At 35.2% G+C, this 288,358-nt stretch overlaps 1 protein-coding gene across 1 annotated transcript; it reads left to right on the top strand.

The window, feature by feature from the left end:
* The first annotated feature begins 71,320 nt into the window (after positions 1–71,320).
* On the top strand, positions 71,321–277,668 carry LOC140751785 (kin of IRRE-like protein 2). The gene is made up of 18 exons (XM_073085824.1): positions 71,321–71,595; positions 162,710–162,865; positions 210,473–210,638; positions 226,223–226,419; positions 241,117–241,227; positions 243,102–243,308; positions 247,660–247,814; positions 248,181–248,325; positions 249,415–249,545; positions 250,496–250,655; positions 261,389–261,540; positions 262,294–262,513; positions 262,851–263,017; positions 263,107–263,155; positions 263,509–263,649; positions 272,286–272,390; positions 273,153–273,310; positions 273,871–277,668. Exons 2-18 carry the CDS (start codon positions 162,787–162,789, stop codon positions 273,988–273,990), a joined length of 2,463 nt encoding a protein of 820 aa, XP_072941925.1. The 5' UTR covers positions 71,321–71,595; positions 162,710–162,786; the 3' UTR covers positions 273,991–277,668.
* Positions 277,669–288,358: the final 10,690 nt, after the last annotated feature.

The raw sequence follows: 288,358 nt of genomic DNA, 5'->3' as shown, positions 1-288,358 counted from the left end.
TTTCAAAAGATAGTATAAGATACTTTCAATCTTACAATGTTGATACGAATTGACTGCATAAAATCTTTCCTTTATTTTATTTTTTCTTCAACTGTAACCATTACTTTTGGAGTACAGACACCGCTACCTGTAATTATGAAATTTCCTGCACGTCGAATACAGGTGTGTTCATTACGTCGGCGTGAGTATCGTTTTGTTGGCTTACATTTGCATACAGGTTGAATTAAAAGCGGGGCGGTAAAGTTATGCAGTGCTCTGAAGGTATGCTCACATTTGGGAATCCGGGATGCGCATTTGCGCGACGTATATTTAATTATGAAATAGCACAATGCTTGCAGAAGTTATTTAGTGAAATTATTCCTTGTACTCAGTTTGTATGAGGAAAAATGTGTGAAGCTAATTGTCTAATAGATTTACTGCTGATTTTACAAGTTTTAAGACGTTATTAAAGTAAGAAATGTATATATATTTGGTGTATTATTTGAACACCGTGTAGACACCACACCTATTTTGATCTACAATAGCAAATCTCCTTCTCTTCCCGTGCATGGCGTAGCAGGAAATCAAGCGATTAAATATATGGGATGGGTAGCGACGTCTTGTGTTTATTCTTGTATTTACGCATGCTAGATGTAGTAACTACACTATTGTAATCTTTTCTTGGATGTTCTATTTCCAGTTGTGTGCTTCTACTCGTATAAGCTACCGGCTACTATAGCATGTACGATTAAAAACATTTATATAAAAAGTTTTATGTAAAATTGCGAACTTTTCACGTGATCTAAATAGATGATAGATAGACAAATGCAGATACTTAGCTAACTATGAGTGCATGTAATTGATTTTTCTGAGGTTATTTTTACATGAAGCGTAGTAATAGTAATTCTAAATTATTAGAATCATTTGTGTGACACTACGTCCATAAATATTCGAGTTTTTGTTCTTATAAGTGTTCATAATAAAGTTTCCACTCACGCCATGACTTACTACGACGGCAAAAAGCGAACCGCAGACCACCATACATCGAAGTAAAGTATGGGAAAATTAATGATAAGCTCGCATAATGATTAATGAAAGTGGTGAACGTAACGTATAGATATAATTACTCATGTGTTGTCTACATCCATTTACGTTAACGCTTAGTTCGCCATGTTTGTCGAAATCATTTTAATTTGTAAATTGAATTTGGGAAATCCATATCTTATATCACTAGTTAATATTTATGTAATAGTACTAACAATCCTTACTTAATATTATAAATCAGAAAGTAACTCTGTCTGTCTGTCTGTCTGTCTATCTGGTTGTCTCTTCTTCACGCCCAAACCACTGAACCGATTTTAATGAAATTTTGTACAAAGATAGTCTGAGACCCGAGAAAGGACATAGGATAGTTTTTATCCCGGGAATCCCACGGGAAATAGGGATGGCGATCTAAGATCGATTAATCGAAGAATCGATCTTTTGGACCCAAAAAATCGATTGTTTTAATCGATAGTAAGGATTGAATTGTAAACTATGCATTTGATCAAGTGATGATCTTTAGCAAAGTTGAAGGTACGAATTTTCAGTTTTATGTATGTTAGTATGTTATATTATTTTTTTTAAACGCGGGCGAAGCCGCGGGCAAAAACTAGTAACAAATAAGAAAGTAGTCAAACTTTTATCCAGATGTCTGTTGTCCAGCTGCCCATAGTTAAAGTGATACTGCAGACTATAGTAATATATATTCACATCATCAACCAAACATTAAAACACATTAAAAAGCAGTGACAGCCTAGTGGTTAAGAAACTCGGCCCCTTGAAAGAGGGGTCCGAGCTTCAAATCCCAGGCATGCACCTCTGATTTTTTAATTCATTATTAGATATTAATTATCACTTGCTTTGCTTTGCTTTGCTTGCAGTCCACAGCTCTGGACACAAGCACAACACTTTACTTGTGTTATAAAATTAAAGTTCCTTTATTAACTTGCAGCCTTAGCATGAGTTTTTACGTTTTTACAAAAAATGACTGTTTTGGTATTTGTTAACGTATTTAGCCATACATTTCCAATCAGCGCCCCTAGCGGTTTCTATCAGAACTTATTAGAAATACGTAAACAAAACAAAAACACTCATTTTTGTCAAAACCTAAAAACTCATACTAAGGGTACTGAAATGCCAAACTCCAGTCCACTTAAAAAGTATATTTTAGACGAGCTTTTGCCAGCGGCTTCGCTCGCGTTACGAAGTAATATTTTCATCCCCTATTTTATCCCCTTGGGGGTAGAATTGATCAAAATCCTTTCTTAGCGGATGGCTACGTCATGACATCTACTTGCATGCCAAATTTCAGCCCGATCCGTCCATTTGATATTGATTGATGCGTTGATAGATCACTATGTCAGTCAGTCACCTTCGAGTTATATATATTTAGATTGTATTCATACGGATAAAATTGCGAATAGAACCCAAGAAATGAAATTTGTAAAGTGTGTAAAATATAATTATTATGAGTCTTAGAAATAACTACGTAGACGACAAAATAGAAATTGTAATTAATTTTACGTTTATACAGTAAATATTTTCAAAAGAGAGTAATTAATTAATTATGTAAATTATAGTGACCCATTTTATTCTTTGATTCGTTAAGAATGTTTGAAAACTGTTTTAAATGTACATTTAATTAATTAAACTGGAGAGACATTAAATAGCAAAGAACGAAATACGAACTTGCGTAATACGCGAAATAAGTATTTTGTGGAAGTGGTAGAGTTGATTAGGGATTTCGTTTCATAGAACATTTTTTTTTAAATATAAGAGTAGCAGACGAGCATGCATTCCACCTGATGGTAAGTGTAATCAACCCCAGATAGGATTAGATATTCCTACCTGAGGTCAGTCACAGATGCGCCGCTACCCCTGAGGACTAAGCTGGAACGCCTCGGAAAAGTATGTCTCCTCTCTTACCGCACCCTTCGAACCAGAACAGAGCAGCGTTTAACACTGTTGTTATGAGGCAGAATATTGTTGTGGTGGTGGTGCCGCCAGAGTCGAACCACAAAGAGTTCTACCATTTTTTTCACCATCACATTCTAGGTGTGTAGGTATCCAATGTTTACTTTCAACACATGTGATATGTACGTCAATAAATTCGAATACGCACATAACATAAAAATATTACAGGTGCGTTCCTAGGATTTTAGCTAGAAGGAAACTATGAACATTACAATTACTCACTTACTTACTCCGCTAGCGCAACGACCCAAAGTAATTCTTGGCCTCTGACAAGAGATTTCGTCACTTGTCCCTGATTTGCGCAGTCTCAAGCCAGTTATTTTTTACTTTAAGTTCATTATTCATTGCAATTATTCATGAAAATTATAATTAACATATAAACAGACATTACATTTTATTTTATACATAACTATGATGGTTACTGGTAACTGACAATCTTTACGACTGAATTGACACGATCTTAATAGGAGTTTCTGCTCTAATTCACAAATTAGTTTAGGATACCAGTGAACATAATTACAATTGTGAATTAAACTATTTATAGAGCGATACGGAATGATAGAAAGTTTTAGGTATTAGGTATTTAATGTGGGTAGTCATATAGTCACGGCTTACAATATACATCCTGATTATAGAATTATTATAAAAACAAAAAAAACAAACACATAGCTTAAAATATACTCTGTTGTAGTTACTCACACAACTTAGATGAATCCAATTACACCTCGTATGTATTTAGAAGATGGTAGAACCGTTTGTAGTTCGACTCCGGCGGCACCACCGCCACACCTATTCTTCCTAATAACAACAGTGTTAGGCGCTGCTGTGTAACGTTTTGAAGGGTGTGGTAAGGGAGACAGACTTTTCCGAGGCGTTCCAGCTTAGTCCTCAGGGGTAGCGACGCATCTGTGGCCGACCTCAGGTAGGAATATCTAATCCTATCTGGGGTTGATTATGAATGTCCATGGGCGGCAGTAGCCACTTACCATCAGGTGGACTGCATGCTCGTCTGCTACTACTATAAAAAAAATGTTGAAATCTGTCAAGCCATTTGGGATGCAAGGCGCGCCAAATAATCAGACATACCCTTCCCTTTACCCTTACGGAGTGGAGGAAAAATGGGTTTCAGCATCTGCCTGCGACAAAATATGGTAGTAGTTGGTAGGTATTAGAATTGTTTGACCAGCAAACCTTATAATAATTTAGGTATACTATGTTCCGCTTCCAAGAATGAGGTAAAGCATATTAATTGATGATAGTAATTAAAACATTGTTCTATCACTTGGAGTATCACTCATTTCTATTCAGGTATGACTTCTATCCTCTATGAAGTTGGATGTCTATAAGAAGCAGTAATCACATGATATCTATTAAGCTTCAGGGCTCGTGTACTTGAGAGTTTAAAAAATCTCAAAGGTGTGTTGCCCATTCACAGTTTGTCAGTTCGTTTCACTAAGACCCAAGCTTTGAGAGGAAACTTTTGCTCGGCAGTAGGACAGGAATAGGTTGACGAAGAGCTCACCATTTTAATAATATAATATAGGAGTAGCAGACGAGCATGAAGTCACCTAAGAAGGTAAGTGGCTACTTTCCCCCATGGGCATCTGTAATCAACCCCAGATAGGATGAGATTCCTACCTGAGGTCGGCCGCAGATGCGCCGCTACCCGTCAGAGGACTAAGCTGAAACGTTTTGGAATAATATGTCTCCCTTATACCCTTCAAACCAGAACACAGCAGCGCTTAAAATTTCTGTTATTAGGCAGAAATAGGTGTGGCGGTGGTGCCGTAGGAGTCGAACCACAAAGGGTTCTACCACCTTTAGTGCCGCCGTTGGCCTATACAAAAATAAATATATTTCATTTCATTTCATTTCATTTAAAGGACATGTTTCTTATATTACCTTTCAATAAACAACACTTGCAGTGAAGCGCTGTAATAATAAAACTTCTCTTTTTAACCGAGGCCTTTGTCCAGGAGTATGTTTGTAAAGGCTGGTGGATGGTCCTTTTCTTTTTCGACCGGTACTACTTTTAATTTCGTTGTTGAATGCAATACAGTGATCTTTATTTATTTATTTATTTAATAAGTTTTTGTACACAAAATAAATCGTACAATATAGAAGTCATAGAAATAAGGTACAAAGGATTGCTTATTCCAGAATGGAATTTCTTCCAGCAACCCTGGGACAGGAATGTACATGCGAAAGGGAAAATTAGTGTGCAAAAAAAATATATCAATAATATGAATAACAATAATAAATATATATACATACATATATATATATATATATATCTATACATATATATATATATATATCTATATATATATATATATATCTATATATATATATATATACAATATAGATGCATGTATACCGGAAATACACATATACAATTAGCTACGAAAGTGATAGGTAATACTCTTTAAATTTTCTTTTAAATATAGTGATAGTCTTAGAGAGACGAATATTAGGCGGAAGTGAATTTCACAGTCTAACCGCATGAACAGAGAAGGAGTGAGAATAAAGAGAGGTTTTATGGGATGGGTAATTTAATAGAGATTTAAGGTGTGACCTGCAGGGTGCCAGAGAAGGCCGTGTATACGAGAAACGATGCTGCAGGTACGAAGGAGAGGAAGGGTTTTTCAAGATATTATAGAGGAGACAGAGGATTCGAGTATTCCTGCGAAGTCGGATTGGGAGCCACTTCAGATCCTTGCGAAAATGAGAAACACGATCAAATTTTCGTTGACCAAAAATGAATTTAATAAAAAGATTTTGCAAGCGCTCAAGTTTATTCAATGACTTCTCTGTAGCATCCAAATAGCATGCGTCCGCATAATCTAAAATCGGCTGTATGAGAGTTTGAGAAAGGGAAATCTTAGTTCTAAAGGGCAAAAAACCTGGAATGCATTTAAGTGAGTGCAAAGTATAGTGGACCTTACGGCTCACTTCCCGTACATAAGCATCCCACGATAAGTTAGAGTCAAGAATACCGCCAAGATTCATTACTGTATCAGAAAACGGAATGTGAGTGTTATCTACCATTAATTTTAGTAGTGTTGTTAAATCCAATTGATTGCGATAGTATTTGCTACCAATAATAATGGCTTGTATTTTATTTGTATTAATCAAAATTCCAAATGCCTTAGCCCATTCATGAATTTGAAGAATTTTATTAGTTTCACGAAATCACAGAATTGATACGGTGACAAATACGGTGTTTTTTTATGTATGCGTAGGCCATTTTTTGGAATAGAAAATGAATGTGCAGTTTATCTGATGCTGCTGTTGCCTAACATCTATTATCAATCCCAGATAAGATAACCCGAGACCAGATACCGATGCGTTGATACCCCTAAAGACTAAGTTGACTGGAACGCCTTGAATGAGGGAGAAATCTTATCGGTAGATAAATATATCGGTTATAGGTAGATAAAGATATTCAATTAAATCATGAGGTTGGTATTTTTCGTAATTCTGCGGTAATATCATCATCCATCGTCATAAGGATTTCTGATACAAAACAGCACCAATACCTGCTGTTCTGTTTTTGCTTGAGGTGTAATAAGATTTTTTCGAAAAATCCTTTCTCGAAACAAGGAATCAGTTAAATTTCATACACGTCTGTAATAATTATACTTGGCTTGTAGGATTTCGTCTGTAAACTGGATTAAATGGACTTGTACTGACATTATAGCTGAGAATAATTTAATTTCTGCAGGCCAAAATGCCACTAGAGACTGACTTAGATCTAGCACAGTACAGGAAATATATGTAAACTGTAATGAAATTTGGCCTGCCAAGCTGAAGGTTTGAGTTCCTACGTTAGACTGGAGTGAATTAGATATATTTCGTAATATGTGGTTATAACACGGCTTTTTCTAACAACTATAGTTGATACCTTGGTAGTGAATGCGTGGCCGCTGATAGTCGCGTTAATAAGGTTCGAGATGGCGCTTGTGGTGTTTCTGTGCGTCCTTCAAAAGTAGACAGGGAATGATCTCCAGCTCCATCGCATCAATAGAAGGAGAACCTTCGTTAAGGATCAATGCTGTCGAGGCCTTGCAAAGGTGCCCTCCACGCTTGGCGCAGTGAAGAAAAGCTGGGATTTTAGCTGCTATTTTTTTTATTTTATTTTTTACCTTAAATAAAAAAATCGTCGTTCTAGTCCTTAGTCCTTAGTGGGAAGGTTTTGTATTCAATCTTATATAATATAGAGGAATATTAGTGGCCAAACTCATTAGTAATCTAGTCTTATTACAGATTTCGGTAATAACAACTCCAGATTGTAGCAACTGCATGCCGATCGCTACTTCAATTTCCGAAAAAAGATCTATAAATGTTACCATTCCGTATTAGTAGAAAAAGAAACCACCCTCTTATCGCGCAACCCTAACAAGATCGGATGGATCTGATATTCCCGCTGAAATCCTCTAAAAACTTTGTATTATACAAGCCGTTAAGGAGGAATGATCGAAGGGTATCCTTTACCAATCTTTTTTCTAAAATATTCGGAAACTTCAAATAGATAGAACGGCTTATAACAACAGTTGAACTTTCGTAAAGAATTTCTTTTACACAGTTTGTAAGTTTTAGATTTTTTCATTAAAAAAAAAAATATATTATGGACGTAGCAACTGAGCATGCAATTCTCCTGAGGGTTAGTGGCCACTGAAGTCGGATTCACATGCGTCGTTGTCCCTGAGGACTAAGTTGGAATACTTCCAATGAGTATGTCTCCCTTACCACATCCTTCAAACTAGACAGCAGCGTTAAACACTACTGTTATTCGGAAGAAATAGGTACGTTGATGGTGGTGCCATCGCAGTCTAACCACAGAAGCTTCTACCACATTCGAAAAAAATAAAAAAAAATGTGTAGTATAATATGTATTATATTATATTACACAATTTTTGTGTAGTATAATATACCACATATTATGTGGTCAAAGTGAAATAAATCTTTTTAATTTGTACTCCGGTCTAAAATTAGGAGAAATTATTTGTTAAAATAAATTAGGCTCATATAAAAATAGGTAAAACAACAAGACACATGAAATTTACTTTTTAACGCGCACGTAAAAAAAAAATCTGCGCGAATTTAGTATTCGATACTCGGAACATTGGCAACGTTGAGGCATTCTTCCCACTAGGTCTTAAACGCTCAATAGATTAGAGCAGCATGTCTAAAGTCCGTACCACGGATAGAACATTAAGCATAGCTCGGGTTATTGCTGTCGAAGATGGTCGTATTGTTCTGAAATTGGTTCAGAAATGTGATCCAGCTGTGCCGTTGCGAACATTACTTTACGAGTCGGCCATTGTTTACAATTGCTGCACTTGTTTGCACGACAATCGCGAACTGTGAACGTAGTTCTATTCTGTAAAATACTACTCGAATTCGAATTCAAACTCGTTTCATTACAATACAATGCTTTGAGACAACTTTAGAACGGTTTAACGCAGGTGAATTCGTGTTTTAAAAATAATTCCGGAATGCTTTGTCCCTGTAGTACTGGGGCCAGAATAGGGCTACAGTTTCCCCTGCTTGTCGTCGACTAAAAGGGGGATTTCCGGGTAGCGGAAGGAAAAAATGGGAGCTCGAACCACCTGGCCTGCGATCCCGGGAAGGACGGCGATATGTATGGCCGCATGCCGTTGTACACAACAGACGGTATGGCGAGCTCATGCTCACCTGGGCGGAGGCCGACGGGGTAACGCGCTTAGAGGACTCCGGTTGCGTTCCTTGGAGATTCCAAAGTTCTCAACGCACCGCCGAGGACGGCCACCGGCGAGATTTTAGTGCGGTAAGAATCCCACATAACCCCGTGTCGGTCCCACGGCATAGGATAGCTTTTGTAGACGTGAAGTATTGTATTTACTTATTTATTTTACTAAGTACTTACGGAACCTTGGCTCGGATGGCACCTTTATGTATTTGGTTTTGACAGGCTTACCCCGTCTGTCCTGTCACTTTTACAGGTGGATTTATTACTCGCAAAACCTTCACTTTAAATGTAAGTTTATAGATGCTGGAATGAGATTCTGTAAGTTCCATTTCGTCTTTTTATCAGATCTGAATAGTCATCCTACTGTAAAGTGTTCATCGAGATAATCGGACGAGTCCAAACACAATAAGTTTCCGGCCACCTAGGCAGAAATTGTCTGGCTGTCGTTTAACTCCATGACGAAACCCGTCAGAGGCTTTCTAATCATTGAATCACAAAATGCTCATCGAAGTCAGATAAATGACACCTGATACTGCGGCTTTATGGCCACTTGTTTCAAATCGAAACATGTTTCTATTTGATAGTACTATAGTCCGTAAATTTAGGAAGTACTCCACTGAGTCTACTGAGTACCTTTATTCTATTACCATATAAAATAGTAGAATTAAACACTGGTTCTTAAAGAGAAGAATAACAATATAAAAATAGAATGATGAGGAAATGTCATAATGATATTCATAAACAGCTTAGCTCCTTTCTTTCCATGCATGCCCTTCTGAATCCTTTACAATCCGGTTTCCGTCCTGGTCATAGTACGGCTACTGCGTTACTAAAAATCACAGACGACACATTCGCATGGGGATGGATAATCAACAGTTAACCGTATTAACGCTGCTAGATTTCAGCAACGCGTTTAATGCTGTTGATTATGATGTCCTCATAGGGGTTTTGCGTTCTCGTTACATATCTCCGACGGCGATTGATTGGTTTCATAGTTACTTGTATGGTCGCCGACAGCGTATTCAAATCGATGACAAATTTTCCAACTGGTCGAGTACTACTGCCGGTGTACCGCAAGGTGGCGTGTTGTCTCCTCTCCTGTTTGCTATCTTCATAAATTCTATTAGTCTCCACCTCACTTCTTTCTACCATCTTTATGCAGACGATCTTCAAATTTACAGTCAAGCAAGTTTGAGCAACTTGCACTGCACCATCAAAATTGTTAATACTGATCTGACTCATGTTTAGACTTGGAGTAAGACATATGGCCTTAAGTTAAATGCCTCCAAATCGCAGACAATTATTATAGGGAGTTCGCGACTGACCTCTAGAATCGACTGGAACCTGTTACCACCGATTACTCTGGATAATGTTATTATTCCTTACAGTAATACGGTGAAAATCTGGGTATATACATGGACCAACACCTCTCATGGATACCACAGATCACGGAGGTTAGTAAAAAGCTGTTTTCTGCAGTAGGCTCTCTCCGTAGGTTGAGTAATGTTTTACCTCTTCCCACTAAAATAACGCTTGCACAATTTTTACTTCTACCTATATTTGACTACGCTGATGTGTGTTATCCTGACATTACCGAGGAGCAATTAGATAAGCTTGAGCGTCTCCAAAATTTGTGTATACGGTTCATATTTGGATTACGAAAATATGACCATATCTCTGAATACCGCACTAAACTCAAGTGGCTCCCAATTCACCTTCGCCGGAATGCTCACATTCTATCTCTTCTCTATTGTTTACTATTTAATCCAACTGCGCCTCCTTACCTCAAACAACACTTCCAGTTTCTACACTTGTCCCATGACCGATCTCTCCGTTCAACAGAAAATCTTGCTCTCTATACGCCTTCTCACTCAACTTCCTTTTATAAAAAGTCCTTCACTGTTTCAGCTATGCGTCTTTGGAACTCCCTCCCAGTATCTATTCGTAACTCCCAATCCCTATACTCCTTCAAAAATCTGGTCAAATCTCACTACCTTCAACTCTAACTTTATTCCTTCTCTAAATTTGTGCTCTTGCTATTAATCATCTAAAAAAAAAAATGTTACTTTGTTTCTAAATTTAATTATTAGCTTCTTTCCCTTTTATTTATTTATTCTTCTCCTACTATATGCTATCCCTTAACTTACACTTCATTTTACATATTAGTAGCTATAATTTTAATTATTTTGCACCCTACCTTTTATTGTAATTCATACTTTCTTTAACTCCTCACCCTAAGGTTGTCTGGAAGAAATCGCTGTTTTAGCGATAAGACCGCCTTTTGTGTCGTCCTAAATTGTATGTTTTTTATTTTATGTTCTATATCTGGGTACAATAAAGAGTATTATTATTATTATTATTATTAATAGTTAACATAATGTGATAATTTTAATAAATCATTGTACACTTGCGAGCATTTTGTAATTCATAAGATCCCTCCCTACGTTGGAAGTCATGTGCCCCTCACTACACACATACTGCATCGTTACTTTATTTACGTACACATGTTATGTGCAAGGTTTTGGCCCTATAGGACAGTAGGTGTGCTAGAAAACAAGGCATACACCTCTTTTGTGAATATATTAATTTTGATATAATAATGTTCAATACGTATTATAAGCCTCATAAGAATCTTTAAAGTATTTAAATTGCAAAATTGGATTTTAAATCGAAATTCTTCCACCAGGTAGTTTTTAATCAAAATGTTTCGTGGTTATCCACTCACAAAGACGTAATTAATTTTATGTGCATGGAATTGGCCGGACTGCTTAACTTGACGTAATTACGGGCACCCTCGAAATAAACTGTTCCGGTGTTCAGTTCGTGATGAGTAAATTAATTGATATACCACTGATGTTTATATGAATGTGTATACTTTTGTTCTCTTTTATTGAAAATGATTATTTAGGTATCAGGTTAAGTCCATAGCTAATTACTCAGGTATTTTCCTATATTAACTTAAGTACACTTTAATTTATTACGATCAATGTTTCGTAGATATTATGTTTTGTTTATATTTTTTTTTAGTGTATGTAAGTTCTCCACTAAAATAACAATGTCTGGACCCGCTAGATTAGGATGTTGTGGAATATGCTAAGGAAATAAACACCAAAATAATTTACCTCACAATATTACGGTGGAATTAGAAATAAATAGAACATTCTCGAATCAGAATTAAATATTGCTGACATTAGTCCACTAGACATTTTGACAATAACGCTGATATGACTATAATATAATTATGAAACACAATTTATAATCAGCTAATTTTATTGCATTAGTAATGTTTTAAGCTAGGAGCAAAAATATTAATTGTACTTTATAAAAAACATCGTATTTCATATACTTTAATCAAAAATACCATAAAAATGTAACAGACATATAGAAAATAATAGATCCCACGCGAAAAGCAATATCATAAGTTATGGTTCGTAAAACAATTCTATTAGCGATCACTAAACTATAACAACAGTATTTTCTTTTGTATTGGAAAAAGAACGGAAAAGTTATATTACGTGCAATGTACGGAATGATTTGTATTTTTTATGAAATTGATATAATCAACTAATATGCACTTTTATTTAATGTTAAGAAGTCAGAGCCGATACTGAAGTTGTAATCAACCTCAAATAGTTTAGAGGCCTACATGAGGTCGGCTAAAGAGGTATGGGCACTTAACCCACATTAACATTATTTATGTGTATTTAGTTTATATATTATATCACACGTACACATACACACAAATATACAAAATATTCATGTAAGTATATTTATACACACACACTTACATACAAACACATATACACACTACACTCAGCGACACACTAGTACAGGCACACACATATCAATGACACACCCCGGACTCGAACCCGGGATACTTATTGCTTTTTCTCAGGACAAGTTAGTCAGCGCCTGGAGTAAGTATTTCTGTTTGGTAAAGAGAGATCTTATGCTAGGTCTACTTAAAGCAGTCCCTAGCAACTAACAGGGGCTTCCGGGGTTGCGGGCGGCAAGAATGGGAGCTCGACGACTCGTAAGCGACCTCGGGAAGGACGGCGGTATGGGTGGTCGCATACCATCGTAAACATTACATGGTGTACGAGGAGCGAAATCTGCTCCCCCAGGGCGGAGCCCGATCGGGGCATCGCGCTCAGAAGACTCCGGTTGTGTTCCGTCAGAGATCCCGGAGTACTCCAACAAGCGTTGAGGACAACCTTCGGGGGGGTTTTAGTGCGGTAAAAATCACACATAACCCGGCGTCACTCCCACGTCGTCGGGTACCTTTTGAAGGTAACCCCTCGAAAAAAGGTCCACTTAAAGTAAGGAGGTCTTAGTTTTCACTTCATTACAGGTCTTACTTCATAGTTTGTATATGTTTATGTAAGATAAGGAGAAAAAGTCGCCCTTAGTATTTACATAATTTGAGTGCTTTCCTTACAAAATTATTCGTGTTTAATAAAATATTGATTTAATTACCTACCTAATTACCTTTGAATAACTGTAGTACCATTTCAGAACTAATTAATTTTTCATCAATGAATCCGTGAACGTTCCGATAAAATAAATAAATAACATTTCTTTATAATTGCTTGGATTAAAATAGAGTAATAGTATTTACGATTTTAATGACCTCATATTAGAATGGATTTTGCGTACAGTTTTTTACTGAAATTGAAAACTACTAAACAAATATTTGAAATATTCAATTTAATTAATAGAACTAGAAAAGTATTTAAGAAACAACAAATCGACACCTCATATGTATGTAAAGTCTGTCAAGCCGTTGTAGATTGTAGATTGTACCAAAAAACAACACATGCATGTACTCGTATACAAGGTAAAATTTTCAAATAGGCCTTCATTGCCAAACCCGAAACAATAATGATTAGCGAAAAATGCTGAAAGGAGTTACTACGCCGATTTGGATAAAAACTAAAACTATTACTTTTTTTTAATATATTTTACCCTAGACGGAAATCGAACGACTTCATTTTGAAAAAAAAAATACTCTCTATATTATTCCACTGTCTGATAGTATCGTTTATAAGGATCATATTCTGGGAAGTAATGTTATTGGAGAAATTAAAGTTATATTTATTTTAACACCCTCATATACTATGAAATTTATCACGCGAATAAGTTTTGACAAATTCCCACTAATAAACAAAGTACCTTCTAGACTGACAACATAAAAAGTAGGAGTACGAAACCATAAAATTTGGACTTCCGAAATTGTGGCAAATACTTTAAAACAACTTAGGGCTTTCAAAGTTTGGATATAAATAATTTACTGCTCTCGTCGCTCTTATTTCGGGGGTATAACGTTTAAATTAGTTAGTGGTGAGGGCCGTTTTAGTATATTAGTTTCTGCATGGGTAGACATGTAAGCTTTGATGCTAGTTAATTAGTTGAAGACTTCCTTTTTATAAGTCCTCCTCTGTATTCTACCGAGAAAATTCTTTGCTCGTCTTGTATAGAGTTTCTTCGAATTTTTGTTTTCAAAGGGATGTTATTGAGCTCCGTAACTGGAACCGATACTATCGAATATCGAAAATAAAAATATCAGAAAACATAACCAGATCCGATATCAAAGTTTCGAGTAGTTGGATTAGCGCAGTGGCTAAATACACTACTATGAAAAGTACTCTTCGGATACTTTACAAATAAAAAAAGAAATTACACCTATTTGTATATTCTTTATTTATACAAATCCTTAAAACTGAATACCCGTAACCAAAGCTATCCCATCTTTACCCATCGTTGCGTAAACGCAACATTTTATGTTTGTTTTTTTTGGTATTAAAAATAGGACAGTAAATCTTTGACATCTAATTCAGTCTGTAAGCAAGAGCTAAAATACAAGTTATAATTATTTGGCACTTATTTTCATAAAAAATATGTTTGATTTTTAATTTTGAAAAACAGCGAATAGAGCCTTCTCTAGTTAGACAAATTCATAAAATCATAAAAAAAAATATTAATTAAAATAAATCAGAACTTTTTACACTAAACAAACATTTAACAATACTTTATTTGTGAGTTCAATAATTCTGTTGAAAGGAAAGACCTACATATATAGTTTAACTTAGACTTCCACAAAATGTTGCGTGTTCGCAACGTTAGGAGAATTATTGAATGTTTGTTATTATAATGCCGCGATCTATTCATGCTAGGAATTTCATCCATCTATCAGCCTTGAAAGTCTACTGCTGGACGTAGGCCTACCCAAATCTGCGCGGCCTGGTCGGGGGATACTCTGATCTTCTTTTGCTCAGATGTGGTCCCTGTTCGAGGTTATTCCTACCATACAGCTTTACCAAAATAAATATGTTTCATTTCAGATAACAATTGCACTCATCCTTCAAGGTCACACGAGGACGTGTGAAGCGTCAGGATGGCCGTGTCGGAGGAACAGTCAGAGCTATTTAATATAGCTTTAGCTATACTGTTAATTTAGTATTTTAGTAATGTTATTGGTACTTGATCAATCAAAAAGTTAATTGATTTAAATTATAATTAACATTCATTGTATAGCTTTCGTATTAGAATCAGAGCAGAGACTTTAAGAGGTATGTGACGCCGCGGTGGGGAAACATTGATAAGAACTGATGTGAGTGATCGAGGTGGATCATTATTTCGTTGTGCTTTGGAGCGTGTAGTCTCTACCTTGAACCTGCTGCTCAAATCCTTTGTATGTAAAGTAATAGTAGTAGTATAGTATAGTTATTTTGTAAATCCGAAGTTATAAATGTTAAGAACAATAAATACTGTGATTACTGTATTTGTGCCTGCATCTACCCTATGACAACGCCCACAAAACCCATAGATTCTATTAATGATGTCGATGAGAGCCGTCCATCTCCGACATATAGGTAGCTAATATAAATAATAAAATTAAAAAAATAGCCTATTATTTGAACCCTTGGGAATTAATGGGCTATCCCAAACTATCAGACAAATCGAAATAATTATATTATATTCGTAACCGTATCTCCGGTTCCACCGTCAAGTCCTCCTGATAATAATATAATTTGTCTTGTCTATTATAGCGATATAAATAGTTATGTCATTGAAATGTTCTGCTTGTATCATTTTTATAGGTTCTACGTATATTCTGACCTCCCTTTTAATTCGAACCGGACAATTGGAGGCACGGGTCTCCTCCCATAATGAGAAGTATTAGGCCATAGTCCACCGCGCTGACCAAGTGCGTATTGGTAGACTTCCCATACCTTTGAAATTTCTTTTTTAATAATTTCATTTTTTTATAAATATCATTATAATAGGTGCATACCTATCATATAACCTATGCAGGTTTCCTCACGATGTTTTTCTTCACCGTTTAGCAAGTGATATAGTACATTACGATACGCGTGGCCTAAGTTGCATATTATTGCACGGCGTGAAGTTAGCGCCCGAGCACAGCGAGGGCGCTGAACGCCGTGCAGTGCAAAACAATGTATATAAAATTAAAATAACTATATTAAAATATGTTTTACGATTCTTATTTGTATTTATTATAATACCAGTTATAGTAGTTAACGGATTGTAACAATTTCAACCGTCTTCCTAGTACGGTTTAACAGTTAGATCGAAAAATGCCGAAAATATCCGGTTTGTTCTATGGAGACCCCCTTTAATATTCAACTTTATTTTATTTTTAGTTTATGTTGTTATAGCGGCCATCGTTATGCATCCTCTGTTTTGTGAGTCTATCTATTACGATTCCGGAGATATAGATAGATTTCCAGACGAACAGACAGCGAAGTCTTAGTAATAGGGTTCCGTTTTTACCCTTTGGGTACGGAACCCTAAAAACAAGGTCTGAAACTAAGTTTTGATAATTAGGTTATTTATTTTTACCCGACTGCCAAGGAAGGGTTATGTTTTTCGCGCGTATCTTGTATGTTTGTCTTTCTTTATTTGGTCGGATCTAACAAACGGCTGGATGAATGTCGACAATACGGTGTCATTATATTCGTCTTAATGACCCGAGTGTCCTTAGATAGGTGTTAGAAAAAAAATCACAATGGCGGATTTTTGGCGCGAAATACTAACACATTTCAAAAAAAAAGTTAACTGACCCTATCGAGTAGGGTATCAAATGAAAGGAAATTAATTGGAGATTATAAAAACATATTTGTATATATAAAAAACAGCAAGGTGACTGACTGACTGACTAACTAAATGACTTTTCATTTTTTTAAAACCGCACAATTTAGAGTTCTGAAATTTTGCACATGGGTTTGCTATTAAATTCTACTTCAGCCTTTCTAGTGTAGTCGGGTTTTTGATTTTTTAAATTAAATTACTTGTTCAATATGCTCATTACATTATGTACTACTAGTTTTTATTTTCAATTTTTTACTGTTTTTTAGCATTTTGTTTTTTGTTTAAAATAATTACGATATTTTAGATTTGAGTGCGCATATATTTGTGTAAAACGTATTTATACTATATAAATGTTATACTAGAATCGCACGTACAACAAATCTTGAACGTAGCTGGAAAAACTAGTTGTCACGAAAAAGTTATCGAGTTTTTCGTGAAAATAAGATAAAACGTCTTCAGCAGAAGCGTCACCATGAGAGATATATTTCGACCCTCCCCTTATTTGCTCTCCTTCGCTTGTATAGTGAAAAAAACATCGGTAACCGAATGAACGAAATTGATCAAGTGCAAGTCGGATTCGCACACTGTAGCATAAAATTTGGGTTCTGTGTATACAATTTTCAATTATTTTATATTTTTAATATGTGTTATGATAGCATATAAATTTTGAACTGATTTTGTTCTATGGAGAGCCCCATTTATTTTTAAGATTTAACCATTAAACATTTCTATAAAAAAACAAGCTTACTATGGTTCAACTGATAGAGTTCCATTTTTAGGCTATGTGAACTTGGCACCCGACTTCGGATGCCAAGTTCACATAGCCCCATTTTTACCCTTTGGCTACGGAACCGTAAAAATGCAAATTTTGACGTTCTCCATTCTGTTCATTCGTTAGTCGTGTTTTTTTTTAATCTACACTGGTCATCCATCAATGCATTGAAATGATTCCAGGTATGCTGTGGCAGGTTCAGTAACAATTTTCGGTTTGAAAATCATTTGTCCGAATATTCAATAGTCTTTAATAAGATGTCCCATGCAAGCACTAGTCATTCACATGAATAAATATAGGTTTAACATACGTTAAATGTAATTACACACACCATCATCATCATAATCATCAATCCATTATGGTCCCACTGCTGGGCACGGGACTCCTCTCAGAATGAGAAGGATCAGGCCATAGTCCACCGCGCTGGCCAAGTGCGTATTGGTAGACTTCACAAACCTTTGAGATTTTTTTTTATAAAATCTCTCAGGTGTGCAGGTTTCCTCGCGATGTTTTCCTTCACCGCATAGCGAGTGATAATACGCACATATATTTCAAAATCCGAGGTGCGTGCCTAGAATTAGAACCTCGGACCCCTCGATCGAGATGCCAAGTTTCTTAACCACTACGATATCACTGCACTTATACATACATACACAGTAAATATTTAAAATACATATAAATAATTAGTTAATCCAGTATGTAGATTTAAACGCACACAACCTTACAAACTCATGCATACAATACATAGAATAGAAACAATATTAATTATCTTTTTAATAGTCCCATCAATTACACCAAATGTAATGTATGTGACTTTTCGAGTGACCGCTACATAACACACGTGTCGGGAACCGAGTTTTGTGAAACAAAGACACCTTAGCTAATAACACTAATTAGTACTGTTCGTCAACAACAAGGCTATCACAAAATAATAATGTCTACTCTATACTTATTAATGATTTTCAATTATAGGATTTTATATTTCAATCGTAGGGTAGGAAAATGTGTGGTCTATTTCATGTTTATACGTTTTTTATGAAATTGATATAGCAAAGTACTGTCCTCCGAATGGTCTGCGGTCGGATAGAAATGTCAAATATAGTAGGAGTTCTAGGCCTGCCGACCACGGCAATAACAGTCCTGAGGACTTAGTTAAAAAGAAGAAGACTCTACTTCTGACCGTCCTCTGTTTTCATCCTCCTCGGATATTCTAATGAAGGCCCACAGGCAGTAGTACCTTGATGATGACATTCGATATTCGAAAACAGAATGTATGTAGGAACACGATTATTATCACCGAAAAAAGCTACTTTTTAACCGACTTCAAAAAGGAGGTGGTTATCAATTCGGCCGGTATATATATATTTTTTATGTATGTACACGAATTACTCCGCCGTTAGTGGACTGATTTTAATAATTCTTTTATTGTGTAGAGACGAGCTGGAAGTTGGTCCCACTTAAATATGGTTAGGATCCATCGATGGGTTCTGGAGAAAATGAGGGAAACTCCTCCACCCATGTAAATAACAGCCATAACTTCGCCGTTTATGAACCTATTTTAATGCCTTTAATTTCGTGTGTGGACAATTGCTACAAGTTGGTCCCATTTAAATATGATGAGGATCAGAGTGGGTTCTGGAGACAAAATATGTAACGCCTCAACCGATGGGTATAATTGAGTTTTGTTTGATGATATTTGGTGTAGGTTCTAATGAAATTGCAAAACCAGTTTATCATTGACTATTTAAGGGTCTGATAATGTGGCTCGGAGTCAAAATATGTAACTCCTCAACCGATGGGAATAATTGAGTTGTGTTTGAAGATATTTGGTGTAGGTTCTAATGAAATTACAAAACCAGTTCATCATTGACTATTTAAGGGTCTGATAATGTGACTCGGAGACAAAATATGTAACTCCTCAACCGATGGGAATAATTGAGTTGTGTGTGAAGATATTTGGTGTAGGTTCTAATGAAATTGCAAAGCCAGTTCATCATTGATTATTTAGTTAGGTTAGGTTGGAACATAAATATATATAAAAATATAAATATATATACATATAATAAAAATATAAAACTAAGCGAGCAGAGCGCGGTAGCGCCCTGCGAGCGGGCGGTTCCAATCAATGTAAATTCAGACCTGACCTTCATTCATGATCACGTTTATACAATTTTATATTGTATTAATAAAAATGTTAGTATGTCATCACTAAAAAGGGTGAAAAAAAAAATTTAACAAAAAAAAACAACCGACTTCTATGTATAAAATAATTGAAATAAATGTTGGTTTAGTACATATTTCTGAAGTCGGCGCTCATATTGGACATGCTGTTTACATCGTCATCCAACGAAATATATGGAACGGGAAACTGCAACTAACTAAGCAAATGACACAAAAGCTAAGCTCTGTCTAAGAAGGCGCAATTAAGTGTGCGGAGATGATGAATCCAGGACAAATTCATTGTTTCTTGAAACTTGTTGCTTGCACTTTGTGAAATGCAACAACGACTTAATTGTTTCTCTCTTATTTTGTACGAACAATAAAATTGCTAAGTTCCGGAGCTTAAGAGGCAGAACTGATGGAGAGTTTTCTTGCTTCAACGCGCATAAGCAGAACCGCAATATGTGTAGAAATACGAAAATGTAGGTAGAAGATAGTTTGTTTCTGAGGTCTTGGGACCAGTATAGAGATACGCTATTGCCTGCCTGTTGTAAGTAACGACTAAAAGGAAACTTCTGGGATCGTGGGTGGCAAGAGTACGAACCGCCCGGCAAGGACTCCGGGAACGACGATATATATGTTTGGCTGCATAGTTATTGTCGTGAAAGCCCGAAATAAGACATGGGATGAGAGTAAAACTCTTCCGAGGCGTCGCCGAAGACACTGCGCTCTGAGGACTCCGGGGTTGCATTCCAATGGAGATCCCGTAGTCCTACGTAGTTCTAGTGGGTAAAAACCCCACATAATCTGTTGTCGCTTCTATGGGATTTACTAACTTTCCCCCTCGTCAACAAAAACGGTAAATGACAGTTGCTGTTTTCACGGCGCGATTGATTTCCGCTGCGGCGGACGGGTGATTAGGTATCGCGCAAATCTGAGGTCTCGAAATTGGGTTATTCGATTGACGTGTGTTGGAGTGTTTGCAGTTTCTTTCGCCGCTTCTTCTCCATAACGAAACACCTTGTGAAGTGGTGGTCGTTGTACTGACATTCAAAAAGTCCTCTGTAACGAACCTATTTTGAATTAAAAAAAAATTTGGTTTGACTTGTTTTGTTTTGCCATCCGGAAGAATCCTCTATAATAATTGGTTTCTTTCCATATGTGTGGATCAGTCGCGTAATTAAGACCGAAATTTCAGGTTTTCGTAGACACAAATTGTCATCTGTCAATTATTTACAACACACAATAGAAGCCTACAATAACATTACATTATCATACACTACATACTACTGAAGTATTATTAAATATTAAACTTAAATGTTTAAACAGACGGAATCTTTAATACATAAATATTAGCTTTATAGTTAACTTTGTAGGTAATTCAAATGTGATGCCATATGAAACAATCGGAGGTAGGATCTCAAGCTCACGTGAATTCACGGCAACAAAGGGAATTTCACGTCACCGCTATGGAATCGTTACAGCTACATGTGCTTTGATATGACAAATAACATAATTGTGACGTATTTGACAATATTGTATTATATTAATAAATAATCTAAATATATTGTATATATCTCAAAGGTGACTGATTGACATAGTGATCTATCAACGCACAGCCCAAACCACAGGACGGATCGGGATGAAATTTGGCATGCAGGTAGATGTTATGACGTAGGCATCCGCTAAGAAAGGATTTTGATCAATTCTACCCCCAGGGGGATAAGATAGGCGATGAAAATATTACTTCGTAACGCAAGCGAAGCCGCGGGCAAAAGCTCGTATCATATACAGTTTGTCAAAACTATCAGCCATGAAGGTGGTAGAACCCTTTGTTGTTCGACTCCGGCGGCACCACCACCAAACCTATTTCTGCCTAATAACAGTAGTGTTAGGCGCTGCTGTGTTCCGTTTTGAAGGATGTGGTAAGGGAGACATACTTTTCCGAGGCGTTCCAGCTTAGTCCTCAGGGGTGGCGGCGCATCTGTGGCCGGCCTCAAGTAGGAATATCTAATCCTATCTGAGGTTGATTACATACTCGTATGTCCATTAGATTAAAATTAGATTATAACATTTACTTTAATTAAGAAATAAAATAATTCGCCAAGTACGAGTCGAACTCGCACAAGGAGGCTTCCGTACCACCATTCATTATTTTTTACTTATTTTTATTCATTTTATTATTTTAATTAAAATAAAATTAAAATAACTATATTAAAATACGTTTTATGGTTCTTATTTGTATTTAATTTTAATACCAGTTATAGTAAACGAATTGTAAAAATTTCAACCGTCTTTTTACCCTTAAACCCTTAAACCGTACTGGTTTAAGGGTTAGATCGAAAAATGCCGTAAAATACCTGTTTGTTGTATGGAGACCCCCTTCGATATTCGACTTTATTTCATTATTTTCTATTTGCTGTTATAGTGGCCACCGTTATGCATCTTATGTAAAAATTTCATGTGTCTATCTATTACGGTTCCGGAAATATAGCCCTGTGACACACGGACAGATGGACAGACAGCGAAGTCTTAGTAATAGGGTTCCGTTTTTAGCCTTTGGGTACGGAACCTTAAAAAATGGCCAATGAACAACACAACTAGATGTAAGTCCTGCTTCAAATATGGTACTTACATAAGTCCAAAACAAAATGACCCTAAAATAGGGCGTGAAAGATCGAATTTTCCAATAATTTTTGTACTGACTGATTACTGATTTCCTATACGAAAACGTACAGATAAAATTATTATTACTTATTCTACTACACCATCGTCCAAACATATTTTTAACGACAACATCTTGGTATTTCATATCAATTCTACTTTTCAAAACTATCGCCGTAAAACAGAGCCAAATTAATTAAATCCGCAGACAATGTTATGTTGGAATATAAAACGATAACCTTAATCAACCCTTTAATAAAATTTACCTGGGATATTAACACTATAACACATTTAACCCTGCCCTGCCGGTGGGTGAGCCAAATTAGATTCGTTGAGTTATATACCGCCTTATTGGCGCGGACTACCGCCGGGTAGGGTTGATTAATGCCTGCATAGTTCCCATTACGACGTTATCTGTAGCCTAGATATTGTTTCACTGATATACAAGTTTTAATTACAAAATATATTACTCTGGATTTGATTAATAAAACGCATGTTGGTTGTTTGGATCTATGGATTATATTTTCTCTCGTATTGCAACGTGATATTTTATATTATTCTGTACCCTTAATATGAGTTTTTACGCTTTTACAAAAATGACTGTTTTTGTATTTGTTTACGTATTTGCCCATACATTTCCAATCAGTGCCCCTAGTGGACTGTATCAGAGCTGCTGTATGGGAAATACGTAAACAAATAAAAAATACAGTCATGTTGTAAAAACGTAAAAACTCATACTAAGGGTACTGATTGACAGTTAAACGTCAAATAATTCAACATCGATCGCGTTATAGCAATGACTACTTCCCTTCAGACGTTTTCTTACTTAACCAGTAACTAAAGGGACATTTGTGTCAATTGTCGCTCTATTCACTGTCGTTTTATTCACAATTTCATATACTCGAAACTCGGATTGACGAATGAAAAGTTTTTGTATTGATTTAGAAAACGTCTGATGGTTATAGTATGGACAGTAATAATGACCTGTTTCATGGTTTTGTGTAGATGACGGTACACATACAAAAACGAGTTTATGAACACTCGGACCCACAAAGCTTGTATAAGCTGAGTAAGACAAACGAACCCAAAACTTTCTGCACGATTATTTTTAAAGATCAAAGATTTTACGTCCATGTAATTTACTCTCATTCGTTCATTTATTTTTACTCGTGTGATATCATAAGCGTAAGTTCGAGTACACGAGACATCCTTTTTAGAATATTTTCGATGTATTTTACCTATAATGTTCCTAGGAGACACGTCTAGATATTTACGGCGAACTTCCACGCTATAAATCTGCTGCGGATAAAATAACGCCTTAATAGAGGCGTGGATAGTGTTCTTAATACTACAAATTATGTATCGTCGATAATCGCAATTGCATTAATTAAATGTCATTATGAAAATAAGATTCTCGTTATTGTTCATCTATACTACTAGTTATTGATCTATGATGATATGATTCATTAGGTAGATATGATGTGTGTATAAGCATTCTAGAACTGATCTATCATTCTGGTACTATTATCAAATAATACACAATATAAAATATTAAATTTTAAGTAAGGCCGATCATTATTTATCTATATACGTGAATTATTTATTTATCTATATCATTGTCTATTATTTATCTATATCATTGTCATATCAGTTACATAATATCCGTTACAAAGGCACCCCTGTTCAGCCCGAGGCACGTACTTGATTGGAATTCGTCAAGGTTTGCGCTGAATATCGCTCGAATAAACTTTAATTACACCACTGACCATTTTTATTAAACTATGGTTTGTATGAGATGCCTTTCTCTATATAGATCAATCCGTTTCACTGGTTTTTGTGAGCCGATTTTCACGAAACCTATTGCAATATTTTTGAACTACAATATTCAGACGTGCCAAAATTGGATCACTATTTTTTTAACCAAGTTACAAAAGAAACAGCCAAAGTGGTGGGTTGTTTAGATATTTTTACCGCTTTAGGAAAACATTAGCCACTCAAACTAAGATTTAAGGAATAGTAGCGTAGGCGTATATAATATTATACGAGGGAAGCGTGGACGTGGAGATTATATTGGCCGTAACGGCCTTGGCCTTGTTGGGCCTTAAAGCATCTTGACGGTTGCATACGACATCACGATTTGGCGACTTTCTACTTCGGTTGTGGCATTGAAAACGTACGTACGCGGTTGAATTAATGTTGTATCGTGTTTTTCGCATACAGTTCCTGCATCGTATGTCCAACGGTAGCTGCAACCGGCTTAAGCTTGGGCGATGTGTTTGATCTGTCCGTATAGCTTCCGAAAAGTAGGTAAGCTGTCGATCGTCTATGTTAAAAGTAGCATCACTGTGAGCGTACTACTGTTTCAGCAAGTTAATTAACGCCAGGCGCGGTCTAGGGTTAGTGACCTCTAGTGCATAAGCATTGTCGCTTCTCTGCTCCAGAGGAGCAGTTTAAGCCGTCAATTCCTTTTTGCACGACTCATGATGCGAAGCATCAGAGAGTGCTTTACGATCGAAAAAATTTTTTCGCTTCATTTTGGCGGCTATTTTTATTATTATAGCCTGGATAGTTCACGGAATCAAGATATTTTGCATACTATTGTCGAGATAATTTAATGGAGATTAATTCCATACTTTTTAAAAATTGATTTACTGCAATAGAATTGGAAAAAAAACACCAAAATAGGTCAAAAAAATTTCCTGTCCGTCATGTGTGAAACCTGAAAACACTGTAACTTGTGAAAAAATCCATCATTTGAGTTAATTTTTTTTTTAATTCTAATCGACGATTGTAGGTCACTGAATGCGAATGATTAATTAATTCAGTGTCGTTTAATTGCAATTAATAAAAAACGAAAACTACAAGACTGTATATCTATAGATATTATGTACATTTATTCCACCAGGGGCGCTTGTGCAGTACCTTCTTCCTACTACAGCTGTTTTTTCGGCAATTAATTTTGAACGACTTAAGTTTTTTTTTTTTTATATTTCATAATTAAATGAGCATTATGAGTCGTGCACTTTTGGATTTTCCAAATTTATTTTTTATTGTTAGGGTTTTCTTAAAAATAATGGTCACTAATCTGCACCGTCCTCTATAAGTGTATGCCTAAAGTATTTTAAGGTTAAGTAAGGTAGTGCTCACCAATAAATGAATCAAGAGTCATAAATTGAAATGCATTTGCACGTGGTTTATTCGACAATAGTTAGTCTTTTTTCTTTGAGTTATGAACGGCTTTATAAAACAGTAAAATCCGCTCGTTTAGGCGCCATAGAGCTACAAGCGCTTAATTTAACAAGATTAAAAATCCTTAATCATGTTTTTTTTTGTTTTTCCGAGAAGAATTTCGAAAATAATAATAAAAGCTAATGTAAGTATCAAATCACCCGGAGGCGATAAGGAGATTCTAAATGAAAACGAAAAATTGATAAGCACGAAACGAAATCGTGAAGATGGTTCTATCTACATTGGTAATATTAGGATGTTGATTAAAATTCGCAACTTTGTATATATACCTCATGAATTGAGTATTCCTTATATTAGCAATAGTCGTTGGTGACGTCACCGTCGCGGGCTGTCGTATATTAGCTTCCATAACATCTAACCTATTACTTTATAGTTCATAGTGATATTGGTAGGATTGAAGTTTGTTGACTGAAACTTTTTTAAGCCTTAGAGTCTAAGGAACATGAAATTTCACGCAATAAGAAACTTGTTGGGTATACTTATGTCAACCGTGGAAATAATAAAGCTCGACTTGGCGGAAGCATTGCCGTGCCTCCAGATGTATTAATTTGTTCCAAAAATGACTATTTTCTAAAGTTACGCAATTTTTTTGTCTTTCGCTCATTGTGTACATGGTGTGATGATATTTATATAAAAGCTGTTCCATTATACACAAAATAAATTATATTTTTATTGTGTTCTTTCTGTTGTATATTTTTACCCAGAGACGGGACCCTAAAAAGTAATAAATGGATCCGCGAGATTCTTATGTTGCGATATCAAAAGTATCTTCAAGTAATATGAACGCGAACTTGTTCATTAGAGTTATGGAGAGCTTTTTTGGGATATTGTTTTCTTGAACACTTTTTAAGGTCGTGTATTATAAAATCGTATTATGTCTGATCATCCACCGCGTCTGACATCCTCGTACAATTTAAATATGCGTCAATACAAACTGTATATTTTTAAAATATCGACAATAATCTTCTATTTTTTTTTTATAATATTGAAGTAGCAAATAATCATTCAGCCCTGATGGTAAGTGGCTAATGCCGCACATGGACGTCTGTAATCAAACCCCATAGATTAGTAAAGATTACTCACACCTAACAAGAAAATGTAACCAGTTTTGACAATTGAAACTGTCACTGTCATCTATTTTCTTGTTTGAAAAATATTAAAAAAATGTTTAAATGTTTAAATAATTTACGAATGAAACGATATTTCTCCGCACTTTTTATTTGATTTCGTGTCTTAACTGCGCATGTCGGCATTGTTCCGCGTAAATTACACCATGACAGCCATTTAGGTACTGGCTTCCTTCAATTAAAAGCCGGTAACTAATTGAGATATCTATATTTATTTGTTTCTGGGGTTGGTAAAATATGCGTTGCTAGCTCTGAAGACTACATTTAAAAAAAACAGGGTGCCAGTGTTTGTATATTCGCAAATGATGCAGCTAAACCCTGCGATCAAAAATTATTACACAAATCAAACACAAATATTAAATTAATTAATTGTAAACAAACGCGATAATCATAAAAATGTGGAACAACCAGTTTAAATGATAAAAATAAACCCTTGAAGACTAAGTTGTAACGCCTCGGATAATTAAGTTTCTACTACGACATCCATCAAAGCAAGACACAGCAACACTTAACACTGCTGTTATGAGGCAGAAATTGTTAATGGTGGCTCTGGAGTCGAACCACATAAGGTTATTTCTTCTTAAAATCATTATGCATTTTTGTCACCCTTGTCTTTACTCCTCTTTTATCTAAAAATATAGACAAGTTACAGGTCGCAACTATTTTAACAAAATTCAAATTTATTGTATTTTAAGAAGAATTTTTATTAGGACGCGGCCTCACTCAAAATAGGCACCGAAAATTCTGATGACATTTAAAATATTTGAATTTGGAGTATTACCCGGGTGTCCAAGGGATAAATTACTTGGAAATCCTTTTATCTAACACGTTCGTCGCCCAAAATTCCCGAATTTAAATTTTCCTTTGCATGTTTTGAAATGTTCTTACAAACCCTCGTTGTTAACCCTCTTAAACACCATCAAAAGGGCTGCCAGCTGGAGTTTGTTAAATCGTTTTGTGTTTTACTGCAAACACTAACTAACAACTTAGGACTTGTCAACTTTCAAGTCTTTTCACCCTCCGTTACGTCCGGTTTAAATACAATGAAATTCTGTGTAAGTGCGTGTCTACCTAGATTTTTTTCGGTTTCTAAAATAATCATTATAAAGGAGTAGGCATTTTTTTCCAATTTAACGTACAAAAATATAGAAACAAATCGCCAAAAATATAGAAACAAATCGCCAGACATAAAAATGTATTTTAGTAATATAATATTTTATTTATTTATTCATCGTTTTTCTTTTCTTAACCAGCTCGCGGTCGGCCATACCGTAAGCGATAATGCCACTATAATATAAAATTAGAATCGGTTGTCCAACTTTTACATACATTTTTTTTTTACAATTTTTATTTTAATTTTTATTCTAAATATATTAACATAGCTCTTTTAATTTATTGTTTTTGTTATTATTTTACATAATTATTTTTATTTTAAATATTTTTATTCCAATTAATTTTTTACATTTATTTTTTGTATTATTTTATTTTTACATTTCTTTTTATTATACTTTTATTTTTACGTTTTTTTTACTATACATTTATTTTAAACAACTACATATGAAGTAGGACTGCTACATTCTCATAAAAAATATAACATCCGTATCTCCTAAAATCCATGGTTACGCTTACTTTATATCACAACTAGCAGAACCCGCGGCTTCGCCCGCGTAAAAAAATATGATATGACATACAAGTAACTGTAATCGTAAATTTGTACCTTTAACCATTGTAACGATAAAGTAGCATTAATATTTAATTAATAAAAGCTTTTTGTCGCCACTATGTACCTAAATTGGTCAAGCTTTCTTCAGAAACATACACTAAAACTCTAATTAGTGGACTGTAATGAAACTTTCTTTAAAATATAAGTTTCATGTAGGATACAATAATTATTATTTACACTATTCCATAGGAACCGTCCATGTTATATGGGGCCTTACATACAGCGGTTAGAGCTCCCATTCTTGCTGCCCGCAACTCGAGAAGTCCCCCTTTAGTCTCGTACGACAGGCAGGGGATACTATAGCCCTGTTCTAGCTCAAAATTTTAATCCAAAGTCTATGTGTCTACCACATCACCATCACTAATCCACGCATAACCACAACCATACCCCACGGCAGGACAAAATGTTGGCACGCAGTGTGTCCAAAGTAGTTGCGATGTACCTAATCAATATACCAAAATGTAGGCCAATTTGAATAAAATTACGTTGTTGTGTTAAGGTACTTTGTCGTGTATTTGTCTGAATAGACATTATCTGAAAATCCGAACCTCAAAGATTCCCGTATACATACATATAACACTTCTTTTACCTCCTTAGTAGAATTTCAAAAACCTATATTCCTATGTACATTTGCATCAATAAATACTTTGTCAGCAAATTTCTGAAAGCTAATATTCAACACCAGCGGTCGGCAACCCGACACCCACGGGTGGTGTGTGGCCCGCGGGTCTGCGCGTTACTAATAATTGGCCAAGTGCAAGTCAAACCCGCACCTGGAGGGTTCCGTACAACCAAAATTTTCATTTTTTTTAATTTCTAGTATTTAATATTGCAGTAGCCATTAAAGTACACACATTGTGAAAATTTGAACAGTCTACCTCTAACAATTCAAAAGTTAGTTGGAAAAATATCGAATAGCAGTTTGTTGCATATAACATCAAATACTAAAAAATTTAAAATGTTGGTAACAAAAAGGGGGGGACCCCTTTTTGTTACCAACTTTTTAAAATTTTTAGTATTTGATGTTATACCGACGACCGTTATGTATCCTCTGTAAGAATTTCAAATGTCTATCTATTACGGTTCCAGAGATAGAGCCCTGTGACACACGGACAGACGGATAGACAGCGAAGTCTTAGTAATAGGGTTCCTTTTTTATCATTTAGGTACGGAGCCCTAAAAAACCGCTGTTCTGCACTTCAGTACGCGCAATACATTCCCATGTTAAAAATATATGTTACGACGGCCCGTGGAATTTCGCCCTATACTAACCTCTCCGCACTCTGTTCTTTTTCCAGACACGCCAAAGGAAGTAACTTCAATAACGGTTTTTAAAGAAACTTCCTTTACTTATAGTACCTTAAAGGGGGTGATTGTTGAGTTGCTAAAATGCTGAGACAGATGTGTAAACAGAAAGGCATAATGCATACACCCTTTTATAGCCGTCTTAAGGGTTGATCTAAAAAAACAGCGACTCAGATGCTTCATTGAGTCTAATGATATTTTTTCATAGTGGTTGCTTCCAAATTAACGGATTATAAAATAAAGTTCCAACCCCTATTTAACGACCTTAAGGGTTGATTTAAAAAAAATGGAAAAATAAGTGATATATTATTTACAACCAGAAAGCAAAATACCAATTTTCATAGACTTTGCTACATAATCGGCTTACTTCTAAACAAACTTTCAACCCCTATATTACCCACTTTAGAGGTAGATTTTCCATAAATGCTGTTAAAAAGTTGTACCATTCCCAACCAGAAAGCCAATTGCCAATTTTTACAGTCCTTGCTTCCAAATTAACGGTTTTTAAAATAAAGTTCCATCCCCTATTAAACGTCCGTTAATTTAAAAAAAAAACGGTGAAGTAGGTGTTCTATTATTTTTAATCAGAAAGCGGAATACTAAATTATTTACTTTTCTCTTATTAATTAATTAATTATTTAATTATTTATTATAGACTTTGCTCTAAAGTCTGCGAAATTCTAAACGAAGTTTCTACCCCTATTTTATCTTCTTAAGGGTAGATTTTTCATAAACGGTGTTAAAGAAGCTCTATTATTTCGAACCACAAAGCTAAATGCTGTTTTTACAATCCTTGTTTCCAAATGAACGGATTTTAAAATAAAGTTCTATTTCCTATTAATCACACTTAAGGGTTGATTTTCCATAAACGATGAAATAGGTGTTCTATTATTTACAATCAGAAAGCAGAATACCAATTTTCATAGACTTTGTTTCAAAATCTGCAGACTTCCTAATAAACTTTCAACCCCTATTTTCCCCTTTTAAGCGTAGATTTTTCATAAATGGTGTTAAAAAAGTTATATTATTTCCAACAGGAAAGCCAAATGCAAGTTTTTATAGTCCTTGCTTCCGAATTAACGGAGTTTAAAATAAAATTCCAACCCCCATTTAACGACCTTAAGGGATGATTTTCCAAAAACAATGAAATAGGTGTTTGATTATTTTCTATCGAAAACCCAAATACCGATTTTCGTACAGTTTACATTAAAACTGGGGGACTTTCATACAAACTTACAACCCTTATTTAACCCAAATAAGGGTTGCTTATCCAAAAACGGTAGAATTAAAGTTCCACTATATCTAACCAGTAAGGCAATGACTAACTTTCGTAGTGCTGGTTTTCAAATTGGCAAATTTTAAAATAAGCTGTCAACCCCTATTTTACCAACTTAAGGATTGATTTTCCAAAAATGGTGAAATAGATGTTTAATTATTTTGTATCAAAAACCCAAATACAAACTTTCATACAGTTTACATCAAAACTGGAGGACTTCCATACAAACTTACAACCCTTATTTAACCCACATAAGGGTTGATTTTCCAAAAACCGTAGAATTAAAGTTCCACGGTATCTAACCAGTGAGGCAATGGCTAACTTTCATAGTGCTGGCTTTCAAATTGGCTAATTTTAAAATAAGCTGTCAACCCTTATTTTACCAACTTAAGGGTTGATTTTCCAAAAATGGTGAAATATGTGTTTAATTATTTTGTGTACGTCCACTTTGTACGCCCACTTCCCAAAGTATCCCATCCTGCGCTCCCTAACCATTTCCGGCCTGTATCTATTATCCCGTTCCTTTCTAAAATTCTGGAAGCCTGTGTACATAAGCAAGTCTCTTCATTTATATCGAAATATAACCTGCTGAGTATATTTCAGTCTGGGGTCCGCTCCGGTCACAGCACCTCCACCGCTTTAGTCAGAGTGTGTGACGACGTCAGAAAAGGGATGGACGATCGTAAACTGACGGTGATGGCGCTTGTTGATTTTTCTAACGCTTTTAACACAGTCGACCACGATATTCTCCTAGCTATTTTTACTCACTTACAGTTCTCGCCCTCTGCCCTGAATTGGTTCTCTTCATATCTTCGCGGGCGCCAGCAGTCCATCCGTATGGGTAATGCCTCCTCGGACTGGGCTTATTTAGATGCTGGCGTCCCGCAAGGCGGTATTCTTTCTCCTTTATTATTTTCTCTATTTATTGACTCCATCACTCCTTTTATCAACTGTTCGTATCATCTGTATGCTGATGATTTACAACTGTATGCTCAAGCCAATGTTGATAATCTCCACAGTGCAATAGGTGAAATAAACACTAATTTGAGTGCTCTCCGAAGTTGGTCTATGCGCTATGGGGTATCAGTCAATCCTGCCAAGTGTCAAGCTATCATCGTAGGAAGTTCTAGACTGTTGGCTAGGATTGACCGGAATTCTTTACCAGCGGTCATTTATGACGGTACGCAAATTCCAATATCGGAGTCCAAATACCCAAATACCGATTTTCATAGAGTTTACATCAAAACTGGGGGAATTCCATACAAACTTACAACCCTTATTTAACCCACATAAGGGTTGATTTTCTAAAAACGGTAGAACTAAAATTGTATTATATCTAACCAGTAAAGCAATGGTTAACTTTCATAGTGCTGGCTTCCAAAATGGCAAAATTTAAAATAAGCTGTCAACTCCCATTTAACCACCTGTAGGGTGGATTTTGGAAAAACCCTTATATTACATTTTTATTACTTTAAATCAGAAAGCTAAATGCCAATTTTCATCCAGTTTGCTTTAAAACTGACGGACTTTCATACTAACTTTCAACCCCCATTTAACCCCCTTAACGGTGGAATATCAAAAAATACGTTCTTAGTGCGCATCTACATTATATAATGAAGCTATATTTCCAATTTCATGATTCTAGCTTCAGTAGTTTAGTCAAAACCTTGATTAATACATTTTGAACGTGATTATCTTTTCGCTTTTATATATATAGACAGGATTATATATATAGCTTCTATATATAGCTTTAAATTTAATAAAAAATAACACAATTTAAAAACGTATTGGGATCTTTTCAATTAACTTCCAAAATATTTACACTTTAAATATTTTGAAATGGTTATTAAAATGCTTACTTTTATAATAGAACGCCGACGACAGCGTTGATCAAAAGAGGAAAGTATTAAAAGTTTTGATTAAAAGTCTAAAGACAGCACGAAACTAAAATGTCCATACAATCATGATTGTAAGTATGGTTAGTAACAACAATTGTTCACTACGGGAATGTACGGGGTCTTTTTATTTATAAAAAAATAATGACAAATTTTGATTTTGATTTTATTTTTTTATCCAACAGCGGCTACTGTTTTTCGAAATGTATGTATGTGTGACATAATATTATTGGCATGTCCTACAGCCCAAGTGGATTGAAGGATTTTAACATATGGGGGGTCGTTGAATTGGTCTAAAATGTGAGAGAAGCTTAGGATATATTTTTAAGTACTTACGTTCTTACTGCGTTGGCCCAACGACCCAAAGTGTGTCTCAGCCTCCGATATTGAGAGCCACTTCGGTCTGTCTTGCCCCATCTCCAACCAGTTATTTACCCGGAGCTCATTTATTACTTCATCTTTCCAGCTATATCTGGGACGGCCGACTGGGCGTCTACCCCTCGGCCGACCCAGGTTTGCGCGCTTTACCGCCCGATCTTCCTCCATTCGCTCAAGATGCCCGAGCCAGCGGAGTCTGTGAGCCTTTATTTTGCCGATGATGTTTGGCTCTTCTATGAGGTCCTCAATTTCTTGATGCGTTCTTTGCCTCCACATTCCGTCTGCTATATTTTTAAGTAGTTGGGTTTTGTTACTATTATAATTCTCTAGGTATTTAGTGTTTTTGCTCTTTTTCTGTGAAAGAAAGACCACAAATGGTGTATCTACTGACGATTATGAATATCTGATTTTTGTACTGTTATTATTTATGTATAATGATGATTTATATAACGTTTAGATTGAGGCGGATGAGAAATTGAACTAAATGGTAATTTAGTTTTCGTTACACGTTTACATAATGACACGTGCATATTTTTCAAAGGGCTGATAAATGGAGTAGACTACTCTTAGAGTGGGGAACGCATCCAGGCACACTAGGCAGGCCACGAAGTGTGGACATGCCCCTGCTAGGTGAAGTGTCGATCTACGCCGAACGGAGGGAAGCAAATTGATGCATGGAGTCGAACATCGGGCTCAGTAGCCTTACCAGGAGTTTTTACGTTTCGACAAATATGACTGTTTTGGTATTTGTTTACGTATTTGCCCATACAAATTCCAATCAGCGCCCCTAGCAGATTGTGTCAGAACTAGGAAATCGTATGGGCCAATCATATGGGCTAGGAAACCCCATGCCAGAAATATCATAGACGAGAACATCGAAACTATTTTAACCTGTTTAAGTATTAATGGTTATCTTCTAACGTCCAATTCAAGGCGAGGACCGCAAACACTGACGAAATAAAGTAATAGACACCTTACGTGAAATATTTTCATAGGAGTAATCTATAATGTCCGCTATGGGCCTACGTTATTTTGATCAGAATATTTTATTCGTGCTGTTATAAGTTCCTTAGTAAAAAAAATGTAAATCCGTAATTGGCTGTAAGAAATACTATATAAGAAATGAATTTGTATGATTTTAAGAGCTGTGGATTTTGTAGTAATTACATAAATAAATAAAGACCAATTAAGTATTTGACATACAATATATTGGAAAGTGCATATAGTGTATTAGGAGTCTACTTCTTTGAGCCTTACCGATTCGAGATATATTGCGGCAGCAATCAGATATTTCGGTTTCCAAGGTTCTGTTGGTTGTATTTGTATGAGTAAATAACGCATTAGGATTAAGTTAAAATTATAATAAGTCTTTATTTTTTAAAAGGTTACTCAACAACATGAGGTGCAATAAGATATACGAATGGTATGAAGCGGTAAAAATGAATGTTCTTAGCAGACTTTATAAGACTGAGCCTTTTTATCACTGTTGTACTTCTGTTCAATATTAGTTGTTAAATTGTTTCAACATCACTACCTTATGTCGTTACATACTCGTTTTGCACTTCTAATTCATACATAAAATTTAGTATATTACATTTATTTCTTTATTCCAATTACCCGTCCTATTTATATATTATTCAAGTTCAAAAGGACGTTTCGCAGGTGAAATAATTATTCGACGCTGATGCCCACATCCGTGTAGCCTACGAGTATAAAGAGATCGATGCGCGTAAGTAATTAATACATGTAATGTAATTAATGGAAGTCCCTGCTCAGCCGTTATTTATACATCGTCCCGAACAATTTCGATGTTATTTATTAATATTTTTATGTTAGGGGTAAATATCTGTTTGTATTTGTGGGTAATTTGTATATGAATATACAAACACTAATAAGGTAAGTGAGCAATGAGTATATTCAGTGATTATTTTATGTTTTAATTATAACTTGTTTATGAAGTGTATATGTATGAGTGTGTTACTATACTCATGTATATTTGTAGAAAAAGATTTTTTTCTGAAAGATTTTTTTCTGGAAATCTGTTATTTATCGTCCAATTGTTCAGTAGCATTTATGTTACTGCATCTAAAAATATACGATTAATCCCCGTTTCGGTTTGATCTCATACGTAACTTTGACATTTTTTTAAGGTTTTTATGTCAGGATTGGAGGTCATGGCACACAATACTTACAGTATACTCATTAATTTTCCTTATGCAAAATAGTAGAGGATGGTGAAAGTCTTATGACAGTTGTTTTATTTATGTCATTAATGAAGCTTTTAAGTGACTATACAATTCATGGTATTTTCAGTTATAAAATTATTATAAAAATTACTAGCTGACCCATCAAACGTTGTGTTACCATGTAAATAAAAAAATGTTAAGGGTGAACAACCCTTATCACTTAGGGGTAGGGGTAGAAAAATAGATAGTAGCCGATTCTCAGACCTACTGAATAAGCGTATAAAATTTGGTGAAAATCGGTAAAGCCGTTTCGGAGGAGTACGTTAACTAACATTGTGACACGAGAATTTTATATATAAGATGTATTCTAATCCGAAAGTCATTTAAAAAATTGACGCTTTTTAATGAGGTTCCCGTTTAAAAAACCTAAAATAATTTCAACTGAAAATCTTTGACGCATTTTCAGGTACAGCATTGGACAAAATAGGAACATCAAAATAAAATATATTTAAAACCGGAAAGATTCAAAGTGTAGCCGACTTACAAATTATCTGCGGAGGCGTTATGAAAGGCGGAAGTTCAAGTTGTTTGTCTTCCGAAAGCAAACCACTTTATAAGCGCTGAACTAAATTTTCTGGTTTTAATGATTCTTTCCTACTTATTGTTTTAACAACATAACAGAATAAAATAAGCTTAACATACTGAAACATGTTCAGGTATATATGTTATTTAAAAGCACGTAAACTTTATTGTATCTGTATTTTTTTTATAATACATAAGTAGTGGACTAGCTAGAAATCCATAAGAATGTAAGTGCCGCCCATAAACATTTGTATTCTACTTCAGATCAAAATTATTATATATGTGGGAGAATGCTTCATTTCATATATAAGTATTCCGTTTTAAAAATCACATGATATTAATTTCGAACTACCGCTCCGTATTAACAATTGGCTACCTGTATCATGGTATAAAAAAGGGGCGCGCAACTGTCAACGGATCAGAAGTTGTCCAATAGTGGGCATGACACGGTGGTGCTCTGAGCTGTTCGGTATTTTGCTTGGGTGTTATTGTTACTATGGTGGCATTAACGCTTATTCGTTTAATTATTTTAACTATATTTTTATAAACATTGGTTAAATTAGTTGAATCGAAATACCATTGTAGATCTATCTACCGGCGCGCCCACATATATATTACACAACGAATCTGTCAATATCAGTTTATAAAAAAAAAATATGAAAATTTTTTTTGAAAAATGATGCGGAGCTAAGTAATAGATTAGAATAGTAACGCTCTAACTACCATATTTTCTCGAAGCGATCGTTATCTTTTTCCGAGTTTCTTATGCGATATTTTTGTAAACAACGTTGGCAAACCTGTTAGTTGCACTTTAATTAAGCCCTAACGTGGCCGCGTTCGGTGACTCTCTTCCCCTTTATTTATTAATTATAAACCGGCTTTTAGGGACGACGAATATTAATTAAGGATGTGTCGTGACTTTTACTATTAGGTTTCGAAGAACCACCGCTGGCGTGAGGTTTTTTGGAATAATGTATTTAAGGCGAAGTCATTATTCTCTGCCGTTGCCTGTGCCATTTTCTCTGGTGCCTCATGGATGCCATAAAAACCCAAATTGGTATGAAATTCAAGAGACATATCAGAGTCAATTATAACCTCCAAACTACAATAACCACGCACCATGAACAGTGATAGCCTAGTTGTTAAGAAACCCGGCTTCTCATTTGGGGGAACGGAGGTTGAAACCTCAGGAACGCACCTCTAATTTTTCAAAGTTAGAGTTAGATATGTGTCTTAAAAAATAATTATCGCTTTTTTTAAATGGCGACGACGACGACCGTAACCATGACTTCATCATCAGGGTAATTCAATTTTACCATAATATTGCTTTTATAATTTAATAATATATAAGTATTTTATATAATATCATAAGGCGATCAAAAAATTCTACATAACAAGTTTTCGTCAAATATACATTTTTAACTTTTGTAAAAATAATATATCAAGTGCGGCTTTAAAATTCAATAGAAAAACCTAAAATATGTCGAAACCTGGCCAAATTCGGTAGCTGCAATAAATGATGTGGTTTTCAATTTAAGTTGGGAAAAAGATACGTTGAACTAAATAATAATCTGCATTTTAGTAATATGTAATTTGACTAACATTATAGCTGAACTAGCAAAAGCCTAAATTAAGATAAATTGCAGCTACATTTCCTAATTTGTAGTCCTGCAGAAATTGTTAGATCACTCCGTAAATGTTTTAGATGATAATTAGGTTTCATTACAGGTTTGTAAATTATATTTACACCATGCATTCCTTTTGCATTCTTCATGGGGATTATTTTTGATTGAATGTTAATGATTGTATTTATTTATTCTTAAAACACCATTACATCTATCCTTACAGTTTAAAAACCCAATACGATAGAGAGGCCTTATTTTAAACACTTAACTAAATTCTTACCTACATTCCTACTTCATAGAACATAATATATGAAGCACAACTATTGCGAATTCACTCAAGTTACATGAAAATACGTCAAGTTGTTCATGCGCCTGGTTGAGTGTACAGAGTGCTCGAGTGAGAGGTGTCTTAGCCAATAGCTCGGTCCTGGCTGTCGGCACGGCCAGCAGCGGCGGGCGCCGGCGTCTACATACATAGTCCTCTGGGGCACAGAGCTCCAGGCGACACAGTACCTCCGGATTATGAGCTACATCACCCAACAATTTGACTAAATACGCGATTAGTACGAACTCTCGGCGTACTCTGAGTTGATTGTAGCCCACCATTCCTAACACGAACAATGTGGGGTACATTAACGGGTAATATGGATATACACCGTATAATTTATTGTACAGATGCCTCGTAAATTTATTTTGAACGCGCTCCAACATTGTTACATATTTTACTTCATAACGGGCCCATATGACTGCACTGTGTTCCAGATGACTCCTGATCAGTGAATCATATAACACCTTGATTGCGGTAACGTTAGTCATGCCTCGCGACTGCCTCAAAACAAATCCTAGGTTTCGGTACGCCTTCTTACAAACATTAACAATGTGTTCGAAAACCTAACTTCACGGGTAATGGTAACGCCAAGATCACGTACCTGTGTAACTCTCTGTAGCGGCTCGGAGCCCATGCGATACTTATAAGGCAGGCCGGCGCGCGCGCGAGTAAAGGATATCACCGAGCATTTAGAGATATTAAAATAGAGCTTGTTTTCACGGCTCCACTCTGTTATCCGATTTATGTCGTCTTGTAGACGTTCACAGTCCCTTCTTTCTTTAACCTCGAGCAGCAATTTAAGGTTGTCTGCAAATAACAAACATGTGCCATGTTGGACGACTTCTGGCAAATCGTTAATCATTATTATAAACTCGAGAGGCCCCAAACTGCTGCCCTGGCTCACCCCTGACCTGGTGTAGTATGGCTCAGATAGGAAACCATTAACATCAACGTATTGTTGTCTATCCCTCATATAGTTGGCAAAAAAATTTAAGAGATGCGGCGTACAGCCGAATTTTGCAAGCTTTTTTAATAAAACGTCATTATCGACTGTATCGAAAGCTTTCCTGAAATCCAAGTAAGCTACATCCACTTGCTTACCAGAATCTACGGAAGGAACGACTTGCGCCATAAAGCTGAGAAGATTAGTTGCAGTGCTACGCCCCGGGCTAAATCCATGTTGTGCGTCCGATAGTTGTGCTTGCACTTGTGCCTGCACGCTGCGCTGAATGGAAAGGCGGACTCAAAAATCTTTGCCGCCGTCGACAGTACAACCACAGGTCTATAACCGTGAATATCTGATCCAGGTTTGCCCTTAGGAATTGGGACGACTCGGGTGGTTTTCCACTGCACCGGATATTCTCCTAATTTCTGACACACGTTGAATACATAAAGCAATGGTTCCGCTAGTACTCCACTACAATCTTTAAAAAGAAACGCTGGTATGCCATCTGGACCCACTGAATTCTTTGGCTTCAGATGTTTTAGCGCTCTTTTAATATCCTTAATCCTAAAACTATCCAAATGCACGCGGGCACTAGTCGCTGCGCCCGCCACCCCTGCCGCCTGCACATCAAGTCGCGGAGGCTCGATGCTGTACACAGACTTAAAGAACTCCGCGAACTGTATTGCACATTCGCCATCAGTTAAATGTTGACCATTGAATACAATAACCTGTTTATTACTAGACCCTCTCTTTGTCCTAATATACTGCCAAAATGACTTTGGGTCTTTAATAAACTGGCCTTGTATTCGCATCTTCTGCTCTACGTGGGCAACTTCTATTGCTTTTTTATATATCTTCTGCACTCAGAAAACTCCACATAATCCTTTTCAAGCTTGGAAAGTTTATACTTTTTATGAAGCCGAGCTTTCATATTTTTTTTTTTATAATATGAGGGGTATACCACTCCAGGTACTTACGATTATTATTAACATTATGTTTAATTTTCCTTTGTACGCATGTATCTAATATTTGATAAATTTTAAAATAAAAATAATTTAAAATGTCTTTTAAGTCTTGTATCTCATACATAGGACTCCAATCCGCAGAAGCTAACATCAAGTATAAAGTCTGATAATATACATACTGTAGGTATATTACATTGATTTTTTTAATATAGGAAACGAGCATGCACCTAAATAATACGAGGCTACTGCCGCCCATGGAAATCTGTAACCTACCCCTGATAAGCTTACATTCCTACTTGAGGTCGGCCACAGACGCACCGCTACCCCTGAGAACTAAGTTGGAATGCCTCGGAAAAATATATCTCCCTTACCTTACCAAGATTAAAAAGCATTCTGATATTATATTGGAAATAAATAATATTTATTTTATCTGGTAAGTAATTACCAGATTCGTAATCTTTTCCTAGCTTCGCGACGCTTACTTTATTGCATATAAGCCACCGTAACAGATGTCCGCTCGCTGTAATTGCGACTGTTCTGTCCTCACTCAGACACCGCGCCGCAGATGTTTGCAAGTGCGCCCACTTGTAAGAAGCTCACTTTAGGTGGTTGTTTCACGGTTACTGTGCAACTTGAAGCGGTAATTCTTTACAGGGTTTTGTATCTCATAACATGACCTGATATCGAGATGTTTAAAGAAGTAAGATCTTCTACATATATTCAGAATGACAACAGGCTTATGAAATATGCCCTGGATCCCTAATAGGGTAACTCTGTTTGTTCAAATGTATATGATAGACTATTAAAAACTATCTAAGAATATACTATAAAAAACCGTTATCATTTGATATCTACACAGTTTCATGAAATTTATTGCAAAAAGATTTATTACGTGACCGTTATCTAATTGGACAGGTAAATAAGGTTTCTAAAAATTACCTGCCAATAAGATTGAAAGGTGACAAATCAGTATGATTTGACTGATAAGATATAATACGCCACGATTAAAGAAAAGACAATTATCCTTCTCACAAAACTTCTTTCTACTCCCGCTCCTTTTCCGTTCATGCAGTTAGACTATGGAATTCACTACCGCCCCATATTCGTCTTTCCAACAGTATTTCTTTGTTCAAAAGAAGAGTAAAAGAGCACTACTTATCACTGTCATAATTAAGTATATATTTGTATGTATATATTATGTGTATATAATTGTATATATGTATATGTATATGATATCTATCCTACCTATCTATTTTGTGCACACTTTATTTGCCTTTCATACATTTTTTCTGACCATAGGGGCTGCTGGAAGAAATTCCAGGTTGGAATAAGTAGTCCTTTGTACTACATTTCTTTTTAATGCTCTATTTCTTTGTTATGTTCTGTGCACACAAATTTGTAAATAAAGACAAATAATTTCTTCAAGGACATTTCGGATATAATTAAGTATCAAGCGAATATCTTTATCGTATATATTTTTCGTTTATTCTTGCAATGACACAATAGGTGAGACACTGACTTTAATATTTAGTATGAATAATGCTTTATATCTGTTGCGACTTTCAGAAGGTAACGGCTACGCCGTCCCTTTAAGTGCCTTTGTAAAAATATTATGAATTACTTTCTTAGGAAACATTTCAATTATGCATGTTTACTTCCATTCATTTGTATTTTTACGTCAATTGTTGGAACGAGACTCTCTTTAAATTTTCCCTTCTATTTAATTTTATTGTACACTTACTACGCGTGTAGTTAATATATAAGAACAGTGTAAAACAACATAATTCATATCAATCTGACGGGAAATAGGTTTCAGATAGGTCTACCACCCGTAGAACCTCTTGTAGTGCGACTCCGGTGCCACCACCGCCACACATATTTCTGCATCATAACAGCAGCGTTAAGCGCTGCTGTGCTTTGGTTTGAAGAGTGTGGTAAGGGAGGCATACTTTTCCGAGGCGTTCCAGTTTAGTCCTCAGGGGTAGCGGCGCATCTGTGGCCGACCTCATGTAGGAAAATCGAATCCTCTCTGGGGTTGATTACAGATGTCCATGGGCGGCAGCAGTCACTTATCATCAGATGGACTGCATGCTCGTCTGCTACTCCTATATTATAAAAAAGGTTCGATTTCGCGCCAGGTAAATTAATTGTCTATACATGTATAGACGTTTATGTATGTCCGCAGCACCCGCGGCATGATAATTTTTGAGCGTGACTATTATTATGTCATATTAAAGATTACTTTGAAAGTAGAAATAAAATTTTGTTCCTTTCACGAATATTGACGTATTTTTAGAGCTTTCATTAAAAAAAGTTTACAAAAATATTTTATGCTATCTTAATATTATCGATGAAACAATCTCAGTAAAAAGCAAGGTCGTTTATGTATTAATATTAAATAAGAAAAAAACATTTAACGTGCCTACAATGCAGAAGGTTTTTAAAGAAAGCGTAACACAAAATATTTTATGCCAACGGAAGTTTTCATTTTGATATTATCTCAATATTATCGGTAAAACAATCGTAGTAAAATATTTAATAAAATAAATAACACGTTTAACGTGCCTTAAATTTAAAAGGTTTCAAAGAAAGCGTTATCTAGCATAGACTGTTATTTCTAGACCGCCTAACTCAACATAATTATTATCAGCCACTCGAGCAAACTAATTTGTGTTGTGGTTTGTATTTGCCGAGTTGTGGTTCTCATTAAGGTAGATATACTTATATGAGGTATTCTAAATAAATGTATGATTAGTTCCAATTACATTTATTATTCTTATATAATTCTTTTTGAAGGTGATAGAACACGCTGTGGTTCGATTCTGTAGCCACCGCCGCTAAACCTGTCTCTTCATAATATCATCGGTGTTAAGCGCAGCTGTGTTCCGAGTTGAAGGGTGTGATTAGAGAGACATAAGTATGTATGGAGAAGTCTCCAAGGCGTTGTAATTTAGTCTCTCAGTCCTCCAACGCTCCAACGACTGTATTCTTATCTGGGCTTCATTATAGATGTCCGTGGGCAACAGTAATAAATATCGTTTATAAACTATCTATTATTGTCTGTGTTATTTGAGGATAATAATGGTCGAGTAATTAATATATTTCATAGTTAAAGTCTAATATATAACTGATCATTTTTTTCTAGGAATGTTAAAGTTATTAACATATATTTCTCTACTTCATTATAAATTTAGTAAAGACCTAAATGTTTTCGGTAAAACTTAATGGATATGAGTAAAAACATATACTGTGACAAAGGATGTTTTAATTAATGATGTCAATCAATTAACGATGCTAATTACGAGAAAATGTCTTGCTACTAAATATAATAAATGTGTATGCTGAACTGTACCTAAATTGTAATTTAGAATGTGTCATGTAAGTGAATTTCTTGTAATTCTTAATGTGAATAAAGTTTCTTAAACCATAATTAAGCGACTACACCATAATGTCTACCGACAGAACATTATCTCTGGCTTTTAATTTTACGGTTGGATATTCGTATAAACTTGCAAAATGAGCCGTTTAATTATTTAAAAAGCAAAAACTGTTTAGGCGAAAGACCTTACTACGTGGAAACGTCGCTAAGCGTTCCATCAATCAAACAGCTTCTTAGGCAATCGCAAAGAGTTGCCTCACTATCGGTTGATTAATGGTGACCACGCCCCCAGGTAGGTTTTACGGCCAACCACGCTTAATTAATGATAGTTTGCCACCGCTCGCTCAACGAGTGTTTGTAGAACGAAATACAATTTACATTTTTTAACCGGTGTTTTACGTTTCCAAAAATATTGTTGAATTTTTTATGTACTGAAATATAAGCCCTATACAAAAAATATATACATAAACAAACCGCAGATAAAGCAGTCTCATTTTTTAAGCAATTAATAAATTCTTATTACAAATTAAAATTTTTCGTGATTTAAAAAACTCCTTATACTGTGTGGTAAGGTGATATCGGGTTTCTGGTTCAGTGTCCAACTAAAAGAACTATTAATACTACAACAAGTCTATTGATATTTTAAAATTATATGTATTATTTCGCAGTTATGTCGAACGTGTGAGTAAAATCTAGTTCAAACATATGGTGGATATTCACAGTCATAATAATATGCTCGTATCGTAAGTTATAACTTCGAACTTCGGTCGAAAATGAATACGAAAGTCTCCATTTTAACGTCTTCATGTTCGCGGTATAATAACTATACTTACTAAAATATTATTCTACGCATAGTAGATGCGAATACGTATGTAGAGTTTTATTACTACAGTGACCATCAGAAAGATGATTCTTACATCAATTGACGTCATTTTCAACGTAATACAATTTTATATGATGACTGATTTCATATGATTCATCAATTTTATCAGTCGAATGTGTACCAGGCTTTTTCTTTAAATTATTTTTTATACTTCAGTGTATGATTTAAATGTGGTATATTAAAAATTCTTTAAAAGAATATTATTATATAATTATTTAAGTTTAAGTCGAGTAACGACATGTCACTTTTTCTTACATGACAACAAAAATAATTTCAATAATATGTCAATGCTAAATAATATATGGCTGTAAGCAAAGGTTGTAAGCGTATATTTTCATTACAATACTTTTTAAATTATTTTATATTAATAAGAGTCTATTTAATGGCTGGTGAGCAATCTTGCCGAAAACTATATAAAAAATAAAGATATTACATAGAGAATAAGATGTCATAGAATGTATTTTTAACCGACTTCTTATTATATAAAATAGTCTTTCAGGAATAATCAGCTTACTTGGTGTCAAACACTAATGTTTGATATTTTGTTTGACTTTAATTAAATAACATTTTAAAACAGATATCTCTAGAGTACCTGAAATGCGAAGCCCTATTCAGTCTCAGTTAGACAAAGTTTATTTGGGACGCTGCCAAACGTTCCAATGAAATATTTCTTTAGCAGTCACGACATGCTCTTTTAAAATTTTGCTTATTTGGAGTCTCTTGTGATGAATTGGGGTCAGCCGTTTTGGGGTTAATGAGATGAGTCGTTATTGCACTTGTCGTATACTAATTTCGTCGTCGGTATACTAATTTTCGTGTATTTACTTATCGTGTATTTAATTATCCAGCGGTGGTGCACCGCCACACCTATTTCTGCCAATTAACAGTAGTGTTAGGCGCTGCTGTGTTCCGTTTTGAAGGGTGTGGTAAGGGAGACATACTTTTCCGAGGCGTTCCAGCTTAGTCCTCAGGCGTAGCGGCGCATCTGTGGCCGTTCTATCTAATCCTATCTAGGGTTGATTACAGACGTCCATAGGTGGTCCATAGCCACTTGCCATGTCAGGTGTTAGGTGTACTGCATGCTCGTCTACTACTCCTATATTATAAAAAATGTATGTGGACCCGTTTTGTGATGCAAAAATACATTTTATATTTTATACCAATCATATTATATAGTTAAATACATTATTATTTATTTATATAAGATGAAAGCTTAATTGCAAAGGCTAATAAACCGTTTATGAATTAAGTGTTCCCCCAAAACTTATTTAAGCTTAATTAGATTTTTAAGTACAGACTTAAAAGTTGTGATAAAGCCGCATTTTATGGGAATAAAACCGTGAAACGTTTCTGTTTACGATTTTACTGGTATTGCCAGAAAACGTAAGATTCAGATTAGGTAGCAATTACGTCCAGTTTAACGCGAGAATGGAGTCACGATACCACACATTATGCAAAGAAATAACGACCGTAATGTCGTATAAAAGTTGATAAACGGCGAAAGTATTGGCATACGCTCAACGTGTTTGTTACCGCTTGCGTTAGATAGAGACTTTGCCCTCATTTTGCTTAAGTTTGCTGTTTATGCCTTTATTTAAAGAGATTTTTATGTGAAATTCGTTTAAATCGTTATGTTATGTGATATTTTATTTCTTTCCACAACAGGTACCTACGATAAAGATCCAAAATTTTATATGATGTTAGATCAATAGCTTGATGGATTGATGTGATCTTTGAAGCACGGATGAGTGCATATTTAGTAAGGGTGGTCACCCATCCAAATGGCGAACGTACTCGACAATACGTATCTTTGTCGATATACTCTTTGTTATCAAAACTCTACCAAAATCATTTTTTTCACTATTTTATAGTTACTAAAGCTCGTAACATATAAAATAACAAAAACGTTTGACAAACAAAAAAAAAATGATATGAAAGTTCAAATATTTGTAGTAAGACACAGATATTTACACAATTAAAATACTCAAATTGATAGTCGTATGTAATAGTATATATCATATATCGTTAAAACATATGCTCGGGGGTAATTAAATGACTTGATAAATCGTAGCCTACGTGGCTTTGTACTACTACCGCCGAGTGTAATAGGTTATGAAATATATTACATGCTGTTAAATTATACCATAACCGCGGTTAAACATTTCAATTTGAACTGCTACGTACATGCTACATGATTCACGTAGCACTGTCTACGATACTACATCATTTGGTAATCTGGAGGCACGGCAGTGCCTCCGCCAAGTCGAGCCAAAAGAAGCGGCACGGTGGATTTATTTTATGGTGTCGATACAGCGTCGCGTTTCCGCACCGCCAAAGTCGACGTCGTCTGTCGCAACGCAAACATATGAGTCACGTAGTACGCTGCGTATTCTGTACTAAGTGTATACTAAGGGTATCAGGTTTTACGTTTGCTCGAAAACGTTCACCGTTTATGTTTTCGCTCACACAGTCGGTTTTAGTTCCAATCGGTCCACGGGGCGCTGTCTTTCCAAAAACGTAAAAGGTGGACGTTTCCGAGTAAAGTTAAAAACTCATATCGTTTCAACAAGAGCGTTTGTCCACCGTCGCCGTCACTGGACCGTCACGGAGAACGAGATGACGGCACCGAAGTAGCGGTACATATATTTACTATAGACGCATGTCCACTGCACTTCCATGTTTATGAAGACACGTCATGCAAAAAAATTCTTAAGCCTTTTGGATGAAAACTTTATACCGTCTATCTTCTACCAGGAATTCAACATCTAAAAAAATATTTAAAGTAACAAGAGCTGTAGCCCTAAGATATGTAAATTACTAAGTAATCTGTACTTTCAATGTTAAATTAAATACAAGACATTAAACAAAGAATTTCGAAAACAAAAACAAATTCCTAGGAATACTGTACAGCTATTAATTGATTTCAGCAACTCGTAATTAATTTACATTTGACTAAGAAAACAAATACTTACACGGTTTAATTAATTAAGCCCAATACTGTCTCGAGGAACCCTTAAAATACTTGAAGATTTATTTATTCATAGACTTGGGAAAGCGGAGTCACAGTAAAACCTTACATTCGTAAGATTAAGTGTAATGAAGTTTATTGCTCATTAGGAATACTTAATCTATCAAAATTTTGTCTATCAAGTATCGTCATTTGACATTTTCTATTTTGAAGAATCTTTGGTATCTATTTGAATCAATTCTTTCGTAGGCAAAACATTGGATTGATTCATAATTAAAACGAGAGTTTATCTATACGATTACATAGCTATAAAGTAATTAAAAACATATCGTTGGAGGCGTCTTGATTGTTCGCTGGTACATTCCATATGGGTGTCCTCTAGATGACAAAAAGTCATGAACTAAAAGTAATATGACCGCATTGGGTATCAAATGTAAGACCAATTAGCACATTTCAATTGTTTGACATTTTGTAAATCTGGATCTATTCATCTACTTTTGGAGCTGACTATACAATCGTCACATCTATTTCTAATGGCTAGTTGCCTTGCAGTGAAAGAGTAAAAACGTAGTGATCTGTTTACCATTACGCGTATTGCATGTATTTCATCATCAACACATTATTGTCCCACCGGCACGGGTCTCCTCTCAGAATAAGAACGATTAGACCATAGTACACCGCGCTGGCCAAGTGCGTGTTGGTAGATTTCACATACCTTTGAGACTTTTTCTTTTAAATAATTCTCTCAGGTATGCAGGTTTCCTCACGATGTTTCCGTTCACCGCTTTAAGCAAGTGATCATTAATTTCTTATATGCAAATAACTTTGAAAAATAACTTTGAAAAATCAGAGGTACGTGCCCGAGATTTGAACCTCGGACCCCTCGATCAAGTGGTCGAGTTTCTTAACCACTAGGCTATCACTGCTCGCATGCATGTATTTATGCTACTTTAATTACCTACAAAAGGTTCTTAGCGACGTCACTCTGTTTCATTCATTTGCTAATTCATTGCACGTAGCGCTTCAAACGCCTGGTTAATTTCGCTCCCACTTCGAATGCGTTTAGTCCTTTTTTTCTGAATTGGAAAACGGAATTGGCAAACAATTCCATTTACTGACCATTTCATTGGGAGACTAAATGAGAAAATGCAATCATTCGTAAACTTGGATTACAAACGTTATGCTCATAACAGTTTTCATAGTAGGTACCATAATTTTCAAATACAAATTCCTATTGAATGAAATCGAAATAGCTATCAGACATTTTGTATGGCAGGAAATGTAGTATTATTAATTTAATAGATATATGTGATGTGCTTTGGAGAGCACAGTGGATCGAGCAGGATATTAGAATTTTGCTTTTACGCTTGTATGTGTACAAGATCATAAGCAAAATCACATAGATTTATCGCAGAGATTTAAATCACAGTGACTGTACCATTCCATCAATCAATTCCATATATCCATTCGCGATACTATGATGCATTAACCAATTAGGCATTGCAAGAAAAATCTATTATGGAGGGTTTTTTTTTTATTATATTGAAGTATCAAACGACCATATAGTCCACGTGATAGATAGTAAGTGGCTACTGCCGTCAACATCATCAATGGATCAATTGTCAATGGATCTGTAATCAATCCAAGATAAGAGTCATACCTGAGGTCGGCTACAGATGCATTGTTAACCTTGAGAACTAATTTGGAACGCTTTGCATAGGTATGTCGCACGTACCCATCGTTCAGTGCACCCCGGGCTGGCTAACTGGCCGAACCAGGCAGACCGTCACGTGTGGAGAGATCTATGATCAGCGGTAGAACATACAAATTTGCAGTAATTTCAGCTTAATCACATTACATAGAAACAGATTCAGTTTTAAAATTGTTTCGTATCAAAATCGATGTTTTGCAACGGTGCGTATTCTAAACGAGCTTTTTAGGTCGTTTGTCTTCCGCTAAGCCGCCGCTCATTCAGCTTAGTTTGCGCGGCTCAATTTTAAACCGCGCTTAGCTCAGCAATATGTAAAGTTTTGAGGCTTGTTACTTTAAATAATAAATACGGTACAGAGGTTGAGTCCGAAATAATTACACGGGCGTTAGATAGAGGTTGGAATGATTTTAATTTCCAGCACTTAGTATTTTAGTTGATTTCACACATTGTCGTTATCAACACATTACTGTCCCACTGCTGGGCACGGGTATCCTCTCAGAATGATAAGGATTAGGCCATAGTCCACCGCGCTGGCCAAGTGCGTATTTGTATTGGTAGACTTCACATGTCTTTAAGATTTTTTTTTCTTTTATATAAATCTCTCAGGTGGGCAGATTTCTTTAAAATGTTTTCCTTCACCGTTTTAAGCAATTGATAATTAATTTCTAATACGCACATAACTTTGAAAAATCAGTGGTGCGTGCCTGAGATTTGAACCTCGGACCACTCGTTCGAGAGGCCGAGTTTCTTAACCATTAGGCTATCACTGCTTTACAAAATGGAGTTATTATTATGAAGTATTTATAAGATAATAAAAACAACCTTGTCAACACAGTCAACCTTGAAAGACGAAATTCTTACAACAGTTAATACCATTGCTGAAATATTACATATTTTATTAAATAAATCGGGAAGCTGCTCATACACTTTATAACAATCACAATGTTGATCTTATATACCGTGTACCTGTGTTTAATCCGGCGGCACCACCATCATCATCAAGATTATGCCTTGCATGTATTTTTGCCTAATAACAACAGTGTTATGAAGTTCGAACCATACCCAGTTTGGGAGACAACGATATATATTTAGCGAAATACAAACAACAAGGTGAAACTTTGCAAAATATTTACTACTAGCTGACCCGACACGAACTTTGTACCGCCTCAAAATCAATTTATCAAAAATATTTCATATAAAATATAGCCTATGTTACTCTTGGATAATGTAGCTTTCGAATGGTGAAAGAATTTTTAAAATCGGTCCAGTAGTTTTTGAGCCTATTCATTACCATCAAACAAATAAACAAAGTTTTCCTCTTTATAATATTAGTATAGATTGCGTATGTATGAAACCATGTACTCGTATGAATAAAAGTTAATATATTAATTAACTTTTTATATGAAGATAATAAAACACGCACTTACATTAAGCAATAATAAGCATACATTAATCCATAAACACTCAAATCGGAACAGAAACGTATTTACATATTATAATTTACATGTATACTACGGCCGGGGAACGTTCGTATGTTAATTAATTACAATCGAATCACATCCGTGATACCAAAATGTAATCTATATCAGTGCGCTATTACTTCGGTTACCACAAAGATCTTTATAAAGAAGACGTCTCAACAATGAAAACTCAACGTAACTAACCTCATAGCCGTAAATCGTATTCCATTTTCAACGGATATTTTTCGTTTTCCCTCTCAGCTCTTTGGTGGGACACTGAATAAAAATAAGAGATGAATAAAATTGCCAGGTGAAGTGGACCGTTTTTTAATAATCCCCTCTTGGCACCTCCGTTCAGAAGTGAATTTCCAACGTCTGATATACATAATTTCCGAATAGATTTAGAGAGTAATACTTAATTTAACTATGGAAGTCTGCCGTGATTTGTGACAGCGAAATATTTTTGTTCCTTTTACGTATTCTTCATTATGCGCTTTCCTTGAATTCGCGAAAAAGTATCTCAAAGAGGCGACTGCACAGTACATCTATGTCCTTTTGGAAGCCTTTCAACGTTACATTTTAGCTTTCAACATCGGGCAACACAGGGATGAATTTATAAGATACGAGTTCCTAGCGCGGCACCGGTGTGTTACCCCTGTGACATTTTCAATTTTTATAAAGAAACCCTAAATATTTGTAGGAAAAATGTTAATAATCAAAATAGTAACCTGTAGCTTTAAGTGAAAAACTCATTATAATGTCTGAGTAGCTTGAAATATTCATTTGTTATCATAGCAACCATACAAGTAAAAACATTGTGTAAACTTTAAGTGGTTCAATAGATAAAGCGAAAATGCCGCAAAATAAATAAATGTTTGACTTGATCAAAAGCTACAACCTACACAAAACAAGTCAAACGTTCTTTCCACACGTTTTAATTTGTGATGGTTTGGCAAGGGTACGGACGCGGTATAGGCGGTATTGGTTTGGAGGTGGTAGAACCCTTTGTGGTTCGACTCCGGCGGCACCACCGCCATAATTATTTCTGCCTAATAACAGCAGTGTTAGGCGCTGCTGTGTTCCGTTCTAAAGGCTGTGGTAAGAGAGACATACTTTTCCGAGGCGTTCCAGCTTAGTCCTTAGGGGTAGCGGCGCATCTGTAGCCGACCTCAGATAGGAATATCTAACTCTATCTGGGGTTGATCACAGATGTCCATGGGCGGCAGTAGCCACTTACCATCAGGTGGACTGCATGCTCCTCTGTTTCTCCTATATTATAAGAAAAAAATCTTCACATCTTAAATGTAAAAACCTTCAAATACACACAAGTGTCGTTAAAACTATAGACACTTTACTTTAATAAGTTTGTATAGATATTTAAATACTTGAAATCTGCAAATATCTGGGAAAAGGAAACTTAAACATTTTTTGTTAAAATCAGCATACTCTATTAAATATCTTCATTGATACCTTTAAAGAAAGTTTTAAACTTACGGAATCTCGTGAATCTTCATAGTTTTCTTTGAGAATTTAAAACAATTCTCCTGGGCAAGTTTTGAAATACTAGCATTTATTTTGTAACTCTTTGAAAGTATCGGAAATTTCGCTGTGATTTAATTTACAAAGAGAATTGAGAGAGCTGAGGCTGTTATTACAAGTTTTTGTTATTAAGCGCTTCACTGGTCTTTATTTAACGTCTTTATCGAATGAATAAACTTCACAATCAGTTAGTATTGGATGAAATATCAATTTTTAATTAGGGTTCTGAACCCAGCAGCACCCAAATCTGTACTCAGTAGTCCAACAACCTCCTTATAAGACTTCACTTTCTATCGGTCTGTCACTGGTTTTATATCTTAAACATACACTTACTTGAAAATATTTTTTTTACGGAGTATTTCTTCTATTGCTAATATATAGACAAATACTAAGACCAATAATGAGGGGCTTCCCATACAAAAAATCAGTTTGTTCGGCTTATCTTAATAGGTAAACATCTGAAATTAAGAAACACCATCGCTACTGGTTTTCCCGTTTCATAAGCTGCTGTATTTCATTTCATTATATTTCATTTAATTTTATATGCAGCCAATACCTGGTAGGATTTCAATTACGTTCAGTTTATTACAATTAACTGTGAGTTTCAATGACCGCCAGTTCGATCGCAAAAAAATCAAATAGCACATGGGCGTATTGTAATTTAATACAATAAAGATGTAATACAATAACATTTGAAGGTGGTAGAAGCCTTTGTAGTTCGACTCCGGCGGCACCATCGCACACTTATTTCTGCTTCATAACAGCAGTGTTAAGCGCTGCTGTGTTCTGGTTTGAAGGACGTGGTAAAAGAGACATACTTTCCGAGGCTATTCAGCTAAGTCCTCAGGGGTAGCGGCGCATCTGTGGTCGACCTTAGGTAGGTATATCTAATCCTATCTGGGGTTAATTACCCATGGGCAGCAGCAGCCAATTACCATCAGGTGGACTGCATGCTCGTCTGCTACTCCTCTTTTATAAAAAAAATAGCGGATAATACTTTTTAACCATGAAATACGCTATAGAATTTGAAGTTTACAGGTAATTAATAACATTGGCTGTATTGTTGCCGGTCAGTTCAAACTCGGTTGAAAAGTTATTACGTCAGAATATCGCATCAAAGGCTAGTGGCCGCGTAATCCGGATTAAAGGTGCAATTAGGTCGTTTTTGTTTAAACCGTCTAGATTCCCATAGCTGGCGGAAGTCTTATAATAACGCATCTGGCTTAGCGGCTTCCTACTGATTTACCGAGATTATCCCCATTTGGGGCTAGCGTGAACGAATGGTCAGTCGCAAATGATATTCGTATCGACTTTTAGTGGATAGCGTTAAATTCTCACGTGAAATGTGCAATGAGATATGTCATCATCAGAAATGCTACGTCATCTAGACAGTATGATCGTTTTATTATGAAAGCTTGTCGTCAACGCTTCTGCGGCAGTTCTCTGTCTGAATACTGGGTATAACGTGAAAGGGGTTTAGAACATAATCCACCTGGCTGGTAAAGTGCGAATTGCTAGAGGTCATACAATTTTCAGAAAACATTTTAGACTGTCAGGTTTATAGGAATTTTCAGTATGGTTTAATTATACAAATAACTAAGTTGAATTTATTTCGCCGCCTCTATAGAAATAAGTTAGCCAGAAAATAATGGTAAAAAAATTGCTACTCATGTAAATTCTGATTATTTTCAATATATATTTATTTTGCGCGTCAGTGTTGAGCACTGCTACGTTCTAGTGTAAAGGCATTTCCCTTAGCTTTGCAACATACCTGGCACCGACCTCAGAGAGGATTCCAAGTCTATTCGAGGTTGACTACAGATTTACGGCGGTTATATATTTAATATTTTATTATATATAAGTAGTAAACTGTTAGCAATAATAAGCCATATTTATTCTCAGTACACTGTGAACTAAAACAAAGATGTACCCCATATGGTTAAAATAACAAATACACAGCGACCCATAAACGTATGTTTCTTTAGGACCCCCTCAGAAACTGTGAAGGGATCACAGTATTATGAATTGAAAACATCTGATGACATGAATCATAACATGAATAAGGTTATACATACGTGAACTACTCGTACGTAGGTAAACATAAAATATTCTTTCGTATCTACTCGTAGGTCATAGGTCATTCATACAATAAAGGATTGAAGGTGGTAGAACCCATTGTGGTTCGACTCCGGCGGCACTACCGCCACATCTATTGGCTTATTAATAGTAGTTTTCTGTTCAGTTGTTCTGGTTTGAAGCATATGCTAAGGGAGACATACTTTTCCGAGGCGTTTCAGCTTAGTCCTCAGAGGAGTGGCGGCGCATCTGTGGTCGACCTCAGGTAGGAATATATAATCCTATCTCGGGTTGATTACTTATGTCCACGGGCTGTAGTAACCACTTGCCACCAGGTGGACTGCAGGCTCGTCTGCTACTCCTGATATTATATGAAAAGAAAAAGTCTTTACTCGGCGAGTATTTAAATGTCGCATAATAGTCAAATGTTGTGACAGTTAATTTAATTTTAATTGACTTAACATAATTATTTTGATTATTTCAGTGAAAATAACTTCTCATATTACGTTCCTAGAAAAACTTGTAAAAGGTAACATTAATTCACTTCAATCCAATTTAGTTTACTTGCACATCATTGTTAACTGAATTAAATGTTATTTAATAACAACCATTTATTTCCTAGTTTATTATACATTGTTCATTATAATATATTGTATATTGCTTAATATCAGGAAGTTCACACAAACAGTAACATATAAGTCTCGAACTAAGAGCCTTGTTCAAAGCCTCTAGCCAAGAGTTGCCGACACCTTGGCTCCTTAGCCATGTTTGGCCATACCACCCAAGATGCTTGCATGTACCGACTGGCTTATCGTTAAATTATACGACGATGGGAACACATGGTAACACGTTGCTCAACATTTTGCCGATCTATTAACAAGCAGGTTGGCCCACGCCAGTGGCAACTTTCCAAAACTTTACGTCTCGTTGAATTTTGCTTATCTGGTTATAATCGATGTGAATTATCAGTGAATCTAAGTACACTTTAGTTAGATTATTATTTCGAAAAATCATAGTTTTTTACATTACGAGAGGCTTACGGGTGCGATCTTACCTGATGTTAAGTTAGATACAGCCTGGAAAGTAACACGCTTGTCTAGATAAAGATTCACTTCGATTAGAAGTATCTGGAAACAATGAAGGCGGGAGTGAGTTTCACTCCTTGGCGGTTCACAGCAGAAACAAGTTGCTGAAACGCTTTTTCCGCCCATGAGGAATATCAACCAAATATTTATGGTATCCAGCGGTTCGTTTAGGTAGCCGAAGGTACCTTCTGTATGGTATCGGGTTACTAGAACAATTTTTGAAAACACGAGTGTTCTAGACTATTAGAAGTATGGTAGTGCTAGCATATTAAAATTGAAAAGCTTTGCCGAAGCACATGGTGCAGCGGTTACTGTATTGAGCCACTTGGTTTGAGGAAGGATTTCCAGTTCGATATCTGAAAAGGAAGAGATCTAAATATCTAAATGTCTGTTCTCGTTGTATGTGTGCGTATTCTGCGTATGTGCCTTTGAAATGGCGACTACCAATGTGGAACTGTGAGTGTTTTTTCGGCATCGTTCGAAAGTGCTTAGCAGCATGACAATATAAAAAAGTAATGTGCAAATAGCTTTTGTCTTGTTCATAATGGAGTTCCTATTTCGAGTAAATAACAGTTAGTTTTTATGTTCAACGTGTTGAAAACGGGCATGCAGTTGACGTTAGTCCAAAAAAATAAAAAACAGAGCCTTTTTACGCTCATAACGTGGGGTTATGAACATAGAATTCTTGTGTGGATTTCCTGCTGTGTACCCACACAAATACCTGAACAAGATACAGATAAAACGTATTATTAAGTTCAGTGACCTACAAACGAATCGACTTTGGATCTGCTTTTAAAAAGGGCACAGTTTAAAGTGCTACAAACGGAAAAATGCAACAATGGCATAGTCGTCATTTACTCGAACATCTTTCAATAATGCAAATTAAGTAGTAGGATATGAAGAAATGGTAGAAATACGTGTGTTGTGTGTCGGTGGAAAAATGTATAAATGTCAGCTTCCTTATACTTATATGGGTATTTTTTTAATATAAGAGTAACATACAAGCATACAGTTGGTCTGGTGATAAGTTGCCACTGCCGCCCATGGACATGTGTGATACATCAACTATCATTGATGTAGAGCCTCACTACTAGATGAAGTTGCTTGGGCGGCAGTAACCACTTACTCGTATTATCAGGTACATCGTTTAATATTTGAATCTTTAAAGAATATATAAAACAACAACATTATACAAAAATATGAACGAAACGTATCAATTATTACTGAACTCACCTATCTATACTTATAATAAATCTGTAGAGAGGTCAATTCTGTACATGAAATATATTTCCAAAATAACTATCAGGGGGTGATTAAGGATCGATACTGATGCCAAAAATGCAATCAGTAAAATTTTTGTCTGTCTGTCTGTATGTATAACCGCTATAGAAACAAAAACTACTAGACGGATTTTAACGAAACTTGGTACAATTATTTTTCATACTCCTGAGCTGGTTATAGTATACTTTTAATCATGCTACAATCAGTAGGAGCAGAGCAGTGAAGGGAAATGTTGGGAAAACGGGAGAAGTTACTCCATTTTTTAAGCTTCCGTCGCGTGTGCAGCCTAAATGGCGAAAGCTACACAGAAATCATGTATGACGGAAATGTTCTCCTTAAAATTATATAAAACTTATCCCACGACAGCATATGTCTATCTTTTATGGTGGACTCACAATAACACGTGTAACTCCCGATAGCTTAGCAGTTCAAAGCTTTCTGATTATATTTGTCTACTCCTACGTTTATAACAATCTCAGTCATCCCTAATTAAAAAAGTTAACAGTATTAACTATTCCATACAAAATAATCATAGAAATCATACCCCTGAGTGATAAGGGTTGTTCACCCTTAACATTTTTTTATTTATATGGCAACACAACGTTTGCCGGGTCAGCTAGTGAATAATAAAGCCTCCAGATCATACCAGCAAAATTCGCAAAATAAGCGCTTCTTTGATTTTATCCGGCGCCCGTAAAATGAAACCTTTACGTTGTAATATTTAATTTTAAAAACAAACACGCGTGTCCAGCCGGCTAATGAAATGAATTATTTTAATGAACGGGCACGTCCTCCTCTATAGAAGAGAACCTCAAACTCACATATGACAATTCGTTTTAAGTGGCGACGCGTTATTTTTATGTTGTCGAAAATACTAGGAAGCAACGACTATTTCGCAGAATTCCGAGTTAATCTTCGATTAGGTACTCTACTGAATGATGAATTTTGATCTATGGTTTCTATTTGCATGTAGTTTACGATACGAATTATAGTTTTAACCCTACTGTCGACAATGATGTATTTCGAGCAAAATAATTGCTAATATTTTAATTGTTTTTTTTTTCTTTTTTATATGTAACCGTATGTTTTATTATACAACTGTAAACTATTATACAAATAAGGCTTCTATTTGTACGCAATTTTTGGTTTACGCAGAAATACGTGCAATCGAGACAAATTTTATACATCGCAACCTTAATATTAACAAACATAGCCGGCTTATCTACTTTAAGCGTAATGAAATGCTTGAAAAACCTTGTTTAAGCGATATTTCAGGCTGATTAAAATAATGATGAAATCCTAAGAAAATAGTACGTAAAAACTGTGTGTGCTTTGTTAAAAGAATCAAACGTTCTAGGTTGTACAAATATTCGTTGGGGAAAAGGGAATTGGAGACGAGCCAGTTTTCATACGAGACTTGCAATACTTGTCGAATAAGATACTTTGTCGGATTTCTATAAAATGTTTCAACAATAAAACGTTTCATCTATTCTTCTTACGAAGTGTAATCACTTCGGCTATGGAATATTGATAGTAAATCTAAATCAATTTAATTTATACGTTTTCATACGAATTAAAATCACTACATATTATAAAACAAAGTCGCTTCCCGGTGTCTGTCACCATGTTCGCTTAGATCTTTAAAACTACACAACGGTTTTTGTTGCGATTTTTTTTAATAGACAGAGTGATTCAACAGGAATGTTTGTATGTATAATACAAATATAACAGACTAGAAAATCAATGATAATTTTACAGATTTCGTAAATAAACACATTTTTTTCGGCTGGGCTGGCGCACGAAAATGATTTTCAGTGGATTTAGTATAAACTAACCATAACGAAACAAAATTCCATTTTTAAAAAGATTGTTTCATAAGTTAACATATTATATTTGTTGTTGTGAAATACCTACCTATTTAACATGTGAATTAGATCAACCACTGCAGCATGTGTCGTAAACTTACGTGGTAGATCAGTTATTTTTTGACGATAAATATATCGATGTGTCCTATGTATATGGGCCAAAATGCAAAATTACAACTTTACAGGAGAGGCTTCCAAAGTTTAAATTTACTATAACTTCAGATTGATAAAACTGAAATTTAAGAATCTTTGCTTGTTTGCTAAGAGAACTATCCTCCTCATTTATACTATAGTATTTTATATATACATTTATTAGGTTTTTTTTTACGTCACATTGGCCCTTGTACGTCCGTTTTTGTTATAATTATTTTTCTTTAAAAACACCCTAAAAGGGCCAATGAGTCATATTGATCTTTATACGCGTATTACTCTAATTAGCATAAAGTATATATATTTTATTATTTTTTATCCATAAAATTTGAAGTAATTACAAAGGTTATCATCGCTATTTTCTATAACATTGTCGTTTTCATAACCTAAATCTGTGCACTGTTATTTTCATTTCCCAATGCCAAATTCACTAAATTCCGACTTCTACACAACTTAGCGCGATAATTGGATGACATATTTTGCAACGTATAAGTGTCAAATTAGCTGATTGGTCCAAACCATAGAAAAAACGCGGGGGAATTCCCCGCGTATAAGTCTCTAGCTACTCTTAGGACCTTGTACGTTTAAATTCATGTTACATAATATGCCGTTATACTGTGATAAAAAATCGTGTTTCTATGCAGAAATCGTTTTTTTTTAATAGCTCATATGATTAATTATATCGATAAGATGCGTTTACCATAAAAAAGTCAAAAAGGCCAAGTTGTTAGTTTGGCCCATATACATAGGACCCATCGATATATAGCTTTTCATAATGTAGGAGTAACAAACGAACATGCAGTCCACCTGATGGTAGCTCCCGCCCATGGACATACGTAATCAACACCAGAAAAGATTAGATATTCCTACCTGAGGTCAGCCACGGATACGCCGCTACTGCAGCTGCTGTTATTAGGCAAAAATAGGGGCTGCGGTGGTGCCGACGGCGTTCTCCTACCAAGGGTTCTACCCAGGGCCGGATTTCGGATCTTTCGTGGAGGCCCCGGGGCTGCCGCCGGCCAAAAGAGGGGTCTCCACAATAGAGACGTCGGATTTTTTTTTAATTCCGACTAGTAAGCAATATTAAAAATATATACATAATATTTTTTTCCTTTGATATTTTTTTCGCTGTTTTACCTTTATCTACATTACTTTGTACAAACATGAATACTAGAAGAATCTACCTGCGTTTCGCAATAAAATATTTATTGAAAATCTCAACTGAAAAAATTGTTCATTTTATTCGGAAAATAATTTAGGGCCAGTGGGCTTCCAGTCCTTTGTTGCCCCAAGGCTTCTAGACCTCTAAATCCGGCCCTGGTTCTACCACCTTCAAAGAGCTGATAGTTCACTATGAAAAAAATAGATACTTACTCTATTATGACCGTGCGAAGGGCGGGCGTGTTGCTAGGACATTTTTTTTTTCCAGAACGCAGAACTAATATGCGTTTTGGCAGGTAATGCTTATAGGATTAAGCCGCCTTTGTGTCTGTATTTTTTTGTAAAAGGTATAAAAGATGCACGCAAACATGTATGCAGTCCATCTGAAGGTAAGGTCGGCGGTCGACGGTCATCGACGCTTGCTGACTGTCGTCAGTGGTCGTCAGTGACAGCCGGCGACTACCATCGACCAATTACTACATACACGCTACGGTCTACCGGACAGTTTAACTGCGCAGGTTTATTTGTACAGGTCAACCGCACCGTTCCGGTGTACCATACGGTGTTCAGTTCTGTAGCGATAGCATCGATCAAAGAAAACGACGCACCGTACAGTGTCACAAAAAAATGATTTTTGATCTTGCGCCGGTCGCCAGCACAGGATAAAAAACTGCACAAGTCTATTCCCGCACACAGTCACGTGTAGCTGCGAAAACATACCTGAACAGGTAGACATCTCCGGTGCACTTTAGTGTGTATGGCAGGCCTGTCGTCAGTGATGGATGACAAAACACGATCGTAAACGGCGATTGTTTTGAGGTCCGTCGCTGACGATAGACGGCGAGAGTCGTCAGCGCGGGCTTACTCGAATATTAGCTTATTGTCGGTAGTATGTTATTTCCCTAAGCGCAGATGCATAGAATCCGAATATAACCTACATCCAAAACAAAAGTCACATCCTTTTTACATCGCCAATGTATTTCAAACGTCACTAAAAGCAACGTCAGTCAAAATAACCATTGTTCTCATTTTCAATATAAAGCGAACGCAAAATGCTTCCAAACGCCCTGTAAAGGCGATACGAGTTCTATACATATAGTAATAGCAAAAACCATCCAAAGCCCCGCGAGTCCAGTGTCCACTCACGAAAATGGTAATGGAAATCCGACCGTTGAGCTACAAAAACAGGCGGATCGCGTTTTTGTCGCCTTAATCTGCTCCCGGCTAATAAAAAGGGAAAACAATGTAATCCATTGTCATTATTTACAGTCTTTTGGGGCTCCAGCGGGATCGATCGTGGGCCCGTCTTGGTAACGCAGAGATTGTCCGCCCTTAGATTGTATTTACAATTAAATTTTGCTTCGAATGAACGTCATAATTGTAATAATGATCTCGTGACTGACTGCCGTGCCGGTCTAACGGACGGTCCAAGGTTTGATCCCCGGTTAGACATATGTACATTTATCTGAAAGATAAATTTACATTTCTTTTCCAGGTCTGAGTGTTTGTGTATTCGTCTCTATATGTGACCATGGCACCTACGGCACATGGGTGTAGGGCTATGTAGTATAGAAAGCGTGTTTAATCAAAATATTGAAAGGGCATAGTTGAATGTACGCTTTTCTCTTCATTTCGCCTGAACAACACTCAATTTTTCACAATATGTTCTCGATTCGAGGAAAATCATAGAGCACATTAAATTCAATCATGCTGCTACAGCGTGTTTCTTTTATTGGAAAAAACTAGTAAAAACTTAGCCAAATACCAAAACAGTCATATTTGTAGAAACGTAAAAACTCCTGGTAAGGGTATTGATGGAAGTGATGGAAATTGAAGAGGGAAGAGGGATAGAAAATGAGGGAAATTAATGATTGGAAATTTATAGGCAAATACGTAAACAATTACAAAAACATTCATTTTTGTAAAAACGTAAAAACTAATACTAAGGGTACAGATACTATTTTGCTTAACAGTAACATGTCCGCATTTTGAAGAGACTTAATTATTACGGTTTTGTAAATGGGCATGCTACCCAGCGAGTGGTCACCACCCAGGGTGCCTGATATCACCAAGTTCATTTAGAACAAAGTAGAACAGTTCTACGTTCTACCTGGAAGCGTTGCCATTCCCAATAAATAAGACGGTCACCTTATATGTAAATCAGCTGACGTACGTATCCTTCCGACGTATACCGAAATACGAATTTTACGCTATAAATAGGTGTAACAGTGGTCCCTAGTCAAAATATACTGGTTTATTACCTTTTAAGTTTGTTCAAACTTTAAAGTCAGTTTACACTAAGTATTCTGGGATATCAAAGTTTTGTCCGACCTTTGTCAAAACTTTAATCTTGGCATTAATTTGGGGTTATTCTCCACACATACTCTGCAATGACTACTTAATATTATGATATAAATGAGGGTATCATTAGCCAGAAATAGAATTAATACTTAAGGACTAGAAGTTCGTAGTTACTAAGTTATTTTAATGGTAACAGTATGATATAAAGTTAGATGAGTTATAAATACTGTAGTAGATTGCTAGAAATTAATTGTAGCTTATTTAATATCGCGGAAAAAGTCGTGAGAAATTTACATGCCTAATGTTATCTGCAGTTTTCACGAAGATATTTGAATTTAACCAATCTGCATTTGTTAACGTTGAGGATTCTTGGTTTAAAACATTGCAAGGGATGATCTTTGCTCAGCGGTGAACCTAAAATATACTAAATATCTAATTCTATCAGGGGTTTATTACAGATGTCCATGGGCAGCAGTAGCCACTAACCATCATTTGGACTGCATGCTCGTCTGCAAAAAAAAATCTTATATTCGTATTATCATATTTCGTGTTTTAAATCAATGCATTTTTCTATAAATAATAGTCCTATATTATAAAATATGGCATAAATGATAATCAAAAACTTATAATTATTATCTATACTAATAAAATTATAAAGAGGAAAACTTTGTTTGTTTGTTTGTAATGAATAGGCTCAAAAACTACTGGACCGATTTCAAAAATTCTTTCACCATTCGAAAGCTACATTATCCACGAGTAACATAGGTTATGATTTTTTTTTGAAAAAAAATAGGGTTCCGTAAGATATTTCAGAAAAGTTACTTATTTTGCGTACGCTGCCTAAACAATAAAAAATAGAACCATACAATGTTGTAATTAATTGTAGATCTTATAAATATCTACAAAAAACCGTTAAAGGGGTTAAATAGGGATTGAAAGTTAGTATGAAAGTCCGTTAGGTTTAAAGCAAAGTCGATGAAAATTAATATTCAGCTTTCTAATTTAAAATAATAAAAAACTTATTAACTAAGAGTTTTTCCAAAATCAACCCTTAAGGTGGTCAAACAGTACCCCTATTTGACCACCTTAAGGGTTGATTTTGGACAGCTTATTTTAAAATTTGCCAATTTGGAAGCCAGCACTATGAAAGTTAGCCATTGCCTTACTGATTAGATATAGTGCAATTATAATTCTATCATTTATGAAATCAACCCTTATGTGGTATTACAATAAGGGCTGTGAGTTTGTATGATAATCCCCCAGTTTTGATGTAATCACTCTGAAAATCGGTTTTTGGCTTTTTGGTAGAAAATAATTAAACACCTATTTCAGTGTTTATGGAAAATCATCCCTTAAGGTCGTTAAATGGGGGTTGGAATTTTATTTCAAACTCCGTTAATTCGGAAGCAAGGCCTGTAAAAACTTGCATTTAGCTTCCCTAATGAAAATAATAGAACGTTATTAACTCCATTCATAGAAAATCTACCCTCAAGAGGGTAAAATAGTTTGTTGGAGAGTTCCCAAATTTGATGCAAAGTTTTTGAAAATTTGTATTTGGCCGTCTGATTAAAAATAATAAGGTACCATTTTCACCGCTTTTGGAAAATCAACCCTTAAGGTCGTTTAATAATGGATGGAGCTTTAATTAAAATCCGTTAATTTGGAAGCAAGGACTGTTATGACGGTTATGTTTGGGAATTATAGAATTTTTTTGCACCATTTATGGAAAATCTACCCCTAAGTGGGTAAAACAGGAGTTAAAAGTTTGTTTAAAAGTAAGCGGATCATGAAGCAAAGTCTATAAAAAATAATATTTGGCTTTCTGATTGAAAATAATAGGACACTTATTTTACCGTTTTTGGAAAATCATCACTTAAGGTCGTTAAATAAGGGTTGAAATTTTTTTTTATAATCCATTCATTTGGAAGGAAGCATTATGAAAATTTTCATTAGACACAATGAACCATCTGGAATCTTTTAGGTTCCAAGTTAGAAACGTGAAATTTCCGAAAGCGTCTATTCAAATATGATAATGCGTAATTTTATTCACGTGGACCACATTTTGGTATACTAATTACATCCCAACCACTTTGGATACATTGCTTGCCGACATTTTGTTCCTGCCGTGGTGTAGTTGTAATTATACCTGGATTAGTGATGTGGTAGACACATAGAAAGATTTTAAAGGTGGTAGAAACCTTTACGGTTCGACTCCGGCGGCACCACCGCCACACCTATTTCTACCTAATAACAGCAGTGTTAGGCGCTGCTGTGTTCCGGTTTGAAGGGTGTGGTAAGGGAGACAGACTTTTCGGAGGTGTTCCAGCTTAGTCCTCAGGGGTAGCGGCGCATCTGTGGCCGACCTCAGATAGGAATATCTAATCCTATCTGGGGTTGATTACAAATGTCCATGGGCGGCAGTAGCCACTTACCATCAGGTGGACTGCATGCTCGTCTGCTACTCCTATATTATAATTTTTTTTATAATAAAAAAAAAATAGACCTTGGATTAAAATTTTGGGCTAGCGCAGTGCTACAGTATCCCCGGCCTGTCGAAAAGACTAAAGTGGGACTTCTGGGGTTGCGGCAAGAATGGGAGCTCTAACCGCCCAGCCAGGGATCCTGGAAAAAACTGTATGTGAGGCCGCATACCTTAAGCTAAGCACCAAAAGTTGTGAGAGGGGATTTAGTGCGTTAACAACTTGCCATACGGCTGCCACCAAACAATTGCCATACGGTTCCCATGAATACGTTTGTGTTTTGTTTTTCACATACCAAGGGATCGTTATGATTTTTGCATAGTGATTAGTACTTTATGGATCAGAGAATAACGTGGACGGTTCCTATGGAATAGTGTAAATAATGATTATTGTATTCTACATGATATTAAGGAAATTTATATTTTAAGGAAGTTTCATTATAGTCCACTAATTAGAGTTTCAGTGTATGTTTCTGAAGAAAGCTTGACCAACTAGGTACACATTGAGGAAAAAATTATGAAAAAAATAACTTTGATTAATGAAAAATTAAAGCTACTTTATCGTTAAAATTTTTACAAATTTTCAATTATAGTTATTTTTATGTCATATCATATTTTTTACGCGGGTGAAGCCGCGGGTTCTGCTAGTCAATCAATAAAAAGCGGTTTCATTGGTAAAAAGTTACCTTTTTAAATTACATTATTAGTGCGTTATTGCAAGTGTACTTTAATTTTGTGGCACCGTAGCTGTGCTACGTTATTTCGTAGCTACGTAGACCTATGGGTCTACGTAGCTACGAAATAACGTAGCACGCTATGGCGTAATGCTACTATTACTACAAAATTTACTGAAACGATACGAATACTCTAGACTCTAGGGTGTAATTCGATAAAGTTTATAGGAGTATTTAATATATTTAAGTATAAAAAAGTTTACAGCATCAATAGAGGAATTCCACGAATACAAATCACAAATATGTGAAGTTACCTACCAATTTTTAAAAAATTAGAAATCAGAAGTCATGTAATTTTATCAGACAGGGTAACTTTGAAGAGTTCAGCCGGTATACAAAAGAGAAGAATGTATGAATCCACTACTCAGTGCCCCTCCCCCGGCCCCTCAATTCCCAGAAGTAACTGGCGTAAGAGAAACTTTTTCACTGTTGATAATACTTTAGGTTCACCTGTGTTTTTACTGTGCCACTGCTATAGTTTTTTTTAATTGTGAAGTAGCGAACAGTACCCTTACCATGAGTTTTCGAAACATCCCACAATTTTACGTTATGTTTACTCAATCCATTATTCTGTTCCGTTTGCTTCAGTAGACTGAGTAAACGTAACAATAAGTAGGTGCTCAAGTCTATTTGTCTGCTTCACATGTTCGTAAAAAAGAGAGACAAAACATAAAGCGCCGTTTTTTCAATTTAGACATTTAATGTTACGTTACTGTCACTATAGTTCTGATACAATCCGCTACGGGCGCTGTTTGGAATTTGTATGGGCAAATACGTAAACAAATATCAAAACAGTAATATTTGTCAAAACGTAAAAACCCATGGTAAGGGTACAGCGTGCAGTACCCATACCATGAGTTTTTAAAACATCCCACAATTTTACGTTACGTTTAGTCAATGAATTATTCTGTTCCGCTTGCTTCAGTAGACTGAGTAAACGTAACAATCAGTAAGTGCTCAAGTCTTTTTGTCTGCCTCACATGTTCGCAAAAAAGAGAGACAAAACATAAAGCACCATTTTGTCAATTTAGACATTTAATGTTACGTTACTGACACTATAGCTATGATACAATCTGCTAGGGGCGTTGATTGGAATCAGTACCCTTACCATGAGTTTTCAAAAAAATCCACAATTTTACGTTATGTTTACTCAATCCATTATTCTGTTCCGTTTCCTTAGTAGACTGAGTAAAGGTAACAATAAGTAAGTGCTCAAGTCTTTTTGTCTGCCTCACATGTTCGCAAAAAAGTGAAACAAAACATAAAGCGACATTTTGTCAATTACATGACACAGACATTTAATGTTACGTAAATGTCACTATAGCTCTGATACTATCCGCTAGGGGCGCTGATTGGAAATTGTATGGGCAAATACGTAAACAAATACCAAAACAGTCATATTTGTCAAAACGTAAAAACTCATGGTAAGGGTACTGTATGGGCAAATACGTAAACAAATGCCAAAATAGTCATATTTGTCAAAACGTAAAAACCCACGGTAAGGGTATAGCGTTAAGTTCACTTTAAGGTAATGGGCATATGATCAAGTCCACATAAGATTAGATTCCTACCTAAGGTTGAATACAAATGCCTTGCTTCACCTAAGGTCTAATTTAGAACGCCTCAGATATAGTCTCCTTTACTACAGCATCACAATACAATACGCGTTAAAATAGATCTAATTTTTGCGTTTAAATCAAATAATGTGTATGGACGACCCGCGTGGCGGAGCGGTCGCAGAAACCTAAAATGATGAATTTAGATTTCTGTTTCTGGGCCTGGGTGTTTGTGTATTTGCCTCTGTGTGTGTACATGGCACCCACGATACAGGGAATACTAGTGTGGGGCTGTGAGTGTAGAAATTTTTAAATATCAGTTAGGAGTGACAAAATTAAAGTGGAAATTATTTATTAAAAGAAATACAATACGAACGACAATGACTCCTATTTATATCCGTTCCCACATTTCTTCGCTTTATATTTGTAAGAAATGAATACCTAGAGAGTGGAACGACAAAATGATTAAAGTGAAAAGTTGTTTGTTTTTTGTTTAGAGTGAAATTTGTGTCACGACACAGATAGGTAGCGACCGCAGTTTATCTGGACCTTTCCGATATCGAGATGAAGTGTCGCTGAATGGAGATAGAGCTTGCACGACACTGTTAGAGCGTTAGTCAGGTCGTTGCCTCTTTAGTTGAATGCCTTTTTTATTATTTCCATCGGTTACAAAGTAGTTTGTGAGGTATTTGTAATACTCAGCTTTAGTGATAGAAAGAAATACGTATAATTTTTTTTAGGATTCCGTGTACCAAAAAATTGTAAGGGACTGTATTACTTCGTGACCGCTGTTCTGCTTGGCTCTAATGTGTGTTACTGCTGCCTTTAATAGTTTAATGCCAAATATTTTTATTTGCCATTAAACTAACTAACTAACTAAGCTACCTAAACATAAGTTGGTACGGAACCTTCCGTGTGGTTGTGATTGACTGACAGTATCCTTTATAGTTAATTGTATCGGGCGTTACAATCTCTCTCTACGACGATCGTTAACGATTAACCGTCGTAGAGTCAACTTACCTTGATGATGCTCCGTTTTAGAGCGAAACACGTGTTGGTGGTGGTATGTTTGGTGATGTATATCTTTTAATTTTATGCATCTGCATGCATCCTTTGTAGGACGGAGGGTGGTACATATTGCATGGTTTAAAATATACCATCATACATATTTGTAGCGGATTGTTGCAAAGTTGTTTTAATCTTAATAGTATGCTTTATGCTAGAAAAAGGTGTAGCAATAGTAGCTAATTAACTACACTGGATTGAACTATCTTTAAATTTAATGCATAAGATTCTTATATGTAATGCTTCGAAAATTGATCATTTTAAATATTGATAAGGAGCCGCGACGATCAATAGTGTACCTATTTGTACGGCCGTCCTCCGCAAACTTGAGGTGATCAATAATTCACTACTATCATATCTTCGGTCCCCGTTTAGTAATTGAGAGAACATGCTTGCGGGTGCACGGGATTGAAGCTGGGACCTTATAATTATTATAAATGAATTGTGCCTCGCGGCGTCACCAGCATTTAAAAGGTTAAATGCTATGGAAATTTTGCGTGGAATTCTAATTGTTTTTCTAAAATAAAAGTAGCTTATGTTACTCATTATAATATTAGTCATCTGCCAGAGTTCTTTTATTTTGATTAGAGGTATCGTATATTCTTTCACATTTTTTTTATAATATAGGAGTAGCAGACGAGCATGTAGTCCACCTGATGGTAAGAGGGTACTGTCGTCCATGGACATCTGTAGTCAACCCTAGACAGGTTTAGATATTCCTACCTGAGGTCGGCCACAGATGCGCCGCTAGCCCTGAGGACTAAGCTGGAACGTCTCAGAAAAGTATGTCTTATTTACTCTTCAAATCAGAACACAACAGCATTAAATCTGCTGTTGTGAGGCATTGGTGGTGGTGCCGCCGGAATTGAAACACAAAGGGTTCTACCACCTTTTAACTTCCACATGCACTTAAAATGTTGTTTTTTTTTTACATTGTAAGCAGACTCTACAATTTTACTTAATTTGTATAGAGTGTATATACACACCTACTATAAATCTTATTATTTGCATTTCAGTATAACGTTATGAGTGAGAGGCGCTAACGTATACTTCACATTTTAGTAATCGATACCACCGTCACGCAAAAACACAATTATGCAGCACTAACCACTCTGTTTATTATTTTATTATAATTAAACCTTTTGTCGAAAGGCTGAGGACAAATATACTTCCATTGTATATATCAAGATCAATAATAAACATAATAGGTATATACTATTTAATATCACATGAAAAAGTGGTTTAGCAACATTTAGCACTAGTTGACTACTGACAGAATTTTCTGATTTTACGTAAAGGTTTTTTTTTAAATATAGAAGAAGCAAATAAGCACGCAGTCCACCTGACGGTGAGCGGGTACTGCCGCTCATGGATATCTACGAAAGCTATATGTGTAGTTGTGAAATAACATTGGGTTATCTTATGAAAACCTATTGTTATTTCCTAAGTCTATAAGATTAAATTCTTGAAGCATTTTGTCTGCTTAAACAGTATGCTAATAAATGTTAAAATATGTTTTGTCTGTTTGTTTCCTCAGTTCAATGGTTCAACCATTTTCACTAGACTTGAACGTAAAGGTAGAAAATTTAAACGTGGTTTTTATAAGCTAATTTTAACCATAAAATATTCATGGTACCTGCGTTAAAATCGAAATAGTGCGCAGTGGTGCAAGCCGGGAGCCACACAGGGAGGTTTATTAATAAAAACTTAGCTTTCGCCTGCGGGTGTAATGGTAATTGACTTCACAGCGTAAAAATAAATTCAACGTCGAACCGAAAGCACTTAAAATGATTGCAATACAAGATCGCGTATAACTAGGTATTCAGAATAAACCATTTTAATTCCATTACACCGTCTAGTGTTCATTAGTACGAGGAACATAATACTACTTGTATTTGGTTAGTAGCATTTTGCTTATGTAGGTCTGAGAAATTGGTTTTTGATTTCTTTATATAAATTTAAGTTTGTGAGTCCGCGCCTTATAACGCTCTTATAATTTTCTTAATCCTAGATCGCGTTCTAATTTATGTGTAACGCCAGTTAAAAATGTTAAATATTTCTTGGTTAAACAACGCTGCAGAAATAACCAAAAGTGCGAAAGCCTCGTGCAAGTGTCAATTCGTTGGGTGTCCTTTAGTGGCTTAATTTCATGTTTGTTCATGCTTCGGAGAACACGTTAAGTGGTCGTTCCTGATTGTTATCATTGGATAGTGTGATTTTTATATACGAGCTTACTATATGGATGTATTCCATTCCATTGTACATGGATGCGTACATACGTATGCGTAAATGGATTACTTACTAAACCGTACTATCCTCCATTAATCAGAATTGGAGCTACGTGGTCCAGCAAATTCATATTAATTGCTGGGATGCTGAGAGACTCTTACAGCAAAGGAACATAAAAAGGGTTGTAGCTACATCACCGAGTAAAACCTAACCTAAGCTAACCTAACCATTTGATATGTCTGTTAAAAACAGAAATAGGTACCTACATCTATTTCTGTTACCTATTTCCGTGTCACCGTAGCGACAACTGAACTACGACTCTATTAGCGACAAGTTTCGCAGCGCATTCCGTGTCAATGTTATTGTTGCAAACAACAGATTGAGTCTCCGAAATCCTTATTCCTTGTTATTTTCACGGGAGAGTAACCGGGTAGATTCCATTAATGTCCGCTAACGACCGGACGCACTTCGGATTGGGGTTTAAAAGGGTTGAGTGGTTTTGTACAATCGTTCTGATAAAAGGGGATGGATGTTAAAGCTTTTAGCGATTTAAAAGATGTCCCATTGCGTGGATTAATTTTTACGCCGATGAACTAATAAGAATGTAAGACGAGGTTTTGCTTAATTGCTTCTGTCGGTTGGGAAGGTTTTGTTAGTAATATTAATGTAAATATGGTTATATTAGAATATGTCATTGTGTATACGTGTCATTATGTTATTAGTTTTGTAACGTATCTTAGTGATAATGAACTTTGGAGGCAAAAGAAGCGAAGATTTTGACTGTAATAATAATAATTTCGACTCTTATACATATTAGTATATGTATAAGAGTAGAAAATGTTTGAATATTAGATTCTTATTACTTTTATTGATTTTTTTTCCATTTGTAGTCAAGTAATATAAAAATATTAACTATACGATCATTATAGAAAAATTGCTAACAGCAGCAAAGTATTGCTGATTTTAACAAAACAAAATTAATATTTTTCGACATATAATGGAATAAATAAATGAATTTCTCCATAATAAATAAATATCTTAGATTTACCATAGACAAATCTAAGCCAACCATAAATAATTGTAATTACATTCAGCCCGCAAATTACTTAATCAAAAAATAAAAACAAAAAGCTTTCAGTGTCCTTTAAGCTGTAAGCGAATAGTGCGAAGAATCACATCGATCTACATAATTTAGGCGCACGCACCTCACATCACACCCATGAGGATCATCCGTCAAAACAAAACTAAAAACTAACTTATGAATATTCTTTAGTGTTAGCACGTATAAGCTTGTAGTGTCAATCGTGTCAGAGCATGCGCAGTAGTACCTTTAGCGCGGGCTTGCGTGCGGTCTTCAGTAATTGGCCGAACGCCGTGCGGTCCGAACCAGTTTTAGCCGGTTCTCGCCCGTTTGTCCCTTATTTCGCGTCCGCGTGACACCTGTCAACGTGATAGCGGTGTACATTCGGACATCCTGTATATGTGAGAACTTAGTTTTCAAGCGCAGTATTTTTGTTTGTGAGTGATGTGGTTGAATGAGTTCGAATAGTTAATTTATAAGTTAGTTTGTAAGAGAATACTGAAAGTAGTAACTAAGTTAAGTTAAAGTGCTCAGTTCTGTGTGATGTTTAGCTTGTGGATTTTCGAATTTTCGGGTGAGTAGAAAATTTCCTTAATAAAAAATTAAATGCTTCGACTTGATTCAAAATATAAATACTATCATATATAAAACTGTTCTTTATTTTACACTACTAAACTTATTAAAGCTGATTGTTCTGTTTTGTTTTAAAGTGAATAAAATAAAATATCGTTTTTGGAATGATTTTGGTAACTTACTTTTAAAACTAAAATACTTATTTTTTTTAAATTGTTTAAATTTTATTTTTCTGAAGCATCGTGTTTTTAAATATGACTGTATATAATTAATTGAATTCAAGATCACTAAAAAATAAATACACAATCTGTATCATTTATTTGCTTTTAGTATAGATATCAATACGAGTACGCAGTATAAAAGCAACACTCGAAATTCCGCATCTGATTTTTGTCGGCCAAAAGTTTGACCGCGCAAATCTTGGGAACGGCTTTTGATGTGGTTTTCATTTCTAGGGAGATATGGGCATATATTATTTAATAAAATAGAAGAAGAAGTCTAAAGTAAGAGATTCTGCCAACGGACTTTTATAATCAATCTCAGATAAGATTGGAGTTCTACCTGTCGCCTACGGATGCGGTGCTGCCCCTGAGGTCTAATTTAGAACTTCTCGGCTAATGTCTCTTTTACCTCTCCTCTTAAACCGGAACCTAGCAGTACTTAACACTGCTGATCTTCCACAAAAACGGCCGTGACGCCGGTATCTCAGAAGTCGAACCATGTAGTGTTTTATTACCTTTTATTCTGAACCACCTGAAGGTTTTTCCAAGCCGTATTTTCTCATGGTTAAAGCAATGAATGTAAAATATAGTAAATATAGAAGTCTTTGAAATAGTCGTGAAATAATATTATTTCACGACTATTTCAAAGACTTCTGTTCTTCGAATATTCAATTTTGAATAAAATTATTTAAACTTGTTAATTAATCTAAAAACAGGGAAATAATTATGTAGTGTAGCTCTCTACTGCAAGAGAAACGTAATTTTAGTAACAAGTTTGTAATTAAAATTGCATTATTTATTTAAACTCGAACATCGTATCGGAACAAACAAAGCTCGCGGAATTAAATAACCAATAAATATATGGTTTCATTTCGACTGTGTTTTAATTTTATTATTAAACAGGAAGAGGAAGCCGTTTTTGTAACTACGTTCCCACTAAGGATGTTATGTATCTGTGAGATTTTTTTTTCCATGGATAAGTTTCCTTACAGCGAGCTCTCAAGAGATTAACTAAATTAGGTAATAATGTATATGTTACAATATTATTGTATCCAGACTGTAATACAGTTCGGGATCAAAAGACATAATAGTATTTTAATAAGACTTTTGATCAAATTCTGCTATGTCGAGACAATTATTATGACATTATTATGACAAATATGCCTGATATTATGAGAAAGGTAAATCTGTTGAGTAGAGCCCACTGCTGTCTTCAGTGCGTGGTTATATTAAATTTATACGTATGTGATAACATTACTATAAGTTATAAGAAAATTACAGATTTATTCCAACTCATTTGCAAAACAATCCACATTTCCATTTTCCTTCGTTATATTATCTGGAACATTAGAAAAGTGGTTCATTAACTACGATGTAAAATTTTAATAGCATTTTAAAGTTCATATTTATAGAGTACACATTAATAGAATAAAAATAGAATCAGTTATTACTTGTTGTTATACTTCCAGCTCCATAGGATTTTAGATTTTAGGCGGAGGTTAAGGGTCTAAAGTAGCTCGTTATAATAATAATTAATTACGAGTAAATATAGTTTCAAATAAATTAAAATTTAGTCTTGAAAATTTATAAGCAAAGAAATCATTTTCGTTTTGACTACAAAGCGAACCGAGCGCAAAAAATATAAATATCTCTTCAAAAACAATTTGAAGGCTTCACTGAAAACATTAGGCTATTAAAATAATTAATAAAAACAAGCTAAAAGCTGATGGAAAGAAATATAATTTAATGATCCCAAGTTAAAAACTAAGTCGTAAGCTCCACCATAAAGTTGAACGTTAGCCGAGCTTAAAAACAACAATAAAATAAAACTTTCAGGATCCATTTTTCTTTTCCACAAATTAAAGGATACCAGGTATAAGATGTTTTATAAAAATCTAGTTATTTATTACGATAAAGCTTTTACGTTGTGTGTAAATTTTTAAAGCTATCAATACATTTGTTTGAGGCAATGCTGTTAAAATGACATGTAACATTGGCTGGAAATATTAAAAAGAGAAATCTTAAGGAGTAGCCCAAATACTTTCTTTTTTTTAAAAGATTAAAATAGTCGAACGTGAAATCTGATGGTACGTAGCCTCTGCCGCTCATGTGCATGGACATACAAACGACTCCCTCCATATAGAAAAGGGGTTCTACTTGAAACTGATCACTGATGCTGGCAATGCATCTGAGAACGAAGTTGGTCATATCATTGGATATATCTACACTACAAGTTACCTGCCATGCCGACTCTTCTACCGAAACGCAAGCACTGCTTTACGCTAGAAATAAGTTATTTTTTTTTTTTATAATATAGGAGTAGCAGACGAACATGCAGTCCACCTGATGGTAAGTGGCTACTGCCGCCCGTGGACATATGTAATCCACCCCAGATAGGATTAGATATACCTACCTGAGGTCGGCCACAGATGCGCCGCTACCCTTGAGGACTAAGCTGGAACGCCTCGGAAAAGAATGTCTCTCTTACCACACCCTTCAAAACGGAACACAGCAGCGCCAGACACTGCTGTTATTAGGCAGAAATAGGTGTGGTGGTGGTGCCGCCAGAGTCGAACAACAAAGGGTTCTGCCATCTTCAAAATTGTTGGACAACCACCAACCTCCTCGAACAGACACCAAACTCTCCGATCGAACCATACTAGTATTACCGTCTTTCATAATTTATATTAATTTATATTGTCATAGGCGCCTTAGTCTAGATCCAAAGTCCTCTATGACGCTGGGGATGACCATAGGGTGATTTTATGGGGTAAAAATGCCACATAATCTAGTGTCACATCCCCGTGGATGGTCTATCTATGATACCCTTTGTAGGTTCTCTCCTCGTCAACAAAAAAGGCGCTTAGTCTAACAGCTTATGAACTTATAAACTCACGCGGTGAGTCATAAAACCTAATGTTATATTCTGAATAGCGAATACGATGACATTAAGTGGTTGCACTTTAAAGAGCATTCAAACTATATACATCGCTTAGCAGGATAAAGTGCTCGACACGTCGCCGAGTTATGTACACTACACATTTTCAGGGTTCAAACTATACTCGATTTGAGCAAACTTTATAGCAGTTGTTAGAGCTATTGGAGCTTTGAATAGTTTCACCAGCAATACACAAGCTGTGATTAACAAATTCTTTACGGAAAATATTCGACTAATCGTCACTTTGAAAGGTTAGAGCCAGTATGGTTTGGCCGGAGAGGTTATACGGCCACACTTATTTATAGCGTTCTTGCGTTATAGTAGAAAGGTGTGGGTGACGGATGACTTACTTATGAGGCGTCGTCTTAAACATTCTGAGTCGCAAGGCATCTGGCATGGCATGGGCTTGAAGTAGGTGTCCTGTTGTGGAGTTGGTTACAGATGTCCATTGGTGGCGATGACCACTTAACATCAGATACTTCAATCTTGAATGATACTTTAATCTTTAAAAAAAATTTAACAAAAAAATAATACCGGCTTCTATGTCTCTACAAAGTAAAAAATAATTCAAATAAATGTTGATTTTACTAAGAGTACTATGTACTCATAGTTCTGTAGTCGGCGCTCAATATACTTCGTTGATAACGGCGTAAACAGCGTGTCCAATATGAGCAGAAATATGAAACTTCAGAAATATGTACTAAACCAACATTTTTTTGAATTATTTTTTACTTTGTAGTGACATAGAAGTCGGTTTTATTTTTTTGTTAACATTTTTTTTTCACCCTTTTTAGTGTTGGTATACTAATGCTTATATTAATATTACAGAAAATTGTATAAACGTGATCATAAATAAATGTAAGGTCTGAATTCATACGGATTGGACCCAACCGCTCAGGGCGCTGGCGCGCCCTGCTCGCTTAGGTTTATATTGTCTAATAAGTTCCAACCTAACCTAACCAATTCAATACGAAACACTAAAGGCGAGGCTATGAAATACTATGACGGCTATGAAATACTAGGTGTGGTACTAAAACGGCTGGCCGCGAAAAACACTGCCCCAGGCCCTGACGGAATCCCAGGTCAGGCTTGGGTAGTTGCATTGCCCGTGTTGGGGGAAAGATTGCGGCGCTTCTTTACCAACTGCCTCCGTTTTGGGAAGTTCCCCGCGCAATGGAGGGTAGCGAATATGGTGCTCCTGCACAAGGCGGGTCGCCCCATGGACTCACCAGCGTCCTACAGGCCGATTTGTCTGCTGAATGAGGCAGGAAAGATCTTCGAGCGGATAATTGCCGTTCGCGTCAGCAGACATCTATCGTGCATTGGCCCGGACCTGTCCGACAATCAGTTCGGTTTCCGCGTTGGGCGCTCGACAGTAGACGCCGTTCTTCGCGTCCGAGCGCTCACGGAGAGGGCTTTTTCCAGAGGCAGAGTAGTCTTGGCAATAAGTCTTGACATAGTTAATGCCTTTAACTCTCTGCCCTGGAAAGCGATAAGGGAGGCCCTCGTACATCATCAGCTGCCTCCCTATTTGCGAAACGTTTTGGCGGCCTATCTGTTGGACAGGAACGTCATCTATCCGGGCCGATACGGAAGAGTCCATGAAAGGGGCGTCGTGTGCGGGGTTCCGCAGGGGTCAGTATTAGCGCCACTGCTTTGGAATCTCGCATACGATATAGTGCTACGCACAGCACTTCCTGTAGGAGTCATTATCGTTTGCTACGCAGACGACACCTTGGTCCTGGCGGAGGGAGAGTCCTATGAAAGGACGGCGGGGTTAGCCGAATTGGGGGTGGCACGCGTTGTCGAGTCGAGTGTTGGTGAGTCTTCGCATAGCATCGAGCAAGACCGAGGCGTTATAGTTCCACGGCCTAAGGCTGAATGTGAGACCACCAAACAAGAGTGTGACTACAAAGTCTAGCTTTGATACTGTTTATAAATATCCGAAAGCATCAAATGCATAACTCATACGGTTTAGGCAAGAAGCAACCTTACCTTATCAGGGTTAAGACCTTGAAGGTAAACATTTTCATCCTATGTGTTTGCTTAGTGACATTAATACATATATGAAAACACAAAATGGCTAACTCCTATCGTTTAGGTTAGAAGCACAGCAGCATCATCAGGGTGAAAGAGTTGAAGGTGAACTTTAAAATATGTATGAATGGCTTATTCGTGTGCCTTGGGCTGGAGGTACTCTGTATCATCACATCTGAGGCATTGAAGGTCGAATTGTTCATAATATGTCTCTGTCATACTTTACATGGGAGGCATTTCTGTCTCTTCAGGGTTGAAGAGTTGAAGGTCATATTTTCCATCATATGTATCTACTCAAGGACCTTATCACTTATTCATTAGCTCCAAATGCCTTACTTCTCTGGTTGAGGCAGGAGGCACCTCAGCATTATCAGGGTTGAAAAGTTTAAGGTCATATTTTCTATCATATGTCTCTACTCAAAGACCTTATCATATATTAGTAAGCTCCAAATGCCTAACTTGTATGGTTGAGGCGGGAGGCACCTCTGCATTATCAGGGTTGAAGAGTTGAAGGTTGATTTTTCCATCATATATCTTTGCCTATCAACCTTATTAAATATTCGTAAGCTCCAAATGTCTATCTTGTATGGTCGAGGTAGGAGGCACCTCTGCACAATTAGGTTTGAGGAGTTGAAGGTCGAATTTTCCATCATATATCTCTGGTTATTGACCTTATTAAATAGGCATAAGCTCCAAATGCCTATCTTGTATGGTTGAGGCAGGAGGCACCTCTGCATTACCAGGCTTGAAGAATTTAAGGTCGAGTTTTCCATTATATCATGTTAATCTAGATACTCAATGTTCATTTTAAGTTTCATGAGAATTGGATGCCCAGGAGGTAAGTTATCGTAAAATATGTAAAAAACAGGGTAGTGATGATGAGTTTCACCCTATAACTCAAAGTTCTAATCATCAGATCATCATTATGTCAAGGTAGGAAAGTACCGCAATGAACCACCCTTTCATATAAAAAAAGAAAATTGAAATTAGTTAAGAAATACTCGAATTATTCAAGTTTATAAGAAATCGGATTTTTACAATTTTCCGGGAAAACTTGCAAAAATTTTCAAATTTCCTCGAAATGGAACCCCCTGTGAAACGAGCCGTACACAATGGTGTTTGAATCATGTCGATCGGTCGCGGCATCGCGAAAAAATCACTGTTCATACATAAAAAAAAGAATCTACTCGTATATACGTGTCGAATAGATAACCTCTCTTCCTTTGGGAAGTCGGTTAAAAAGAAGAACTATATCTTTGAATAGTAATTAAGAAAATCGTTTACATTTTTTTCTTTATATTTCTATGTGATTTGTTTTATATTATAGGAGTAGCAGACGAGCATGCAGTCCACCTAATGGTAAGTGGCTGCTGCCGCCCATGGACATCTGTAATCAACCCCAGATAAGATTAGATATTCCTACCTGAGGTCGGCCACAGATGCGCCGCTACCCCTGAGGACGCCTCGGAAAAGTATGTCTCCCTTACCACAGAATTTAAAACCGGAACACAGTAGCGTCTAACACTTCTGTTGTTAGGCAGAAATAGGTGTGGCGGTGGTGCCGCCGGAGTCAAACCACAAATGGTTCTTCCACCTTCAAATTAACATAGGTTAAAGTAAAAGTTATAACTACCAATCAATTGTTATAATATAGTTACTCATAAGGCATAATAGCCAAATGGGCGGAAGATTTTTTAAGTTAAAAAAATCAATAGACGTAATGTGTAATAATTCTAAGTAACGATTCATTCGAGATTGTATTGTGTACTAAAGCAGGATATCTAGTATCATAGGTGCGCTTAATGTTCATATCCTGCGCTAATCTCCTTTATCTAAGTGTCAAATAGAAGATAATATAATTGTTAACCCTATTAAATTTATAACATGGTTTCGTCGTCGTCCACCCATTACTGTCCCACTGCTGAGCATGGAGACCCGCCTCTTTAAAAAGATTAATTTATAGTCCACCGCGCTGGCCAAGTGAACATATCATTGGAACTTTTTTAAAGATCTTTTAGGTATGCAGGTTTTTTACGATGTTTTCCTTCACCGTTAAAAGAAGTTATAATTAATTCGTAATACGAACATAAGTTGGAAAAATCGGAGATGTGTGTCTGAGAACCGAACCTCGGACCCCTCGATCGAGGGGCCGAGTTTCAACCCTACTGTCACTAGTTACAACATAGTTTACTATTCATTAAATGGACTACACAGTAATTTTTCACTTACTATTTACAGAGCTGTAGTAATTAGGTTTTCCTTTCGTTGCTTTTTGCCCACTAATTTGCTAGCGTGGATTTCTAGTGGAAACGGGTTTTTCTACGCAACTACGAATTCGCTAATTGCTTCGTACTTTTTTCCAACTGTCCTCTTTCGCAGCTACGATTACACGTGATATTATTTGGAGATTTTATTACACGTCAGTACTTTGGATTTTCGTCGATAGCTCATCACCGTCTCACGGCTGAACACTTGCTTATTTATAATACATTTCGTGTAACAATTGTTGGCAAACATAAATAAATAAATAGTTTACCACCAGGGCCAAACGCGGAAAGCCAACTAAAACCATCTAAAGCCAAAGTAAAAACTTTGAAGAACTCTTAGGTGTGTAGTTTTCCTCGTGACATTTTCCTGCATTGTTATAGCAATTAATTAATTAATTTAAAATACGAACATAACTTTGATCACTCACAACTGTGTTCCTGGTAGTATGAAGGTATGAAGGTAGGTGTTCCTGGTGGTAGTATGAAGAGTATGAATACTTGATCCAAGTTTTAATTCCCTGATTGAAATGTCGAGGCTATGCCTGCTTTACTTGATAGAAAGCAAATTATTAACAGCTGTTTGCTTTGGTCATTAATAGCATAGGCTCAAAGGCTGGTGGTGTGCAGTCTCTAACTCTCAGAGTTAGGGGTAACTGCCCCGAAATAATACTAGTAGACAGGGTTGTGGCGCGTTCAAAGGCAAAGGTGCTCTATCCTTTGTCTCAAAGATATAAGGGCTCCATGCGTTTTGACGAGACTTACAAAGAAATTAGGTGCTGGCGACCAAATTGGAAACATAATATTCTGCTTAAGTGTAAACACTGTAACAGGATGATTAGTTACGTTATACCTTTTGTATCTAACGTAACTAATCTGGTTGTACGTAGAACTTTCCATTCCTCTAGTACTCTATAAATGTCGCATAATTGCTTCACGCATTAACCCACGCTATCAAGTATGACGCATCAGTAATCACATAGGCACAGAGTAAATACATGAAATGAAGCTGTTTTAGCCAGCTTAGATATTGTGTAGGCTATATAGGTATTATATTTACTAGGTCTATTATATTTACTGTGTAAATGTTAAGGTTCGTTAAGTTGACATAACTATGCAGTGAAAAAATTTAAATTATTTAAGACGGGCTTAAACTCGTATCCTTTTTTTCAAAGGGGAATATTTTTAAAAGGCACCCGGTTCCGTGGAAGCGACACGAGGTTATGTGTGATTCTTGCCGCACTAAACCCTTGTGGCCGTGGTCATTCGGCGCTGCATTGAGGACTCCGGGATCTTCAAAGGAACGCAACCGGAGTCCACTAAGCGCGTTGCTCCGTCATAGGGCTCTGCCTGGCGTGTACAACGGCATGCGGTCACACATACCGTTGTCCTTCCCGGGGTCTTTCCCATGGCGGCAAGAGTATGAACTCTTGCCGCCATGGGAACTTGACTATGGCGATGTGTGCTATCCTGACATTACTGAGTAGCAACTTAATAAGCTTGAGCGTTTTCAAAACTTATGTATACGGTTCATATTTGGGTTACGTAAATATGACCATTTTTCAGAATATCGTGCTAAGCTCAAGTGGCTCCAAATTCGCCTTCGCCGTAACGCTCACATTCTATCTCTTGTATATTCTATTTAATCCATTTCTCCTCCATACCTCAAGCAACGATTTCAGTTTCTCCATCTGTCCCATGACCTATCGCTTCGCTCCACCGAAGACCATGCTCTTCTTACTCCACTCCACTCCACTCCACTCTCTTTCAAATACTGTCATTAATTTGTTCCAAGATTTGTATTTTATTCATTACAACTGTTATTTGCACCCTACCTATTATTCTATTTCTTTTTACTTTAAATTCGCACCTGTAGGTTGCCTAATCGCAGATTAGCGATAAGGCCGCCTATTATATTTTTAAAATTATACATTTTTCTTGTGTATATTTCTATTTATGGGTAAAATAAAGCATATTATTTGTAAACCTTACTTACATAAAGGGAAAATAATTGATTGGGCATTTCATGCCAAGCGGACAAGGAAAAAAAAGTGAGGTTCTGAATTTTGTTCATATTGGGATCAATTATAATCTTAGTGGATAGGAATGTGAACATACAATATTATTTTTATATAGCGATTATTTTTCGAGCTATGAGCTTCTAGAGAATGGTGAAAATTGAAATCATATTTTTTTTTAATTATTTTTTCGTACTAAATAAAGTATTTAATTAAGCGGTCTTTTTTACAAAAATGTTTTTTGAAAAATAAATAAAAATACACATCCAAAACCGGAAGTGAAATTTTCAAAATATTTTTTCAAAAACTATGACCATTTTTTTCTTATTTTTTTTTATCCAGAAATATACCCAAAAGCATATTAAAACTACGCTAGAAGTTTTATCGTGGGATCTCCAGTAGTTAGGGAAATAGGTAAACTAATGTATAAATGCATGTCGCACTGAGTGTGAGGTAACGTATTGGTTTGTTGTCAGCAGAATATTGCAATAATACTCGTAATAGTATAATAGATCTTATTTTATAATGTCAACTACTTTACAATAGGAATCTATATTAGAACTACGTATATTTTAAAATTGTATGTGTACGAAATAACAAGTCATAAATATTAACACGCTCGAAAAACTTTACTCTCATACTGGCGCAATCAGGTTTTATTTATAACCTTTAATTATTCTAACAAAAATTCTAACAAATTTAATACACATTTTTAATGAATAAAAATTAGTAAACCTAAGAGGTAACATTAACTGTTGTTTGGGTACATTAACTGCGTATACATAAAAATATTGTTATGAGGTAATTACGTCATAATTATTCTTTTGATATACCTAACAGAAAATTACTTGTGAGTTCTGAATAAATAATGCCAGCGGTGTTGATATCCAAGGTTATGTCTTTTCTACAATAAAACATTAGTTTTAAAAGGTGCTGGAATTTTTGTTTAATTAATGGTTACCATCACCTACTTTTATTTGATTTATTTTACAAAATATTGTGTTAGACGTTGAAATAATAACAGTCTCTTCACCTTTAACAATAATTTATTTGCTTCTTTTACAAATTCCAACAAATTACACTGGCACACACAGTTACGACCTGTCGCGCTCAGAACTAAAAGTCGAATACCACTTTTCGCCCTCGCCACCTCCCAACTACCCTTGTGACCGGAACAGAAAAACTAAAGAAAAGGAACTGCTTTTATTATACCGGAAATGGCGCGAGCGATAGTAATTATTCTTTTAATTGTTTATAAATTACTTTAATTTGGCAATACAATAATCACAAATAAAATATTAAAATATTATATGTTAATTATACAATTTATCTTACAGTTTTAACAATCTGTTTTTATAATACCGGAAATGCCGTGTGAAATAATAATTATTCTTTTAAATATTTATAAATTAACTTCATTCTAAAATACACAATCCCAAATAAAAATACACTTAAATAAAATTTTATGGTTTGGTTTGATTGTATTCAAAGCACTGGCAAACAATAATAATATTTAGATTTTTTTGGAGTGTATGAAAATTCTTGACGTGTTTGTGGTTAAATAAATTTTGGGCCCAGATGCGTATTCAGCGACCATGAAATCTATAAAAACCATGTTTGGGCCTTTGCTCCTGATATTCAGTTTTTTGTGAGGCTACTAGCTATTGTGGCTTTTTTGTGTTTATTAAAATTAAGAGTTTCTTATTGACCAATTATGTTTCACAATTATGTTCCGTCATCTTTTTTATACATTTTATGTTATTTGAATATTTCATTAAATACAAAATTACCTACAAAAACAAAACAAAGAAATGCTTTACAGGTAGTGAAATTTCTAAAAAAAAACAAACAATATTTATCGCGCTTTTAATTTCCGGCTCAATTTAAAAAAAATACAAGTAATGAATGGCTCATACGACAGCGATTCGTCTTCGAGAATTGGCGAAAACCTCATCATCCGATTCACAAATAATCGAATAAGAATAAAATAAGTTAATTTATCGTCATTGTTCTTATACTCAGACATTTCGATAATCGTCTTGCAGGATTTATTTAATTAGAAGTAGTAAATGCACGTGTATGCAGTTTACCGGATGTTAAGTGCCTATTGCCGTACATAGACATCTGTAAACAACTTCAGATATGATGAGAGTCTTCTCTGGGGTTGCTTACAGATGCGTTGCTATCTCCGAGGACTAGTTTGGAATGTCTCAGAATAGAATGTCAATCACACCCTTCCAATTGAAACTCAGGAGTACTTACTTAACATAGCTTTTTTTGGGCAGAAATAGGTATGGCGGTGGTACTTCCCAGGCGGAACCAGAGAGGGTTCGACCACCTTTTCTGTATATAATCACGTTTACTTATCGAATTCCATTTGGTTTCAGTAGGTCCTTATTGGTTTATCGGGAAAAACACTAATATGAATAAAGGCTAAATTCGAGTACAAAAATATCCGACTTCTAAAGTTAAGCCAAATTGTTTGCACAATTTATTTTAAATTAGGTACATATCCAACACGCCCTTCTTGTCTTTAGGATTATCTTACAAAATGTCGAGCATGCTTAGCTAATGTAAAGTGGAATAGTGGAAAGGACAATTTAAGTGGAAGTCTGGCGTCCAGTGCAACACGGAACTGCTAAATGAAGATAACGTTATTATTGTTTAACGCTATTACCCGTGTTATATTATTATTATTATTATATCCGCCCACATCAATCGGATTAGTTCATAGAGCCTCATTAATTCAAATCATCTACGTAAAATTAATATGGGCATGTTATGTCGTAACAGGTAAAATACATAATAATAATGATGCCAATTAAAAAACATTTTACAAAAACTACAATATTCCCTTATTCATATTAATAGAATAACTTTACCAACCTATTGTGTAGGCGATGAAAAGCCTGAATAATCGTTTCGACATACGAATCGTACAAAGCTACCGATCTCACGGTTGGTTTGCGTGCCGCGAGCGCTTACGTGCACGCATGGCGTACAAAACGCAGGGCGGGGCGGCCGAATGGCCATCAAGGTCAACAATAATGCCCCATTGTGCCCCCTGCCCCTTGCCCCACACCGAAAATTGAGGGCTCGACCCCGTTTACAATATTCAGTAATGTCTTCGAATTAGCGCTGTTAGATGGTAAAAAATAGCCTGCCTCATGACTCGTCCGATATGTTTTTTGATATATGTCCCGATAATTCAATATTTCAGAGGTTCCATTAACTATAATGATGGGCTTGAATTATTATTTTAATATGCTATTGAAATATTGGGCTTGTTTTTTACTTATAAACGACTGTAACACTTTTTTTATTTACTATTTATCCACTAGTCATCAACAATTCAATTCCCCACCGCAAACGACGTTGCATAACTTTTTTCGATTTCCACAAGGGAATAAAGATTCAAGAAATAATTTAGTGTTGATTGTGTTATATAACATAAGATAAAGTAAAAAAATATACTTAAATATAATTAAAAGAAAACTATAGCGATAATGCGACCTTTAGATCGGCTAACGGTTTGCCTAGAGAAAGTAAACTGCTTGTAGGTCGCTGACGATTCGAATCGCGTTTTTTGCACGTTGTTGACGTGAACTTAACGCATCTTAATTTAAATGAAGAATTAATAAATATGTACATACAAAAGCTCAATAATGGCGGCAGTAGCTACTTACCACCAGGTGGACTGCATGATCGTCTGCTACTTCTATATTATAAAAAAATGTAAAGATGAAAAATATTCCAGTGCAAACTTCGCCAACCTCTGAAGTCATTTTTCATTCGCAAATGACATTCGTACACAACGTGATGTGTTATTTATGTAGCGTAAACCTCATTTCTAATAGCTACGTATATGTATGTGGTTATTACCCTCCTTTCATATTTCATTTCACCTTTGTCTTATTTAAAAGAAATAAATCGAAATAATGTTTGGGAACGTTAGTTTTTTATAATATAGAAGTAGCAAACCAGCGAGTAGTACTCTGTTAGTAAGTAGCTACTGCCGCCAATGATCATCTGTAATAAACCCCAGATAGGACAAAATTTCTACCTAAGGTCGACAACAGGTGTTCCGCTACCTATGAAGAATAAGCTGGAACGCTTCGGAAAGGTGGTTCTACTTAACCACACTTGTATTACGACCTCTTGAAGACCGAATCGTCCTTACCACATTCGGAAAATTTTGAAATTAAAATTTGTGCACTTAAAATTAGAGCAGTGTCTGAGGGAGCTCCTGGACGATTGATTCCAGAGGACTAATTATAAGAAACTTTTTTTCTAGGCTCAAAATGAGAAATATACAGGCCACGGTCATCCGTCCTAGCCATCAACCTGAACAGGTTGTTAGTCTCATCATATTTTTTAGATCATAACTGAAAATGTTCTGATGTAGAGTTTTTCTTATAACTAATTTGAATATAAATTACAATTAGAATTGGTTTCTGGGAAAAATCCTTTTGGTAAAGGTAAACTATATTCCAATAAATCTTATAAATAAAGTAAGAAAATGTTAATTATTATACTGGACTCTAGCTAAGAATTATTTAAAAATAGTTATAATTTCGACTTTCATTAATTCATTATTCCAATTTGAATGACATCGTAATTATTCAGTAAGTAATATTTATAATTCTCTAAGGGGATAATTCGTTTTCATCAATTACTCAGTCTTAAATTTTGAGCTAATAAGACCTCTACATTTCGTTCGAAACTCCTGAACAAATTGTGCTATTTTCTTTAGTGCCCTGTTGGAGCGCGGCCGGGTACTTCCGGCTCATATTAAAACCTTATCGAGCAATCTTAACTACTCTGTACTCGAAACTACGGCCTCCGCTGAAAATGATATACTTACATTCAATTCGCGTACGAAAAACAATCTTACTGCGTAGAGTGTAGGGCCCACTTTGAGTACCCAAGAACTATTACTCAGCAACCCCCTATTATTTCTCATTATTAATTTGATAAGAACTGTAACGTGTCGGCGGTATTTTGGGCTTTATTTTGTTAAGTGTAGAGATTGGCAGAGTGAAGTTGTTTGGTAACGGGAAAGTTTTGTTAAATTAACTTCGTAAGTCGAAAGTAAATTAGTAGTACTTATTTCTTTTGGTTAATAAATTGTAATTACTTCGGGCACTTTTTCTGTCGCGCGTGTTTACGCTCACAAGTGCGTCCCATCGGCATACATAAATTAACTCGCTGCAGTCTCTTCGTGTGCCATGTGCGTATGAAACAAAAGTATGCAAGGATGATTATCCTGTCGCGCGTGTCCTACCTGCATACCTAAATAAACTCGTTGCAATCTCTTCGTGGTCCCGGTAAGTGTGTGTGCGAAACGATACAGTGAAAATGCAGAACGCGTGTGCGGGCGTAAACATGCGTGACAGGAAAATCACCCTAAACACGTGTGGCAGATTAAAACCCCTATTGATTTATTGACGTATGGTAACTTGCGTAAGTGCATACTGAGTATTTGCTTCAGCTTTCAAATATTATCTTATTTTATGGAACAACATGGGTATAAATTAATTTAACATCTAAACAATTATCGAAAAAATATCGCAAGTCGTCATATCTTTTTTGCATGTACATTTTTAATGCATCTGTAACTGATCTCAAATATCATGTAAACTGCAATAAGAACTTTAAAATGAGCAAAATTTGTACACAAGTACAAAAAGCTTAATTTTTATATTCATTGTCAAGCCTACCATCAAAACAGCGGTTTTATGACCTTTACAAAAGTACAAAGGGGTTTAATTTGGAATTTGCGTGTGAAACCACAGAATGGACTCGTGCTTTACTTGTGATAGGAGAAAAAAGTTAAACGGGTACTTGTGAACCTTTGTTTTTGGTGGCGGTCTGCTATTTTTGTTAGAATTTTAATTATGAGTGTCTCCTTTGTGTATGGGTTTGTTTGCGTTACGTAATTATGAGGTTTCTGTTTGAATTTGAGGAACGTTTGTGAAGAAGATTAATCTCCTTTATGTGCGTTAGTAACTATTACAAAAACAAAAAACCCACTTTAAAATAGCCTGAATCATTAAAAAAAAAAAAGCAATTTATGTTTAAAAATAATTCAGTTGTTCCGGAGTGAATAATCTGTGATAGCTACAAGGTAATTAAAATTTGTTTTGGGGTTTGAAACTTCGGGGAGAAGGGGAAATTTTGGTCCGATTCCGAATTCCATTAGTGTGAGTAAATGAAATTTATTACAACCGCTTTTGTGGTATGGTAGAGTAGGTAAACAATCAAACCTTTTAAGTCACCTTTATTTTTATAATAGGTACAGAAGAAGCAAAGGAGCATGCAGTCCAGCTGATGGTAAGTCGCTACTGCCGCCCATGGACATCTGCAATCAACCCCAGTACCCTTACCATGAGTTTTCAAAACATCCCATAATGTTACGCTACGTTTACTCAATCCATTATTCTATTCCGTTTGCTTCAGTAGACTGAGTAAACGTAACTATAAGTAAGTGCTCAAGTCTTTTTGTCTGCCTCACATGTTCGCAAAAAAGAAAGACAAAACATAAAGCGCTATTTTGTCAATTTAGACATTTAATGTTACGTTACTGTCACTATAGTTCTGATACAATCCGCTAGGGACGCTGATTGGAATTTGTATGGGCAAATACGTAAACAAATACCAAAATAGTCATATTTGTCAAAACGAAAAAACTCATGGTAAGGGTACAGGTAACATTGGATACCTACCTGAGGAATACAGCAACGTTTAACACTACTGATTAGATATAATACGTGTGGCAGTAGTACCGAAAAATCAAAGATACGAGCCTGAGATGCTATTCTCGGATCGCCCATCCAGAGATCGAGTTTCAACCACTAGGCTAACAGTCCTCTTTAAACAATCAAGATAACATTCCATTAAATATTGAAACAGTTCAAAAATTTGCACCAACTTATTTAAATATGCTCTTTGAAATGTTCTGCCAACCCTAATAATAGGCTCCATCGCTTGCAAGATACGACACAATAAGCCCCCGAAACAAGTAAGTTCCGTTCTCAACCACCAATCTAGAGTCTACAAAGTTTTACTTACAATAACGTATTTGCCTCAACTACCTATAGCATCCTTTGTGACTTAAAATCTGAAGCTTCTAAGTTGTATCGGATTTAAGGTATATTTTATTCTTTATCCACTGCCAACGAGTGCTTTTATAATAACTATTGATTACTATAAAACCCAGCTGAGTCATACATACATGTAATATCTCGTACCATCCATAGTCGGTTAATTACTATCGAACACGAAAACAGGTTAATAATATTGTAACTAATAATAAAAGTATTGTAAATAATAGTAAAGATTTATAATTGACATACGTAAGTGTAAAAAACTAATATAGTTTTTAATGCATTTTTTCGAGTCATTTACGTCATTTGCATTACGTCATTTTAATTGTGAAGTTACAGAGTTCTTAAGTATGTTCAGGTTTGCATGCTTGTTTTCTAAAATTTTCAATTCATTATAAATTACTGGACTAAGTTAATAATCCTTGTTAAAAGTTTTCCCGCTTTTCACAAAAAGCTGAGGCAGCAGCGTTAGGTACACTGTTTCAAGAGGTGAAGCGTCGATGTTGCTTTCAAGTGACGAAAAGTTTTATAAGAACAAAACATAATTTACTGATTGTGTAAAGACTGTTATAGCATATTATCACGATTTTCTTTATATTCGTATAAATAATGATAGGTGTGACGATTACTTCTTTTTTTCATCAGATTACGCGATTTGCGAAGTAACTTCCTGAAATAAATGTGTTAGCAAAATTAAATTTGTTATATATAAATAACTAGCTGACCCAGCAAACGTTGTGTTGCCATATAAGTAAAAAAATGTTAAGGGTGAACAACCCTTATCACTTAGGGTTATGAAAAATAGATAGTAGCTGATTCTCAGACCTACTGAATATGCCTATAAAATTTGGTGAAAATCGGTAAAGCCGTTTCGCAGGAGTACGGTAACTAGGTTTGTGACACGAGAATTGTTTAATTAAAAAAACCTTTTCCCACGAACTAAATTGTGAATCTAAACCATTCTCAAGTCCCCTTAAATACACACAACAAATTTCATCAAAATCAGTCCAGTCGTTTAGAAGGAGTTCAGTGACATACACACGCACATAAGAAATATATATATATATATATATAAAGATTGGATAAGTGCGAGTCGAACTAGTGACACACTGAGTGTTCTGTGCCAGCAAATTTTCATTTATTTTTATTTTTAGTATTTTGCGTTATAGCGGCCACCCTTATACATACTCTGTAAATTTAAAGTCTATTACGGTTCAGGTGATAGAGCCGTGTAACCGACGGTCAGACGAACAGACAGGGCCAGCTTAGTTACAGAGTTCCGTCCCTTCGGTACGGAACCCTAAAAAGGCAAACAATTATGTCAAATAACAAGCTCGGCGTCACATCCATCAAAGGGACAGGATACAAAGCAGATTCTCATGTGCAAACTGGTTTCTGGATAATGTGAGTATGAGGAATGATGCGATACCAGTAATGCGTACGTCTCCGAGGTAATTGAGCGTTGAGTAAGCTTGACTGACAGACGCTTTTTTCGCCTTTCTTTTATGTCTACTATCTCTCTCTCCCTTCGGTACGGAACCCTAAAAAGGCAAACAATTATGTCAAATAACAAGCTCGGCGTCACATCCATCAAAGGGACAGGATACAAAGCAGATTCTCATGTGCAAACTGGTTTCTGGATAATGTGAGTATGAGGAATGATGCGATACCAGTAATGCGTACGTCTCCGAGGTAATTGAGCGTTGAGTAAGCTTGACTGACAGACGCTTTTTTCGCCTTTCTTTTATGTCTACTGGCTTTTAATGTCGAGTTAATGTGTGAGGTATACGTATTACAATCTGATATCTTTGAATGAAACGATTTTTGTGTCTTAAGATTCTGATAGGAAAAAGATTTTTGGCGTCAATATCAAAACCTTTTGTGTAGGTAAACGAATGAAGGAATTTCGAGGATTCGGTGTTTCAATATTTATATATTATCGTATTTAAATGTTTGTAGTGACGATAAAATAAATTATGCAATTAGTCGGTGAAAGGCTGAGTTGACCAGATACAATTTTATACGATTGAATTATATTTTATTCCATAATATGTAGCCACTACCCAGTGTCATTTATCCAAGTTAAACATAAAATGAAACATTTTCCAAAGTACTGTAATGGTAAAATATGATATTTAACTTTTATTTAATAAATAATTGATTAGACGCAAGTCAGCAAATAAAGTCTTTACTTATTTTTATTTTATAACATAAATACTTATTTTACTGATTTCGTTATTCTTAAATACAGGTTTACTCGTATTATTTTGACGGAATCGTATTGTTTTTATTTATTTATATTAAACTACTTTTAATAATTACTAAGTAATAAAAGTACGGGAGTTTGATATTATGATAAGCACAGAAAGTGCGGTATTATTTCTTTCGACCATATTAGTGATTTAAGTGGAATACTGTGTTGAAAGAGTCCCTATTGTAATATATATATATATATATATATATATATATATATATATATATATATATTATAGTATTATTATTATTATTAGTAGGTATATAAATTATAATTAACATCTTTAGTATATAGATTATTATACATATGTGTGTGTTTATCTTTAAAATTAATTATATATTTATAGTATTTATACCTGTATTTATATATATTAATACCTATTTATAAAACTTACTTATTCGTGCTGTTATGTTTAAAAAATTGTAAATCCGTAATTGGCTGTAAGAAATACTATACAAGAAATGTATTTGTATGATTTTAAGAGCTGTGGATTTTGTAATAATTAAATAAATAAATAAATAAATAAATAAATATATATAGGACGACTCCGCTTGATTGCAGACAGTATCCAAATTAAATTAGTGAATATGGCACTTGGCCAAAGTATTCTAGCTACTGTTTTGTTAGCCGGCAGAAGTTTCTTATTCCCAAATCACGCCCAAAAATAAAGTAATCATTACGTACCTATGTTGAAATTACTGCATGTTTTTTCATGTGTTATTTTCGACAGCAAGTTACAATTTGAACAACACACACTTGCTACCACTAAGACCTGTTTTTATAGATTAAAAGTATTGTATCAAGTTAGAGAATACCTAAGTGTAGCTTTACGAATTAAGTTGTGTGAAACGTTAATCTTATCAAAGCTAAATTATGCAGATACTGTGATAGGTGACTGTCTTCTCAGTAGAACTAAGAAGGTTATCCAACGCGTTCAGAATGCATGTGCTCGTTTTTGTTTCCCTATACCGCGGCGGGAACACGTTACTCCATTTCTCAATAGCGGCAATTTGTTAAAAATGGAGAAACGTCGCACATTACACTTTGCTACATTATTATTCGGAGTTATGAAGGCTCGTAAACCACAGTATCTGTATGAAAAACTTACTTTTTCTCATTGTAACAAGAGATTGACCAATATTCTCTTATACCCAAAACATAGGTCTTCTGCATTTCGTGGCAGTTTTAAATATTCGGCCACTAAGTGCTGGAATAATCTACCCCCACCAATAAGAAACTCGAAAACAGTTAATTCCTTTAAACGTACTCTTTATAATTATTTAATTCTCGAACAAAAACGACCTATTTGACTATAAGAATATATAATAAACTGAGAGATATATGTACATGTTACAAATTTCGTTATAATGTCAACATTTTACATTAGCTTACCTATTATACCTTAAATTATATTCTATAATACACTTGCCTTGCCTTCGACTGTTTCATTCATATTCACACTCATTCTGCCACACATATGTTCACACTCACACACACACACACATACACATACGCATATGCATACACGTATCACTCGCGCGCACACAGTGTCTTACAGGCTCCACAGAATACCAGCGTTTCAGATGACTAAGCTTATCTGAAACATTAAAGCTGAGTGGAGACCTTTTCGGTTAAAAATAATTATAATATTTTTTTTTGTATGCAATTTTCTATTTGTGTTCATTGTATATTTTTTGCCGAATAAACTATTTTCTTTCTTTCTTTTTTCATATACCTAAGAAAGGATAACAATATATATTTATGTTCATGTATTATCTATATACACAAGCTAATGCTAAAGCTACACAGAAATCATGTATGACGGAAATGTTCTTCTTAAAATTATATAAAAAATATCCCATGACAGCGTATGTCTATCTTTTATGGTTGACTCACAATAACACGCGTAACTCCCGATAGCTTAGCGCTTTGATTATATTTGTCTACTCCTACGTTTATAACACTCTCAGTTATCCCTAATTAAAAAAGTTAACAGTATTAACTATTCCATAAAATAGAATCATAGAAATCATACCCCTAAGTGATAAGGGATGTTCACCCTTAACATTGTTTTATTTCTATGGCAACACAACGTTTGCCGGGTTAGCTAGTACTAAATAAAAATTGAGATGAGACTAAAAATAATTGAAGGAAGATTTTCTCCACTGTTAAATTTGATTTCTTTCCGGAACTTATTGCATTTATCTTCTCCTAATATTACTATGGACGCCGGACGGGGAAAAATATTAAGGTATATTTATTTTTTATTTATTATATTTTACAAATTTGTGTACACAGAAAACATAACAAAAATACGGCATTAAAAAGAGATGTAGTACAGAGGACTACTTTTAGTATAAGCTAACTATATAAGGACTTTTATAAAGAAGTATAGATTTTTTAATCTACTACCGGGTCGGAAAACGACATCGACGATTATTAATTAAAGTACAAACGGTTTTAATTTTTTTAAACATTTTAATGGTGTACTTGTACTTAACATATATAGAGATATTTAGCATTACATTCTTATCAGAACACACGTAATAACGTCGTATTATCCCTCAGTACCCGACAACAGCATGTGAGTGGAATGTGCGTGACGTTGAGTGTAATAGGAATCTCTAGATAACTTCAGCCTTTGAAGAGCTTACCTATACTTATAAACACTTTAACATCACTTAATCATTATTAAGTAACAGTGCTATAAAGTTTACATTAACTTTAAATAGTTAAATATATTTTTTTATCAAAATTATATTTTAAAATATATTTTTAAAAGTTTCTATATTTATATTTTTTTACGTATTTGTAATAAATCACATTTAGGGATATTTTCAAAATATTCACTGATTCATTCATTAATAATTATTTTTTGTAAAAATATCAGACGGTAGAAAGAAGGATATAGGTATAAAGTAGGTTGCGTAATAATAACAATTATTAAAAAAAGTTAAAACAAAATAATGTCGTTTTTTGTTATATTTACAGCGATTTTTGTTGTTTGATTGCATTAATACTATTTTAGTATGAATAATATATATAAATAGGTAAACTAAAAATTTGGTAAAGGGCTTTTCTCTAAACAAATAATGCATGAATTTAGGTCAAAAACAATATAAATTTGTTAGTAATTGTCACATAAATAGATCAAGTTGTTATCTTAGAATAACCTGACATGTGGGTTGGGTGTGTGTGACGTCAAGTGTAATAATACCCTTTGAGTCGCTTTACCTGGCTTCGAGTGTATTTGAAATAAATATTTTGAGTAAACTGTTAGGTTAGATCTGTCAAAGATCGAAGGAGGTTAGTGGTTACAAACTCGCCTCGAATCGGGAGTTCTGAGTTTTGGAAACTAAGTACGGTCTTGAAATATGTATAATATGTGCGTATGAAAAATTAATTTGCTTCATCGGCGAATAATAACATCGCGTGAAAACCCGAACGCCAGTTGATTGGCATAAAAATGTTTTCAAAGGTATGTCAAGGTGGCAAAATGCGGACTATGGCTTAAACCTCTTTCGCTCTTACAAATTTTAATTTGTTAATTCTTAATGGTTTTTATTGTACATGAAAATTATTACTAGAAACTTTCCCAAATACTCCCGAAAAGACTTTTTAAGATTTCTTAGGTTTCCTCACGTTGTTTTCCTTCACCGTTTAAGCAAGTGATCATTAATTTTTAACACAAGAGGCTAAGTTTCTTAACCACTTGGCTATCATTGCTTTTTGAAAGATCAATTATATTATCCGTATCTCGAATTGTAAAGCAACATATGAATCTCAATACGCGTCGAAAGCTGTTTATCGTCGTGTTGAAACGCTTGAGCTGACAGTGTGGAAATAACTTGATATAGGTTAACGTCAAATAATATTTGATTCAAGTTGCTTCATCATCAATATATAAATAAACAATCACCCTTGTTGTACTTGTTATGGATTTGGTTAAAATATTAGTCGCTCCGCTGTATTTTGCTCTAGAAACTTCAAAGCTCAACTCAGAGTGTAAAACCGTTTTAGAAGATAAAATTAGCAAACTAGCATGCAGTCCATTGGACAGTTCAGTGGACACTTATAACCCACCTCATATCAAATGAGGGTTCTACCTAAAGTCAAATACAGACGATATAGACGAACGTTTTTATGTAAGTCAGCCTGCAGTACTCTTCCACCAAATCGCAAGAATTGTACGAGTATCACGCTAGAAATAAGAATATGATTGGTAGCTGTCCAACCGGTCCGTATTTATTCTAACACCATCCATACTAGCAGCCTATCACTGCTCGTTGATTTGCTTAGACCTAGTTATTCTAGCCGGAAGAGCCTAACGACGTCATGCAAGGGACGCGCCGGTGCGTGCCATTAGACCGTGAAGCCACTGTATATACGCGGTGCGACCTGAGCTACGGTACCTACGCTCATCTTACTAATATAACTTATTTTACAATGAAAATATTATTAACTTTTATTCAACAATAATAAAAGTATAATTCCTAAATAACATAACTAATTTTATAAACGCGAAAAATGATGATTAATAAATCTCTGTCAGTCTTTCATTGCAACACGACTAAATGGATTATTGATAAAATTTGACGGACCTATAGTTTATGACCTAGATTTATACATAGGATATTCTTAAAAGTGGCCCTTGAGGGGAAATCGCGGGAACTAGTAATATATGTAAAAGATTTCTTTTAATTAAATTGTATTTGATATTATATTTACTGACGCAGTTTATAGAAAATCGCATTAATTTCATGCAGAGAAACACTAAATTTCATAAGGAAAACATGATGCAAAATGGACAAAAACTCAAATTTCTAATTTCACACATGGTGTGCTGGCTCGGTGGTAACGTGTTCCTCATTATAATTAAATCCTTGCCAAAACACGCTTGCTGTAGTAAAATTTAATATATATATATTCGTACCTTTAACACAAATTGAATATAATACTTGGGTTGGGTTGCACCGAAGGCCTGGTTAAAGTTTTTGATAATCTTAACTATAACAATAACTTTTATGATAGCGATGGAATGTAACAATTCAGTGTTGCACCAAGTTATTCGTCATTAACTTCATTTCTGTCAATGTCACTACGGATACAGGAGTTAACGAAACAATAACTTTAACCGACCGAAATCGGTTAAGACATGTAAGTTATGGCGTCAGGTTATCGGTAACTAAATCGGTGCAACCTATGAATTTAACCATGGATTTGAACGCTGGTTAGGTTATGTGCGACCCACCCTTACCATACAAGTTTCATTACATACTTGTTTAACGTTTTCATTGCTCGTCACCATTTTCTTGCGTCACAGTTTCCTATAAATTACACGATATTTTAAACTCGGACTGAGTGATATTCTTAGTAATGTTATAGCCATGTTTCGTATAAAGGTTATTCAACTTCGATGTATTGTGCTTGTTTGCATAGTCATATTTTAATAAATTGTATTATAAATAATTAATTAATAATAGTGGTAGGTGCTAGATGTACTTATCCCTGTAGTTCCGGGACAAGAATAGGGCTATGGTATTCCCTGCCTGTCGTAAGAGGCGACTAAAAAAGGGCTTCTGTGGTCGTGGGTGGCAAGAGTGGCCCGGCCAACGGCCACGGGAAGGACGTATGTATGGTCGCATACCGTCGTGAACACCAGATGGTGTGGTGAGATTCAAGCTCACCTGGGCGGAGCCCGACGGGGCAACGCGCCAAGTGGACTCCGGTTGCGTTCCGATGGAGATCCCGGAGTCCTCTACGTAGCGCCGAGGACGGCCACCCGGGGGGTTTTAGTGCGGTAAGAGTCCCACATAACCCTGTGTCGCTCCCACGGCATCGGGTACCTTTTGAAGGTTTCCCCCTTGTGAACGAAAAAAAAGGTGCTAGAATCCTTTGTGGTGCGATTCCGGGAACAAAACCGCCACATACCCACACTACACACCCACACGTAATTCTGCGTAATGACAACAGTGTTAAGCGCTGCTGTTCTGCTTTGAAGGGTGTGATAAGCGAGATAAATTTATTCGGCCTACGTATTGTCTAAATATAAAATTTAAGTTAATTCGTTAGAAACGTTTTAGAGAAAATATAAATTACGTATTGACTGAAAACCGGCATATTTAAAAAAAAAACATTAATTTAATTGTATATTTTATATAAGTAATTATTTTTAAATGTTTTCAATCCCGAAATCCGAAAGTGCTGTCTATTGGCATAAGATAGGTTTAAAGAATTTATTCTCATACAAAACAGAGTTTCATTTACAATGAGATACAACAAGAAATCTTACAAAGATACCTGCTTTCTGTCTTTTCACGGCACCAATTGCCATTCTTGCTTGGACTTTCGATCTATTTGAGCTGTCATTATAAGATCTAGGCAATCACTTCAAGTTATTTTTTTTACAAGGCATAAGGGAGTAAAGTTTTCAAGCGTATTTATGTATGTACCTTGTGCATTAGGGTCATTCTCGACATAGATGTAGGTTTTACTTGTAAGAAGTGGATTTCTTATAATAGTTTTTTAAGTTCCCTTTTTTATTTATAAGGTTTAATATTTTTATTAATATTTTGCTTTTCGTTTCCCGAAGGAGCGTCGAAGATATGGCAACCCTAACGATGATGGCAACCTATCTTGCTATAATACATAATGAAAGCATACCAAAAAATATATGACCTATAATTTTACCCAAGAAAAGCCTTGCAAATCTAGAACGTTATTTGAAAAAGTGAATATTTTCACGATATTACATATTGTAATTTGAACCTTAGTGTATAAGACAAAAGGCCTTATTATATAAGAAGTGCCTTATAATTTTGCTTATACAGGTAGTGGAGTCACGCACAGGCCCTCGACCGTGCAACCAGGTCAAAGAGGTTAATACGAACAAATCTATATAACTAGTTATGTCACACTATTTTATACTAGAGAATTGTAAGCACAAAAGTCGAGTGCTTAAAAATATAGCCCATGTCAACCTACAATTTTATTCAGACGAATCTAACGACACTTCATATGTTAAAATCCGTCAAGTCGCTTGTGCTGAACGACTTGTCAGAGAATGAGACATACATACAAACATAGGTACGTTCTAAAAACATTGCCCTTCGCAATCAGATAAATGTGTAAAAAGTAACTAAAGTGCAATAAATAAAATGAATTTGTTAGTAAAACAGGCAAATTTCACTTAAATGAAATATATAAAGATAAATCGCACTTCTCCAGCGCGGTGGATTATGGCCCAAATCCCTATACTTGAAGGATGAATTTCAGGTTTTTGATTGGAAACATGCACAGAAGAAAAAAATGTAGATACAGTAAGATCATTATACCAACAGTACCAACTCATTTGATGTATCTTTAAAGTTACCACCTGCGTAACATTTGGCGCTAGTTTTTTACCTGAGTATGTCGTTACTACTCAGAGCCATGTGAGTGACGTGACATAATAACTTTCCAAGACCAATCCATTCTCTCGGTCGAGGGTCTCTCCAACCACTTGACTCCACGTGGCTTTGACTTCCACTCGCGGGGAAATTTAATCCGAGCACCGATAAGTAGATAGAGTAGTAATAGGATGTTTTTGTGGCATGTCCACCGCAGATGTTCTTGTAAGAAAAAGCTTTTTTCGGGCTGTTTCTGAGATAACCTCAGTAAAACAGTTACGTGATAAATGTTTTTACCCCAATTCTCGTTCCACGAATCGAGGCTAGCATCTAGACGTTGATTGCGTGTTACTTCGCTAAGGTTTCGTTTAGAATGTGACACTTTTTAGGACATCGCAACGAAATGTTTTCGGTGACATGAGATTTCTTCGTCGGAAATAAAACTAGATTAAGTAATACTGTGAGAATATAAAAGAATAATTATATGTTGTAATAAGGAACACCGGATTGTTATTTTTATAACATCATTATATTTTTACGTTAATGTTTTTATCGTGTAAGATAATAACGAATTTTTATTCTGGGATATTTTAAGTTATTTCTGTCTTTACAAGGTTAAAAGATAAAAGTAAGATTCGTAGAAATACGGCTTTCACCTTCGGAAATTAATTTTACAATTTTGCAAGTAATAAAAAATAATTTTTAATTTTTTGCCATAATAAAAGTTTCAAAATGAGAATGACTTATGTAAATCGTCAGATGATAGGTTTTGACAAAGAAGTGACACATAAGTGGAAACTGCCACCTGTAGTCAACTATTAATCCCAGATATGATAAGTATAATACTTGAGATCACAGGTGCGTTGCAACTCCGGAGAACTAAGTTGCAATGCCTTAGAAACTGTCTCACTTACCACACCCGTGAAACTAGAAACAACAAATCTCAAGGAGGCTGTTGTGAGGAAAAGGAGAAAAGGTGCCTCCGGACTAACACCACGAAGATTTCTATTAGCTTTAAAATTATGTAAATCACCCACGTTGCTCTACGAAATACGGCATGTAAGTTAGTTCAGTGAACCGAGCTAAAAACTTACTAAAGTTTTGTCATTGCACAATTTTCTTAGTATAAAATTAAAGTAAACGTAAATATGAATCAATGAAACTCTAAAAATAATTATGACTTCAATTAACTTACCTCGTTAACGGCCCTTATATTAAGGTCAAACGCAGCATAATAAATCATTACCGTTGATTAACATTTTAGTTACTTTTTGTGGTTATATGAAACGTAATGACAATATAACAAAAGGAATGTAAAGTTATGTTAGCTTAATGGTAGTTTTCTGAATTGTACTGTGACACGAATTGTACTGTGACACGTTCATGGTAAAGGTATTTCCGCACAAATTAAAATCATATCTATTTTGTGTTTTGATTTCCATGTATAGTCGACACTGTGATGGTTGTTTTATTACTCGTACTATCATGAGCCTAACAACCACATAACTGGGCATGAGTCTACTTCCATAGTACAGCACACTGTGAGTTACATACATAGCAAGTCTAGTATTTTCTTTTAATAAAAAATAAATTGAGCGTTGAGATAAGTAAAGCCAAACTCGAATTCTCTGTATTATTATAAATGGTAGATAATAGGGAGAAAGATAATCGTCTCGATTCGAAATATCTTTATTCATCATATATTATAATAGATTCGTACATTTGTTTGTTAAACCTATCATTATATTCAAACTGAGCAGAAAGCAAAAACACATCCATCTGTTACGAGTATGACTCCATTAAATCCAGATCAGGTTGTGTTCGTCCTAAATAGCACAACGCCTACTTTTCCCGTGGTTATCGTAAGAAACGACTAAGGGATAAATATCACACACCTATTTCTACCTAATAACAGCAGTGTTAGGCGCTGCTGTGTTCCGGTTTGAAGGGTGTGGTAAGGGTGACAGACTTTTCCGAGGCGTTCCAGCTTAGTCCTCAGGGGTAGCGGCGCATCCGTGGCCGACCTCAGGTAGGAATATCTAATCATATCTGGGGTTGATTTCAGATGTCCATGGGCGGCAGTAGCCACTTACCATCAGGGGGACTGCATGCTCGTCTGCTACTCTTATATTATTAAAAAAAATCAGGATTGCATCATCTTCTTTTAAACTTCTTTATATAAGTAGGAAAATGAGTATGCAGTCCACCTGATTTTAGGTAAGTGACTGCCGCCGCGCATGAATATGTCATTGTGTAATTAAGCCCACATGAGACTACATTTCTATATGCACTCAGCCACATACGCGTTGACCTGCATTTACTCCTGAGGAATACTTAATTACAGCAACGCTTAATACTGCTGATAATAGGCAGAATAAGAGTGTCATTCGACTTCGACTTATGAGTACCTACTTCAGTGACGCGTGAAGTTGATGAAGATATATAAACTAAAATATATATATATCCTATAACTCCATCAGCAGTTTTTTTATTTATAATACAGGAGTAGCAGACGAGCATGCAGTCCATCTGATGGTAAGTGGTTACTGCCGTCCATGGACATATGTAATCAAGCCCAGATAGATTAGATAGATATTTCTACCTGAGGTCGACCACAGATGCACCCCTGAGGACTAAGCTGGAACGCCTCGGAACGTCTCCCTTACCACACCCTTCAAACTAGAACACAGCAGGGCTTAACACTACTGTTAATAGGCAGAAAAAGGTCTGGCGGTGGTGCCGCCGGAGTTGCACCACAAAGGGTTCAAAAGTCAATATTACGACGACTAGCAAATCTATTGTAATACACGACTAGCAAATCTATTGTTTAAAAATGAGGATTGTAGAAGATGCTCTGAAATGTGACATTTAGGACCAATTAAGCTGTAATATGTTTTGTCCATCAAAATCAAATGAACATTTGACTAAAAGCTAACAGTTCGATTCTTTCAAAAATATTTAAAGAAGATCGCTTTTATATAATACTAGCTGACCCGGCAAACGTTGTGTTGCCATATAAATAAAAAAATGTTAAGGGTGAACAACCCTTATCACTCAGGGGTATAATTCCTATGATTTTTTTTGTATGGAATAGTTAATACTATATAATGTTAACTTTTTTAATTAGGGATGACTGAGAGTGTTATAAACGTAGGAGTAGACAAATATAATCAGAAAGCTTTGAACTGCTAAGCTATCGGGAGTTACACGTGTTATTGTGAGTCAACCACAAAAGATAGACATATGCTGTCGTGGGATAAGTTTTATATAATTTTAAGGAGAACATTTCGGTCATACATGATTTCTGTGTAGCTTTAACCATTTAGGTTGCACACGCAACGGAAGCTTAAAAAATGGAGTAACTTCTCCCGTTTTCCCAACATTTCCCTTCACTGCTCTGCTCCTACTGATTGTAGCGTGATTAAAAGTATACTATAACCAGCTCAGGAGTATGTAAAATAATTGTACCAAGTTTCGTTAAAATCCGTCGAGTAGTTTTTGTTTCTATAGCGGTTATACATACAGACAGACAGACGGACAAAAATTTTAATGATTGCATTTTTGGCATCAGTATTGATCCTTAATCACCCCCTGATAGTTATTTTGGAAATATATTTCATGTACAGAATTGGCCTCTCTACAGATTTATTATAAGTATAGATAATAATATATAAACACTATTGACTTACTGTCTACAAGAGGCCATTTCAACGTCAATTTACTAAGACTCGTGTTATTTATTTTACGAAACATTTTTTCGAATATTTTCTAAGTTAACGCGTGTACGTGTAAACAAGTGTTAGGTGTATAATAGAAAATGTTACAAACACGTTACTTTGATAAAACATTGTTTGAAATAGAATTCGATGACAAATTTATCGATATAATACTGAAGGCGACGACATTTAATGAAGCACATTGTAACTGACTGACGTATATGATTTATCGTCCGAGCTAAAGACATTTAATGGTTTGAAAATGTGTAATAGTTTTTGGGCGAAGGTTTTCGACAAAGTACTTTGTGAAGGAAAATCGATGGAAGTATATTATTGTGTATATAAATGTGATGACCGTTAACCAAGTGGTAAATCCATACTCGAAAATTTACGGATTCTAGTAAACACGTGCTTTACAGCTTTTCGGGGAAGTTACTGTCCCTGTACTTCCGGGACCAGAATAGGGCTACGGTATCCCCTGCCTGTCGTAAGAGGCGACTAAACGGGCTTCCGGGGTTGCGGGTGGCAAGACTGGGAGCTCAAACCGCCCAGCCAACGACCCCGGGAAGGACGGTATGTGTGGTCGCATACCGTCGTACGTACCAGACGGTGTGGCGAGCGCCAAGCCCAGCTCGGCGGAACCCGACGGGGCAACGCGCTAAGAGGACTCCGGTTGCGTTCCTTTGGAGATCCCGGAGCCCTCAACGCAGCGCTGAGGACGATCACCAGGGGGGTTTTAGTGCGGTAAAAGTCCCACATAACCCGTCGTCGCTCCCACGGCGTCGGGTACCTTTTGAAGGTTTCCCCTTCGTAAAAAATAGTTACGTCATATTGGAATAATTTGCGCTTTCCAATTCTTAGCTATTCTACTCAGTAAACAGAAAACGGAATATATTTTTAGAAAATGATATACGAAAATAACCTATAAATCATAATTTGTGCTCTTATTCTATGCAATTCTAATAATAACGCTATTATTGTAATGGAAATGTTACGTAAAATTAAATATAACATTATGTTTTACACGGCTGGATAAGTGGCAATTACCAGGTTCTTCGATTTCATTTTTTGTTTTATTATTTATTTCATGTGCCCATTATAGATTTCATTTCTTTTTCATATTAATATGTTTATAAGAATTGCTATAAATATATTGGCAATTCACAACAAGGTCATTACAATTCTACGAACGTAGTTTTGGTTTAAAGTTGTTAGAACTCATTGTGGTTTGACGCCGGAGGCACCAACACTACACCTATTTACAACGGGTAAGGGATACTTACAGAGGAGTCCTCTCGGATGGCAGCGCACCTATATCCGACCATATGTGTGGTTGATTGCAGATGTCCTTGGACGACAATGGATACTTACCATCAGGTGGATTGCAAGCTCGTGCTACTTTAATCATATAAAAAATAATAACAAACCCCAGTGAGGCTCAATTTTCCCTGCTGCCAACGATACAGTATACTTAGAAAATTTTACCATTCGTTCTGAAGTTTATCTACGGAGCTTGTGACGCCATAGGTGATTACGCCTAATGGTTGATAGTTTCCAAGACTATCAACCATTCTCTCTTATAACAATATTATCATAAAATATGCCACTTCCATTTAACCACATTTTTCTTTTCCAGCCTACTGACCCGAAAATATTGTTATAATAGATCTTCGAACTCGTGAATTTTACTCGTTAATGTCGTGAATAATAAACTTTGAAATTAATAAGTATAAAGTTTTGTTACCTCAAGAACCTCTTTAAAATTCATGTTAACTTAAGATACCTAAAGTTAACATGAATTTTAAAGAACTTTTAGGTACAAATCTAATCATAATACTCCGTCAAGATAATCTAATTTAAACATCTGACTGACTGTCTGATTCATCATTGTAGAGCCTAAACTATAGAAGATAGTTGTATATAGTTTAGATTATAGGTAGGTTTCTTTTATGATGTAGGCACCCACAAAGATTTTTTTGGTATTTAACTCCTACAGGGCGTTAATAGCTATTAAAAGTTTTTTTTGAAAAACCGCCAATTTCAAAGCAAAGAAACTTAAAATTTGGCTTTCTGGTTAGAAATAATATAACACCAATTTCACCGCTTTGGGAAAATAATTCTAAATAATAAAATAATATTTATAGTTTAAAAACTAAAAACCACGCTAAAATCGCACAAAGAAATCGTTAATCCTGTTCCCTGGCGATCCTTATGAGGAGAATGGGATAAACCATAAAATCGTGTATTGTCATCGGTTGATAATTGTTCAAATTCATCGGACCGTTCAAAGTGTGTAAAAATCAAGTTCAAAGATTCCGTTACATACAAACATACTTACATACAGGTCAAGCTAATTAAAGTGTGGTAATAAGACTTTATAAACCTATAAAATACAAACGAATTATCTATGCGTACAAAGTTGCTGGCAAAAGTCATTATTATCATAAGATTGATGTTAATTCCATTTATTGCATCATACATACGGTAACGTGTTTTTTCATTTCATTCAAACATGAAACAAGCGTATCCGATTCTACGAAAGTTTTGATGCTTGCTAACAACTAGGACTTATCTGGCAACAAGGGCGCGTCACGTTTAACAGAGCTGAAGAATTAACTCGTGACTTGTAGCGCGCTAAATCCTTCTCTGTAGCTTATCTTCGTCTGGATTCGGTGGCTTTAAGCCCTTGTGAACGATAAGCCGTGACCGTATCCGGCAAGATGTACGTCCGGGCGGACGTGTATTGCGCTTTTGTGAAGGCAAGCGAACGCTTTGAGAATATAAGCGCACGATATTTTAAAGTTTGCATTTTTATGGTTTAATAGTGAAATGAATCCAGTCTCCTAGCAAAACGTATGGTTTAATATTAAGACAAAAATGATAGAAAATTAATACTGGAAAGCAGTGAGCGGCGAAGGAAAATATCAAATTCATTACATATTGAGAGTTCTGTAAAAAACTTTTCTCCAAGGCCTATGAAGTCTACGAATCCGTACTTGAATAGGTTGGTAGATTACGGCTCTCTATCTCAGAGGAGACTCGATCACTGCATTTTTGGACAAGACCTATCGACCTTTCGACCATACCCATCGTTTCATTAAAATACGTAATGTATTCTAATAAAACTACAACTGTAATTGAATAACCTTTTGCTATTATAACACATGTCAACCTTCTGGCAACAAGAATGGTGAACCTAATCGACACGAGAGTTATTATTTATAGTTTTTCCAGACTACGTCATTCTTTGATGCAAAATGCATACAAACTGAGTTTATTTCACTCGGAATTTTGTCGGTAAATTTCTTGCATATTACGACGCATTTCTTTAATATTTTTCTACGAGTTCTCGTTCAGACAGAGTTTCATTATATATTAAACTCGAGGAATATCATTTTCCGGAAATAAACATACCAGTAAAGTATCCCTAAGCTTTCCACAGTCTAGACTAAATCAGACGTTTCGATCTGATGACCAATGCACTTTATTTGGAACGGGGTTGATAGGGCTACTAACCTCAAATGTAAGCTGTCCGTTTGTTCGTCACAAAGACATATTTTCAGCTTTAATAGACCGTAAATTTTACAGTGTATTTTAGTGGGTAAACTTCATTTGTAAAAAGATCAAATATAAGTAATAACTTAAAAAAAAACGATGATTAAAAATAAGTGAAATAATTTCAAAGCTCCCAAAAGTAGGAAAAATAAATGCCATCAAATTGTCGCGCAAATGAGAACATCCTTTTCAAAAATCAGTTAAAAACAAGAACCTTTTATTATGATGTGCGGGCTTGAACAGTTCCTGACGCCGTAGATAATTAAGAAGTTGTGGGAAGGGCGGTTACAAAAATGTTAATCAAGTTTGCTCCCTGAATTATCCTAATGTTTTATTTCTCAAATGAAAATGCAAAATATAATTAAAATGAATTAAAGCAGTAGGATGCATGCACTTCTGTATTAATAGCAGTATTAAGTGAACATTAATCCAAGTTGGAGTAAATTACATATGTCTGTGAAATCTTCTGCTTAGTTAACGTCAGTTATAAATATAATCAAATTATCTAATGTTTTGCATACCAAAAATAGATATTTGTACACTTGTAAAATTGATTTGTTGGGCAAAATTTCCAATTATCCAATAACAATTACGCGCAAAGAGTCTAGAATCTCTACCAAGAACGTTTTGCATGTCCCGCGTGTTGATTTCCGCACGCGCAATCGCAATCATGCACATGCATGCATGCGCATGCACTCATGTGCATATTCATATCACTTCAAATTATGCACACGTGCGAGTTAATTTATCTGTGGTTTTGGAACATGCGTGCGCGTGACTGGAAAAAGCCCTATGGACACTTTTACGTACGACGTGACGTACGTGTAAGTGTGTAAGAAAATTCGCCCTAGAATTAAGCGTTGCTTTTTTTATAATATAGGAATAGCAGCCGAGCATACCGTCCACCTGATGGTAAGTGGCTACTGCCGCCCATGGACATCTGCAATCAACCCCAAATAGGATTAGATATTCCCATCTGAGGCCAGCCACAGTTGCGCCGCTACCCCTGAGGACTAAGTTGGAACGCCTCGGAAAAGTCTGTCTCCCTTATCACACCCTTCAAACCGGAATACATCAGCGCCTAACGCTGCTGTTATTAGGTAAAAATAGGTGTGGCGGTGGTGCCGCCGGAGTCGAACCACAAAGGGTTCTACCACCTTCGAAATTGCTCTTCTTATCTTGCTATTATTATTACGTAACAACAGGGCACACAAATAAACAGCAGGACTTAAAATCTACATACGTAGTTCAATAGATTTCTTAAAGAATGTTCTATCACAATTATAAAACGAGCTGAAAAAATTGCCTTGTGAAAAACTGAAAGTGTCTGTGGGCTATTAATTACTTTCATCATAGTTTTCCAGATATGTAATATTAAGCGTTAATGAATGTAGATTTAGGTTGTATCGTAATTGTCCCTGTACTGCCGAGACCAGAATTGTAGGGCTGCGGTATTCCCTGTCTGGCGTAAGAGACGACTAGGAGCTCGAACTTCCCGGCCATCGACCACAGGAAGAACGGCGATATGTGTGGCCGCATACCGTTGTACACAAAAATCCCACATACCCCGGCGTACGGGTACCTTTTGAAGGTTCCCCCTCGATAACAAAAAAAAAAGTTCAAGCATAATAACGGGTTTTTGATATTACACTAACAGAATAATAAGCTCATTAGATACGTCTTATGCCCGTGTTCGATGGGGTTTAATATTGACGTACTCGGCTTCAGTTCAAAGATAACAAATATGTACAAAATGTTGAGAAAACTGCGATAGCATGATTCAGAAACATTTATGGTGTTTTTACGAGTGGTGTTGCAATTCGCCACAGGCTGAAAGTTAAACTCCAGTTTTATTTACCACGGTTCAATAATTTGTTAACCATTCATCGAAGCTTATAGATGTAAGGCGTTTTTGTCAAATTTTATTGCGATCGTTAAAAAAGTAATTCAACTTACACTAACCGAAATATGATATGTAAAGTTAGACTTCATTTATTCATACATTTAAGCACATTTACACGTCCTCTTTCAAACAGCATATAACACGTTTATGTACAGTTAATGTAATTAAACTTACCAAAACGTACCCCTATTTGCTCTACGACGCCGCAGGAAAAGAGGATCCGAGCTAATTAGAAACGTTTGTACACCACATAACTACCTTGCGAGTTACGTGTGCGGTTAGGCCTGTAGAACGAAAAACAAACACCTTTTGTCGTAAAAATAAACATGAGAATATTACTCTTAATACCCAAATGCGTTACTACGTACAGTCGTACATAGATATCATAATAAGGATAAACACTTATTTGAGCATGCCTTCGTCAGATTTTTCGTTGGAGTCTCGTAATATTATATTCGTGACGAGCTGTGCTCTGCGGTATTATTACCCGCGTTTACAAATTTCCAGTAAATTCATAGGTTTTTCATTTTTTGCCTGAAATTCTAACATTTTTTATCTTATTTTTTATCTTTTGAAAGTCTTATTTGCTCCTTTAACTTACTTTAGCCTAAACAAAAAGGCTTGTAGACAGACAGACAAAAAATTGCAATTGGTTTATTGTAGTGATTACCCTATTTACTTTCATTTGAGGTGATTTTTAAGATGATTTCAGAGGTTGTGTTGACGCTGCATGTAATACATTTAAAATCAATATGGAATGTATCTTATAAACATAAAGTAACAATTTAAGTAACGGATCGCTACTGAAAAATGTAGCAAAAAATAAACACGGAAAGCATGAAACTTCAATATTATGTGCATGGGGCGTCGGGCGCCACGCTTCGCTCATCAATTTTTCTTACTTTTTTATTATTCCCACGTTGGATGGCGAATGTCTGAGGCATTTTGCTTACAGTTATATATTTTTTATAATAATAGAAGTTTAAGCTACCTCTGCTTATCACGGCCCGTGTTTACCTCTCAAATCAAGCTTCTGTAACACTTTATTCACCACTTTTAATTTTAAAATTTAATATAAACTTGCATCCATGTAACACATAATTGCTTAACGAAATTGTTTCTAAGTTTTAAAAAGTACCAACATACAAATGTTATGAAAATTGAGGTAGAAATGTACAAAAAATCTTTCTTTAGGTTACCTCGTTTATTTTTTTGTACCGACCCCGCGACTGTTCCCAAGACTAGTGGTTCGCTTAAATTAGGTTAAATTTTTAATTAAATAACTTCAGTTGCTTACAACGGGCTGGCAAGTTGAAATATGTACAAAAAATGTTATATATTTTAAGAACCAACGTTTTTCTAACATATATAACCTTCTGAGGCGACTTTTTTGGTAAAACTTGACTGAGGCGTAGTCTGATAGACGTCAAAATAAAATACGCCAATTTTTAACAAATGCCAAAAAAATATATCAAAATAGACATAAACATACTTATAGTCTGATTCATAATTAGTGTAAACAAAGAAATGTCACTGTCAAAATTAACAAGAAACAAAAACTTTAACAAACTCAACAAAAAACGAAAATTTAACAAATATACACAATTTAACAAACGCGTTATGTAAACTAGAAAACATTAGAGTTCGATCACAATCACGAAAATAAATAATATCAGTTACGAAACTTAAAATGACAGCACAAGAAATGTCTTGGATTCCGATTGTGTTACCATTATGACATTTTAATTTTCTACCATAAACTATGTTTTTTATTATTATTACTGTACGGAACGAAATTGAGGTGATATAAATATTAGAAAATGTGAATTAATCTTAATTTATTTAGATTATTATTTTATTATTATTGTATTACTTTAATATCGACAAAAATAAAAACTACCATTTCTAACGTATTTTCTTGATAGGTCAACACCTTTGTTTACATTTTGGACACCTAATTATGAATCAGAGTATAGTTAATTTAAAATACCAAATATGAAATCTTATATAATACCATACCAAATATGAAATATGACTTTTTAACACTTTTTTACATTAGGTATATGTAACAACACGTATTTTTTAAATAGTCAAAGTAACTTAACATTTTCGTTTATTATTTTAATTATGACATTATTTAAGACTTACAAAAGAATATATATGGAAATCACACGGTTCATTTAAGCACAATTTAGCCTCAAGTTTTGGCCTTTTTAAAAAAATAAAATTTATAATTTTCGCAAAATTGCGAGGCACATTGGCTTTTAACATGCACAGAAGGAGAACCTTGTTTGTCTTTGAGTCTGCAGTAATCTGCTGGTCGAAATGCTGCATAATTTTCTTCTTGGTAGCCTCTCAAGTTAAGACAGACTAGGGGGTAAATCATTTTCAGATTTCTCTATTACTTCCTGGTTCTCTGGTTTGGTTTGGTTTTCCCTTTCATCTTGAACCATTTCTCATCTTCTAACTATAGCCATTCTTCAATTTCTTCAAGGTCTTTAATATTAAACTTTGCCCTACAGTCTCATGTATCAAGCCTACAGTGATATTTTTAGTAGAACAACTACAAAAGGAAAATAATAAAATAAATGCTCGATCACTTAAACACACCGCCAACTAGTCCTAAACTTAACACGACCATCACGGATACACATACTAATGCTTTTTTGTAAATAAAGTGTAAATAAGAAACATACGACACACTTAAACTTATAAACAAACATTGTAATTTTTGCATGTTTGTTCCTGCCGGGAATCAATCCCGAGTCCCTTTGAATGGTAAACATATGTCTTACCATGTTGAAAATGAGGTTACGTTTAAGATACTTAGGAATTATTGATGATCTACTGAGGACACGTATTATAGACAGAAGGGAATTAACATGGTCTTGCTGATGTGACGTCTATTAGAATCCAGTATTTATTACTGTACTTATGTCTGTGAGACACTAACACGTTGTAACTCAAAAAGTCAACATGGTGTGATTGTCTAGTCGCGACTATCGCGTAGCACGAACCATTTTAGGAAGGTACTGAGCGAGACACCACAACATCACGCTGTATTCCAAAATGGTAACGTTTTTTCGATTAGCGGTGTCTGACAGACTACCACCTCAGCCGCAGAAGGATAATATACTTTCTCTCCAATAGGTTTCATTTTGATACAGTCATTACAGAATATATTTTTTTAATTTCGAAAATGCTTGTGTAGAGATAAAACTGTATTAGAATAATAACATATGTTAAGGCATTTATTGTTTTTTTTTACATATTTGACATGAAAATTTCTAACAAGGCGAGTCTGACGACATGTTATAACATGATTATGTTTAAATCTGCCAAGCCGTACGGGCTGTAGAGAGTGCCAAAGAATTGCATATATGTATATATTGCAGTTAAGTATTTTTAACTTAATTTCTTCTTAACTAGCTTACTTAACGTACGTCATTTAGATAAGTAAAATACATAGATTGATCGTTTCTAACAAGAAAGTGTAACTAGTTTTGAGAATAGATTTTTTTGCGTAAATATAGTGCTGCCACGTGTTTGTTCTAAAATGTCCCTAAAATGTTTGAAATATTTATTTATTACATAAATTACGTAGTACTAGTTATTTATACGTAGAATTTCTCTAAAAATGTTTTTTATCTGTCAGGAATTCATACAATAGATCATACAATATTCATACATTCATACAATAATTCATACAATCATCCTTTTGTAACTTCATTCAATTTTAAGTTAAATATCTTTCTATTTTACTTATCAAAAATACTAGGGCTGTACAATTTAACCGGCCAAGCCGGCTAAAAAAGTTAGCTAAATTAATTAGCTAGCTAACCGATAGGCTTAGCTAATTTAACCGGTTAACTTAATTAGCTCAGCTAATTAGCTAACGGCTAACCGGCTAACCGGCTAATTTTTTTTTCAGCTATTCACTGATTCCTTTTCTATAGAAAGGTTCAAAAAATAATATTAAGGCTCTTTTTTTTGTTTAAAGAAACGATAGTCGCGAAATTTACTTATTTAATATTTTATCAATAATTTAAATAATTATGTTGAATTGTGATTTTCAGTTGTATGAGATATATATCTTCAATTGTATGAGAAATATCAAAAACATGAAATTTGTGTCACATTTTTTTTTTTATATTCAACCTAACGATAAGGCAGACGGGCTACCTGATGGAAAGCAGTCACCGTCGCCTATGGACATTTGCAACACCAGAGGAGTCACCAATGCATCGCCGGCTTTGGAATATCACATATGATAACTACTAGAAAAATATAACAGCGCACCAAAAAACATCGGCTAAAAAACGAACTACTGTACAAATTAACGTCACCATTAAAAAAAAACAAAAAACGCGCGCAATTTAAATCTTGTATTAAAACAAATTTTATGGTAATAATTTGCTGTAGTATTTATCAAAGACTATCATTTTCAATTATATTATTTTCTAAAAACTATTATTTATACTCACATAATTATTTAAGTAAATTTCGCGACTATCGTTTCTTTAAACAAAAAAAAGAGCCTTAATATTATTTTTTGAACCTTTCTATAGAAAAGGAATCAGTGAATAGCTGAAAAAAAATTAGCCGGTTAGCCGTTAGCTAATTAGCTGAGCTAATTAAGTTAACCGGTTAAATTAGCTAAGCCTATCGGTTAGCTAGCTAATTAATTTAGCTAACTTTTTTAGCCGGCTTGGCCGGTTAAATTGTACAGCCCTAAAAAATACGTAACGTAAAATTATTATTGACTTATATTTAAATAAAAATCGTGTGGAACAAAACTCGTGTGATTCTTCAAATTAATTGTAATTCCTAGACTTTTTGCTACGGGGATATATTCCATGTGAAATTCTCATAACAGGGTACTGTATCAACAAAGAAGTTAATAAGTTTTACATCAGCTTTACTTAAGTTACTTCTCATTTCTTATTCACTTTTGAAAGATCAACACTTGCCTTTAAAGGAATTATAGGCTACGTAAATAAAGTTGGCGGAGGCGGACTTATATTTAATTTTCAACGATATACTCGTATATTTTTGTACTTAACCTCTGGTTTTAAGACGTTCTCACTAATATTATAACCTGTCTTATACATGGTTACTAAACTATTTTATTGAAATTAAAAAAAAAATGTATAATCTTCAGATTTTTTTGAGGTATACAAGTTTTATATGATGGCAATAAGTTACTTGTAATATGTACAGTGCGTGGGAAGTTATTATCAATGGCGTGTACTTAAGATTAGTAACCAGAGAAGTACCTTAATTCGTACACATCTCATCATATCGTAGATTTTCATTGTATTTTAGTCGACCCCAATTAATTACACATAAAAGCACACACACACACACACACTCAAAAGCGTTGCACCACCGCATGGCATAAATCGGCGACGCCACCCATCACTACGCATCTAATTTTAGCAACCGGTTAATTTTCCTTATCAGTAATAAACCACCGTGGTGGAATGCGCTTCAGGCCTATTGCTGCCTTAGGGCTGGTGAGGATGGACGTAGCCCAGCAGTGGGACATAAAAAAGGATTGGAATCAAACTGGCAAGTTAGTTGTACTCATTCAAAAAGATTAAATGTAATTCTTTGTACTCTTACAATTTTCTCTAACTTATTTAGCGCAACATGCGAACTGGGAAAACAGATAGTATCCATCATTTTCAAGTCAAAAGTTGTTGATGAAGTTCGTTACTTACTGGTTACTGCCATAAATAAACTTCGGCCGGTTCTTTACCATTTTCAACGCGATTCCCAGTGGGTTTTGTAAGTACTCGCGTGAACTATATTTTATCCTCGGCAACTTATATTTGAAATATTTCAACGGAATATATTTTTAATCAGACACGAAACGTGTTTGATTGGAAGTGTGTTTTATTTGAGGTTGTGTGTTGTGTGTAAAAGGAAAACAAATGTGCAGAATGAGCATATAAAAGATTTTTGATTTTTTATTAACTTAACAACATTTTTAATTTATTTAAGTGATGATTTTCCAAAAACGGTGAAATAAGTGTCCTATTATTTTCAATCAGAAAGACAAATATAATTTTCATAGACTTTGCTTCATAATCGGCTTACTTTTAAACAAACTTTTAACCCCTGTTTTACCCACTTAGAGACATTTTCCATAAATGGTGCAGAAAAAATCTATAATTCCCAAACATAAAGCCAATTGCAAATTTTCACAGTCCTTGCTTCCAAATTAATTGATTTTTAAATAAAGTTCCATCCCTTATTAAACGACCTTAAGGGTTGATTTTCCAGAAGCGGTGAAATAGGTATCCTATTATTTTCAATCAGAAAGCCAAATACCAATTTTTACAGACTTTGCTTCAAAAGCTGCGGACTTCTAAACGAAGTTTCTACCGCTATTTTACCCTCTTAAGGGTAGATTTTCTATGAACGGTTTTAAAGAAGCTCTATTATTTCGAACCAGAGAGCTAAATGCTATTTTTACAGTCTTTGTTTTCAAATTAACGGATTTTAAAATAAAGTTACATCCCCTATTAAACGACTTTAAGGGATGATTTTCCAAAAAAAAAAAACAATGAAATAGGTGTTTAATTATTTTCTAACGAAAAGCCAAAAACCGATTTTCGTAAAGTTTACATTAAAACTGGGGTACTTTCATACAACCTTACAACCCTTATTTAACCCAAATAAGGGTTGATTTCCCATAAACGATAGAATTAAAGTTCCACTATATCTAACCAGAAAGGCAATGGCTAACTTTCATAGTGCTGGCTTTCAAATTGGCAAATTTTAAAATAAGCTTTCAATCCCTATTTTATCAACTTAATGGTTGATTTTTCAAAAACAATGAAATAGATGTATAATTATTTTCTATCGTTAACCCAAATACCGATTTTCATACAGTTTACATTAAAACTGGGGGACTTTCATACAAACTTACAACCCTTATTTAACCCACGTAGGGGTTGATTTTCCAAAAACGGTAGAATTAAAGTTGCACTATATCTAAGTTGTAAGGCAATGGCTAACTTTCATAGTGCTGGCTTCCAAATTGGCAAATTTTATAATAAGATGTCAACCCCTATTTGGCCACCTTAAGGGTTGATTTTGGAAAAACTCTTAGATACGTTTTTTATTATTTTAAATTAAAAAGCTGAATATTCATTTTCATCGAGTTTGCTTTAAAACTGACGGACTTTCATACTAACTTTCAACCCCTACTTAACCCATTAGAACATTTTATGGTTCTATCTTTTATAGTTTAGGCAGCGTACGCAAATATAGCCTATGTTACTTGTGGATAATATAGCTTTCGAATGGTGAAAGAATTTTTAAAATCGGTCCAGTAGTTTTTGAGCCTATTCATTACAAACAAACAAAGTTTTCCTCTTTATAATAGTAGTATAGATGAATACGAAGACAATGGTAACCCTTACTTATTTATAATTTTCAATAGTACTCGTGAACTTGCGAATAAGAAACTTCGGTATGAGGTCAAAAAACGCAATATTAGGGTTCGTAGCAATTAAAATGTTAATTTAATAGCTGGTTGTTCTGACAAATCCTTCTACGTAAGATTTGTCGTGAGATTAAAACAATTTTGTGTTTTTATTGCCGGTTAGGAAAGGATGGAACAACATTTCAGTTGTTTAAAGTGTTATGGCTACACGCAAAAGATCTTATTACAAATAATTTATTTTTAAAGTACATACCCGTATCTATGTAATTGTGCATTAACTTTCATATGGTTCTTAATATGCTAGTATAAGTCTTTCATTACTTAAAGCTATTCTTTATTGGCTATCAGTACATTAATATAAATGTTAAAATAAAAAGACAAAGCTCCATTGAAACCACATTGTGGTGTTATGGCGCCTAAAAAAACCATAAAAGTTCCTAATAACTTTAAATTTCATTCATTGATTTATTAATTCATTGCATGTGTTTTCTTCTTATTATATAAAATCGTAGCATATTTCAAATAACATAAATGGTGGATAATTGTAGGAAAAATAAAAAACGAAATGCCGTCAGTACAATTCCATACTCACTAAGAGTGCCATTAAAGAATTATGGAGGCCCCACTCTAAGCCGCTGTCAGTGACAAGTACAATAAATAAAGTACCTTGAGGGCCAAGATCTTTACTTTCGACTTAAAATTATTTATAACAGTTATTATAAGTCTGTTATTTATATGTTATTCGTATATATATGTAGAATATGTATGTAATGTACTTACAATTATATGAAACTGTATAACAAACTGAAAAAATATATGAGTTTATATATACGGGTATGTATGGTTGTTCCGATGTTTACTTATTTTTAACACATTTATTATATATCGGCACTTATGGAAATTGTATAGTTTTCATAATATAAGGTACAATTAGCTTTTATATAATTGCTCTAATCGGTTAATTTCTGTGAGTTTTGAAGAATAAAGTTCTTGTTAGTTCAATATCAACATAAGTTCTGATGATGGTAGAGTTTCATAGCAAACATTTGCCATATATTTCTTTTACTTTCAATCTTACGGGTACGGGTAATAATAATACGGGTAGTATTATATTATATTATACAGGTATTTCTCATACTTTAAGCTTATGTTATCTATATAAATGATAAATATTTTTTTATTTAAGTTCTTATTTAAGCTGACCGTATCGTAGGTAAATATCAAAGATTTGGTATATAAGAAAAACCGTGCGAGACGGTACTCACGTGCGTTGTCACATGTGAAAGCTTACCTGTAACAAACATGGAGTTAATAATAAACTAATGTACTTATATATTTCTTGAACAGCAGTAGAACAAAGAGCTAACATGCACTAAAAATTAACGCCATTGAGGTACAGATAGATATGCTACTAAAATACCTTTGGCATGTTTAAATAAGCATGCATACATTTATTTGAAATAAGCATACGAGCATGCAATCCACCTGATGGTAAGTAACTGCCGCTTATGCACATCTGCAAGTAATCAACACCCGATCAGATTATATTCCCGCCTCCGTTCGGTATCAGATGCATCGTTACCCCTGAGAACTAAGCTGGAATGCCTCAGAAAAGTATGTCTTCTTTACCTACGATGAGCTATTTTTTAATTCAGTCATTAATTTGTTAGGTAAAAATTTAACATTTTTTAACTTATTAATGGGTGGTTATGGCTAAAGTCATTAATTAATATTCAAAAGCTACTTGAGTGTGCTACATTTTGGATTGAAAATCAGCACAAATTAATATTGCCTTGTCTTTTCACAAGGAAATATTTTGCCCTGGAGGTTTGTAGATAAAGGAAAAAATAACGATTTACTGGACCTTAAGACGGGATCCATCGTGGATGTATTACAGTTTTTCTTTATAATATAGAAGGAGCAAACGATCATGCAGTCCATCTCATGGTCAGTTGTCACTTCTGCCCATAGATATATGTACTCAATTTCACATAACATTGGAGTTTTACCTGAGGTCGGTCATAGGTGAGTTAGTATGTTACTCCTGAGGACTGAGGTGGAATGCCTCGAATAAGCATGTCTCCTTGGGTACCTACATTCTTATCCTTTGATTTGCATTAATATCCAAATGGGTTTAATTAAATGAGAATAAGACTGTAGGTAGTATTAGCCTAGATTATAACTCTGCCTCTCAATTGGGGGTCCGAGGTTTCAAATGTCAGGCACCTTTGATTTTTCAAGTACGCATGCACATAGCGTATTATAAAATAATGATATTCTTCTTCACCGGTGTAACATTGGTTACACCGGTGAAGTAGAATATCGCGAGGAAATCTACACGCCTAAGAATTCTTTAAAAAACCTTCTCATATATGCTAGAAGTCTACCATTTAGGATTTAGCCAGCGTGGTGGACTATTACCTAAACATCTATCACTCTTAGAGTAGATCCACGCTCTGAAATGGAACAGTAATATGTGGACGACGTAAACACATGTATGGATGTTATATAATGAATGAAAATGTTCAATGAACGCATCTAGCCCCCAAATTTGACAACCAGGAGCAGTTTTTACTACGCTACTCCAATGATTGACAGCGCTACATGTAAATTAAATTATTTGATGAATATTACCAACGCGATAAGGAGCGAAACCACTGTGTGTTATTCAGTTGCCGTAGTTACTATGTAAAATTGGGTTCCGTTTACGATTGCGCCAATCGCCCTTAATTTTAACGGTAACGACCGACCGAGAGCTGATGTTCTGTGGATATGATTTTAGATTGCGGTTAAAATCTGGAGTGCCGTTAAGAAAATAGCCATGCTGAATATTCAGGAGGCTAAACGCACGGTTGGATCGCATCGCCTGTTTTCATTAGCATGATTGGGCCGGACCGGTTAAAATTCTGCCGTGTGTACCGTGCAATAGAAAATGTTGATGAATAAAACAGAAATCGTGTGAGTACTCAAAGGGAATCTGTTATGAGGTCACTCGAATGCTGGAGTTTTAGCAAGACAAAACAAAAAGAGTTCGTTTTCCACTCGTTTAATCCTATCGGTCGATCATTCAAACGTATCCTGTATTTAATTTTGGGTTTGGATTTAAACGTATCAACGTTCGAAACAAATTGTTTCGTGTTGGTTCAGTTTTCGTTTAACTTGTTGTTTTATGGTTTCAGTGTACGCATGGCATGTCGTATATTAAGTAGCCTATGGATATCTGTAAAAAATTACAATATGAATTCTGAAGACACAAAGACGAGCACACACGAGCACGAGTCAGTCAGGACCATAAAATTTATAAACTAAAATATAAAAAAACAGAAGTCTTTGCACAATTGCTCTGTTACGCGGCCACCAAAACTGGCAATTATAAAAAAAACAAACTCCACGATTATAATTTCTTTAACGAAAGAAAATATCAAACGCTTAACAAGGTTCTATAAAGTCAGTTACTCAGCTTATTGGCAGTTTGGAGGAACTTGTGCGAACCAATTTCTCATAATTCATTTGGAATTCCCTTCGCATTGATTCCCGCGGTGTACCAGAGCCTTGATTTACTGGCGACTTCCTACAACGCTATCTACGTCATAATGTGCAAAAGAATAATAATTACCATTCGTACCAACTTCTGATATATATATATTTTTTATTATAGCGATAGCAAACGTGCATGCAGTACTTCTGAAGATAAAGAACTACTGCCGCCCATGGATATCTGTAATCAACCCCAGATAACCATCTGGCGAAAATTGGTCGTACCAACTCTGAAACCTTCGTGGGCTCATGTCCTTACTAATATTGATTAAAATAATCGATTTTTTGGGTCAAAAGATCGATTCTCCGATTAATCGATTTTAGATCGCCATCCCTAGTTGCCATGAGATTTCCGGGATAAAAACTATCCTATGTCCATTCTCAGGGGTCTCAGACTATCTTTGTACAAAATTTCATTAAAATTAGTTCAATGATTTAGGCGTGAAGAAGAGATAGACAGACAGAGTTATTTCGGATTTATAATATTAGTAAGGATTTAGATATTCATCAACAAAATTACACTGTAATAAATAATAAATATCATTAATCTCAGTCGTAGTATAAGAGTATTTTAATTATTGATGATCACAGCGTAAATGTAATAAAGGCGATAATTACATTACGACGGCTAAAACCTACAGAGAAAACCAAAAACGTTTTAACTATTAATATTAATTCCACATTATATTAACAGTGGAGAATTTATACACATTGTATTAAGAGTGGAGAATTTATCTCTTTCAAACACGTTAAAGTGTCGACATATCTACCTTTTAAAAATCAATATCTTTCAGACTTCTGGAAGAGATTTCTCTACTGAATTTCTCTCTCTCACTAAATTTTAATTGTAAGTTATTACGTAACATTATGTGTAGAATATAGCTTCTATTACGGAATATGGAGTGTAACAAACACTGTGTGAGTGAGTGTGAGTGTAACATTTCCTAAAACAGTTCCACCTGGTTTTCGTTTACAGTTAAAACATTGAGCGGGCTGAATTGAATTAGCGTTTCAAACACCGACACGCGGTGGCAATTTTGACATTTATACCAATTACCTCCCATCGGGCAAAATGATTAACTATGAAAGCGTTGCAGGCTGTTCGATTTTAATAGGCTAGTTACAAGTAGCTAACGAGTGTGCAAATTACATTTAGCTTGGGTTTCAAATGAGAATTCTTCATTACATGCTTTTCATCTTTTATACATTCACAAAACGTTACCCTCCGACTCCGGAGGGTAACGTTTTGTGAATGTATATGTGTGTATCTATTTGAAGGTGGTAGAACTCTACGTGGTTCGACTCCGGCGGCACCTCCGCCACACATATTTCTGCCCCATAACAGTAGTGTTAAACGTGCTGTATTCTGGTTTGAACGGTGTGGTAAGGGAGACATACTATTTGGAGGCGTTCCAGCTTAGTCCTCAGGAGTAGCGGCGCATCTGTGGCCGACCTCAGGTAGGAATATCTAATCCTATCAGGGGTTGATTACAGATGCCCATGGGTGGCAGTAGCCACTTACGATCAGATGGCATGCTCGTCTGCTTCTTCTATATTATATAAATACACTCATACTTTGCACGCACTGCAGCCCAAACGACTTGACAGATTTAAACATATGCCGGGTTTGTCTAATGGGAGTAGCATAGGCATAAGTTATATTTTTTTAGGGTTTTGTTTTAAATAGTTCTCTAGTCAACTGTTGTAACTGCTTTCAATATGCTATGATGTACTTAAGCTTAATTATCTTACTGACGTGTACTAATTCCACTTAATATCAATTGAACTGCATACTAATTTGCTTCATTTAGTTCAAAAGTAGTAAATAACTAAGTAAAAGCCATTAATAAACAGACCACCTACATCGACAGTATTTCTTCATCGCCGCTCACGCGATGTGGTCTGGCGCAGTCGAGACTCGGAACACTATAATTAGAAGTGCTTTAACTAACAATCAAAGTGAACTACATCATCATTTCAGTAAAGTTAAATACCTGAACAATATTTTTTAACAATAAATTGTAGAAGTTAATAAGCATCGATTACTGCCATCCTTGGGTCATCAACCGCATCTGTCATCAACCTAAAAGAATTCCTTAAGTCCTTAAGGATGTTTTTCTTTTCTTACATGATTTGTTTCAATAAATAATAATGTTCAATTCGCACCAAATGGACTGGTGGTGTTGCCACCAGTCGGTTTGCATCATTATTTTTTCTCCACCGGAGCCGGCGATGCTTTGGTGAGTGTGCTCTTGCAAATGTCTATCGGCGACGTTGATTATTTTCCATTATGTAGCTTGTCGGCTTTATCATTGCGCTCAAATATTAAAAAAAAAGAAAAGTATCTTAGGTCACATTCTTCGACATCTTGACGACGTTTTGAACTTCTCGATTATGGGAAAAATCTCAGGAAAATGGCGAGTAGGGAGAAGAAAAAATCTTGCCTGTGGAACATTCGGAAGTGTACCGGAAAAGCAAGCACAGAACTGTACCGCCACTCAAAGAACCGTAAGATATTTAAAAAGCTGATAGTCGACGTTCTATACACACAGACAAGGCACAGCAAGAAGAACAATTAAAACAAAAAGAAACAAAAATTAGTCGCGAGATTTCTATCGCCTGATTGCAGATATCACAAATATTACATATTTCTGGAACATACCAGTTATAATTTTGGAAAATGCAACATGCGAATTAATCAAGCAACGGCTATATATTTATCATTAATGGAACCATAATGGAGTGGATAGAAAAATCAAACGTGAAAATAACTAACCAAATATAAATATTTAGTTGTCATAAAATATTTCACCCCACGGGAATCTATTCCAGGACATGTCGCTTGGAAGCTGGTGTCAGAACCATTACGGCGATCTATTGTCAAAATAGAATATCGGCATTTCTATTTGGTGACGTTTGTCGCCAATTTATTACTGTTACACTGCACGGGTCCATTATATCGTGGGCACGGGTCTCGTCTCAGAATGAGAAGGATTAGGCCATAGTCCACCGCGCTGGCGAAGTGCGTATTGTGTAGTAGACTTACATGATATGACATACCTTTTTGTACATATTTTTAGGTACGCAGGTTTCTTCACGATGTTTTCTTCACATTACTTCGAAATTTTCCTTCGACACCTCGGAACCCTTGATCGAGAAGCTGAGTTTCAAACACTAGGAAATAACTGTGGCGATCATTCTAAAATATTATAAGTATGCCTACACAATTACTACAGAATATACTTAGTAATTATGTTATAACCACCCAACGAAATTACGTAAATATACTAATGAATTGATTCGTGATACGTTCTTATTAATAATAAAGGACCCTAAATTACTCTTATTGTAAAATCGCCACTTTGGAGCAATAAAAAAGAAATAATTTACCATAACACAAGTTTCAATATGGAAAAATTTCAATATAGTGTGAATATCACTCATCAATTATATCACCAAGTATTTAATTAAGCGAGCAAGCAGTCCATCTGATGGTTATTAAACTCGGATAAAATGAGATTTCGATGTAGGTTGACAACCGTGAATATGAAGTTGGAACGCTTTGAAGTATATCTCCCCTACCACAACCTTCAAACCGAAATAGAGAAGATTTAACGCTGCTGTTATTAATCAGAAATTGGTGTTGCGGTGGTGCCGCCGGAGTTGAACCACAGAGGGTTCTGTCACAATTAGATCGTCAATTCCAATGTTTTTGGATAGTACAGAGAGTGGAAAAATCGTATACCTAAAGTGAAAGTGTAATTAATTCCTGCATGTGGAATTTCATGGCATATATGTATAATACAAAATACTATAAGGCTATGAAATTTACATTCAACACCTCACTATGCTGAGGTTGAATAGAGCTACGGTACGATACACACCAAAATTGAATTTATCTGACATTTCAAGTAATAAACACTTTACATTTACTGGCGACTAACAAATCATCAAAGCAAACAATAGAAATATCGATACCAATCTGATTTCGGACTCTATGTGTAAGATGTAAAGTCTAAAGCAATTTGAACTATAACAAACTGTTTACTACATTGCCTCGTATTCGTTCCATTAATTTTTTAAAGCACACGCGACGATTATTTACGACAAGCTTTTGTTTCTTGGTTTGCTTAGAATAATTTTACCCGACTGTGAGGGTAATGTTTTAGAGCGTATGTGTGTGTATATCTCATTCTTTTAACGGTTTGACATATTTTAACATTTACGTGGTGTCGTTGTCAGTCGTGTTTTTTGTTTTTTTCTAATTATTACTAGTTATATCTTTTGCTATTGCAGGCGGTGCTGCGAAATCTGTTTCTTCTAACTATCATGTATGGCAGAGGTAACTAACTTATTGTTACCGAGAACTACTTTTTACTACATAATTAGACTCTATGTAATCAATCAATTGCAAGTTTATTTCGCTGCTCCCATTAGAATTTCGGTCGAATTTCGGTCACTTCAGGCTCAAATAGGTACCTACTTTAAAATTTTTGATCTCTTTTAATTGTTGATGAAAAAAGGTCGTTGAATTTATTTTTGCGTAACCAAGATCGTAATCAAGTCGCCTGGTCTTATCGCTGCGATCGGGTTATCTACCTCTGAAGTCTAGGAATCGCTTCAAAAATCTCAATCATACTTAACATTAAATCTTACAATTTCACAGCAAACAATGTATGTTTATTTAAATAGCAATTTTGATTCGTACAACGTATATTCTGACGCTTGTTTGAATAATAGTCTCGTTAGCATCACGCTTTGCAATAGGTACTATGCCGTAACGCTGACGTCCAACGCTCAGCGTCGCGTTTCGTTCCGATACCGCGCCGCAAACTTAATATTCACACTTGCTTGGGGCACTCTTCGTGTCGTTTTTTTATATATAATATAGCAGTTGCAGACGAGTATGTAGTCCACCTAATGGTAAGTGATTACTTCCGCCCATGGATATCTGTAATCAACCCTAGATAGTATTAGATATTTCGGCCACAGATGCGCCGCTGCCCTGAGAACTAAGCTGGAACGCCCCGGAATCCTCCTTACAACATCCTTCAAACCAGAACACAGCAGCGCTTAACACTGCTGTTATGAGGCAGAAATAGGTGTGGCGGTGGTGCCGCCGGAGTCGTACCACAAAGGGTTCTATCACCTTCAAAAGCCTCTTTAGCTATCTAAATTTCTTCAACAACAAATAACATCCGAGTTGTTGTAAACATTTGGACTGTAACACGACTTTATAGTTTGTTTACGGTCTGTGATGTAGTGTTCATCCCCTTAGACGTATTTCTTAATGACAGAGGGTCGTGAGTGCGCTGGAGAGCACACATCTTCACGGTACGACGCTCTTGGCGAATGGGGTGGCTCCCACCCCTTTGTGTCAGCTTCATATTTTTCTAACAAGTCACGAATTATTTTGGAACACTTAAGCCATGGGGCAATTGTTTTTGATGTGGTTGTTAATGGAATAAAAATGGTATATATGTTTAGAAGAGAGTACTTCACATTTGATATCATCTTCACACTTATATCATTTTGGAACCTAAATTAAAAGATTATGTATTCTACCCGGAAGGGTAAATAGGGTTACAATGATTGTTTTACTACCTGCACATACAAACTCCGCGAGTTATAGTTAGTAAAAAATAGTTCGTTTTCGTTCGGGCATAATGGTGAAATATGCTCTATGCGTTTTTTACTCGTAGTAAGACATACACAATGCACACGAGCAATATGAACAAAAGAGTTTATGTATTAGGAGTTAAGTTTTTTTTTTAATTTTATGCTGGAATTGTGTCCTTAACCGTCTGTATGATGTTTAAGTCTAACTAGCTGATAAGGACGATAGCATAAAACTCACATCCTGATAAAATTTGGGGAAATAAATTTCATAAATATTAAATGAGCATAAAAAACGGGAAGATGGTAAAAGTTTCTGTGATTCGATTCCGGAGGCACCTTCGCTTCACCTACTCGTATTTTCACCTTATAACAGCAGTGTTACGCGCTGCTGTGTTTTTCTTTGAAGGGTGTGTTAAGGGAGACATATCTTTCTGTTGTGTTCTAACTTAATACTCCCCTGTAGCATCGCATTTGTGACTAAGTTTAGGCAGGAATTTTATTTTATATGGAGTCTATGGGTGGCAGCAGCAACTTACCATCAGATGGGCTGCACCGTTTAGTATTTGAATTCGTTTAGCATTGTGGCCACTTCACACTTCACAAAAAAATTTAATATCTATACTTTATTTTAAATTCTTCCATAATCTCATATGTTTATAGGTTCATACGATTTTTAAGTCAAATTATTGAATAGGTGCGTTCATTACATACTCTTAATGTTCAACATTACTTGGCGCAGATTGTTTGCAGCCAATTAAACATAATATTGTGTTACACGAGAACACGGTTAGGCCATTAAACGAACAATAATATTACCATAATGTTGTAACACACACGTACTAGTTATAGTCTGCGGCTTTGCTATCTTTTAAATTAATAATAAAATATATTTATTGTAATTAAACTATCAGTTCTCATTTCCGCTCATTATTTATGATCATTCTATATATTTTTTACATGCCAAAGAACGAAAATGGACAATGTATTGTATGAAAAAATGATGAAGAATGTCAAATGTCGATTTTTGGTAGGCAAATTAACCCATCTTTACCCATCGTTGCGTAAACGCAACATTTTATGTTTGTTTTTTTTTGGTATTCAAAATAGGTCAATAAATCTCCGACATCTAATCCAGTCTATAAAAGAAAAGCTAAAATACAGGTTATAATAAGGACACTTATTTTCATAAAAAAATATTTTATATTTAATTTTGAAAACCAGCGAATTGAGTCTTCTCCAGTTACACAAATTCATAAAAGCGTAAAAAATATAAATTAAAATAAATAAGAACTTTTTACCCTAAACAAACATTTAACAATACTTTATTTATGAGTTCAATTCTGTTGGACAGGGAGACATATATGTGTAGTTTAGCTTATACTTCCACCAAATGTTGCGTGTACGCAACGTTGGGAGAATTATTGAATATTTGTTATTGTAATGCCGCAATCTATTGATTCTAGGAACTTATAATAAACAATTATTTCTTGGAGCTTAAACGACACAAACGCTTTTTAATTTCATTATTAGTTAGTCAGTTGTGGAACTTCAAGGTCTCTGGTTTATGTAGTAACCCACAAAATTTTCCCCCACCGGTTAACATGTTGGGTGGTTTCGATAGCACTCTGTCCACTGATATCGCAGGAACGTATGAAATCCACACTGATTTACCCACTGAGTGTGAAAATATCCTAGATGACCCCAGTCCTTCAACTTCAAGAAAATCGAGAAGGCCAAAGAAGTCACCAAAATGTGTTCCAGACCAGAATTGAAGAACCTTGCAAACCTCGCGTATTCATCATATAAACAATTAGATTTCAAATCTTACATTTATGAAAGTAAAGATGCACAGCTAACCGAACATTGCCATTCTTTGAATGTTTCAAATACAAGTATGGGAAGACCATCGAAGAACGAATTGCCTACTAATATTCGCTATGATAATGTTGGTCATGTCGTAGAAAAACATGAAAATAAACGTCGAAGAAGATGCCCACAATGTAGAAGTACAACAATTTACATGTGTAAAAAAATTCAGGTGCATCTTCATGCTGATTGTTTTAAAATGTTCCACTCCCGTTAGTACTTGAGTGTCCATCCGTAAAAGTAAGTTGCGATTAGTTTTTAAGTTCACTAATCCCAACGTTGTGTAAACGCAACATTACGTGGAATTTAAACGGAAAGATCAATATTTTTTCTGACTATTATATTCTCCTTTTGAATGTATATGTAACTAATATAAATAATAAAATTTAAAAAAAATGCTTTTATTTATACCCTTGAGAATTAATTGGTAATGGATAGATATACGTTAGTGACAGCTTACATACATTTTATATGATTGTTGATAATTCATTATACAGGGTGAACTTATATATTTTATATAAATTATATGAAACAGTGAAATAGTGTTAAAAACAGCTATGGATATTCATCTTCTCTGTTACTAGTAATAAATTTTAATGCGATTTTTTGTAATGTGAGTGACATTTTAAAACTTACCTTTGATTTTGAAAAGGTTACTTTTCGGTTAATTTAATTATTTTATAAGTTTGCGTAGCGTGATGAAGACTTAGACACATATCACTTTGTTAAGTATGTACATATTATCGTCTTTGTAAAAGTACTTTGTGAATTTAATAGGAGACTTCAAGCACCGACTGTTAAACAGTTTATATAACCCACATTCAAATATGTATATTCCTTCATAGCGGTACATAACAAAGTTACCTATATTTTTTTGTGAATGTTTTTAGCTATGATCTAAAAGAACACAAAAATAAAAAAGATAAGAATAAACTTAATTATATATATTTACATAACCAAGTGCAGTTTTTATGCGTAAAAGTCAAAATAAACATATTTATGGAATCCCGTATACCGCTGATTTACTGAGTAATAAGATGTTGGCACAGGAATGATGCTACATTTTCCTGTCGGTCTGTTTATATTGGGGATGTCTGGCAAAGCTTCAAGAAACTCAGTCTTACAATATTTACCTTACGCTGACACGGGAAATAATAAAGTGTTCTCTGAATAATTTTTCTATTAGTTTTTGTACCGCTCTCTTGAATACCGTATGAGGGAAACGAAAAGGGTAGAAATTTAATAGAATAAATTTCATGAGATTGAATTTTGAATACGATGTATTGCGTTGTTTATGAAAAGGAGAAATTATTTGTAATTAATATAATATTTAAATCGAGGTGTTTTTTTCATTGCAATTTTACATACGAGTAAAAGAAGGTGAACAATTTGTAATAATGATTTCTATTTCCAAATGAAATTCTTGTCTTGTCTAATATGTAATATAATGAAATAAATAATTATCAAATTAGTTATTTATAAATGTTGGAATTTAAACATCGCTAAACGTGTCGATCAAATAGAAGGAGTATAATTTACACTTACTTGAAAGTGTTTAAGGATTTTGCATCATCATCATCAACGACCCATTATTGTCCTACTACCTGGACACGGCTCTCCTCATAGAATAAGAAGGATTAGACCTTAGGTCACTGTGCTGGGCAAGTGCGAATTGGTAGACTTCACATACCTTTGAAAACTACTTTTTTTAAGATTTCTCAGGTATACAGCTTTTCTCGTGGTGGTTTCCTTCGCCGTTTAAGTTTAAGTGATAATTATTTTCCAATACGCACATAACTTAAAAATCAAAGGTGCGTGCGAACCTCAGTCGATTAAGATGCCGAAATATCTTAACAACTAGGCTATCATATTTTGCCTAAAATTAAGAAATCCACGCACAAGATTGCAAGCAGGTAAACGCACGGGGCCGTTAAATAAATGAAATTGAAAATTATGACGCGTTTTAACTAGCGCCATTTGTATTTGCAGTCACGTACTGAGCAACGTTAAACTTTTAAAATCGAAATCGATTTCTCTTGACCTGATTTGTGACTCCATTCACCTGACTGTAGAGTCAGTGCGATTTTTCAAATTGTAGGATTTCATTCGACAAATAGTTTCTACATAGGTTGAGAGACATCTGCAGCTTAGCTTGGTATTCTATGAGGAAATAATATTATATTATGACATTGGTAGTTACTTCCTTCTGCGGTAAAGTTATGTTCGCTCTACATTCTATATATTGTACTGCATACGAATTTGACGCTGCATACGATTTTGATTGCTAAGATTATTTTTGACATATAAAGTTTACATAATGCCGCTTAAACTATTGATAGAAGTATTGGTACACCATTTTGGATACGATGCCGACGTAGGTACATATCGAAATAGCGTAGTTTTATTTGTGTCCTAGTATTGGGTGTCAGGATAATTTTCTTTGTGAGTCAATTACACCCACGAACACGAACTCCTAGAGTAAATAATGTATAAAGCCTTATTTATTATTTGAGTGCTGTGTTGTGATTTTTTTGGGACTAAATTTTAAATACCAATAATATCCCAATGGAATTAAGAGGCCATTGCTGACAATGATAATGATTAAAATACAATGATAATGATTAAAAGATGATTATTATAAAAAAAAAAACAAAAAGGTTGAGCTGCAGTGTGTACTAAAAATGAGAAAGGCAAATATTAAAGAATTTTATTTTTCAATATGTAGTGAGATAGCTGATGTCAGTGTACGAATACTTAACTATAATTATCATTCAATTATAACAAATTCTGACTTTAATGCAGCTTGAATCTAAAATCAATCTGATGTAATTTCCAAGCAACCAATCAAAGCAACTTTCGATCGTAAGCGCTGCGTCTGACGGGCCTATTTGCCTGGTGTCTGAGGAATCGAGCGCGAGCCATTCAATAGAGGGTAAGGCATTGTACTTACCTTCCTGGTAGTAATAGGGAAGTTATGGATATAATATGTGGATGCAGATTATTAAACACATAATATAGATTTCAGATGCATTTACGGATATGGAATTATTTGGAAGCATCCGATAGTTTCGGATAATTTGGTAAAGCCATTTGTGTTGCATCCGTCAAGTTATGTGTGTCAAAGAAAGAGAATGCCAAAGAATGAAGAATCAATTTTTCAATATGTAGTAAGATAGATGCTCTATGTAAGAATAGTTATTTAAAAATCTCATTCCGGTCAAACTAAATTTGACTTTAATGTAGCCTGAATCTAAAATCAATCTGATGTAATTTCCAAGCAACCAAGCAAAGCAACTTTCGATCGTAAGCGCTGCGTCTGACGGGCCTATTTGTCTGGTGTCTGAGGAATCGAGTGCGAGCCATTCAGAAGAGGATGACGCATTGTACCCACCTGATAGTTTTAAAATAGGGATGTTATGGATATAAAATATCGGATCTAGATATTGAAGCAGATTATTAAAAATATTATATCGGTTCAGCTGCAGTTACAAGTATAGAATTGTTTTGGATTATCCGATAGTTTCGGTTAAAGATAATTGCAACGAATTAAAAGACTTTTTTGTGAACATAAAAAAAGAAAAAAAAAGGAAATGATTTCATTTTAATCGGAAAGTAACTAATTAAATCGGCGTTATTAGGCGAAAACTTTTTATAACGTCTTATTTAGACTGTTTAACTTCAGAATATTATCAGATAAAGATGTATGTTTATCTGATAATATTCTGAAGTTTTTATATAGGAATATGATCCGGTATCGAATATACTTTTATTTCGGATATCCGATAGTATCGGTTCCGGTTACGAAGCTCCACAACGTCCCTAGTTTAAGATACATGGAATAGAATAGATCGTTAACATAGTTTGTGTGAAAATGAAAATATTTTGAAAATGAAGATGAAAATATTTTCATTTTCATTTTTTTTCACATGGAATAGAATAGATCGTTAACATAGTTTGTGTGAATTTATTTACGCAGTCTACTTTTCAGTTTTATGTTCAGAAAAATTTCAAACGCAAACTTTTATCCCTAGTGTTATCTGAATTTAAAGTGCCTTGAATACGTAAGCCACATCAAATACTCGTTTGGGTATTTGATGTTTTGAATTTAGAAGATAAATAACTGGTCTGCTTAGAGCATTATAAATCTAAAAAAATAGATTATCTTGATGTTTATCGGACTTTCGTCATACACATTTTTTTTTTGCTAAAAATTCCTAATTATATAAATAATCTAGTATCGAAGTGATGACAGCAGGCTTGTTGGCAGGCAGGCAGGCACGTTGAATTTCGGCCTCTCAAAAACAGACGTCTTAATCCATAACAAGTATAGTGGTTCAATCAATTAATTATCATTTTCTTTAATGACAGAGGAAGGCATAATAATAAAATCTACAAGCCTGAGATCATTAAAAATCAAAAGTGTCCGCTGTCTATCAACAGGTACTTAGCTCGCGAGTGAACTAATGTCTACACTCCTTTCACTCTAAAAGGAGCTTCGTGCCCGGCAGTGGGACGATAACGCGTTCAGGACGACGATAAAGAACACAAAAATTTGATGGCAAAATGTTCATGCAGAATTAGCCAGACTCGTGCGTAAAATTTGTTCAAGACAATTTTAGTCAGCAGAATATTTAGATAAATGTGACTATTTGTACAGGTACTGGACTAATAAATTATATTTATTCGTACATTTATTCAATTTTTTTTTTAAATTTATTTATTCGTACATTTATTCAATTTTTTTTTCTTTAAACAATGTGACAAATTCAATTTTTTTTTTAAATATATTTATTCGTACATTTATTCAATTGGTTAGGTTAGGTTAGGTTAGGTTAGGTTTTTTTTTTTTTTTTTTTTTTAAATTGATTTCGAACGGACTGATGGCGATCGACGTCATTTTTTGATGTTAAGAGCTTAGTTTTAAATCGATCGGTAGAGCCGTTTAAAAGTTATAAAAAAAAACATTTCAAAAAAAATTTTTTTTTAGTTTTTTTTGAGATTTCTCAAAATCTACCGGTTCGAATCGGATAATAATAAATTGTTTGTCCAGTACCCGTATTAATAATTATAACTTATTCGTACGGTAACCGTATTAATAATTATAAATTGTTCGTACAGTACCTGTATTAATAGACTCAGCCTATTTAGATTAGTCGAATGTTATATTAATTATTATTGTGGTGAAACAAAATATAATGTGTGTTTGTAGAAGTGTATGAATGTCAGTACAATATTACAACAGTAACCGATATTGACAAATTCAATCTAGTATCGTTTGTTATTAATAATCAATCTATCTAATCTGTCACGTTAAGAATGTGGAATTAAGATAATAATTAAGTTTATTTCATATTTGATTTACAAAATCAAAGCAAGATTGGTTCGTCAGCGCGTGTTATTGACGGGCCTATTTGTCTAGTAGTTGATATATCGAGTATAGTTTGCGAGGCATTGTGTGGAAGGCAGGCACTTGTACCCCCAGGTTAAGGACATGGAATTAATATAGTAGTCGTTCTAAAATAAACGTTCTCAATATAAAATCAAAACTGTTTGATGTTTGATTTAGAAAATCAAAGCATGATTAGTTCGTCAGCGCGTGTAATTGACGGGCCTATTTGTCTGGTGGTTGGTATCGAGTATAGTGTGCGAGGCATTGTGTTGAAGGCAAGCACTTGTACCCAGGTTAAGGACGTGAAATTAAGATAGTACTTGGTTTCATACAAACAATCTGAATATAAAACCAAAAATTGTTTGATGTTTTTGTCCCAAACTCAAAGCAAGATTGGTTCGTCAGCGCGTTAATTGACGGACCTATTTGTCTGGTAGTTGGTATCGAGTATAGTGTGCGAGGCATTTTGTGGAAGGCAAGCACTTGTACCCCCAGGTTGAGGACCTGGAATTAAGATAATACTTGTTCTCAAACAAACAATCTGAATATAAAACCAAAAATTGTTTGATGTTTTTGTCCCAAACTCAAAGCAAGATTGGTTCGTCAGCGCGTTAATTGACGGACCTATTTGTCTGGTAGTTGGTATCGAGTACAGTGTGCGAGGCATTTTGTGGAAGGCAAGCACTTGTACCCCCAGGTTAAGGACGTGGAATTAAGATAGTACTTGTTCTCAAACAAACAATCTGAATATAAAACCAAAATTGGTTGATGTTTGATTTACAAAATCAAAGCAAGATTAGTTCGTCAGCGCGTCTAATTGACGGTCCTATTTGTTTGGTGGTTGAAGTATCGAGTATAGTGTGCGAGGCAAGTACCCCCAGGGTAAGGACGTGGAATGAAGATCGTTAATAAACATTGTACGAATATTGTTAATCTATCGGTCTAGTGAGTCTATTTATTTTATTTATTGAGTTTAATCACATTCGTTGACGGAGAGGTTCTTATACCAAGACATACAAACGAATTTAAAATTAAAGAATAAAAACGAATTATAAGTCACTGTGTTTTGGTTTGAAACGCGTGACAAGAGAGAGGCACTTACAAGTATGATGCGTATCAACTCGTTCCTCAGGCGTAGCAACACAACTATAATCGAGATCAGGTTGGACTCTCAGCCTATATGAGATTCATTACTGATCTCCATGACGGCAGTGACTATTTACCGTCATATGGAAAATATTATCGTTTTTAACTTCAATAGTATAAACATCAGTTTACAATACAAACAATACATTTTTTTTTATTTTTATAATTTTTAATAATGTACTTAGTAATAACACGTATTCTACTATTGGTTTAGGACGGCACAAATATAGCCTGTAAAGTAGGACAGACTGCTCGCAGGACAGATGATCTTGTTTTAATGATAGGCCTTTATATTCACTAGAAACGTGTTTTATTACGGTTTGTAAATAACGTTTCTGTTCTAACATAACATAACTGGACTTCTAACATACTATTCTATACGATTCTAACATAAATCAGATCAAAAACATCTTATACTTTTAAATTTAAATTGGACGTTATTAATTCATATCCGTATATACGTCCGTATAATATATTATGTTTATTAATAATTAATAATTTAAATATTTAAATATTTTGCTTACCAAGGAACGTCATTAGACAATATCCGCATACTAGAAATTGAAAAAATAAATCTTTCATAGGTTGTAATCATTGAGTATTAATAGCATGAGTCACTGTATCAGAGCTTTTACAACTGTTGAAAGGAAATTATCTATATATGTAATCTTCTTGTTACACTGAACGAAACCAAAACAAGCTCTCGTTCAAACATAATCCTACGCGTCAATCGCACCGTGACGGATTAGTTAGATGAATTGCTTTTCGTCCGCTCAAAGCCAACACAAAGTTCTTTGATTTTTCAATACTAGAACTAATTTTATTAACGCCTGTAACTTTAATTGTGAAATATCATAGAGATGAGTTTTCCTGCCTATCTCGGTTTGATTTGTACTGAAATCAAAATTGTATTTCAAAATTAATTAATTTCCATAATAATTTCATTGAAGGCAGTAAGCCTTTAATAATTTCATCTGGATATAGACTCATCATGCTTTGAAAGCGCATATAAAATATTACCATTCGTATAATGATAAATAATAAATAAAAACATATTCTATCGTTGTTAATTTACTGATTTGGATTTTTTATAAGTGTACAAAGAAAGTAATAGATATCTATAACATTTTTATCTGTAGTACTTATATGTTCTTACTACACTGAACGAGACCAAAACAAGCTTTCTTTCAAACATAATCCTACGCGTCAATCGCACCGTGACGGATAAGTTAGACAAATTGTTTTTCGTCCGCTCAAAGCCAACACAAAGTTGTTTGATTTTTCAATATTATAACTATTTTTTAGAACGCCTGCAACTTTAATTGTGTTATGTCATAGACTTGAGTTTGTTCATCTATCACATTAAATTTTATAAGTCAATTTTCATAATAATTTCATTGAAGGTTACTAACTTAGGTTAGGTATCTTGTTATAAACTCATCAAGCTTGCAAAGCGCACATAAAATATTAAAATTCGTATAATGATAAATAATAAATAAAAATATATTGTTTCGTTCTTTATATACTTATTCGATTTTTTTATAACTGTACAAAGGAAATGATAGATACATTTTTATCTGTTCGTACGCTGAACGAGACCGAAACAAGCTCGCGTTCAAACATAAACCTACGCGTCAATCGCACCGTGACGGATAAGTTAGACAAATTGCTTTTCGTCCGCTCAAAGCCAACACAAAGTTGTTTGATTTTTCAATACATTATTTTTGATTGTTTGTGCTTATCACGTATATGTAGATTGATTGAGATAAAATATTTGAGGGTGAAACGGATGTGGATGATATTGTTTGGGGAGTTGGTAATGAGAGATATTGTTTGGGGATTTGAAATTAATTAGAATTGCCCGTTTCTATTTCAGCCGCCCTTAGCGTATTTTTGCTATACATAAATACTATTGTTATACATTTTCATAATACATATAGGAAAACAGAGAACAATGAAGTAACTCGTTAAGTGAATCTCAAACTCGTTAATATAACCACTTACCACTACCCTTATAAGGAATACATCATAAAAGTGGTGATCGCCACTACATTCAAACTGCGAGCAGTACACAATTGAAAATAATCAGGTTAAGTTTATTTGAAAGAAGCGGTAGAATACTTAGGTTTAAAGAAATTTATTTCTCATAAAAAACATACTTTATTTAATAAAATACAAAAAATAAACCCAAGGCTAACAACTCAATGACTTATAGATTGTGTATATATAAATATATTTATTCTATAGTTTTTATAAAATTGCTTTAAATGACTGACAATATAAACATTTTTTTGAAACAATAGCATTGTTAAATAAATAAACATTTCTTGTCACTCGGGTAAAAACATCCATCATAAATTGGAGGCCCGAAAATTCAGATGATTGAATAAGTAAAATAAAAAAAACTTTTGATTTTACGCATTTATAAGTTAATAACGGAATTTCAGTTCGTTCGTTTATAAGTAAGTTATGTATTTGCTTGTAATCCTCATTATAAATCAGGCGGTATGCATGCTTAATGCATTGCGACAAATAAGCCGTGAGATTTGGTGCGGGATAAATCGTTGGGATTTATATGTTAAATTTACCTGTTCGGTTTAAATAGATGGCTTCACTACGCTCACTGTGATATCGATTTCGTTTATAAAATATTTCTGCAATACTTTTATGAGCTTACTGAAAACTTCTTGAGTACAGCAGTTGAGTGTCTTCTCACAATTCCGAAGGGCTGAAGTATAAACCACTAAGGTACTTTATAGAAATAAATAAAATGAAAGAAACAGGTTATATATATATATTTGTTAAGAAGGTATGTTCAAAGGCAGAGTATTATAAAACCTAAGGACCTAGCTTGGAGCTACTGAAATAATAAAGCATTTAAGTACAAGAAAATAGCACCGACTTTAGTATTGCTAAAGAAAGGTAAAAAGGGTTAAAATTAATTCTGGGTTAATGAGACAATTTAGAATACCTTTCAAACAATAAAAATGTATCTAAAATCGCTTTAGAAATACTTGGATTATAGGAAGTATAGAATTTTATAAAAAACTGCTGAGAAATTTACTTATGCAATAAAACTTTATCCTTACTAATATTGTAAATCCGAAAGTAACTCTGTCTGTCTGTCTGTCTGGTTGTCTCTTTTTCACGCCTAAACCACTGAACCGTTTTTAATGAAATTTTGTACAAAGATAGTCTGAGACCCGAGAAAGGACATAGGATAGTTTTTATCCCGGAAATCCCACGGGAACTAGGGATAGCGATCTAAGATCCATTAATCGGAGAATCTATCTTTTGGACCAAAAAAATCGATTATATTAATGGATATTAGTGAGGATTGAATCGTAAACTTTGCGTTTGATCAAGTAATGATCTTTAGCAAAGTTGTTGTCCATGAGCCCACGAAGGTTTCAGACTTGGTACGACCAATTTTCGCCAGATGGCGCCACTGTCATTCCAATGAAGATACGAATTTTCAGTCGTATGTATGTTAGTATGTCATATTATTTTCTTTTAAACGCGGGCGAAGCCGCGGTTAAAAACTAGTTATCTATATACATGGCTTGAGACATGTTTAAATCATCTGATCGTTGATATAAGAGAGTTGAACTGCTGAAACAAAAGATCCTTTCATCCGCAGGTGCATTGACTGCGCGTATCAGTACCCTTACCATGAGTTTTTACGTTTTGACAAATATGACTTTTTGGTATTTGTTTACGTATTTGCCCATACAATTTCCAAACATTAAATGTCTAAATTGACGCGCTTTGTTTTGTCTCTCTTTTTTGCAAACATGTGAAGTAGACGAAAATACTTGAGCACTTACTTATTGTTACGTTTACTCAGACTACTAAGCAAACGGAACAGTATAATGGATTGAGTAAACGTAACGTAACATTTTGGGATGTTTTGAAAGCTCATGGTAAGGGCACTTACTTACAAACTACACGGAAACAACTTTTATTCGCGTAATTTGCCAATCCATACTTTGTTGCCCCTTCAAATTTTACACAAACGATAATGCCATAGTTATAGTGTATACTATAAGTCTCTTGTTTCGACGTGTATACGTAATAATACGTATGTATACACGTCGAAACAAGAGACTTGAGCCGCTTAGAACAAATGAGTCTGTCAACCGCAGGTGCGTTGACTGCGCACCAGTTTACTTAGCTACGCGGGAACTTACATTCGCATAATTCGCTACACGCTTACTTAATTGACAGCCATTCGGATATGTCACAGACTAATAATACGCAGTAGGAAGATATTTACAAATTACCAATACAATTATAATGTCGTTTTGAATTTGATATTGTATTATGTACACATTGCATGCATTGACAACATTTGAACGCGCTGCTGTGCTTATATTACTTTATTTGCAAATATTCATACTAAAGAGAAAAAAAAAATTAACTTATTTAAATAATGGGCTAAAAAATAAATTTGAATAATAGTTCTAATCACTACCTACGTGAACTGATTAATATTCAGTTGTCAGTACATACTTGTTTTGGCTCAATAGGCAACGCGTGAGCATTGTGTGACCTCGTGTGTTACATCAGCCACTTATTAAATATACAGATAATAAGATAATGACTTAGCGATTAACCGTCGTAGAGTCAACTTACCCTGATGATTCGTGTTTCGCTCCGTTTTGGAGCGAAACACGTGTTGGTGGTGGTATGTATGGTGGTGTATATTTTTAATTTTTGCATCTGCATGCATCCTTTGAGGGAGGGAGGGTGGTACATACTGCATGGTTTAAAATATATACCATCATACATATTTGTAGCGGATTGTTGCGAAGTAGTTTTAATCTTAACTTAATATACAGATAATCGTCGCAGTTACAAAAAAATATAAAGTTTATCTACGACGACCTAAGTAACCATGTCTTTGGGTAAGTTTTTAACAGATTCGTACGAGTAATTAAGACGTACCTAATAATTGTTAAAATAATTTTAAGAGCCGTTTAACGTTTTGAAAAAGCAATAATCCATCCGTTTTGCATTTTTATACTTACTAGTATTCTTTGCCAAAGTAATTAACACGCAAGCATATATAAATATTTATTCATTATTTTTTATACTAATTATTGTGTAGGTTTGATGTGTTGTGCGCTTATGTACTTAGGGCCCCTTGTATTATAAGTAACGAATTTTTAACTGATAAGATAACATGCCTGATGAAACCGGAATAATTGCGCGTCAAAATAGAGATAGGTACTCGAGCATTTAAATATTACTCGCGTATCTATCTCTATTACGCGTACATATAGATTATAAGTATGTTTTTATTACTTAATGAATCATGACATTGATGGAATCACATAAAAAGCTTTGAAAAAAATCTGTTGCGTAGATGAAGGCATCAATTCGAGAACAGAGAATGATATTATATCAGAAATATAAATATTATCACAATAAATTCCTAGCTTTTTTACTAAAACTGCGTTAAAAATTGATTTTCCTTTTGCAGCGTTCCTAAACCGATCTATTTAATTATTCTACACAATTCGTCACCCTTGGTATAATCCTACCGTTTTTCTTTGACTGTGCGTGTTACTGAAGAAAACATTTCCGTTCAGTGTTTGCGCTTAATTAATTGTTTCAATAGTAACGGAAAGCTTATTCGCTTATTCTCCTCCCACTAAAGATATTCCAAATGGATCATTCGTATGAATACGACCACTGAGGGAATTATTTCGGCAAAAGCAGCTAAAATGCCTTAAATAATTTCTTCCCTTGCCAAATATTTGCTCAGAAGTCAGCGCGGCAGGTTAATGCCAACTTATACAAAATACTTTAGCTCTGGCGAATGAAGACTTGCAAATATTTTGGTTTCACTCACTAAAGAAACTTGGCGTTTTTCAATCATTAAACACTATTAAAAATATGTCAGATCATCTTTGGTTTGTTTAGTTATTTTATAAGTGTCATTATTAAATAATGTATTATCAGAGTAAGAACTGAATATCAATCCGTGCCACATAGTAACCATAGTTAATTACTATGATTCTGTGGAGGTATGAGAGAGTTACAGGGTAGCTCCTAAATCATCTTGGAAAGTTTTGACGGTTCTACTCAAATTGCGTTTCTGCTTAAATTTTAATGGAACTTAAAAAAAAATTCTTAAATATTAACATTTTCATATTGTTTTACATAACGAGACAGTTCTTAGCGATGTTTAACCTTCAAGAAAGGATTCCTGTACTTTATAACTTTGGTTTATACAATACACTTCTACGCTTGGTTTGATATATGTATCTTATATAAAAGGAGTTTCTCTCGACTTAATTGACTACAATCTAAAGGTGATGCGCGCGTAATGAGAGCTTTGACTGTAATTACACTGCAACTGAACGTCTAGCCAGTTTAATTTGGCTTAGTATAAACACGTATGGATAAATCCAGAAGACGAAATACGAATAACAAAAGCAGAATCCAGACGATTCCAATTATCCTACCTCTATTGGATTTAATGAAATCTCTCCAGCGTCCGACAACTGCACAGGTGTATTTTCGTTTAATAAACGTTGAATGGAAGGTCACTGCTATCAGAGGTCGCGGACAAAAGACTTTAACCTTTTTGCCCTTTTTCCTTGTAAGACAAAAAGAGAGAGTGGATTAAATGCATAGATAGCGTCAGCCATAAAGAGATTCGAGTCGAAGATAATACTGAGAGAAATAAGTCCCAAGTGCTTCGTGTCTCGAAAAAGTTTGTATCTCCTTGTTGTGTTTATTTATTCAGGTGCTCGGTATACGGAGCCATTTACGGTGTAAATGAATATTATTTATTTCCATCCTCGTCATAAGCTTGGAAATTGATGTTTTAAATTATATTCACTGGCAGTGTTCGGGATAATATTGGAAGTTAATTTGAAATTTTGTGTCAGAAAATACGCAATAAATTTCCTTCTAAAAATTTAATTGTTGAATTTTCGTGGAGTGATATATAAATGTTTTTGTACTCTACAAAATTTATAAGTTTACGGATTTTGCGCAATTTTACTATTCTTGATTTTATTGAGTACTTATACAGTTTTATCATAGAAGTCAAATAGAAATCTAACGAGTCTAAATTCTTGCAGGAAAATTTTCTAATTTATAACTGTAACTGTAACCATACCTTTTCGCAGAAAATATTTTATAAGTACCTAAGCCCTAGTAAACAGATTTCATATTCAAGTCTTAAAAACTAATAAACATTTTCTAATAAAAAACTTTACTAGCGAAGCACCATTTAGCATTTACTTTATATTATGCATTAGCACGGTACTGAGACCGGGCGAGCAAGCAAAATGGCGGGGCAAAAAATAATATTTTAGGAAATGTTAGCTAAATTATAGTGTTGCTTGTTATGTTTATAATAAAGTACAGTTATGTATTTTAAAATGAGTCTGAACGCCATATAATTAAAATGTAACCGTATTACTGAACCTTCGTTGTTTGTCTGTCCGTCTGTTCATCTGGCACAAGGCTCTTTCTTTTGAAATGTAATACAGATACTAGATGTTTTATAGAGTGTGTACTAACTATGCCTGATATAACAACAAATTCTAAAATTTAAAAAAATCGAGTAAAAACAAGAAACGTGTATTTTAAGTTTTATAGACGCCGAGAAAAAAACTGAAGATAAAATATAATTGTGAACGTGGTACGGAACCCTCCGTCTAAATTCTACTCGCACTTGACAGACTTCTGTACGACAACATTAATGTATTTCGAGAAACCGCAGAAAGAAGCAATAAGGACTTGTATATGTCTTATATCAAGAATTCTATCTAGAGCAGGATTCCGAATAGAGTCGGCTCAACTTTTTCGAGTTCAATTTAATTCAGTCTGCGAACAAGCTTCTGTATGGCGGTCCATTAGTAAAAGCACTAGGATCAGTTGATATCTCGTACGACCTGCATCGTGACTTTAAGTCATCTTGAGAATAACTTCAAATTGAACCTCAACAAGCTGAATGTCCTACATGCATATAGCAAAGCCGTATTTCAATAAGCGGCAGAAGTTTTATAAGATTAGTTCTTAGCCATGTGAATTTGCATATAAATGACGGAATGTGATTATTTGATTTTAGACTAAAATTATCGCGGAATTGAGAAATTTTATTATGTAACGCGTACTCACTTTATTGCCGATATTTCGACCCAGTTGCATGGATCGTGGTCACGGCGAAACTGCGGTGGCGGGGAGAAACCGTTGACAAGTACCAGTGGTAGATTAATCTATCTACTCTATGTCTAGTTCGTTTTTTTAGGTTCCATATGACGACACACAACACTAACAGTATCTTTACGCACCGTACTTTGTACTATTTGTGACTTACATAAACTAACCACTGGATTCCACATTAAAGTTATTAAAACCATCTTCTCTGTTGAAGTTCCTAGGATGTTCCTTGATCTCTATTGCTTCTCTTACTAAACCAGGAATATAATAAAATGTGATTATTTTATTATATTTAAGTAGCAAACAAACAGTCCACTTGATGGTAAGAGGCTATAGCCACCCATTTATATCTATAGTCAAGCCAAATAAAATCTAGTCTTACCTGAAGTCGACTACGGTGTTGCCTCCGTAGTCGAATCATAAAGCCATCATTTTTAAAAATCATTATAAGTCCTTCGAATCAACATAGATTCTCTTACAAGTTTATTTTAGATTTCTCATAAATCTCATCTTATATTTTTGCATTATCTGCATAAAACTTTGCATCTCCAGAAATTCCAATGCTATTATTTGTCTTTGAAATGCAGTTCACCGCATAGAACTTGCGTTGCACTTTGGCGTTTCCAAGACCCGATTATGCTGGGTCAACAGAAGATTTGTGGAATTTCGTCCTGAAGCATCCATACAACTGAGCCGGTATAGAAACGCCTTCGTCATTGGACAATTTTTCAAAATTGATTTCCTAGAATTTTCTAACATAAATTTCTAACATAAATGATGTACTTTGTTATAGGAATAGGATTTTTATAAATAGTACTTTTTACTGACATTTCTATTATGTTTGGCTCCTTATCTAGTCAAGGCCAAATCAAGCAATAAACAAGTTATTTAAGATTAGAAACTGGAATATGTAATATTTTATATGTATATGTGAGTCAACCATAAAAAGTAGACATATGCTGTCCTGCGATATTTTTTATATAATTTTAAGGAGAACATTTCCGTCATACATCATTTCTGTGTAGCTTTAACCATTAAGGTTTCACACGCGACGAAAGCTTAAAAAATGGAGTAACTTCTCCCGTTTTCCCAACATTTCCCTTCACTACTCTGCTCCTATTGATTGTAGCGTGATAAAAAGTATACTATAACCAGCTCAGGAGTATGAGTAATAACTGTACCAAGTTGCGTTAAAATCCGTCGAGTAGTTTTTGTTTCTATAACGGTTATATGGACAGACAGGCAGACAGACAGACAAAAATTTTACTGATTGCATTTTTGGCTTCAGTATTGATCACTAATCACCCCCTGAGAGTTAATTTGGAAATATATTTCATGTACAGAATTGATCTCTCTACAGATTTATTATAAGTATAGATTATAACAACAAAATTATTTAACAAAGTAGATTACAATTTTAGAAACGTTTTTTATTTGCTGTTAATAAAAGTAGAAATTATAGTTCATGTATCATGTCGGTTTAATACATTTTAGTTCACATCACTCCATGTTCTTTTTCATTTTATCTACGGAACCTATACTGCAACTCCGTATCGCACTCTGCCAGTTTAAAAATCTGAGCTTCCTTTCCATTTGGTCAATGAAAAGTCTTCTAATATTTCATAGTGTATTACGTATAAGTATTGCTAAACTTTAGTCTAAATCTTAGTATATTACGTACTGAAAAGATTTACAAAATGAAATGTAAGAAACAGTCATTACACAAGTACACAGAAGTCATTACACGAAACACAGAGTTCATCGCTCGTACGTGACTCTATTACGGATTCGGGGCGACTAGCGACACCTACCTCTACCTTTATTTGAATGATACAACCGGAACCCTACTTGTGTGAATCATTAAAGAAATCAACTAAGATATATCAACTAAGCGTTATGAGTAAGATACACAGGGTGATTTTTTCAAATGGGCCTTTAGAGATATATTTTTCATACCCCTAAGTGATAAGGGTTGTTCACCCTTAACATTTTTATTTTATTTATTTTTATTTATATGGCAACACAACGTTTGCCGGGTCAGCTAGTTATATATGTATTTTTTTAGTCAATTGATGTACTTTTAGAAATTGGCCTCATAACTCCTTTTAGTATTTTTTGCTAATCCTTATTGTTTCGGATTTGGTCCTGAAGGCCCATTTATAAAATTGACCCTGTTTATATGTATATGTGATAAAGCATAACAGACCATTACCTACTATAGTTTCACGTGTGCAATTGGTCAAACGCGCGTTCTTAATAATCAATCTATCTATTGTTTTACCTAAAAAAGATTGAAATTTGATAATTCCTAGTAGGCGGAAACTTACAAATTTCGATCGTTGATAAGCGATAGATTATTTATTAATAAGGGGCGTTAGGGATCAAGTAGTGGTTAATGCGGCTTAGGTAACATCTGAAGAGATACTCTGGAATTTACTAGTTAACGCATCTATACATAGACGATCAAACGTAAAACTATTTTCTCGTGGTCTTCATCAGATATTTCCGATTGACAGATCATTTTATTTTCCAAACATTTATTTTGATAAAATTAACATTGACCATATTATTATGTCGAAATGCGAGGTATTCCGACATACGGCCATTATTCATTTTTTAATCTATTCAATATACATTCTCAAATAGATGGAGCAAATTTTGTATACATTGACTACGTTTGGGTTGTCATCTATCGTGAGGCAACTGCATTTTTTTACGAATATATCGAACTATATAATTATATTCGATAACATATAATATTATAAAGGTTAGGATAGAGCTCGTTCCATAATGCAGTTTAATATACAATATTACTTGAACAACGATATTTCCGGGTTATGATATTGCCCATATCGAATCTCGCAGTGGCGTATCGCTTTCAGGTGTATAAGTCATGTGCATATGAAAATTAATTATTACGTGCAAAATATCGTGGGATCATGTAAGCCTGAGAGTACTTTAAATTTTTAATAGGGAACTGGTACTCACGGATACTCCTACATTTATACAAAATAAATATTTCGACCTACATTCACGTAAGTGTGAATATCTGTTACAATTTAAAATATGTTAACATTTCGGGAATGTATTACACGTTTTAAATTTCGTACATCACTTAATTACCGATTAATATATCCGTAACTATAGTAGCAGCGAAAGCCTGGTGGTTAAAAAACTAGACCTTTCGATTGAGGGGTCCGAAGTTAAAATCCCAGGCTGATTTTTCAAAGTTATGTGCGTATTAGAAATTAATGATCACTTGCTTAAACGGTGAAACCTGCATACCTAAAAGATTTATAAAAAAATCTCAAAGGTATGTGAAGTCCACCAATACGCACTTGGCCAGCGCGGTGGACTATGGCCTAATCCTTCTCATTGATGATGTTGATAATGATCTTCGTAATTCTTTGAATAGTATAAATTACAATATTTAACGATACAAGCAATATTTAGGTGTCGCTAGTTCCATGGATAAATACAAATATATATATATATATATATATACATAGCCAACCAAGCCTAGAAAATAAAACTAAATAAGTAATCATTTAGTCATTTTTCAGGCTGGGGATCGAACTCAAAACTCTATCCAATACAAGGGTTTGGTATTCGAGCGTGTGCTCCATATGTACTCGTATCATTGTAAAGATGGGGTTTTATATGTTAGGTAAGAAGTGGTAAACTATCATTTTATCTATCAGCTTAGGAATTCATTACTGGACGTTAACTTCCCTTTGGCGCCACGTAGACGTCTGCCCTCTAGATTAGGTACTTATTCTGAGATATCTTTATCCAAACTAATAACTTGACGTAAAAAGGTATATTTATTAATATAATCAACATTCACGTTAATTAAATCACAGAAATAGTAATGGAGTCCATTACGCGAGCACGCTTTCATCATTACGTGAAACGCAGAGTTAATCGTGCGAACGTGACCTTGTTACGAATCTAATTCCCCTCGATGACATTATCTCGGCGAAATTTCGGAATTTTTATGTAGATTTTGCGTATACATTTTGCTTAATATATTCTTAGTATAAGACCATATCTTTATAAATATTAAGCGTAGTTGTAATCTATTATTGTTTGCAATGTGGTAAAATGCTTATACGAGTTATTCCAATTTAGCTTTGGCAAAGGGATATCTCCCGCCGGGCTAGGTGATCATGCCCGGGGAGCGGCCGTGTTCCAACAGTCTCAGTTCGGAGCTTGTATATATGCAAGATGTTTAGAAAACTTCGATAGCGTGATTCAGCAGCGCCATCTCTTGACGAGTAGCGGGAAGTCGCTACATAGTCATTAGGTTTGCAACCCTATTGAGAAGTTTACTGTTATACGTTGATTACAGATGTCCATGAGCGACAGTTGTCACTTCTCGATTTGAGAAGAGTAACGGAGTATTGAATTATTGACCTCTTGTAAAAAAGGTATAGTTCACAACCTTGTATAACTTCAACATCAATTTTGATGTCGATGACAGTAGTTTTTATAAACAGAAAAAATATGTACTTGGTATTTTTGTATGTTGTTCTATATAAGCTGAAAGTGATTAAATAACATCCATTTTGATACCATAGACATACACTTTAATTTTTCTTATGTACCTAATACATAGGTATTATATTAACTATAGAGTTATCAATTTTATGTTATATAAAGCAATTTTAAAAGGAACCAAAAGGGAATCAGCGATTAAGGTTATCTTATATATAGAAGTGGTTTCGTTTATTTTACCTCAAACTAATGGATCCTTTTACATCTTAATCTCAATCTAGATGTCAAAAGAAGCTGTACTGCGGCTAAATGCTAAGTGACAGTCGGATTGAATGAGTTTTAATTAATAGTAATGTTGTTACCACCTGTAAATGTTGGAGTTTTTACAATTTTGCTTCATTTATTTTTAAACATTATCCAAAAGAAAAAGTCTTTTTACAGCTCGGTTATGTGCTACTTTATTTTGATTTACACCTTGTTAAGACAAAAATATGTCAGCTTATATCTGAAAAAGACTCGAGTCTTTAAATATTTACTTAAAATAATAATCTTTAAATATTTTTATTATACAAGACTTGAAGACATAAGAATCCCAAGAATAAATAAGTTCGAGAGCTCATATGGAATTATGTTTTTTAAGATAGTGACAGGACATAATATGATGAGCTAAGTTCCAATTGACTCAAGTATTCTAGTCCTTTATAACTGAATTCGAATGACGAATCAAAAGACTCGATTCACTACATACGACTAGAGAGGCTCGAGAGTTCATACATGTTGAATTTTCTATGAGCTTTCGAGCGTTACATAAGAAGTCTAGTATTTTACTGCGCTCGAGTCCGTTTTATGCATTGAAAAGCTCCCTTTATATATAAACAATAATCTGTTCATTTTCTTTTGCACATTAATCAGTATTAATTAAGCATATTTAAATTCTTAAGTTCTGTCATGAACCTTGCATATTTTTATTTTCGAGGTTTGTTTTTAAATTTAGGAATTCAGAAAATACCTGGTCTCATATATTTGAGTATTAAATTTTACAAAGCCTAGAGTTTTATAAAAAAATATTTCAAGCATTTTAACACATTGGGACGGCTCAAGTTATTGAGTTGTGTCTTCGAAATTACGACTCGAATACCTTTGTGACATAAAACATGGGACATTTTAACACATAAGAGATAGCAAAGTGAATACTATACAGTCGTCCTCGAGTTAAAACGCTTATCCGATTTGAGCTTGATTCAATACATTTAGAGATCAGGTAGATTTAATACTCGTCTACTACTTTAATTTAGTAAAATATCCATTGAGAACTATGAATTTTAACGTAATAAAGACATTTTAAGAAGACTTCGTTATATACTTTTATCAATCGAGATTCGTAAAATTGCGCGCCCGTTACTGAAAAGTAATTATAAACCAATTTTTCCTACCAAACTTCAAAATTTGACAATTATTACCTACGAATATTATCAAAATTCAAACTTTGGTAAACAAAAACTAATTTATAATTATTATTACTAAAACCTGTTATTAATAATAATCAACCTTGCCATTGTTTTCCCTACCAAATATTGACATTTTATAATTATGACCTTGGTTAATATTCGTTATTACTAAAAGATGTGTGCGTAAACAATTATGATTATGTATGTATGGTATATTGGCAGTGATAGCCTAGTGGTTAAAAAACTCGGCCTCTCGATCGAGGGGTCCGAGGTTCAGATCGATCGAGGTTCGAATCGTTCAAAGATTTTTCAAAGTTATGTGCGTATTAGAAATTAATTATCACTTGCTAAACGGTGAAGGAAAACATCGTGAGGAAACCTGCATACCTGAGAGATTTATAAAAAAAAAATCTCAAAGGTATGTGAAGTCTACCAATACGCACTTGGCCAGCGCGGTGGACTATGGCCTAACCCTTTACACCCGAAGATTTTTTTTCGCAATTTCCGATTCAAAACGTTTATTACGGCTTTTTATATAGCTTAAGGGATCCACAAAAAATACGAAAAAAAATCCAGAGTTTATACGTAATCCAGAAATTGACCCGCACGATCGTGAGTCTCCGGTGGGAACTGTCACACTCACGATCGTGAAAATTGCAAAAAAAATTAGTTTTTTATCAAAAAATATTTGAAAATTAAAACAATTTGGAGATATTTAACATCACTGTCTTTATTTTCATTAGTCTTTATAAAAAATCTGTCTTGGCAATGAAACCTAAACTACGTAATTTTATGAAAATCAACATTCTTCTTTCTTCCGTTATTGCCTCCGTCTTAAATCCAGGTCTCCAAGGCGTAGGTTTTCTTGGCTAGGGAATACATCCAATGATAATGCAGATGGAGAAAACTTTAGCCATATCTATTGCAATTAAATTAAGTTTTCGACCGGTTCTTCTTAGATAATATAAATTTGTGCATCTGGTTACATATCAAGAGCCTCATAATTAAAATATTAAGAAAAATATTTCTTTGAAAACTTTACTGGAGATGTTCGTAGGGATGTGAAGACCTTTTCAAGACAGAAAACGTATTCTTTTCCAAGCTATTTTTCGATGTGTTGGACGTGAAGGTGCTCGGCGGCGAGAAATTTCTAGGGATGATTTTAAAGTAGATGGTTGAGGTTCAGGCTCAAGTTCCAGATCCAATTCTATGTCAGTTTCTATTTGAGGGTCTGCATGTGCTTCTGGATCTGTTTCAAGGCACAATTTTTCAAATTGAAACTCTTCTAATCTATTTGGTTGAAGCTCTTCACTTTCATGAAGATCTTCAATGTCCGATACATTTCTCCTCACCCCGCACTGGCAAAATCTGATCGTCATTTAAATGTACCCCTAAAATTGAAACAAACAAAATTGATATTGACGAAACTTACACATAACTGGTAATAGCAATAAAAGCATTTTCATCAAACGTTATTCTGCACCAACAACCGCAGGCACACGATCGTAACAGTTGAAATTTGCAACCTAATTGTATCTAAATTGCAAGTTAATCGAATAAACTACTAAATTCCACGTATTTAGTGTTCTTTTAGCTTTCAAATTAGCTATAATTAATAATAGATACTAAACATTTAATACCAAAAATAATTATATACCTGTGACAGTGCGCGGGTCGAAAAAATCTGCCATCTTTGGACGAGTCCCTAGCACAACTGACCGCCTGCACCCCGCTCACTTAGCCGGTAGCACGTGCGATACTCTCCTCACGATCGATCGGCATCGGTTGCGTTTCGAAAAATAAGAAGCTATCACGTGGGAATTTTTTTAAAGTGAAACTCACGCTCATATCATCTCGGGTGTAAAGGGCTAATCCTTCTCATTCTGAGAGGAGACCCGTGCCCAGCAGTGGGACAGTAATGGGTTGCTACTGATGTATGGTATATTCGTGTTTTTGTGAACGTAAAATAAATGTAAATGTAATGTAAAAATGTAAGTGTAATACAACGGTTCGCGTCAAAAAGTGTGCTCGCCGAGCCACAGTTGGGTGAACGCGTTTTCTTGAATTTTTAAAGTCGCCTTAATGCCCGCTAAAGTTGTGAGGCTCAACGCGTCGTATAAACTTCCAGAAGTTTCAAGCATTCTGTGTTTATGCTCCATATTATAAGTTGTTAAAATGTTATGGCTCATTTTTCAAAAACTTCTTCGCATAAATATTGAAATTTTGTTAAACTAAGTACAATACTTAACTGTTTTTTTCTAGATATCACAAATATTTTTTAAATAATATTAAGTATAATAGAAATAATTTAGTCATAATTATTCACTGATAACATTTATTATTCAGTAATAGCCTAGTGATTTAGAAACTTGATCGAGGGATTCGAGGTTCAAATCCATCTCATTTTTCAATGTGCGTTTTAGAAATTAATTATTACTTGCTTAAACGGTGAAGGAAAACATCGTGAGGAAACCTGCATACCGAGAAAATCTTAAAAAAAGTTTTCACAAGTATGTGACGTCTACCAATTCACACTTGGCCAGTGCGGTGGACAATGGCCTAATCCTTCTCATTCTGAGAGGAGACCCGTGCCCAGCAGTGAGGCAGTAATGGGTTGTGATGATGATGATATCAGAAATCGGATTATTGTAATATACTAAAGGATGTGCTATTTTAAGCAAGAAAATATATATTTATTAAAAACATATCTTGGAATATGGTTCGACCTACAATTTCGAACGAAATATTATCATTTTCATAATAATACTATATACATACATGTTATGCTTTTCTTTATCTAAGCGTAGTTATGATAAAAGTTATGTTTTACTAGCGAGAACTATTATAAATATAAATATTTAACAAACTATAGTTTTATTGACCTCTTGTTATCATAATCCTTATAAAAGTTTATACAGAGAAACCAGTTAATTACAGTCTATTTTCTTACAAAAGCAGAGAAAATTTGAAATACTTTCAGTAGAAATAAACATTTTTGCCTCGATTTTCGCTTCTGTTCCAATTTTGCACCAAACGCATAATACCTACAATATTTATATACACGATAATGTACTTTGTTGCTCAGATAATAGGTTCGGTCGAGGTGTTATGATTTCTTGGAAGAAAATGGCGACCTGAATTAGGTAAGGCGTCCATTTTCGGAGTCATATAAAATTAATTTTGGAGTTTCTCCTTTATTATTAGGTTTTATGTTTGACGCCTTTTGTTAAAATCTTTATTAGGAAAGTTATTAAGTGTTTATTCATAAGGAAGCCGGAGCGTGTATTATATTAAGCCGGTAATAATATGGATGAGATGGATCACCTTAATTTACTGTGAAATATTATTATATATAGTATTATAAGGATAATCATAATATAAAGATAATTTTAATATAAAAACAGAACGGCTGTAACAAGATCGACAGACAAAAATTATGTGTTCAGTGATAGCTAAGTGGTTGAAACTTGGCCTCTCGCTAGAGGTTCAAATCCCAGGAACGCACTTCGGATTTTTCAAAGAAATGAGCGTATTAGAAATTAATTATCACCTTTGCCTTAACTTTGAATGAAAATATCATGAGAACTAAAAAAAAGTTCTCAAAGTTATCGGAAGCTTACCAACTTGGCCAGCGCAGTGGACTACGGCCTAATACTCCTCATTCTGAGAGGATACTCGTGCCCACTGGGACATTAATAGGTTAACGATATATTTTAGTATACTTCTGTGGAATTTCAAAAATCAGGTATATCACCACCACCAGGTTTACTCGTGATACAAACGATTATATACCCCAATAGACAGGATTCCTAATAAAGGAAACAAGGGCAGTTATATTATTCCTTATTCGGATTAATTGCGTCGTCTCCCCTAATTGCCTTTCCGCTCATATTTCCTCGTTTAGATTATCATTAATTATGTAGAAACCGGCTAATTGATTTTGAATACTACTTATTTAAACGATTTAAAAAAAGAGTGATTAAAAAGATTTTAAAATAGGTTTGAAATGAGGTAGCTTCTCAGGTCATTATATAATTCTCTTAGTATTTGAATATTAACGAACTTTATTAATGGGATGTGTTTATAAGCAGAGCGTAGAGCGAAAGAATAAGAACAATATAGAGAGAACATGAGATAAATAGACAGTTTGTATCAAAGCATCCTTCAAAAATTGTAAGTATCTTCTTATATTTTAATAAAGGAATGCACAATCTCATCTATTACCAACAAAAAACTAGAAAAGTCATTTGAGTCTTTTTTTATAATACAGGAACAGGTGGACTGCATGTTCGTCTGCTACTCCCATATTATAAAAAAATGCCGTCCACCAGATGGTAAGTGTCTACTGCCGCCCATGGACGTGTGTAATCGACCCCAGATAGATAAATAATTCCTACCTGAGGTTGGCCACAGATGCGCCGCTACCCCTGAGGACTAAGCTGGAATGCCTCGGAAAAGTATGTCTCCCTTACTACACTCTTCAAACCAGAACACAGCAGCTCTTAACACTGGTGTTATTAGGTAGAAATAGGTTTTGTGGTGGTGCCGCCGGAGTTGAACCACAATGGGTTCTACCACTTTCTGTGAGTCTTGCTGTTTTACTGCCTTTATCTTTTATCATAATAATGTATCCGAATATATCAAATTCGTGTCATAATGATGTATCCTACAACCTAATAAATAATTTATCCGACTATTATTAACTTCGTATGATGTTATTATTTTCTTTAAATTTGTTAGGTGGGTTTTGCAACTTATAAAAAATGAGAGAACGTAAGCGAGACGGGCGCCAGACCGCCCGCAAGTGGGTAGTTTAATATTAAAATTAATAGAATAACAAGAATCGTTAAATTCTCTACCATATTCATAGATTAGTAAAGAAATTGTCACTGTCTATTTCTATTTCGTGTTTGGAAAGTATTTAAAAAAGTAGTTTTTAGAGCATTTACGAATGAAACGATATTTCTCCGAATTTTTTCTCCGATTTTGTGTTGTTTTTGCAAATGACATTCAGAGACTTAATGGGAAAACAGTCAAACATTTTACGTATGTGTCAGTCATTTGTGGCTTCCCTCAATTACAAGGCGGTGAGATATCTATACTTATCTATGACCGTATTTTAAAAACCGGTGTAGTAAGCATTTGTACGACGGTATCCGTATAATAAGTAATCGAAAAGTGGTAAGGGAGAGTTACTTTACTGAGGCGTTCCAACTTAGTTCTCAGGGGTTGGTCGACCCGACCACAGGTAGAAATCTGATTAGCTGGGATTGCGCAAATCTTTTATATAGTAGCCATGAAGTTAATTTGCCTTATTTTATCGATTTACTTGTCCTTATCGCTAATGTAAACATGGCTGATAAAATGTATCGTATGCTATTCCTACTATCTAGACAAAATTAATGACACCTGTTTAAATCAGCACCATATGTTTAAATCGGCCAAGCCGTTTGGGCTGCAGGGCGTATGAAATAATGAGACATATATATGTTACAGTTAAACTGATCAAAGAGTAATATATCTTTGATCAGTTTGACTTTGATACATAATGACTGGGTATTATGTATAATAACTAATTTGCCCAGACAATGTGATAAATTAACCACTTTATGTGGCTGCTATATATAATAGTATGTTAAAGTTAGTCAAAGTAATAAATATGACGGCGCTTCCATAAATCATAGAGTGGGTAGAACGAGGTCACTATGGTTTTACCCGCTCTGACGCAACTCCGGGCGCTAGTGCACAGAGCGCGCGAAAATAGAAATGGTTCGGCGGCAAATAATGGAGAGTGTGTTGCGCGAGTGCATTACGTGTTCGGTGGAGTGTCAGTGATTTTGTGTGTATTCCTTTTGTTAAACTATTGTGATTTCACAGAATAGAACATTGTTTATTACGTACGTTTACTTTTTATTCTCCTCGCCCGACCAACCTACGCCTACAAACCTACATTATATTATAATATGGAGTCGCAGACAAATAATGAAAAAGACACTGATAAAGGCTCTGTGCCTTTATCAGAAGTGGGATTCGGAGGGCCAAATTTGGAGGAGAATAATTGCAACAGCGAAAACTTAGCAAATGCATCTACATCTCCACCGGTACCAAACTTGTTGTTGCATATGGAATCCTTATTGTCTCGATTGCTAGCGACATCACAGCCACATAACTTGAATAATACGTCAATTCAATTAATTCAGTTCGATCCCGACGACGTTGACGCGGACATAGAAGGTTGGTGTAAAATATCGGAAATCATCATCCATAATCGAAAGTTACAAGGTGCCGATTTGCTTTTGTCACTTACTCACGCTCTCAAAGGGCGTGCTGCCACTTGTTTAACTAAGTTGCAAACTTCAAAGATAACATGGGATCAAATAAAGGAAATGTTGATAGCTAAATTTGCAAAACCTATGTTACCGCAAGATTATTTCGATGAAGTTATGCGTTTTAACATAGGTCCTAAGGAAACTGTATGTGAGGCCGCGATGCGCCTATGGAGCACCATAGAACGTATACCTCGTTTAGAGATGGATGAAGACATCATGACTGGATTTGTGACGTCAGTGTTGTGCCAAAAAGACCAGATGATTCGTCGTGAACTCCAGTCTCATAATGTTGCTACAAGATTACAGCTTTTTCGAATCTTGAGTGGTATTTCACTAAAGCGGAGATATGATGTTAGTGACAGTCATGATACCGACGTTAAAAGAGCTCGCCACAGTGAAACGCGCTTTACGGGAACATGCCATAATTGCGGCACGGCTGGACATAGAGCGGTTGACTGTCGAAAACGACGAGAGCAATCCACTGTCGGAGAAAAGACAACAACTTCGTCATCAAGAGCCTTCGACAAAGTTAGGCAAATCACCTGTTTTGTATGCGGACAACTAGGACACCTGGCTTCTGCGTGTCCTGACCGGAAGGGAGGCCAAGGAGCAGCAACTGTTAAAGAAGTTCACATGTGTCGGCGCACCGGGACTAAAAGCACCTTAATAACATCATCCGGTGAGCCCGTTTCTTTTCTTTTTGATAGTGGATCTGCTTGCTCGTTAGTAATAAGTAGCCTTGCCACGAAGTTTCCGGGTGCTGCACAAAGTAATTTAGTATATCTATCGGGAATTGGTAACGGAAATATAAAATGTGTTTCTCAAGTTTTATCCTCAATTACTATACAGGGCATCTCGTTGTCATTATTATTTCACATAGTACCCGATGATGCCATCGCGGAGTCGGTAATCATAGGCAGGGACTTATTAGACAATAACGTTCACGTACAAATCAATAACGATCGGGTTACATTCTCTCAGCGTGTTGAAGTTAATGCGACTAATATATCGGAACATTTTGATTTTAATGCTATTAATACTGATTTAGAAGGTAGTAATAAGATGTCCTTATTCAAAATATTACAAAAATATAGTGACTTTTTTATTGATGGTATACCTACGCGGCGTGTAACAACTGGTGTATTGCGTATAGATCTAATTGACCCTAATAAAACGGTACAAAGACGCCCCTACAGGTTGTCCCCTGTAGAAAAGGAAATAGTTAATGAAAAAGTTGAATCTCTAATAAAAGCCGGTGTTATCCGAGAAAGTAACTCGCCATTTGCGAGTCCAATTTTGTTAGTAAAAAAGAAAGACAATACTGAGAGAATGTGCGTAGACTACAGGGAGCTTAATGCTAACACTCGTCCTGAACATTACCCATTGCCGAGGATTGATGAACAGATAGATCGTCTTAATGGTGCCCATTATTTTTCATCATTGGATATGGCTTCAGGTTACCACCAAATCATAGTTGATCCAGATAGTATAGCACGGACGGCGTTTGTTACTCCTGATGGTCAGTATGAGTACACAGCGATGCCATTTGGATTGAGGAACGCCGCGTCCGTTTACCAACGCTGCATTAATAAGGCTCTTGGACGCTTAAAAGACCACGTAGCGCTAGCATATATGGACGATGTTTTGTGCTATTCTGATAGTATCGATGTAGGTTTAGAACGTCTAGATTTAACACTAAAGGCACTTTCCGATGCCGGTTTTTCGTTCAACATTAAAAAGTGCAAGTTTATGAAAAACGAAGTAGACTACCTGGGTTATGTTATAAGAGCAGGAGAAGTAACACCCAACCCGAATAAAGTGCAAGCTTTAGTTAATGCCCCAGTTCCTAAAACCGCTACTCATGTTAGGCAATTTTTGGGCCTCGCATCTTACTTTAGACGCTTTATACCAAATTTTACGCGTATAGTAGGACCCTTGTATCCGTTGACCAAGTTACACGGTCCGATAAAGTGGACAGACGTACACAGTGAAATTCATAAAAAGATCGTTAAAATACTTACTTCCGAGCCTGTTTTAATTATTTTTGATCGTAACTCCCCAATAGAACTTCACACCGACGCAAGCTCTGAGGGTTATGGAGCGATACTAATTCAGAGAAAAAATAATATACCTCACGTCGTATCCTACTTTAGTAGACGAACTACCGACACGGAATCACGATATCACTCCTACGAATTAGAGACCCTAGCAGTCGTACGGGCTGTAGAAAATTTTCGTCATTATTTATATGGGCAGCACTTTACTGTTTTCACCGATTGCAATTCATTAAAGGCATCAAAATCAAAAACTGATCTAACTCCTCGCGTTCATAGATGGTGGGCCTTTCTCCAAGCTTACGACTTCGACATAGTTCATAAACAAGGGAATAACATGGAACATGCCGATTACTTGTCTAGAAATCCTGTGTCCAACTTAAAATCTGGTTCATCACAATCGAATACATACGATACACCTACTTGTAGGAAAGTCGTCAATTTCGTAGAATTACACCAGGGGTGGCTGACAGTAGAGCAGAAACGTGATAGCGAAATACAAGATCTTGTCCGTAAACATAATAATAAAGAACTCCCAGAAGCAATTGCCCACACTTACGATGTTCGGAAGGGTGTACTATATAGGAAGATTGAGCGCAACAAAACCAGTTTCTGGCTCCCAGTAGTGCCGAGGACCCTTATATGGACACTGATTAATCATGTTCATACGGAGATCAAACATCTTGGTGCTGACAAGACTTTAGACAAGTTATATGAACAGTACTGGTTTCCACAAATGGCTAAACACGTACGTATGTTTGTGGACTCCTGTATAGTTTGCAAAGCATCAAAAGGATGCTCAGGAGCTCAACAAATACAGCTCCACCCAATCCCAAAAGTAGCTACACCCTGGCATACTGTCCACATCGACATCACAGGTAAATTGAGTGGGAAAAGTGATCGGAAAGAATATGCTTCGGTCATTATTGACTCTTTCACTAAATATGTGCTCCTAGAATACACGACTTCACTAGATTCAGTTAGTGCAATAAAATCCCTAAAGAAAGCTGTTTGTCTTTTCGGCGCTCCGAAGCGTATTGTTGCCGATCAAGGAAGGTGTTACATAAGTACAGATTTCAAACACTTCTGTAATGATCATGGAATTGAACTTCATCTTATAGCAACTGGTTCTAGTAGGGCTAATGGACAGGTGGAACGAGTGATGCGAACCTTAAAAAGCTTACTGACAATAGTAGAAAGTGATCCAAACAAGGTGTGGCGTGATGAACTCCCTGAAGTCCAATTAGCCTTGAATAGTACTAAGTCTAGAATAACGGGATATACACCTACTGAACTGATGTTTGGCATACGTGCCCAGTCGTTAGGCATGTCGTCTTTATCACCTCATACAGAACCAGAGCCTCGTCAGGATTTGAACGCAATTCGAAGCATTGCTTCTGAAAATATTGCGAAAGCAGCTACATCGGAAGTAGATCGCTTTAATCGCGGTAGGGCAACCATAAAGCCTTTCTCTAAAGGTGATTTCGTCTTTATCAAATGTAGTGAGCGTAATCAGACTAAATTGCAAAAAAAATTCAGAGGGCCATTTATTATTTCTTGCGTTTTAGATAATGATAGGTACGAGTTGAGGCATATTGAGGGATCTAATCGCGTCTATAAGTACGCTCATGAAAACTTGCGTGCAGTACCTGGGGGCTATGAAGGCTTACTTGAGGTAGCTACTTCTTTAATCGGTGACTCTGAGGAGGCCGAGACGGCGACAGTCCACGATCATGAGGTTGAGGGGGCTTCACCGAATGATAATGATGATGATAATACTAGCGATACACTATCGACACATAGTTCACGCACTTTGACTGCCGGCTCTGAAACCCTCTCTGCCTCCGAAGGTGATGAATAGTAAGTTGTAAATTAAATTATAATTTTTATTTACCATGTATAGTGTAAGACTCGAGTCCTGTCCATATTCATTGCAGTATCATCAATTGTGGAGAACAGCGGTCACGAATTACAAAACATGCATTGTGTAGTGTAACTGATGATGGGACTGGCTCATGCGGGTCGATGTTCCAAATCAGACTTGGGTACATGTGTTTGACAGAACTTGTGTGTGGTCTAAGGGACTGGCTTATATAGGTCGAAGTTCCGGTCCAACTCACTATTCATGTGTTCATGTGTCATGATAAGTTGGTACTGGTCGAAGGGACGCTGATGAGTTGTCCGGTCTACGTCATCATAGGAGATGATGGCTAGTCGGAGGGACGCTCAAGAAAAGTTGTCCGGTCCAGTATGTAGTGTGTGGGGACTATGGACAGGGGTTGAGATATTGTCATTGGGCTACACTAGTTTTAGTTGTGTGTCAGAATGGGCGAGCGTACCAATCCAGTTGTACATTTATTTCCAGATCATCCAGAGCGGGAGCAGTCGCACGAGGACGTGCAAATGTCAGTCCGGCCGTGACGGCGCTTCCATAAATCATAGAGTGGGTAGAACGAGGTCACTATGGTTTTACCCGCTCTGACGCAACTCCGGGCGCTAGTGCACAGAGCGCGCGAAAATAGAAATGGTTCGGCGGCAAATAATGGAGAGTGTGTTGCGCGAGTGCATTACGTGTTCGGTGGAGTGTCAGTGATTTTGTGTGTATTCCTTTTGTTAAACTATTGTGATTTCACAGAATAGAACATTGTTTATTACGTACGTTTACTTTTTATTCTCCTCGCCCGACCAACCTACGCCTACAAACCTACATTATATTATAATATGGAGTCGCAGACAAATAATGAAAAAGACACTGATAAAGGCTCTGTGCCTTTAAATATATTATTGTAAAAGCCCGAAGTACGGTAAACATTAAGATTAACTGAAATTCTTAGTGATGAATGAGATAGGTATGTATTTTATTACTCTACCCTATAGTTGATTTACTTACATCATGTACAGAGACTGGGCATAAAACATCTCAACATGTCTATTATGCGATATGTGGATCATTATAAAATTAAATAAATATAATTGTGCTCAAGGAACGTTGAAATAGAAACTTCTAATCTTTACATATACGTGTTTTATTACTTTATCTAAGTCTTTGAAAATATTATAAATAATTGTTGGTTAATGTGATTTATTCCGTGTTATTTATCACTATGACCAAATTGAGTAGATATTATACACAATGGCTAGATATTGTGTATATTATCCGAATTTATTACTTTGGCTCTAACATATACATACGCTCGAAAACATTGCTTTGCGCATTCGGGTAAAAACATGCAAAAAAATCATCATAATGTAGTAATGTATACATAAAGTAATTAGAAGTTATCAACGAACTAAGGTTCAAAGCCGTTTATTCGTACAATGTAGAGATGCATGGAATGTACCATTTGATTCATCCTACTATCAATGATCCGTAGTCCGTTCCCTTAGAAATTGGGCCGGTGGGTAATTTACTAAGACGAATGCTGCCGTCAGTTGCTCTCAGAGAAATATGGAGATTGATTACCCAATGACTGTAACTTATCCGTTAACAAATGATTTAATGCCTACCTTGCTGCCTTTTATTATTATTTATTAACCAGTGTTAATTGGCAGATATGATCCAAATAAATTAATTTCGTTGTTCGTTACTGGAAACTACGAGTAAAATTTCGATTTAATTCAATGCAATTCGTTTTATGTGGGGGAATTTGTCATGGATAACAGGATGGAAAGAGGGTTTTCCTCGATTTCTGCTGTCTAAAACGTAAGTTAAGCACTGCTGTGTTTTAAAGTTTAATGGCTGTGGAAAGGGGGATTCTAGTCTTTCCCAGGTTTGATTTCAAATGTCCATAGGCGGCAATGGCCACTTGCCATCAGTAAACTGTCTGTTTGTATTCTACTTCTATATAACAAAAAAACCTTGTCTAATATTTAAAAATCATTCTTAAGGCCACTGAAACGGATTGACGACTGCTATCAGATGATAATAATCACTACCGATGGTGTACCGTAACCTCCAAGCCACGGAAGCGCACGCTAAGTTTACCTACTAGCGGTTACCGATCCAACTCCCGACCGCAACTGACGTTGCTAAACTTTGTAGATCGATTACGATATAACAAAGCCTTAAGGTGCTTTGCTAAATTTATCGACGTTTAACGATTTAATTGTTTCGTTCTTTGGTGATATGAAACGTGAATATACGTATAGCAAACTACTAGTCCGCTCTGAAATTGTTGCGAGCAGGTGTAGTCATCCAATTTGCTATGGCGACGCGATATTTCTATATTCAGAGCGGACTAGCAGTTTTACGCGGACTATTCGAATTGGTACTTTTTATGATATAGAAGTAGCAAATATGCGTGCGGTAGATACCTGATAGTAGGTATGTAGCCGCCCATGGAGCAAACCAAGTAAGATAAGAGTTGCATACGAGGTCGGTCACCAATGCCTTGTTGTCCCTGAGGATTAAGTTGGTCGCCTCGGATAAATGTGTCCTTAAACAGTGTACTATATGATGTGCAAAAATAAAGTAAATTTAAATGCTTTCGTGAATTAAGCTGACCCTTATTTAATAATTCTGCGTAAATCAATTACAATTTGTTCATCTAAATCCCAAAGTGATTATGGATATACTCGATTAAACGTATATAACCCATTTATTATTATGATGATGATGATGTAAATTTTTTCTCGATTTTCTTAACAGCAGACCCCTCAAAAGTAACGTGAGCGTAGATTAATAAAAAAAATAATAAAAAAATAAAACTACATCTTTAGGGCTCTACCAAGTTTCAAAGTTTTGAGAAATTGACATTTTTTGGTGATATTTCGCTGTTCATTATTACTATTCCTTAACTTAATTTCAAACATTTATTTACTTTATTTTCTATATTAGGGCAATACAAAAACGACGTTTTGATTTGCTTACAAATTATCATTACCAGTGACTTCGCATTTGTTAGGATTTAATCAGCAAATCCTCATCTAAATATATATAACTCAAAGGTGACTGACTGACATAGTGATCTATCAACCCATAGCCTAAACCACTGGACGGATCGGGCTGAAATTGGGTATGTAGGTAGATGTTATGACGTAGGCATCCGCTAAGAAAGGATTTTGATCAATTCTACCTCCTAGGGGATAAAATAGGGGATGAAAATATTACTTCGTAACGCGAGCGAAGCCGCGGGCAAAAGCTCGTATTTCTATAAGTTTCTTGTTTTGACTCGCGTGTGTTTTCTTTTTGGCAAAAGCAATTGTTATACTATATTTGCTGTTTATACTATTTTAGAACCATACTCTGAGAACTTGATGATCGGCAGCTACCAACTACAAAGGGACATCCAACTACATTTGGGTGTCATCTGGAGAGCTCTACCTAACTTCGAAGTTTTATAAATTTTTCATTTTTGCAGACACGCAACAAACATCTATCAACCGTACAAAATTTAGTTTATAATCAATGACAATAACATAAAATAAAAAAGTATTTTCTATCCAGAAATTATGCTTGATTTTACAAGATACCTACTACTACTACTACATTTACAATCGCTATTATCAAGCAACATAGCGAAAAACATGTTTTTTTCGCATACAAATAAAAACATGTCTTATGACAATAGAATCGACGACAGAACTCAGCTGCGGTGGCTTATAATTTGTCTTTGCCGAAAAATGTAGTTAATGAAGATATAAAGATGACAATTATCTTAGTGAAACACATCCATTTGAATCAACTGGACGCTGTACTCTAGACCTGGATAAATGTCCTGTTAATATAATAGCAACTCATCAGTAATGCCATACTGAGATTTTACATGGACTATTTATTATATTATACGTCGTTAAAATATACGCCCGATATTATTTATTATCAAGGGAAAGACGTCTTTTAATTTTTACTGAAAAGTGAGTTCTGTTATTGATTATGTTATCGAAAGAAATTTCTTTTTCTGTGCATTATTTGTACATTTTCTAGGAGCCGAAGTAGAGCCATATTACATTTTACATTGTGTATACTCTCGATTTTACACAAAAGTCTCAAGTTCTCTCGTGGGTTCAATGGACGAAATGAATAATTTTGTGACAACATTTTTGTCAGTACATTGTATGATGAAGTGACTACATTGGGGAGTTAGTATTGCGAAGAATAATAAAAACTGGATAAAATTAAAGTAGTACTAAGTGCAGGGTATTAAAATTGCAAAGAATCAACTTCTCTGCTAGATAATATTACATCTAAATAATTGTATGTCTCGAGCGCCAGGTCAAAAATGGCCGGTTCTTCAACATATTTTTAACAAGGATTTATAACTTATTTCGTGGCTTAAGAGCTCTGATATTGTTTATATAATATTTTTCCCTGTCACATGCAATCTAAGGAAAGATGTAACAGGTACCAGCAGCCTCACAAAGTGTAACTACGATATCGAGTAAAACTACCAAATCTAGGACACAAAAATAAATTTCAATATCAAGGTATTTGTTTTTGATTATAAGCTCCATATTGTTTTTTATCGTTTTATCGTCTTTCTATTATATATATATATATATATATATATATATAAATATATATATATATATATATATATATATATATATATATTATAATATATATAACGTGATTTATTTTAATATTCTAGGTGTCTGTTAAAAACGGAAATTCTATAAAACTTAAAGGCTCGGTAGAGTCCTCAAGATGACACGCAATTGTTTTCCTATAACTTTATCCGTAATCTGTGTAAAATTACGCAACTTTTGATACCTCTGCTCATAGTCCAGCTCAATTTTTTTTTTCATACAAGGACGGGACCGTGGATGTCGTAGGTATCTAAGTATTTATTCAATTCTGTCATTTGGTAGCAATGTCTCTCTGTGGTGTTGTGAGTGTCTAACTTCTTGTTGTAAAAAAGTTCAGGAAAGAGTTATAGCCATGAAAATGAAATAGCCCTTCAAAGGATTTTTAAGAGCTTGTCGAACGGATGAGTTTGATTTATAAAAAATTGTGTTTGACAGTGAACAATTCAAGTTTCACGCATCCATTGAATTTTTACGGATTTTGACCATAGATAAGTATAGATATCTCACCGCCTTGTTATTGAAGGAAGCCATTAAATGGTTTCAACGGCTGACAATTCTGTCAGCCATTTAATGGTTGTCATGGTGTAATTTACGCGGAACAATGCTAACATGCCCAGTTAAGTGGTGCAAACACGCGAAATTGAAGAAAAAGTGCGGAGAAATATCGTTTCATTCGTAAATGATCTAAAAACTACATTTTTTAATATTTTTCAAACACGAAAATATATGACAGTGCCAATTTCAATTGTCAAAACTGGTTACATTTTCTCGTTAGGAGTGAGTAATCTTTACTAATCTATGATTTTGACATTCAAATTATCCATACGATTCGATTATGTATTAAATGTTTCGTGAAATCAAACCCATTACACGGGACCGCACCAATAACTTTAAGTATTAACCATTCCATTGTTACGACTGCTCAAATTTTGCAATTCAGTGTCAATTCGTCCCAACCACAAATACGTTAAATCCGTTCATGGGGATCACCAGATACATATTCGATTTAATAAAGAGGTATAAAATCGCGTATTTTCACATTTATAACAATTACAAAGCCGTGATTGCGAGTTAAAGCCTTTTGTGGTTAAATTATTGCTTATTGATATAAAACTACAGATGTGAAATTTTATTCGCCTATAGCATTTCTGTCTGATTGCAAAATTACAACGAATAATATATTTCAGGTTAATATTATTAAACAAATTTTAATTAACGCATAATAAGTCATTTATCATCTTTATTAATGTAAATGAATTTTAACAAAAGGATGACTTAATATTAAAGTTGTATTATGTTTAAACACGGCAAATTTTCTGCCTAGTATTTCTTTAGAATATTGTGAAAGGTATAGTTTGCATATTCAAACACGCTATTTTAGAAAATTTTATATGTGTATATTTTACTTATTTGGCGCAATTTATGTATTTATATTTGTAGAAAATGAAATAAAGAGATAAATTGTACCAAACGAAGAAAATATTTATTACAATTTTTTTTAGTATTTGTAGCAAAAATAACTCAGGAAACTTCTACTATTTGAAAGAATCGTTAGCCAAATATTACTCTTTTTCTCCTGGTCACAGGTTTCCTATCACAGTAGGAAGGTCCTAATCTTGTTTAAATATTAATTAATACTTAATCTTTGTCTCTTTGTTTCAGACCATGGATCGATGTAGGACTGCAGTGAAAACATAACTTCAATTCGTGGACTAATTAAAATATTAAATTAAATCAAGATGGAGTGTTCTCTGCGGCCAAGCGCGACGCAAGTTCTGTCTCTGTGGACGTTGGTCATCGGAAGCTTCAATATAGCAGGTCAGATTTATATTATGTTTATTTATATTATTTACTAGCTGACCCGGCAAACGTTGTGTTGCGATGTAAATAAAAAATTGTTAAGGGTGAACAACCCTTATCACTTAGGAGTATAAAAACCGATAGTAGCCGATTCACAGACCTACTGAATATGCATATAAAATTTGGTGAAAATCGGTAAAGCAAGCCGTTTTGGAGGAGTACGGTAACTAACACTGTGACATGTAACTAACACTGTGTAACGCTAAAAATCTCATACACAAGATGTCGCAATTTTTGTAATAAATTGATTAAGAAACTAAAACGAAATTATGAGACAAAACAACTAGCCAATTCAACTAAAGGCCCTAAAGCACTTTGGAACACAATTAAAACTATAACAAACATACAAAAAAAGAAAACAACACATACCGATATCATGAATATAAAAGTAACTTAAGTTACTTAAGTTGAAAAAGGCCAACGAGCAGCCTACCCCGATGGCTTTTGCGCCCAAGGAAGGCCAATGGGTGCTGGTCACAAAAAGAGGCCTCCTCTTTCGGCGGCTGTAGTTATCACACTGCAGCCGGGAGCGGAAGAGCAAGGCGCAACATTCGCCAAGATTTTGGCCAAAGCCAGGGTGGATGTCGACCTCCCAAGCCTGGGCATAAGCGGCTTGAGATTCCATACGGCCGCCACAGGTGCCCGCATTTTGGAAGTGCCAGGTTCGACCAGCGGCAACTAGGCGGACTCCCTTCCGGAAAAGCTGAGGGAGACCCTCAGCGACGGAGTAGCGACTGATAGTATCCAGGCCGGTAAAGTGTGCAGAAATGCGGATCTCCGGCTTGGACGACTCGGTCTCGCAGGAGGACGTCGCTGTCGCCGTTGCGCGGGACGGGAACTGCCCCAAGGAGGCAGTGAAAGAAGGCACAATAAAACCCACTCTTCGGGGCGTTAGTTCCGTCTGGGTGCGGGCTCCCGTCGCGGCCGTGAAAAAGATCGGCTGTCTCGGCCGCCTGTTAATCGGCTGGGTTTCGGCGAGAGTTGAGGTTCTGCAGCCAAGGAAACTGCGGTGCTTCCGGTGCCTGCTCAGTAGGCACGTCAGAGCACAGTGCACCGCAGAGGCTGACCGCAGCGAAAAGTGTTATCGCTGCGGTAAACCCGGCCACAAGGCCATTGCCTGTACCGGCACACCAAAGTACTCAGTATGCGCGGCGGCAAACAGGCCGGCCGGCCTGACAAGGCAGAACGTCACTCTCTTGAGGAGACCACAGAAGGTGATATTTCTAAAGTCGGCGCTCATATTAGACACGCTGTTTACATCGTTATCCAACGTAATATATTGAGCGCCGACTTCAGAAGTATGTACTAAACCAACATTTATTTCAATTATTTTTTACTTTGTAGTGACATAGAAGTCGGTATTATTTTTTTGTTAAAAATTTATTTCACCCTTTTTAGTGATGACATACTAACATTTATATTAATACAATATAAAATTGTATAAACGTGACCATGAATGAAGGTAAAATAAGAATCAATTAAGGAACAGTAAATAGTATAATTGTGGAAAAAGTGTGGGGTGCTTTTCGAACCTGATAAATGGAGCACCCCACACTTTTTCCACAATTATACTATTTACTGTTCCTTAATTGATTCTTAGATTGAAAATTATTTTCTACTTTTTAGTTGATTTTATTATAAAAGCGTGTTTTTTAGTTTTTTTAACTATAATTATTTATTAATTTTTAGTATTTCTCGTTATAGCGACCACCATTATTCATCGTTTGTAAAAAAATCAAGTGTCTATCTATTACGATTTAAGAGATAAAGCCCAACGACAGACGAACAGACCGCAGAGGGTTTCGTTTTAACCTTTGAGTACGGAATCCTAAAAATCATTCTACAAGAGGGCATTATAGATATGTTTCAGAACATTTGAGTTATAGGGAAATAACATTATTATTTTCTAAACTAAAAATCACGATATAAAAGTTACGCCTATTGAAACTAAATAGCAATAATTATTTGCAATCTAAAGTTGCGATGAACTTTGCTGAAGGTGTTTGAAAAATCTCGCCTCGAAAATCGTTAATCCAGAGGATGTTGATAAGGACAATGGTACAAAACTATTAATAAATGTTTAAAATATTGAATTGTCATCGGTCCTTAATAAGTATGCCAAATTTCGAGTTAATCCGACTTTTTGAAGGGGGTTAAAATCATGTTGAAAGATTCCGTTACATACTAACATACCAACATGCCAACATACCAACATACATACGTCTGAAGCTAATAAAAGCGTGTTAATAGGTTCATAAACGGCGAAGTTATGGCTGTTATATTTATATGTGTGGAGGAGTTCATATGGATCGGTCGCAGCATCGCCAAAAAATCGCTGAAGAAACTAAAAAAAAAGCATATATAAAGTCGAATTGAGTAACCTCTTCCTTTTTTGAAGTCGATTAAAAACGAAAATAAATGAAAATTGGAACCTCCCGGGACCGAGTTTGATTCGCACATGTCATTTTTTTACAATATAAAAGTAATAAACGAGTATACCAGTAGACATCTTTTCAATCCCAAATAAGATTAGTCATACCTGCGAATGGCCACAATTCTGCATGTCACTAATATTCATAGGCAGTCGGCACCATAATAATATATAGTCAAGAGGACGTTCTTTGCTATACCATTAGATAAAGTATGTAGCTAAAACAGTGAAACGAATATATAACATGAGTTATGAGTGCTCGAGCATTTAACTTTAAATTAAGCTTTTAGCTAACCTTCTACGACAGTATTTATGAAATTTCATAATAACAAAAATATCACCGGGCGTAAAACGTGAACGAGGGGTCTAAGTTGGTTCTATTTATAACTCTTTTATTACGTTTTTTAGCTTCCTCGATGGTCATAACAACAAAGTGTCAACGGGTAAGCAACCGATGACCTACTTGAGTTATAAAAATGAGATTCTATTTCGACACTTTTAAACAAGAAACATCAGTACCCTTAGTATGAGGTTTTACGTTTTTACAAAAATGACTGTTTTTGTATTTGTTTACGTATTTCATATACATTTCCAATCAGTTCTGATACAGTTCGCTAGGCGTGCGTATTGAAAAAGTATGAGCAAATACGTAAACGAATTTTAAAACAGTCATTTTTGTAATGGGTTCCTGGTTTGTAAATACTATTTGTTTTTATTATAAGTTAAAGAGGAAGCTAATAAAAGTGTATTTAAAATAAATTTACCTCATTGACGTTCTGTCCAATATTCATGTTTGTAGGCACGTTATTTTGTGAGTTTGTCGATATGAACTCATATTCAATTAATATTCAAGATAATTGGGTGGCTTAAGATAACATTCTTCTAGTCTACTTCTACCAATCTGGAAAGTTTCAGTTTGTAAAAGTTTCGAAAATATTCTTGTATCTATATTAAAATGAAGCAACTATGCCAGGCTATAAAGCTGGGGATGTTGCAATGCATACTGTAATGCACTAATTAGATTCTCGAATAAGTTTTAAAGACGGAACAAATGTATGTGAAGTCTACCAATTCGCACTTGGCCAGCGCGTCAGAACATAGCCTCATCCTTATAATTTTGAGAGAAGAACCGTGCCCAGGAGTGTGACATTGATGATGACAATTTATATTTCACAAACATCGCCCGACAAAATCACACGAACCGAGCTTAGACGCGGGGAAAACTTGTAAAATTTTACACTCTAAAGATTTATTTACTTTGGGTACACATGCTTGCAAAGTTTCCGTATTCATAAAGAAAGAAGTCTTATCGAGAACTAAAAGAGCTAACAACTTAGTGCTTCTTTCTCACGTTTTCATTTAGTTCGTAGGTTACTTCGGTACTGAAGCTCCTTTATGATAAACTTGTAAATACAATTTGACGCTAGTTTTACTTCCCATTTTGTAACGTGAAGGTTTTCTTTATTTACGTATAAAATTCTGTTGTTAGTAGAATTTTAACATAAAGTGTCCTGTTTTTTGTGCACGTAAAGTATGTTTCCGTTACCATGCCCTTCAACCGAGCACAGCAGCGTTTACCACTGCTGTTATTAGGCAGGAATAGTGGACATGGCGCCTCCGGAATCGAACAACAGACGGTTCTACTACCTTCACTATTCATATCTACAGTTGAATCAGTTTAAGAATGAGACAAGTTTAAAAATTTTCATTATTATAATGCATTATACACTTATAGACCCACACAAGGAATCCCTGTGCAGCGGGTTCCCTCGACACACAAATACACAGACACTCAGACGAAGAAAAAAAATTAAATTAATTCTGGCTGGCCGATGTTCTCACACTATGTTGTGTGTAGTGTGGGCACTATGTTTTATACTTATCAGCTACGACTACTTTAGTCGAATGGTATTTTTTATATATAATATGGGAGTAGCAGACGAGCGTGCAGTCCACCTGATGGCTATTGCCGCCCATGGACATCTGTAATCGACCCCAGATAGGATTAGATATTCCTTCCTGAGGTCGGCCACAGATGCGCCGCTACCCCTGAGAACGAAGCTGGAATGCCTTGGAAAAGTATGTCTCCCTTACCACACCCTTCAAACCAGAACACATCAGCGCTTAACACTGCTATTATACGGCAGAAATAGGTGTGACGGTGGTGCAGCCGGAGTCGAACTATAAAGGGTTCTACCACCTTCAATATCATTAATTCAGACATAGAATCAATAAAATTAAGAACAAAAAGTATTATTACTTTCCATTATAGTATTCGTATCTAAGTACTCACTAAGGATCACGAAACAACAAAAATAAAGAAATATCTTTATATTTGCGAGAAATTATATTTATAGAATATAAATGTTTTGCTCTGATGAAATATAAATTGTAATTTTCTATTTACGTTTAATAGAGAAAAACGTTTCCGAGAAGAAATGTTGAAACAAGAGCTTCCAGAACACTTGTAGAGTGAAACACTTGTATGTATGTAGGTACTTCGAGTATAACATGTTTTCTGACGCGCAAAAAGTTATTTCGTGGTTGAAAAGCGTGATGGCCCGATTGATAACATCCAATTCAGCCGCGGGATGGAGTCCAGGGGCAGTTGTAATGAGCATTTTGGGATTAAGACTCGTAATAATGTACGATGTAAATATTTACGTATCATATTAATCAAGTACGAGTCGAACTCTCACGTGGAGGCTTCCGTACCACCAAATGTTTGTTATATTACTTATTACTTATTTTTAGAAAATAGAAGTTATAAACGGATTGTTAAAATTTCTTACTATCTTCCCTGTGCGGTTTAACAGTCAAATCGAAAAATGCCGTAAGATACCGGTTTTGTTGTATGGAGATCCCTTTTAATAATCAACCTAATTTTATTTTTAGTATTTGTTGTTCTAGCGGCCACCGTGATGCGTCCTCTGTAAAATTTCAAGTGTCTATCTATTACGGTTCCCCCCGTGACGGACGGACAGACCCTTTGGATTCGGAACCCTAAAAAGCGGCTTTCACAATTTTACTTGAATGAAGGCGGTAGAACCCTGTGGTTCGACACCGTCGCCACACCTGTTTCAGCCTAGTAATATTCAGCAGTGTGAAGTAATTGGTTTATTATGACCAGTTTGTAATATTATGGTATTTGGTATAGCTGCGAATAAATCAGCCTAAATCGAACTGCCCAGTATTAAAAATAAAATTGGTTACGAAAAAATTGGTGAAGTGGTTGTCAAATCTTATACGGTATGTCTTATACGGCACGGTTTACGTATGTGATACATTATCAACCCGTGATTGTCCCACTGCTGGGCACGGGACTTCTCCCAGAATGAGTTAGGTCATAATCCGCGCCCTGGCTAAGTGCGAATTGCTAGACTTGATATACCTTTGATAACTTTTTTTTAAGTTTTCTCAACTATGCAGGTTTCCTCACAATGTTTTCCTTCACTTCCGTCAATCCATGTCGGATGTGTCCAAACCAAGTACGTTAAGGCCCCCGGTTTTACGACCGGAACCAACGGCCCTTCGAGATACGGAAATACGCGTGAAATTTACCCACTAGTGGTACCCGTACAGCTCCTGGCTCCTGATTTTGGAATATTTTAATTAGCCACCAGGTTATGTGCGCTTCAATAATGCGACTTATCAAAAATGTTGTTATCTTTTATATAATATAGGATTAGCAGACGATCATGCAGTCCACCTGATGGTAATTGTATACTACCGCCCATGGACGTTTGTAATAAACCCCAGATAGGATTACATATTCCTACCTGAGGTCGACCGCAGATGGGCCCCTGAGAACTAGGCTGAAACAACTCGGAAAAGTATATATCTCTTACCACATCCTTCAAACCAGAACACAGCAGCGCTTAACACTACTGTTAACAGGCAAAAATAGGTGTGGCGGTGGTGCCACCGGAATTGTAGCCTATGTCACTATCACTAAGCGAATCAAACGACACTTTATATGCGGAAATGCGTCAAGCCGTTTGAGCTTAAAGTCATGCTAAAGAATGAGACATACATACATACATACATACATACATACGCTGGAAAAACATTACCGTCCGCAGTCGGTTACAAAGAAAGGAAATAAACGTACTCTTTAAATATTGCTATAGCAGCTTATTTCCTTCACGTAGTCAGGAATTCCAATAAGAAACAAAGCTTAGCTTAAGCTTAACCATGATAACTCCCACTCGCACTCCCAAACTCGCAACCACAACAATTCAAAACGCAATCAACAGTATCAGGAAACTGTATCCCTGCCATGAGTTTTTACGTTTTGACAAATATGACTGTTTTGGTATTTGTTTACGTATTTGTCCATATAAATTCCCATCAGCGCCTCTAGCGGATTGTATCAGAACTACAGTGTCAGTAAGGTAACATTCAATGTCTAAATTGACAAAATGGCGCTTTATGGTTTGTCTCTCTTTTTTGCGAACATGTAAGGCAGACAGAAAGACTTGAGAACTTACTTGTTGCTACGTTTACTCAGTCTACTGAAGTAAAAGGAACAGACTATTGGGTTGAGTAATCGTAACATAAAATTGTTAGATGTTTCGAAAACTCATGGTAAGGGTACTGTACTCAAAAAGAAATGCAATGACGTTTCACCCGGACGAGGTTATCTAATAAAACTTATTACACACAACGACCATAAATTTCCCCGTGTATATCCGACAAAAATCACGCACCTTTTTGCCGTCGGGTCGGGCGAAGTAGCTCTTTCTCATGCAAAATACATATACAAGGCACGCAACTCTGCCCCGATTTATTTCCGAAAGGAACAATGCGAAACAATAAAAAAAGCGGCGTACGTGCGAACACGGCTTCGTATCGCGTGACCTTCAGATAATAAGTGACAGAATTGAATTTATAGTGCCATTCATTTCATTTTCTTTTTTATTATTTTACAGTGCAGATAGCATAGATAGAAGAGTGAGGTGCTTATCTTCAAAGCAGGTAGCAAAACCTATTCCTCGGTACCACCGTTATATCTTGGTGGTACCCTATTAAATAGAGTAACTAAATTTAAATACCTTGGTCACTGGGTCACCGAGGATGGCTTGGACGACACGGACATAGAGAGGGAACGCAGGGCGTTGGCTGTCAGATGCAATATGCTGGCCCGAAGGTTTGCGCGATGCGATAAAAGTGTTAAAGTCACACTTTTTCAAGCCTACTGCCAATCGTTTTACACCTGCAACCTCTGGACCAAATATTCGCGGAAGGCACACAACGCTCTGCGTGTTCAGTACAATGACGCTTTTAGGGTGCTGATGGGGCTGCCACGTTACTGCAGTGCATCAGGAATGTTTACTGAAGCGCGTGTAGATGATTTCTATGCGATCATACGCAAGCGGACCGCATCCCTGATGCGACGTGTGACTGGCAGCACCAACAGCCTCGTAAGCGTCATTAGTAATAAGATCAACAGCCCAATAATGAGCCACTGGAATGTGGTGCACGTGATCTCCGCGGGAATGTCGCATAGAAAATAATTTTAGTTGTATTGTCATATTTGTTATTTATTATTATTACTTTTTGTTTCTTATTTTTAATTATAATAAATTTTACTAACATACGTTTTTTAAGTACAATGTAAATACTAACAAAATATGGACTATGTCTGAATTAAATGGAAATAAAATAAATAGCGTTTAAGATTTTTCAAAATAGTTCGGTACAAAAGAAAGTTTGTTTTGCAAATGTGTTGCAAATAGAAGTCAACAGTAAAAAGTGATATTAAAAAACCAGATGTTAGCAAAATAAAAAACCAGCAATCGCGAATTAGACCGCACACGAAGGATAACCGTATGTAAAATAAAAAAATATAGAGGCATTAACTGTTTTTTTTAATTACATCAAAACGACGTAAAATTTAAATTTCCAAGGATGTGATAACGATTTTAAATATAGAACCTTCAGTTTGTAAGTCCTAATACAAACTTAGCGAACGCTGTCTAAGATAAACATGATACATTAAGTTTACCTAAAACTTTACCTGAACTTCCCGATTTTCAGTAACAAAGGCTTGGTGTTTTCATCAAGATAACATTAGAAATGTCTATAATATAATCTTATGTAAGCTGTTATCAGCTATTCAGCTCATGAATGTTATCAAATCGTTCCTTAGTACTTCAAACAAATAAAAACGGTTGTAAATAAACCATAATATGATATTGAACTATTTTGTCCATCCGTTTGTCCAAATATAGGTTGAGTTTGCTGGTTAATGGATGATTTTCTGGAACGTAGTTCCTTATCGCGCGGTACGCTGGGTAAGGAGGCTAGGCGAGCGTAACGAAAACTGCTAACGACACAGAAAACAAAAACTTTAAAGTCAATTTGAACTTTAATACCATACTGTAAAGTTTAATTGTGGAGGGGTGCCGGGAAGGTAAAACAATTGACAGACCCGTAAAGCGCGACATCCGACTAATAATGGTGCAAGTTTAATTCGAGCTGCTTTCTGTCACGATATGTCAATTGATTACAAATAATGTAGACGGTTTTCCAACCCGTGAACATTCCACGTACGAAACATGCGAAATCCATGGGTTTTCTAGATTAAGGCTGCAAGCATTCGAGGGTTGGCATTGTGACTTGATAATGTGGCGAACGCAAGACGAAGTGGAAATTGAAGATGTTTAAATTTAAACGGTATTTCAGTTGGGATAATTAGAAATGCTTGGAATAAGAACTTCCTCGCCTTTGAATTTCCCCCTTAGTATCGTCGCGTATATCACATTGATCATTAATGTTGTTGCTATTCCGGAAGAAGCAACTACAACCGCATTGTTGGATCTCGCGCGAACAGTAGCTAAAATTGCAGACATGAAGAATGTCTTCCCAGTTCAATCGGGGGCATAAAAAAATAAACCCCCATTTCCATCATCAATTGCTTTCATAATTTCAATGCCTTACAATATTGGCAAACTGAGTTCATAGGTCCAATAGTAACACAGTCGTAGGCACTGTAATCAATTGACATATCGTAACAAACAGCAGCTTGATTCAAACTTGCACCATTATTAGTCGAATGTCGCGCTTCATGGGTTTGTCAATTGTTTTGCCTACCCGGAACCCACTACCAATTAAACTTTAAGGTATGGTATTAAAGTTCAAATTGACTTTTAAGTATTATTAAGAATCTTTTGTATAGGAATATAGAAACGTGTTGTTATAGACTTTTTCAGGCATTTTTTTAAATTTTTTCTCTTCGTAATAACTGTCCTTGTACTTCAAGGAATATCATCATCATCAATCGAGAGGCTGCGTTTCTTAACCACTAGGCTATCACTGCTTATGGAATATCATAAAGAAAGAATTAGCGAAATCGGTTCAGCTGATATCGAGATTTGCTCTTAGCAACAGATAAAGCGATTCATTTTTATATTATAGAGATACCTCCTATAATACTTATTTCAAAACGAAAGGAACTGCATTCCAATCGGGTGTCCCACATGTGACACCTCAGACATTTTTTTATATCAAATTAAATATAGCAATAAAATTTGCAATATATTTATTGGTATATTTATTTTGATATAAAATACTTTTCTTCCATTAACCAGCTTGGTGAAGGTTGACCTATATTTGGATCCAACACTAATCCTATTTTGTAAAGATGAAGTTGTTAACAGAACGTTTGAAGTTAGAATTGCCGTTTGAATTCAAATCGCTTTGAAACAAGAAGAGCCAATCAATTGACCTTACATTATGAACGACGATTAGTCCATCAGATTCCCGCCTACTTCAAATATTTGTCAATCGGAACAAGGCAATTACAATTTCGATAGACGTATCTATGGAATCATCATCATGACCAAACGATTTCCAATTACTTTGACCCATTACAGGTTGCCTTTATCGCTCGTATCGGTAAGTATGTTGTTTCCGAAATCTCTAAATTGTTTAGAGACATTTGTGCGGTAACGTGGAATGAGATGATTGTGAGTCGCAATGATTTAAGATCGTTCTCCTGTGAAATTAATGAAAGCCCACGTTTGCGTGTGTCACTAGGCGCCATTCTCGTTTCGTGTCAGATCTCGCAATTACACAAAACGTAATGACGAGTTACTTGTAGATGTTTGATCGTTTTGTTGATAAAATACAGCTTTGTGTAGCGGTTAAACGAGCAGATCAAGGATCCAATTGAAATGAGTATAATCTACGTTCACTATTTACTCGTAGTTGTGATATTAGGCAGTTATTAACACGCTTTTATTAGCTTGGGTGGTATGTATGTATGTATGTATGTACGTAACAGTAACGGAATCTTTGAACCCGATTTTTATCCACTTTGAACGTTCAGATTAATTCAAAATTTTGAAAAATTATCAAAAACCGATGACAATACACGATTTTAATAATTTTGTACCATTGTCCTTATCAACATCCTCAGAAAGCGCCTTAGGTGGACTGCATGCTCGTCTGCTACTTCTATATTACATTTTAAAAAAAACAAGTACCAGGATACATAGATTAGTAAAGATTACTCACGCCTAACAAGAAAATGTGCCCAGTTTTGAGAATTGAAATAGTTGCGTAAAAAAGTTTTGCCACGTCTCCGTGCTAAAATGTCCCTAAAATATTTGAAATAATTATTTATTTATTACGTAAATTACTTAATTATTACGTAAATTAGTTATTTATTCGTAATTTTTCTCTAAAAATGATTTTATTTGTTAAGGATTCAAAAAAAGAACTTACTAAAATAAGCCATTTGTGGCTTCATTCAATTTCAAGGCGGCGAAGTATCTTTACTAATATATGCCAGGATACTTAAAAATAGCTCTAGCTCCATCATCGGGCCCCGAATATGTTGTGGGATCAGACTCCTTGTGAAAATGAATCGAAGCACCGCATACTTTATTGGGTTACGATGTTTTATGACAGAGTTCTTATAGTCACCCTCCGGCTGCATAATCAGATCAGCTCTATGTCATAATAATATTTATATTGACATCTTGATTTTTATATTTTTTTAATTTTATAACCGTCCATAATTCCAGTTCAATCAGATATCGGAAAGTGGATCAAATTTAACTTGCTAGATTTGACTAGTACATACATTGCGAGTTAAACAAAAGCTTGTACGAGTATAAATTAAAACAATAAATTTACCTTATATTATAAGCCAATCGTCGTTCATTATCCAAGATTACTTCAAGGTATTTGTTAAAACGAAATCGATGTATTATAACATTAATGGTCCTATCTGTAGAATCGTCATTACGGCCAAGCGACTTCCAATTGGTTTGACCCGTTAAAGGTTCGTTTTATTAAGGCTGACGGTTAGTATTGTAAGCAAAATAACCAAATTATTTGAAGACATTTTAGGTAAACTTCAAATGAGATAATTGCGTGCTACAATGACTTAAGACCGTTCTCGTAAAAAATAAATAAAAGCCAAATGTTTTCAGGTTTCCTAGGCTTTTCGTTCTCATTTTGGGTCAGAATTCGATGATAATAATACAAAATGAATACTAATAATAGAGGTTTGAGCCTTGTTTGTGTTTGATTTTACATATTAGAATAGCAGTGATAGCCTAGTGGTTAAGAAACGCGGCGTCTCGATCGAGGGGTCCGAGGTTTAAATCCCAGGCACGCACCTCTGATTTTCAAATGTATGTGCGTATTAGAAATTAATTATCACTTGCTTAAACGGTGACGGAAAACATCGTGAGGAAACCTGCATACCTGAGAGATTTATAAAAAAAAACTCAAAGGTATGTGAAGTCTACCAATATGCACTTAGCCAGCGCGGTGGACTATGGCCTAATCGTTCTCATTTTGAGGGGAGACCCGTGCCCAGCAGTGGGACAGTAATGGGTTGATGATGATGATGATGATGATTAAAATATATTTGTACTGCATTGATAAAAGTATATTGTATCCAGAGTCTCGAAATTGTTCGAGAACAATAAATTTATAAGGTTACATCAAATGGGATCATTGCGTGCCACAATTATTTAATACCGTTCTCCTGTGAAATTAATGAAAGTCAACGATGTTTGCGTGTTCCAGACAGGTATTCGCATTACACGTATATCACTAGGCGTCATTCCCGTTTCGTGTCGATCTCGCAATCGTACGAAACGGTAATGACGAGTTACTCGTAGATGTTTGATCGTTCTGTTGATAAAAGACAGCTTTGTGTTGCGGTTTTGCAAACGAGCAGATGGAAGATCCAATTTAAATGATTATTTGTTGCACGATTTGTTGGTTTCACTATTATTAATGCGTTTATTTGTTGTTTGTTAATGTGTTGAAGTATCAAACTTATGGTTCATCTTAGTCCACAGAAATAACAACGCATCTATGATCGGTTTCCGGTCGAAACTGTTCTCTGTTGCTTATACGTTATCCATGGGTGACTTGCTACTTAAATCTTATAAATATAATTAATTCATGATGGCAATAGGCTAAAACATTTTTAACTAATCTTATTTATTATTTCCATATTAGTTATCATAATTTAAAATCTGAATACATGAAATCTTCTTCGAATATTATATATTGTTATAAATGGGAAACTACATAGATGTCACTACTGTGTCTAAAATGCTAAGCAAAGAGAATATAACCACTACGATGCTAAGCTGGCCGAATAGAAAGAAGAAATGGTTGATGACCTCGATGACGGTAACAGGAATGACAGATGGGACAGATGTCTAAAAACTGTGGCGTGGTTATTGAGAATTGTTTCTTTAGAATTGGCTTATTGTTTATAGAAAAGCGTGTTGGATATGTCAATGTTGTAATATTACCGCACCATTAAATATTGTTCTGGTTTATGGTCATGTTTCCCCTAATTTATCTCCGATTCTAATAATATATAATAGAAAATATTTATTTAACGTTTATGTCCCAATATGTTTCCCGTACACTTACTAATTTTCCTATACCTTTACCTACATTAATTTATAACAGCAATGCACGATGTCTCCTAAAGGAATAAAATGAGGAGCATATTTCTGCTTCCACAGGGCATACCGGGAACGCTCATGGAATGGGAAATATGATTCCCCTTTGGCCCACCTGATAGGTTTATGAGCTAAGCTTAGAATAAATATTTATCGTGAATACAGTGGATAACATAAGAGCAAAAACAACTAGTGATGTTTTGTACTGACGGTGGCGAGAATGTACTAAAGCAACATATAGTTTGTTGAGAATTTAGACAGCAATTTAGATGTAGCTTTTTATATTTAACTAGCAGAACCCGCGGCTTCGCCCGCGTAAAAAAATATGATATGACATACAAATAACTGTAATCGTAAATTTGTACCTTTAACAATTTTAACGATAAACTATTCATAGTTTCAATAACTGTTAAAGCGTGATTTTTAGTTTATAAAATAATAATGTTATTTCCCTATAACTCAAATGTTCTGAAACATATCTTTAACGCCCTCTTGTAGAATGATTTTTAGGATTCCGTACTCAAAGGGTAAAACGAAACCCTCCGCTGTCTGTACGTGTGTCACTGGGCTTTATCTCTTAAACCGTAATAGATAGACACTTGATTTTTTTTTACAAACGATGCATGATGGAGGTCGCTATAACAACAAATACTAAAAATTAATAAAATAAATATAGTTTAAAAAACTAAAAAACCCGCTTTTATGATAAAATCAACTAAAAAGCAAAAAATAATCTTCAAACTAGGAATCAATTAAGGAAAAGTAAATAGTATAATTGTGGAAAAAGTGTGGGGCGCTTTTCGAACCCTATAAATTGAGCACCCTTATTTAACCCAAATAAGGGTTGACTTTCCAGAAACGGTAGAATTAAAGTTCTACTATATGTAACCAGTAAGGCAATGGCTAACTTTCATAGTGTTGGCTTTCAAATTGGCAAATTTTAAAATAAGCTTACCCTATTTTACCAACTTAAGGGTTGATTTTCCAAAACTGGTGAAACTGGTGCATGACACTAACCCATTTTATACTGGGAAGTTGTAAAAATGGAAATATATAGCGACAATAAAAAACTCGACATCAAGTGACGAAATGTTTGAGGCAATCGTGATTTCGCCATTGAAGGATGCGATTCGCGGCTCTTTATTGCGCGACTAAAATTCATATGAACTCGTTTAACGTTTCATTCCGTTTAAGTACGATATATTGTGATTTGTTTGTATTTCAACTGAAAGGTATAAATGTTTGCTTATGGCATATCTACTTTTTATAACTTTTGTTGATTTTGGGTAAGGTACTAATTTATGAGTCGTTCGGAGTTCGCCTCACCAGTATGAAAGTAGTGATTGATAATAATAGGAACTTGTGCTATATGTAGGACTTATTAATATCTTGTCCCTGTAGTTCCGGGACCAGAATAGGGCTACGGTATCGACTGCCTGTCGTAAGAGGCGACTAAAAGGGGCTTTCGGGGTTACGGGCGGCAAGAGTGGGAGCTCGAACCGTCCGGCTAGCGACCCCGGGAAGGACGACGGTTATGTGTGGTCGCATTCCGTCGTATACACCTGACGGTGTGGTGACACAAACTCACCTGGGCGGAGCCCGACGGGGCAGTGCGCTGAGAGGACTCCGGTCGCGTTCCTTTGGAGATCCCGGAGTCCTCTACGTAGCGCCGAGGACGGCCACCGGGGGGGGGTTTTAGTGCGGTAAAAGTCCCACATAACCCCGTGTCGCTCTCACGGCACCGGGTACCGTTTGAAGGTTTCCCCCTCGAGAAGAAAAAAAAAGGACATTAATATCTATGGAGCACAGTGGTTTAGTTTATTACTTCTATTGGATAAGAAAAACCAAAAATATTATAGCAAACGCGTCTTAACGCAGATATGATATTAAAGCTGAAGATGAATGAACCAAAATGAACAGAACGGTTAGTAGAATAATGTAGTTATAAATACGCTTTATATAGATTTACTTCATTAATTTTTATTTTATTACTTTAAAGTCATTTTAGACACTGTTGCTATTACAGGATTTATCTATTAAGACAAAAATATTATGCTTAATATTATGCTTAATAGCATGATAAATTTTGTTTCTAATAGTTTTAATAAACTCAACCTGATGCACCTCTGAGATTTCATTAATAGGTGGATATCATAAATTATAAGATTTTTACAGTGCAGCAGAGGTAAGCTCAATATCTAATGGCCAAATTATAAAAATAATAATCAACAAAGTGCGGCTCGGGCTTTGACGGCTCCATATGATCATGTCATAGTGTAATTTTTAAGCATTCAGAAAAACAACTTTCATACGTTTTAGAATTTAGTACTGACACTTGGACAATGTTACATTTTAATATAACATATATAATATTGTTGTGTCTACCTTAGTGCGGTAGACACAATAGTATTATGTATTGTAGAGGCCATAATCCTGGTAATAATAATAAGTAGATAAAATCACCAAGCTTACCTTCCAAGCCGACCAGACTCGATACATATCAGGAACTATGGTGTGAGGGAAAACGCGCACGGTACTGTCACTGGGCTTAAAGAAGTAGGCACGGCTTGATCTTCCTGAGTTGTCTTTATAAGCTTCACTAGGCATACGCGGTAACACTTCTAGCCCAAAAAACAGAAGCAAGAGGGTAAATACAGAATGTCTGTATAATCCCGCCGAGTGCAAGACGGCGACTAGTCACAAAAGGCGACATAAAGATTTTTACATCTACCCACGTACAAATTGGCAAGGTTTGAATAGTCTTACTATAGATTTATAATGGTTATACAGTAGCTTCGTAGTCGAGCATAAAAATAGTTAAAATAATATGCATCGCGTGCATTTAGTAGTTACGATAAAGGCTTCCGTATAGGACCCTAATAATGTTGAATGACGACTCGCGTGGGAGAAAGTTTACCGTGCTGTGCAGGTAATCCCTGGCGATTTAAGCATTCCATGGATTTGGACAGTAGACTGCTGTTTACTTTTTCTTTGTGTCTCCGCGGTATCCACAGCATGGATGATAAAGGCTTTGAATGTAGTGGATAAGAAATAATTGGACAAGTGAGATTCGAACTCAGGCACGAATGATTCCGTAATATTATTATTTTAGTATTTGTTATCAAAGAATCTACGAAAGGAATTATAATAGCAGCTAGAGAAGCATTTTGAAAATTTCAACGGTTCTAGAGAATCCCTGTGTCACACGGGCAGACAGCGAAGGCTTAGTAAGAGGGATTTTTTTACCATTTGGTTACGGAACCCTAAAAATGTACTCGTATATTTTTACTTGAGGCTATAAAGTATAGTTTATAGGGTTCCGTACCTGAAGGGTAAAAACGGAACCCTATTATTAAGACTCCGCTGTCTGTCTGCCTGTCCGTCTGTCACAGGCCTCTATCTCCGGAATCGTAATAGATAGATACTTGAAATTTTTACAAAGGATGTATAACGGTGGCCGCTATAACAACAAATACTAAAAATAAAATAAAATTGATTATATTATCATACAACAAACCGGTACTTTTCGGCATCTTTCGATCTAACTGTTAAACCGTACTAGGAGACAGTTGAAATTTTTACAATCCATTTACTATAACTACTATAACTGCTATTATTATAATAAATACAAATATAAAAAATAAACCATATGTTGGTTATTTTAAAAAAATAAGTAAAACATAATGAACATTTGGCGGTACGGAAGCCTCCATGTGCAAATTCGACTCGTGCTTGACAAAGTATTTGATGAGTTTTTGTATAAACATGTGTTTAATTTGCATGTAGTACAACCGCTATTTCAACCACCCCAGCACAGTAGAAATATGGATCTGTATGGAAACTCCCTATAAAGCATTCGAAATGGCACACGTCACACAAACATGTGCACCGATGAAGCCCCTAAGCGGTTTTCGCAGTGCCGCTGTAGCGAGTGTCGCATCAAAACGAGTGGTCACGTTGCAATATGTTTTCTGTTTATTTCCGCAATATTTTTTTAAAAGGGCACGAGCGTATTGCGTGGTATACGGCTGTTTGAATTCGGCTTCGTCAAAACCGGAGTTATCATTTTTTTATTTATTTTTATGCTTATTCATTTCATTTATTGCTTTCATTTTTATTTTTATTTTTTGTATGCCTCTGCCAAAACTCGTAAAAGGTTACGCCGTAATTAATAACAAATGAAAGTTCTACAAAAAATCAAAGTAATTGTATCAATTTTATACTGTTTTCCGTATTTAAAAAGTAAAATAATAATAATTATCGTATTTTGCTGAGATTAACCCACGCCGTGAGATTACCTACTTATATTATTTGTAAACTGCGTAGTTATTGCAAATTGATTGATTGATTGGTCATAATAGCACAGTAAATGCTTAAATAGAAATAAATACTTAACACTATTATTAAAAAAGAATATAATGACAACCTTATTATTCAATGGAGTGTAGGTATTTATTTTATGAGCGAGGCTTAGTTTCCATAATGTTCCATATTTGTACTGTGACCCCAGTGTCGTCATTGTGATACGTTCAGGGTTACGTTTTACACTTAAAATAAGTACTTAAACAATACACGCTATTCATTTGATGTGCTTCCTGTTTTGTTGATGGTGAAAAGCTTTTAAAATATTACTGTGAATTACGGTATCATTTTATTTAGTATTTTCTAAATTATCAATGTTATACTGTCGTTTATAAAGTACTGGTATATAATGTATTACATATAACAACATTTATACAACATACATTTTATACCAGTAAAGAACTGGTATAAAATGTATGTTGTTAAAAGATACACGACCACGACAATATTATGTTTACAGACATTTATTTCTCATAAGATTTTACAAAAAATCACTTACAGAAAAATTACAAAATACAAACAGATTTAAATGGGTTAGCGTAGTGTAATTGTGGGTAGATTTAAAGTTAACAATCATATCTGTAGAAAAAATGCGAATGCAATGATAATTGTTGTTTAAGGGTCATGACACAGTGTTGGCTAATAATTATTTGAGTAACTTAAGTTAGCGTTTTATTATATTTCTTTAGATTATTATTAAAGAATTTACATTAATATGGTTAAGCAAAATATATGTATGAATGTATGTCAGTATGTATGTATATATGTGATGAGTATTTTAAGTAGTGATTTGTGCTTTAACTGTATTCTAATGGCTAGGTACCGATTAAAGTTTAATTATAATAAATTTTATTTTTTTTATGCGATTTGTGCATAAATATTAGTCACATAATACTATGATAATGTTTTTTTAACATGGGAGTAGCATACCAGAATGCGGTCCATCGGTCAGTCCCAAATGGGATAATGGTTCCCATCCGAGACCGGCCACAGTTTTCCCTGAGAAATAACCTAGAACGCTTCTAAAATATGCCTTTCTTACCACATCCTTCAAATCGGGACGGGACCCATTAGCGCTGAACACTGCTGTAATTAGGTAGGAAGAGGCGTAACTGTGGTGATTTCCGAGTCGAGGCGGCAAGGGCTCTGAAATATAATTATATATTTTTTAAATATAATGTGTAGCACACGCACTAATATATTAAAACATCTTAGCGAGATATGAACTCACTTTATTCACAGTTCGAAATGTCTGCTCTAGGCAACAGCCTACGTTGCTTCGCTTTTACAGCCTTAACATAGTATAATATTTTATTTTACCAATTTTAATAGTTTCTTCAGATTATGTACCTAATTTAATTTACTACTAATTTCCTTTACAACTTAAAATTAATTAAATTGAGAGGATATCATTGAAATGTAAATACTATTTACTGAAGCGATCAGACATCAAAAACAAAGCTTTTCAATTACAATTTGTAATTAATTTAAAAGTCACCAAATAAGTGGACGCTCTCTGTGAATCACTGCGGGACGTAAAACATTATAAATGGCAACGGCATCAATAACTTAATTAATTTTATTATATAACCTACTACGCTTTTCACTTGAAATACCTTTTAACGTTTTATTTTTGCGTTAAGAGAATAATGCATACTTTAATTACACGTATTAAGTGAATATTTAAGTAACTGCTAAGTATACATTTGTTAGGGAATAAAAAAGAAATTTTACAACATAAGAACTTAAACTAAATTAAGAAACCAAATAAAAATATTTACAGTATTCTAAAAATAACTAATTATAACGTATTAAGTATGTTATAGAAATAAATAAAAAAGCCGAATAAATGCTGGTCAAGACGACTCAACTCGCGTAAGAGGGTCACATCGAGAATGATCCTATAATTATTCCGTATTTGTTTTTTCAAACGGAACCCTGAAAAATCTTTGAGGGATCCGTAGATCAGTTACATACACACAAATGGTGGGACTATGCGCGTTTGAATAAAATGGAGTAACTTGTAAAATATAACGCGACTGTGGATAAGCGTCGCCATGATTGCATTCGTTTGTAAATCGCGCGCTACGTTCAATTAAGACACACACGTAACTTCAGACGTTCAACACGCTTACTTATTATGCATACACTGGATCTCGTTAGATAATGGGGTAGTAAACGTAATCGAATGATATGAGAAGGATTTTCGTAAACTGCATTAGTAATTCATTCAAAAAAGGTCGTCAGTACCAAACAATCTATAAAAAATGTATCACTCAGCAAAAAAAAGGTCACCGAATAGAAGGCGAATAATTCTATGACACATTTGTCATTTTGTAAAATCAAATTAACATTTTACACTTTTGGGGGCCTCCATTCAACTTTCTGCCCGGGGCCTCCGACGACCTTAGTCCATTATTGACTGGGACTAACAGGTATGTATGAGACAGGCAGTAGGTAATCGCTAGTATTGCGAAATTAATATTAGTTAATGTTATCAGCAATTAAATAAGGCCTGGAAAAATTATTGTGAGGATATTTAAGAGTTTCCTAATGTTGTCAAAAGCGTATGCTTTTGACAACATTAAGAAACAGTTCAAAGATCCGCATTTGGCGAGCGTAATGTACCATGTTTCGATCTACCATTACGAAAAGTATAGAAAAATATTTATTTACCACGTTGTCAATTCAATGTATGTACTTCTGACTGCCGTCAAAGAGTAGTTAGTATACGGAAGAAAACACTTATTCAAAGTGACAAATTACTAATAAAAATAATTATAAATAACAAACACATATCCACACAATGATATTAGTTTATTATGTCTATGTATCCCAAGTCCTGCATTTGGACCTTGCTATTGCTCATAATAGCCCTATGGACAACAAATTACTATAACCCTAAATATTTAGAGAGTATTTGGAAATTGTTCAAGGATGACTCCTGTGCTGTTTGTGTTTCACCTTATGTTAAAGTATCCACTCACTGATGTACACACCACACGCACATCCGTCTTACAACGTAGCTTCCAGCAATGTGAGGGGGACCATGCCCCTCTTCACACTATGCCGTTGTCCGCGGCGTGTACATATGAGACGACAGAAGCTTCTTATTAGTCCACATACACTACAAGGCTAATTAATTACATTTAATTTAAAATATTGATATAGGAAAAACATTAATATTATATCTATATTTATTTAAATGTGGTAATCTATTGTATTTTTCGAATTAATAAAATATTTTTATAAGAATTCTTTTCTTTATTTATTTCCTTATAGTTGTTTAGAACCAGCTAGGAATCTGGCAAATAGCTAGGTTGCACACTATCACAGACGATGCATGTCGCATGTGAATAATTGCCATGCACTGCATTCTGTGGGGCGTTACAACCCCGTGTAATCCATTTATTTACGGCTACTACTTGTGTACAATAGGCAAACATATTGTATGTTAGCATTAAGTAAAGATTTAATGTAGCAAATCGACAATTTAATTTTTAATTTAATTTTCGCCTCGCCACTCGGTAAACAATAATTACACAAATAAATATTCCTTTGCCGCCTTACTTTGCTTTCTTACTTTGCCTCCGCATGCAGAATATGTAATTTATATTTTTATATGTCAATTTATTATTTTAGAATATGCTTTTCCGTTTACAATTATTTGTTACGTTGCATACCATATTATTAATGTACGAGTAACATTTGTTTCAGAACATTTGACTAACCGTGCGCGTATTATCACCGAGACAAATTAGCACGATCAGCATTATCATTATTAATCATTAAATAATACTTTATAAACAAGGTCCCGTACTCTATACTTAATAATAGACATTTTTTGAAAGTGGTGGGAATCTACAGTTTGACTGTGGCAACACAAGCATGCAGTCCACCTAATGGTAAGTGGATACTGCCACCCTTGGACACCTTTCATTAACCACAGATAAGATTTGAGTTATACACACCCTTTAAATGGGGACACAGCAGGATTGAAAACTATACATTATTATGCAGAAATAAGTGTTTAGATGGTGCCACCGGAGCCCATAAAACGGATACGCGATTTCCATTAAAGATTTCTATTTAAAATTGGCTAAAGATGTTTAATAGCGGCAGTTATAACATACTCATAAAATGCACAACTATTAGCTGCTATTATAAAATAAAAAACTTAAATGCGTTCAGCATTTTGGACTAATTATTCGAATAATCAAATAGACACTTATTTTCTTTTTTTACGTATCCATCTCAGATTTTACAAGTACTTTTTACAAGACCAAATATTTTTCAAACTGCCACAATACCCTATTTGATTGTTATGTTCGACAGGAAAAGGTTCAGGGTATCATATTATTATGTAGAGGTCAACAGGTAACCACATTCATTATTCACATCACGCATCGGCACAAAATTTTACCAGATTTCAGAAAGATATGGTTGTAAGCTCATATTTTACTTGTTATTGGTAGTACTCAAATAATACCATAATGACTACTTAATTAAAATAATACACAATAAAACCTTATATCTCGAATGTATGAAAATTCATTTTACATTCCTTGTTATATATTTTCTACAATAGGAGTAGCAGACGAGCTTGCATTCCACGTGATGGTAAGTGGCTAATGCCCATGGATATCTGTAATTAACCCCAGATAGGATTAGTTTTCTAACTGAGATCGCCATTTACCATCGAGTACATTTATTTAAAAACATTATGATACAATACTAAAATAAAAAACACGAGTTGAAAAGCCATTCATAATTTATGTCAGACAATAATACGCGATTGTCTGATTTCCGTCAAAATCAGAAAGTGCGTACATATCAAAACATTGTCGCCGCGCCGCCGGCCGCGCCGCGTTCGTTGCGATGACCCAGTTAAAGTGCAAGGTGTTATAACCGATTGTATTATATATATCATTAAGGTGCAGCTATACTTGTCGTAAGTATGGCTAAGCCATCCCCTATAAAATTGAAAACAGAAACGGAACATATGATCTATGAAGCATATATGAAAGAAAAAGCTGAAAGAGAAAATCTTGAAGGCATAATTAACAACTTCAAGAGTCAAATACCTTAATTACAACAAGAAATCGCAGAGCTAAAAGCAGAAAAAAATACCACGAGGAATGAGAATACTCCCAATGAGCAGCCTACTCGTTCGGTAACATACACTACTGATGAGGGTGAGGAAGAACTTGCGAAAGAAACGGAGTGGATTAGACAAAAAAAAACAGAAATAAGAGGAAATTAGCGACATCACCCACTTCAATAGAATAAGATTCCGGTGAGAAAAAGGAGCCAGAAAAAGAAAAACCTAAAAAACTACCCCCGCCACCATCCATTATAGTGGATGGCATAAAAAAACTACCAGACATTCTACGATTTCCTGACTCAACATGCTGGTAACACATTCAACGTTAAAATGTTGAGTAAGGAAACAGTAAAGATTAATACAAGCAATGAAGACAGCTACAGGACACTGACAAAAAATCTGTCAGAGAACAAAATACTATGGCACTCGTTTGAAAATAAACGTAAGAGACCAATGCGAGTAATTGCTAAAAAATTACACCATACATGCGAACCTACAAGAATAGTTGAAGACCTATTAGTAAAAGGATACAAGATTGTGGAAACTACAAACAAGTTAAGATGGAAGAACAAAGAACCACTAAACATGTTTATGCTTACCTTTAAACATGAAGAATATATAAGAATATCTATTGGGGTTCGAGGTTAACAACTCCTAAAGGCAAAGAATTATTCAATGCCTTGAAAGACTTGAAATGTGAAGTTATATCAACAGGACAACCTACATATTGGCCAACTGATCCTAATAAAGTTCCTGACCTGATAGATTTCGTTATATATAAAAAAATATCAGGAAGTCTCATGAGCATTGAGGGTTCATACGATATGAGCACGGACCATTCGCCAATCATACTAACACTGAATCAAAGCTTTGTACATCAAAATAACCAGCTAGGCCTAGTGAATAAGCATACAGATTGGGAAAGTTTTAAGGTGCACGTTCCACTTATTACTCCCGAACATATAGACGAAGAAGTGGGTGGATTTGTTAAAATTATCCAACATTCAGCCTGGAAAAATACACCACAAGCTAGAGAGAAAGTCACACGTCCGACGTATACAAGGGAAATACTTGTCCTTATAGGGGAAAAACGGAGACAAAGGAAAAGGTGGCACCAAACGAGGTCTCCCGAAGACAAGAAATATCTGAACAACCTCACAAAAACAATTTACTAAACGTAAAATTTATTTATTATATTAACTGAAAAATATTTACAATTATAATAAAACTTACAGAAAATTAAAGCTTAATTTATCAAGCTTAAATAATGATCGCAGCACAGACTACTCACTGTGGAAAGCAACCAAAGGTTTGAAACGACCTATCAAGCAAATTCCCCCAATTAAAGATAAGTATGGAAAATGGATGATTGATGATATGCAAAAAACATCTTATTTTGCCCTTCATCTAGAAAAAATCTTCAAACCAAATGAAGGAGAATATAGTAATTATAGTAGTCACTGTATAGAGCAGACAGAGCTAGATATTAAATTTGTGACCCCAAAAGAAGTGTCAACAGAGATACAACGCAACATTAATCCTAAAAAAGCTCCTGGATTTGACCTGATTACAGGTGAGGTTATGAAGAACCTTCCTAGAAAAGCTGTAGTCAAGTTAACTTCCCTAATAAATGCTTCATTCAAAATTCAATATGTTCCAGACTTATGGAAGGTAGCTGAAGTAATAATGATACAAAAACCGGGTAAACCGCGACATGAAGCTGCATCATACAGACCTATCTCCCTATTGCCTATAATGTCTAAGGTCTTTGAGAAGCCAATATATTCAACCACCAACCGTAATATCTAAAGTGTATACCGCTGGAAGCAAAATTCATCAATTAAAATTAATAGAGCTCCGCTGGTTCATATCGTGCCTCATTTAAAACTAAAAGTCAGAAAATTTATCAGCTTTACATTCATTTACCACGTGTAGTTCTATTGACTTCCATTAAAATTAACTTTTTGTTCACGACACGTGCCCAAATGTAAAACTTTGTAGCTAACGTATAATGGCAACTTTCTGTGAACCGCCTTATTCGGCTACATCTGGAATAATACCATTTACAATTTTGGCTGCACTCCTATCCCTTTCAATTACCTTATAAGTGAAGGAGATACAAGATCACTAAGCCGAAGAGTTGAAGATATCACGCGTGGATTATAGCAGCTGACTCGAAATTTTCGTAACAAGATATTTGAAGTTGTTCACTTGTACGCCTACTTTGATAACTCTGAATGTGGATATGATATTTGGAATTAATTCGTAGCAATTCGGGACAATGCCCGTAAGTTTTAGTTCGTAACAGATGTTTACTTCGAAGTTCTGTTTAGAGTTTGGGTTTACAATACTGTTCTTTTCTTCAAATTCTAACTGCAAACAAATGTTTCAAGTTGTTTAGGACTTGAGAACTTGTAAGTTCGTTGACAATGTTACTTCAATTGTATTAAATTGTTCAGTTATAATAGACATTTAAACATTTTATTACCTTCTATTGTTAATCTAACCTTGTTAATAATTATCCGATTGTGTTGGATAATGTTTTTCGAGCGTACGTGTGTATATCTCATTCTCTGGCATGTCGTGTAGCCCAACCAGCTTGTCGGATTTTAACATATGATATGTCGTTGGATTCGTTTAAATTGTAAGAGTTTTGCAGACTATAATTTTAAACTTTTGCATTTTTATTTTTTGTAAGAATAAATTAAGTATAAGAATAAAATAAGTTTTCATCTAATTTCGAAATTTTAATGATGTAGTTCCAAATCTTCAGATGCAAAACATACACTCGGCATTCAAGCTTCAATATAGCCTTTGGGATCGTATGTAAATAGTTCAACAAACAAATTAACATGCAAGTTCAACAACAACTTTAGTAGTCAAGTAGGTAACAAAGACAACAAAGTTATAGCGCTTGATAGTTGCTGTCGAAATTTGGCACAGAATTCCAAAATTAGTTTTCAAAGAATCACGAATATCTTACCAAAACGTAACAAAAATTCTTCTTCTTTCTTAAACGCAACAAAAATTTATAGTTTATGAACAGAAAGGACTTTTTATAACAAATACTAAAAACTATAGTTTTATATTGTAGGTAGAACAATTTTAAATATGGAGTACCCTTTGTGGTTCGACTCCGGAGGCACGACCATCAGACTAATTTTTGCCTAAAACATTAATGTTAAGCGCTATTGTAATCCGCTGTGAAGGGTGTGATAAGCGAGGCATAGTTATCCGGGGGGATCCAACTTAGTACTTTGTAGCAAGTGTGGCTTACCACAAACCTTTTTTATTTTGTTTTTATTTTAAGTTTTTTTTTATAAAATACAATGTTTTCCTATTTTACGTTACACAATATTTAGAACAGAGCGGTAAAAAATAAACAACTGGAAAATAAACAAGACCGGCGATAACAGAGTTTGAATTTGATAGTGTTGGTCGAAATTCGTGGAATGCGACTTCTGGTATGTTTGTGCTGAGAGAATGCAGCTTAGAATGTCAAACGCGATTGAACTTGTGCGAGTTGTTGAGAGCGCTGTGCAGTAAGTAGATCAACTTCCTTGTGTTCGCGTAGAACTTAGCACGTTACCGAGACACTTAGAATTTACTTTTATATCCTTCTGGCAGGCAGAAGATACCGTAGCCCTATTCTGGTCCCGGAACTACAGGGACAAAGCATTGATAGCCTAGTGGTTCATTTTAGCCTCTCGGTCAGAGGTTCGATCCCATGCACCTGATTTTTAGAATGATGTGCATCTTAAAAATTGTTAGTCACTGGATATGACGGTGAACATCGTAAGGGAACCTACACGGCTAATATTTCTAAATAAAAATGTTCTTATAGGTATGTAAAGTCTACCAACCGTAGTTGATCAGCGCGGTGAAATGTGGCCATTCCCCCTCACTCTGAGAGAAGGCCCTTCTCCCTCAGTAAGATATATGATGGTTTTTCTGGTATTAAAAGTAAAACTTACAGGTATAACGGTAGCTGAAGCGCGAACAGCCCCGCAGTCTGTGGGTATTTGTGTATCAGTTCACAAACTTAAGCAGTAACGGACGTGACCATGAGTTGTATGGTTGACCGCTAATGAATAGGTATTATTCCTATACATGTTTTAAATAGTGGTTAGTATGAAAATACTAAAAATTATATAATAAAAACATTTACACTTTGTTAAATATTTCTGTGTTATAGTACGAAGGACCTTTTATATGCGAATTCGTCTCGAAATTAGCCAATTTTATTTTTCACTTCAAACGCGAAATCGATTTAACCTCTCTAAAACAAGAAGCGGCGCTGAAACGACCCGGATTATAATCACAGAGTTAATAGCTTCAATTAAAGGGAGCTTAATAATTACTGGAAGGTAATCGCTGATGGCAAGAGTATCTACGCCTCAACGATTTGACTCCGAACTTATAGGTAAGACTTAAGGGCTCACAGAAATACGGTGGCACTCAATCTGTGAATGTAAATATAGATACGCCTTGGTTAAATTATTATAGTGCCTGTATATATGTTTTTTACAATAGGAATGGTAGATGTGCAAGCAGTTTACCTGATGGTAAGTGGCTACTGCCACCCATGGACATCTATCATCAATCCCAGATAGTATAAGATATTCCTACCGAGGTCGGCCACGATGCACCGCCAGCCCTGAGGACTAAGCTGGAACGCCTTAGTGGTATATTTCCATTACCGCACCCGTCAAACCAGAACTCAGCAGCAATTGACGCTGCTGTTATGAGGCAGAAATGAGTGTGGCGGTGGTGCCGCTGGAGTTGAAAGGTTCCACCACCTTCAATATGTACGTTTGAAGGTAGAACACTTTGTGGTTCGATTTCGGAGGTACGCCCGCTGCACCTATTTCTGCCTAGTAACAGCAAGGTTAAGCACTGGTGTGTCCTGGTTTGAAGCGTGTGTGTATGGGAGACTAATTGATCGATACTTCATCGCAGTCTATATGAAATAAGATAGAAACGTGTAATTTGGACAATAATTTCCATGACGTATGCACCCCTTAAGGAAGCATTTATTCACCCCTAACGGTGGTATTTATAGGTAATATAGGCGTTGGAAGTTTCAAAATTCTGTCGATTTTGAAGTTCATTGTAAAACTCAACATTTGGCTGACTGGTTACAAAAACTTGAATTACCTATATCACCGTTTTTGGAAAATCATTCGCGGATAAAACCGCGGTTTAAAGCTTTTTATTACTGGTAATTCTTATGATATAATTTCCGCGAATGAAGTCGGTGGCAAAAGCTACTCTAAAATTACTTTAAATTCTACGTAAAATTTATAAAATAGTAAATCAAATCAAATCTAATCTCATTTATTCAAAATAGATTCATATGGAATACTTTTTTAAAGTCAACAAACTCCATACGTCTCCAACCATATCTAAAGGTTTTGACTTAAATCAGAAATTGCAAATTAAATATCCTAATAGTTTGTTAATTAAATTACTTTAATACTAATGTAGAAATACAGCATAAAGTAAACTGGCAAAAACCAAAAGAAATTTAAGAATAGTATAGAAAAAGAATAATATTATATAGAGAGGTCTATTCAATAAGGAAAAGTTTACAAGTTATATTTAGAAGCGCTACATTTAGAAGATTAAAAAATTTAAATAACATTACTTTTTCATCAGAGAACTGATAAGTTAAGTATGCACTATTATTAGGTCTGTATCTTGGAATCTTTTCCCAGAAGTCTCTAGTCCTTTTAATTACAAGAATTCAATTTGCAAATGGGACAAGCTTTACTTTTATAGCTCCTTTCGTCGCTGCATTCACTAGAATATTTTATCGCCTCACGTAGTCGTCAACAGAGGCACTATTTACAAAATCGAAACTCCGAATCCATTATTCAAACGCAAAACTCTACAAACGTTAAGAGAACTCTAACGTATAAACAATATCCCCAATTATAAAGACGCGACGATCGTTTCAGATGCTAATTCTCTGGTCCCCTGAATAAATTGAGCAATCCCTGAATTAGGTACATTGGAAACGCAAGCTGATTTAAGAGGAATAGAATAAATGCGTAATTTTCCTTTGATTATACATTAATTGCTTAAATACTTACTTTATAACGGTTTCCTTTGAATTCGTATCTCAACGTTTATCTTTTGTATTTCAAGTACGTATCTTCGAAATGAAATAGTATTTATGTAAATAAATTAGGTATTCATAATTTATATTTTTAGTAATATTTTAATGCTTTAATTACTTTTTCAGGGTCAAGATTAAAACGACGCTATAACATCACATTTTATAAAGAAACAAAGTAACAAATTATGTAATAATATTATTAAAAAACATAATTACATACTTTAACAATTTTATTTTCACAAGTTAGTAGCAATTTTGCTAATACAATATTTTTCGACTGAATGAGGATTTCACATAAAACTCTCACTTAGTTTGAGTTTTATGTGAAAAGGGATAGGTATACAGGGTGAATTTTTCAATTGGGCCGTCAGGGTCAAATCCGATTGTCATTTATCATTATTTTTCTGATTTAAACCCTTATAATTAACAGTATCCGATGACGGAATAATACAGGTTGAGTTTTTTTAAAACGAACTCTATCGATTCCCGGTTAGGGAAATAGATTTTTAAAATTGTAATGATGCAGTTTTAGTTTTATCAAAATCGGCCTAGTAGCTCCTTTTAGCGTTTTTCGCTAATCCTTATAGTTGCGGATTTATCCCTGAAGGCCCATTTGGTCAGATTACGCACTTGGCCAGCGCGGTGGACTATGTCCTAATTCTTCTCATTCTGAGAGGAGACCTCTGCCTACAGTGGGACTAATTGGTTGATGACGTGACGAAGTAATTTCTTGAATTCACGTTAAGACGAAGAAGCAAAGTTATTTTAAATTCACCTAGTTAAGACAATTATATGTTTGAATCCTACAATTGCATAAAACAAAAACCCACAAAGCTGGAAGAAAGCGGGTGGTTAACCAGAGGCTTGCTCTAATTCCGTGCTACAATTAGAAAAGCGGCAGCCACGGCTTATTAGCAGTCTCCCTGTTAATTTATTTCAAAAGTGACAAAAATTATTACTTATTAAATTTTATATTAAAAGTGTTATTAAGGATTTTATCTAGTAATTATTATAAAAAAAAAACAATAGACCCAACTGTTTAAAAAATAATTAACTGAAAGCAGAGGCAATGTAGCCTATATTTCTCATAAATTAGACAATTCCAACAACACCTCATATGTTGAAATCCGTCAAACCCTGTAGGCGTACCAAGGGACAAGACATGCATACATATAGGTACTCTAAAAACCTTTCGTAGTCGGGTAAAAAAAATATTGCCCCAAGATTTATATTATCCTTTTTGTTAATAAAATACCACTAAAATTACAGAGCTTCCTTACAAAGCTAGGTAAAATTAGCCGGTAGAGGAGGGGTTTGCTCTAATTCCGTGGCAGCAATTAGGAAAGCGGGCAACTATGGCTTATTAGCGGGTTACTTTGTTAATGAGACTGCGGAAGGCATACAGAAAAGATTTCTGCATTTAAAAATGCTCTGTGGTTTATTTGAATAGATTTTGTTTTTTTTTTTGGTAACGATTACCGGATAAAACTCAACTTGATGAAAAGGTAATCCAGTACAAATTAGCTAGGCATACCGTGACCTTCCTTTGACTTACAATATTCTTAACCTAATTGCATTTTTTTATTCAAACACTTTATATTTTCTCTTTATATTTTCTTTATATCATCGTAACGATTTATTAAGCCACGCATTCGACTAAACATTTTGCGGGATCAGGCGAGTACAGCCCATAAAAGGGGAGCGTAAAGTGAAAATTGTCTAAATGACGATTGAGATAACCAAAAATACCTAGAGGCTGTGAGATAACAAAGGAAAATTGTATAATTACGAAACACGGGGTTATACGTCACGCGAGTAGAATAACAATGACGTCACAAGTCCCAAATTCGCATAATCTCCGCACACACAGTATTTATAATGGTCTTTATCTTATACGTGAACAATATTTCGCCTTAGGCCTGGCCTTAAGACTAGCTCACTAAATAACGAGGTTACCGAGATTCAAATGTTACTGGAAATTGGTAAATATTTGTTTGTTAAACGTTAAGCTGTATATACGTGTAGGATTTAGTTTCGTTAGTGGATTTAATATACGTATTTCAGTGCCATATTTGTGTTTATTGTAACTCAATAATGTTTGTAGTCGAAAGTCAACCATTGACGATAGACTTTCTGTGAGCGAATGCCAAAAAGATTGACAAGGAATTCGGTATCCATCAATACTTCGATAAGTCGAAGTCAGTGTATGAAGTCACTCGCCGAATTCGCTTACCGAAATCGCTCGCCGTAAGTGATAGTCGACTTGTTGTAAACAAATGAAGTACGGCAAACTACCCGGTGTAAACGAGTTCTTAATATTTAACGCATAAAAAAATAATTAATTAAACACCTCTTTCTAAATCACTGAAAATCATAAGCCTTGAAATAAAATACAAAATAGGCACAATAATTAAAATATTATCATGTCCAAGTGTGAAAACTTCCAACAACACAATGCTCGAACTAAACAAAATGATGTTTGAATAAGACCGCGCTGGAAGGCTAGTTGCAAACATCGTTAATTAGAAATCGCGGATTACTCTCGCAATTTTGTTTGGCCTACTTTTAAATAGTTGCCGGTGTCAGCGCTGCAGTTTAATTTTTATTTGACCCATTTCAGAATAAAATTGAAAGTGAGAGCACAAATATTATAGCGATGTCGTACACTTCTATATTTGGTCGACAAATATTCGCTCCAATCACGGACAACTTTTGGAATAGCCGTTCTATCGAACCAACGGACTATTTTTTTAACGGACTTCATTCTGAATTCCGAAATTAAAAGTTGTTTTGTGTTTTACTGTCGCGAAATATTGAAAAGTATTGGAGAATTTTTAATTATTATATAATCTACATATTATTTAGGTATAAGAATTTTGGTATATTTAATAAGTAATGTAAGGTTTTATTAAATATTTGGTTTAAATAATAAATTAAATCTAAAGGCACAAATATTACACCGATTGTTTTGTGTTTGATCGTCCAATACTCGCTAATATCACATACGACGATGATGAAGTAATTACTTTTGAAGTAGCCATTTGAAAAGCGGTTACTATTTCATCTTATATTTAAACCGTTTATTTTGTGTTACTAGCGCGAAATGCTAAAGTTTGTTTTTCCTTCGCTGTGAAAAATGATAATTAAGTCAAATAAATAGGAACTTTGTTTGTTAAATTGATAGCCTTTTAGATATATATCCTAATTATCCAATTCTAAAGTTCCTTATAACAAATGTGCAATAGTCATCATCATCATCATCAACCCATTAATGTCCCACTGCTGGGCTCGGGTCTCCTCTCAGAGTGAGAAGGATTAGGCCATAGTCCACCGCGCTGGCCAAGTGCGTATTGGTAGACTACACATACCTTTGAAAACTTTTTTTTTTTTTTAAAGAGATCTCAGGTATGCAGGTTTCCTCACGATGTTTTCCTTCACCGTTTAAGCAAGTGATAATTAATTTCTAATACGCACATAACTTTGAAAAATCAGAGGTGCGTGCCTGGGATTTGAACCTGTGCAATAGTAGATCTTTATTATTTAGTTTTTTCCACGAAATAAGTAAGATCCTATCGTAGAAGGTACTTATAGTCGTATACCTAATTAGATAGTTTTCTGTCTAGTAAACAGAAACTCATTAATATTATGCTAGCTTACAATAGGAGAAATTATATGTATTACTTTCTTCAATTGAACAAAAAGTTACGTTGACGAGAACCTTGTAATAAAGTTGTCATAGTCAAAGAATATAAAGTAGGTACAATACCGCCGGTTCTACAATTGGCGTTGTAACGAGCGTATAATTGCGTTTATCTATCTATCATCTTTTATCTATATATCTCTATGATGCGTCTTCCCAGGCACTTCGTCGCAGACGCACGGGACGCCGGAGGGCGGCTTTCGCTGAAAGCCACCCTTTTCCAGTCCCATGAGCCCTCGGATGCGGATTCGAGATGTCGTGTGTGCGTTCTGCACGCGCGAATGTAATGCTTAACGCTTCTCATGACCCGGCACCGAGCGTCTAGAGGAACGCCGCGGTCGTTAAACCGTCACGCGAACCATTTTTTTTTTCGCGGAGAAATCCACATGGATCTTCTCCTGCCCGGGGGATCAGAAGGGATATGTTGGACTCCTACCGACTAAAACTCCGCGGCGTTCCTCTAGACGCTCGGTGCCGGGTCACGAGAAGCGTTAAGCATTACATTCGCGCGTGCAGAACTCACACACGACATCTCGAATCCGCATCCGAGGGCTCATGGGACTGGAAAAGGGTGGCTTTCAGCGAAAACCGCCCTCCGGCGTCCCGTGCGTCTGCGACGAAGTGCCTGGGAAGACGCATCATCTTCCCTGGCTCTCTCCGCCACTTCCTTAACCATGGTCTAATGTCAGGGATAATTGTGTATAATAATGACCTCATTTATACGTATTATAACGAACAATTTTAAAGAGTTTATTATTAGAAATTATTTAAATATATATTATTTTAACAAGGAAGTACCGTATACTTTGGCTCCGACGATTTAGACGAATCCAAAGAAGCCACATGTTAAAATACGTCTAGCCGTTAGGGGTTTAGTTCGAGCCAAAATTGTATGTTGGCCGTGAAAGTCCAGTGCTAAATGCTTCCCGTGTTAGGAAAGTTTTGTTCCGATCCTGTGTATCACTTACGTTCGTTATTAACTTTTTTTAAATATTTTGGCTCTCAATTATGACCATTTGATATTTTCTTTATACTAGAATAACGAGCGAGAATAGTTAGCACGAGTTAATGGACGTGGTACCGACAATAGACGACTTTTCTTGGTAAATTTTATACCTTTGATAACATGCATAAACGCATTAATTTATTTTTAATAATAAAATATTTATATTCCTATTTCAACAAAAACTCTCGAAGGACGGCAAATTAATATAAATGGTTTAAATTTTCATTTAAATAAACAGCAACGAGTATATCGTATGAGAAACCGTTTTTAGTGCCAACTGAAATCTGTGACCTTCATGTGTGTAATTTCATTTAGAATAGGAGATTTACCGGTAATCGTTTGTATGCGTTACAAATCCATAAGTATCCTTGCCAAAGTTAAAGTTATCACTTCAAATAAAATACACTAGCACTATAATAACGTTGTTAGTAGACAAAAATATAATAAATAACCAATATAATAGGTGCGGTTTACTTTAAACGGAGTATTTCATTAAAATACGTTTAACTAAGAACCATATCAAGGGGGGCAAACCCAATCGCGGCGATAAATATGGTGACCTTTTTTTCGTGGACATACACAATTAAATAAACAATCTAATTAGTACACAGTATTCGGGTACAATCGATAAGTAAGACTATGTTCTATGTAATAACAGTGCATGGCCGCTGCGTTTAGGTTTGAGATTATCTTTCTGAAGTGTTACGTTTAGCCTGTCAGAAGCAACAACATACAACATACCTATGTGATCAATTTCAGAAATTAAAATGTTCAATCAATGGTATCAATATAAAGCATTTAGATCTTTCTTATACATCGGGCTACAAAATATATAACAGGTACCTATACTTAATAAGTTAAATACGCCACGATTTTTACTGCAATAATAAGCTTAATTTTTATAAACGCCTCAGAAGATTTTTACCATACACTTATATTCATTATCATTATTGATTTAAATAGACGATAATTTTCATTATGCCTTTAGATACATAGCACATCATAGCAATAAAAGACAACAAAACACAGCCATGTTTTGTTATTTAGAGTTAACTTACGTATCATTAAGGCATTCCTAATCGATTTAAATAAAGATCTATGTACAATAATCATGAATAATATATAGTATACCTCGAAAGTACTGTTTAGGTAACAGTTAATGAAAAGTGATTCATCTATACAAAAGGCAAGCACATTGGTAGTTTTTAAATTCTATCCGCACTCCCTTCATAATACAAATACAGGAATAAAGTGTAGGTACGACTAGGTAGGTGGTAAAAAAAAGACATAAATATTTATTTAGAATGCATCTGAAAGCGGTCAAAACAAGCAAAACCAATCTAACTTGATGCAAATTTAGTGCTCGTACACAAAACTGCGATGCGACGTCGCATCGTAAAAATCTGCGAGCTCCCTCGACGCATCGCAAGAACTTGCGAATTAATTCGCATCGCACATTCCTGCGATCTTTCGTCACACTTGTTGACACCATTTTTAGTTCGTTCTGGGACAGCGTGTGGGGAAGACGTACAGACCTGTATTTGTTGGGTGGGAAGACGTATACTTTAATGTAAAAAAATGACAAACTACGTCGTTGACTTTTTTATATTACTGATTGAGGAGCGCCCTGTTCTTTGGGAAACTAAATATAAAATAAATTATATATGAATTAGATAAATGGATGAAGTTTCTTTGTTACTCTTTCCTGTATCTCTTAGGGCTCGAACACAAAACTGCGATGCGACGCGATGCGAATTCGCAACGCAGAAAATTGCGATGCGAATTGCTGCGATGCGATATCGTGCGGCGTAGCGTCTCTCAGGGTGACGAACAACAACAACCACTGTGCGATGCGAATCAATTCGCAAGTTCTTGCGATGCGTCGAGGGAGCTCGCAGATTTTTGCGATGCGACGTCGCATCGCAGTTTTGTGTACGAACCCATAAGCAATAACAAAAGTGCACACTTCTTTTTACGATTCATGTCACAACCTAATTTTCAAAATACGTTCCGTACGGTTGACGGTTGTCGAAAGAATGATCACCCTGGAAGACGCTATGCCGCACAATATCGCATCGCAGCAATTCGTGTCGCAATTTTCTGCGTTGCGAATTCGCATCGCGTCGCATCGCAGTTTTGTGTAAGAGCCCTTAACATTAGCATGTGAGTTCAACGCGTGCTATTTTCAGTGACCTAAAATTAATAATTCATATGAAGACAACGATACGGATTATTCCGCACGCTTATCATTTATAACTTGTTCCAAAACATAAGTGTTTAAGCCGCGACATTAACATGCTGCGTGTTCCTCTCTATCATGAATATTTATAGCACACCGCATCAATGTTCTGTGATATTAACGCTTTATGTATAATGTAAGCTGGCTTTTCCTTTTGGATTATGTCAAGTATTCAGATAGATTCCAGTAAGGCATTGATTTCCGTGATACAGAACTGAAATAGTGGATATTTAGAGTAGGTTAGGTTAGGTTAGGTTATTTCAGAAATTCCAAACAGAAATTGTATGATTTAATAGTATTTGAAGTTATTTCTTGAGTTTAATTTTTTTTAACATTTCCTATAAAATGTCAGTCATTTATGTATGTCAGAGTCAGTTTACGTATGTCAGAGTACGGTGCTAATTGGTATAGGGTCTATTAATTATTTATCTTATGTAAAGCCTCATCACAGATTACAAGATATTTTAATTAAGAAGAGCAATTTGCATACAACAATATCATTATCAATTGTATAATATCGCATCTAAGTCGCTGTTTTTATTTGAAAGTAAATAAACGAATTATTCATTTTACCAGCATCCTCAATAATTTGTAGACTACCAATTGTGAAGCGCCGAATAAAAAATAAACCCAGCGTAGGCTTGTTAAATCGTTAGTGCTGCCCAATTTGTTGCAACCCAGTACTTTCACAAGACCAATAAATTTTGTATAAATTTTGCTCCTTGACAATCGATAATTTACAATAAATATTTACTGCCTGAGCCAATTACTAACTTATATATTCTGACTATATATGCCCCGGTATAATAACGCATCAGTGGCTTTTTATTTAGAATTTTTGCCAATCAAAAATCGAAATTTGACAATTTCTAGGATGCAATTGTTTTGTAGGAAGCAATTGTTAAACGTCAATCTTTTGAAGGCAAAAGATTGTATAGATTAATTATTATTTACAGACGTTAATTAATTACACCTTCATTTACCGAATACACTCATGAATACTCATTGTCAAAGATGCCTCAGAACCGCAACATAAAACATATCAAATTGTGTATTCACTATTACGAGTAGTTAAGTGCTCACCACTTGAAGAATACACGCAACGAAGAGTTGGAACGGTTCCAGATAAATGACATTGCAAAAAATCCGTGCGATCCCCTTCCCGAGAGGCGGAAAGTTAATAGATTTCATTAATTAACCCGTTCACTGATCCGGGTGATTGTAGTACAGTCCCAAGATAAAAAGTGACAATTCGTCCAGAGGCACGGGTTTCGGGTTACACCTTTTTACGTATGGGACGCGACGAGTCTAAGCCGCTTAGAGATCCATTCGGAATCGTTGCTAAGTCTTTTAGCATGGCTGTGTAGTTTCATCAGTGACTGTAGTTCAATTTATAGAGTGAAAAGCTTTAAAATAAACCGAAATTTCATTTAAATCTTTAAACGATTCTTCTATTTCATGTTTTTTTTCACGTTAACTTAAAAAATAATGTACTTGAATCTTTGATGTATTTTACACTTAAATCCTTCATTAGGATTGCCTGCCTGTTAATTGCTAAGGACCCAGATAAATATTTTCGAAATGTCGACTTTTTTATTTTTTCCGGGTTTTAGTTGCCCAAGTAATAAAATAAATAAGACGGATGTAATTTAAACCACATTAAAATGCAATGCTTAAACAGCAATGAGAATAAATTAATTTCTAAACCAAATTTGGTTTCCGAGCGATAAGAAATGAACGAAAGAGAGCCGAACGATCCAATTTGGTTAGTCGGTATTTGCTAACTACACCGTTTACGAATGTTTGCGTTTCCTCTACGTTTGAAAGGTACGTTCTTCCTACTAGAATTGCGCTTGGAATTATGTGTAAACTTTGAAAGTCATATTAAATTTTCGCAAAAATATTTAGTTAGAGTACCTAACTTGGAACAGATGAGTTTATATGTCTAAATGACTTTGATGTTTAGGTAGGACTGGTATAGGATGCAATGATAGCTTAGTGACTAAAACTTGACATTCAAATCAGTTCTAATTTTGGAATTCCAAATACATCTTTGATTTTAAAGTTATGTGCATATTAGAAGTTAATTTTTATTTCCTAACATCAATATCATAAGGAAACCTACACATGCCTGAGAGTTCTTTAATAGAAAATATGTAAAAAGTGAGTGAAATATACTAATTAGAAGTAATGGGTTGACGACGTAGGATTCGCAAAAACATTTTTTTTTTGTAACATGGGAGTATCAGACCAGCATGCAGTCCACCTGATGGTAAGTAGTTACTGCCTCCCATGGACATCTGTAATCAACCCTAGATTGGAATAGATATTCCTACCTGAGGTCGGTCACAGATGCGCCGCTATTCCTGAGGACTAAGCTGGAATGCCTCGGAAAAGTATTTCTCCCTTACCATACCCTTCAAACCAGAACACAGCAGCTTTTAACACTGCTATTATGAGGCAGAAATAGGTGTGGCGGCAATGCCGCCAAAGCCGAAACACAAAGGGTTCTTTCATCTTCAATATTATATTGGTAGAAATATTTGACCGTAAAAAAATGTTTAAGGTAGATAACGTCGATAAACAGAATTCGTGCCTGTTAATGCCTGTACGTAAAAAAATTAAAAAAGTTTTTAAATCCATAATATTTAAAATCGTCAGGAAATTGTTTGAAAACCATTTTTTAATAAACTGAGCACCTTAAGTTTACTTTTCTAAATAATCTTTATATACAATATATTTCTTATGTGCGTGTGTATGTCACTGAACTCCTCCTAAACGACTGGACTGATTTTGATGAAATTTGTTGCGTGTTCAAGGGGACTTGAGAATGGTTTAGATTCACAATTTAGTCCGTGGGAAAAGGCTTTTTAATTAATGTTTAATTCGTCAGTAGTTATAGAATCGGAAACTATGCATTTGATCAAGTGATGATCTTTAGCAAAGTTGTTGTCCAACAGCCCACGAGGGTTTGGGAGTTGGTAAGACCAATTTTCGACAGATGGCACCACTGTCATTCCAATGCAGGTACAAATTTTCCGTTTTATGTATGTCATATTATTTCTTTAAAATGCGGGCGAAGCCGCGCGCACCACTAGTCTATCTATAAATTAAAAGATTGACAATTAAACACTTACGAGCAATTGGACAACAAAAGTGGCAGAGTAACGTTCTTTACTACTCTAGGCTAGGCTACTCGTAGCTAGACTTCAGTATTGCATATTTTATTCTCAAGACTATACAAGTAAATAAAATCGAAGCGTCTGTTTGTAATGTAAAAAAAAATAGCTTTTCATTTAATGCAAAAGAATGTATGGTATTAAAAAAAAAAACAATTATTAAAATTTGATGAGACTTTCACTGGCAGATAGGTGATATTTTATGGAGTAACTTAGGTTACTTTTATAAAAAGAATTAGGACTTCGCATAAAAATTAAAACCAATTAAATTTCCAGAACTACACTTTTTAAAAGAAGTGAACCCGCGAGGCACAGCTCGTAAATAATAAAATTGAATGGAAAATATCTTGTAGTATTTTTGTAGTTTCCTGCGCGCTACGTCAAACGTTCCCCTTGCGTCCAGTTGTTTCTTTGCTGAATTATGCTAGCTCCTGCCTTTTATTGTCATTTTAATGAAAATAACTGCTGACTTTCCAACTGTATTTATTTTACTAGTAATAGAGAAAAAGGTTGTTTCATCTAAAAGATTGAGCAAGCGAAACTGTAAGCCCCTTCCTTTCTATATCGAGTGATCTTGCATTCTGTTGAAATAAATTCGCATACTATATACTGGACTGTTTGCAGAGTAATATGTAATGAGCTTCACGAATAGTAGTATAAATTTTAAGGATACGATTTATCTTACGTTATATTATATTTTGTGATACACTACAAAAAAGATAATTTAAAAAAAAATGCTTCTCTGTTAATCCTAAAATACTCAGGTTGTCTTTAACCTTTTTTGTGTTATAGGAATATTTTTTATTCTAAATAGAAAAAATACGTGTGGCACTCGGAGACTGCCGCGGTAAAGCTATTGCATAGCATTTTTTATGCTATGAAAACGCTCAGAAGGAATTCCAGAAATACAATATATTCTTCCATAATCATCAACATTTATTTATTTATTTATTTATAAGTTGTACCAACAAGGTTAACACTATTTACATCTTATAAGTTTACATTTACAATCTTGGTGAGTGTCACCTCACTTACAGGTACAAACTACAATTCACTAAAATTAAACGAACACAATAGTTATGCTATGTGGGATAAAAGTGAATAATATAACATTTATATTAATACATCTTTATCCACTATTTTATCATATCTCCATTATATAAGACATTGCAAATATCAGCTGAAATTTCATAACTCCAAGCAAGACTGAACATTCTAAAATATAAAATAGAAAAGTATTTATTAAGTGACATAAAGTATTAACAACCAGCAATATAAATGGATCAATGCGATGTGCCTGTGACATTTGGCCGAATGTTACAGGTACATCGCATTTTTCATTAATAAATGCACTTTGTTTATTCATATTTAAAACACTTTGTACACAAATTATTTGTACCATAAATCATAATGGCGTTTTGATTTTGTGCTGTCAAGTCTGTCAGTTGTAATTGTACGTTTAAAAATAACAAACACTCTTTTACGTTATTTTATCAATCCAGAATTCAACATAGCTTATGTTGATAAAACATATTATTTTGATAATATGGTAATATAATTTTGAATTTTATAATGGGAATATAAAATATACTTCACGCAATTTTAAGATTTCTGCACGGATTATAAAAAAATGTGTATTACTGCCATCTGTGTTCAAGTTGACGAATTAAGGTTATCAAATAAAATAATAAGGAATGTAAAATAATACTTTATTCAATTATATCCATATTTTTCTATTGACAGTCAACAACTCGGTTGCCTGGAGACTTGATATCCAACAGTCCTCCACCGCTATTTTCACTTACACCACCAGGGGCGCCGGCAGCATTTGGTCAAGGTGACGGCGCACCAGTATGCCATTTTCAGTTCTGACTTCATAATGGAGTCTACCTAATCTTCGGATGACGACTCCGAACTCCCATTTAACTCTTGGGTTGGTGTAACTGCGGACTTGTACCTTATCACCTTGTCCGAACTCCTGCGTTGGCGGTGCATTGTAATGTAATCTGGATAGTGGGGCGGATTTCTTAAATAAGGCATGCATATAGGTTCTTAGTGTTCTTACCTCTCTGCCGAACATTAACTGATAAGGTGATAACTCTTTTGTATTAGGTGTACGTCTCAAGCGTGCCTTGACAGTTAACAGTTTATCAAATAAACTTCCGCTCTTGCTGATATAAAAGAACATTCAGGTATTAGCCGATTATTTTCTTTTTGTACATTCAAAAATTTAAATTTTAGCTTTGTATATATTTCTTCAAATTCGTACCTGTATTTTATTTCCTCTTCTAAATTTTCTTCTTCTGTAAGCCATTCAATTTTTTCTTGAATCGCGTAGAATTTGTTCAAATTTTCTTGTAAAGAATTCAGTCGTATATTTATTTCTTCATTGTCAATTTTTTCTATTCCCGAAATGTAATTTTCGGTTCGTTTCATTAACCCACGTAATGTGGCTCGTATTTCCTTATTGTTTTTTAGTTCATTCGACATCTCGTCGCCAATATCAAATAAAATAATAAGGAATGTAAAATAATACTTTATTCAATTATATCCATATTTTTCTATTGACAGTCAACAACTCGGTTGCCTGGAGACTTGATAGTTGGATATCAAGTCTCCAGGCAACCGAGTTGTTGAAAGGTGTTACTTATTTTCGTTACGGAATTTCTCGATTCGGTCGCCGCGCTCAAAGCCCGCGATAAAAGCTATGCAATAGCTTAAAAAAAATTAACCTTTCTTACAATGTGCGTTATTATGTTATTACTTCCCTCTAAACATTAATAATTAGAAAAATAGGTTACTTTTAAAACTATGTACCTCCTGCTATTACTTACAACAAATTGATTGATACAATAAATTTTAACAACAGAGTAGAAAGTAGAACAGCAATTCCAAATGTTTTCTCATGTGCCATCGATCCCCAGTCACAATTCAACTGTTACGTGATCCAAGAATGCTTCCTCGTTCTTCCTCGTCACGTATTCCCGTATGTACTTGGAAAAGCATAGGAATTCGTTTGCAAAATCCTTATATTGTGCAGTTTTATTCCCTACTTCAGAATTTTCTTATTATATTTATAACGATAAATTATTAACTTTTAAAAAATGTTCCTGTTTGTCCTCGAATAAAAATATTTAAAAGGTATTTTTATTTATAAAAATCTGGTTATACCATTCGTACATTCTTCTTATTTTGTGATAGTTTGTGTTCAACAAGAATATCGAACCCATAGTGATGTTTCTTGATTTTGATAAATCAAATCAATGAAAAAATTACCTAAAATTGTTTGCCAAAGGGGTTTCATCTTTATGACAACCCCTTACAACTTGTCCTTTAGACAAAAATATCTAAGCGGGCTTATATTGGCAACGCTATATATTATGATCTTAAAACAATTGTCTATCTATTCGAATGTCGTGTCACGTCCCAAAAGGGAACAGTTGTTTCCAATGTTTACTCGTAAAACTTATTCGTACGCTATACTACAGCCAGGGTATTTTACTTGCCGCTTTCGAAATAAATATTTCATGAAACTTCTGAAAGACTCTCGAAATAAAATTATCGTAAGACTCCCCTTTCTTTTACAAATGGGCAAAATTTTCGTCGTAATATCCAATGTCGCGTCTGATATTATGACTAAGAATGCTTGTGTTTAAGTACTGCATCATTATTTTATTCTTTATTATTTTTATTGATGTGAAATATCTATAGCCGCACGTAAAACCGATTTCTGACGTGGCGACGCATGCCGTGGCGACGAATATATATATATATATATATATATATATATATATATACTGCATATAGACTGTATATATATATATATATACATACAGTCTATATGCAGTAGTGTGTACGGTGTGGCGACGCGTCGCCATGCGCAAAAATCGTAATATTTTATTTTATCATTATGACATATTTAGTTCCTATCACAATATGTTCTTTTCTGTATATTACTTTTACAAAATAATGTCGATGTTTCACATCTGCCAGGCGTCCCGTGACGGCTCACATTGTTTTTTTATATAATTACTTGGACATTACAATTTGTATAGTAAAATCGTCCGAGAATTGATCGACCGTCATAATCGTATTGCGGCTAGAAGCGATTTAAGCTGACATTTGTATTTAAGTTATTATGTAATTAGGTTGTGTAAAGCATATCTAAATTAGGAATGTTATGCATATGAAATTTCGGATTCGGGTAAGGATCTGAAAAACATTATACTATTTTCGGATACTTTTAAGGATATATAACTATTTTGGACTATTCGAGGGTTTCGCAATTTTTTTAGTTACTAGAGTTTCAAGAATAATTAAAAGACAAATGGGTAATGATTTGATTTGATTTCTTAAGGAAATTATCCTGTGCGAAATTATTCCATTTTTTAATCGCGTTTGCTTACGGTTTTGAATATTTTTTATTTCGTCATTATCCGAAAGTTTCGGTTAAGGAACTCATATTCGTCCCATAACCAAGGTGTCGGCCAGAAAGAAAAGGATTAGGCCATAGTCAACCTTGCTGGCCAATATTATATTAGTAGACTTTATATTTATTGGTAGACTTTACCTTTGAAAACTTTTTCAAGATCTCTCAGGTATGCAGTTTGCCTCGCGATGTTTTCCTTCGTCGTGAAAATGATAATTAATTTGTTATATTATTTGTTTGTTTATTTGTTATTGTTTGTTAGTAGTAGAAACCTACGAGTGAATATAATTGGCTAAAAGTTTAAAAGTTGTAGTTCTTGCATTTCTGTGGGAATTAATCACCCGGCATTACCTGACTGATTATTAAATTATCATGTTATCGGGATATGTAAAATGAAATTGGTTTAAACAATTATTAAGCAGCCTTTCAATTAAATACAGGCACCTGGTTACAATAAACACTTCAAAGTCTCGTCAGCACAAGGAAAAATCCTTTGATATATTGGGTCGTTATTCGCGCCATCTCCTTCGGAGACTCGGATTGTTAATCGGGCCATTTGTCACGATCATGCTTGGTATTCACTGCAAACGAAAGATTCAAATTTCTCGTACAATTTCGCACGGCAATCGCTTGTGATTTCGATGAGCATTATAATCGGAAATCTGCTACTAATTTAGCGAATCACCAATAAATTCGAGTATATGTTTGGAAGTTTGAAGAATATTGAACTGAGTACTTTACGTATTGGTTACGTATGAATAGCTGCGGATTTTTGTAGCTATGTTGTGATAACTAGAAAAATAATAACAATAAAATCATAAATCAAAAATAAAAAAAATAAAAACACAATTATATAACAAAACGTGTCTTTGTGATAGAGTAGTTGTCAAAAGCAATGCCTAAAGGTTCGTACAATTTTCATACAAAGGAGATGTTTCATTTTCGGCCATCTCATGTAGGTACACTATATCTAAAAAACACGAATAATTTGTATAATTGAAGAAAAATACACATATATTTTGATAACCTAAAGTATTCCTGTTTAAAAATATTTAAAATAAGCATTCCTCATTGAAATATTAAATATCCACCATATTTACTGTACATAAATATGGTGGATATTTAATACTGTCAATGTCAAGTTTTTAAAATTGTCGATGTCGGTCAGGGAACCTATGTGTACCCCACAAATAGGTTACTATACTCTTTGGATGTCGGTAATTCTGTATTTCGCTGTTTTTGTCGTAAAGTTATTGTTACCTTAGTACTTTACAACCTGGCTTTTGTTTTGTGTATCCCGTCATTATTTCTGAATTTAATTATTTATTTATAATAATTATAACAAAACCACCTTTTAAATAGTATCTGGTTTTATAGATGTAAGTGACATGTCAAATTATGTGTAAAAGTGGATATATACCATAGATATATTATACTAAATAGATTGGCAATCCGAAAGAGTCAGAGCATAGTATACGTGTGTGTTAGGGCGAGATAGACAGGCGAGACCATTCACGTATAGGTTACCAGCCTGTATCAGCCTGACGTTTGTTATCGTAAAAATAAATCTCGCTTATTTTTAAAGATTTCTAATTAAAAACAGTTAAACGTTAAAACCAACACCAAATATCTTCAAATACAACTCAATTATTCCCATCGGTTGAGGAGTTACATATTTTGTCTCCAGAACCCACTCTGGTCCTCATTATATTTAAATGGGACCAACTTGTAGCAATTGTCCACACACGAAATAGGTTCATAAACGGCGATGATATGGTTGTTATATTTACATGGGTGAAGGAGTTCCCCTCATTTTCTCCAGAACACATAGATGGATCCTAACCATATTTAGTTGGAACCAACTTCCAGCTCGTCTCTACACAACAAAGAATAATTATTAAAATCGGTCCACTTACGGCGGAGTAATTCGTGTACATACATAAAAATGTATATATATATACCGTCCGAGTTGAGAACCACCTCTTTTTTGTGGTCGGTTAAAAATTGAGTAAATATTAACTTTTTATCAGTGTTGTAAAGATTGCAACCAATAAACACATGCTTCTATCAGCATAGAATAATTTTAATATCTAACACCTATGATGATAAAACGAAGAAGCTAAGGTGTAAACTCCGGTCTATTTATCCGTATATTACTGGCCGCTTATAGCCCTGAGCGCTGGGCTTACAAACTGGCGTTAAATTTCCTAGAATTGCATAAGCTTTAGTGCACCCTTATTTATGACCAAGCACACTAATGCTGGAACACTTACTGCTAGCCCCTTCCAAGTAATCGGTATTGAAATGCTACGATTACTGCTACTGCTAAATGTAAAGATTCGTCAATAACGCAAACGTTTTCAGTTCTAGGTCTGGGTGACCCGTGTGCCTGTGACGCAACAACTGGAAATATACGTCGTTCTTCCAGACCTTTCTTGCCGCCAGATTCTCGAACTTCTTATGGCTCCACTACTTCACAGTAGTAGTGAAGCAGTCAGCACAGTTTGTCACGTAACGTCAACAGTCACCTTCTTTCTTGACCTGTCAGTTCTGATCGTGGTCCGAGCCACAGTCGGGAGTTTAAGAACGGCTCCCAACACAGAACTGAAATCTTGCGGGACACGTTAACTGAAATAAATCATGTAGTACTACGTCACGGACTTCTAAGTCGTAGGTTTAAAACAAACATGCATCCCAGAATAGTACGACGTAAACGCCGAACATTGAAGCGTGATTTTGCAACCGCACGACAAACAAGCTGTTGTCAACAGGTCTCCGTTCTGCCGGCTTGTGTCAACGGAATCTTTGAACCGTTGCAAATTTGTTTAACTTTACTACTAAACTATATTCTTAGTTACACATAGTTAGGGAAGTAATTTTGATGATACTGTGTTTACACCAGATATCTATCACAATTTGTTGTCTTTATCTTTATCTACAATTTTTGTAGTGATAATAAATATTCCAAACAATTTATTCAGTACTGAATATGAAATTTGTTCGTTTTCTATACTACTCTTTCAAGAAATTAAAGCTCAAGATCTATACTTGCAGATATACGCACTGCGATGAAATACGTTTAACCGCAAGACCGAAACCCCAAAAAAATAAAAAAAAACACATCTTTCTATACAAGTGCACGGACTAGTGTCTTTTTAAGATTTAACAAACGCAAATTGTTATATATCGACCACGGCTTAGTATAAAACAACGCCTCAACACGTGCTGTTCGCCTGATATCCATAAAGATACTGAAATAAAATTAAGCCAAAAGAAAATAGCAGTGCGTATTCGTATGCGTTTTGGCGGTTTCAGCTATTTTTATTCAGCTTGCGTTTAACCGCAGTGCGTTCTCGGCCTGTACGTTACTCATTAATCCACCGATTGAAACCTATTCGGTTATTTCATGTCAGTCAGTGTTATAGTTTCATGCGTTGATATTATGAAATTTTTGCCAATGCAATTTCACTGTCTAAGACTGCATACTGCATAAAATAATAATTGTCACCGTAAATTAGTAAAGATACTTCGCCGCCTTGAAATTGAATAATTGAATGAAACCACAAAAGGCTGATTTGTCAGTTATTTTATTTGAATTCTTGACAAATAAAAAACATTTTTAGAAAAAAAAATAGGAATAAATAAGTAATACTGCGTAATTTACGTAATAAATAAATAAGTATTTCAAATATTTTAGGCACATTTTAGCATGGAGACATGGCAAAACTTTTTTACGCAACTATTTCAATTCTCAAAACTGCTTACAATTTCTTGTTAGGTAGTAATCTTTACTAATCTATGATTATCACCAGAAATTGCAGAAAGAAGTTGTATTTTCAAAATAACATGAACTGCTAACTTGTTTGATTTAAAAATATGATGTTAAAATTTTTCGCTCATGATCCTTTTCAAATAGTTGCATACTTATAAAACAATCGTAACAACACAGTTTCCTGTACATGTCATCATTACATTTATGAAATGAAAAAAACCTTTCAAAGTATTCAAGCAACATAAATATTATAGCTTTATTCTCTAATGTTCGTAGGTCTCCGGCCAGGTCCACAGAGTGTCTGCGCGGAGTCACTAGACGCGTCGAAGCTGACAGCAGTGTCTGGGGGTGAAGCGACACTACCATGTGAAACTCGCACGCCACAGCCGCCCGATTCCTTGCTGCTTATTGTTTGGTACAAGGATGACGTGCCTATATATAGGTAAGCTGAACACATAATCAAAGTGGTATAACTAGTCCATTATTAATATTCAATCTATCCAAATAACCACCAAAGTTTGAATTTTTACAACATTTAGTATAAAAGGTATGAAGTTTCCGAAGTTACAACCACAAGCCTCCTAGAAAATCCGCTTTTTCAAAATTATGTTTATTTTTTTATTTAAATTTCATTAAATTTCCAAGACACCAACTCTCTACGTTTATTTTTTGTATTCCTTATATACTATTAAACAATTTCTTTTCAATATTTATCTATCTATTTATCTTAATAAAAGGAAGAAATAATTCATATAATTATAAATATAATTATCTGTGTAAGTATATAGGAAAATGGAAAAAATAATCAAAACGTCGAGCTCTAAAGCTTTTTATGAGACTTCGTTTAATAAAGTAAAATTAATTAACCTTTAAGTTGTAATATGATTTTTTGATATGGTATTAATGATTACGAGAAAACTTACAGTAATAAAATTATATTAGAAACGAAAAAGTAATTGTTGAAATACATTTAGAACGAGCAACAACCCGCGGTTTCACTCGGCTTTAGAAGTGTAAATATTCTGCGAGTTTTAATGGGTTATACTTTTTTGTATGGAACCCTAATTGTTTTATAAAAAGTAGTCTTAAGTTACTCCTTACAGCATCAGCTTCCAGTTAAAATCGTTTCAGCTGTTTAGCAGATTATCCGGAACAAGTCGACACACAGACAAACAAATTAATAATTATTTTTTGTTCTAAGTACGGTATATTATTTCATATACTTATTAGTAAAAATGTGTTATTACAAACAGACACTTTTTATTTATTTTTATAGAATATCAAACGCTGCTGTGTTTTGTTTAAAAAGCGTGGATAAGTCAATATCCTATGTAAACGAGGCGTTGCAAGTTAGTAGTGTAACTTAATTGCACGGTCTGAGGTTAATTTGACGGAGAGATGCCGGGCTACAAAACTTTAGTAATCAAGTTTCGGTCATGTATTGTATATTATGAAAGGTTTTCTTTCCAAAGTGCTCAGGAAAAGTTTGTGGTCAGTCCTATTATTGGCTTCAAATAATATACTTATGACCCTTTGAGTAGTTTTTATGGGTCCGTACCCAAAGGGTCTCTCACAGGGCTTTATCTGTGGAACCATAATAGACACTTAATAGAAGATGCATAAAGGTGGCCGATATAATGACAAAAACTACTAATAAAATAAATTTGAATATTAAAGGGGGTCTCCATACAACAAACAGGTCGCTCGCTGTCCGTCCTCTATTTCGAAAACAGTTCGACATATGAAAAAGTGTTTTAAGCAAAAGTTGTAGAGAATTTAATTTTCTATGGTATTGTTAGATTTAAGTAGCGTAAAACCCACAGGAAACAAGATATTTGCAAAAAATGTGCGAAATATCGATTTTTATGACCTTTGATCTCTGACTTTTAAACATCGAACATCATGTGTGAATCTTGAGACAAGTTTTGGGATGTCAAAATACAAGTTTATTAAATACGAGTTTACAGCTTGGTATTTTGAATTCCGAGATGAACTCCCTAAAATTACTGGACTATCAGAATAAACTGTTTAAAATTACAAAACATTGTATCCCACTTAGAGTTTTAGTTTTACTTATGAAATAGTTCCAGTATTTGTTGCATATTAGGGTAAGTATAGTAACGGTAAATAAGTAAAAATTTACGCAAAACATTCTATTGCAATCATGCTCTTTAGCCCACGGCAGTTGGCTGCCGGACATACATCTTTCCCAAGGCAGGCCATTGAGCCCAATATTCGCCTTATTACCTCTTTTGCACGTTGAGTTGCTGCGGTACTCGCAAAAATTACCGCCTTTTGATCTGTGAATTCTTCGCTAATTCTTGTACGAATTCTTATAATTTCAGAATTTTCTTCGAAAACAGCGAAATTACATGAATATTGCATTTCGCGTGCTTTCTCTGTTTTTTCAAGGTAATGAGTCTCGATTGCGTGCGGCGCCATAACGAACTAGATCGTAGTATAACCAGCGCTTAAAGCGTTTGATTGGCTTGAGTCTACTATTAAGGTTTAACTATATATCAAGTCGCTCTTAGTAAATAGCAAAGAATAAAGCTGTAGGTCGTGGTTTAATTATACATTAAAAAATAATATGTATACTATTGTATACGTTACATGATTCTACGCAGAGTTCTTAAGATTTTAAAATTCATGCAAGAACCCAAATAATTTCCAATTAACTAGTAGTAATTGTTACTTGTTGGAATCTTGCCGTTATTAAAGGAAATGAAATTATTAGAGAGTTTAGGTTGTAAAGTTCATTGCAGTTCTACTGTGGCAATCCCCACAATGCTTACTAACCATCAGGTGGATTGCATGCTCAATAGTCACTTGAAGTAACTTAAATACGAACAGAGGAACATAAAATAATACCTATCAATTATTATAAACTTTCCAACCATCAATACTACAGAATAATATTCTAAGCAGATTTTTATATTTTACCTGATTTATGCAAACAATAAGCCTTTTTCAAATATGAAAGAGAATAATTACATAAAAGTATATTTTTAATAAGTACATATTTACTGTCCCTGTAGTTCCGGGACCAAAATAGGGCTACGGTGTCCCCCGCCTGTCGGTCCTGTTTTAAAAAAGTAGATTTATGTTTTGGGAATCAAATTTAGATATGGGAATAGCAATCCACTTGCGACTAATGGGGCAGATTCTTTAAGTATTTAGTGTGGTTTGTTATTTAATTAAGCATTAATTGATTCTATGCGCAAATCTTAAGATTTTATTTTTACTACAGGTTTTGTGCCTTTTTATATCAATCAGATGAAAGACAATATTTTTTTTATTTTTTTCTAAAGACAAAAATGTGAATATAATTTAACTTCTAAATGGTTATACTCGCGATACACAAAAGATGCAACACACATGATTAAATATTCAAAATTCAAGCAAAACACCTCTACCGTATCATCAGCGGAAGTTTGCAAATCGCAATCTGACAATGTGTGCATATTTTATACATCGCTCAGGCGCGCATTCGTTATGCATAGCCGTTTCAGGACGTCAAATTAGTTTCCACGCAGGCTTGGAGCAAACGTATCAGATCAAATGAATGTTCCCGGTGCGGCTGTTTATTCTTGATACACTACAGCAGGAGAAATATGAAATAATATAGACGTAGCAAACGAGTATGACGGCTATTTGATCGCAAGTGGCTACTGCCGTCCAAGGAAATTTGTAGTCAACCCGCATAGATTTGTAAAAATGATTCACTCCTAACAAGGAAATGTAACCAGTTTTAAGAATTGAAATATTTGGGTAATACAGTTTTGCCACGTCTCGTATAGTTGATCTAAAAATGCCTTATTCGTAAAGTTTATCTAAAAATGTTTTTTATTTGTCAAGAATTCAAAAAATACACAATTCAGCGTTTCCTCCACATAAGATCGGACATAGCTTTGCTGTCTCAGGACTAAACTGAATCGCGTCCGATAAGTATGTCTCCCCTAACACACCCCTTAAAACGTAATCAAAGCACTTTTGGTATTAGGCAGAAATAGTCGAAACACAAGGGTCTACGGCCTTGTAGTCCCTCTCATACACCACGAGTTCCAAATACTTTAGAAAAATATTATCTACTATGAGTATATTTGGTAACATCGGATATAGGACCGTTCAAGCGTGATTCTCGTCCGCTCTTGCCATTTTTTCCTCGTGCGCGAATTATGGACGTGATGGTGTCACTGTGAATCATGTTTTACCGTGTTTACGCTTCGGTGACATATTTATGGGTTTGTTCCATGACGGATGAGCTGGCTTTAGGCGTATTAACGCTACTCGCGTAGACCTGTTTCGACAATAATCATTTTCTATAAAAAGTTACAGGATTTTATGTCGCATATTGTTTTATTGTTGTATTGTTTTGTTTTGTTTGATTGTATTTTTTTTCTATTTATTTGCATTCTTAATTCGCTTTTATAACATACATCACCACTGTCATTAATATGAATTATTATTCCACTGTTGATCGTGGGTCTCTCTCTCTTCAAGCTTACCATTATTTTGGTAACATGGATACAAAAATTTCATATAACTTTGAAAATGTCTTGGAGAAATCCTGAATATGATGGTTTGCTTGCGATATTTTCCTTTACCGTTAAAGCAAGTGATAATTAATTTTCTATTACGCTCATATCTCAAGTTCATTAGCTATCACTGCTTTATCAATTCTACTAATTACAAAAGTTGCTGTAATAATTATTATGATTTTGTTTACCTTTTGTAAATTCTTGGTGTCACTGTGTATTGTCATTGTATGGTGATGTTTTTTAAATAAAGGAGTAGTAGGTGAAAATGCAGTCCACTTAATGGTTAGGGTCTACTACCGCCCACGGGCTTTTGTAATCAACCTCAGATAAAATTAGTGTCTTACTTGAGGTCGGCCATAGATGCACCGCTACCCGTAAGGACTAAGCTGGAATGCCTCTGGAAAGTATGTTGGTGTCTCGATGAACAGTTTTTTTTTTATTTTCGCGCGATATTAAATATATACGCATGCTTAAGTTAACGATCTCTTTTATCAGTTCAACCGGAGCAAAACTCAAAGCCCTTTGAACCAAAAACAGGATATCCTTCCTTTGTTTTCCAGCGTCACCCAATAAACGTTTGTTGGAAATGTCGTCTGTATCGTATTTTATTACTTTTAACGAAGGCCGAATTTATTCTTTCTATGTTTTTATAATATAGAAGTAGCAAACGAGCATGCAGTCTATCTTATAGTACCTCTTCTACCAACCATACATCTATAATCAACCCCGGATAAGTTAACCGGTCCTATCTGAGGTTAGCCACAGGTGCGTTGCTACCCGAGGATTACGTTGGTACGACTATAAAATAATTAGTTTTTATTTTGTGGTACGACGTACTGTCTGAAAACAGCATAAAAAGGTGGTGGTACCTCCGGATTCGAAACAAAAAGGGTTCTTCGGCTTTCAAAATGTTTTTATAGATGCTACAGTTTTGGAATTATGATTTTTTTACGTAAATATGCTAGGTTAGACCCTTTCAGATCCAAAAAAATGTAAAAGATAGTTAGGCTTATTAAAATTATGACTTGATAAAATAACAGTACACAAAAATCGACGATAACACATGTAATGATAATTGGTGTCACAGATGTAATTTATGGTTAGTTGTATTAAAAATCCTTACTAATAAAGTGGACTAGAAAAAGTAACCGAGCGTTAGGTATCGTAAATATTTATTATAGGTAGAATTTTCCAAGCATGTAGGCCAAGTGCATTTTATTTACAAATAGTATTCTGAGGAAACAAATGGTATTTAATCATAGTACTAAAAGAGAGCTCAAAGCTATAGAGCTAATATTGCGGTCTTACAGTTTATAAAGTAATGCGCGGTAGTTTACGAAATATACCTATAAAAATATATATTTCTATAAAACAAATCGAAGCATAGAATATACTTATTTGTATGTTCTTATACGTTAACATAGTAAGAGTTTAATGTTAAAGTTGTATTTCTATCTGGTGGTTCGGATCCCAGTACTCATATGTAATGAAAACTGTAATGAAATGAAAACTCATCATGTAATGAGAACTGATTATCACTTGCTACAACGGTGAAGGCAAACGACATATCTGAGATAAAAAATCCGATGGGAAAATGCACTTGGGCAGCTTGGTGAACTATGCACTAGATAACTTTTGTTTTTGTTAACGAGGGGGAAACCTTCAAACGGTACCCGGTACCCTGGGAGCGACCGCAGGGTTATGTGGGACTCAGTCTTACCGCACTATAATCTCCCCGGTGGCCGTCCTCGGCGCTGCGTAGAGAGCTCCGAGATCTCCAAAGGAACGCAACCAGAGTCCTCTTAGCAGGTGAGCTTGACGCTAGCTACACCGTCTGGTGCGTACGACGGTATGCGACCACACATACCGTCGGGGCCGCTGGCCGGGCGGTTCGAGCTCCCACTCTTGCCGCCTGCAACCCTTGAAGCCCCCTTTTAGTCGCCTCTTACGACAGGTAAGGGATACCGTAGCCCTATTCTGGTTCTGAAACTACAGTAGGTACTTCTACACAGTAACTACAGTAGGTTCTACGAGGAAATCTATATTGTACATAGTTAACGATGTTATATCTAAAGTTATTTTTTTACCGGCGATACTAAAAGTTATATTTTCGGTGACTTAGAATTTGAAGAAGGTATAGAATATTTCACAAACATCAGAAAATGTAACGTAATAGGCAAAGGTTTCGAAAGGTATTCAAATGTCAATTATGGAGAAAACATTTTTCAAATTCTATTTCATCCAAAATTTTAGTCTCGACACCACAAATAAAGAAATGTTTAAAGACATTTATTTCTCCTAAGATTTTACAAAAAATCACTTAGAGAGAAATTAAAAAAATACAAACTGACTTAAATGGGTTAGCGTAGTGTAATTGTGGGTAGATTTAAAGTTAACAATAGAAAACACAAACTGTAGAAAAAATGCGAATGCAAATGCTAATATTTTTTTTAATAATTTTTATGCATAAATCTTTATACTGTTTGTTCCCCTTTTATTTATTTATTGTGATTTTTTGGTTTATTTTTTATTTCAAGATTCAATTGTATGATATTTAATTTTGCTTATTTAATTTATTACATTTTTATCTCAAATTATTCTCGTAATATTTAGTTTATTAATAACTTTTTAAAAATCAAGAGCGTTTTCGCACTTTTTATATTTGAAGGCAAATTATTATAATATTGCGCTCCTTCAAACAAAATACTTTAATTCCCTTAATTGGTTCTTGAAGGTTGTAATGCTATGTTATTGGCGTGTCTAGTGGCTCGCTTTTGGAATTGAAATATTTTTGTCAATGTTATTTTTGTATGAACTTCTTCTGTCAAAATTTTTCTTATCAGAATACATATATTATATTTGTGTGTTTGAGAAATATTCATGATTTTTGTTACTTTATATACTTTCCACGTAGATGTTAAAAAGTTGTATCGAAATAAGGTTTTTATAAGTTTATTTTGTGTAGTTTGCAAGCTTGTCAAATTAATTTTTGCTGCTGCTCCCCACGCTTCAATTAAGTAGGTATTGACCAGTAAATTGTATATAGTGTAACGGACGTGTCTCGGGAAACATCGCGTTATGCCTTTTAATGTACCAATCAGAGATGAAAGTTTTTTACGGACTTTTTCAATGTGAGGTTTCCAGGTGAGCTGATTATCATGAAGTAAACCGAGGTATTTTTCAGAGTTAACTTTGTTGATTACTTGATCATTGATTAGGAGGGGACTATGATTACCTATTTTTTTGTTCTTTGCAGCAAAAATTATGTATTTTGTTTTTGAAGAATAAATGCTAAGCAAATTAGATTGTAGACAATTATGTAATATAACTAAATCGTGTTGGGCTTGAACAATAACGATGTCTACGTTGTACAAATGAAAATTTAACTTTAAATAGTATACTCGCCTTTCCTTTACCTCCTGTAAAATCATGTTTATAAAATTCTTTTTTGTATATAATTTAATAAGGGAATGTACATTTTTCATACTAACTGCTCCATGCATTAAACTTTATGAACTTTCACGTGTGGTGTAATGTATGGGTCTAATCTCGAACCATAAAACTTGCAACGTTCAACAATATTGTACCTATTCGCTGAAAGGTTTCTGCTAAGCATAATTTTGCTTTTTAGGATTTCGTAGCTTAAAACGAAAAACCAGAACCCCTAAGATCTCATGTGTGACAGACGACGTGTAGAGTGTGTTAGTTCGACGGTTAATAACAGCAAATTTTCTCCAAATATACGCAACGATGTAATCAATAACTTTAATTCATTGTTCAGTACTGAATATCCATAATAATAAAAAAATAGGTAACATTCATCAAGGACAGGCTCTATGATAGACAAAAAAGAAAAAAAAAACTTGAAAGCCGGTAGACATAATAAATTAATTCCTACCTTGAAAATCTCTGGATACTCACAATGGAAAATAATAAACTGCGAAAAGTCATTTCACCATGGAACGATTACTTTCCATAAATCCATAAAAAATCAAGTTCCGAATTTCATTTAACATGTTTTACTACCAGCGAGAAACGACATAAATTATACAGTAATTTTGTAAATAAGTGTTTATTTATTAACATTAGTGCAAAATAAGTGCCTTGTTCGGAATGTTATTAACTAAAAATGCTCTACCTTGGTCTGAACTTATTTTTTAACTCTTGCCTATAACATTTCAACTACTGTACCTATTTCTGGCTTTTTTTCTGTTCACGACGGGGAAACCTTCAAACGTACCCGACGCCGTGGAAGCGACGTCGAGTTATGTGGGATTTTTAAAGTACTAAACCCGATGTGTGTGTACCCGACTGCGAAAAGTTATGATTTCGTGATATATGTATGCCTCATTTTTTCCCATGACCTCCAGTCCGGCTTGACGAATTTTAAGACATGAAGTGTCGTTGGATTCGTCTAAACTGTGGGAGTAACATAGGCTATATATATTTTTTTAATAATTCTCGGGATTTTTTATAATAATTCTCTTTTATAAAAACCGTTACCGCTTGTCGTTTTTCTGTTCAAAGTGGAACAACTACGTGAGGTGCTTTGATAATTCCGTAAAAATTCTCAAAGCGGATCCCCTTCAGTGTATTGTCAGGTGTCAATTGGTTTCGTCTGAAGAAGTCAGATTGTATTCATTATTTGGAAATCCTCAAGGATTCTTCAAAAAGTTACAAAAATAGAAAGCGTCGACTTGTATTTAATAAATATAACGATTGCCATTCAAGAGCGTCATATGACAACGGTGTTTTTTTATAATATAGGAGTAGCAGACGAGCATGCAGTCCACCTGATGGTAAGTGGCTACTGCCGCCCATGGACATCTGTAATCAACCCCAGATAGGATTAGGTATTCCTACCTGAGGTCGACCACAAATACGCCGTTTCCTCTGAGGACTAAGCTGGAACGCCTCGGAAAATTATGTCTCCCTTGCCACACCCTTCAAACCAGAACACAGCAACATTTAATACTGCTATTATTAAGCAGAAATAGGAGTGGCAGTATTGCCGCTGGAATCGAACCACTAAGGTTTCTACCACCTCCATACAACCGTGTTTGTAAAAGTCTGTATAAAACGTTTTCTTCTGTACATCTACATCTTTTTGCCTTTTGTTTGTAGACAAATTGTCTTTTTTTGTTTGACGAGCTTGGGTAACAATAAAAAATTGCAAAATCTATACTCATAATAAATAGGTCACGGGTTCTTATTGAACTGTTTATTGTTTACCAAATAAGTTTTGCTTTATCATGATACAAAAAAATGATCGTTTGTCATCTCATGGTGTAGTGCCTATTGTCTACTTAGTACGAGGATCTTATAACAACTTAAGAGCGTCAATATCGGTAGTGTGATTACATAATTTAAAAATGCTTTGAAATTAATAGCTAAACAGTAGGTTTTAAAATTATACTTATGGGTAATTAGACACAATAAATGTTTGAAAAGGATGTAGTATGTATAATAAATATGCTGTCCTCAAAAAGTTAGATTAACAAGACTTAAAAGACTTATAATTTTCGTTTACAGTCTATATTATCAAATTAAATTTAACTGCACAACGCTAAATCAATCGCGTGCTTGCTTCTAAAGACTTGTAATAGTCTTCCTGTATGAACTTATAATTTAGAACAGAGTACATTGACGTTACACTTTTTATCTCTACATCTATAAATATTACCAGAACCTGTATCTCCAAATAGAAATCCTTTCAGGAATCTTACCTTGCCAGTCCATTAAACAACCTGCGTCTCCATGATATATTAGACGGATTCGAACATGATCAAAAGGTAACAGACATCTTCAGTATTTATGCCTCACAACAAAGAATTAGAGCTCACTGACTCGAGCAGGGACACCGAATCAATTACATTCGGTACAAAATTTGATACTTTCGATACAGAACCGTTCCTCCGATATTTCTTGGAAAACATACTCACGTAGCTATGACGGATTATGACGAATTTATATACTAAGTATTGCTATTCCAGCCACACATCGATGTTGATTGATGATGCAGGGACGATAAATAGTTTCGTGAAAAGCACCAATACATCCAAGCGACTTTTGACGACAGAAAATTATTTTTTCTTGTATTGAACATTCTGTCGGGTTTTATTAGGAAAATAATTATACTTCAAAAAACTAAAAAACATGCTTTCATGATAAAATCAACTAAAAAGTAGAAAATATTTCTCAATCTAAGAATCAATTAGGAACAGTAAATAGTATAACTGTGGAAAAGGCGTGGGGTGCTCCATTTATCAGGTTCGAAAAGTACCCCACACTTTTTCCACAATTATACTATTTACTGTTCCTTAACTGGAACTTACTGTTCCTTTATGGAATATGCATTTTAATGAAATTAATTACTAATTATCATTTACCTTAGAAGTTAACAGTAATCAGATACTAGCCGTGTTTAATCAAACCGTTAATTACGTGTACGGTTAGGTTACTATTACTACAGTGCAGCTTCTACAGGAATTCCCAATATACTTCGAGGTTTAGAATTGTTGTTTTTTTATGTTCATCTAAGAATTACAACTCTACAGTTACTATGTCCATGAAATAAGGAACTTACTTCCACTCGATAGTTAGTGGTGGCTATGGCCTAGATTGTATCTGTCAATAAACCAAAATAGGCCAGGGAAATCTATTTAAAGCTGGTTTCCGATGTTTTCTTGTCTCTGACAACTTAATTTGCATGTTGTGTCGCTTAACGCTCGTTAATAGTAATTAATCTATGTATCAAATGTTTTGCCTACCAAAGATCCTAATTTCATAATTCTGGTAGGCAGATATTGACATTTTTTTTGCATGATTTAGGTAAAATATTGAATATATGGATAATTATTAACGGACATGTACGTTTTACCCAATTATGCGCACTATGATCAGCACAGTGGGTTAAAAAAAATTAAATACTAATTTTGTAAAAAGAAGTATTTCAGCGCTCGAAATATAATACCTAACTTTTTTGTTACTTAATCTGAACAAATTGCTAATGTATAAAAATATGAGAGCGTACATTTTACTTACACAATTTTAGTATGATACAGTGGGACAGCAGTCTTACTTCGGTCGGTACAAAGAACTTCAGTAAGACGGCGCCTTAAGCCCGCTTAGTTATGAAATATTTATGAGTCGAATCGTTTTCATTTCAAGGCATAGCTGCTTTCACGCGAATTTCCAAGGTAACTTTTGAAGGAAATAAATGGTTCAGGATAATTATGTTTTGAGCGCTGAGACGGTGACGTCGTGCGAGTTGCCTTCACCTAATTCGATTGTATTATTGTTTTACTCTTAGCTTATAAACATCATATTATTATATTGTAATACATACACTACGTTACCATTTTGAGTGTTACGGTTGAAAATCAATATATGTGTGCAGATTATAACAACAAGGACATCGTTGATTTTTAATTGATATTTTTAGTTTAATATGACTGTTTAAGAGAAAATGCGTGGATATTTACGAAACTTAGTGAATTAATTTAAATTTGAAGGTGGTTGAACTCTTTGTGGTTCAACTCCGGCACCATCACCGCTACAACTATTGAAGGGTGTGATAAGAGAGACATAGGTACTTTTCGGAGTCGTTTCAGCTTAGTCTTCAGGGGTAGCGGCGCATATGTGGCTGACCTCAGGTAGGAATATCTAATCCTATCTGGGGTTGATTACAGATGTCCTTGGGCGGCAGTAGCCACTTACCATCAGGTGGACTGCATGCTCGTCTGCTAATCCTATATTATTATAAAAAAAAAAACTATAATTTTCGTTCGGTTATTACATACCTCTTAAAGTATCATACAAGGTTTATAAAATGTATTTCCTTAAAAATATAGAAAAGTTAGAGACGTTTAAATATTCTTCAGTTTTACGATAACATTACGCAGAATATTCATGTTTAAAGTTGTTCAGCTTAAATAAAACGAAATTATCCATGTTATTCTACGTCTCTGAAATTACCAATTACATACTTTTCTCGGTATTTTTCAGGTTCTGTAAAGAATTAAGAATAATACTTAAGAATAACACATTTAAAAATTGTCTACAATGAAAAATATGTATAACGTACTCGAAATCAGGGTAAATAATAAGTGGCTTACTGAATAAACGATCCGTTTTCTCAATACTAATTAATATACTTGATTCCTTTGTTCTTAGCAGTTATTCCTTTATCATCAAAATATATTTTAAAAAGAACTTGGAATGCCCTGAAACACCAAAGCCAAGGCGTTGGACACTGTCGTTATTAGACGGAAATAGGTATATCGTTGGTGCTTCGGGAGTCGGACCACAAAGACTGAATACATTACCTTACCTTATCTTCACATTAATTATAGTCTTTTAAACAAAGAATTAGTTATGTAATTGATACAAATTGATTACCAAAAAACCTTGTATTATTTTAAGTAATAATCAACCTAAAAGAAAACCAATTTTGTTGAAAATACAGGCGTCCAATACATTTTTTGTTTATACGTAATTACATTTTTTTGTACCTGGCAATGTTCATGATTAAAATATTGTTTTTATAATCTCAGTGTTGTCGCTTTCTCGTCGCCAATATCCATTAGCGCGAATTTTATAATGGCTACACACCGACATAAAGGTAAACCTTATCGTATGGATTATTTGGCCTCAGGATATGCAATTTTTTATAAATAATACATTTTATTATTTTTTAAATTAAATTATTGACACAGCTCCCTGTGTCTTTACTAATTAATATGCATTTTAATGTAAATAACTTTTAAAATATATTTTTTTAAAACAATTGGTTTTTACCGAGCGTCTATTTTTTTACTCGACTGCCAAGGAAGGGTTATGTTTTTCGCGCGTATCTTGTACGTTTGTCTTTCTTTATTTGATCCGATCTTACAAACGGCTGGATAAATTTCGACAGTTAAGGTGTCATTATATTCGTCTCAATGACCCGAGTGTCCTTAGATAGGTGTTAAAAAAAAACAAAAGGGCGAATTTTTGGCGCGAAATAGTAACACATTTCAAAAAAAAAGTTAACCAAATCTATCGAGTAGGATATTAAATGAAAGTAAATTTAACGTAGATTATAAAAACATATTTGTGTATATATATAAAACAGCAATATGGCTGACTGACTGACCAATTAAATGACTTTTTCATTTTTAGCTATATAGGGTAAATAAGTACTAAGAAAGGCCTTTTGGAAATTCCACCCCTAAAATAAAGTATAAAATTTAGTATTTGGCTTTCTGGGTAGGACACACCTATCTATCCCCTTCCGAAAAATCAACCCCGTAGAGGGTAAAATAAGGGTTAAAAGTTCATCTGAACAACTGTCAGTTTTGAAGCAAACACTACAAAATCTGTATCAGGCTTGTTGGATAAAAATAATGAATTTCTACCCCTAACAAGGTAATATGATCAGCGGATAGATCTTTTATAGATCGTAAATAGTGGATTCTTTTTTGCGAAATAGTAACACGTTTAAAAAAATACGAAACCTATCGAGTAGGGTATCAAAACAAAGGTATCACATATATATATATATATATATATATATACAGGGTGAATCTCCATAAAGTGCACATATTGAAACAGGTAAAATTAAACCGCATTTTGTCGACAAAAAAAATAAAAAAAATAATAAAAAAATTTTTTTTTGGGTTTTACGACCTTTTGAAGTTTTTTTTTTGGGATTTGTGCACCTAAAGTAAATAAATCGCTATAACTTTTGAACTAAAAGAGTTATCACGTTCAAACAAAAATTACAATGATTGCCAATGATAGGCCGTACTGATCCATGAAAAAAAAACATAAAAAAAATCATCTTCCCAGGAAGATATATATATATATATATATATATATATATATATATATATATATTACATCGAGATGACTCTCTGACTAAATGAGTAGTGTTGCTGTGCCAGAGATCAACGCTAAGGGAAACCGCTGCACTTTAGAGTGCTGGAATTTTACTCATGGGTATAGCGTAAATGAGCACTACGAGGATAAAATAGGATAATATTTTTTGAACATCTTTTGATTTTGAAGCAGATACCTACTATGAAACTTTGTATTTAGCATTCTGCATAAAATAATGAAATGCCTATTACACTGTTTTTGAAAATTCTACTTCAGCCTGCTCAGTGCGGTCGGGTTTTTGATTTTTTAATTAAATTACTTGTTGACTACAGCAATAACAAATACTAAAAAATAGAAATGAAGGTATTTTCGCTTACACTGTAATATCATGCATGTACTGTGAATATATAATAAAAAAAAATAGTAGCGGTACGGAACCTTTTGTGTTCGACTCATACTTGCCTAATTATTCAGTAAAAACAAGCAAATTTTATTTTCTCATAAAATTTCTTTTAGGTATATTTGATAGGTCTATCTTGGAAGTATCTTACACAAAAAACTATTGAATAATTCGATATAATTCTTCGATAAAATCTATATTAAATTATTTACATAGTCAAATTCTTAAACTAAATGTCTGTTTAAACAACAGCAATATATTAAGCTAGCTGAAATTCCCTAAAAATCTTCAGATATTAAAATAATTGATACGCTAACCTACATCTTAGTAAGTAGTAGTAAGTAGCATTTGAACAGAAATTATATATAGTAATTTCTGTTTAAATGAAATTAGTTTATAATTGAAACCTATTTTACCGAGAAAAAATAGACGTGACCGCCTTGCATAAATGTAAACCCTTAAGAGAACTATGTCAAGTACATGTTACATTTTCATACAACGTTCTGTAATGTGTGGTGTGGTTTTTTTTTTAAATATAGGAGTAGCAGACGAGCATGAAGTCCACCTGATGGTAAGTGGCTACTGCCGCCCATGGGAATCTGTAATTAACCCCAGATAGGATTAGATATTCCTACCTGAGGTCGGCCACAGATGCGCCGCTACCCCTGATGACTAAGCTGGAACGCCTCGGAAAAATCTGTCTCCCTTACCACACCCTTCAAAACGGAACACAGTACCGCTTAACGCTGCTGTTAAATAAGGTTGTTATAAGAACTCGCAAAAAATGTCTGGGCGTGAAACCAAGAAATATAGTCGTCAACTCATAATTGTCCCACTGTTGGGCATGGGTCTCCTTGTAAGAGAGTGAGCGGAGGGTTGGTTTTATAGGTCACGAATAGTACATCATATATAGTCGATCTCTGACAGGCCTTAAATATGATAGTGATCCGCATCCAGTTGCTTAGATCTTTCTCCTTGCGAACCGCGGTACTTTTTCAATTCAAAGTCATATAAATAGTTCGTGCGCGTCACTTTTTGGCGATAAATTTCAGAGTCTTATTTATTCTTGACAACCTTGCTTTTTAGCTAATATATAACCCTTGTTCTCAAAGAAGTTACCTAGGAGCAGTCGGTGACATACGTTCTTGGGCAGCAGTAGTCAGTATAATCAGACGAATTACATGCTTGTTAACCATTTTAGATAAATAAAAAATCTTTTTACAGCTACGACGGTCGAGTAAAGGGTCCGTCAGCACATTGGGCGGACGCGTCACTTGGTGGGAGGGCGAAGTGGCATGCGGCACCACACTCGGGCCTCCACATACATAACGTGGTGCCCACGGATCGAGCGCTGTACCGGTGCCGCGCTGACTTCAAGATAACACCTACGAAGAATCTCAAGATAATCCTCGATGTGGTTGGTAAGTTAAAAAAAATATTTATATCATACGGATCAACTTTTGTCTATATGATTTCTATTATTTATTTTTTCAACTTTACGTTTTAGTTTATAGAATACCTACACTAATATGCGTGATCGGAAAAAGCTCATTCTTTTATTTTTTTAAAGAAACGACAGTATTGCAGAATATGCGTAATTTTTAACGTTATACTCGTGGTAACTTTACGTATTTTTTATATTCTTAAGTAAGAAAATCAACAAGCGACATGATGACGCATATGACGTTAAGACTTTAGGGCCACCGTACATTAAAGTATTGGGTCGTAAACGCAAATACAAACTTCGGAATGCTTTTATGCCGCGCGTATATATTTTATAACTAAGTCCCTTGGTAATTCTTACCGGAATTCAATCATATCTAATTAACAAACAATTAAGTTTTGATCTTAAGTGATTTGACCTCTACTAAATAGTATCCCATCCTCAAAATACCTTTCTAATCAAAAAAATATACTTAAAACGGTTAAAAACTTAAATTTTTAATGTCTGTAAAACATAATATCACACTACCCGTTATAAAATGACGATTATCTAGACATAACTACAGTTTTGTTCATTTGTACATAGATGTGATTGGGTAGTAGAGTTACTTATTAAACTTAAGTTCAAAGTTCAGCACTCCGTGTGCTGCCAACTTGAGCATACGGAGTTGTACTGAGTTAGTGATTGAATGTGGCGTCTCAGTATGTTCACTTGATTTGTGCTAACATCAAGCGATAAACGAGAAACGGATAAAATCTGCTCCAAATTTTATGTATCTTTTTATTATTTTTAAAATGATGTCATACAGTATTCTATTAAATTTGTATTGAACAAATAAATTTCGACACCAATCTAATAACTCCTCAAGGCTCGTTCGGTTTGTGTGTGTCCTTCATGTTTGTATGATTAAGTATGTTACCACAATGCCATCGAATCGATGAAGTTTGAGAGTGGAACTATTTTTTTTATTTATAAATTATCTATTAAGGGCATAGATTAGTAAAGATTATTCACTCCTAACGAGAAAATGTAATCAGTTTTGACAATTGAAATTGTCACTCTCATCCATTTTCGTGTTTGAAAAATATTTAACAAATGTAGTTTTGAGAACATTTACAAATGAAACGATATTTCTCCGCACGTATTCTTCGATTTCGTGTTTTTGCACCACTTAACTGCGCATGTCGGCATTGTTCCGCATAAATAACACTATGACAGCCATTAAATGGGTGACAGAGTTGTCAGCCGTTTAAGCCATTTATAATGGCTTCCTTCAATTACAACGCGGTGAGTATCTATACTTATCTATGATCAAGGGTATAAACGTTCTTTGTCGACGACTCAACCGGAAGAGACATATATGCAATCGCGGATATTTTATTATTGCGAATTAATTGAGTTAGACACTTCCATTTTATTTCGGGAATTGTTTCAATAAATTACTCAAAACACAATTATGTCATATTATTCATAGTATTTGGTTTTTCGCTTTTACAACGAAATATTTTCGAAGAAAATTTAACTGTTAGCGTTTTTATTTATTTACTTACTCTTTATTGACCATGTTAAAAACAGTGTGGTGCAAAAGGCGGACTTAATGCTAAATAGCATTTTCTCCCACTCAACCTTAGAGTTCGGACCATTTAATGCACAACCACCTACGTATTTAATGTATTTAGTAGTCTGATACTTATTAAATTATTGTGAAAAGAGTATATAAGGACAGTAAACGTAGGTAGTATTAGAAGTCCGTTCTTTACGTGACTGGTGAATTCTAACTTCCTTTATTGAATTTCGTATTAGCTGAAGAAACTTGGAACTGCAGGCTCTGGGTATCTACAAAAAGTACTACGTATTTCGCTCATGAACAAAGTTTAAATGCGAGTTGATTGGATATTGCAACGAACTCCAGTATCCAGTGGGAAGTATTAGTAATGTGTTTACGCAAACATTTAACTGAATTAGCGCTGATAGTGTTTGCTTTGTATTTAAACGACCGCTTGTAACATTTGTATAAAACCTCGCTTATAAGATACTAAGTATTTATTATTTTCGATATTATATTAATATTAATGTTGAGTGTTTCCTCAATACAATGCCCGGCTCAATACAAGCATTCTTATTAATATCCTTAAGCAGCGGTCAGTAACTTTTTAGGAAATACGGGCCCACATACGGAATTGGATGAAAAAATGGTTATCACGAAATTTGCGTTGTAATTTCAAATAACACAGGTGATTTTCTTGTAAAATACGCGGGCCTAATAGAGATTATTGTTTTAGGAAAACCCGTTAGCCATATGTTACAAAAGTTTGGCGTGGCTACTGTGACGTCTTTTGGCGGGAATTTCGAGATATACGTAAGAAAAAAAGAAAGAAAAAACATTTATTCAGATAATTGCAACACATATGAGAGAAAACATACAACAAAAGGACAATACAAATATATACTGAATTATTGTTTATAATTCAATATAAAGTATATGTTTATACGATATATAATATAGTTACTGACGGGTTTTTAGTATAAACATTTGCGATCAACTCTTAATATGACAAGTTATAGAAATCTAAACTAACTTGGTTGGAGAGTGATAGGGATACAAGTACCGCAAAAATCCAACCACTGAAATCTTATCTTCCATTATAATAATACTGAAAAAGAAATCCCCCTCAATTACGCTATCATCGTTATCTTCGAACAAAGATGCTGCGACGTAAGGAGTTTGATCGATAACCTTTTAGTTAAAAACTAATCAATCACTCGGGGGACTGGCGAGGGAGAAATGGCTTTATTCAGCGTTCCCTGGTTTACAGATCGTTGTCAGCATGAATAATATTTGTAAATGCGATAATTGTAAAATAAGAAATATTAACAAAAGTGACGGACTTCCATGCGAACGTTTAATCATTATTTTTACGAATTTACAAATAAAACTTCCTTATGTAGCTTATTCACATATTTATTTTATATTTTTTGCTCGACAACAGCAGTACACACAATTCTTTCTATAAGTATGACACTATTGGTATTAGACACGTGTGCATGCCAATTATAGGCGTGCGCAACATTTACAGATTTTGCTACAGACTTAAAACATAAATTTAATGGCAAACAAAGTACAATTAAAAATGAAATATAATGATACAGTAGAGAATAATACTAATTTGTTGATCGAAGGTGTTGAATTATTCTTTTTTTGAGTGATGTTGTCCGGTCGTGATTTATGTCAATATCTGCTACTTTGCTACTACGAGATTTGGTTGTACACAAAGCAGATACGAGCAAGTGGAGAATGTTGTATTCTCGTTATATAAAAAACATGTTTCAGTAGGATCGGAGGAAGTTACTAAAAACGTATACATAGCGTGTCTTTCATTGAAAAGTGTAAATGATTATTATAAAAACTACTTATTACCTACTGTTCAGTTTTGTCTATGGTTCTACGTATTAATTATCTGTTGTTGGTATTAATTTTAATCTGTAGGATTAAAAGCATAGAGATTCGAGTTTGAATTAGTTCGTTGTAGTCGTCGTGTCGTTCGCGGTGGTGTATGCCGCCACCGGGATGAACTTGTTCGAGAAGCTTCGGAGTCGTCGGTCGCGCTCGCGCATATTTGTCGTTTTAGTTATACTCTGAAGTAGAAGCCACTATTCGTATTCGTAGCGTTTCTTTTAAATTCGCGTTAACTTCATTGTTCGCGGTGCAACGTGCTGTAAGATCGACGCCACGTGAGAAGAGGAAGAAGGTAGAGGTAACTGGTAGACCATTCCGAGGTAAGACTAGCTAGCTCGAGCTTAGGGTGAGTTGAAGGTGCCTTATACCTAGTACAAGAGGCTGCGCCCATCAGCAGCAGCAGGTGAGTACGTGACCCTATAGCACTTTGCATCTTATTTTTCGTATATACAGTACACTTAACCTTCTTCGAAACACGATCATCCTGTCCATCGAAGAGAGGAACATTCGGTTCCTTATTTGTTCTAACGGCCGCGGAAATCTTAACATTTTCGGTCTCGGAGCCGAATCCTAACATTTTTGGTTCTCCGAGCCGAATTCATAACATTTTTGGCCATCGTGCCGGATGTATGTTTAACACCTACCTTGGAAAATATTTTGTCGGGCCATGAACAAACAAATTTGATTACTTACATAAACACCCCCAGATGAAATCTTGAATCAAAATTCAAATCATTTTAAATGTCGCCCTGGATGGCAATTCGTGCTTTATTAATTGAATTTATAGCGTATTACAACTTAAATTATCATTGTATCGTTTCCAATTTATATTTTCCTTTATCGCCTTCATTCAATCAGTTGCACGATACCATTCAGTTCGAAATGGCATTAAACAGACACAATGGTCGATCACTCATTCGCGCGCCGTCATACCGAGCGGGCTTCATTTAAGATTTATCGCCTCTATTTCAGATTGCAAACTTGCTCTGAACTTCTTAAATGTGCAGCTGCAATGCATTTCCATCCTATTGATCGGAAAACTGTAAATGTTTATTCCATTTATGTCATGTTTGAAATACATGTTTTTTTGTTTAATGTGTTATATTTTTAAGCTATTGCATAGCTTTTATCGCGGGCTTTAATCGCGGCAACCGAATCGAGAAATTCCGTGAGGAAAAATTCTTAACACTTTTATACAGATGGCAGTAATACATATTTTTTATAATCCGTAAGGATATCTTAAAATTGCGTTTAGTATTTTTGGACATTCCTATTATATTGTATTAAAAAATATATTACCACATTATCCAAATAATATGTTTTAACAACATAAGCTATGTTGAAATTCTGAATTAATAAAATAACGTTTAAGAGTGTTTGTAATTTTTAAACGTACAATTACAACTGACAGATTTGACAGTAAAAAATCAAAACGCCATTATGATTTATGGCGCCCATAGATAGAGATACTTCGCCGCCCATAGGTAGAGATACTTCGCCGCCTTGAAATTGAATGAAGCCGCAAATGGCTTATTATAGTAAGTTCTTTTTTTGAATTCTTGACAAATAAAAACATTTTTAGAGAAAATTTACGAATAAATAACTAATACTGCGTAATTTACATGATAATTAAATAATTTATAATAATAATTTCAAATATTTTAGGGACATTTTAGCACGGAGACGTGGCAAAATTTTTTTACGCAACTATTTCAATTCTCAAAACTGGGTACATTTTCTTGTTAGGAGTGAGTAATCTTTACTAATCTATGATGGCACCATTCTTGTTTGTTATTTCGTGGTGTTTGCTTGTGTGTGTGCTTTGTGTGTTGTGGATTTATTAAAAAAAAATACTTCTGGCTTTCTCCTAACTTGGATTTGACTCTGCTATATACATTGCGACCTTGGCTTTGTTTGGACTCCGATTACCTTCGTATGTCTGTTAAATTAATAATAATTGCACAAGTTGATTAAAAATGCTATGCAACTTTTGACTGTTTTAAAATATTTAAGGTATCATTTTCCGAAGCAAAACGGAGCGCTGATAGACTGAGACTAAGGGCACACATATTCCTAAATTCACCAAGAAAGTTAATTTTAAAGTTGCAATGTTCTGCTATTGTTCTGTCATTGCCATATTCTGCCATTACACTGAGTTGTTCCTGAATTTAAAACAAGTAAGTAATTGGTGGGGAAAGAAACGCAATGAGTTTAATTCTCTGCAGAATAAGCTTTATTTCTTGGAAGTTAATTTAGCCTGTCTACACTCAGTAACAATCTGGTCATCAAGTAGATGTAGTTTTACGGGTAATTTCTCCTACTTTGAAGCATTAAGTCTTTGTTTAGGTTAGTTACTGCTATAACGTAGTTACTTAATTATCATTAACCTTAAAATGCAATTTGTTTAAACTACACTTTCCATAGTCTTTTTCGATTACTCACGTAACAAATGTTGTGTTTTGACAAGTTGATTTTATTATATTGATTGTGTAACTAAAGATCAATATCGAATATTTTGTTCCCCTACATTATGAAATTAGTAAAATTAGATTTATTTTAAAACTTATACATACTGGTACATAAATAGTTTTAATTTAAACAAAAATAACTTTTTTATTTTTAGGTTTTCTTATTATCGCGCACATAGTAGGTAATATACACTTTGTAAACATTTTATGTATCTATTTATAACGGTGCAAGAGGTAGAGTTTTGTACCGGAAGCACAGAGTTAAAATCAGCGGGGGCTATTAACAGGGTCTCGTTTTTCCCCCGTGGATACGGAACCCTAAAAAGCACGTTGGCAGTAGGATTAAGAAAATGTTTTTTTTTTAATATAATACGTTTTTTATCATGCGCAAGCAACTTGGTTAATAAGTTGCGAACTTTTTATTAAGAGCTTTAGTTCTATGGTAGTGAATGCTCTAGGAGTTTTTTAATTTTAAAGTTAGCGCGTTATAATGAGAAAATATACACTTATATTACCTAACATTATTTTTAGAAAAATAATACGTTTTTTATCATGCGCAAGCAACTTGGTTAATAAGTTGCGAACTTTTTATTAAGAGCTTTAGTTCTATGGTAGTGAATGCTCTAGGAGTTTTTTAATTTTAAAGTTAGCGCGTTATAATGAGAAAATATACACTTATATTACCTAACATTATTTTTATTCATATGTCAGGGTATTTTCCTATTTTCTATAAACGGAACAATGAACGTGGCACAACAATCGAAAGTTAAGAAAAATCGTTAAGTACTTATAGTACAGGATCCCTGGTATAGTTTTCATCATTTATTACTAACAAGCTGATTTTTCGTAAGTAGCTTCGTTTCGACAAGACGCCCAACATTTTTCCTTACAGCAATGTTGGTAAATGGTAGCTTGATAGGGGCAGCAAGGATAAAATATGTCGTATGTGATATATAAATATTACTTTTTATGTCGAATAATACTTTGTCTGAAAATAAAAAAAAAACACACACGAAATCACTAGGATAAGCAACGTCAAATTACAGTAAATTGAGAGGGTTTCACCAAATCTAAACCCACAGTTTTTCGTTTCGTGGCGTATTTAAACTTTTCGAAGTGTGAAATATACGACTATCATAAATCAAGTATTAAAGCTGGGGTATAACTAATTGGTTGCCAAGCTAATAGTAATAAATAAAGGCACCAAACATAGCAGCTGCGTCGGAGGATCCCCGAAATTAATACCATCGCGAAAATAAAGCATGCGACAAAATAAAACAATTATAAAGTGATCATTTTTAACCGTAATTCGTTATTCGAATCTCATTTAACTTCTTTGTGATATTTCGATCTAATTATGTTTGTTAATTACCGTGTTTTAACTCGAAATTATAAGCACAAAGGTTTCAATACTTCCATATTTAATTTGTGTATTACTATAGCAGTACTATTAAAACAGTCATTTCCGCGGAAATATAGCCAAATGACGCCCTATATATTTCTTTCTTGGAATACGCAATACGCATACACAGAATGACGGAACGAGAATTATCTATGTGGGGACTCACGATTCCCTATGGCTAAGGGCCCAAATGCATCTTAATATTGAACATAGCCTAGTTTGAAACTCGGCTACTCAATCGGGAGTCCTAGATTTAACTTCCTGTCAAGGTGTATTGTTTACATTTACGAACACAATGCCAAAAGACATTTAAAAATTAATCAATATAATTATTTTCTAACTTTTAGTGCGTAACGAAAGCGTGTTTTTTAGTTTTTTAAACTACATAATATTACTTTATACTCTTAAAACAACTTTAAAATATTAATTTCAATGTATTGTAGGTACTCGTCAAAAAAATCTATGAGCTCAAGCTCGAGAGTTTACTAGAAGCCACTGAAGAGTTCTACTATCCATCCTGGTCTCGTTTTCAAAACCTCATTACATAGACTAAAGCATTGGAATGGTTCAAATGAATCATGAGCCCAAACTCGAGGGCCTTAGGTACAAACTCTCACTAAAGAGTTCCACTAGATCTCTTCTGGCTTAATTACCAGATCAGCAGCAAGATATCAAATTATTGTATTTTCATTCAAACTACATGTACAAATGTTTTCCAAAATTTTCTTACATTGTTTATTTACTTTGTTAGTTACAAGTGAGGCTAATATAAAGCACGTAAAAAGCAATATTAAATAGATAACAGGAAATTCCCTTACACGGGCTGTTATTTGTTATAACAGCGGAGGCACACCGAATTGAATATTATTTTGTAATTTGAATATTATTTACGTACATATAACACAAATAGCCTGGAGGTAATTCCAATAAATTATTATAAATTGTACAAATGATTGCGTAAAACGTACCTACGTGTATTTATCATTTCATACGATCACCTTGTAAAGGTGGTAAGAACCCTTTGTGGTTCAACTCTGGCGGCACCACCGCCACCCGTATGTCTGCCTATTAAAGTAGTGTCAAGCGCTGCTGTGTTCTGGTTTGAAGGGTGTGGTAAGGGATACATACTTTTCCGAGGCGTTCCAGCTTAGTCCTCAGGGGTAGCGGCGTATCTATGGTCGGCCTCAGGTAAGAATGTCTAATCCTATCTGGGCTTGATTGCATATGTGATTGGCAGTAATAACCACTTACCATCAGATTGACTGCATGCTCGTCTGCTACTCCTATATTACATAGGGAACAATAGCGCAAAATCAAAATTAAATTAATGTAAAAATTAATGCATTGTATTTATATTTGTAAAATTAAATGTCGTTACAACTGACAATTCAGTTTTTTTTTTAACTTATAATGCGAAATTTTAGTTCTGTTACGGTCCACAGGGGTGCTCTATATCCAGAAACTTAAACGGTAAACGTTTTCGAGCGAGGTAAAAACTCATACACCCTTAGTATGAGTTTGACTGACGAGTTGGTGTAATTGAGCAACAGAAAATGTACCGACATTAATATATTTTGTGTAATTTCGACTACTTATACTTAATAGATTTTTTGTCACTATTGCGTTTGTGAGGAATTGGCGTGAGCTGTAATCTCGAAAACTATATTTTGATACCTACATAAATAAATGTTACTACAAATTTAATTTAATTTAATACAAATAAGTATATAGTGTCATTATCAGAAAATTATATCGTCATATTTTGTAGACGACTTCATTATGCTGAAGGTGGCTTAACTTTACATTGTAGACTGCCGCTTACGGTGAGCGACTTTGATGAGCTACTCTTGCGAACTCAGGCGTCAAACGAGTAATCGTTTACACGACTTCTATGTCACTACAAAGTAAAAAATAATTGAAATAAATGTTGGTTTTGTACATTTTTCTGAAGTCGGCGCTCAATATTACATTAATTACATTAATACAATATAAAATTGTAAAAACGTGATCGTGAATGAAAGTAAGGTCTGAGTTTACATTGATTGGAACCGCCCGCTCGCAGGGCGCTGCCGCACCCTGCTCGCTTAGTTTTATATCGTCTTATATGTTCCAATCTAACCTTACTAAATAGTCAATGATGAACTGGCTTTGCAATTTCATTAGAGCCTACACCAAATATCTTCAAACACAACTCAATTATTACCATCGGTTGAGGAGTTACATATTTTGTCTCCAAGCCACATTATCAGACCCTTAAATAGTCAATGATGAACTGGCTTTGTAATTTCATTAGAACCTACACCAAATATCTTCAAACACAACTCAATTATTCCCATCGGTTGAGGAGTTACATATTTTGACTCCGAGCCACATTATCAGACCCTTAAATAGTCAATGATAAACCGGTTTTGCAATTTCATTAGAGCCTACACGAAATATCTTCAAACAAAACTCAATTATACCCATCGGTTGAGGAGTTACATATTTTGTCTCCAGAACCCACTTTGATCCTCATCATATTTAAATGGTGGTCCCATTGTTGTAGCAATTGTACACACACGAAATTAAAGGCATTAAAATAGGTTCATAAACGGCGAAGTTATGGCTGTTATATTTACATGGGTGCAGGAGTTCCCCTCATTTTCTCCAGAACCCATCGATGGATCCTAACCATATTTAAATGGGACCAACTTCCAGCTCGTCTCTATACAATAAAAAACCACTTACTAAAAGTCTACTAACGGCGGAGTAATTTATGTACATACATAAAAAAAAAGATACCGGCCGAATTGATAACCACCTCCTTTTTGAAGTCGGTTAAAAAGAGATATTGTAATCGGTAATATTTTGTAAAAAAACTTTTTTTCATATTACTCACCACGTACCTGTATATCACACCATATAGGACATAAAACAACTAGAACGGTTAGAGCCGGCTACAATAGCAACATACAGGTCACCTGGGCCGGCTGTCCGTTGCAAATTTATGTGCGTGTATCGGAACGAAGCCAAACCGTGGCGGCCATTGAGTGAGGATTGCCAATCTCGTGGCCAAGAATTGAGACGGTTAGGGTAGGGCAAGGAAAGTACAGGATATAGTAATCTATCTATCTATATCTATATCTAATCTATCTTTTATTATTATTTTTCTCCACAATATTATGTTTGTTATGTAATTTAATAATATTTGTATTTTTAATTCATAGCTTTTATATCATTGACATTTGTTAATTTGCATGTTGTCGTCGCCTATAATTGTCCTGGCACTTAGACTTATACCTACTTGAGTTTGTTTTATATTTAATGTATAAGTGTACAGTATGTTGGCGATTCTATAAATAAATAAATAAATAAATAAATCTACACTAATATTATAATGAGGAAAACTTTGTTTGTTTGTTTGGTTCTAATGAATGGGCTCAAAAACTACTGGACCGATTTTAAAAATTCTTTTACCATTTGAAAGCTACATTATCTACGATTAACATAGACTATATTTTATATAAAATATATTTGATAAATAGATTTTGAGGCGGTACAAAGTTTGCCGGGTCAGCTAGTATAATATATAGATAGGTAAAGTACATTATACCTACTATTATTATAATATTATTATTATTAGTTATTTTGAAGTTGGTTGAACCCTTTGTGGTTCGACTCCGGCGGCACCACTACCACGCCTATTTCTGCCTAATAACAGCAGTGTTAGGCGCTGCTGTGTTCCGTTTTGAAGGGTGTGTGGTAAGGGAGACATACTTTTCCGAGGTTTTTATACCGAACAAATAGCCCAATCTCTAAGATTGAATGCTTTTTATTTGATATGTCTGACTTGGTAAGATCACGAAGCGCGGAGTGCGTTATGTACCAAATTTTTAAATAAATTACTGCGTATCATGTAGATTGTATAGTATACAGCGTAGATATATAAAAAGAGCTAGTGCCGTTGATTTTATCTTCAGCATAAACAAAGTGTCAGTCTTTTTTACATACGATTGGCCTGGCAAACGTGCTTGCAGCCCACCTGATTGTATGTGGTCACTGCGGCCCATGGACATTTGTGCTCAAATCCATATAAATATTATGCACCTAAGCGAGCAACAAATGCGCTGCCACTCTTCAGGACTCTAAGATGCTACTGTGGTGCCTTGCATGTAGCTGGCAGTACACATTTCTGGCGAAACGCAAGAAATAATTCACACTAAAAATTCTATAGATCGATTTTACAAGTAATTTCAAACTTGGCTAGACGATACGGTAATCGAGACGCATTGCCAAGTCACCTATCATCCCATCTGTCTGTTGTAAATGTGCCCGTATCGAAACAAAGCCAAAACTATGGCAGTAGATACACTAGCCTGGGTTGATACACCAGTCATCTAGATAACATAAAAAAATTAATTTAATCCGTAATACATACTCGTATTTTAATAGTTATCTCAAATAATATATAAATAATGCGGTCTTATTTTCATTATATGTTATCTAGGTTTTATTGAGTGTAGGTTAATAAAATAATTAAAAACGGGGATTAAAACTATATCTTTAGAGCTCTACACTCTCTACAGCGACTTCGTATTTGTTTAGTTTTAATCAGCAAATCCTCATATTTTTATAACTTTCTTGTTTTACCTCGTGACTTTTTCTTTGAAATAAAATTAATTCTCTTACCATGTTGCTGTTTATGCTATGTTAGGACCATATTAAGAACTTTATGATCAGTAGCAACTATATTGGGACGTCAAATGACATTTATGTGTCACCTGTAGGGCTGTACCTAACTTTGAAGTTTATATTTTTTTCATTTTTACAAAATATAGAAAAAGATACGTTTTAGTTGCCGTTGGAAATGTTTGGAGAAATATTAAATGAAAGTGCTTAATAACATTGATAATGTAGCAATTATTAAGAGTTTTCTTGGTACAAAGAATAATCGAAGATATCTGCACAAATATGAGATTTTGGTATGCTTCAATATTGTACTCAAGAAGCTTTGTGTACTTTTGTATAAATGTTAGATAATAGTCAACCCTACTGCATACCTAATTTGTCGAACTATCTGACATATTGGCTTGGAGTCCCGCCAATGGGACCTTTATTATTGGCATAATAACTTTTTGCCAATAATAAAGGCCATAGCGCCAAGTTTACGCACACCTATACCGTTCTATTTATTCAAATATTTTTATATTTGAGCTAGATAAATGCAAAAATATAAAGTAAAATGTTTTATCTTGCATCATTAAAAATAACAAAAATAAAACCGGGATCAAAAATAGTAAAAAGTTTCAGTACTACTATTTTTTATTATTATGTATGGATTGCCACGTAAACTGCGTCCATCACGAACGCCGGCTTCAGAAGTCTATATAAATATACAAATAATTTTATTATATTATTTAAACACGTAAGAAATTGGTTGAAATTAGTACAAATATTTTATCTTTGTTTTGTTTCACATGTGCACATTAAGGAGTTATTTTAGCAGTTACTGCAAACTTACTTTTTAAAATAACCTCAAATGAAAAGACAAATTCGGTTTAAAACAACTCGTGATATCGCGCTGATCATATTCCAAGTGAGGGACGCTTTTCTCAAAAAATCACAATAACGATGATGAGATTGCTTTGGGTCCAAAGTAATTTGTGTCGGGGACGACTCTAGAAGCCTTTTATTTTAGCAATATACGGTCCGAGGAAAAAGTTTAATGTAGGGTAACTCAATTATGGAGCCCCCACCTTGTGTGCCCTAAATTTATCACGGAGTTTCGTCTCGGTGGAGATATTCCTGGACCCTAAAGTGTTTCATATGAATACATTTTAAGGGAAAGCGAAAATTAAGATAAGGGTATTTGTTAAATTATGACTAGAATATCTCTATGTTTAAACATACATAACAAAGCATAACCAAAAATATTACGAGTACAAAATATTTTAAAAGATATAGGTAGATAGTTTTGTTTTAAGAATACCATTGAAAAATATTTAAAATTGATTTTAAAAACAAATATTTTTTTCGTGTCTTAAAAAACACGTAAACGGCGTCTTTCCGACATGGACTTGAGAAAGGAAACCTAATTTTTGGTCAGTATCTATACTTCTTTACACTTATCTCATCCATACTTTTTTAATCTTATAAACGCAGTCTTTTAAATAATTTTCAACCTACATAGTTTTCATTGTTTCGAATCGGCATTATTAAAAATTATCGATGATATCAATTTGGAAGCCTTTGGCGGCTTACTGAGCAGAATTGACCACAGAGTCCGTATTACATATCGAAACTTTTACTAGATTTTAGTAGCTCTTGATCAGTAGAAATCCTAGCATATAATATTATCCCGTAAACGGTCAATACTAGTTTCTATTTTTTAATAAAAAAAGATACATTGCTGCTCTAATACTCGACATACCAACAGAGAAAATTGTACATAATAAAATGCTTATACAGCGTAAGGAATTGCCAAGTAGAATACATTGAGGTAAAAGTATTCAGCTCAGAATACGCATTAACTTGGACCAACAGCGCACACGGCAGAGAGCGTGACAAGTAGCGAACAGCGCGAACCCATTATTTCCCATTATTAATGCCGAATCAGTACCCTTACCATGAGTTTTTACGTTTTGACAAATATGACTGTTTTGGTATTTCTTTACGTATTTGCCCATACATTATCCAATCAGCGCCCCTAGCTGATTGTATTCGATTGTATAACTATAGTGTCAGTAACGTAACATTAAATGTCTAAATTGACAAAATGGCGCTTTATGTTTTGTCTCTCTTTTTTGCGAACATGTGAGGCAGACAGAAAGACTTGAGCACTTACTTATTGTTACGTTTACTCAGTCTACTGAAGCAAACGGAACAGAATATTGGATTAAGTAAACGTAATGCAAAATTGTGGGATGTTTTGAAAACTCATGGTAAGGGTACAGACGCGCGAAAGAATTGACCAAGTTCGTACATGTATACGTACACTTCGAAAAATAATATCTTCCATAGTGAAATTATCAGGATTATAGGACATGCAAATGATGCAACACAATAATTGCATTATGAGACATAGTGTCGTAGGACAATGTCGTATTGTGAAAATTAATAACGTGTATCGTAAAAAAATTGAAACAACGTTATGTCGTAAAGATAGGTAACGTATCATTACGTATGTTATATCATGAGTATTGTATGTTAAAATCATAAAACTATTGATGATAAGTAATTATCGATTTTTGAAATTTCCCGAGTTCTCGGAATTGCGAGCCCTTTGTCCCGGGAATTCCCGACCAAAATCCCTAGTCTTATACCCTATACGTTTTTATGAAAAGTAAACAACTTTTATTTTTGTTACAGAATTACCAGAAAAACCGAAGATTTTCGATGAAGAGGATAAAGAAGTGGTGGGCGTGGCCGGCCCTTATATCGAGGATACAAGCCTTAGACTTACCTGTGTTGTAAGTGGAGGTAAAACTAGTGGAAATATCGTTATTAGTGGCGTATGATTAATTAAGTGTGATTTACTGTTAATTATTTACTTTGAATATAAACTCTCCCTACTTCTGTAATATGTTTTTGAAAAATTATAGGTATCTATATATATAAAAGCGAAAATTACATATTACAAAACTGAAAACAAACAAGGCCACAGCAGTTATTACATTTGTAAAACTAAAGTCTTATTGTTTCAAGAGAATTACTACTACGACGTATTATAAAATATATTATTATGTAGCCTAACCTATTTTCAGTTATCTCGTGACACTTTTGGCAATCTTAAGGCTGTTTGTCCACTGCACCATCACCGAGCCGATACCGAGAACAAGATTATTTCGGGCCGATTTTAATATGTCGTGACGGCGATAGTTTGCGTAGTTTCCACTGCGGCCGATATCGGCGGTTTATTTTGTTCCAGCTGTCACTCATGTGACGGCTGTGTATGGACAAGTTCCAATGTGTTTTACATTGCCGGCACATCGGTCCGTCAAAAACTCGGTGCCGATCTAGCGGTCACGCCGATCTATTTGGAATATCGGAGGCCGGGATGACGGTGCTCGGGTGACGGACGTGCGGTGGACAAGCTGCTATAGTAAATGTATGTACGCTACTTCGGCGCCGTCATTAATTATATCGGTATCGGCTCGGTATCGGTGGTCGGTGGACAAACAGCGTAAGACGTTTCTTAAAATTCGGCCAAACAGACTTAATACAAATAGTTTTTTAATTGTGTGAGGTAATCGAAATTAAACGCTTCAATTATAATTTATAATTAAAGTTCATCTAATTAAAATTTTCACTTATTAATTTTGTTACGAGAACATAACTGAATAATAGTACAGTATTTTTAAGAGCAACTTCAAACGCAGACAAAGTAGCACGCGAAAGCTCGGTAGCGAAGTTATAACTTACATAAACAGCTTTAGTTTTTACAACGTTATTCACGGTGGAGTAGGTATGGTAGGTACATAAATCAATTTGCCTTTCCATCGTCGATATGTTGATTTAGTAAATAACTGAACGATCGCCTTCGGCCGGCACACCTAATAGCTTTTATAAGGGCAAATGAAAATCATTTACTGAAATAGTTCAGTGTTGCAACGAATTGGGCTTAATTAAACTACAAATATGTGTTTTATGCTTTTGTCCGTTGTTTGGGTTGGTTAAATTAAAGCAAATGACAAACAAATCGAACGTTATCTATTATATTACGCTTTAGTATTAAATAGCATTGTATGCTTTTACTTTATATTATTTTAGTAGTCAACAATCATGCAATCCACTTAATGGTAAATGGTTACACCTCATGGGGAGTGATATGAAACCTACAATCCCGCCCTTAGAATTAAAATACAGAAAAACATTTTTGCACATACTGCTTAAAAGGTCAAACAAATGTGATATTGGTGCCTTCGCATTTAGGGCCGACATACACTAACACGATGTGGCGTGCAACGCGATACAAAGCGGCAGTGTAACAGACCGCTACGAAGCTTTTTTGTAGTAGGTACACAATTCACATAATTCTGCGTTGCAACGGCGTCGGTAATTTAAGTGGTGCGGCATCGCAACGCTTTAATGTATGTCGGCCTTTAAAGCAAAGTGTTATATGTGGTAGAATTATATTCAAATTATTTAATTATAGTATTATTGTAATTATTTATTTTGCGTTATTTCTTGACATGTTATTTTTATAATAATAAGTGCCCATTTATATAGTCACGGGATGGTACGATTGTATCAGTTACTATAAAAAAAGAAAAGAACGTTCTTGACGTATGAGTTGTATTTTGCGCGGGAATTACAACAGTTGTAAATTTGTTATAAAAATATGTTTTTCTTAGGAAAACCAATGCCGACTCTAAGATGGTGGCGAGACGATGAGGTCGTAGCGAAACAAGATCCAATGGAAGATGGGTCCAGGTTAAGTCTTCTGGAACTGAAGATTCCGAAACTGCGAAGAGATTATTATGAAGCAGTGTATACTTGTACTGCGAGCAACACAGTTCTGGTTCAACCATTGAGAGTCAACGTTCAAATACAGTTGTACCGTAAGTTAACTTTTTATATTAAACAATAATGTTACTATTAAAATATTATCTCATTAAAGTAGATAAGTGAGAATTTTGAGGAATTTTATCCAAAATAGTCGCAAAATAGAGTTCATAGGAACATTAAATCCCTGATAACGTTTATAGTACGAAATGTTAAGATCAGTTTTTTATAATAATGATATTTTTTATTTATGTATATTTTCATAATCGAAACTAGAATTTAATTTAATATTGAAGGTTTTTCAGCATTTGGTCGTCAAATATATATTTAATCTTATTTCAACATCTTTTTACGTCGCCTTTGTAATTTTTCGCCGAGGGTAAATTAATAATTAGAAATATAAAAACGAATTGTGCATAGATCCTTGAGTCGTCAAAACATAAAAGAAATCTAAGATTTGAAAGGACAGAGGGGTTGAATAAATACAAGTTGTGTAGCCAAATCTTAAATTTACTTGACTTTGCCCTCGAAGGCATCGCAGTGCCAGTACCTAATTGTAAATTTGGGGCCGGAGAAACATCCGAGTGAGTTCCTCAAACAGACATTTAAATTGAAAGATGTGACTAATGAGATCCCTGTCCAATTTGCAGAACAATAATTCATGAGACAGGTCGCTTAACATTCGCTTTATGTTATTGCGGGGCGTAGGTGAAAGGTCGTCTTATAGAGAATAACCTGTGACGTTGAACCCAGCTCACACGAGCGTGAAGCAGCTGAATATTCTGTTAGCGCTAATGACACGTCTAGAATTTAATGTTCACGGAATGTCACGTGTACATTGTACATATAAAAACTAGCAGTACCCGCGACTTCGCCCGCTTTTTGATCATAATAAAATATAGCCTTATAGTACTCCTGAATAGTGTGGCTTTCTGATTGTGAAAGAATTTTCATGATCGCTTCAGTGTTTCCGAAAATTAGTCCTTACAAACAAACAATAAACGTTACAAACTTTACCTCCTTATAATATTAGTATATAATAGTATAGATTCGATCATTTGGAGGATAGACTAGTGTACTGAGTGGGCTCTGTAAGTGTATTGTATATACCAATACCGTACATCGGGTATCAATTATATTATATAGGCATAATTCATTTACTTCCATATTTCTGATCCACGCTCAACAAGATTATATTATATCTTTGATAGATAGAATATTTTATAAAGCCGAGGATGACGCTATGTTTATAGGTTTGTTGTTTTTTTACCTAATGCATAATGAGTCTGTCAGTCGTAAAATTCGAATTTTAAGCACATATAAATTAAAAGTGAAAAATACAGACAAAGTCTCAGGTTTCAACGAACTTTTGAAGTCCTCGACGGCGGAGCCGATGATCCGCTACAGCCTCCGCGTTATCACAGACGATACTGTTCTCACGGCGCGTAAATGGGATGATTCGCGACCAACAATGCTATTGCTACAATGCAAAAATAAAAATATTAAAAATTGCTGTTTTTTTTTTAAATTGGATTTTATGATTTTTTTTTATAAAAATATACTTGAGTAACGTTTTGGAATTTTTATTGTAATAATCATAAAATGTCTATTGAGTTTTCAACGTAGGAATGAAATCCATAAAATCACACAATGCGAGATATAAAAGCGATTTATATTAACACTAAATACGTTGTGTATTTAAGTTGTAAAATAAATATCGAATATTGCTAATGTGAGCTTTACACGTTCTGGTGACCTTAACTTAGTACGAGTATATTAACCAAACGTTGTAAGGGTCTATCCACATTATATTATCCACATTATATATTGGCACAGAAATGACCTGAGTTGGTCAGAAAAAGCTTTACGTCCGGTACATAAGGGCAGACCTGCGTTTAATTTATTGTCGTGTCACTATAAATCAGGGCTGCTTTTATAATGTTGTATTTGTTCGGTTCTTCTAATACACTAAGAAGGCCCACTTTAAAATATGTTACGTAAGTGATCAATTCTTTTTAATAAACTTCTAGAACTGACTGCACAACAATGTAAAGTATAAACGAGAGAGTCGTATGAAATTTCACAAAAGAATTCCTTATATAACGAGTACTCAGAAATATATTTTGCAAATTCGGGACCTTTGAAAAGTAAATGGAGGATGAAATCTTAATATCAAATATGTTTTATACTCGTATATCATTTTTGCCCTAATAAATAGTCAATTGTTAGCAATTTTGTAGCAGTTTTCGACTATGAGTTTTAGTCAGCTTCTTGGGCCGCAAATCTTACTTGGCTGTTTGCCCGCAGAGTAATATTTGAGCATTTGTCTAACTAACCGCGCTGGGACATTATGAACGGTGACAGCGCACTATGTCGTGTCATACGTGCTCGCTTAAGGTGGGTACTCACTGAGGGCAATTGTATCTATTGTAGCCTGTGATTGTAACGTTTTCATTGTCTTCATTTGTGGTATCATGTAAGTCACATAATACACTTGCCGACCCGCATGGCATCTTCATACCGGTCTGACACGTAGAGGGTTCCTTGTTCGAACCCCGGCCAGACAAATATGTGAATGATGAATTTAGATTTTTGTTCGGTGTCTGGCTGTTGTGTTTTCGTCTTTGGGTGTCCATGGTATGCACGGCACATGACATCCTAGTGTGCGGTTGTGAGTGTAGAAAGCGTCAATATAATTCAATATACAGTATATTATATAACACAATTAACTTTATACTGTACATAGTATTTGTCATAGTATACTATCGTCATATTTTTTATACAAATGCAGTTAACGTCTTTACGAGGAAATTGTAATAGGTAACATAATACGTTGAAACTCAAAAATAAAATATTATTTCTCGTAATTTTGTAATATTCTCTATTTCTCTGGAAATGATAGATCTTAATTTTAAATTGCTTTTAATAGCTGATCATCCAGACAAATTACTACGGAGATAAATTTCTCAATATAAGAATTGTAATTTTTTTTTTTGGGCGGTAGGTGTAAAAAAGTGACACAGTGTTCTTAAAATCAATATTTAAATTTATTAGTATTTCTCTGTTTAAAGTATCTATTCTTATTAATAATTAGAAGTTTATAGTACTGGAAAGACTTACAAGTGTTAGTGACTCATTTGATGCTGCATAACTAAAGTTGCACTGCACTGTCCTGTCAACCTCACTATCACACCACTGCACTACTGGTTTTTGTTTGTTTGTCCGACTGTAATTTGGACGAAAATGGCAAATTACAACGCAGTTGTGGAGACCCAACAAGCTCTTGAGGCCAACCTGATGCAAAAATTCGCAGATCTTGAGTCTCATTTAATACTTGCCACATAAACGACTCGCTCTATTTTAAGTGGAACTTACGTTTAATATCAGACAGTAAGGTAAAAAAGTAAAATGAACACAAAAGTGTATTTGCAATACTCTCAAAAAGTTGATAACACGGTTCAAACACAGACATTGAATTGCGATGAATGATACGAAATACAAAGCGGCAAATTTATATTGCGACCTTTTTGTAGTCAGCATCCACCTGGCTACAGGCCCTCATTCTACGTTATTGCAAAACGAAACCACGCAAATCCCGGCGATTAACCTAGATCAACTGGTATGTCTGTTCGTGAGATTATCTCAGATATGACGGCAGCTCACAGAATGCTTTTGTGTCTTTTCATGGCACGAAGCGCCATTAGTTTTTATTTGCGGCCCCATTGTTCTGCGCAACACCATTGGCCTGTCGGAAAAACAGGAAATTATTTTCCATTATCATAATATAATCCATAATGAATTTTGTTTCGTACTGCACGCTAAGGTATTATTTCAACTTTGTACCGTTTTAGGAGATCAACTAGACTTTGTGATTACTGTTCGAGGCTCTGTGCTAATGGAACGCATTAGTGTCTTTTGTTTTTGTTACGGTTTGGGCGGCGGTTTCTAATGCATTTTATGGTTATTGAGTTCCGTTTCAGCGTTATAATTTTCAGTTACTGTTTTGCTTATTTTTATTGTAACATTTACTCAATGAGGTTTTGCTTTTAAGGCGTACGTCGTCAATCCATTACTGTACCACTGCTGGGCACGAGTATCCTCTTAGTGTGAAAGAGGTTTAGGTTATAGTCCACTGTGTCGATGGACAGATGCGAATTAGTAGGCTTGCTCACACATCATTAAGAACTTTTTATAAGTACTCGGGTGTGTAGGTTTCCTTATTATATTTTCCTTAATAAATAGCATATGAATGAACAATTAGAGATGCTGATTTTTTATTCATATGGTGTTTATACCGGTTTTTAGCGATTTTAAGGCTGAGTTTCAATCATTGCTTTAAGTGTACGTGCAATTTAATAGACTTGACGCTTCAATTTCTGTGATTTAATATATTTTTTTAAATTTCAGTACGACCACTATACGTTGAAATATTGGCTCGGGAGCAGCCTCTGTCGGTCGGGATGGAGGCTGAGCTAGCATGCCGTGCAGTTGGAGCACGCCCACCGGCCATTATCACTTGGTTTATGGACAACATTCCCATGGAAGTAAACGAACCACAAAAAGTAAGTAAACACATTTTATGGATTCTATTCCCAAGTATATGTTTAAGGTTATAATATGTTACCTTTTCGGGTAGCTGAATACTTGTATTGTGTATATCAATAATAATCACGTAATCATAAAGTACTTTATCGTTGGTAAGATATACCTACATTATCCTACATTGTATTCTAATTATTGTGCGTTATCCTTTAAATTTATATTAATTATAAAAAAAGCAAAAGCAAGTACAGCCCTCCGGCTACCAGACCAGAATTTATTAACATAGATAAGCATAAATGAGACAACCGGAAGTTGGATGGGTAGCCGAGAGTAGTGACAAAACTGTTATCAGAAATGATGAATCTAACGCTTTTTATTTTCAACAGAATTCGGAAGATCGCAACGAAACTATATCATTTCTGCGGTGGACTCCGCGCATGGAGCACAATGGTCGTGAAATCACTTGTCGAGCGACGCACTCCAAGTTGGAGCATTCCGTTTTACAAACAACGACTACGCTTAATTTGCACTGTGAGTAATATGTAAAGGAATTTTTGTTTTCTTTATATTTGTGGCTGATAACCCAGCAAAGCTGACGTCATAATATATCAATGGAACAGATTCCCGTGAGATTAGGAAAACATATTTTAACGGACTCCTTTGAGAATCCAATTATATATGTTTATATCTTTTTTAATCAAATTTGGTCCCATGGCTCCTTCCAGAGTTCATCATAAATATCACACTTATAATTTCAGACATTCAAGCCAAGTTAAAAATAAAACAGTGTATAATAAATATAGTTCAAAAAACTAAAAAACACGCTTTTATGATAAAATCAACTAAAAAGTAGAAAATAATTTTCAATCTAAGAATCAATTAAGGAACAATTAATGGTATAATTGTGAAAAAAGCGTGGGGTGCTCCATTTATCAGGTTCGAAAAGCGCCCCAATAAACACTACTGTCGTGACAGAAATATCCTCAAATGGCATATCTCTGTACACATTTTTCATTTACAAAGAGATATGCAGACCGTATCATTTTTATCTATTCCTTTTATCTTGATTCTCTTTTAACCTGTTTTTTTCCTTTAAAATAACGAAGGATGCTAAAAGCATTCGTTATTGGATTCAACAAAATATTGTGTTTTATAAGATTGAATAGCAAACGAGGTTGCAGTCCAGCTAATAAATGGTCACTGGTGCACATAGACATCTATAGCTCCATACGGAACAAGACATGTACTTAAAATCGATCACAGATGCGGAAGACCAACACGAAAGGCATGAACAGCTTCACGCTAGAAACAGGTGTCACGATGGTACCTCTCCGGTCAAACCATGAATATGTTATACGAATACGAATAAAAAATAGGCCACCTACTAAATCGACTGTTCGAAGAGGATGATTTGTAAATTATTTTTTAAGGAATTGTTCGAACATTCTAAATTTTTCTAATTAAGATAACTTAACATTGCCTGCTTTCAATACATGAAGACATAATAAACATACGAAATTACGAACGTTAAATAGGAGCGGCTTCATCTTTTTGTCTGCAAAATTATCGATTCAACTATAAACTTCGCATCAAGTAACGTATCAATCTTCTCTAAAACAGATGCTCCAATCGTGGTCTTACAACTTGGCTCTAAGTTGAATCCGAACGACATCGAGGAAGGCGACGATGTTTACTTCGAGTGTGTGGTGCGCGCCAATCCGCCGGCTTACAAAGTTGTTTGGGAGCATAATGTGAGTAGCTAACCAATGGCTGAAATCGGGTTTACAGATACTATATAGTATATTAGGACAAAAAAGTAAGTCCAGGAAACATTATGTACTCGTAATATAGTTAGATAATAATTAGACTGAAGACTACAGGACTTCAAAATGTGTTGGTTAAGCCGCGTCGAAAGCGGGATCGTAATGATTTTATTTCAGTTTATTTTTGATTGAACATAAATAAAAATCCTAGGAAACGGCTTTGTTTAAAAATAATGAGCAATTTGATAAGACTTCTGTGAATTTTTAAAATATGGAACAATTGAATATCTGTTAACAATTTAATATAATTGTTCCATATTTAAATCCTAATAATTTAATTAACTAATATCAAGATCTTAGTATATTTTGACAAATAAATGGTTTATTCATTGTACGTAAATTAATAATATTCCATAGATTTATGGTTTGGTTACGTGAATACGTTCAATCGCTTCTAGCATTACATATCATAACGAAGCAGTGAAGGAAGTTCCTTAATGTCAGTTTCATAATCGTTCAAATCACGTGCTCTCAAAGGCTAACTAATCCGTAACGCCCCTAATGATCATCAATATAACTATTTTTACCTACTATAGATCGAATTTTTTATGTAGCAGATGATATTAATATCTATTACGCAAATTATTCAGGCTATCACTGCCTGACAAAACTATTATGAGGAATAAATTATAAGTATAACAACGGTGCTACCACAGCCGTACCACAAAGTATCAATATCTAATGAAAGTAATTCAAGCAATCAACGAAAACAGCGTCAAATGTTTCCGGCTTAAAACCACAGTTACTGTGTTAAAACGTTGAAAATAAGCTGGCAAAATTGCCCAATCAGGTTTTCCACTTAACCCGTTAACAGCAACTTACCCAAATATTTAAAAAAGCGTTTATGGAGTGATTATTAAATAATTTTCCGTCGGCAGGGTCAATTAATGACGCACAATCAGCGGGCGGGCGTGATAGCCGGCTCAGCACATTTGGCGCTGCAAGGGGTCTCGAGAGAGCAGGCGGGGAGATACGTTTGCACCGCTTCCAACGTGGAAGGCGACGGACGATCGCTGCCTGTCAATTTGCAAGTTATTTGTAAGTAGCATTTTTTTTTTGCTATATTTGTGTTTTACTATACAATTTCGCCGTTGTCGTGGTAAGTGAACTTTTGATCATAAAATAAATTGTTAAATATTTCACATATAATTACGGTTATACTAGACTACGCCAGAAGAATACTGTTTTTCTTAGCAAATTATTTTATAGTATTGTAAAAAATAAAGGCTTTTTAGCTTTAATTTCTTTTATTTTAATAACCAATGAGAAAAAAAAAACCAACACTGTCGCTGCAAGGTTTAACAAGTTTGGGTGTCTTTTTTTTTGTGCCCAGACGTATAGGTGGAAAATTGGGCTGACCCTCAGCGGAGAGGGAGGAGTAAAATGCATCCAAGCACTTACAGGCCGCGACGGCCGGTGCCTGCGTCGTGTGGGGCTTGTGAAAGGACCTCCTGAAGGGAGCACCATCCCACTAAAAAGTCTCCTTAAAAGCTTCGTCCTAGGGGACCGTACAGCTGACATCGGATAACGACCTCTCGTTGTGGAACGAGAGGCGCTAGCGGCGCACCCTAGAGAGCGACCGCTGGGTAGTTGACACTGAAGGTGTCAACGTAACATGAATACGACTAAAATCGTCGGGAAGACGATTATCAATGGAAAGTGGTTTGCCCCTGTGGGCGGCCAGAAGATTCTCCAGATCCGTGGAGAGTTTGTTAGGAGCGTCGGTCAAGATATTTCTTGGCCGGCGGCAGTTGTGACCTGTAGGAAGAGGGGCAGCGTAGTCCGCTGCACCCTTGATTAGTGGGTTAGGATGATTTTTTGAGCGGGTGAAGAACGCTTCAGAGAATTGTTTAAGGACTTTTTGTATTGGAGCGAGCTCCAGGTCACGGTGTAGGTCGGCGTTACTGATGTACCAGTGGGCATTAAGAACCCGACGACAAAAGAGATTTTGTATGACCTGAAGTTTGTCTAAAATGATGGGATTCGCGTGAGCGAAGACTGGAGAGGCGTAAGTTAACACCGGTCGAATGCAAACATTATACAGCGTTCGCTTATTCCTGGCTGACAACTTGCTGTGTCTACCAATCATGGAGTTGAGACGGCTCATGTAAGAGCGGGTGGTATGGGTGACATTAGTGACGTGGGGTCTAAAGGTGAGGCACGGGTCTAGGGTAACTTCTAGATATTTTACTGTGAGCCTCCATGGAATGGGGGCCCCTAGTAATTTGACGGAGGGCAGGTCGAGTATGCGCCTGCGTTTGTGATCAAAGCGCACTGCGGAGCTTTCCTCCGCATTGAGTTCGATGCGCCATTTCCTAAACCAATCTCCTAACTCGTTGACCGAGCATTAGAGTTTGGTGAGGATAGATGACTCCTTTCCCCTTGGATGTAAAGAGCGGTGTCATCGGCCAAGAGTGAAAGTTGTACACCATTTTTGGGGATAGGAATATCGTTGGAGTACGATATGAATAAAGTAGGAGCGAGCACTGAGCCTTGAGGGACTCCGGCTGTTATGGGGCGTGGTGATGAAAGGACACCTTCGTGCCTGAAGCGAAAGGTTCTGTCCTGAAGGTAGGAAGCCACGATGCGGACTAGGCGATCAGGAAGACCAGATTGGTATAGCTTGTATACCAGTCCTCCATGCCAGACGTTGTCAAAAGCCTTGGCGACGTCGAAGAAGACTGCTAATGTCTTATTACGTCTTGGATAAAACCCGCTTGTGATGTACTCGACAATGCGGTGGACTGGTTGGGGGCACGAGTGCTGGTGGAGAAAGCCGAATTGGTGAGGAATGATAAGTGGGGGAGCATCTGTTGGAAAGAGGTGCCCTGTTATATAAACGAGGATCGTGATGGGAGCAGAGGTGATAGGGATAGAGCTCTTTTTAAGGACCTCCTCCTCCACCTTTTTAATGTGGATAGGGTCGCACGGTTGTGTGCTGGGGGAGCTTTGCGCAGCGATGCTATCTGCGAAGCATTCGGCCTTCTCAGTGTCCTCGAAGGCTATGCTGCCGTCAGGACGCGTGAGAGGGGGAGTGCTAGAAAAGGCTTCAGTACGAAATCGTCTAGTGATTTTGTACAATGCCTGATGAGAAGGGTGGATATCCTCCATGAGAGAGTTCCAATTGGAGTCCCTCAGTTCGGCTAGCCGGGATCTGACTTTCCTTGGCGTTAGCGCGCCTCCTAAGGACAGGGGTGGGATACTTGGCGGCCCATCTGAGGGTGCGTTTTTGGTTTAGATAAGCTTCGTGACATCGCGTGGTAGTTTGCTGTTCTGGACCTCTACCACCTTCTCGTTGTCATGAAGAGAAGTTTGAACTAGCTGGGTGAGTGAGTTGACTGTACTGTCTATTATGTTCGTGCTAATAAGGTAGCCTGGGGGAATAGCATACGGTGAATCGGGGGCCTCTATGGCCGAGGTGAGAGATTTCTCGTACCCTTCCCAGTTAGTGAAGGTTTTCGAGGAAGTACAGGGAGTTGGATCGTAGGGACCGAACTGGAGAGAAACTGGGCGATGGTCTGAGCCCAGGTCGTTCAAAGTTTCGATTGCTCTTGTATTGAGCGCGACGCCTTTGAGGAGGGCGAAATCCAGAACGTCGGATTCTTGGTCTTCCCGATCGGGGTAGTGGGTTGGCGCTATTGGAGAGAAGATATCAAAATCCAGTGCGCGGGAAATGGTTAGGAGTTTCTTACCGTTGGAATTGGTCAGACGACTGTTCCAGTCGGTATGTTTACAATTGAAATCTCCAAATAGTATGACAGAGTCTCCGAGCGAGAGGCAGGGCCTCCAAGTCGCTTTGGAGAGGGGTTTTTTGAGCGGGGAGATAAATTGAGGCTATGATCAGGGACGGGTGTCCTGTCGTGCCTAATTTGCAAACGGTGGCTTCCATATTGGTGAGCTTGGGTGTTACCAGAGGGGTACAATGAAGAGACCTCTTGTAGTAGATGGCAGTGCCTCCGCCACTGCGGTCGTCGGCTCTGTCATTACGTAAAAGCGCGTAAGAGGGGAGACTTACGCCTTTAAGGGTGTGTTTAACGAAAGTTTCCTGAACAAGCAATAGGTCGATGTCCCTGTTGCGGACGAACTCTTTGAGTTCGGGAATGCAAGGCTTTAGACCTCGTGCATTGAAGGAGATAAGCGAAACGCCTTTAGGTTTTAAACGACCGGAGTGAGGGGGTAGAGTACGAGCGTTACTCATTGGATGGATTTGAACAACTTGAGGTGTTCAGAGTATATCGCAATGCGCTCCGCATAGCTAGATGCGTTGCGCATTTTGAGTGTGACGAGTTCGATCTCGGCGAGGTCCACGCCCTTAATGCATTCGATGAGGAACATGATGTTCTCCTTTATCGAGGCTGCCTTTTGAGAGGGACGGGGAGCGGGTGTGGCCTTAGGGACCGGGGTCGCTGAGACTGTGGCCTTAGGAGCCGGGGTTGGTGGGGCGGCCGCGGGTGCGACTTTCCTCCAACTCATGGGGGCGGTTGGGGTTTTGGAAGCCCCCAAACGCGGGAAATTGGTCGAATCGACCGGAGGTGGGCCTGATTTGGAGGGCTGCTTTTTGGCAGCCTTCTTTTGAGCGGGGCGGGGGACTTTCGGGCAACCACGGTAGTTAGCCGGGTGACCGGAAGTGGTGCACAACACGCAGGCAGGAGGAGTCCCCTCCTGCAGGCAGGAGGAGTCTCTTGCGAGTTCTCTTGCACTCCCGTGTGGCGTGAGGTTCAAGGCACTTGACGCACCTGTGGGGGGCAGTGCAGTTAGCCGCTGCATGGCCATAAAGCTGGCAGCGGTGGCACTGGGCAGGGTAACCACGCTTGTTGGGTGGTTCAACCTTGATTTGGGAGAGCCCACAGACCGTGAGCTCTTTCTCTTTGAAGATGTCCTTGGAGGACGGGGTCTTAGCCAGTATGGCAAGGGCTAAAGGGAATTTAATCCCGGTGCGGCTGTACAACTTGTGTACACCCTCTACGGGGAAACCTTGAGTAACGAGATCCGTTTGGATCTCGTCGGTGGGAAGTTCGTAGGGGAGACCCCTAAGGACCGCTTTAATTTTGCAGTCTTCTTCCAAAGCGTACGTGTGGTACGGGAGTTGTTGATGGTTGAGCTTTATAAGGCTCCTGAAGTCCTCGGTGGTGGGGCACGATATGCGAATAGAATCGCGAAGGTTCAGTGCGTTGGTGTAGTGGACTTTGCGTTCCACTAGGATTTTAGACAAGTCGGATCATTTCGACTTGTCAAGTAGATGAAGGGTGGGCGTATGCACTTGGCAAGTGCGGGTTCGCAGCGCGTGGCTGGCTTGGAGGGCTTGGAACGAGCCGCAGGGGTTGAGCTCTGGGGCTCGGTGGAGGCGTTTGGCACGGGGGCCAATGTGGGGGTCACTGGGGCTGAGGTAGGACCTGTAGAGGCCTCGGAGGAAGTCTCAATTGTCGCCTTAGCGACGCGTTTGACGGACCGTTTTTTAGTCTTCCTCGACTTGACAGGAGCAAAGCCCTGGTCGTCGTCGGAGGAGACGGCGGAAACTATAGTGCTGTCCGACGAGTCGTCGGAGGAAGCAGGGCGCTTAAACGAGATGGTGTCATAATCCATCTCGTGTCTGGGGGTGGCATCAGGGGATGCGGGTGAATCGGTAACGGACAGGGGATCCGTTACGGATTTGATGGGCTCACAGAGGGAGCGGAGTTCGACAGCGTCGAAGGAGCATTTGAGCTTCTTGCTCAGGAAAGAGCACAGGGCCTCGTAGAACTTATAAGTTACCCTGTAGGCCATGGTAACCGGGGACGCCTCCCCGCCGAGGCAGGGAGCTAACGGGGAGAGAGAGGGTAATGCAATTACCCCTAAGGGAAAGTAACTGCTACCGTCACCCTTGGGATAGCCCAAGTGCAGTGGGATCGGGTCTGCCGGTTTCTCTCAGACCAAGAGGTCTGAGAAGCGCACCGGGTCAACGCCAGCTGGCTTCGTTGGCACCGTTAGGTATCCACCAACTCAAACGCGTCGGGACGTGAGTTTTGTTTATTCCCAATAAATTGGCAATAAACAAAGCACGGACCGCTATCGATAAAATCGAGTAGTCGAGAACCGGCCGACAGGCCAGAGAAAGTCCTGGGTTAAGAACACTAGAGCGCGATCTCAAGGGCGTTGCTACCTATGAGGACTAAGTCACCAGAACCTAAAGTGCTTAACACTAAAATACATTCAGATGAATACATAACCTCCTTTTCGAAATCGGCAAAAAATAGGACTAAAGCTGGTGCCGCTGCGTTTTATCGATAGTTTCTGATAGTCTGTCAAAAGCCAAATACAACTAGTTATCGTAAATTTCTCAATATGTATGAGCTAAATAGATTCACTGAGAAGTTATTTCGAATCAGAAGCGTATATACAGTTCCCTCCGCGTACCGGAAATTGTTAGATTTGCAATTTTGTTCCTATCAAAGCAAATTCTGTATATCGTCACATGTACCTACACAGCGAGGTTATTGTCGGATAACCGCGCTAAATACAAGTTATGCTTTGTCTGAAATGAACAATGCCTCCCGGCTATTACTTATTGTTCTGAGAAAGCGAAACTTACGGCTCGGATTAAATTAGCATGACTATGTATAATAAGTAATATTGTAAGTACTTAAGTATTATTATTATTTTATTATGTACTTTATGGAGTTATTTTTGCTTTAACTTTAAAATTAATTTTAAGTAATAAATGCATCAATTTCTTAACTTGTCTTTGGTTTATATTATTTTAGGTATAACATTTATATAAATATCAAAATATGTTTGTATAGTATGGTAGTAGAACGATTTGCAGCGCGTTCTGTAGCAACGCTTTATATCGGCGAATTTTAGGTAAAAAATAAAATATAAAAATGTTTATCAGTGTTCCTATCTAAATTCAATGAAACTAAAAAACATTAGCAATCGACACTTGAGAAAGGGATTGCCAAAACAGAGTCTGCAAAATCGGTAGCGCACTGCAAAGAAGTAGTTGCAATAAGCTTAAATACAAACAAAAACGGGCGTAGCTGTTTGTTACAACCGTAGAACGGCTCATTGAACTTCTACGTACAACTTTGGGAGATCCCACTTTGCAACAGACAAGATAGGTAAAAACTTTCAATAGCCTTTTTCAGACCGTGGGTAATTTAACTTCAACGAAGTGCGATACAGCTTTATTTATTTTTATTTTTACCTTTGTGCGACAAAATGTACGTGGATTTTATTCGAAGTGTATTGAGGTACTAAGGCCATTCTTATTTTGGTCAGACGACTATAATAACCGCTGTTGAAATGATGTGTTAACACGGAGATATTCGACCTGAGGCATCCTAGCGTAGTTATCGGTGTAATTGTTGATGTGTTTCGGATCTTCAAAAGTCTTCAGGCAATGCGATAGTACCATCGTGGAACTACCACCGCTACACCTATTGCTAACGTAAATTAGTTATTGCGTATCGTTGAAAGGTTTACTTACATATCATCACCATCGGTTGACTTATTATGGGATGAGAACGCTAGCAATTTTGTTTTATTAAAAAATAAACTTAAACAAAGTTGACGTCTGATTTGGTCTAATTGTTCTCTTGTATAAAACTCTTGAAATCAAATATTTAAAAATATATAATATTAGCATTGCGTTGATTTGACGATTACAAAATATTGACGGGAACTAAATAACGTACTTCAAGTGAAGTGAACGAAACCATTATATATATAAAATGATTTCTTCTACTTTGTACTTGATGTTATTTCTAAGATATATATAAATGATTTGCCAAATGTAGTAAAGGATTTATCTGAGGTTGTTTTGTTTGCTGATGACACTTCCTTGGTGTTTAAAGTAAAACGACAATCACAGGATACGAACGATATTAATGAAACTCTTTGCTTGATTCAGAACTGGTTTGATGCAAACAACCTACTCTTGAATTCTAATAAAACTAAATGTATTAAATTAATGCTACCAAATGTAATACGGGGATGAATGTCGCTCTAAATGATGAGACTTTGCAATTCGTTAATGAAACTGTTTTCTTGGGGATAACCATTGATTCTAAACTCCAGTGGGGTCCCCACATCTCTGCTTTGTCCAGCAGACTTAGTACTGCAGCTTTTGCAGTCAGAAGAATTAGACAGTTCACAGACATCCCCACTGCCAGACTTGTCTATTTCAGTTACTTTCACAGCATTATGTCTTATGGCATTCTACTGTGGGGTAGTGCTGCTGACATAGACTCTATATTTACTGTTCAAAAAAGAGCAATAAGGTCAATATATAGTCTGCGGCGTGGTGAGTCCCTAAGAGAACTGTTTCCCACTATTAATATATTGACGGTGCATAGTCAATATATTTATGAAAATATTATGTAAGAAAACACACTGATATGTTTGAAAAAAATAGTAACCACCATAACTTTAATACCAGAAATAGAAATAAATTAGCAATTCCTAAACATAGATTATGTAAGGTGGCTAGATCTTTCATGGGCAACTGTATTCGCTACTACAATAAAATACCCGACCACATTTTGAATCTCACAGAAAAAAAGTTCAAACATGTCGTTAAACTAACGCTATGTAAAAAAGCGTACTATGAAGTAAGTGATTATTTGACTGACAAAACGGTGTGGTCTGAATTAGCTCCAGCTCCACATGTATCATTACATTAAGTTGACATTGTCAAAAACATTTTTTTTAAAGATGTGTGTAATAGTTTCTTTCGCCGCTTCTTCTCCATAACGAAACACCTTGTGAAGTGGTGGTAGTTGTATTGACATTCAAAAAGTGCTCTGTAAAGAACCTATTTTGAATAAAAAAATTTGATTTGATTTGATTTGTTTGAAGTAATTTGTCTTATATGTGTATAAGATGTTTAGATCGTGCTTCTATTTACTATTTATATTCCTTTTTTTTTTTGTTTTTTTTTGTTTGCTATTTATATTCCTACATGTTTCTGTATATACTTGACGTTAATTGAACGTGAATTCAATCTGCGGCGTCGATGAGGCGTGATGCCGGCGACAACAGCGCCCGTATATTATAAGACTTGCATGCAAATACTTACTACAAATTGAATACAACCTGCCTATAGAAAATAATTGAAAGTCGGTTAACTATCGTATTGAATTACTGTAATAAATTACAAAAGTTTTCGTGTGTAATCAAATAATGTCTGTATTTTAATAAAAAAATACCCGGAATATCTCTTCGCACTATTAAATGACAGAGCAGACATGTATCGTGTATCGTGTAAATGGTTTTGAGTGCCACGATGGGTAAGTTGATAAACGTATTATTTATTAAATTTTCATTTTAATAGATGGATGGACGGCAACATCCGGACGGACACCGCGTATTACATTTTTCCCATATTTTAAATTTCGAATTAAAACATAACCGAACCTGACCTTAAGCCTCCTGTTAGCATTTTTTGAACTAGAACTGAAAAACGCTAGATTTTCGATTCCAGGCAGAAATAAGAGTAGTTGTATTGAGTTGCATACGAGCCACGAAATGTTTTATCTTTATCATTACTGGTCGCGGTCGTAAATATCTGCACGACCTGATTGCCACGTCCATAGTTTAAAATGCAACATTTATTTTAATCAGAGACCGGCGTCAGGGAACAAGCCGTACTCTGCTTTTGCAACACTGATTTATTGACGAAACTTATATGGCGTGAATCGGTGAATTTATAAACGGTTGCTTAAACCGTAACTTGTAGAGATAAAAATGTTTTATAGGGAACAGTTGAAAGGGATCGAATGAGTAATATTAAAAGTTTTTTTTTTTTTATAAATAGGAGCCGGTATTTGTATGTATCATTACCATTTAATTAAATTGAAGGTGGTAGAACCCTTTGTGGTTTGACTCCGGCGGCACCACCGCCACACCTATTTCTACCTAATAACAGCAGTGTTAGGTGCTGCTGTGTTCCGTTTTGAAGGGTGTGGTAAGGGAGACATACATTTCCGAGGCCTTCCAGCTCAGTCCTTAGGGTTAACGGCGCATCTGTGGCCGAACTCAGTTATGAATATCTTATCCTATCTGGGGTTGATTACAGATGTCCATGGGCGGCAATAGCCACTTACCATCAGGTGGACTGCATGCTCGTCTGCTACTCTTATATTATAAACAAAAATCTCAGTAAATATAGTATGTTATTATAGAGTAATTTTCGATTATTAACAACTTTTCTGAATTTATCTATCAGTCGTACGTAATTATCTTTAGGTACATTCAAGGATGTGACTTCTTGTACCTTTATTAAGCATGTTACTTAATGGAGAAAATGAATCCATTTTCTGAAAGATGCACTCCATCTCCTAGATTTAATCCTGTAGTCGGTTTTTTCGTCATTTACGCATTTATCGAGTGGGTAATACTAAAGATCGACATCAATAAAATTAATGCTTTATTTAATTATTTGACTTCAATTTGTGTTTGATACATTGGTGCGTGTGGACTTCAAAACTGGAAAACCATGCTGCAAACCGTAAGGATTTTTTTAATAATGAAGTAAATTATCTTCTATTACGAAAAAGCCAATTGTAATAGAAAAAATGTACCTATGTTAGTGAAGTTAAACCTAATGGATGAGAAACAAAAGCCACACAAGCCTTGATAAGTAATAAATTATGTGAACTGATAGTTTCATTTTAATAAGCTCGGTAATGCGTCAACTTAATTAAAAATGGCGGCTTCCCACGTTCCCTGATTCTACAGATTTATGCGCGGACGGCGGATGAAGACGTTTTTTCGACCGGGGTGTGTCGTTCTGTCTATTTTGAGATTTGCCATTCTGAAATGTAAAAAATATCATCATCATCATCACTTCAGCCTTTATCGTTCCACTGCTGGACATAGGCCTCCCCTAGGGTGTGCCACAGCACTCGGTCCTGCGCTGCTCTCATCCAGCCACTACCACCAGCCTTCTTTAGGTCGTCGGTCCAGCGCGCCGGGGGGCGTCCTACACTCCGTCTGCCGATTCGTGGTCGCCACTCGAGAACTCGCATTTTGTCGTTTATCGAAGACCGTGAGAAACTAGCATTAATGTGTTCATTTCGACGATATTATGATGTAACTCATATTAGTATTATTTAGCAACAGCTATTGTATGAAATAACATATGCAATCCAATAAAAAATATCCAATATCGATTACCAGGATTACAGTAGTAATTTATATATTTTGTTTGCATCTATGATCGCATTACACTCCTTTCCTGTATCTGGTTTAAAATCTTATATATAAAATTATCTTGTCACAGTGTTAGTTACCGTACTCCTCCGAAACGGTTATACCGATTTTCACCAAATTTTATAGGCATCTTCAATAGATCTTACTTATTACATATACTTATTACAGAACGGGATTTCTATATATAATCAAACATATATGTTGCCATTCTTCAGGATCGCCACAAGTTAACCTCCTCTACAGCGTCATATTATATACCTACGTTTAATCTGAAATTACAATTTTTACCCAGAAACGTGTTCATACATGTTATTATAAAATGTCATTGCATGTTATATAACAATGTGCAAAGATATTAAACATAGGAATTATTTTGGATATACTCATATTTCTACTATAAATGGAGTAAGGTGTAAATATGAAACTGTAAATAATACTTTCATAAACGTCAAACGTACAGTAAACGTCATATTTCATTAACGAGAAATAATGCTACATTTAAAAATTTCTTGAAAACCGCCATCTTAAATAGAATTTTTAAGTAAGTGATCATAAGAAATTCAAATTATTTCTCTCCGTAGATAAACCGGTATGCAGGAACACGGCGCTGGCCATCGTGGGTGCAGCAATCAACGAACCGGCGAGGGTGGCGTGTGAAGTTGACGCGTTCCCCCCGCCCAAGAACTTCCAGTGGACACTCAACAACACTTTAGGAACCATTGAGTTGGAATCGGTGAGGACATTCTTGAAATACTTCTTTGAGATTATCCCACTTCTGAATTAATAACACAAATTATTTTCGTGGTCCAATTTATTATTCCCGCGTAAAATACAAGTCTCGCGCCAAGCGCGTTCTTTTTCTTGTTTTATGCTAATGCACACAATCGTATAACCCATACAGCCAATGACTATATAAATGGGTATTTATTATTATAAAAATAACACACCATGAATATAACACAAAATAATTAATTAAACAATACTATATAAATTAAATAATTTGAATATATTGCTAACACTTCCGTGCATAAATCTTGAGCTCGCCCTCACTACAATATCATTCTGTGCAATAGTTTTATGTTTAGAAATAACAAAGGAGCTTGTATAAATAGATATTTGTAATTATCTTCAATATTATAATTGTAGCTCGTTATATTAATAAGCTTACCATATTCTTCAAATCGGAACACAGCTGTTTAAAAGCAGAAACAACACATCTGTTTTAAAGCGACAAAATATCTGACAGACAAGTGCACAAACACACAAACATAGACCGCATTTTAATTTAAACTTTCGAATGGTCCTATATGAGATAGGTACGTTTGAATAATGTAGATTCAAAATCCATACATATTTTTGACTTGGTTAAAAAGTTAGTAATCTATATTTAGTCCTTCTGAATGTAAATAGAAATCATTCATTCATCATCATTTTCCTCGATTCAATCACTTCAATAACTACTAATAAATTTTTATTGTTCCTACAGGGCAAATTTACGATTGACAGTTTCGGTCGGTCTATCCTGTCGTTCACACCGACCTCAGACGCAGACTATGGATCCTTGGCTTGTAGAGCCACCAACCTCGCGGGCCAGCAAGTCCATCCGTGCAAATACACCTTGCTCCCTGCAGTCAGGCCGGAACCACCAACAAACTGTTCATATCTGAATGTAACTGACGACTCCGCTGAGCTTAGATGTGTAGCTGGTATGCAAACTTGATTTTTTTATTAGTAATCTTACCTATCTTCACTGCCTTATGTTGTAATTCAATTGTAACTAACTTCTAACTAAAGTAAATGAGTGACTAGAAAACACGAAAACTGATCTCATAATTTGGCTTACTTTCTGTCTGTATTTTTGGGAAAAAATATTTTTACGGCTTAGTGTGCAAGATCTTAAATTCTTCTTAGATTCTTAAAATATTGTAATTCAGACAATAAAGTAAATTTAGAGGGCGGAGATTTATAAAATTAAGATGATTCGTTCGGAGAAATTATTAGCCCGATAGGATAAGATAAAATAACCCAAACTAATTTACGCAGGATATGACGGTGGCTTACAAACGACATATTTCGTGGAAGCCTGGGAGTCTGGTGTTCTTATTGCAAATGTGTCCACCATCACACCGACATGGAAACTCCACGGTCTGGGTTCGGGGAAGGTGTTCAAGCTCTTATTTTACGCCAATAACGCTAGAGGAAGATCAGAGGTTCTTATTTTGCATTTTAATGTTACGTATAATATAAGATTCATTATTACTTAATGTGACAGGTATTTTATATTAACATATTTTTTTAGGTTACGAAGTTGAAAGTCCATACCTTGTCGAGATTGGCGTTACATACAGGTGAGTTAGATGTAATGTAAGCTACTTGAATAGCACGGCTTAATGAATTGGCTAGGCTATTAATTGAACGGCTAATCATCCTAGTTGGTTGTAATGTGTTTGATATAGTAACTTGCAAAGTATATTGAAGGGGATAAAACATGATGTATATAAAATAAATAAATAATTACATTATAAAAAGAGTCTAGTTGAAACAGTTTAGAAGAGAGTAGAAGGCCTTAAAATAAAATATTACATGAAATTTGAAATTTAAGTGTAACCTGTTGAATTAGCTGGTTCCCAACAGAATGCCAATTTCTTAGCTAAAAAACTAATATTATTATATGATACAGATAATAATTTTGTCCATCCAGAAGCTAAAACCACAACGATGGGCAACATAGACACGGGCTGGGCAGTAGGAGTGGTCGTCGGAGGCGTCGGTACGGTCATTGCTGTGGCCATCATCGTGTTGCTGGCGAGGAAACGGCAACGCCGACCGATACAATGTGAAGGTATTATTTTTTATACGATCATCGCTAAGCTACTAATGCTCCAAATGGTACAGGACACTTATGTAAGGGGATCGTAAGCATTCGACCCTGAAGTACAAGTTAGCAATATAAGACTTCCCCACAGCTTCTAGGCTAGAATACTACCTCTAGACTTAATATGGTAGCAGCGCATAAAAAATATGTCACGGAATTTTTGAACAATTTGAAATCACATTTAGAATTTTCAAAATATTTTGTCGCTAGTAATATAAAATTACGTGATACTTGAGTAGTAATAGGATTGGCGTAAATCTGGACATAAAACTATTTTCCACCTCAATCGAATTATTTTATTAAGACGTTATTTATATCACTGGCTGGTAATAAGGAATTTGAGAGACGTGGAAATATCACGTAAAAATAAAACAGCTTATACGAAAATATAATCCCATGGGTGTTGAACGTATAAAAATACTGTGTAAAATGTTTCACATTCTCTAGAAGGTTCAGAGAATCTTTTAAGTTATACTGAGGTATATTTCTGAACAATTTCTCGAACGTATTCGATTGTTCTTAGTGTCGTTCCCCTTGCACTTACCATTTCTATAGCGTTGACAGTGCACCGTCGCCCACTCAGGAAGTCATTTCGATGTGCAATTTCTATTATATACTTAAGGCTTCGTTCTACCAAAGACGAGTAAAAGCGCGCATTTATTTGCTTGGAAAAATAAGAACATTTACTTTTACTCGTCTGTGGAGGTTAATGTTTTTGAGTGTATGTGTGTCTCATTCTTTGGGATGTCATACAACTTAAAATACTTGACCGATTTTAACATATGAGGTGTCGTTGGATTCGTCTAAATTATGGGAGCATTATATTTATTATATTATATTGAGCACTCCGTTTTTGTTGTTATAAAAAATAATTTATCGAGTGAGACCACTGAGTTGATTTGAGTGTCAACAAAAATTTAGATTTTGATTTTTCTATTTTTCACGTCCAAATGTGGTTCCCAAATTAATCTGTTGACACTTGAATATTTTCCTAAACTTGTAACACAAGCTATGTAACGATAAATCTAAAATAATGATTTGTGCTGAATGAAATCGGCTGTAATTGGGTTTTACGTACACAGTATTCAAACCAGCTAATTGTTAAACCTTACCGATAAAGGCCCCACATAGGTGTGACACATATTCCAACTACAGTAAAACTATCTGAGACTTCTATCTCTAATCATAATAAGACTGACGAATTTTATTGAGAAATCAGTATCGCTTCTTGTCGGAGCTTAGACTATCGACTTAGCCATTTCTTATCCGATCGCGTGTAGAATATAACTTTACTCGTAAATGGCTTAAGTTTGAATTTTTATGACACCATTATCTTCACCTTTCACGACAACCATTTACACGTAAGTATACCATCATGCATATTATTATAATTTAATTATATTGCCTTGGATTTTATTGGCTTTATGGGTAAATTTACGGTTACTCATGTTACTGTGAGTAATTTATGATAAAATTCTGTCTTCTTTTTTATTTAGCAGGCAGACTACACTAAACGTCACAGATTACACAAAACATCATTACTAACTAACAATGTTTAACGTCTCTCCAACGTTAAGTAACGTTACCTCGATGATAATGCATGCTTAGACATACTATTAACGTCAACGGCATAAAATAATTATGAATTTTAATTATGTTATTACAAATACATTTTGTTCTATCGTGTTAGTGCCATGCTCTCAAAATGCAATTATTTCGTACTGGCCTACGGGGGTAATCATAAATTATGAATCGAAAACAAAGTAGTTTTTGAACAAAGGGCTAATTAAATATACAAAAGAGTGTGATATTTAAGCATTTATTTTATTTCATATAATAAATTTACCGTATTCAACGAGACAACATTAAAAAGTAGAACAGTTAGTATCGGATTAAAATTGGAATCTCTGGCTGACAATAAATTGTTAATCCAATCGTAAATAAAAGGCGAAGGCACTAAGCCGATGACGGATTCTGAAAAGATTTTGGCAAACTTCCAGGAAATGTCTAGTCCTACAAATTGCTTATAAATATAAGCCGATGTAATAGACTTTAGAAACTCTCTTAAACCTGTCAATTTGCAAAAGGTAACCGCAAATTAAAAAAATACATGACAGTTGTGGGAAATCTTAAATTCATATCTTTTAATGTTTCTTTGAAATAACAAAAAATAATTAAAAGAAGCCATCGCTAAAATGAACCACTTGGTGTAACTGAGCCCTTACCAATATGTTGAATAGAGAATTCCAGATTTATTAAAAACTTGGTTGGTGTTGGTGTAAAAAAATATTTTCATCCAGTATAAAGATGAAGACCGCAGACTAGAATGTCAGCGAAGTGCGAGTTGCCAAACTATTTGCAAACTCCATTATACTTGCCCTAGATCACAAAATAAACCTAAACTGCATCACTGTAGAAGTTTAGTGACGAATAGTGCATATTGCCTCGCGTGTCGAGAATTTCTGGCGTCTTCGAGCCTGCCACGATGGTTCACACTGCATTTACAATGTGATTTATGCCATTCTACATTTCTACTGGAATTGCAGATGTTTCGTCACTCGGATACCGACATTTTTATTAAGTTTTCACTATACTCGCGATACCACAAAAAGGAAAATCATGTTTTGAATATCAGCTCAACCGGCATTAAATTTTCTACGAGATCGTGTTTGACAAAACGGAAGGCGTTTCGTATTCGATATATCAAGTGAACTAGGTTAGGTTAAGTTAGGTTAGTGGATTTTGAATTCAATATCGTAACAAAATTATAAAATACATTACATACCTTTTATGATATATATATCTTTTGAACTCCGTGATATATATCACTCTTTTAACTCAGTAGCTCACTTTAGCTCAGTAGCTCTGTAACCATATAAGCGACATATTATATCAGTATTTCAGAGAATCGGATCAAAATGTTTCGACAACATTTTTGATTCCTATAATTAATACAAAACTGGCAAAATATTATACCTATATGACTTTCACAGCCAACACTATTTGTATATCCCTGTTTTCATATTCTTAGCAAAGAAAAAAGATTTTAATTTAGTGTTTAATACGTAATCTATTTGACTCAAATCAGACTCTCTCAGTCAGTCGCTCATTTGACTCATCACTACAACTCGCGAGCGAGTATAACACTGTTGAGTTGAAGAAGATCTTATATCCGGAATCGTATGGACCTATGAACTCAACCATGTGACGCGGATATAAAGATATAATTCAAAATCGTCGAAGTTGATGAGTGATTAGCTCTTTGGTGAAGATATATATTATTATATATGTTTTATATCACTCACTCGCGAGCTACTCAAGTCTAGCTAACAAAATTTCGGTCGAATTGGGGCAACTAAGCTTACTGACTTTTGAGCTAACTCTTAAAATTGATATGGCGGTCACCTAGTTTTCCGCTAATTTGGATTTTCCCCTAGAACTCTTATTTTAATAAGACTTACTTAGCGAATTTACCTATTTTATATCGCAATTAACTTAATAATACTTCTAATAGTATAACTAAGCACCTACGTATAGTTGCCTTTTGTCTAAGTATTATCAATGCTAAAAGTAGCCACAGCATTATAAACAATATTGTTACAGTAATTAATACCAACCTACTACCAGGTGAATTCCAAATCTTAATAGTATTTACGAAGTAGGCACGAAAGATTGACTATAATTTGTGTATTTTCAATATTAAATGTACACTCAGTTCCAAAAGTAGATGAAGATATTGAGGCTTCAAAAATACCTATACACCTAAGCGTTCATAAGTAGCTGACCATAGCACCATTATTAGATGGACGTTTTAAGGATTCAAAAATAGATGAACACTACAGCGTCAAAAGTTACTGAAATATGACATACGAGTATCATGTGACGTTTGCTATTTTTATACGTATCCGGTGTCCAGCTACTTTTTGTGTAATTTTTATGCATTACGATATACAATAATGAATCTACGGGTGTCCAGCTATTTATGAACGATTGGATGTATAGGTATTTTTGAAAATTTAATTTGTTTATCTACTTTTGAAGCTGACTGTACCTACAGATCAATATACACGATGCTATTACCTAATATCAGCCTAGTACTAGGTGATTTCGAAATTCTAAGAGGCGAATAGCGTGCCACAGATTCATATCGTTATAATATCGACACGGTACATCAATATTCTATTTCATTCAATTCTGAGTTAACTATCATTTCGGTGACATTATCGTTAGTAATAAAGGTATTATGTATTAAACAAATGATAACAAAAACAGAAAAATCTAACTGCTGAAGATGAAAAACAGAAAGTACTTATGATAATTAAATCATCAATGAAGTCAATGAAGAAATTTTGCATTTTAAGGAGTGACAAATTTATGCACGCAGTGACAAATTTAGTTTTGCTGGGTTATTCGGTAATATTGGTGTATATTGAAAAACCGAAATGTAATCAAAATTTTGTTTGCTGGTGAAAACGGTTATTTACGTATGAAAAAAATGTTAATTATCAAATAATTTCCATTATTTTGTTTTAGCAAAAAGTGTAAGTTCTTTAGTAAATAACTATTTACGCCGGCAGAAACAAAACTGATAATTAAAATATATATGTATATGTACTAGCTTACCCGGCAAACGTTGTGTTGCAATATAAAAAAAAAAACGTTAAGGGTGAACAACCCTTATCACTTAGGGGTATAAAATATAGATAGTAGCCGATTCTCAGATATACTGAATGCATATAAAATTTGGTGAAAATCGGTAAAGCCGTTTCGGAGGAGTACGGTAACTAACATTGTGACACGAGAATTTTATATATATGTTGTATATTCGGAGCACGTGTTTCGTCTTAGCTCTCAGGTGTACCTCATTGTTAACTCATAGATTGCATAGTAATGGGGAATGGAAGGTAAACTTCGTACGTTACAATCTCTGCTAAGCGCTACGGATTACATTGCGATAAATTCATGGCTTACTCTAAGACCACAGTGCACTACTCCAGTTACTAAGGGCTAAGCTGCAGTGGCAATCTTCAACCCATTAAGCTACTCCATATAAGCGTAGCAAAGTCCGATAAATCAGGATGGGAAACGTTCTGGTTTCCGACATGTTGGTTTATATAGGCATTGCTGAATTTTAGTAGTAATTAAAACAATCTCTTAAAAGAAATCGAACTTGTATACCTAAAATTAACAAGAATTTTATTTAGATATTTTGAGAACGGCTTGATGGATTTTAACTTAATTATGACGTGTCGTTGGATTCGTCTAAATTGCAGGAGTACCTATGCTGCATTTTTTAAGCAGTTGGGTTTTTGTTAATATAATAATTTCTACTGTAAAAACATTTTACACTATAAATGGGTGTTGCTAAAGATTTAATAAGGTTGGGGTCCTACACAGTGGCGAAGCGGTTTTGAAAGTAGCCGAAATATAAAGTTTTCGAATCCTTTTTTTTTGCTGTCCGGATATATGTATACACAATTGAAAAACATCGTAAAAATAGTTCATGGTTCTAGTTCATGAGTTAGAACTGCAAAATTTTAGATATAGCTCTGTGCCAAAAGACCACTTTTGTTGGCACCGCTCTATTAAGAGTAAACAACTGAACTAGGTCTACTGTCACATTAAAAAAACTATATAGGTCAGCGTAGTCCGAAACCAGTTGTAATTTAGGAGCTTTTATCACGAAGTAGGAAATGCTATCGTTTCTTAAAGACCCTTTTATTTATCGGAAGCAAATTTAATTTACAATAGAAAATATTAATTATCAATGTCTACTTAATAAACTGTGAACAACAATATCTATGAAAGGTTTTTAGAGAAGACAAAAAAGGTTTATGGTTGTCAGTTCATAATAGGCTAGTTGCCACTAATCAAAATATTAAAAAAATATTTGTTATACGTAATTGATGAAGGTTTAATCTTTATGAAAATCAAGTTTAATATTATCATAATATATTAAGGTTATTTAATATTTTTAACAAAATAAATACATGAAAATACAGACATTGATAAGTGTCATCGAACACCAATCAGAATTCGTGACGTCACCTCTGCGTAACCATGTTGTTGTTGATATCGCAATTCAATATTATCTCCGAATATTTTATTGTTTTGTGAGTTTGTGAGATATTGACAAGATTCCTATAATTATTTACGATCGAAGAAGGATTTATTTAAGCAATCATTTGCCCGAAAATTTATACCGTCATGCATATTGCATATATCTTTGACATTTTATTTAAACCTCGTTCTCTCTAAAGGAATCTCTAAAGGCGTGTAGATTTCCTCACAATGTTTTTTTTTCATTATTGTAGCAAGTGATAATTTATTTAATTACTAATATGCTATATGGTAAAAACTTCAAAGAATCAAAGGTGCGTATCTATTATTCGAATACCAGTAGCGCTACCATGAGTTGGCATAGAAACGCCACTATAGAAATTGTAAATAGAAAACTATTGTCATTTTGCTAGTGAATAACATAACTACTATCGTTACGGTATTTCTTGACAACGTCTGTCAAATTAATGACTCATGGGACCGAATTTGTATGGCAATAGATCATAATGACATTCGCTAGCGATTTGATTTCGATAGGTTTTTTTACGTTACGAGTGGCTCACACTATGGAATTTAGTTCTACGAGTAACAACCAGAGGCGCTGTACAATTTTTCATACATTTATTTTACGCAGTCGCTAGCGAGTAATACTTTTGTAAACTCATGGTAGTGCTACAGATCCCCCTATCGAGGGATCGAGTTTCAAATCACCATTTTAACTATATTTCGTGTGTATGCTTCAAACCACAATCTTGTAACATTCTTCAGGTATCAACCCCGGGGTTTAAACACGGAAGGGCCTATTTTACCTTAAATTTGACATGCTTCTGGCGGGACAATTAATTCTGATGGGCGTTTAAATTACATATGATCTTTTCCGTGGACCGAAAAAGTCATTTTTTAATAATTTCTACGTAGTAATCCATTTTTGGTCTACGAAAAATTGATCGTGTTTCTCATTTTTGCAAGGATCTCAAGTAGCTCCCAATCCGACTTCGCAGGAATACTCGAATCCTCTGTCTGTCTGTTTATTATATATTTATTATTTTTATTAATATTATTGATTTTTTGCACACTTATTTTGATTTTCACATGCACATTCCTGTCCCAGGGTTGCTGGAAGTAATTCCATTGAGGAATAAGCAATCCTTTGTACCTTATTTCTATGACTTCTGTATTGTATGATTTATTTTGTGTACAAAAACTTATTAACGATAGTCATCAACTGTAGTAAACTGACACAGATATTATCATGAACTTCTTTTATTTAACTATAAAGTGCCGATATCAGTAGCAATAAAACTTTTACGTTGTATTAATGATAGCTATTGAATGTGCAATTACTTAAAAGGTCCGTATTTTATTGCGATGTTACAGCGTGAGTGAATGTAAGTTAAAATAAGCTACATATTGCTTGACACACTTTATGTTTCAATATCGGTTACAAAATATTACACGTTAAGTTGTCTCTACTAATATAAGGGCGTCCACTAAACGGACTCGTATGTAAGCTCGCGTGTTAGTTTTGTTTGACATTATAATAATTTATTATTTAATTGTAACGAGAAATATTTACCTAATCGTAGTGGCAAACGATATAGTCCACCTGATGCTAAATGGGTAGGTACTGTCGCGCATCGATATCAATAACCAACCCCAGATTAAGATTAAAGTCCTAACTGAGATTGGTTACAGACGCGTTGTTACCTGTGAGAACTAAGTTAGAACGCTTCAGATAAGTGTATTCTTTACCACACCATTCAAATTCAAATTCCAAATCTCATTTATTCAAAATTGATTCATATAGAATACTTTTTGAACGTCAACAAATTACCACCAGCTTCGGAAGGTGTTTCGCTGCTTGTTTGTATTTGAATTCAAACCGGAATAGCTGCGCTGAACTGTTATTGGCTGTTATTGGGCAGAAACAGGTGTGGTAGTAGTGCTTCTGAAGTAGAACCGATCTACTCGTACATTCAAAATTCATCATTTGATCGCATCAAGTGCACCGTACACAAGTATACCTTATGGTATGTCGTTTGACTTATATAAACTTTTGCGTAGCATTTTTAGGGTTCCGCATCCAAGCGAAAATAGAAACCTTATTACTAAGCCTCCGCTGCCTAACTGTCTGCTCTATTTCTTGAACCGTAATAGATGAAAACCGAATAGACACTTGCTTTTATACCACCGTTATACATATTTTACAAATAACAAGTGTCTATTCGTTATAACAAGAAATACTAAAAGTAAATAGTTTTAAAACAAATGGAGGTCACTATAAGGAAATTGCTATTATTTGGCGCTTTTTGCTTTTTCTATTGAACAGTTAATGGGTAGATACCCATTAACCCATTAATAGGTAGATACCCATTACCGGTTCAAATTACGGCGCATTTACTACTATTTCTATGGCTCCTATGATATCAAACACTAAAAATAAGAAATAACATAAATTTGGTGGTACGGAAACCTCCGTGTTGGACTCTCACTTAGCGAATTTTCCTCAAAAATCCCATGCTCAGATTCCATGTGTTTTTCAGCTCCAGTGCAAACAGTGAAAACATACAAAGGTCCGACCGGAAACTCAACCCACTCTCCAGTGCAGCCGGACGACAAGAACCCAGATGTGGTGCCGCTCGGGAAAGGTAATCTTTTCCTTTGTTCCTCTCACCACTTTTCTCCAATGCATACAGGGGGTACCGGTATCTGTTTTGCAGCAACTGCGTCGTCTGTTTCATAGGCCTTCAACTAAGCTTAAGTACTGCCATACTATGATAACATCCGGGATTGGCGGTTCAACCTACCCACTTAAGCACGAAAGTACGCATGAAATTGGTAGTATCGGCTGGTTACCCGTAAACTGCGTCCGAAGTTTATACTTGTATACTTATAGTTTTTTATAATACTCTTAATACTAGTCTAATATAGACTAGTATTCAGTATAATACATGACATAAAAGACAGATAAGAAGATAGATTGAAGTTATGCTGACTTCAGTTTTGCGTTTACAAGACATAGATTTTCGTTATTAAATGGTCTGAAAATTTTAACTACTAATGGTACCAATTAAATTATTGTAATCACAGTTGTCGCCGTTTATATTCCATGACAAAAACACTTTGCGCTGTGGTAATAATAAGTAGGGCTGTGCACTTAAACCGTTGTCGCAACTTATAGTTTTGAACATCGGAAAATATGTACTATATAACTACTAAATAAGTAAATTTTGTTAATAAAACATAGTTTACAATTTACCAGCAAACCAATTTATCAACAAACCGGGTTATCGCTTTCAAATACGGATCAGCCAAGTTTAAATACATTTTCCTATAATGGACATTTTTCGTAACTCGTTATTTGATACACGGACGAAATGAAAAAAGTTAATCTTTTTATTTTTTATTAGATTTCAACTGCACACGCGATTTGGAACGACCGCCGGAGCCCCCTCCGTACGGGGCCGTGTTGTCGCCCCCCGTGGGTTTGTCCCGGAGTGCCCACAGCCTGCACGAAGGACGGACGAATGCTCCTTGCACGCCGAACACACCTGCCTCTGACGTACAGGTATGAAAGCAACGTATTTTTTTCCAAAACTGACTGTGTGATATAGGGGAAATTTGACTGCATCGATATATCTTTCTCATGTGCGCTTTTCATCAGCATTGCTTTCAAATTCTCTCCGATATGCGCTTGAATGCGGCTCGTATTGAGTTATAACGAGCTTTTTATTATCAATGGTTATTCCATACGGTAGATTAAAATGTTATTTAACATGAAAGGTACTATTTTCATCCAATAGATTGTAATGCATTCGAGTAGATACTTTTATATACACTATAAATTTGTAATAATAATATTTCTTTGTACATTAAATTATTAAATAATTGTATAAAAAATATTTCCTATCTTATAAAATGCTATAAAAATACGAAAACGATCAGTATTCATAAAGAAAAATAAAAAATACTCTTTGTTTCGGTATTTACATTGATTTCCTTACAAAAATAGTCAAAAACTCCATTCTAAGTTTTACCGAAACGTCTGCAAATGATCATGATTGCCAATTTGGCCAACATCCTAGACGAGTTCAATTGAGCGTCAAATAACCCAAGATACTCTTACAGAGTATCAGTACACTCGCGGAAGATCGCCGCAGCGTGACGAGCGGCACGCTGTCACGACGGAGAGAGATCGTTACGACGAGGACGCCGCTCCTAGCGAACGCGCGGGAGAGTTGCGTCTAAGCAGTGTAACGTATAGGAAAATTGTCTAAATATTATTAATTAATCAGGTGCGTCAGTAATGTAACATCTTTTTGCGTACTTGACACTATCGAGTATACTCATTCGAGGATAAGCTAGATTTTATACTTGTTCATTTTTACATATATTTTGGATGTACGAGTACAGTATCGTTTTAAATAACGTAAGCATTGCATTGACGAATATTTGATATTAATGAATTTCAATTATACTGTTTTTTTTTTTAATTATTTTAGGAATTTAAATTGATATTACGATATTGTTTCGAATGTACGGTATTGACTTTCAAAAAGGAAATATAGATAAAATTTAAAGATGTTGTGAGAAGAAATTAATTGCACCTTTTAGAATTCAATTACAAGTTTTATTTTATCTGTCACTTTGATTGTCATACGCTATGTGTAATTCTCATTTCTGTAATTAACATTCTTTAATTATTTAAGTATTTTCTAATTATTAAATAGTTTTGGCTACATTCAGATATAGGTTGGAAACTAATTAGTTATAAAGTTTACTTCTCCATTTTATTAATGCGTCAATTATGACAAAGAAAAACTTAAAAGAATATATTATGGTGTGGCCTTAATATTTGGAATGCGTCAAATATTTACCGCAAAGATATATTTTTGTGACAACTCAAAAGAACTCAAATAAACATAACATTATCAAATTATTTTAGACTACCATCTGATATTTTGTTAATGATGTGCTTTTTAAGCCAATTTTTACATCCATAATGAATCCATGTGATTCATCGTTACTCTGTTACTCTTCTGAGTTGATTGATTTGATTATACGAGTAAACTAATTTTTACATGATATATAATAATTTTACCAATATCTCCAAAGTACGTGAAGTTTAGTAATCCACATTCTAATTCCGAAATTCTAAAAGCCGGAACTGAGTAATAACAGTAATAGATTAGTTTAGCCTAACCCCCTAAAGACTAATTTAAAGTGCTTACCTAAAGAATAAATTCCTAAAGACAAAAGTATAAAATTCGTCCACGTTACAGTAACGTCTACAAAACAGCTATTTTTAGAGCGGGCAGTTTTAAAACGGACCATAACTCGATCGACTCAATGGCTTAGATAACGCGGTCGGACGCATGCTACGGATATAAAACGTCAGGGCGGGTAGTTTTTGCGGTATGGCGGTTACCTGGTAACTTGAACCGTATTTAAAAACGTCAAGTGCACCGAGAGCGCCCGTCGCACGTCAAGCGGTGTACGGAACGTGAATAAAACATGGCCTCAGTGCAGACGTCCGTTCGACTGTACTTCAGAAAGGACAAATACATGAAAAACTGGACTTCAAAGTAAAAATATTTTGTTGATGTAACATTTGAACCTATACTATCCAATTCTTTTATAGGATACAACGGATCAATGCACTTGATGTTGTATCAAACCTTGTTGGTAACCGTAGTTCGACTTCATTTCATAAACGACAGCTAAACATATTATTATAATATCTTAATTTCACAGAAACCGTTAAAAGTACGATCATGCATAGCTTACAATCTATTAAATATAACTCGTAGACGAGATGAATTTACGTTCCATTCGTTTTAATTAGAGCGGTCACCTTAGTAATTAATTTAGATCTCTGTTCCATGTAATGTCAATATCATAATTTTTGTATTACAAATACGACGATAGAATGGATCGTGTAAAAGTATATCGTTGAAATCTTTTTCGTAAACTGACTCGATTTTTAGGTAAATGTGCAATTAAAAATCTGTTTCAAATTTGTATTTTCAGATTATAATATAGTGATCAAAATTTTCAATTATATTTAGCCAGTAGGTTATATTTCATTTAAGTACATCGAATTATGTATGTATAATATAATAATTTAAATAAAGACTGTCTTAACTATGACGTTTCCTTAAATGTAATATAATAATTATAAATATAGATATAAGGTAATATAGATATAATGTATTTAAAAAATATAATTATGAATATTTTTGTTTCTTAATTAAGATATTTATATGACTATACTTTATATTGAAAATTTGATATTTTTTTGATTGATAACACTAAAATTTGTCAATTTTAGTTTAGAACATTGAAATTCAGTCCAATTTTTCAACCTTAGTCAGAAAAGCAAAAGTCAGAAGATATAAATTTATTTTATGGACGCCAAGAGGAGGTATGTGTAACGTTAGGAGTTATCCAAGTTTGTGTGGTGCAATACTTGTGCTTCAGACGCTATCTTGAAAAAGTGATGCACGTCGTTTTCACACTATATTTCAAACTATTCGTCGCACAGAAAATTTGTAAAACTATTATGTTCTCAAATTTTATTATCTACAACTTTGGTACTATATTTAGTATCGTAAAATCCAAAATTACGAAAATATTTCCAAAAAATGATTAAAATTTGCGGACAATATTTTTCTTCTTAGAAAAAAATATATTAGAGCATTTTGATAGAAGAGCTTTCACATTTTCAACCTCAAACGTAACTTTTCAAAGGACGTGCAATCAAACTAAAAAATAATACGAATGACAAGTAAAAAAAAGTTACTAAATAGTTTTTTGCCTATTTATGTATAGATATAAAATATAGATAATTAATTTCAATATTGTGTTAATATACATGTAAGAAGAACAGTGTAAATATTCCACTTGAATTCATTTAAGGCACTTCTATGTAATTCACTAAACGGAAATGTTGTAGAAATAATTGTTATTAAGGGGCTCAACGTATTATTATAATTAATATTGTTGAATTGAATTAATGTAGATTTCGTGATGATTGACTAATAAATATATGTCAAATTTTTATTAAGGTAAATGAATGAAAGGTGTTTGAAAGAAACACAGACAATAAAATGTTTAACTTATATAAAACAGGAATATTTGGATTATTTTAACGAAAAAATCTATTTCACATATCAGAACACCATATCAATTATTATTATATTATAACAGGGGGTCAAAAATGGGCCGAATTGCTTCGAGAAAAGAATGGTACGGCCGTGCCGCTTTTTTTTTGGCTCGACTTGGTGGAGGCACTGCCGTGCCTCCAGATTTTATGTTATTACTTTTGAAACGGGAATGAAATCTAAAACTCAAGACATTATAAATTATTATTCTTTGTGCATATATTTTTTGTTGTAATAAAATATACCACATTTCGCAGTAATCTGTAACTCACTTGTATGTAAAATATTAATGTATAATTATAATTTAATGATTCACTGTGATGCTACGAAGTTTATTACATTTAATGTTAAACTTAAGGTAAGGTAACCTACTTTGATGGTGTATAATTAAACTAAATGTTCTCTTTAATAAGACTATATTATTTAATTAGATGGAAATATATTGATGTATTTTTTTTAGTAAATGTAAATAATTAATCCAATGATAAATTATAATAACTAAATTGTTAAAACTTAATTATCGTAAAATATTGTAACTTAATGTCTGTCATATACTGTTTTGCAGTTATTTACGTATAGCAAATTATATTTCATTTGAATTTGTTGTTGACATTAAATCCATAAGGGAAAATATTTATTTACTAAATTAAATTAAATATACATGAATTTAATATATATATTTCTATTTATATATCGGTACGTTAAGTTTAATTTGAGGAATACATTTTTGTGATTTTTCGAAGACTTCTTGACATATCGTAAATGTTAAGCAGATACTCGTGTGTAAATCTTCTTGTAACAATAAATTTGCTTATTAGAAAATTACATTGTAGTTTTTTTATACATAACCGTAATCACAGTACAAATATCTATACTTATACTGTGCCGTAATTAAATGAATGACCGACTAAGTCCGCGCGAAACTCGTGAGCAGAATTTTAAATGGGATTTGGCTGAAATGCACACGAGATTATTTCAATATTCTATAAATGTAAAGATATTTTTTATTTATTTCGAATTCATAATGAAAAATATTTCATTTTCCATTGAAAAATTTTGAAAGGTTTTTGCTGAAAAGTCAACATTCACTCAAATAGAATAACGTGAAGGTGAAAAATTATTGTCAGAGGTGGACAATATAATTATTATTTATGACCGATGTAGCTTCTGCAACTATTGTATCGTTTCTATATTCGATATTGTTAGGATAGGACCGACAATGTTTTTTTTAAAAAGCTTTATAAATAACTTTACTCGGTGCGTCATCTTCAGAGTAAGACTGTTTGTCCACTGCACCGTCACCGAGCCGATACCGAGAACGAGATTATTTCGGGCCGATTTTAATTATGTCGTGACGGCGATAGTTTGTCCACTACGACCGATATCGGCGGTTTATTTTGTTCCAACTGTCACTCATGTGACGGCTATGTATGGACAAGTTCCAATGTGTTTTATATTACTGGCACATCGGTCCGTCAAAAACTCAGTGCCGACCTAGCGGTCACGCCGATCTACTCGGAATATCGGCGGCCGGGATAACGGTGCTCGGGTGACGGACGTATACGTATAAGCTGCTATAATAAATAATTCGGCGCCGTCATGGACAAACAGCGTAATGCTGCTTACTGACCTCGTGTAACACGGTGATTGACGGCTAACTGAAATTATCTAAAAATAGTAACAAATGCAGGCATAAATCCGTCCCACTGTTCACGTACCTAGAGGACGGTACCTGGTTCCTCCCTGGATCATAATTAAAACATTGTTTTGTGAAATGGCATATGTTTTGCAGGCTACACCAATTTCGTTGAATGGAAAAATTTAATAATCTCTAAATCAAACATTTTTTTTATATAATTTGACGACCCGCGTGGCGGAGCGGTCACCATACCGGTCTGACACGCAGAGGGTCCCGGGTTCGATCCCCGGCCAGACGGATATCTAAATGATGAATTTAGATTTCTGTTTCTGGGTCTGGGTGTTTGTGTATTTGTCTAGGTGTGTCTATGTCTATGTCAATGGCACCCACGATACAGGGAATCCTAGTGTGGGTCTGTGAGTGTAGAAAGCGTTTGTTTGTTTGTTTGTATATAATATAGCGAAGTACTATATAGGAGTAGCAGACATATATACAGTCCACCTGATGGTAAGTGGCTACTGCCACCCATGTTATCTGTAATGATCCTCAGATGCGCCACTACTCTTGAGGACTAAGCGGGAACGCCTCGGAAAAGTATGTCTCCCTTACTACACCCTTCAAACGAGAACACAGCAGCGCTGAACACTGATGTTATAAGGCAGAAATAGGCAGCCGCCGGAGTCAAACCACAAAGAGTTCTACCGCCTTCAACAAATAATACTAAATAATAGTTTTTAAAGTATAATAGTAGTATAATAAAACTCCAAATTTATGAACATGTAATATTTATGTAGATTCTATGAATATTTTTTATATGATTAAAGGAGGAAACGAACATGCAATTTAGCTTATGCTTAATGATCACTGCTACCGATAGACAGCTGTTACGAATTCGAGTATATATAGCACAGAACGAATATATAGCACAGATAACGAATATATAACACAGAGGTTAACTGGAGCCGATAACATATGCGCTATTTCAAAGAAGTTAGACTCGCGACACCTCATATATAAATTTACGTTTAATCCTATGAAAGTTTAAAGTAACTAAAATAATGACTATTGAAGTTTTCTAAACAAGTAAAAGAATTCCGATAACAAATAGTCTTAATATACTTAGAACTGATTATTAGCTTACCTTACTCACAGCTACAGGAGTGTCTGCGCAACGCGTGCGGATTCTGAAAAAAAAACCATTCCTGCGTATCTCTCAACTCTTAGGATTTCTTCCTACTAGCATTTTTCCAGCATAGGCGCTAGGTGGAGGTAAGTATATGAAGAAAGTGATCGAAAACGTAAATCAATCGTCATACCGAGTTCCTCATACATGTGACGTATCCGTTTTCGCGAAGATATTGTTATGAAGCATTATTTTGAATAATCTAAGATTTTCTACATATTAAAAAAATAGTGTAAGTGGGATAGGTATAAAAATGTGTATAATAATGTCAACATTTATTATTTACCAGACAAAATGCTTAAAAGCACAGAATATAACTTATACATGAACGAAAATGTATCTGAATATCGCATTGTAATTTTTCCTTTCCTCCAAAATAAGGTGAAATACTCAATCCTCAATTTTCTTTCTGACATAAACGGATAGGGTCTCGCGATATCTCCGCACTGTTGTTTCGATGTCACACTACGAAAGCGAGGCCGAGCCATTACGATATTGAAAATAAGTAGACATGTATTTTTTTTATTTTTCTTTGGGATATTGTGACATTATTTTTATAATATAGAAGTAACAAGCGAACATGCAGTCTACTTAATGAAGCTGGAACGTCTTTCAAAAGTATTTCTCCCTTCCCTCACCCTTTAAACCGGAATAAAGGATCGTTTAACACTGCTGTTATTAAGCAGAAAGAAATGTGTGGCAGTGATGCCATCGGAGTCCAACAAAAAAGGGTTCTACACTGCACTGAATTTATTCAGTCCTTAAAAGAAGTAGGAGGCATTGATCACTTAACATCGAGTGGACTTTGTGCATCTTACTTTTATTACAATAAATTACAAAAATGAGTCTGTTTTTTCATTAATAATTGTTTTCGACTCACATATTGCATTTATTATTGTTCAGTATTTATAACTGGTCGAAATACTGATTATAAATAAAAGGAGTAAATTCAAAATTTAAAAGGTTGACGTTTCTGTCTTAACACACATTGTACGGACAGTCGGTATTCGGAATTCGTCTCGAGACGTAATATAGTTTTATATTTATAACGGGGGTCCTGGGACCCTATTCGGGAGTCAGGAGTGAGTGAGTGCATCAAGGACGACCGGTCAGCGAAGGGAGCTGCGCACCACTCAACGGTATTTATACATTTATTCACCTCCACTATCGTCATTAGCGCACAAGGATCAAAATTATATTTCGGATCAAACCAGCGACCTAAAACTCTACAATTATATTTTTAACTAGTTCTTGAAGTATGATAAACTAATTCCAAAACACAGTAGCCTACATTACTGTTAAGTAAGCGAGGCAGAATGATGTGGTCTTGGTCGAACTACAGAGAAATATCATGTTTAAAACCGATTATTTTAGTAATCTCATATCGACGTGTCATCGCGCATTATTTTATGTGGGGTACCGGCCTAATAAAAAGTCAGAAAGAGGTCGGAGCGGTTGTATATTCGACTATTGCGGTACGCGATAAGAATTTTTATTCCAGCTCCCCTTTGTTGAATCTGGCAGAGCTAAAGGTGGCGAATTTAACGGTTGGGCATCATAGACGATGATGAGTTTCTCCTTGTTTATGCCTTTGGTTACTGGGGAAAGAATACTGTAATCTTATAGACAATGGGGACGACAATTGAAAGCGGTGGTAAATCAGGGTTTGTGGGGCTTTTTGTTTAAAGAAAAAAGGAATGGTTACAACAAAACATGCCTTTGTTTCAAGAATGTACCTTAAGATTCTTGTTAAGTATTTTTTGCTTGTGATTTAGTTAAAAAGGTACTGAAATATTTGTGAGTTGCTTTGAACGCGGGCTGGAGATAAGATACATATTTTTTGGTTAAATCCGTTTTAATAACATAATTGTTTCTTGACTAAAGTACCTTTTCTTAAAATACTATTAAATGTAATCGAACAAGTAGTTAACCTTATAACATGTGGTCACCACCGTCCTCCGACATCTACGAGTATAACAACGACATGATCGCCGGAGCAGCCTGTTGCGTATATTAGAGACCTAACTGTTGCTATGTCGTCACTGCAACCCATATGAGAAGGGCGTCGTTTCCCCCCGTTATAGGGAAATACTTGGTACCAACAGTGGAACAAGCATTTCATAGTAATTTCTTAACATCGGTCTAACACTTTGCAAATGTTAGGGTAAAACATGCACATGGTCATAAGAACCAAACGATATACAGCGGGCAATGCAGGAATAAGAGACCTTACAAAAATTCGGGTCTGCCACTAAAGCCTCGTGTCTTGTAAACATGCGTGAATAACTTTAAAAAACAGATTCATACACAAATTCTACAAATACGTCAAGAAAGAAATAATTGCATTTCTCGAACAAAATATTTTTTTTTTATTTATTTAATAAGTTTTTGTACACAAAATAAATCATACAATACAGAAGTCGAAGAAATAAGGTACAAAGGATTGGATATCTCTGGATATCTCTGGATTCCAAGCAATTGGATATGATACTGGTCCCAAAAATGTATCTTGAAGCGGATTTCATATCTGGGAAATTGATTTGAATTTTATTGGATGTCCTTTTAGACCGACAACCCGTCTCTTATGTATTACAAGTTACAATATGCTCCTTTACAAATCCAATAAATTCGCACTTGTTGACATTTTCAGTCTTTGTCAGAACAAAGGCTTGTACGTTGATGTTTTTGTTGCCAGTGAACCATTGTTGCCTTATCGACAGTTGCGATCAGAAATGATGGCCAACGTTCTTTTTGTTCAATCAGCAAAATAAATTGTTTATTTTCTAAGTCCAAAGTCGGTTTCGCATCTTTTTGTCAAGAATTTTTAACTTGTTGATGCAATGAACGAGAAAACAATTAATAAATTAGTTCTTGCTGAAAAAGCAGTGATAGCCTAATAGTTATTCTTAACTATTAGGCTATCACTGCTTTTTCAACTCGGCTTCTTGATCGAGGGGTCCGAGGTTCAAATCCCAGGCACCTATTAGAAATTAATTATCACTTGCTTAAACGGTGACGTAAAATATAGTGAGGAAACCAGCACACCCGAGATTTATAAAAAAAAACGTTAACAAAAACACTTGGCCATCGCGGTGGTCTATGGCCTAACTCTTTTAATTATGAGAGGAAACCCGTGGCCGGTAGTGGGACAATAACAGGTTGATGATGATGACATACTGAAAAACAAATGAGAAGTGTTTATTCCGTCTTATAGAAGATCCATACCAGTAAAATTACAGTAATCGCTGGATAATGACGACAATGGACTATTGTATTTCTCTGACATCATTAAAAGAGAGAAGAGAAATGAAACTTGTTTATACATGCCTTAATCCCATAAACGCATCTTAGGAGACAACATTAATTAATTAGTCTGGGTTGTGATCAGCAACCTTCAATCGCTGCTCCCTCTAAATTTTTTTTCCTTTATTCCTAAGCATCTTATAGTTGTAACAACTTCAGCGTACATTATTTTCGATACAAAGATTGGACTTACACTTACACTAATAACAGATCCGCGAAAGTGAAAAAATAGATTTACCCCAAATTACATCACTAACACCAACATGTTATGATCTTTCAGGCAAGTCAAACTAATCTCCTAACAGATCTTCTGAACTTATTATTAAACAATGTTGTATAAAATGCGAAGTCTCGGGTGAAAATTTTGTCTAAAAATGTTTTTGACGTAACAATAAATCAATCTCGTGTTTTCCCGTCGAGAAAAGAATTGAATGTTTGTGTCCGTGCCGAAAAATAATAGATAATCTCGATTCTCGAATAACGTGCAAATAAACGAGGCTTGGCTCCACTGGCGAATATCCGAGTACGTATCATTTAATTAAACGAATCCCATGGGCTCTCGGCTTCAAATTGTATCCGCATGCGAAGCTGATGTTTATTTACTCAAAATGTATAAACCTTCCAAAAATAAAACATTATGGGTATGTGAAAAAAAACAGCCAAGTGGAAGTTGAACATAACCACTGAAGGTTTTGTACAATCATACTTAGTATTGTTTTTGTTTTGTTTAAAATTTAATTTACTTGAGTCAGTTGAGTTACTGTAAGACCTCTTATAGACGAGCGGCAAATCGCCGACGGCAGAGGTAACTGTAGCCGTCGATACCTTTCCACGGCAGCCGTCAATGCATCAGCGGCAGACGTCGACTTATGTTGACGCTTGCAGTTGTTTGTGTTTGTAGCGGCACCGCGACCACCATTTTGTCAGTTGACAGCAAATAGTTCAGGTGTGAGTAGGTACAACGTTGCGGTTTTATAAAATGAGCTCCAGTGACAATATTGATGTTGAAATGCTAATTGTAGCAGTAAATAAACTTGCTTGTATTTGGAATTATAAACGACAAGAGTACAGTAACTAAACATAAAAAACAGAGAAGCAATGGACATTCGAAAATAATTGAAAAATTTTTGCTCGTTCTTTCGTAAAATTGGATAAAGTGTAAAGAAATGTCCATCTTCGTCTCTATTAATTAATATTTCTTGAACCCACAATGTAAGTACGTGTTTTTCTTTTTCGTTTTTGTCGACGTCGAAGGAGTAACAACAATAACAGTGCTTCTTCTTTGGAATTCATTTTCCAACTGGCTCCTGTACAATGAGTGGCTGCCGCAGAGCTTCTGCTCTGCGGCAGCCACTCATTGTACAGGCACAGAAGTGTTGACATATCTGTGGCTGCCGTCGACGCGTCGACGGCTGCCGCCGGCAGGTGCAGTTGTCTCTGCCGTTGGCGATTTGCCGCTCGTGTATAAGAACACTAACTTGCATTTACTGGAGACTGCTCTTACTATGCTCTCACCCATTCTTAAAATTAGTTTATTGTAATACAAGGGACTAGGAAACTCGACTAATATGTACTTCACACCTACAATTGAGACGAATCGCATGACACCGCATAGGTACGTGTAGGTATATTAAAATTCGTCAATTTGAGCGTCCCAAAAAATAAAAAATCCATACGTACGTTTACGCTCGAAAAACATTACCCTTAGCAGTCGCGTAAAAGAAAAGAAAATAAAAAGCATACAGTTATCAATGTATATCCTCAGTCGTGCATTTTTAAAATAGTCACCCGTTGTCTGTTGGTTGCATAGCCGGTATGTAAAATAGGTCTTCTATTGTCTTCGAGTCAATGCTTCAGATGACCTATAAAATTTTAACGAACAAAGTATGCAATATCGTAGTATCTTGTGGCATTAAAGAACTCTTTACTTAAACTTAACTAAGTTTAAGTGTATTAAAATAATTTTGAGATTGATGTTTCAATGCTATGCTTAATGTTGTTATTTAATGCAGGTCATTATAGAGATTTAATTATGCAGTTTTATGTAAAAAAGATAAAAAAATCTATATATTTTTCCCCAATGCAGAGGAGAACTTTTTTCGAGTGTGTGTATGTACGTACATATGTCTAATTGTACGACACGCCTTGATGCCCAAACGTATTATGATGAGGTGTCCTTGGATTTGTCTAAATTGAGTAGCACAGGCTATACCTTAAGCAGTCAGGTATTTTTTTTTTTTTCATAATAATTATTTTGATATTCGGAGTAGATTTTTCTACGGACCGTCGCCTGAATTTTTGAATGGCAAAAAGTTATTTGTGCTGTTTTTGGGACAGTTCTCAAAATTTTTAGATGAATGCTTCAGTACGCATGAAACCATTTAAGTACCTACTAATTGAGTGAAACATAAACTGCACTTACTGTATCACAAGATTAATTGCCACACGTCGATCTGTTCCAGCTGGCTTAAATATCAAGGTCTATTAGTGTTGCTGTAATGACTTGTCCTATTAACGAGCCTATACACGGAATCGATATGGTTGCTGTCGAAATAAATCAGTGTCAGGTGAATTAAGGATTAATAAACGAGCGACATGTGCCGACTATCGCCGGTGACTGCAACAGTCTGCGACCATGGTCAGCAATCGTTTTGTCGTCGCTCATATGTTAGTGCCCTTACACATAACATCAATTAATTATTGTCATTGATAAATTTTACTTGTAATATAGTTCCTATTCACATATACCATAAATAAACCACGTCAGAACGCAACAGTGTGGCGGCAAATTTACATAAAAATGCAGGTTCATTTTTAAAAGGATCAAATTTTCGTCCAAATCAATAGTGTGGACGATACTAACCACATCACAAACATAACACAACTACAAGCGACACTGTACATGAGAGACCGACTACTCTGGAGCAATGACACGTTTTTGTAGTTACCACAACGCAACCTCAACGTAACCGCCTGACATTTTGCTGCTGGTATAGTTATATATACGTTTATGTACACACGTAGGCTTGTAAAGTACAACTGAACTAACGTGGTAGTAATAATATTTATTTCATATATATACTTATTGGATACAAATTGATTTTTAGGACTAATCTTTAATGCGTAGCTTACTACTTTTGTGAAAAAGTTACTATAAGTAAAGCGTACATTTCGAAACATACGTACAATCAAAGAGATCGAATCAGAACGATTAAAAACTGCAATTCAGGAAAAATCAATGGTTCTAAAATCCTGAAGAGTTTATTCAACACCTATCGGAATGCTGGTAGCGCTGGGTGTCCAAATAAAGCGCTGTTTGTCCAACAAACCCGCGGCTAACGTGCAATTGCGTCCAATCACCGGCAGATACACTGATTGAAGCGTGGATAGCGATTGCGACAGTGTACAGCGATTTGTTTTAAGCTTATCTTAAACCAATAATATAGCAAACATATATCGTAAGTTGGAAATTTCGATTTTATTTTATATTTTTGTCATAAGCCTATCAAATACAGTTTAACCGAAACAAATTGAATTAATTTGGAATTCGAAAGCTTGTAATTTTTATTTTCCTGTATATTTTCACATTGCTGTACAAAAAATAACTACAGTTCACAAAAACTTTTTATCCTTCATCTGTAAGTAAATGTTTTTCCTGACTTAATTACTCAGCAAATAACGCAGCATCAATCATGAAGCAGCTTTGCCGGAGGAGATGCGCAAACGAAGAAATGCAATTTTCTGGAATGCTCCCACGGATTTGGAATTGGAAAACTTCCAGAATTCTAACGGCCGTGATAGAGAGACGTGTGCACCGAATTCCTTTTTATTAGGAATGAAATTGCACTTCAATTTATTACAATGTTATTGTACGAAACGAGAATACTTAACATGTTTGTGTGGCTTAATATTAAGGCTGTTTTCTTCTTTTCGAACTGATTGTTCTTACATGTAAGATCTTATATGTTAACATAAGCACTTGGTAATACAACTCATGGGTTTATTATAACCATTTTTTTAGTTATGTACTCCAGGTGTATTCCAAAAGGTATCTACACGCATATTGTTAATTGTATATTGTAACCATGCATCTGAACAGTAGTTCAGCAACTTACAGTGTCTCTCTGTCATAGATTATATTTATTTGTATTTTTTTTTCTTTATTTCCTTTGTTCACGTCATTTTCTCCACTCCTAAACGTCCTACTTCTAAAAGATACATTTCTTAACAATTTCGTTAAATACTGATCAATAAGAATGTTAAAGCATCGAGGTTTAATCATGTTATAATCTACATAAATATTCAAATTGCTTATGAATAAGCTCATGCTGTTCCGTATTCCGATCTTAAGCGTGTTATAATGTACACTGAGATACACGAAGCGCTAAGTTCCGCTCTACACAACCACTCAACCAAGAGTGAATAGGCAGAATTCTCACACCTTTAAGATCACATTGGAGATTTGGAAGGCCTACATAATTCAAAATTCCTCACAAAATTTCCTAACACCGTTCAAGAAAGTGATAATTTAAAGATCAGTTAATGACAAGTTAATGTTGATTTTATTATTTGAGAGAATGCATCAATGCACAATTATCAGGGCGGTAGTGCGAAACAGTCTCCAACGAGTCATTCCAGAAAGAATAAATCATCTTGGATCTCCGCCAAGATTAATTTTCCAACTTCAGAGTTACAATTTGGAAATATTGTATTTGAAAGTCATTACCGGTTGGAGCTAAGTAATCTTCCCTTAAGCAATCAAGTATTTTACAGCAGGGGTATTTCGTTCCGCTCTTTATTTAAGATGTCAAATTGTTATCAAATATTTTCTTCCAGGTTTAGTGATTGGAGCTACGAGGGATATTTTTTTATAATATATTGAGAAGTAGCAAACGAGGTTGCATTTTTTTTGTTAACGAGAGGGAAACCTTCAAAAGGTACCCGGTGCTGTGGGAGCGACACAGGGTTATGTGGGACTCTTACTGCACTAAAACTCCCCCGGTGGCCGTCCTAGGCGCTGCGTAAAGGACTCCGGGATCTCCACGGAACGCAAGCGGAGTCCTTAGTCTTAGCGCTGTGCCCCGTCTGGCTCCGCCCAGGTGAGCTTGACGCTCACCACACCGTCTGGTGTGCACGACGGTATGCGACCACACATACCGCCGTCCTTTCCGGGGTCACTAGCCGGGCGGTTTGAGCTTCCACTCTGGCCGTCCGCAACACTGGAACCCCCCTTTTAGTCGCCTCTTACGAACGGCAGAGGATACCGTAGTCCTATTCTGGTCCCGGAACTACAGGGACAGCGAGGTTGCATTCTACCAGATAATAAGT

The sequence above is a fragment of the Epargyreus clarus genome, unplaced genomic scaffold (assembly GCF_041222505.1).
Source record: "Epargyreus clarus isolate Ecla_fem2 unplaced genomic scaffold, WU_Ecla_fem_2.2 ptg000023l, whole genome shotgun sequence".
NCBI classification, from domain to species: Eukaryota; Metazoa; Arthropoda; class Insecta; order Lepidoptera; family Hesperiidae; genus Epargyreus; species Epargyreus clarus.
This window is presented reverse-complemented; position numbering and strand designations above follow the sequence as displayed.

Coding starts and splice junctions, on each gene's coding strand:
- LOC140751785 (XM_073085824.1), top strand. CDS start 162,787: ATGGAGTGTTCTCTGCGGCCAAGCGCGACGCAAGTTCTGTCTCTGTGG. Junction 262,514..262,850: donor TGAGCTTAGATGTGTAGCTG/GTATGCAAACTT, acceptor TAATTTACGCAG/GATATGACGGTGGCTTACAA. Junction 263,650..272,285: donor CCGACCGATACAATGTGAAG/GTATTATTTTTT, acceptor TGTGTTTTTCAG/CTCCAGTGCAAACAGTGAAA.